This window comes from Schistocerca cancellata, chromosome 11 (genome assembly GCF_023864275.1).
Source record: "Schistocerca cancellata isolate TAMUIC-IGC-003103 chromosome 11, iqSchCanc2.1, whole genome shotgun sequence".
Taxonomy (NCBI): Eukaryota; Metazoa; Arthropoda; class Insecta; order Orthoptera; family Acrididae; genus Schistocerca; species Schistocerca cancellata.
In genome coordinates, this window is record NC_064636.1 from 18,668,625 (window position 1) to 18,956,982 (window position 288,358).

General features: G+C 43.1%; 1 protein-coding gene across 1 annotated transcript; it reads right to left on the reverse strand.

The window, feature by feature from the left end:
* Positions 1-43,359: 43,359 nt before the first annotated feature.
* Positions 43,360-185,988, reverse strand: LOC126108836 (Golgi integral membrane protein 4-like). The gene is made up of 11 exons (XM_049914199.1): positions 185,786-185,988; positions 159,278-159,385; positions 153,315-153,514; positions 133,768-133,946; positions 128,966-129,124; positions 120,639-120,785; positions 111,037-111,267; positions 87,279-87,458; positions 78,345-78,517; positions 56,451-56,662; positions 43,360-46,471 (listed from the first exon to the last, which is right to left on the reverse strand). The coding sequence occupies exons 3-11, from the start codon at positions 153,505-153,507 to the stop codon at positions 46,296-46,298; spliced, it is 1,650 nt and encodes a 549-aa protein (XP_049770156.1). The 5' UTR covers positions 153,508-153,514; positions 159,278-159,385; positions 185,786-185,988; the 3' UTR covers positions 43,360-46,295.
* Between the last annotated feature and the right edge of the window lie 102,370 nt (positions 185,989-288,358).

The following is a 288,358-nucleotide window of genomic DNA, read 5'->3' on the forward strand; positions in this document are numbered from 1 at the left end:
TTACCCTTTCCATACCGAGACAGATTAATAGGAGTATCGGAGAATGACATTAAGACTTTCTTAAACTTCTTAGATCAAATGGACGTAGTTTACAGAGGCGATTCACGCCATTCAAATTTTACTCATATTAGTAACCAAAATCAGCATCCACCCCAAAGGAACCGTAGTGACGGTGGTTGGTGGAACCATCCGCCCGTGCCGCGACACAATACGATGCCTGCGCGCGAAACATATTCAAATGGAAACGTGTATGACGGTAGGAACAACTGCAGAAATTCGTGGAATAATAATAGTAATAATAATAATAATAATAATAACAATAATTATCACCCATATCAAAATGGTAACTACATGCAAAATGAAAATCACAGACAGTACAACAACAACAACAACAGCAACAACCACAATAGGAGACGTGAGAATAACTGGTACAACCCGGGCTACTTTGACAAGAACATGCCATATAACAGACATAATTACCACCAAAACAATAACAATGCCAACAATCACCGACAGAATATGTGGAACACACAAAATTCACGCATGACAAATCATAACCCTCCACGGAATCCGCCGCCGTTCCCCAGTACAGTTATGCACTCCCTGCCACGAAGTAGCAATAACAATTGCAGCGACCCATCAGCTGACACGTGGGCGCCAACCGGCCGGAATGTAAACATAGTGGAGCTGGTCAATGAACTCGGCCAAACACAGTAGATGAGGGAAAACAGTCGACGACCAAGCTAAGCGCTCGTGCTTCGGTCGTGAGGTGTTGTAAGAGCACAACGGCTGAGACTGTTTGTTTCCTCAGGTACGATGACAAAATGACAGCAGATCAGGAATTAAGAAACCTATCAGGTTGATGACCTTTTTCTCTTGTGTTCACGTCCCAAGTCTACAACATTAAAACAACTGAACAGAAAATGACAGCTATTATATTCAGGTCCTTTCAGAACAGCAAGCATACCTCACCCAGGCTGTAACTCCCTAGAATACCCGTTATCTCACAAGCTGAGGGGGCTGCATCCCCACAGACATTTGAAACCCCTTTGTACACTAAAACAACATAATATAATGACAACTAATTTGAACATGAGCAAGCTGCTGTGAAAACGACATCGTAAATATTTGTATTGAGTACACGAACATTAAGTTATACAGCCTAAGAACACAAACGTTAATTTATGGAAATTATATACTGCAGTTACACTTGTACACATAATTATGAAGAGAAAGTAAATTCAGGTGAGTACACTTACTGAATGAGAAAATATATTCATATAGGAATGAGGTCTACGAGGGTTACATTTGTTGTTAATTGTAAATTATAAGGTGAATCAACAATTAGTTAGTTATTTCAAGGCACTACAATGAGAGGAAATAATAGCTATTGAGATCAGTAATGACATGTGTACGTAGCAGAATGAATGAGGACGTAAGAATGAATGATCAGTACGAATGAGTTAATATTTAATTTAATATAAGAAGGTAAGTTACTGTGAAGTAGTTGGAGACAAGAGATTATTTGAGGAAAATATTATTGGAGTTTTATAAGAATGGAAGTGACAAATGGGCCCATGTATGTGATATATTGGTGTTTGATGAGGTATATGTTTAATGTATAAGGATATATATATTATGGTTAATATGTGAGTAAGGAATGAGTGAGAATGTTTTGGTAATATTGTGCTACCTAGAGAAGTGAGTAAATAGTCTACATCTTTAAGATTACATAAGGATTTCAGTTTGAAAGAAAACATTTGTGATGAGTTAGAACATGTGAGTACAAGATGTTAAATGTGAATCTATTTTCAGTGCCCTTGAAAATGAACGAATGCAAGAAAAGCAGAGTGAACATAATGATGATTACAGCTGTTGAAAGAAGTGTAATAAGAATGTAACTTGCAAACAAATTAGCTTTAATTTATTTCACAAATGTAACTTAGTAACCTTTCGTTAAGTTTTGTTAAGTCACTGTGTGGAAGAAAACATTTATAGTTCGTGTTCAGACAGGAGAATGATATTTTAAGGAACTTAAGTTGAAATATAGTTTTTACACAGCCCTCATGTGAATACACTCCTGGAAATGGAAAAAAGAACACATTGACACCGGTGTGTCAGACCCACCATACTTGCTCCGGACACTGCGAGAGGGCTGTACAAGCAATGAACACACGCACGGCACAGCGGACACACCAGGAACCGCGGTGTTGGCCGTCGAATGACGCTAGCTGCGCAGCATTTGTGCACCGCCGCCGTCAGTGTCAGCCAGTTTGCCGTGGCATACGGAGCTCCATCGCAGTCTTTAACACTGGTAGCATGCCGCGACAGCGTGGACGTGAACCGTATGTGCAGTTGACGGACTTTGAGCGAGGGCGTATAGTGGGCATGCGGGAGGCCGGGTGGACGTACCGCCGAATTGCTCAACACGTGGGGCGTGAGGTCTCCACAGTACATCGATGTTGTCGCCAGTGGTCGGCGAAGGGTGCACGTGCCCGTCGACCTGGGACCGGACCGCAGCGACGCACAGATGCACGCCAAGACCGTAGGATCCTATGCAGTGCCGTAGGGGAACGCACCGCCACTTCCCAGCAAATTAGGGACACTGTTGCTCCTAGGGTATCGGCGAGGACCATTCGCAACCGTCTCCATGAAGCTGGGCTATGGTCCCGCCCACCGTTAGGCCGTCTTCCACTCACGCCCCAACATCGTGCAGCCCGCCTCCTGTGGTGTCGCGACAGGTGTGAATGGAGGGACGAATGGAGACGTGTCGTCTTTAGCGATGAGAGTCGCTTCTGCTTGGTGCCAATGATGGTCGTATGCGTGTTTGGCGCCGTGCAGGTGAGCGCCACAATCAGGACTGCATACAACCGAGGCACACAGAGCCAACACCCGGCATCATGGTGTGGGGAGCGATCTCCTACACTGGCTGTACACCACTGGTGATCGTCGAGGGGACACTGAATAGTGCACGGTACATCCAAACCGTCATCGAACCCATCGTTCTACCATTCCTAGACCGGCAAGGGAACTTGCTGTTCCAACAGGACAATGCACGTCCGCATGTATCCCGTGCCACCCAACGTGCTCTAGAAGGTGTAAGTCAACTACCCTGGCCAGCAAGATCTCCGGATCTGTCCCCCATTGAGCATGTTTGGGACTGGATGAAGCGTCGTCTCACGCGGTCTGCACGTCCAGCACGAACGCTGGTCCAACTGAGGCGCCAGGTGGAAATGGCATGGCAAGCCGTTCCACAGGACTACAGCCAGCATCTCTACGATCGTCTCCATGGGAGAATAGCAGCCTGCATTGCTGCGAAAGGTGGATATACACTGTACTAGTGCCGACATTGTGCATGCTCTGTTGCCTGTGTCTATGTGCCTGTGGTTCTGTCAGTGTGATCATGTGATGTATCTGACCCCAGGAATGTGTCAATAAAGTTTCCCCTTCCTGGGACAATGAATTCACGGTGTTCTTATTTCAATTTCCAGGAGTGTACATTTGTATAAATTTTTTTTTTACGAAAGTGAAATTTAGTGCCATGCTGGCCTTTATTATACTTATACACAACAGAAAACTCTGAGGAACAAAAGATAGGAGAGTTATAAAGGCCGTTTTTGCGACTCGTACAACACCTCCACTTAGCGAACGGATGACAAAATTACATCTACTTTGAAGACAACATTTGCAAGGTAAGTGCAAAGGAGCAGTGACCACCCGTGCAGCCGACGTCGAGCAATGGACACTGAGAAAGAGACATTTTACTCTCAATTATAATACTATGTTCTTTGTTTATGTTTCATAGAAAGAAATGATATATATACATAACATACATGATGTTTAACCTTCACTAAAGTAGAAGAAAGTTCATGGTTGAACTCTTGAGAGGAAATTTGATATGTTATTATATAATACACATTATGAGAGAGACAATCTCTGTGAGATATATTTTCCATTTGTATAGACAGTATCCACAAGAAGTGGAGATATCGAGGAAGTACTGAGCAGATATGCGATTTACTCATGCAAGGATTTGTTAGGGTATAATACACTTAGTCATATGAACAGTCAGAACACAAACAGAGGATCTGTCATGATGTTACACTACACAGACTTGACGTAAGGACACTTACATTTACCCATGATTTGGTAATTGTAAGCACCTCCTTTCACACACCCCTTGAAGGTGATGCAAACGTTATAATGTATTGTGTTCTCTTTTTATGTAGTAGCTGTAAGATTTGGTAGTTTATAGGTGGTGAATAGTTTCTTCCAGTCTGTCTTTCTTTCTTTCTCCATTATCCTACCACCTCCTGCAGCTGGGTATTGTTTGTTTATGGAATGTAAGAATATATTGTGTGACAGTAAACTTTCAGGTATGAATAAAAAAGACATGAATATTGATGGCATTACAATCCTGGTCAACCACTAGCCAAGATATGGAACCAAAAGAAAGAAAGAAATAATAAATGAAGGAAAGCCCGTGCTTTATATATTAAGTCTGATATCCCTTGGCACGCCCAAACCCGAATTAAAAAAAAAAATTAATACCCCAATAAAAGAAAGCCAATGGGACTTCGTATAATTTTTTTTAGTGTAAATATTTCACATGCATATTCTTGTAAATGTATAAGTATTTGTATATGTGTTAAAACTTTGCATATTGTCAACATATTTTGAAATGTGACCACGAAAATGTAAGCTTTCATAATTAACTATGTAAACATGCTGGGACACAGTGAACTTTGTTAAAATGTAAATATGGCAAAAAAGGTGTTGCAAACTGTGTTAAACTGTGAACGTTATAAACGACGAATTTTGTGTTATTTATGAAACTTATGGTGCATAAACCAAATAACTGTTTGTAAATCGATATAAACTGCAATTTACTTCGACGATAATGAGGATTTTCACACTGCAATTGAACGTAGGTTGGCGAGTGTAAACAACGTGATGATACACCTACCTTTGCGAACATCGATGCCGTTGTTCCTGGCCGGCCTTCAGATGCTTTGGAGACAATAAACTCAGCACCTGTTGTAGGCGATGTGGAGGCTATAAACTACATCGACCATATATGCCCCAGGAACAATAGTCATGAAAACGCACAAGGACCTGGAGTGCTGTGTCGTAACAGAAGACATGGACATTGCTTCAGATCACGCACACGCTCATTCTTATGGTGTCACCGGACTTAACACGCCATTTATGCTGGAATAACAACTTGTAATGAACACTATGTGAAAGTGAATACTCTGCAAGATTGTCGTAACACAGCGATTTTGAAACTGCCGCATGCGAAATTCAGTGATGCTATTGCGCGTGCGGAAAGACTACGTGCTGCCAGAGATGCATTGGGAAACCAACGCTGGAAGCGCACAACATTAACTGCGCTGGCGAACAGCTTGTTCAAACAAACTGTATGTAAATATGTATTAATTGTATAAATAGGAACAAAACTGTAATTATTGTATTTAGTATATAGGTTTAGAAAGTAAGTGTTGGCAAAGATTATCCCCTGTGGATGCACGTGGCCTTTCCAATGAAAATATACATGTATTGACTTTTAGGATTGCTAGCCTGCCACGCTAAATGTTTTAGCGTGACAGTCGAGGGGGCGATGTAGCGGGACTTTGAATTTCGCCACGCTGCACTCGTTCATCAGACATGAAAATACTAAAATTGTAATCCTTTTTTGTTTTTCTATCCGTTTCGTTGGTCTCTTGATAGCCGAAGCTTAAGGCAGACGTGATCTGATGAAGACGTTGAAAAAACTTATTAGCTAGTCTTGATCTGATTTTAATGTGTAGATATATTGTGGAAGTTGTTAAGAAATTCGGAGTATGAAAGTATCAAAGTAAATTAAATTGGATACAGTATCAAGATGATTTTAATTGGTATAAATTAGTGATTCCTGGACGATTACAAGATTTCGGAGCAGACTTTTCACGCAGAATTGAAGGAGATTTTTGAAGACCTGGACGCCGCACGAAACAAGACATGTTAACCTGGTAAAGAATGAACTCTAAGCTACGCCATTTCCCCCTGTCAGTTACATTTTGTTATTCTCTGTTCTTTTTCAAAAATTTTTGAAGTGGAAATTGGTTTAACTTTTGCTCAAAAACGCCACAAGGACCACCCCAACAATAGCTTTTCCGAATAACAAAGTCCGATAGCTTTTCTGTAATACAAAGTCCAATTTGCTTTTCATTCTTTCCCTTTTTCACGGTCTCTCTTCTCCATTTATTTTTTATTAACCACTACAAAATCTTGAAATCAAAGGTATTGAGGGAGATATGACTATTGCACAAATATTTTTACTGGACTGACAGTGAAACTTAACCTTAAACAAACCTGTCTTTCACGCTATGCGGTGGAAGCTCGTAAAACTATTTATTTTAGTAATTCTGGGTGCAGTTTCATACAACAAATAAAACACTGATGCTTTGACTTTCTAAAATATAAAATAAAGATTCCTCTTCCTCGACCTTCTTGTATATTGTGTGAAATTCCCTTTCTGTACTATGCAATGATATTTATTCGGACCCACACTTTTTTGTGTTGTTTTGCACTTCTCTCTATCTTCTCTGATATACAAGTTATACCTGCAAGCTGCAAACAGATTGAGTCCAATAAATGTCATTTTCGTACAAATGTCGACTCAAATAATCAATATAAGCTGTCACAATGTGTGTGTGCACTTCACATATAAAAACAGTTGAAAATCATCCTACAAAGAGCATAATTTTCCGCGATAAAAACAACTGAGGACAGCCATGCGATTTGAGATGATGTAACTTGAATTGACTTGACATGTCATGACGTGATGGACAGTGTGAATACACATTGATGTGGCAGTGCCATAACATGATACTCCCATGATGGACGGTGTGAATTGGCTATAATCCACACAGGCAAGTCCCCTATCTTCTAAAATGACATTAAAAACTCCACTGAGAAAGAACAATTCTGTGGTAAGTGTCGTTATCGAAATTGAAATAAACACACGATTACAGTTTGAAAGTGAACATAAATCTTTTTGATACTTCCTGGCAGATTAAAACTGGTGCCAGTCTGAGACTCGAACTCGGGACTTTTGCCTTTTGCGGGCAAGTGCTCTTCCATCTGAGCTAGCCCCGTCTTCACACCTTCAATTCTGCCAGTACCTCGTTTCCTACCTTCTATAAATGTTTTTATTAACATGCACAGAACGAATGTATGACATGGGTAGGCAAAACACAACCATGCTAATAGGGACATCTGTAAAAGTGTCTGTAGCAACTGTGGCAAAGATAAATATGTTACAGGACATCAATTCTAAATTCCAACACCGCCACTAGAAGCAATGTCTCTCAGTACTTCATTCTCAGAGTCCAAATTCTTGTGTTAGTTGCTGATGTCTGGTTCTTGGCAGTGGCTTTGCCATCATATCTGCAAGCATTCCATTTTTGGAAATTTGCTCCACAGTGATTTTTCTGTATCTACTTTTTCCCTGATGAAATGACGCCTGGTGTCAATGTGTTTAGTGCGATCTTTGTACCCACTTATCTTTGACAAATCAATTGCATCTTTGTTGTCGCAAAACAATCTTATCGAGCCTTCTTTTGGGAAAGGGGATATCTCTCTTTGCAGACGTTGCAGCCAAAGTGCTTCCTGGCATGCAGAAGTTAAAGCCATATATTCTGCTTCTGTCGTCGAGAAGGCGGCTGTCGGTTGTGTTTTACTATTCCATGAAATTGCTGCACCTCGTGACATAAATAAAAAACCAGAGGTTGATTTTCTATCTCCTATGTCCCCAGCCCAGTCAGCATCAGCGTAACCTGTAATGTCATGATCTTCTTTGGAAAATTGTAGCTTTGAAGTCTTTAGTTCCCTTTATATGCCTTAGGATTCACTTTACAGCTTGCCAGTGGGATATTCCAGGGTTACTATTAAACCGACTCACAATTCGAATTGCGTACACTAGATCTGGTCTAGTACCTAGTTGTGCATACATTAAGCCACCTATGGGACTTTCTCTCTCAGTTTTTGGGATCATTTTATGAGTTAATACTTGGATATTGTCAAGCAGAGTGGATACTGGATTACAGTCTTCCACGTTATACTTTCGTAAGATCTGATTTATATAATAAATCTGATTCTACCATAAAAGTCCAAGCTTACAATCTCTTGTCACTCGGATCCCTAGACAATTGGATACTTCTCCAAGGTCCTTCAGTTTAGGTTGTTCTTTTAGTTGTCCTTTAAATGCAATTTTCTGTTGCATATTGTTACAAAATATCAGCATGGCATCTACGTAAACAGCTACAATTAATATATCACTTCCTTGGTTTCTGTGATAAACACATGGATCAGTGGTCGACCTGCTGAAATTTAAACTTAGTAGAACTTTGCCCAGTTTGATATTCCAACAGCGACTTCCCTGTTTAAGTCGATACACAGCTTTCTTGAGTCTTTTAATACCTTCATATTTGACTGTTTTTGTGACGTAGTCAACTGTGGGAATTTTAACATAAAACTCTTCTTTCAAATCACGTTGCAAAAAAGCTGTCACCACATCACAATGATCAATGTCCAAGTCGTATTTAGCAGCTAGACTAAACAAATATCTGAGTGAATTGTATCGTATCACTGGTGAGTATGTTTCTTCATAGTCTAAATCTTTAACTTGTGAACATCCCTTAACTACAAGTCGAGCATTATGGCGAATTATCTGTCCTTGTAAGTCCCTTTTTATCTTAAAGACCCACCTAGCATCAATCGCTTTTTTGCCTTGAGGCAGAATAGCTGATTGCCAAGTTTTATTTTCCGCATGTGACTTCAATTCTTCTTCTATTGCTTTAAACCATTTCTCTGAATCTTTGGATTGCAAAGCTTCTTCCAAAGTTGATGGTTCTGATTCTTGTGAATCTTCTTTAGTACAATAGGTCACATAATCATCCATCTTCTTCAGTATGGGTATTCTGGAAAATCTTCTGAGCACTCTTTGAGGCGGTTAACATTCTTCATCTATTTTGACTGAGCCTGTTTCCTCTGAAATGCTGTTATCTGATCTGTTGTCCCTTTAATCATCTTGAATCGTAATGTTCTCCTCCTTATTTGTAAACGGAATAGATATCTGATTTGGTTCCAGCAAATGATCACATGTTCCTGGCTTGTTTTCATTCTCCTGAGTTACTTCTTCTTTAAATATCACACATCTGGATCTTTGTTGATCCGGATGGAACAAGCGGTATGCCTTGACGTCATCACAGTAACCGTCGAGTATGCACTGAACACATTTCTTGTCCCATTTGCGCCTAATGGTTTTTGGTATGTGGACAAATGCCCTACTGCCGAACAATCTTAGATGTCAGAGGTCAGGTTTCTTTCCTGAAAAAGCTTCCTCTGGCGTTATGTTGTTCAAAGCTTTTGTTGGTGATCTGTCTGTGAGATAAACTGCAGTGGAAACTGCTTCCCCCCAAAAATTCGTAGGAAATTTCTCTTCAAATAACATACATCTTGCCTCTTCCGCGACTGTTCTGTTTTACCTTTCTGCAACACCCTTTTGTTCGGGAGTGTAGGGAACAGAAGTTTCATGTTAAACTCCTTCTTCCCTTAAAAATTTTGTCAGTCTATGTTTGCATTTTCCTTTCCATTATCAGTTTGCAAGATACAGAGCCTTTTGCCTGTCTGATTCTCTATGAACTTTTTAAAATTGCATATAATGTCAGGCACTTGGTATTTATTGCTGACAGTATACAAAAAAATCTTTCTAGAGGAATCATCACTCAGAGTTAGAAAATAACGAGCTCCACCAATCGATGTGGTTTGCATTGGACCGCACAAATCTGAATGCACTAGCTCCAAAATTATGTTAGCTCTAGAAGTGGAGAGAGGAAAGGAAAATCTAGTTTGATTACACGTATCGTATGTAGTGTCGATGGCTCCTTTATATTTGATGCCATTAGCCCAACCATTTCGTAATTCTTCCATCGCATCTGAGTGTAGGTGGCCTAATCTTCTGTGCCATAGATTCGCATCAATAAACAAGGTTGCGTATTTTGTTTCTGCACTGCGACTACTTGGTTGGTCCAGCCTATAGATTCCTATGATTAACGATGGTGTAGCTATCAATTTCTTCTCTGTATCTCGAATGCGACAGCCTCTATTCTCTAAAATGACTGAGGGACCCTGTTGCACTATTTTGCTTACGGAAAGTAAATTTGTACTCAGCTGAGGAATATAAAGTACATCCTTCATCTTAATATTTATTTTCTTTCGGCCTGCCACGGCTTTAATATGCGTGCAACCTGTCCCTTTAACTGGTAAATTTTCGTCGTTGGCTACGAGCGCTCGTGAACTGGAGACTAATGCTACGAAATTTAAATCACATGGATGGTTTGACATGCGAGCTGACGCACCAGAGTACACAAACCAGTCTTTGTGTATAGCTTTAGTTGACGGTGGCATCATGAAGAATGTCTTATAACTGGTTTCTTCAATTACCGATTTTTCGCTTGCCTTGTGTTTACTTAGACAATTTTTCGCTATGTGTCCATATTTGTTGCAGTTGTAACATCTCGAACCTCTGGGATTGTGGTGTGACCTGATTCGCTTGTGTTTTTTATTCGCCTGGAGAGCCACTCATTATCATATACGAGTTGCCACACGCTTCATCCTTTACTTCCTGTAGTAATTTGTTTTTAATGGAATGTCCGTAATCGGCGTGTTGGAGTTCTCTATTCCCCTTATCATTGGTTTGTACTCATTAGACAACCCATCTAACAAGATACATCCTACCCACTCGTCTTTCAATTCAAAGTTAAGATCATTCCATTTATTTGACGTTGACATTATTCTCGACACATATTCTTCCACAGACGAACAGTTCTCTAATCGTGTTGTTAAAAGCGTTCGTAACAAGCCTATTCTTATTCCACGCTTCTTTTGCAGATGACGTGCTCTGCAGGCAGGATCAGCCGATTAGATTATTTTGGCTCTTGCTGTGCATATCTTAACTTCATCTTTGATCTCGGCCATTATACACTGCCACAACTGTTCGTGCTGTAAATAAGTTTACATTGCAAATTGCCATTTATTGTAATTTTCCCTTTCTTTCAGTTTTCCAATTAACGGCAACGAATTACCACTGACTGAACTCATGATATCGGCGTTCTGTATCTGCGTCTTGATGTGTCAAAAAAACGTAGTTTTTTGTTCACTTCAAATAAACCACTGGGTAACTGTGCCTGGGCTCATAACCTGTTGCTATTGAACTTGAAATAAACATGCGATTACGGCTTGAAAGTGAACATAAATGTTTTTATTAACATGCACAGAACGAATGTAACACAAGGGTAGGCAAAAAACAATAGAAACGTCTATAAAAGTGTCCTAGCAGCTGCGGCAAAGAGAAGTATGTAGAAGAGGCATAGATTATAATTCCAGTGTGTCGGTACATTTATTTGTGATGGCTTAAACGTTTGTATGCTAGAAGCCAACAAAAAGTGGAAAAAAAATATTCTAAATTCCAACAGTAATCGCTGACTGCAGTGCTGCCATCTGTTGGCGACACTGTATGGACACATTTCACAGCATAAAACGGCAAGCTGAATTTATTTCGCAGTTTCATGTTTTTTGGAATAGTAATAAAAGTATAACTCCACAGACCTTGCTAACACTTCCACACAGTATATCGCTGCTCAGCGGTGCTTTCGATGTCATTATCTGTTGGACCAGTTGCATTAAGGGCTTGTTGACTGACAGCACCCACAACGATACAGTGTGATAGTTAAACGAGATACCCCAACAGAAATATTTTACGTGTTCAGAGTTCTCATTTTTTCAATAAGTGTGTATTAATTGTAGCTTCACACATGGGAGGAATCTCAAATTGTCTGCTGAACACAACAATGGTTTTTGTTAAAGTAATGAATATTTTATGAACAAAATAAATAGTTGCAGAAAAATAGAATCTATATTTCTGGAAAGGACTAAGAATAGGAGTATTTGGTTGGCTGTAACATGCTGTTCATGAAAACGACTGTAACACCTTCAACCATCTGTTTAAAAAAACACAGTTCTTAGTGTTTTCCAAATGTTTATTTTCTTTAGGGAGAGAAGGAGAGGAAGCCACCAGTGCGGAAGGAGGGCTCTTCCTTTCCCTTATCAGTTTTGGCTGCTGCTCCTGTTCCTGAGTACACTGGAGGACCACCAGAATTTAGTCAGGCATCCTCTGAAATCGCTGAACTGAAGAGGAACTGTGAACACCTCATAACAAAAACTGAACAATACAAAAAACAAATTAAACTCTTCAGCAGCCAAAGTGACGACTTAAGAAGAAAGTGGCTTCCTTCAGTGCTGTCATTAAGGCACTGAAAGACAAGCATCTTGTGGATGGAAGTTAATGCAGACACACTCGCTGCAGTGACAAACTGCGAAAGCTTGGGCGCAGGCTGTACCTAAGACATACAGCCCAGAACTGCGCTCCTTATCCTTGACGCTGCATTTTTATTCCCACAAGCCGTATCATTATCTTAGGCGCTGTTTTAATACACGTTTGCCACACCCCAGAACGTTATGGAAGTGGTACCTGTTGTGTAGGTGGAACGCCTGGATTCACTTGCGAGGGGTTTAAAGCAGAAGCTTGTCACCCTAAAACAGTTTCCCACTCTTTGTAGCATGGTAACTGTTGAATTGTGAATTTTTTGTTGTGAATTATGTTTTATTCATCTCATGACGTACATTTGCAATCTATTTGGTTTGCATACAGATGACTTGTCAAAAATTTATAAAACAAATACAATGATTTTTACATTAATAAATAATAGCACTATAATAAATAACAGTTCTTAGGACATGTAACACATTGTACCCAGTTCAAATTTCCAGTATGCCCCACGTGAATTCATCCACTGAGTAATAACAATTCGGTGTCAGTACTTCATATAACTTTCTTTTAAGTGAACGTAAATTCATCTGCATCAACTTGTTCCCTTTTAATTTATTACAAATTTTCATTCCCATGTATTGACGTCCCTGGGCATACAACCTGAGATGGTGAGTGGTGAGCATAAATTTTTTTGTTTCTAGAATCATGTGAATGGACAAAACTATTTCTCTCAAATAATTCATGTCTGGTGTACAAAAATAAAGTAATCTCATATATGTATAAGGATGGCAGAGTTAACATTTTAAGTTTCCTAAATAATGGTCGACATGGTTTTTTGTGATTTACAGTGCACATATTTTGTATGATTTCTTTCTGTATTTTTAATATCCACACTATGTTTGTCAAGTTACCCCAAAAAACAATACCATACCTAATAATGGATTCGAAGTAGTTTGTATATGCTACTTTTCGTGTGTCCGTGTCAGTTGCAGTTGATAATATTTGCATTGCAAATGCAAAGCTGCTCAGATTGTTTGCCAGGTATTCAATGTGTACCTGCCAGCTCAAAGTTTTATCTACATTTAAACCTAAGAATTTGACTGAGTCAACTTCTTCTATGCCTTGGTTGTTGTGTACAATTTCAATCTGTTCACATTTTGACTGTTTGGTTTTTATATGCATCATGTGAGTCTTAGATATGTTTAGATCTAACCCATTTAGCTGAAACCAAGTTTCTAAGGTACTGAGGGTACTGATCACAGATTTGGGAATTTTTTCTAAGTCCTGAACTTCAACCAAGACAGAAGTATCATCTGCGAACAGAACTGATGGGGAGCTGATATTTAAAAAGAAATAGGACTGGGCCTAATATGGAGCCTTGTGGAACACCATGAGATATTTTTTTTCGTCAGAAAAATAATATGTGCCATCTGAAGAAATGCTAACTCTTTCCTTTCTGTTGCGTAACTAGGATTTAAGCCGGCTGGAATGGCCGAGCGGTTCTAGGCGTTACAGTCTGGAACCGCGTGACCGCTAAGGTCGCAGGTTCGAATCCTGCCTCGGGCATGGACGTGTGTGATGTCCTTAGGTAAGTTAGGTTTAAGTACCTCTAAGTTCTAGAGGACTGATGACCTCATAAGTTAAGTCCCATAATGCTCAGAGCCATTTGAACTATTTGCCGAGTAGGATTTAAGCCACTGTAGGCCACTGCTGCTAATGCCATACTTTTCAAGTTTGAAAACAAGCACTGCATCGTTTACGGAATCAAACGCCTTTGTGAGGTCGCAGGAAATTCCTGCCACCTTAGTGTCTCTTGTCTAATGATGTACTCATTTTCTCAATGAAGCTGTTTTCTCCATCAATGGTGTTTTTCCCCTGCTGAAAACCAAATTGATTGTTTAGAATAACAGAATATTTTGCAATGAAATTTTGGTTTTGTGCAACAGCAAGTTTTTCACATATTGTAGATAGGACTGGGAAAATCGAGATAGGACGATAATTTCCCATGATCTCTCTTGATCCCTTCTTGAAGAGTGGTTTGACTTCAGTATATTTCAGTACCTCTGGGAAACAGCCCTCTTCAGAACATTGATTTTTTTATTTGACCTAGTAGGTTTGCAATTCTATTGTGTACCACTTTAATAACTTTGGTGGGTATTCCATCCCAACCTGCAGATTTTTTGTTTCTTAATGTTAGAATAGCATTTTCTACATCCTTAACAGAAACCTTTGAGAATTTCGTAAATTTTTCAGAGTTTTCGCCTAGTCCAAAGGGATTTACTCCGTTACATCTAAATCAGACTTTTCTACATTTATAAAGAATTCATTAAAGTACTCTGGTATTTGAGTTGGATTTACAATAGTATTTCCTTCAATGTCAATTTTTGGAATTTCTTGGCTACAGGCTTTAACACGTAACTCAGATTTAATGACTGAACGTACAACCTTTGTCTTATTTTTATGATTTAAAATTAGCCTCTTATTTGCCAGTTGTTTTGTTGCCTTGACAACTCTTTTAAGTATGGTTATTTTTATGCCCTGGGTAAATCACTTTACTGCATTTATTATTTTACTGCTGCAGAGTCTAGGTGGAAATGTTTCATTAAAGTCTCCAAGAAAACTATTTAGCAATTTCTCAAAGTTTTTGTCACTTGAGTTACAATAATCAAAAGGCCATGTTTTATCTCTCTGCTTCTCATTAAATGTTAGCAAGTTTTTTTTGCTAAAGTTCCTGCTCATAGGAGTTCTCATATGTGAAATGTTCCTGTGTGTCTGTGGAAGCTCAATGAACGATGGACAATGATCTGAAATACCTAGATCTAGACAAAATTTATACACATCTTCCTATACATGAAAGAAGCCTGGAGATACTGACAGGTTTCAGATAGATTATATAATGGTAAGACAGAGATTTAGGAACCAGGTTTTAAATTGTAAGACATTTCCAGGGGCAGATGTGGACTCTGACCACAATCTATTGGTTTTGAACTGTAGATTAAAACTGAAGAAACTGCAAAAAGGCGGGAATTTAAGGAGATGGAATCTGGATAAACTGACTAAGCCAGAGGTTGTACAGAGTTTCAGGAAGAGCATAAGGGAACAATTGACAGGAACGGGGGAAAGAAATACAGCAGAAGAAGAATGGGTAGTTTTGAAGGATGAATTGGCGAAGGCAGCAGAGGAGCAAGTAGGTAAAAAGACAAGGACTAGTAGAAATCCTTGGGTAACAGAAGAAATATTGAATTTAATTGATGAAAGGAGAAAATATAAAAATGCAGTAAATGAAGCAGGCAAAAAGGAATACAAACGTCTCAAAAATGAGATCGACAGAAAGTGCAAAATGGCTAAGCAGGGATGGCTAGAGGACAAATGTAAGGATGTAGAGGCTTATATCACTAGGGGTAAGATAGATACTGCCTACAGGAAAATTAAAGAGACCTTTGGAGAAAAGAGAGCCACTTGTATGAATATCAAGAGCTCAGATGTAAACCCAGTTCTAAGCAAAGAAGGCAACGCAGAAAGGTGGAAGGAGTATATAGAGGGTCTATACAAGGACGATGTTCTTGAGGACAATATTATGGAAATGGAAGAGGATGTAGATGAGAAATGGGAGATATGATACTTCGTGAAAGACTGAAAGACCTGAGTCACAACAAAGCTCCGGGATTAGACAACATTCCATTAGAACTACTGACGGACTTGGGAGATCCAGTCGTGACAAAACTCTACCATCTGGTGAGCAAGATGTATGAGACAGGCGAAATACCCTCAGACTTCAAGAAGAATATAATAATTCCAATCCTAAAGAAAGCAGGTGTTGACAGATGTGAAAATTACAGAACTATCAGTTTAATAAGTCACAGCTGCAAAATACTAACACGAATTCTTTACAGATGAATGGAAAAACTGGTAGAAGCCGACCTCGAGGAAGATCTGTTTGGATTCTGTAGAAATGTTGGAACACGTAAGGCAATACTGACCCTACGACATATCTTAGAAGCTAGATTAAGGAAAGACAAACCTACGTTCCTAGCATTTGTAGACTTAGAGAAAGCTTCTGGCAATGTTGACTGGAATACTCTCTTTCAAATTCCGAAGGTGGCAGGGGTAAAATACAGAGAGCAAAAAGCTATTTAAAATTTGTACAGGACCCAGATGGCAGTTATAAGAGTCGAGGGACATGAAAGGGAAGCCGCGGTTGGGAAGGGAGTGAGACAGGGTTGTAGCCTCTCCCCGATGTTGTTCAATCTGTGTATTGAGCAAGCAGTGAAGGAAACAAAATAAAAATTCGGATTAGGTATTAAAATCCATGGAGAAGAAATAAAAGCTTTAAGGTTCGCCAATGACATTGTAATTTTGTCAGAGACAGCAAAGGACTTGGAAGAGCAGTTGAATGGAATGGATAGTGTCTTGAAAGGAGGATATAAGATGAACATCAACAAAAGCTAAACAAGGGTAATGGAATGTAGTCGAATTAAGTTGGGTGATGCTGAGTGAATTAGATTAGGAAATGAGACACTTAAAGTAGTAAAGGTGTTCTGCTATTTGGGGAGAAAAATAACTGATGATGGTCGAAGTAGAGAGGATATAAAATGTAGACTGGCAATGTCAATGAAAGCGTCTCTGAAGAAAAGAAATTTGTTAACATCGAGTATAGATTTAAGTGTCTGGAAGCCGTTTCTGAAAGTATTTGTATGGAGTGTAGCCATGTATGGAAGTGAAACGTGGACGATAAATAGTTTAGACAAGAAGAGAATAGAAGCTTTCGAAATGTGGTGCTACAGAAGAATGCTGAAGATTAGATGGGTAGATCACATAACTAATGAGGAGGTATTAAATAGAATTGGGGAGAAGAGAAATTTGTGGCACAACTTGACTAGAAGGGATCGCTTGGTAGGACATATTCTGAGGCATCGAGGGATCACCAATTTAGTATTGGAGGGCAGCGTGGAGGGTAAAAATCATAGACGGAGACCAAGAGATGAATACACTAAGCAGATTCAGAAAGATGTAGGCTACAGTACGTATTGGGAGATGAAGAAGCTTGCACAGGATAGAGTAGCATGGAGAGCTGCACCAAACCAGTCTAAGCCTAAAGACCACAACAACAACCTATACATAATTATTTAGAACATTGTCATTGCATGTTGCAGATTGCCCATTGTCTCTGGTAGATTCAATGAAATTCAGTTTGAAACCATATTTCTTTACTAAGTCAGTGAATTTTGAAGTGTGACTACTATCACATGTGATATCAATATTAAACTACAACTTTTTTCTTTACAAATGTCTTCTAGCATAATTTAAGCTTAGTTAAGAATAGTTCTGTTGTTGATGTCCCTATAATTCTGTATATTGAGATTATTATAACATATACTAGTGAGTCCACTAATTCTACACAACAGCTCTGGAACACAAATTCTTCACTTAAATAATTAAAACAGTATCTGGTCTCATAATTTATATCACTATGTGGAAGTATACATGAGCCTCCAGGTGACTTATTTCTTCTTGAAAAGCTATTGCTAATCTGAAGTTCCCTATTTTGTTTAGTATTTTAATTGTGTCCTCAGTAAACCAGTGCTCATTTAAACAAACAACTTTAATATTTGCACATTCTGACAGAATGATTTCCAATTCATCTATTTTGGAGCTTTTATTGTTAGAATCATCAGTGTTTAAGCCATTTATATTCCAGTAGGGAACATACCTACTTTGACTATCAATTACAGGCTTTAGCACATTTCTTGCGAGATAATGGTTTGGTTCTGTCTTTATTAATGCTACACAAGGTTTTCATCCTCATCACTACTTATAAGTTTCCCTTATTTTTTATGATGTGGCAATCTATGAACATCTTACTGAATATTTATGAGCCCAATATATGTAGATGTAGATCACCTTTGGCAAGATACTTTGCAATTTGTTGGGATCAATGAAAACAACTCCCCAGTTTCTTGCACTGTACTTTAATATTGCCATTTGTTCTGGAATTCGTGTAGAGTCTTCTGGCTGTTCGGATGAGGTTCCTTGTGTGGTTTACAATTTCTTCCTCACTGTTGTTTCGAATCGAAATTGCCATCAGTTAACATGTAGAAGTTGATGGTACATGCTAGTACAGTTATGTTGACATGGGGTCACGTGTAGACACAAAATTTGCCCATTGCCAAAGAAGCATCCGTGCTCATGTTTGTGGCTATTAATGCGTTTTGGAAGCTCCCAGTTGGGTACTTCTCGGCTGCTGGTACAGCTGGCGAGTAAAAAGCCGAGCTAGTTAGACAGTGCATTGATCTTGCCAATTCAAGTGGTGGTTCAGCTAGCAATTTGTCAATGGCCAGATGTTAGGCTGAGGTCACAGTTGTGAACCTTTTAGAGGTACTTTTGCAGCTGAAGGGAATGATCATGATATGTCATTTTTCCTAGACCCTCCACATATGTTGAAACTTGAGCGCCACACTTTAGGAGATAAAAAAATGTCTTTGGGATGAGCAAGGTGGTGTCATTTCTTGGCACTTTTTTGAACTGTTATATAAATTGCATGTCAAGGAATTGCTCCACCTAGGCAACAAGATCACTAACAGTTACCTTAATTTTTTTAAAATAAAATTAAAGTGAAACTGGCTACTCAGCTGCTTAGCAATTCTGTGGCCGATGCCATACAGCACTGTTGTTATATGAAACTCCCGGGTTTTGAACAGGCATCTGCAACAGTAAAATTTACATGTTTTTCCAACTGTCTCTTTCATGTCTGCATTTCCAAAACACTTTTACAAAGTGGTTTCAGCCAGCCATTAAATACAGCAAATGTAAGTGGTGTAGAATGATTTCTTTTAAAGGCACAGAGGTACATCAAGGAACTCACTGTTGGTCCAAATCCTCAAGCATTGGGAGTTGTTGACTCAAATAGAAAGAAAGGATTTATTGGATTCCGGGTGTGTATATCCAGTGTTTTACGTACGTACAGCAAATTGTTGGGGACACAAACTCGTGCTCTTGTACTGAAGTTCCTACTCTGTACAAATGTTCTCAGGTCCACTTGGAAATGTTTTTTCGTGACATCCCAAGTCGTGGTGGTTGGAATAACAACCCCATCGTTCAGCAATTTGAGGCAAATAGAAGAGATTAATAATTCTTAGTGAGATCCATGAATCGGAAAAGGGAATTCTATACCTTTGGAAAAAATTCCCATTCTTACTTTCAGCAGTTCCAGTGTTGAATACATGGATGTATGAGGTATTCTTTTCTCCACAGTTGAAGATCACATAAATCACTCTTCGGAGTGGTGTGAGTTACTAAGCACGGACAATAGTGCCGTGACACTTGACCACAATTACTTTGCTACTGGAACCTATCTATCTGAAGTGGCCGTCCATATTGTATTATATATAGCTGGATTTGTGATGCATCACTTAGAAAAAACCTTACATTGTCAACCATGTTTATCCTTGTTGCAAGGGGATGGTAACCATGTTGCCTGTTTTCTCGTTGATAGAAACAGTAGGGACTGATTGGTTTTACCATCAAATGATGTTGGTGTGTGTGTGTGTGTGTGTGTGTGTGTGTGTGTGTGTGTGTGTGTGTGTGTGTGTGTGTGTGTGTGTGTGTGTGTGTGTGTGTGTGTGTGTGTGTGTGTGTGTGTGTGTGTGTGTGTGTGTGTGTGTGTGTAACATCCTTCAGACAATATGATACTGCTGATCAAAGCAATTGCCACACAGTACGTCCTGACAAAGTAACAACATGCCGCCAAGAGCATAAGTGATGCATTGCATGAAAATAAAATAAGGACAACTTATACAAAACTGGTACTCTTTAAGGGTCAGTAACTGATATTTGTAGACAGAAGTCTAGTGTGTGAGGCATCTGGTATCAAGCAGTCATTACATTTAAAGCTAAACTGAGAAGCAAATAACCAGAGCCACTTCCTCATCCCCTCAAACCCAGAACCTCCCACAGAAGAACCACAAAAGTGCCCCACTTGTGACAGGATATTTCCCGGGACTGGATCAGACTCTGAATGTGGCTCCCCAGCAGGGATACGACTTCCTCAAATCCTGCCCTGAAATGAGATCCATCCTTCACGAAATCCTCCCCAGTCCACCAAGAGTGTCTTTCCGCCGTCCACCTAACCTTCGTAACCTCTTAGTTCGTCCCTATGAAATCCCCAAACCACCTTCCCTACCCTCTGGCTCCTACCCTTGTAACCGCCCACGGTGTAAAACCTGTCCCGTGCACCCTCCCACCACCACCTACTCCAGTCCTGTAACCCGGAAGGTGTACACCATCAAAGGCAGAGCCACGTGTGAAAGCACCCACGTGATTTACCAACTGACCTGCCTACACTGTGAAGCCTTCTATGTGGGAATGACCGGAAACAAACTGTCCATTCGCGTGAATGGACACAGGCAGAGAGTGTTTGTCAGTAATGAGGATCACCCTGTGGCTAAACGTGCCTTGGTGCACGGCCAGCACATCTTGGCACAGTGTTACACCATCCGAGTTATCTAGATACTTCCCACTAACACCAACCTGTCAGAACTCCGGAGATGGGAACTTGCCCTTCAGTATATCCTCTCTTCTCGTTATCCGCCAGGCCTCAACCTCCACTAATTTCAAGTTGCCGCCGCTCATACCTCACCTGTCTTTCAACAACTTCTTTGCCTCTGTACTTCCGCCTCGACTGACATCTCTGCCCAAACTCTTTGCCTTTACAAATATCTGCTTGTGTCTGTGTATGTGCAGATGGATATGTATGTATGTGCGAGTGTATACCTGTCCTTTTTTCCCCCTAAGGTAAGTCTTTCCGCTCCCGGGATTGGAATGACTCCTTACCCTCTCCCTTAAAACCCACATCCTTTCGTCTTTCCCTCTCCGTCCCTCTTTCCTGACGAAGCAACCGTTGGTTGCGAAAGCTTGAATTTTGTGTGCATGTTTGTGTTTGTTTGTGTGTCTATCGACCTGCATGCGTTTTTGTTTGGTAAGTCACATCATCTTTGTTTTTAGATATATTTTTCCTATGTGGAATGTTTCCCGTAAATACTACTTGTATTTTTACGCTGGGTCTTGCCTAGGGAAAACTATGCTATCGAACGACTACATCGTTTGGTCGTGGGGAGAACCAAAGTGTTCAGGATCTTTGGTAGTGTTAACTGTCGCATGGAGCATGGGCAGAGGGGAATCTGGCGGGAGTAGGGCAGTGGAGCAGGTGTGTTGAGTGACGCTCCCGCGATTTGCCGCGCTTTCGGGGTTTGGCAGCGCTCGAGTTGCTATGATAGTTTCCGGCACAGTGTGGCGGACGGGAAACATTAGCTGGCGCACATCAAGAGCCCGTTTCGCCTGGTGATCGCGTCGAGAAGAAGGCGCGTCAACATCCAGCTTCTGCAACAGTGACGGCCGACAATGAGTGACTGTCGCCACCTCCTCGATCGACGGCTTCAAACCTTCAATCAACCAACAAGGAAGACTGGAAGCACGTAAATTTTTAGAACTGTATGGCAGACCTCAGCTTTTCAAACTGTTAAATTTGTCTCACTAAATTACAGCAACCTAGCATGAACGTTTGTTGCTCATTGTCCCAATTGCATTACCAAGCAGGGTCCCTTCCTTTTCCGAAATGAACTCGAGTGTCGCTGAAATTCAGACGCCAGCATTAAAGTAATATCATTCGGTTCCTCTGCTTTAATTTCAAAGTTCAGTTAAAGTATTCACAGCTGGCTACAATATTTAGATTACACAAGCAGAAATTAAGAGTGCGAGTTTTGTTACCATATTTTAGCTTACCTGTGACTGCAGCTCAGCTTGGTACATACTAAATTTTACTATTGTTAATTGTTCAGAATCATTTAATTCAAGTTCAAAGTTAAATCTCTTATTTCTAAATTGTGTAGATTCAAGTAGCTTTTGAAATGATTGTTGAGGTAGCCCAAGACTAAACTTATTTTATTGAATTTCGTAGTGCTTCAGAAACAAATTTCAGTCAGTAAACTAACTTTCAATTTTCCGGTTTTTAATTGTTTTTTGGTACATTAAGTCAGAGTGTAGCGAAATTTATAACTTCTAACAAACATTCAGTTTTCACACAACACGTGTCAACCTTCAGTTGCCACGCTTTTAGTGCTAATTATATGTGCAATAACCTTTCTTTTTCAGTTATCATAGTAGTTGTCCATAAGACTGGCGACCGTAATTTTCCCCAAATCTCAAATACACTCCTGGAAATTGAAATAAGAACACCGTGAATTCATTGTCCCAGGAAGGGGAAACTTTATTGACACATTCCTGGGGTCAGACACATCACATGATCACACTGACAGAACCACAGGCACATAGACACAGGCAACAGAGCATGCACAATGTCGGCTCTAGTACAGTGTATATCCACCTTTCGCAGCAATGCAGGCTGCTATTCTCCCATGGAGACGATCGTAGAGATGCTGGATGTAGTCCTGTGGAACGGCTTGCCATGCCATTTCCACCTGGCGCCTCAGTTGGACCAGCGTTCGTGCTGGACGTGCAGACCGCGTGAGACGACGCTTCACCCAGTCCCAAACATGCTCAATGGGGGACAGATCCGGAGATCTTGCTGGCCAGGGTAGTTGACTTACACCTTCTAGAGCACGTTGGGTGGCACGGGATACATGCGGACGTGCATTGTCCTGTTGGAACAGCAAGTTCCCTTGCCGATCTAGGAATGGTACAACGATGGGTTCGATGACGGTTTGGATGTACCGTGCACTATTCAGTGTCCCCTCGACGATCACCAGTGGTGTACGGCCAGTGTAGGAGATCGCTCCCCACACCATGATGCCGGGTGTTGGCCCTGTGTGCCTCGGTCGTATGCAGTCCTGATTGTGGCGCTCACCTGCACGGCGCCAAACACGCATACGACCATCATTGGCACCAAGGCAGAAGCGACTCTCATTGCTGAAGACGACACGTCTCCATTCGTCCCTCCATTCACGCCTGTCGCGACACCACTGGAGGCGGGCTGCACGATGTTGGGGCGTGAGCGGAAGACGGCCTGATGGTGTGCGGGACCGTAGCCCAGCTTCATGGAGACGGTTGCGAATGGTCCTCGCCGATACCCCAGGAGCAACAGTGTCCCTAATTTGCTGGGAAGTGGCGGTGCGGTCCCCTACGGCACTGCGTAGGATCCTACGGTCTCGGCGTGCATCCGTGCGTCGCTGCGGTCCGGTCCCAGGTCGACGGGCACGTGCACCTTCCGCCGACCACTGGCGACAACATCGATGTACTGTGGAGACCTTACGCCCCACGTGTTGAGCAATTCGGCGGTACGTCCACCCGGCCTCCCGCATGCCCACTATACGCCCTCGCTCAAAGTCCGTCAACTGCACATACGGTTCGCGTCCACGCTGTCGCGGCATGCTACCAGTGTTAAAGACTGCGATGGAGCTCCGTATGCCACGGCAAACTGGCTGACACCGACGGCGGCGGTGCACAAATGCTGCGCAGCTAGCGCCATTCGACGGCCAACACCGCGGTTCCTGGTGTGTCCGCTGTGCCGTGCATGTGATCATTGCTTGTACAGCCCTCTCGCAGTGTCCGGAGCAAGTATGATGGGTCTGACACACCGGTGTCAATGTGTTCTTTTTTCCATTTCCAGGAGTGTATTTTAGAATTATGCGAACGTATTTTAATTCATTTGATAGCTCCCGGCCACGAAATTCCGCTTTGTTATCATTTAACGTGAGAGGAATAAAACGAAGAGGAAACAACAAAATCACTAAACGTAAACACAGGTCACGTGGACGCTCCCCACCTCAACTCAGATTGCTCTGTGCATCAGCCCCAGATTTACTGTATTTCCGAGCAGAGGCAATATTAAGTAGTGGTGCCCAGCCACACTTCTGCAACCAGAAGCGGGAGAAGGTACGACTCATACGCGACTCAACTGCGCATGCTCAAAAGCCCGCCCGCAACAGCTCAAACGAATCTAATTTAAGCAGTTGTCACGTCACGCTCATCGGAGGCAGTTTGTTGTTATAAAGCATTGCATAGTCTTCCTAAAGCCTTTGACACACTTTCGTGTTCGCAGACGCTTGTATGAGCGCTGTTTTGTTGTTGTATACGGTGCATTTCCTTTGCAACTTAAGTTTTATTATTTTCGTTTTCTTTTTTCTCTCGTTCATGTTTTGTTGCTGCAGTATTATTCTGCAGTAGCGGGATACAGTAATATCCTTTGTTAGAGTATTGGTTCTCACCAGTCAAAATCACAAAAATTTAACTGAAAACTAAAACAATGAAAAATTCCCGGAATTCTTAACTATTCCCGGGTTTTTCCCGGTTTTCTCCCGGATGAAAAAATTCCCGAGTTTTTCCCGGTTTTCTCCCGGATGAAAAAATTCACGGGTTTTTCCCGAATCTCCCGGTTGTCCCGGGTTGTATACACCCTGTAGTAACACGCAAGCAATCCCATCCTCTGTTGCTTTTTACGGTCTCCTGCAAGGAACCCCGCAGGTCCAGACCTCTGAGCAGCTCAACTGGTAGACGGACGTGGCAGGACTGCCAACAGAGGCGACCACTTGTGCAGTGAGGTGTCGGACGGTGGTCTGTCGATCAGCTCGAGAGAGAGTGTCCGGACGTTCCAGCACTGCAGGAGTCGCAGCCGACTGTGGCCGCCGGAACGGAGGCGGCTGGACGGGTTTGCGCAATCTGATTGCGAGGACGGCAGACACCTCGCCCGATGACTTGCAGTGCTTCTGTTTGACGCCAGGTCTCTGTAGACGTTCTGCAAGCGCCTATGAAGATCTGCAAAGCTCCGGTGGCTAAATAAACTCGATGACAGCTCTCTGCTCCGAACGCACCTCTCTTGCAGACACCATTTTGGAGACTACGTATAGCTTCCCCATCTGTCAGCACTCACAAAATTATGAGATCTGAAGTGAGAATATTTCACGATGTCCCACAGCAAATTCTGCATTTTTTTCAACTGAAATTAGCCAAGGTTTGTGTTTCTTATTGAATGTCTCTCATACGTAACTACATACAACGGCATTCTCAAAAGTAAAGCCTCCGAATTTTTTATGTGAAATCTCTTAAAGCTGTTTATATGAAACAAACTTTACTAACATTCTCCATCTTTATTCTTCATGTCTAAAAGCAAAACAAGGATAATGGAATGTAGTCGAATTAAGTCAGGTGATGCTGAGGGTATTAGATTAGGAAATGAGACGCTTAAAGTAGTAAAGGAGTTTTGCTATTTGGGGAGCAAAATAACTGATGATAGTCGAAGTAGAGAAGATATAAAATGTAGACTGGCAATGGTAAGAAAAGCATTTCTGAGCAAGAGAAATTTGTTAACATCGAGTATAGATTTAAGTGGCAGGAAGTCGTTTCTGAAAGTATTTGTATGGAGTGTAACCATGTATGGAAGTGAAACATGGACGATAAATAGTTTGAACAAGAAGAGAATAGAACCTTTCGAAATGTGGTGCTACAGAAGAATGCTGAAGATTAGATGGGTAGATCACATTACTAATGAGGAGGTATTGAATAGGATTGGGGAGAAGAGAAGTTTGTGGCAGAAGAAGGGATCGGTTGGTAGGACATGTTCTGAGGCATCAAGGATCACAAATTTAGCATTGGAGGGCAGCGTGGAGGGTAAAAATCGTAGAGGGAGACCAAGAGATAAATACACTAAGCAGATTCAGAAGGATGTAGGTTGCAGTAGGTACTGGGAGATGAAGAAACTTGCACAGGATAGAGGAGCATGGAGAGCTGCATCAAACCAGTCTCAGGACTGAAGACCACAACAACAACATATTTATTTCTCAACACAGTCACCCAGGCAACTGTAGAATGTGTGACTTTGTTGTCGGAGCTACGACCTTGTGTCTGCTTGCACCACTTCGTCACTATCAAAGTGAAGTCCTCGAAGGTGCTTTCAAGTTTTCAAAATAGATGAAAATTGGATTGGGACAAGTCAGGACCGTACAGAAGATGACTGACGAAGAAGGAACGCGAGGCGTCGTATTGTTCTAGATGTTGCAGTACTTGTGTGTGTCTGGCATTGTTATGCTGAGGATGCTTTCAGTTTTCTAAAGGATCTAGCACACAGTTGCGTTACACACTGCCGTATTATAGGCTGCAATCTGAAGCCCTCTTGTGCCAGAGTGTTGAACCTGGTGTCACCAAAGCAAGAATGTCGGCCGAGTAATGTGCGTGATGTGTAATAATTCAATCGATATAGAGAACCGAATAAAAAAATTCGAAGCATTATTTTTCATTACACCCTCGTATTTAAATGCTGCAATAAATGAAAAAGTCCACCACAAAGTTATGGGGAATTCTGAAAAATGGCTGAATTAGTGAAAGATCAGTGATGTAATTTAATGCTCTGGAAATAATGAGAAGCAAGCAAAAACAATTAGTTTCATCCGTTTTATTTCCAAGAGACTTCAGTGGCAAAGTTCCCCCCTCACTGCTCAGATATTAATAACTGAAGTCAGTACGCATTAAGCTTTAAAAATCTTCTCCTGTCTCACCCCACTGTACTTTCAATGTACCACACTGCCTATGAAATTTTTGCTGTTATGGGGGATTCTGCAAAACATTTTCTTATACTGATGTTTTAAATCAATAATGCATAAAAATCTTCATTCACTTCTACGATACATGGATGCACTGCCAAGAGCTTGAAAAACAGTAGATATATATGACACTGAAATGTTTCACACACTTATAATAATGATAATAATATTAATAATAATGATGATGATAATTAATATACAAGATTCAATAATGGAAATATCGATTAACAACATTTTCTGTATTCCTTTTGTCTCCTGCGAAGTCACTCTCTACGGCACCTGCCCTGTGTTCACAGCCGTGCTTCAGTCTTTTGTAGACACGGTCTTTCCGAGAACATCACGGTCTGCCACATTTCCATCTGCTATCTGTTTTCCATTCGAAAATTTTCTTTTGCTGCTGGCGAGCTGGCATCCTCGACAAATGTGAAAACGAGATTTGCATTTTTCTTATTTCTCAATTCTCGATATTCTAACTTATTTGACACGTCTCGAGCTCGATATCATTTGTGAATACACTCGTGAAAAGTGTAAGGAACATTAGTTTGATAAGATGTTGTCTGCAGCACAGCATTAATAATCTGCGAGCTGTGGGATGTCGTGTAGCAAATTAGGAACGATTTTGACGGGCTGTGCACAGCTAAGGTTACAGTACGACTGTTTGGCAACAGGGCTCTGCAGTACAACCAAGGACAAAAAGCTTCCCACACAAATTATTTGTAGGTTTTCAGAAGCCTGTCAGAATTCTCATCTTCTCAGTTAACTATTACTGTCAACTATTTGCGTCTCTACTTCCTGGATGTACCAGCACCCTGAAGACATCTACACTACTACTTTTGCAGCCAACAGAGGAACAACCTGGCAGAGTGGTAGATTATTATTCACAAGTACTTATCCACACTATGTGCAATTCTGACAAAAGCTTCCCAGAAAATGTAATTCACATACTACTGCCACAGTCAAACCTAGAGCATTTATTGATGTTAAATATCATAAAATGAAATGAAAGCAGAAATTCGAGAATGCTGCAAGATGTACTGTATTTTCTACAAATAGCACCGCACGCATTACAGTGGCCAGAGGATGCATGACAGAGATGGGCAAACTCATTCATCCTTGGGACCTAGTTCACTGCTGATCGTTCTTTTTTGGGAACCGTTCATTTTTACTCGTTCACCGTTCATTTGTGCTTGGTATATGGTTCTTATGAAAAACTGAAAACTAGTAGTGTAGGTAACTGAAGGATGGAGGGCACCAAGAGGGGGCACTTGCCTGCCCCCTGGAGTATAGATTTTTTATTCATTACAGAATTCTTACACACTTCTAGAAGTAATTTCTGTGATTCTGCAGAACCTCTCATTTAGCCAACCGTAGCCTTGTGTGGCTGATCACAGGGAAATCATATAGGGTGGGGCACTTAAAATCGGCCCCGAGTACAGACATGCTCGCCAATTACGGACGATGTGTTGCCCGTTACGAGCAGATACAACAAACAGACAAACACGTAATAATTAGGCAGTGGAGAAATAACAAGCTAATGCAAGCAACAATTGCGAAACAATGGATGATGATGTGTAGCGGGCTGGAGAAGAGAACATGAAACTCTCACGCGACGCGCTTGGGCATGTAGTCTCGTAAACCTGTTGGTGGCTGTTTCCCAACTTAATAGGCCACACGTGTCTTGTATAAAATTCTTCTTTTCGACTTCCACTACGTAGCTATGCTATGTTGTAAACAATAATCGTTTCCACCCTATATACAGGGTGTCACAAAAAAGTACGGCCAAACTTTCAGGAAACATTCCTCACACACAAATAAAGAAAAGATGTTATGTGGACATGTGTCCGGAAACACGTAATTTCCATGTTAGAGCTCATTTTAGTTTTGTCAGTATGTACTGTACTTCCTCGATTCACCGCCAGTTGGCCCAATTGAAGAAAGGTAATGTTGACTTCGGTGCTTGTGTTGACATGCGACTCATTGCTCTACAGTACTAGCATCGAGCACATCAGTACGTAGCATCAACAGGTTAGTGTTCATCACGAACGTGGTTTTTGCAGTCAGTGCAACGTTTACAAATGCGGACTTGGCAGATGCCCGTTTGATGTACGGATTAACACGGGGCAATAGCCTTGGCGCGGTACGTTTGTATCGAGACAGACTTCCAGAACGAAGGTGTCCCGACAGGAAGACGTTCGAAGCAATCGATCGCCGTCTTAGGGAGCACGGAACATTCCAGCTATGACTCGCGACTGGGGAAGACCTAGAATGACAAGGACACCTGCAATGGACGAGGCAATTCTTCGTGCAGTTGACGATAACCCTAATGTCAGCGTCAGAGAAGTTGCTGCTGTACAAGGTAACGTTGACCACGTCACTGTACGGAGAGTGCTACGGGAGAACCAGTTGTTTCCGTACCGTGTACAGCGTGTGCAGGCACTATCAGCAGCTGATTGGCCTCCACGGGTACACTTCTGCGAATGGTTCATCCGACAATGTGTCAATCATCATTTCAGTGCAAATGTTCTCTTTACGGATGAGGCTTCATTCCAACGTGATTAAATTGTAAATTTTCACAATAAACATGTGTAGGCTGACGAGAATCCGCACGTAATTGTGCAACCACGTCATCAACACAGATTTTCTGTGAACGTTTGGGCAGGCATTGTCGGTGATGTCTCGACTGGGCCCCATGTTCTTCCACCTACGCTCAATGGAGCACGTTTTCATGATTTCATACGGGATACTCTACCTGTGCTGCTAGAACATGTGCCTTTACAAGTACGACACAACATGTGGTTCGTGCACGATGGAGCTCCTGCACATTTCAGTCGAAGTGTTCGCACGCTTCTAAACAACAGATTCGGTGACCGACGGATTGGTAGAGGCGGACCAATTCCGTGGCCTCCACGCTCTCCTGACCTCAACCCTCTCGACTTTCATTTATGGGGGCATTTGAAAGCTCTCGTCTACGCAACCCCGGTACCAAATGTAGAGACTCTTCGTGCTCGTATTGTGGACGGCTGTGATACAATACGCCATTCTCCAGGGCTGCGTCAGCGCATCAGGGATTCCGTGCGACGGAGGGTGGATGCATGTATCCTCGCTAACGGAGGGCATTTTGAACATTTCCTGTAACAAAGTGTTTGAAGTCACGCTGGTAGGTTTTGTTGCTGTGTGTTTCCATTCCATGATTAATGTGATTTGAATAGAAGTAATAAAATGAGCTCTAAGATGGAAAGTAAGCGTTTCCGGACACATATCCACATAACATTTTTTCTTTCTTTGTTTGTGAGGAATGTTTCCTGAAAGTTTGGCTGTACCTTTTTGTAACACCCTGCATATATACTTCACGTTGTCTCTGAGTTCGTAGGCGAAGTAGACTTTATGGAAACATAATATAAAATGTGGTTTTCTCATCATACTTGCGTCACGCGCTTAGTAAAAATTAGGTTTTTATGTTGCATTATTAAAGTTAATGCAGCAATAATAATTCAGTTCACAGTAGTAAAGTTTTTGGTTTGAAAGCTCTTTCTGAACAAATTTTTTTGAGATGATAAGTAAATACGATCTTATGGCAATCTATGTCTGTTCAAATGAAGAGGCCACGCTTTTCCTACTGAGCGAAAATCACCCACAACCCACTTTTTTTTCTTCAAAGAAACCAAACTAGCAGGTAATGCAAATTGGAAACAACCAAACTTTAAAATAATTAGAGTCTCGCTAAATGTAATGTTTTATATATGAAAGATACACGAAAATCGTTTTACATGAGTTTTCTTACACTAAATCATGTGGATGAAACCAAAATTTATGATAAACCAAAAAATTTATGAGAAACAAAAAAAATCTTGCCTTGTAATAAGTATGTTTTCTGCTGTTCATCGATATAATGAAGCGAGCTGATATGCCCTTACGTTACCTAAAAAGACGTAACTATTACATACAACGTAATTTTTATGTAATTTACGTAACTACAAAATACTTCTTGATTACCGGTCGTGGACGCTGAATAGCCAGAACCAAGTGCAAGAACAGTTTGGAACATATGTAAAATAGGCGAGTGCAGTGAACGAAACGAGCAACTGGATACTGAACTAACTAGGAGCAGTCGGCAGTGGAACTGAGACAGGCGGTCATGCGAAGAACGACGAGTGCGGCCGAGGGAGACCGAGACAGACGAGCACGCGACCGAGGCTCGAACGAGAAGTGCCGAAGTGACCGCCGCGACCGAAGTGAACTATGAACCGATCGTTCCTTGGAATTCGTTCCTCGGTCCTTTCGTTCATCTTGGTGAACCTTTCTTTTGCAACCGTTCGTTCGCGAACTACCCATCTCTAATGCACTGTACTGGTAACAGCACAGCACCCTCAGCTGCCAGTCAGTCACGCACGCTACAACCAGTGGACGCGACGCACTCTGCACTCACACCATACGGTGCCACAGAGAGCTGTATCGGGTAGTAAAGCGGATGTCCTCGAACACTGAATGCTGAAGTACAAGATTACCTACAAGCTACTTCCTCAGTAATTTACCAGAATATGTAGATTTCAGAGTGCTAATTTCAGTTAACACTATTGTTCACATTAAACACACTTTATAGTTTGTAGGCAGACAATGGAAAATCCAGGATGGAATGTAACAATACTATAAAAAGGAAAGCTGCTACTTACCACATGGTGGATATGCTGATGTAATGCCACTTCCTCGGACGAGAAATAAAAATCAAAAATTAGCTCCCAATAACCCAAAGATTACCCCCCCCCCCTCCAAGTCCCAAATTCCCAGAAAAGTGAAGAAGTGAACGAAGTTCCATTTATCACTATTATTAGGACAATAACAAGTAATTAAATCAGGAATCTAAGACTTGACAATTTAGCAATCTACGAAAGATAGTTTAAATTTCTGTAATATTAAAATCAAAATCATAATAAATCGCAAAATTAGCATAAATTAACATTCACGAAGTAGAACCGATGATCCCAAAGAATACTCCGTATGAGTACTCTTTGAGAATCGTGAGTAATGACTAAGTATAATTCAATGCATTGTCACTACGTTACGAGAGTTTGCCGAAGCAGGTCATATATTTGAATGCTCGTACATGTAGGCGCGCTTAGATTGTTTTTGAGATTGAATAATTGCGATCTATTATGACGCAGTAATATTATCTTCTGACTTCAAATATCACGACATTAGAATTCGAACGGAGGACTTTTACCTACTAGAATAAAGTGAACTTTTAACTAGATCATTGAACTAAACATTACTTAGACAGTGATTTAGGCAACGCACACTGATAGATAATTTTCATTCGTAATAGCCAGTGGTTTATGGAACTTCAGTGATAGGTCCGAAGCATATAATTTAAATCCCTCCAACACCTGGGAAAGTTTTCTTCTCAAGGCTCGGTTAGGAAGTGACTGATATTGCGCAATAAAACACCCTCTCGTGCTAAGTCGTGCATTTGTGATTTAAAATTCTGTCAAATTATTTACACGAAACTGCCGAGTAACAATTACGCGCAGCGATAATATTTGACTGTAGCACTCGGCGCTTGTGTAGAATCTTTGACTCAAATAACAAGCCCGCTGTTACGATTTCTTGGAAACTAGAAATTACGACCAGCTTGTAGGGAATTTGCTGTGGATGTGACTGTATTGATTTTATCATCAATATTTCATCATTAATCAGTTAAACATCGATTACAAACGATTAATTACGATTCTTGGTGAAGTAAATCTCACGCACGTCGACATTTCGGTTCAGCACTGTTATTTTGTGTAACGTCGTCTTCGTAACTTGATAATGATCTCAACACACTACCGACTGTCGCCGAGTTTTAGCCGAGGCCAAGTACAAATCAAACCAAATCATCAAGAAGAAGAGCCGTTATACTGAGTCGCAGATAGACACAACAAAAATACTGTCACAAATAAGCTTTCAGCCACCAAGGCATTTGTTAACAATAGATGACACACACACACACACACACACACACACACACACAAAATGAATGTGGTCTCTGGCATCTGAAGCCACGCTGCAAGCAGCAGCACCGGTTCATGATGGGAGTGGTGACTGGGTGGGAGTAAGGAGGAGGCTGGGTCGGAGAGGTGGAGGGATAGTACGGTACGACAGGGGGGCGGAAAAGTGCTGCTGGGGAGCACGTAGGGACGAGGTGGAGAGAGGGTAGGACAGCTACGGGCAATCGAGAGGTTGGACGGTGGGTGAGGGAGAGGCGACGGGCGGCAGAAAAGGAGGAGTAAAAAGACTGAGTGTAATGGTGGAATGGAGGCTGTGTAGTGCTGGAATGGGAACAGGGAATGGGTTGTGTCGGTGAGGACAGTTGAGGCCAGGAGGGTTACAGGAAAGGATATATTGAAGGGAGAGTTCCCACCTGCACAATTCAGAAAAGCTGGTGTCGACAGGAAGGTTCTGTACGGCACAGGCTGTGAAGCAGTCATCGAAATGCGGGATGTCTTGTCGGACAGCACGCTCAGCGACGGGGTTGTCCATTTGTTTCTCCGTCACAGTTTATTGGTGGCCAGACAACTTGCTGATTGTGGTGCCCACATAGAATCCAGCGCAGTGGTTGCACCTTAGCTTGTAGATTACGTGACAGGTTTCACAGGTAGCCCTGCCTTTGATGGGGTAGATGATGTTTGTGACTTGACTGGATTAGGTGCTGGTGGGAGGATGTATGGGACAGGTCTTGCATGTAGGTCTATTACACGGGTATGAGCCACGAAATAAAGGGATTGAGAGCAGGGTGCGTGTAGAGAGGGACAAGTATATTGTGTAGGTTTGGTGGACGGCGGAATACCAATGTGCGAGGTGTGAGAAGGATAGTGGGCAGGACATTTCTCATTTCAGGGTGTGATGAGAGGTAGTTGAAGAATGTAATTCAGCTGCTCCAGTCCTGGGTGGTACTGAGTTACGAGGGGAATGCTCCTCTATGGCCAGACGGTGAGACTTCAGGAGGTGGTTGGAGACTGGAAAGATAAGGCACGGGAGATTTGTTTTTGTACAAGGTTGGGAGGATAATTACGGTCAGTGAAGGCTTCCGTGGGACCCTCGGTATATTTTGAGAGGGACTGCTCGTCACTGCAGATGTGAACAGGCACGGGTGGCTAGGTTGTACAGAAGGGACACGGTACGGAACAGGTGGAAGCTGTCGAAGTGGAAGTATTGTTGGTGGTTAGTAGGTTTGATATGGATAGAGGTACTAATGTACCCGTCTTTGAGGTGGAGGTCAACATCTAGGAAGATGCTTTGTTGGGCTGAGTAGGACCAGGGAAACAAATGGGGCAGAAGTTGTTGAGGTTCTGGAGGAATGGGTATAGGTTGCCCTCACCCTAAATCCAGATCACAAAGATGTCATCATTGAATATATGAACCACGCGAGTGGTTTAGGATCCTGGGTGTTTAGGAAGGATTCCTCTCGAAAGCCCAAGAGTAGGTTGGCGCAAGGTGGTGCCACGCAGGTGCCCGTGGCCGAACTCCGGGTTTGTTTGTAGGTAACGCCTCCAAAGGAAAAGAAATTGTGGGTGAGGATATAGCCGGTCACGGAGACCACGAAGGAGATTGTAGTGTAAAGGGGGTGGCATCAATAGTGACGAGCAGGGCACCGTGTGGTAAAGCTACAGGAACTGTGGAGAGACAGAGGAAATGGTTGGTATCTTTTGTACAGAAGGGTAGGTTCCGGGTAATAGGTCGCAGGTGTCAGTCTGCAAGCGCAGAGATTCTCTCAGTGAGGACGCAGTAACCGGCCACAATGGGGCTTCCTGGGTGGTTGGCCTTATGGACTTTAGGAAACGTGTAGAAGGCAGGAGTGCGGGGAGTGGTAGGGGTGAACAGAGAGATGGACTCTGGGCCTAAGGATCTGAGTAGCGATTGGAGATCCTGCTGGATTACTGGAATGGGGTCAGTGTGGCAAGGTTTGTTGGAGGAAGTATCTGAAAGCTGGCTGAGTCCTTCTGCCAGGTAATCCTTGCAGTTCAAAATAACAGTGGCAGAGCCTTTGTCAGCAGGTAGGATTAAAAGGGCAGGATCAGCTATTAGATGGTGCACTGTGGCTGTAAGGTTAGCTGGCATGTTGAGGGATTTAGGGAATGATGGTGAGCAAGGTTTGAGGATAAGAAATTCTGCAAAGTTAACAGGGGTCGATCTGGGGTAGGGTCGGTGGCGAAAAAGTGTTTCCACTGTAGGGACTGGGAGAAGGAAAGAAAGCCTTTAATAAGTCCTGCACGACTAAATTTGGGAGTGGGGCAGAAGGTGGGGCATTTGGAAAGGACTGATATTTCTGTGGGGCTAAGGTTTCCAGAGGAAAGGTTCACGATTGTGTTTCCAGTCTGTTTAGGTTCTGGATTCTGTGTGGTGGTGGGAGGGGATTTTGAAAGAAGGGGTAAATGTAGTAGGTCTGCAAGACAAGGTTTGTCAGCTTTATAATTTGTAGGAAAGTTCTTGCGTAATGTAAATACTTCTGGATTAAAGAAAACCACTCACTGAAAAGCAGAAGGTCAAGTTGTCAGTAGGCACATACAAAAAAAAGAAGAACTATCCTTTGATTTGCTAGCCTAAAACACGCACACACATGCGAGCACACACACTCATATGCACGCGCACGCGCGTGTGCACACACACACACACACACACACACACACACACACACACACACACACACAAACAAACGCGCGCGCATTAATAGTGCTAATGCTATTTTTTCACTGGTGGACTAGCTGTTGGGTGGGGTGGGTCGATGGAGAGGGAGGTAGGATGGAGGTGGTTGGCTAGCGAGTCAGAAGGAGGCTGCCAAAAAAATGGCTCTGAGCACTATGGGACTTAACATCTATGGTCATCAGTCCCCTAGAACTTAGAACTACTTAAACCTAACTAACCTAAGGACATCACACAACACCCAGTCATCATGAGGCAGAGAAAATCCCTGACCCTGCCGGGAATCGAACCCGGGCGCGGGAAGTGAGAACGCTACGGAGGCTGCCAGTCTGCTGGCTAGGTATAGCTATAGGGCCGGTAGGATGTGGCACTCTCTGAAGGCGACGTTGGGATCTAAACTGGGAGGGGGTGACAGAACAGCGGAAGAGGCAACTGTCTGGTGGAGGGTTTGGGGACAACAGATTGACTGAAACTGAGGGGGATAATTACTCTATCAGAGGCCAGGCCTCCTGTGAAAGCAGCCACGTTATATACCGTCTCCGGTCCAAAGCCTTGTACGTTGGTACGACTGCCAACCAGCTGTCCATTAGGACGAATGGCCACTGGCACACTGTAGTCAGGAACAAAGTTGACCACCAGTGGCACAACACGCAGCTGAGCACAACTCATTCAATTTCATCGTCTGCTTCACAACCTGAGTCATTTGGATCCTTCCCTCCGTACCAGCTTCTCTGAGCTACTATCCTTACGACACATCCTCTGCCTCCGTAATCGTCCTGGACTCAGTCTCGGGCAACTCAGTGTCCCCAGACACTCCATTCATCTCTGCCCAAACTCTTTGCCTTTACATATGTCTGCTTGTGTGTGTGTGTGTGTGTGTGTGTGTGTGTGTGTGCGCGCGCACACACTCGAGTGTATACCTGTCCTTTTTTCCCCCCTAAGGTAAGTCTTTCCGCTCCCGGGATTGGAATGACTCCTTCCCTCTTTCCTGATGAAGCAACCATGGGTTGCAAAAGCTTGAATTTTTTGTGAGTGTTTGTGTTTGTTTGTGTCTCTATCAGCATACCAACGCTTTCGTTTGGTAAGTTACATCATCTTTGTTTTTAGATTTATTATATAGAATTTTAGGCTACAGTTTACAAAGCAATTTTTTTCTGAAGCTATCTATTTTGAAAAGATTCAGTGGTCACAATCAATATCGGATTCATGAAAACGGCACAGAGTTCCATAGAATTTTATCACGAGGTGAAGACTACGTTAAAGACAGAGTGAGATATTCCACGGTCTGCCTGGGATAGTATCCCGTAACCTTTTGGTTTCAAGGCACGTGCTTTCACCACTAGACCTCGGGCCACACAAAGCACGGGATACAAATATAAGCCTAGAAGCGTAACAGCAGGAGTAGTGGTTATTTCTGAAGTTGCCGTTTTTCTCTTAATATACAAATACATACATAAAGTTATCTCGAAGAAACTTCCACTAATAACTGTGATAGCAGAACAACACTGGTCACTGTTTGTTGTTGGTCTACTTCACAGAAATAGCCTTCAGTAACTGCAGCTGCCTGTTAATGAATAATTTGTGTCATTCCGTATTCCTAAATGCTCTCATTTGTGGTTAGCTTCGAGGAACCTTACGTGGGAACGAATGAGTGAATGGATGAATCAATGAGTGAATAAAAGAATGAATGAATTAATAAACAAATGAGTGTGATACAGCAAAAGATTATTACTTGAGGCAGTCATATTTTTTACGATTAGTTCTCACTTTTGAGAAGTGCCATTTATCTAAATGTTGATTTCTTTCCACAAACTTTTCTCCCTGGAGCTTTCAGCAGCATACAAATGACAAAGCAAACCATGCTTCTGCCATAATTGGTTGTTGCTCTTTCACACTGCATTTCAGTTACCAAGATTTCTGTATCTTCTGAGACGAATAAAATGCACAAGTTAGAAGAGAGTTATTTTTTTATTAAACCGCTACATAACACTGAAAAGGTACAAGCCAGTATAAAAAAGACCACAAGACAAAGTCTAAATGTGGTTCACACATTACATCAACACGTATGCTCGAGCTGCTGCCACACGTTAAGTACAGATGCGGTACAAAACAACGTATTCTGACAAACAAACAAACAAATATCCGTACAAAATAAACTTGCAGGATTCAATACAATTACTTATTTGAACAGCAAATAATCATTTAAATATGTTTAAAATAACAAAAGGAATAAAAATAAGCTAGAGTGAAGAAATAAGGCCATATTTCACAAATAGAATACCAGTTCCTTGAAGATTGAGACTGCTGTGAAAACTGGTAAGTACAGAGCCCTCAGAAGTCCCTTACAATGTCATAATTTCAAACCCCCCCCCTCGAAAATATGCAGTGACAGTACAAATATTAAGACTCGTAATGATGTTGCCCGGCTGTGTAAGTGCATATTCAGTAAATGGGACAGCTGAACAGAGGGAAGGGTAAACAATATTCTTAAGAAGTGGCACTGTCTGGTTTTCTGCAAATGGTCTCATTCTCAATTTTAAAAAGACGCAACACGCTCACTTCTGCACTTCTAGAGGTGCTAGGCCAGTGGTAAGAGTAACACATGTTGAAGAAATCAAGCAAAGGGAAATCCATGTAGGAATATCAATAATGCAGGCCACATTCAGCTGCACTTAATGTGTCTCCTTTATGATAAGTAACAATCTAGCGTTTCCTGCATGTTGAAAAAAAAAAAAACAATAAGTAATGTGGAAACTTCAAAATTTTTAGGTTTCCACATTGGTGAACATTGAAACTAGAGGAAGTAGACTTTGGAATTCCTAAAATTACTCAGTTCAGCCACATTTGCATTCTGAATCATTGCAATTCTTGCGGAGAGACAAATCGGTAATAGGACACATTTTCACTCAATAATGTCATATGGAATAATTTTCTGGGGTAATTCGTACTTAAGAAAGCACGTCTTAAGTGCTCGAAAACATGCACAGCAACATTTACCAATTAGTTTGTGATGTGAATGTACAATGACTCATTCCAAAAGGTTCAAATGGCTCTGAGCACTATGGGACTTAACATCTATGGTCATCAGTCCCCTAGAACTTAGAACTACTTAAACCTAACTAACCTAAGGACATCACACAACACCCAGTCATCGACTCATTCCACATCATTGCAATTTATTGTGAAAATGATCCATGGAACATGAAACTGACTATCAGAAAAAAGTGTAATAATTAGAAAGTTCCTGCCAGGGGTTACAAAACTCAGAGCAATGAGGCACTGTCCATAGGCATGCTATGAGATAGTAAATGCTGGAGAGTGCTTAGCATTCAGAGTAACTTCTGGCTGTTAGGCAAATTGTTGTCTTATCAGACACACAGCACTGCAACAAGATTTTTGATTGTTAAGGCACTTCCTTACCTAATGTCAGAATTATTCTTAAAAGCGCCACTCTGCTAATACTGATTCAAGAATTTTTGTCCGAAATTATTTGAGGCCTCAAGGTAAGTCACTGATGTATGTGGGAGTTTAATGGATAGTGGATGACTTTCAAGGCATTTCTCTGTCTGTATGCCTGAAATCATTTTCCTGACGATTGTTCATCCGGTAGAGCTCCAGAAGCAATGACATTTCCGTTCTGTGCATCAAGTTTCAGTGTGTGTTGCTTTTAAGTAAGTACCTCCTACAGCTAACAGCTGCCCACAGCTGCCACAACAGAAGCTTTTGTGTGGGTTTATGTCTGTCTTCTGTGCTAACTTAGTAATATGTAAGCAGACATTAATGTCAGCAACTTAAGGGGGTGACTCACAGTAGGAAAATGGAGTATCTGTGCTAGACATCAGGAACCAGTTATTTCATAAAGTTTACTGATTAAGTAAGACTGTGTACTATAAATGTATTGGGACTGTCTGCTGTAGCAAATATTTCTGTCCCAACTTGCCACTGCTCTGAGAGAAAGGTAGATGGGTGCGAAACGTTGACCTGCATGGTCATTAGTTTGAGGCCCGCAAAAGGGAGGAATATAGGTTCATCATTTTGTCTCGCATACAGCTGAAACGTAACCGATCAGAAGCTCTGCTTCGGTACTACAGCCATTTATTCATAGGTGAGGACAGATTTTAAGCACTACTACAGGGTGTACACGAAGTCCGGGAACACTTTCAGTTATTTATTGTACAATAACCAAACACTGTACAGATATCATGCATATTTCATTTTGAAGAGAAAACCTGAAAGCTTTTTTACCACGTATACTGCCACAGCGTAGTTCGGTAATTTGCCGACAGTCAGCGCTAGTCGCAAATGTGGCAAGTGCAGGTGCGGAGCGAGCCAAAGGGGACAGCTGTTTCACAAAATGGCCTCCCCGATCACCAGATCTCAATCCGTGTGACTTTTTCTGTGGGGACACATTAAAGATCTGGTGTACTGCCTCTACTACATGGTGTAGCAGAGCTCCGGGAGAGAATAGGGGAAGCGACTGCCACAGTCGACGATGCCATGCTGGGACGGGTATGGCAAGAATTATATTACTGTATTGACATCTGCCAGGTCACTAGTGGTTCGCATATTGAATGTTTGTAAAAAAAAACTTCCACAGTTTCTCTTCAAAAAGCAATATGTATGACATCTGTACGATGTTCTTGTGCAATAAATAACTGAGTGTTCCCAGACTTTATGTACACCCTGTATTCCCGAGCGATAAACAGAAAGTACTGTAGCAGCATTACTGCTATCAGTGCAACAATATGCTTGAAGACCAGACACAACACTGTGGCTCAGAAGCCAGTGCCACAACTTTCTGGAGAGTTTCACTTTCACAGACAAGTGATTTCAAAGACGTTTAAAGGAGGTGCGGCACCATTCACCTCTCTATTTCTCCTCATTTGTTTGTTTCCTCTGGTGCTTACAAAACTAATCATCCCTTTATTGCATAAAGAAATTCTAACAGAGTGTCGTTTCAGCTCCTCACTAAAAATTTCAACACACGTTTAAGAATGAGCAGTATTTTATTCGATTATGTGAGCAGTATAATGATCGCCACTCTCGACGACATTTGTAATTTACCAGTGGGTCTGACGTGCCAGCCCTTTTCGATTTTATTCGTAGTTACGGGCTCAGACAGTCACTAACCAGCTACCACAGCTGATCAAATTGGTGGATGTCATAATTTTCTGTCAATTTTACCTGTCAATGGCAGACAGCAGTGACATCATGTCGCTACCAGATTCACTGCTGCGAACCCTTTTCACAGTCATTTGCTTCAAAATCAGAGCAACTGCATTGTTGAGATATGTGGTGATTACTGAATCTGATGCACTGGACCCATTCCGGTTTCATTTCAACAGCACATTTAATTATATGTCACCGTCATTTGTAAGAAGTGCAGAGCTACTTTAAAAGGCAAAATGCATTTATTTTATTTTTTGGACTACTGACTGTTTGTTAGGCTGTCCGAATATCGGGTACGAAACTGATACACTGGATACGATTGTGGTATTTTATAGCAATTTTATTGTTTTAGGTGGGCTACACTCAATTGTGGCAGGTCGGACCGAGACACACAATCTACTCCACAGAAGACGTGTTGAAGAAATCCAAAGGATGTTTGAAGGGGATAATAGTGAAATTTGAGATGGTTTTGGAGATGAAGATTTTGCTGGCAGAGATGATGTTTGCCAGGAATATTCGGGAACAGAGTAAGATGACAGTGACGATAACGTGAAAGTAACTGACGGAAATGACTGTCGCTTTAGTGGAAAGGAAAAAAAAAAGACAAAATGTAATAAAGTTCCCTCGACCTACAGCTCTGCCAAAGCAGTGAGAACGCTCGTCCGTTACAATGTCGATCTAAACGTGCCCCGTCGGAGATAGTAATATTTTCTGCAATGGTACATACGAGTAGAACCAATGCCCAAGTAATGTATTTTGGCAAAGGTGAAAACTGTACAGAAGGAAAGAATTCCCAAAACAACTACCTGACGCATTAGTTTCACCTCACTCGGTTCAAAGAAGTCTAGACACCTCAGGAATTCAGATGGATCTTCAGTCAAAAGCCACTCCATTTAAGGCAGAGCACAACATTTTCCTCCGATTGCAACAGAATTCTTCATTTACTATGAAGCCCAACAGCAGTAATGAGAGAACAGAACAATATTTCTATTGTTGTGCTTTTATGTCACAAATGTCTTTCTGTAAAGCTAGACACCATTTATGATGTGTTTAAGTAGTGAGATCTTATGACAAAACAAGTGAATAAGCAGTGCAATCAGTGGGACACAATTCAGCTCATCCCCCTGGAGAGGGTGCCACGCTCGAAGGAAGGTTTTCTCTCCAGTATCCGAGTGTGTAGCGTGCAAGTCTTCTAATCGCGAAGTCAATAGTTTAAATCTGATTAACGGCACTGTACTTTTTAATTTTATTTAAACTCCACATTTATTATCAAATGCAACCCTCTAAGATAGCTGTGCACGTTAGAGCACCACATCTGGTACGGGGAGGTGTTGTTTCAGCCCAGGAAGGCGTCCACCCGGTGGACTGACGGCGAGGGTCGGTGAGTCCGACTGGCCAAATCTGGTTTTTAGGCTGTTTCCGACCCCTGTAGGATACTGGCCCAGTATCCGTGTTGCTCCTCAGTTACGCAATTTGCAAACATTTAGAAGACTTTTGCTCACTTTCACACGAATAACTACACACAGACAGATGAGGAACACATATTCCATCAAGGGGGTAACGGAGTAGTGACAAGAATGTCATCCGGCCACCCGCGATAGCGACCGCGCCGAATCCTTTAATAGCCGGGCCAATCCTGTGCCGCTGCGAGACAAAGACACGAGAAAAAGATGAAGAAAAACAAGATTTATCATTGAATGGAAATGTTAAGTAACAAATAGTCAGTCATAATTTGCTAACAAAAATAATGTACTTTTATTATTAATTACTGATTATACGAAAATAAATTAGAGATTCATAGACGTATGTGAAATGTCCTACGGTTAAACGAATATTTCACATCTGTCTATCAAACTTCAATTTATTTTTCTGTGACCAGTATTTCTCGTCAATTAACGTAGTCTCTGAGAGCATATATGTCTTCTAATTGTGAAGCTGCTGGTTTGAATCTGATTAGTACTATTGGTCGTTTTCTTTTTTTAAATACCATATTTATTAACAATTTGAAATATTAATTGAGAAATACTGAATCTGTGAAACATCCAATATGAAATAAAATACAACTGTCGTGAATATTTGTCTCTTCATACGATCAGATATTAACATCAAATTTTTTCTTTTATTAGAAAGTACGATTCCATATTTCTTAATATTCCCAACAGTGAATTTACAAAATAAAAAGCAGTGGTACTAATCAGATTCAAACCAGCCCCTTCACAATCAGGAGATACACAAACTAAAAGAAGCTACGTCAATTAGCTAGAAATACACGGTCCAGTCACACTAATGCGACCACAGCCTACGCTCGATATTAACGTGCAATAACCAAACGGAGACAGCAGGCGGCAGCACAGGAAAATAGTACAGTCACTGTCGTCACGCAGAAACAGAGCAACGTATCCGACATCCAAAAGAACACGATTATCGGCTTTCGGGCCGAGGGTGGAAGCATTTCCAAAATGGCTAAGTACGTGAACTGTTTGCATACCGCTGTGGTTAAAGTATACCGAGTGAGGCAAAACTGTGCTAACCGCAACCGGCACCGAAGCAGGTGTGGTGCACCGTGGGCCACAGGTGACAGGGCCGTTACGAACTCGATATTCGAAAAGATTTCGGGCTCGCAGCCGCTCGTCGTTAGCTCCCATCCGCGATATTTCGACCGGACAACTGCCAGCCATTCTCAGGTGAGCCGTCGAAGACTGACGAATGGAGTACGACAAGACAACAATTTTGGCCACATCGACACCCTTTTGGGACTCCGTCATAAAAGAATCGGTGGAAATTCGCATGACAGACAATCTTATCAACCGCCACAATGGCTACCAGCTAGATAATGCGTGGAAGCCCGTCATCTCTGAGATCTGCTCCAGACGAAGACGTCAGAGTACTCCGATGGCCGCGGCAATGGACAACGCCGAAGACAGCCGAGTTCTGCAGTTCCACCAGCGAGGGCGCTGCTGGTGGGCGGTGCGGTTTGTCTGTCCATACGATTTTGACGCACGCACGCTGCACGCTATATATTACGGAACGGAGGTCGTCTTCATCGGTCTTCGATTGCTCACTTGAGGATGGCTGGCAGTTGTCCAATCGAAATATCGTGGACGGGGGCTAACGACGACCGGCTGCGAGCCCGAAATCTTTTCGAATATATGTCGAGGAATCGATTGCCCAGATGAACCGAGGGGCTACCGACAGTATCTCCTCGGTGACCGTTCGCTGTTAGCACTAAATCTGGACGCCCACTGCGTGGCGACAGGTGGTCTTTCCAGGTGAACCACGTTTTATGCTCCGACAGACAGATGGTCGTAAGCATATACAGAGTGAAATGTCTGAACGCAAACACCGAACAACAACTGTCCGGAGGGTCGGGCCAGAGGAAGCAGTATTACAGTCTCGGGAATGTTTTCGTGGCGCAACAGGTTGACAGAAGTTACGTGTACTTTGGGTTTCCTCAGCACGACGGCATCAGGACAGCAGGACATCGCGACGCGTCACACAGCTCGCAGTGTGCCTACCTGGTCCAGAGAGCACCGACGCGAGTTTACCGTACTCCTGTGGCCACCAAACTCCCTGGATTTAAACCCAATTGACAACTTGGGGGAGTACCTCACTCGGGCTGTTCGCGCCAACAGCTGGACACGGCACTGGAGTCGGTACGGTTGCACATTCCTGTCGGTACCTTCCAGAACCTGACCGACTCTTTTCCTGCACGTCTTGCAATCAATTTTTGACAGGTGGTCACATTAGTGTAAGTAGACAGTGCATTTCATACTCGACTGGGCTCAAAATCTTATATTCTCCAAAGTTAATTTTTTCAATTCTTTTGAGAGTTTTATCATATTGCTTTATTAAACTGATGTTCAAACACTCAGCTTCAATTCTAGTAAGTACAGAGAAAATCTAAGAGGACCAGTGCATAATGTTCCCATTGTTAATGATTTTCAAGTAGTTTGTGGTCCATTGAGAGCACCACCTACAATTACTTTCACTCGTTGGAAAGCACCTTTACTCGAAGTACCTACGGCTTTGATCAGATAAGCTATGGTGACAAGCTGGAGCAACAATAAGTGAAATAAGTAGCAAAAGCAGTATTTGTAATGGAATTCTGTACAAGGGTTCTTTAGAAAGACATGTGAGAGAGCGACAAGAAATATTCCAAGTTGCACAAAACACAGGAAAGTTATGGGTGAACAAGATTTGAGGTAACACTGCTTAGCATCACATACAGTCAGAACAACTGACTGTCATCGTAGACACTCGTCTAAGTAAAGAACCGAACCCTAGGAGATGCCACCAGAGTGCAAAACCCATTACGACGTTCCCTCTTCAGAAGACGGTAACAGAAGTCGGAATCTATTTTCGTTGATGTCAGTGGCACAGAGGTAAGATTTTGTGCACAGGTACAACTCAAATATGTTTGTCTGGCCGGTACACAAGAGCTCGAAGCCCAAAAAGTTAGTCAGAAAGTTATCCCTGTAACAAGAAAAACAGTGTAGAGTAGAAATGTAAGGTAGTAAGTAACCCAGGGAAGAAGGTAAGTAACAAAAACATCTGCCCAGGACACACACCAATATTAATGGCTTACTTACTCCCATTTGCACAACTCAAAGACTCAATAAGGGCTAGTTTCTGAGCTCAAATCCTTTAATTTGCTCAAAATTGTGAAATGTTTGACACAAACTTATAAGCTATAATACACAAAAATTGTAGATGTGTCAAAAAACAGTACAAAATGAAAAATAGTGTCAACTGTCGCTGCCCCTTTTGTTGTTTTCTTAAGAGAAAGAAACACGTACAGATGGAGGATTCAGTTAAAAATTAGGGTCTTCCGTGCTGGATTAACAAGAAATTCACTTAATTCGTGAGATCATTGAAATACCAGCTGCAGAATGGACAGGAACACCCACAGATAATTACTTCTATATTGGCACTTCTTTCCAGTGTCGCTCGCAAACACAGACGAAACGATTCAGCTCCTAAGCTGGCAGTGACAGTATCCTCCACGAAGACTTCTCAGTGTTCGAGCCACACCACTTCCGATTTGAGCCTTCGAATACATCCTCCACCGTGTTCGTCAGGAGGTGAGGATGCCGAATACACACGGAAAGATCCAGTCTCGGTTCGAGCGTGAACCAGCTCGGACACCGAGAAAATTTTATACCGAAGCAAAAGAAACCACTCGAGTACAAAAGCGCGATGTGTGAGACGCCTCACAACCCACCAGAGGCTAACTAGGGAGCAGCGTAGAGTCCGTATGCCACCGTTCCCACCGTCACCTGCGGGAGAGTCGGCTGGCCGTACCGAACCTCTCCCGCAACAACCTGCACTGTGACAAACTCTTTCTCGGAAAATAGAAGAACTGATTTTACACAGAATCAATTTCACAGTTATCTTAACACGGACCAGCTACACACAACCAGCTTAACACACGGAATAGTTCTATAAAAATATTCAGAAACTCATTTCACACTCTTCAGGCTAGCAGTCAGAAACGTGGAGACGTCCTCCGTCACCTCCACAGTCGCAGTCGCCTACTTCTTCGGGTTGACCATGACGGAGTCGCGGGGTCCCACGGGCAGCGGCGGCTCGCGCACGCCGGCGACGGCCGCCCCCGCGGGCTGCGCCCCCGCTCGCCCCGCACCACCTCTCGCGCCCTGTCGCTGCTGGGCACCCTCGTTGTAGTCGATGTGGTCCATGTCGTCATCTTCTGAAACGGTAATATTTTTGTTTCGTTTGTTGCTCTCGAATGAGAAGCCGGCAGCTGTCACTTAATGCCAGTTTCTCTTGCGTATTATATAAGCACGGTCCTCAGCTACAGTATCATTTTGCAGAGAGTGAGTGCAAAATATTTGGCCACAATATTAAAACTATAGAAAGGGGTTGAAAAAAAAATCAGGTCGATTTAACAAAACTGCTCGAACAGTCGGGGATTCCGAATGCACCGTCTGAGTACTTCTATCAGTCTGTTACTCTAACGACTGTATTTGCTATCGTGGAAGGAAAACCGGGTGTAATTAATGTATACTGGAAAAAGAATTAAGAAAAAGTTTTAAACAATGTTTTTTTACTATGGGATCAGACAGTAAAATAACCTGTCCATGGAGACAGAAGAGGTGATGAAAAACAACACGTTTAAAAAGACAGTTAAAGCATACCTGGTACATACTACATAAAGTAGGCGGTGCCCGACAATCAGTCTTCCCTTCTCATCCTGTACGGTAACTCTCCCCTGACCGCAGTTCTGGGTGACTTTCCCAATATCTACCCCTTTTCTAGACCTCTCCAGTTCTTTTCCTTCATTCCTTCCCCTACAAACCTTCTGCCTGAAGAAGGGCCACTGGCTCCAAAAGCTTGCCAATTACATCCATCTATTACATGCGTGTTCTGCCGCCACTTGCTGAGTAGACTTTTTATCTATCCAATTAAATAATTTTGTGAATAATTGATTGTTTTCATTGTTAAATAAGTGGTTGGCAAGAAATAGAAGGCAAAACACACTGTCATAGCACAATATACTTTTTGTGTAAGAGTGTGTAAAAAAAAAATTGCCGTGTGAGCAGCTCATGTAGCACGCATTTCTGCTGTTAGGCATGTATCACACAGCTCACTGCCAGTTCAGTGCCGCTGTGTCATCAACCTGGCTCGTTCTGTTCACCCGCAGTGATTCTTTTTGCTAGTGCTGTGTTGTCCTTGTTTCATTTTTTATGGTAGTAAGTGTAGGTGAACAACCTGTAGATGTGAAATGTTGTTCTCTGTTCGGTAAAAATGCTGCCGAAACTGTTTTCATGTCGAAAACAGCTTACCGAGATGACCCTATGAGAAAAACTCAAGTGTACGACTGATCGATTTAAAAATGGAAACATGTCGATTGGTGACAACCCTCATTCTGTACATCCATCAACTGCCCAAATCGACGAAAATATTGGAAAAATTCAAAGGGCTCGTGCTTACAGACTGTCGACATAACTGATCAACTGTCAGAGATTAGTGGTTGTCTTGAAGCTTAGTTCAATGAATTTTAATGGAAGATTTGGGAATGAAAAGACTGGTTCTTCCACTACAACAACGCCCCTACACACACACACACACACACACACACACACACACACAAACAAAACTCCCTGTTAGACGGTTTATGGCTAAAAATGGCACGGTTCCACTGCCCCATGCACCTTACTCACCTGACCTGGCTCTGTGCGACTATTTCTTATTTCTACACATGAAAATGGGCACGAAAGGACTCCAATTTGGTAACACTGAAGTAGTCAAGGAAAAAAACAAAAAATGTTTCGAACTTTGGAAGCACCGGTGGGACAAATGTATTAGTTGTAACGGAGAGTATTTTGAAGCGAGTAAGATGGTCTAGTAAACTATTTGAAAACATGTGCCTTTTAAAAAATAATTACCTTTTTTTTGGGTACGCCAAAATAAATACGTGTTACTAGAAAACTGTATGCCCTATGTATGTGATGCAAAACTCTAACCGCCTCTGCACACCACCTCCATTACGAAGAGACTGTAAAATGACAAAACACCAAGAAGAAGAAGAAGAAGAAGAAGAAGAGAACAGAGAGCGGCAACTGGACAGAGGTTAGAGAGGGGCCACACCAACAGATTAAGCAAAGCTTCTGATATCATTTCACTGTCTTTTAGCCAAACATAGATTTGTAGAATTTTAGAACATGTTTTTTGCTCGCGTATCATGTCATTTCTGGAAACCCGGACTCTACTCTGTAGGAATCGACACGTATTCTGGAAACAGAGATCGTGTGAGACCCAACTCGCTTTATTTGTTCATGAGACCCAGAAAATATTAGATAAAGGCTCCCAGGTAGATGTCATTTTCCTCGACTTCCGGAAGGCATTCAATACGGTTCCGCACTGTCGCCTGATAAACAAAGTAAGAGCCTACGGAATATCAGACCAGCTGTGTGGCTGGATTGAAGAGTTTTTAGCAAACAGAACACAGCATGTTGTTCTCAATGGAGACGCGTCTACAGATGTTAAAGTAACCTCTGGCGTATCACAGGGGACTGTTACAGGACCATTGCTTTTCACAATATATATAAATGACCTAGTAGATAGTGTCGGAAGTTCTGTGCGGCTTTTCGTGGATGATGCTATAGTATACAGACAAGTTGCAGCATTGGAAAATTGCAGCGAAATGCAGGAAGATCTGCAGCGGATAGGCACTTGGTGCAGGGACTGGCAACTGACCCTTAACATAGACAAATGTAATGTATTGCGAATACATAGAAAGAAGGATCCTTTATTGTATGATTAGATGATAGCGGAACAAACACTGGTAGCGGTTACTTCTGTAAAATATCTGGGAGTATGCGTGAGGAACGATTTGAAGTGGAATGATCGTATAAAATTAATTGTTGGTAAGGCGGGTACCAGGTTGAGATTCATTGGGAGAGTCCTTAGAAAATTTTGTCTATCAACAAAGGAGGTGGCTTACAAAAACACTCGTTCGACCTATACTTGAGTATTGCTCATCGGTGTGGGATCCGTACCAGGTCGGGTTGACGGAGGTGACAGACAAGATCCAAAGAAGAGCAGCGCGTTTCATCACAGGGTTATTTGGTAAGCGTGATAGCGTTACGGAGATGTTTAGCAAACTCATGTAGCAGACACTGCAGGAGAGGTGCTCTGCATCGCGATGTAGCTTGCCGTACAGGTTCCGAGAGGGTGCGTTTCTGGATGAGGTATCGAATATATTGCTTCCCCCTACTTGTAGCTCCCAAGGAGATCACAAATGCAAAATTAGAGAGATTAGAGCGCGCACGGAGGCTTTCAGACAGTCGTTCTTCCCGCAAACCATACGCAACTGGTACAGGAAAGGGAGGTAATGACAGTGGGACGTAAAGTGCCCTCCGCCACACACCGTTGGGTGGCTTGCGGAGTATAAATGTAGATGTAGATGGAGATGTAGATTTCACTCTGTCAGCACAATCTTCATTCCAGAACTTAATACAGGCACAAAACCAATGCTACCAGTGTCCAGTTTGTGTGCATATGACTTCATAAGCCACATTATCATTATGATACGGAACAAAGCTGACATCTGCTATTGGTAGGTTCAGCTGACACACAGCATCTTGGAATGGACACAGATTTGCACATTGTAGAAGGGGTAACACATCTGTTGAGAAGCCAGCACTGGAAATGAAGGGACTATAATAGTGGACACTTAGTGTAGATTGAATTACAGTCGAAAGAATAATCTCGAAATTCTGTTCCACAGCTTACAATCGCTATACGTGGCAACAAAAGGCAGCAAAGACATCGCAATGGTTATGCGAGTTAATTGCAGTCTAATTGATGATTACACAACACTTATTACAGTACATACACACATATGCAATTACGATTATTATTGAATATAAATTAAAAATTAATAATGCAATACTCTTTAAGCTACAGCATTGAACTGTAGCTCGACATGTCAGCTAGCAGCACAGAGCATCACTCTTTACACACTTGCCAATAACAAAAATTACAGCACATTTAATTAGTGCACGATTACACACGTGTGCCAGCACTCTGGCTCCGCCACACTTACGTGCAGTACGAGGTGCCCGTACGCTACTCCTGTGCTCTGACAGAACTCGAGTGGGATTGAAATTGAGGGAGAAAGGATATCAGTGATAAGATTTGCAGATGTCACTGCTGCACTCAGTGAAAGTGATGACAAATTGCAGGCTTTATTAAATGAAGCAACCAGTCTAACTAGCACACACTGTGAACTGGGAATAAACTGAGTAAAGAGGAAAGTAATGAGGGGTGGCAGAAATGAGACTGGTGATAAACTTAACATAAAATTAGGGATCACAAAGTGCAAGACGTGTAGCAATTCTCGGAAGCAAAATAAAAAGTGGGGGCAAAGTAAGTAGGGCATAGAAAGCAGACTAGCACAGGCAACGAGGCCACTCCTGGGCAAGAAAAGTCTACTTGCTTTGAACACTGGTCTTAATTTTAAGATGAAATTTGGAGCACAGTATTGTCTGAAAGTGAATCATGAACTGTGGGAAAACAGAAAAGTAGAGTACTGAAGTGTTTGAAATGTGGTGATATAGAAGGATGTTGAAAATTAGGTGGACCGATAAGACAATGAAAGAGGTGGTTCTAGCAGAATCATCAAGGAAAGTAATACATGTCGACATTGGAAAACGACTAGGAGAAGGGCTATTCTGATTTAAAAACCACTCACGTAACATAATGCATGTTTAAAGATTAAATCAGTTTGGAGCCTATTTTACTGATTATTAAAACAGCCATGAATAAAGAAAATCAATAATTCAAAAATTGTGCAAGTAATGTATAATCCTGACACGCCAATTAATAGTGTGTAGGGAGTGGTCCACTTTTTCTGTTTTATTAACGGATTTCTATTTTTGTGTACAATTTACATTTTAATTGATAATTCATCTTTGGATGTATTTACACTGTCGTGTGACACCGTAAAGATACCAGCAGAGTAAGGCACTTCTTCAGGTGTACTGTTTATACTTGTTGTTACTGTTAAATCTCAATGGTGGTCACTTTCATTAAAACTGTTCATTCATTAGAATCTGAAATCACTGAGACAGCACAACAGGGTCTAAATGCTCACAGTGAGTTTGCTGGAGACACTCAGAGGGGCAGGATCAGAGTTACTACACTGATTGGCAACTCCACAGAGTTATAATGTGTTAACATGTCCAAATGGGATGAATGAGATGTGTGTATCATCTTGTCGTTGAATACAATAAAAAACTGTTAGTCTGCAATCTAAAAAAAATTTTTAAAAATAAAAGAATTTATAAAGAATATGTGTTTTTTTACATTTTGAACTGTTAAATCGTGACTTATTGTACAATCACCACTATTTATGTATTCGATTTCTTGGTTTCAATGTAATATTTTACGTACATTAAGAACTTTGCACCTCTGACTTCCCACGCCAGATAGTGGTTACAGTGGTATAACAAATTCTGTTATATTTGTGTCGTGTTATTTGTATATTCTCTTTTTTACTAGTCCTGCAATCTGACACCTTATAATTTACCTGTTGATTTTTATTCTTGCATGTTTTTTTGAGTTGTTTTGAAAATAACAAGCCAGTGTTATGTTGGCAAGATGTGCATTTCCCCTTCCTTTTTCCTATGCGTTTTTAATGTACAATTTTAAATTTGAAATATTCACTTAATGATTTGCAAGTGCTCATTTGGTATTTTGTGGTAATCTCTTGCCAAATAAAGTAATTTTAAGTCTTCATGTGACACATGTCACATAGAGGGTGCTCGAAGTCCCTGTCACACCGAGATCTGATGTATAGGTGAATGTAAACAGCGGCTTCAGTTATTGTGATCATTTCATAGCTTCTGTTTCTGCTAATAACTAGACACCAGAGCCTATGAGATTTAATTTGTACACTAAAGGTATGTTCTTATGAACAGTTGGTTTATACTCAGATGTATATGTGGTCTCTCGTTTCTTATTCACTGATCGCTATGTGAAATGTTTCACTTCCGCTATGTGAAATGTTTCACTTCTAGCACTGAAAATGATCAATATGTGATCGAAAATCGATTTTGCTGTTAACAAATATCAAAATTACAGCCAATGTTGACCTTCCTTCTAATTTTAGAGTTACTACAGGTAACATTGAGAAGTTTGAACTTTGAGTGGAAAGTTGGCCGCACTATTTAGGACTTTTTAACTTTTCGTTGCAGAGGTGAGGGACTTGACAAATTTTCCAGGCTGTTTGGTGATCGATTTCGAGTGTTCGTTAGGATGTCAACTTCCGCACATTCGTGAACATGTGGAGCTTTGGATTCAAAGATTATCTGCTGCAGTCTGTGATAGTTTCTGGTTCACCACATGGAATTGATATTTATTTTGTGCTACTTATTTTTAATGACAAACAATATTAAACCTTTCAGTTTACGTAAAAGTGTAGCGCCTCCCCAGGCATTTCAGACATTAAATAATATATGCATATTTTATTAGACATCTCTCTCTCTCTCTCTCTCTCTCTCTCTCTCTCTCTCTCTCTCTCTCTCTGTGTGTGTGTGTGTGTGTGTGTGTGTGTGTGTGTGTGTTTGTGTGTGTGTGTGTGTAGGGAGGCCCAGTAACATAGAATCCATACCTTTAAGTCATTACTCTCTGACAATTATACTAATAAATCATTAATATCTTTAAACATACTTCAACACTCATGGCTCATGGCACTACTATTAATCCTCTGGGATTCATTCACGTACACATTTTGACCAATCGACCATTCGTCGGCGTAGATAAGGGTATAAATGCGAGCATGCACGACCGTCAATGTCACATATCTGCACGCACTCGCCTCAGCTTTAGAAGTGTGGCTCACTTGCATTTGCCGATTACAGAGGGATGAGCTACCAGCACAGGTAGCTAGGCTCATCCGGAGGCTGTTTTACAGACAGATACAATAGAGAGGCAGGGGTACCACCACGGTCCTGACGTCAGAGGCTCATGATGATGAGTGAACGAATAGTGCAACCTAAGTTTTGAAATTAGCTATACCTCTAAGTAATTATATGCCTGCAAGAGTACTAACGTAACTATATCTTCTTGTTAGAATACGTGGAAATTTCTTATCTCTGTAAAACTGTTGTTGGGTGAATAAACAATTAATCTTCATACGGTTTCACTAAGGGAAGTAGTCCCTCTATCACTGAGAACAGAAGAAATTGTTCCGTATCCATCAAAATAATTCTGTCACTCGATTTCCCGTAAAATGTTGCGCAACATCAGTCTCGGTGGGATATACTGATGTTTGGTTCGTAAAATTACGCAAGCTTCTTCATCTCCCAGTACCTACTGCAGCCTACATCCTTCTGAATCTGCTTAGTGTATTCATCTCTTGGTCTCCCTCTACGATTTTTACCCTCCACGCTGCACTCCAATACTAAATTGGTGATCCCTTGATGCCTCAGAACATGTCCTACCAACCGATCCCTTCTTCTGGTCAAGTTGTGCCACAAATTCCTCTTCTCCCCAATTCTATTCAATACCTCCTCATTAGTTATGTGATCTACCCATCTAATCTTCAGCATTCTTCTGCAGCACCACATTTCGAAAGCTTTTATTCTCTTCTTGTCCAAACTATTTATCGTCCATGTATCACTTCCATACATGGCCACACTCCACACAAATACTTTCAGAAATGACTTCCTGACACTTAAATCTATACTCGATGTTAACAAATTTCTCTTCTTCAGAAACGCTTTCCTTGCCATTGCCAGTCTACATTTTATATCCTCTTTACTTCGACCATCATCAGTTATTTTGCTCCCCAAATAGCAAAACTCCTTTACTACTTTAAGCGTCTCATTTCCTAATCTAATTCCCTAAAGCATCACCCGATTTAATTCGACTACACTCCATTATCCTCGTTTTGCTTTTGTTCATGTTCATCTTATACCCTCCTTTCAAGACACTGTCCATTCCATTCAACTGCTCTTCCTAGTCCTTTGCTGTCTCTGACAGAATTACAATGTCCTTGGCAAACCTCAAAGTTCTTATTTCTTCTCCGTGGAATATAATTCCAACTCCGTACTTTTCTTTTGTTTCCTTTACTGCTTGCTCAATATACAGATTGAATAACATCGAGGATAGGCTACAACCCTGTCTCACTCCCTTCCCAACCACTGCTTCCCTTTCATGCCCCTCGACTCTTATAACTGCCATCTGGTTTCTGTACAAATTGTAAATAGCCTACTTATATGGCATAAAACTGCAGCTGGAGATGCAAACAGAGAAAATGCAGAATATGGTATTGGGCAAACAGTGATTAGAGATGAACAAAATATCTGATGCCATAGACATATTAAAATAAAGACTGTGGTAATTTTTAGATGAAGGTTTAACTACAAGGAAAGTTTCTGCAAGATGGTGCTAAATTTGTTGAATCACCATAATAAAATTTTAAGCTCAGTTCCAGAGCTAGCAGAAAATAATAGTACAGTGCTGTCCTCTACATAAATGGGACCTCAATGGCCCGGCTGCCAGTCGTCGACTCACCTCGAAAGATGTTGCCCGCAGTTGGCAATGAAGCGTCAGGACGAAGTATTTTTACAGATCGACCACAGTCTCTCAGCTGGAAGTTTTAACTAATAATAAATAACATTAAATTAAAGAGAGTCCACCTACTTGCAAGAACACAATTTTTGCTTCATTTAATCCCGAAACGAGTTTCATCACAGTTGTGGCAACCTCAACCATAGTCAGTTTTCTTCTTTTTTGTTTCTGAAAATATATGCATGTAAATTTTGTGTAGGTTAGGAATACAGTGAGATCTAATATCATCGTTTTGATTACACGTGTATTTTATTATTTTTGTTACATTGTGTGTGCTCTGTTGCTTCCAAAAGAAATCAGCCACCAGTAATACAGCGTGTCATTTGCAACACAGCAATATAAGGGCAATGTCTGAACTGAATTTTTGTTTAGAATACAATCCTGACACTGTGTGTGCTAGTGAAATAGTAGCATATGCCCCATTTCTTACTGTTGCTGTAGTTGACCTGTCCTAAGCTTTACTTGCTTTTTATTTGCCTACCAATTGTGGTGGTGCTTTATGTTTGAAACGACCTGTAGATATAATTGAAAACAACATCACCCTAGTGGCATAGAAACAGACCTCAAGGTTTTAAAATCTACTACTTATCTCTGCACTTCTTATTAACAATATAAGAAAATTACCACATCCAAATGGCTATCACATAGAGCAAGGAAGTTATCAACCATCAGACACTACTCTGCAACAGAGTATTATTGAACACATTATCAAACAACACACAGAAAGTCATCAGTGATCAAACAGTACTCTGAGGACACTATTTAGTACTTCAGGGAAAGACTCGACACACAACAAAACTCGCGTGTGCAAACTCGGTGGCTGCCAATTGAAAACGGAACTGTTAAACAAACAAATGTTGAGGCTTATCTGAAATGTGAACGTGCAGTGAAAAGTGTGTCTAAGCAACAGCCGATAGCAATGCAGTATCATCCAGAATTCATCAGTGAGCACAAGGAAAAGAAGCAAATCTTTTTTAAAAATTCCCAGCATAATCAATAGCAAATGACACAAAATAGTTTTCCAAATCAAAACCTCACAAAATTTTACTTTTATTAGACAAACAAGAAGTGGAAGTAATGATACGTCAGCTACACGAATGGTAAGCTAGGTTGTATTCCAAAAAAAATATTCAATTCAGACATCATCCCAACATCCCTGCTTTGCAGATGTCAAGCTCTATTAATTCATACTTGTGGCCAATTTCTGCTGGCAGTTACAGAGCACACACAAAGAAAAAAAGTGAACTATATACATGATCTAAATGCTACCTACATCAAATTTGTACGTATATTTTTCGGAAACCGTAAATGAAAATATCCCACCGAGGTCGGCACAGCCGTGGTGAAACTCATTTCTGGAATAAACGAAGCAAAAATTGTTATCTCTGAACAAGGTAGACCCTCTTTAGTTTGTCGTTAATTTTGTTAAACGCCACATTTGAAAATCTCGAAAAGGAAAAGGTAGTTAACATTCCGCTCTCAGTGAGGCCACCGGAAACGGATCACAAACGAGTAGAGTACCGCACGCCACCTCTGAGGCGTCGCAGTTTTGCCGACTGGCAGCACGCGAGCCGCCGCGTACGCACCTTCCTCCTCCCCCTCCTCCAGGGCGGCGGGGTCGTCCCGCGGCCCGTCCACGGCGGCGTCGACGTTCCCGCCCGGGGGCGGGCCGCGGCCCCCGCGCGCCGGCTCCTGCAGGTAGTCACCGCCCCCGCCGCCCCCGGCGTCCTCGTCCTCCTCCTCCTGCTGCTGCTGCAGCGGCTCCTCCTCGGCTTCCTCGCGCCTCCCGTCTCGGGGCCTGCGGCACACGGCGACCCGTCACTCGTGTCGCGTTTCCGATTCTGCACGTCTGAACGTACAACACTGTTGAAAATTTAACTGAAGTGCTTCAACGAGAAAAAAGGTTCATTCAGTCCAGGATTTAAAAAAAAAGAAATAGTTCAGTTTTTTCTGGTGAAGAGTTTGGGTGGAACTGTTGTGCTCGAACTGGCGTGACCCGTCTGTCTCAACGGCCTGATGTAACCACGTAGCTAGTCAGACAACGTGATGACACGGTGTACCCCTCCTAGGTGCACCTGCAGTCGCCTCAGCACAGAACGGAGTTTAACGACGGACATGTCTGTACAGTATACACCACCTGTTGCTGTACAAACTTCACTGTCCAAAGCAACTGCCCAGTAACTGGGAGACCCAGGTTCGGAACCCAGTCCGGCACAAATTTTCAGCTTTCCCCGTCGAGTTCAATCGATGTCCACTCACAGCCGAGGTCTGTAATTCCTGTGTGTCTGTACTGAAACGTGCTATTAGCCTGTGAAGCATCTTCTAGTACCTGATAATTACAAACAAAACACACAATGCTGTCAAAATCAAATTTTAGAAAAGTTATAAAGATTCCTATAATCCATTGCATACATGCCAAAATGACTTTTTGTCTAGTATGTTCCTAATTGCACATATGCAACATATTGTATCAGAAGACAGTCCACATAAATGAAACTTAATAGCACGTTTCATTAAAGTTTACACAGCAGCTGATGGTATGTACAAACATGTCCCCCATTAAAAATATTTCAAGAATGAAGAACCAGATAGAAAAATAAACATAATTTTAAAAATGCAACAGAGTATAATAAATGCAAAACTTTTGTTGTTTTGGCAGACTGGAAGACGAGTTACAGTAATGACTTGACACAGGGAGTAAACTGGTACCACAAAGTTGCCACAGAAATGCCAATTGTCACAAGCCTAGTAAATGTGCACATTTATCGTGAAATTGGAAAGAAACATATCTGGTACCAATTTCAAAGAAAACACTGTCGAATGGCTAAAAGGGATTCGTACCGATATTCCCACCCTAGTACAGCCTCTGATAGGAGTGCGTAGGTAGGCAGGCAAGGTGGATACGCTGTAAGCCTTACAGAGTGATGACTGCTACAGAAAAACCTCAACAATCCGAGTTCAGATGTGCAGCACATAAAAAATATGGAAACTTCCCTTACTGCCTGCAGAAACAAAGGTTTTGGAACTTTTCTCAAGAGGGAGGAGCATCAGGGCAGGTTACTCACACTCAACTGTAGTGAGGACAATGAGACTAACAAATTGCTTTTTCTACTTTCTAACTGTCTACTGGCAGTACTTGGAATTTTGCCCCTGGAAGTAACTATAGGTAAAATTAGTCTGTCTCCCTTTTTTGAGATACCTCACCCATTTTCATTCAGCAACACAGGGTAAGTATAAAATCCATGAAACATTTCAAAAAATCTGTACAGACAAATGGTCAAGAACAATATAACAGACAATACAATATTAATATAATAGAGGGAAACATTCCACAGGGGAAAAATATATCTAAAAAGAAAGATGATGAGACTTACCAAACAAAAGCGCTGGCAGGTCGATAGGCACACAAACAAACACAAACATACACACAAAATTCAAGCTTTCGCAACCAACGGTTGCCTCATCAGGAAAGAGGGAAGGAGAGGGAAAGACGAAAGGATTTGGGTTTTAAGGGAGAGGGTAAGGAGTCATTCCAATCCCGGGCGCGGAAAGACTTACCTTAGGGGGAAAAAAGGACAGGTATACACTCGCACACACACACACATATCCATCTGCATATACACAGACACAAGCAGACATTTGTAAAGGCAAAGAGTTTGGGCAGAGATGTCAGTCGAGGCAGAAGTACAGAGGCAAAGATGTTGTTGAAAGACAGGTGAGGTATGAGCGGCGGCAAATTGAAATTAGAAATTAGCGGAGATTGAGGCCTGGCGGATAGCGAGAAGAGAGGATATGCTGAAAGGCAAGTTCCCATCTCCAGAGTTCTGACAGGTTGGTGTTAGTGGGAAGTATCCAGATAACCCGGACGGTGTAACACTGTGCCAAGATGTGCTGGCCGTGCACCACGGCATGTTTAGCCACAGGGTGATCCTCATTACCAACAAACACTGCCTGTGTCCATTCATGCGAATGGACAGTTTGTTGCTGGTCATTCCCACATAGAACGCTTCACAGTGTAGGCAGGTCAGTTGGTAAATCACGTGGGTGCTTTCACACGTGGCTCTGCCTTTGATCGTGTACACCTTCCGGGTTACAGGACTGGAGTAGGTGGTGGTGGGAGGGTGCACGGGACAGGTTTTACACCGGGGGCGGTTACAAAGGTAGGAGCCAGAGGGTAGGGAAGGTGGTTTGGGGATTTCATAGGGAAGAACTAAGAGGTTACAAAGGTTAGGTGGACGGCGGAAAGACACTCTAGGTGGAGTGGGGAGGATTTCATGAAGGATGGATCTCATTTCAGGGCAGGATTTGAGGAAGTCGTATCCCTGCTGGAGAGCCACATTCAGAATCTGATCCAGTCCCGGAAAGTATCCTGTCACAAGTGGGGCACTTTTGGGGTTCTTCTGTGGGAGGTTCCGGGTTTGAGGAGATGAGGAAGTGGCTCTGGTTATTTGCTTCTGTACCAGGTCGGGAGGGTAGTTACGGGATGCGAAAGCTGTTTTCAGGTTGTTGGTGTAATGGTTCAAGGATTCCGGACTGGAGCAGATTCATTTGCCACGAAGACCTAGGCTGTAGGGAAGGGACCGTTTGATGTGGAATGGGTGGCAGCTGTCATAATGGAGGTACTGTTGCTTGTTGGTGGGACTGAGAAATTATGTCCACTGTCTGTTCTGAATTGCCCAGTTGGCCGGAATGTTTGGCATCAGACAACTGATCGTCATCCTCGAATTCTCTGTACCACTTCACTATATTTCGTAAAATGGTGGGGATCTCGTGAAACTTGCCCCCCCCCCCCCCCCCCACACACACACACACACACACTACCGATCAGCAGCAGGCAAAATTCAAGAAAAATAAAATACTTTGACTGCCTTGCTGCCATTTTCAGCAGCTACAGTTGGTGACATCCCTGTTGGTAGTTTTCCAAACTAACTTGGGGTACAACTCTGAAAATAAGCTTTGAGACTTCTCTTTCACGTACTGTAACATTTGTTGCATTATGTTTAGTTACTTACCCATTCCGATTATTTACAATGTTTCACAGATTTTATAAATTACCTTGTATATACCACAAAAACTAATAGGCAAGGAACCAGTATTTAAATTAAAAAAAAAAATGCAGAATTAAAGCTTGGGACAAGCCTCGCATTTAACATGCTTAGGTTGTGACATCAACTGTTCTCAAAGCAGAGGAATACAGAACAATGGAGGAGACCAACAAATAGGTGGCACAATCAGAAATTTTAAAAGTAAGACAAGGACTGAAACAACTATGGACTTCTTTAAAACAATAGCCATACTGAGTTTGACCAGGTCTCACTACTATACGTTAACCACAAAAAGGAAGAAACAACATATAAAAAAGCCTGAAATGAGATTCCAAAGAATAGTTAAAGGTGTTGCAAGAGTTGGAATGATGATTTCAGAATTGAGTGAGGTAACAAAGACTGACTATAAGCCTACGTATACACACTAATCTCTATTTACCTTACTCTCTTGATACCTACATGAGGCACACAATGATTGCAATATAATGGTGGCACAGTCTTTGTTGTGTAGAAGTTATTTATATTTACACAACAGAGTTTCATGAGAACTACATCATCTTTCTTGCACGTATTCCCATTTAATTTCCCTGAGCATTTTTGTTACACTTTTGTGTTGGCTATACTGATATGTCACCATTCTAGAATTTATTCACATTTGAACCAGAGTTGCCATTAGTTACACCAAGACAAAATTTTGCCCAAGTCTTTCTAGAACTCCTTACGATCACCCAGTTGTGATACTATCCCGCAGGCAATAGCATCATCAGTGAATAATTTCATACTGCTGCTGATTCTATATGACAAATTGTTTATGTATACTGTAAACACCAGAGGTCCTACTTTCAAGTGTTACAGAGAAATTACACACACACACACACACACACACACACACACACACACACACACACACACACGAGACACCTGTAAATAATTATGCACTATTTACAAGCTACTACCACTCACAGAGCATGAAGTCACTAAAGCAGAATAAAACCCAAAAAATAAAAAATAAGTGAGCTTAGCTGAAGTACCAGTATGCGCACTGAAACAAAGCATATAGGGTATATAAGCACCCTTAAAGGGTAATGCAGAAAACTTAGAAACTTCCGTTTTGTCATCATTCTCAAAATTAACAGAATCAATTATGAAAGAAGGTTAATGAATTAATTGAATAAATATAATCTTGCAGTCTAATTACAATTTGGTTTCTGAAGTGGCAGAAGGACTGAATCCGCTATAGCACAATTCACTACAATGGTTGAAAAAGGACAGGTGTGGCACAGGTATATTTTTATTGTACATTACTGCATATTTTAGATCTTCCTATGGCTTTGGAATAATGTTGACCTTAAGCTTCTGCTAAATCAGTTAGAATCATTAGGCATAAGAGCTGCAGATAACAATGGCTCCACTCAAACTTAGCAGATGGGACACAAAGAGTAAACATAACAAAAAGACAAAAAATAGGAATAGATAATACAAATATTAAAGAAGAACTAAAAGAAAAATATAGACAAAGACAACAAAAATACTGAAAACAGAATTGACAGCAAGAAACAAGACAAAAGCTATAAATACTTATGCTATACCAATATTGACCTACTCATTTGGAGTAATGAAATGGAGTAACACAGACCTAGAAGCACTCAATACACTTACACGATCACAATGCCACAATTATAGAATACGTGACATACATTCAGCAACAGAAAGATTCACATTAAGCAGAAAGGAAGGAGGAAGGGGATTTATCGACATAAAAAACCTACATTATGGACAGGTAGACAATTTAAGTAAATTCTTTATAGAACGAGCAGACACTAGCAAAATACACAAAGCAATCACTCATATAAATACATCGGCTACACCATTGCAATTTCATAACTACTTCTACAACCCTTTAGATCACATAACACCAACAGATACGAAGAAAGTAAACTGGAAAAAGAAAACACTACATGGCAAGCACCCATATCATCTAACACAACCACACATCGATCAAGATGCATCCAACACATGGCTAAGAAAAGGCAATATATACAGTGAGACGGAAGGATTCATGATTGCAATACAGGATCAAACAATAAACACAAGATATTACAGCAACCATATTATTAAAGATCCCAATACCACAACAGATAAATGCAGACTTTGCAAACAACAAATAGAAACAGTAGACCACATCACAAGCGGATGTACAATACTAGCAAATACAGAATACCCCAGAAGACATGACAATGTAGCAAAAATGATACATCAACAACTTGCCATACAACATAAACTAATAAAACAACACGTTCCCACATACAAGTATGCACCACAAAATGTACTGGAGAATGATGAATACAAATTATACTGGGACAGAACCATTATAACAGATGAAACAACACCACATAACAAACCTGACATCATACTCACCAACTAATTGAAATATCCATACCCAACACAACAAATATACAAAAGAAAACAGGAGAAAAAATTGAAAAATACATCCAACTGGCTGAGGAAGTCAAGGACATGTGGCATCAGGATAAAGTTGACATTATACCAATTATACCCTCAACTACAGGAGTCGTACAACACAATATCCACCAGTACATCAATGCAATACAGCTACATCCAAACTTATATATACAACTACAGAAATCCGTAATTATTGATACATTTTCAATTACCCGAAAGTTCCTAAATGCAATATAACATATACCGTACAGTTAAAAGGAAGTCACGCTTGATCAAGGTCCGCATCACTTTCCATTTTTAACCAGACATAACGTTACCATTAGTGATCGTGCCATTAAGTTAAATTCAGCATAAAGAGAACAAGTGCTAGGGATTTCTGTTTGAAGACACTGTTCAATTTAAAGTAGATTGTACCTCTACACACTTCACTTCATAGCAAACATAAAATTGTTTGAACAGCTGCTTATTCTCAGTTGAAATGGCGTGCGCACACATAGATACTTTAGACAGGATGTCATCAGCATGTTATGCCCTTTCTGTCATGTCATGAGCATCTTTAGTTACACAGTATTCACATGCATACTCAGTTCTTAACTACAGAATTCTTTTCTGGCAAACAAATGCACAAAATATGAACACAGTTTTCAGACTACAGAAACAGACCATCAGAATAATAACCGAAATAGTAATTAGGCTCACTGTAGATACCTCTTCAAAGTACTGGCGATTCTAGCTACACCACATCGATACATTAACCAATCTGTTGTACATGTCAAAATTACCTTAATAATTACTGCACAAACAGCTGTTTATATGAGGATGGAACTAGATACAGACTGAACTTACATTTGCTACAAAAGAGTACACAAATCTCAAGTTAGCATTTTCTACCAAGGAATAAAACTGTACAATAAGTTCCTAAAGAAATCAGAGAGATTACTAAAATAAATAATAATAATAATAATAATAATAATAATAATAATAACAATAATTATAATTCAACAAATTTATTAAACTATCAAAGCTGCAAAGAAGTTTGTTTTTATTTGAATGGCAACCACCTTCAGACTTTAGTCCATTGTCAGACCATAGTCATAACTGCTTCCAATATAGTGTGTATGCTGGTCACAAAGCTCGTATGAGTGGCTAAGTGTAAGGTACTAAAAATGTATGCCAGTTCAGCACTGAATATGCTAATATTATGTCGGTCCATAAGTCTTTACCGTTTTGTTTTGCCTATCGGTATTCCAGTCCCTACGGATTTATTTATCAATTGCTAGTTTTTATTTGTAGTTCAATGTTGCTACTCGAGTTTACATATTGTCATTTGGGCATAATAAGTGGAGCTGTGGATGCTAGAGCGGCGAGTGGAGGGACCTGAATATTTCTGACACATCCTACTGTTCAAGTTCGTTGGATGGGTAGGGGTGACAGCAGCAGAGGCAGCCAGGAACATTTGCACTCTGTATGGACAGAGCACAGCAACAAAATGTTTTTATTGGTTTATGGAGCATCGTTTCAACGTTACTAACACTATGTTCAGGAAGACTTTAGAGATTTGACGAAGATCGTTTAAATGCACTAATCCACGACAGTGCACATCAGTATACCGAAAAACTGGCAAATGTGATGAACTGCGATCATCCCACCATTGGGTGACATATGCACCCATAAGTACCACACGCTCTATGGCAATCACAAAAATATAGCATCTCTGCTTGCTAGTCATCAATTGACTCATGAACAACACCGACCATTTCTATCCTGTATCTTTACTGGTGACACCAAATGGTGTCTTAATGATAATATATAGAAAAGAAAGGAAGAGCCCAAAGAAAGCAGCAACTACCCTTACAAAGGCCTGTGTGCATCCACAAAAGATAATGTTACACATCTGGTGGAACGACGGTGTGTGTACTACGAATTGCTTCCCCGAGGTGTAACCGTCACTGTCGACATTTATTCTCGACAACTGAGATGTCCTACAGGAACGATCTGAGAATGACGACCGGGAAGAACGAGTGAAGTGACGCTACTCCACAATAACACCCGCCCACCTGCGTTCTGCTAGACTGACAAAAAGCACTGTACACGAGTCAGGTTAAGAAGTCATTTCACACTCTCCTTATATTCACCCGATCTCGTGCCGTCAGATTTTCGCCTCTCTCGTTCTCTGTCGAACGACCTTCGAGAAACTTCCTTTCTGGCCGAAAATGCTCCCCGAACATGGCTCGACAAGTTCTCCGCCTCAAAACCGAGTGATTTCTACAGTTGCAGAATTGAAAAGTTTCCCTAGCATCGGCGTACTGTCATAAATAGTGAAGGAGAATATATTATTGACAGCTAAAGCCTCTGTTGTGTTTATTAAATTTACAGAAAAACACAAGTTATGTAGCCAGTGTACACACTTTATGGTAGCACTTATGTGGCTGGCTCGATAATGGACTAAGGTCCAAAACTGGTCGCCATTTAAATAAAAACAAAGTTCTGTGCAAATTGGACAGTTTCGTAATTTTACTGAATCACAGTAAGTTGTTGCCTACTGCTGTCCAGCATGCTGTAAGTGAGTAAATAATAATAATAATAATAATAATAATAATAATAATAATAATAATAATAATGAAACACCTCTATCTCGACAACTGACTTTTGCGCCATACTGCTGTTTCTTTTTCTTCCTTTCTGGAATACTTTACCACAGAGCTCTAGGTGTATATAACACTAACACCTTACCACCTTTGTGAGCTCAACATCTCAGTCTATACGGACAGACGCAGACTCAGTTTTTCAGGGAATCAAATAGAAAGCTTTGCCACACAAAATGCAAACCGAACATTGTCACTAGCGTCCTGTGAACAGATAGTGTGTGTAGTGTTACATTATGACATAACGTGTATATAGTGTGTGTGCTGACTGGTACTAAGGAATGAATGAACAGTGTAGTACCAGGTTTTTACACCATTAAATAACCACTGATTGATTTTTCTGTTGCTGTTTCATAGAGCAACTTCATAATTATTACACGAGAGAATTAAAGTTGTGGTTCTATAGTTAGGCGGTAGATTGGTACTGTGGAGCATCTGCAGTTTTCTGCTTTGCATTTATAATACGAAATAATTTCAAAAAAGTATTGTACCCTACGGATAAAGCAAACGGGTTTTCGCTGTAGTTAGAATGGCCTCATATTTGGGAGCGCGGAGCCTCCGGTCTCTGACTCACTATCAGCATGTAGACTTTCTTTGGTTCCCCTGAATTAGTTCAGGGAAATTTCAGTACGGTTCCTATGTAACGCCACAGCCAGCTACCTCTTCTTTCCCATACTAGTCAGACTACAACTGTAATTATGTAAATACCATTACCTCTGAATTATGTATCTTTTATTCTTTCGTGCAATACTGTGACATACACAATATCCTCGTAAAAGTGATGTACGGATGAATAAAACTTAAAAACGAGTGCAATTTGCTGTAGCAGTGTACATCGCATATATTTGCCCAGATGCGTGCAAGATGACACGTAACCACCCCATCAGAGTGTTGTCTGATAAATAGATAACATATGAACAAATAAGTTTGTCACATATGAATTAATCTTAATCCACCTGGTGGTGGCATGATCAGTGAAACACATACCAGAAAGAAATAAAAATAAAAGTCACTGAAGCAGTGCGCCAACTTTTTTTTTTTTTTTTTTTTTTTTTTTTTTTTTTTTTAAATCTAATCGTTCACAGCCGCTAACAAGCAGTCAGGACCGACGAGGTACACAGGCTCCCTAACAAACTTGTGATGTCACACCAGTCGATGCAGGGCCCACTGGAATCAGTGTTTAATTGAAAAGGTACAACTAAAGATTTTAATTCTGTCACGTGCTATCAAGAACTTGCACGCATTTAAACACACGGTCAAGGATTATCTGACCCGTCTGAAACAGTTACTCTTTTCCCGTCAGAGACGGCTGCCGGCACTCTCGAAACCTGCAGTGATGCGTGGTGTGACGTATGCACCACGGCCCGTCTTTCTCGTAGGCCTCACAATCGGTCCACTGTGCACGGCACACACTGCCTGACAGAAAAAGTGGAGCACCCAGAAGACGAGGACCGACGTCGGTGAAACTTTGTACACGTACACACGGTCAGAGCGCGTGTAAATTATTAGAACTGTAATTTTCGGTGATAAGTACAACAAACGACACAGTGCATTAGCATTTTTTATGTTAACTGTCGTTAACCGGCCCAGTAGGGTATACGAGGGGCGCGAACAGCACCGGACGGTGAACGATCGCCGCGGAGGACTACGAGACTGCGCCTACTCACTGTCGGGATAACGGATGACCTCGTCGGGGCACCGCGAGGGGGGATCACGGCACACTGACACCTTCACATGTGCAGCTACCATATGAGAACAAATAATGGACACCCTACAACATTCTTTACTGTACTGCATTATTGGCCGGAGACTAGCTGTAGCCGGCCTACAGAATTACTGTCCCACACGTAAGCTGTCATCGAGATGACACGAAAGGTTCCAACTTTGTTCTCGGTGCGGACAGAAGCTGAAGCGATGAATTAAAATTTGTGCCACTGCTGGGACTCTAAGGCCTCGAACCCGGGCCTCCCACTTACTAGGCAGATGTGCTAACCACTACACCACTGAAGCACTGTGGCTACCACAACTGCACGGACTACGCTAGTCCGATGCCCTCCCTAATACGAGCTTCGATACACATCTTCGGCCCATTTTTCGCCTTCTTCAATCTGTCAGTACAGGAAACTGTAATTCCATCAGATCGACAAACAGTTGCGTTTTAAAACGGTGCCGCGACTGGGAAACGCAGAGTGCCGACAAATGGCGTAGCACTGTGTTCCGTCGTATTCGCGGCACTACGTCCTAAAAGATCAGGAACTTCGACCGAAGAAGAACAAACTGAAGGGGAAATTTTCTTCCCGTTTGCAGAAACGGTCTCCGATCGCACGGGGAGAGAACTGAGAAGAACGGTATCGATAGTGTGTGGAAACTGACGAGAGAGGTGGGTAAATACTGAAACACTGAGAATGAGTGACAGTCACCACAGCGCAAGTATAAAAAAATCCCTCGCAAATGCTGTCAATTGTATGTAGGAACTACAAACAGAACTGACAGCAATTGGGTTAAGGAACACGAGAGCAACTACTGTGTGGGAAACGTGGGTAAATCTGAAGTAGCAGATTGTGCACTGGGTCCGGGCCACCTACAAATCTGTTACTCAGATACCACAGTTTTATCAAAATCCAATCACTAATATGACAGGATGTACAGAGAAGCCACAAGAATTCGAAACCATAAAAACAACTCAATGTAACAGAAAAATTACTGAGAACAGAAAAGTTGTGGGGACTGCTAAATAAAGTAAGAAACACCTACTCTTTCCCACTACAAGATCCACAACAAATGTTGCAGTGACTCGACAATCTGACGACTCCACAAATTGACTGTAGCTCAGATACGTAGGAACAGTTCGGCTTGCTGGGCTGTTTCAGTTTGAAACTGCTGCCTCACAATGTCTCCAGAATTAGGAGATTAAACGTAGGGCACAGAAACACATCTCAGACCAGAGCCTCGTGCCGATAAACAAAAAATTGCTGAGGGTGGAATTACCAGCCACAAAAGCTCACATTGTATAATAAAACAGCAGCAATGCACAAACTAAGTTCCAATGGCTGCAAGTACCGCTGTCACCTGGTGGAAGTGCCTCGGGATCTAAACCACTACCTGCAATGTATGAAAGAGTCAAATGGTTGGTATAAGTGTGGCAGAGGACAAACTACATCATCATAACAGTTGATGAACAGCAGCTAGATGTGTTTGTGAGAACAGGTCTACAAATAAATCCACGATTACTGACGATTATAATAATGACAACAGTGATAAACTCGTATGGAAATGCACTCTGAGATAACAAATACTTAAGTAAGAAAAATTTTGTTACAAAAAAGTATGTTCAGTAAGAATAAAATGTATTGTTCACCCTCAATCGTATTCTACACTCCTGCTTAACGAGTCAGGGATTTTAGCAGCAGCTTTGCAGTACATATTTATTAACATGAACTTCGCTGTTGATAAATCTTTCATAGTTCAGAAGAACAAAAGTCATTCATAATTACAATACTAAAAAAGAAAGCAACCTCCTTTACTCGTCATTAAAATTCACTTTATCTCCGAAGAAGGTTCATAATGCTGCTACCAAAAATCTTTGTTCACTTACCCAAATTCTTAAAGTAATGTGAAAAAGTTCCTTCCAGGCATATCCTCGTATTCTGCAGATGTATTGTTATTCAGAAACTTGCAGCTTATTTAGTACCAAAGTAGCACATACTTATTACTGTTAGTAAACTAAATACACTTTTTTATTGTGTAAAGTTGTCTGGAAAAGATGACCACGAAGTCATATTTAAATGCAAATAATAATAATAATAATAATAATAATAGTAATAATAATAATAATAATAATAGTAATAATAATAACAGATAAACTGACATATTCTACATTTCACAATGCGTACATTAAGTGAATAAGGAACTAACAACTCAGCACAACATTCCTTATTCCATTCAGTATTTGCGGCACCATCTTGCAGGAAGATCACGGTTAATTCTCCATGTAAAATGGACTACACTTTTTTCTTCTTATTTGTATCTGGTCTCTGTTATTTCCTACATCTAAAGCCGCTGACCATCAAATGCCGTATCGTGCACCTTTCACTTTCATTTCACACTGCAGTTTTCCCATGTCCTTCGTATGGATCACCTTCTAATGAAATTCTGCTATATCTGAATCCAGCTGCATACTTTTTATAGTGTTGGAAATGGAGAAGCAGCATTACCAACCTTTGGGTCAATTTCTGTCCATGATAAGCAATGCAAAAAACGTAGATGTGAGAGAGACAGACAGAGACAGAGACAGAGAGAGAGAGAGAGAGAGAGAGAGAGAATGCGTGTTAGCATACTATTTCAGTTAATCCTTTTGAACAAAATACACACAACCCAAATATTTTAAATAACACTAAAAACAAACATATTCTGATCAGACTCCAGAATCACAATCTACCACTGGCTATCTCGCTAGCAATTTCTCCCCCAATCGGTCCTCTGTGCCACAGCCAGAAATGTAGGATCTGCCAAGCAATTGCAACCAGTATTTCGATCACTACTGTGCTAGTATGATCTGTTAAGTAATAATAAGTGTTGTGTTGTGCAACAGTAGTAGTACTTTTGCATAATGGAACTAATATTCGTAAAGGAATAATTCAAGTTCTAACACATCAAACCTGTCTTCATGTGCTTTTTTTAATCAGCTTTAGATTATCCACTAAGGAAGTGTTCAGACTTAAACTACTTGCTACTTACCAAAAATACTTATTATAGGTTGCAAGAATTCAGCCGGGCTGCCACACGTCAACAACTTGCCACCACGTTATTTCGGCATAGAGTCGTCGGCTGTCTTCAGGAGTGCATTGGTGGAAATGCACCTCTGCTACTTAAAACCACACTGGATCACACGTGGTGTACCCAGTTGTCACAGCACACGTGAGGCTACAACACACGCACTTCTGCCGCAAGTCCGCAGACTGCGGCAAAAGCTGACCTCGTCGATACCAGATCGAATGCAAAACAGTGCGAGCTACACGGGGCACAAATGAGAGGATACCGTGCAGCACCCAACTGGAAACCACTATGCCTGCTGATAATATCTCTAAGCGTGCGAGGGGTTAAGACATCGAAGGAACTTTCACAGACTGTCCACACTGTGAGTCCGAACTACAAACGTATTGTCAATGTATCACCAAATTGCTGTACCTTTCAAAACTGTCAAGTGGATTGCCCGTTCCTCGAAATGTTCTATAAAATGATTCTCTACTGTAGAATACAAAAGACTCCACACGGCAACATTGTGAGATTGTTAAAAAGTTTGTTGTTAAAGGAATAGTACATTGAGGAGAGTTTGTATTCGTACAAGACTGTTGTGTCGGCCCTAAACCTGATGCCGATGTGATGTAGAGAGTCCACCAAAGGCACTTTTGTAAAAGGGCAACCCTCTCAAAACTCGTTACGTCTGCTGATAAAATCAATAGATTCACGAATAGGGTACAGATGCTTGCTGACGACGGATCCGTGTAAAGATAGTGAGTATTCGAAAAAATCTTAGGTGGACACTCCACAATTGTTCTCGACAGGTAGCGAAAGCGCATCTCCTTTCTGAATCTTAGGCAGTACGCACAGCCTAGCAGAACTGAACTGAACTCTTGACAACCTCCTCTGATAAATAGATGTAAGTCAAGAGTCACGACAATTTGTTTTCGTCGGCTTTAATTGGATTCTGTTTCCAGGAATACATATTACCTGCTTTTAGGAGTGGCACTGACACTTTCTACATTGTATTTGGAAATAAGAATAGTTTTTTAAAAAATTGTAAATTGCATCAAGCAGAGACTGAAGACGTATGCTGGCAGCTCTGCTGGTCACTGGGGCAAACAAATGCCTCTGTACGGGAGGACACAGAAGAGAGCAGTGTTTTTTCCAGTCGGATTCCAGCTGCAGAAAACGCGACAGAAATTGCGGCAACTGTGCCGGCCACAAAGAGCAGGAAAAACTGGTCGTCGTCGAGAGTCGGATGGCCAATTGCAATCACCGGCGAGGCAACTTCTCGAGAAAAAGTGTTTCGTTACACAGCAATTCAGTTCAGCACTGCCTTTACACCTCTTCCATTTGTGTTAACAGCTGACGACACATTTACCCTACGTGAAAACTTTTCGAGACCTTTTTCGGCAAGAAACCTGACACCTCAAAAAGCATTTTCAACTGAAGGTTATTAAAGAACAGAATTTTATTGAATGTGCATTTTGCCAATTTAGCAAATGAATGGCAGATTTTGCATTCTCCGATAGCTGTGAGTGTCGAATTAGTTGATTTCAGTACTTAAAACAACAAGTGGCAAACCTTGTAATTATGTGACAATTGTCAATAGTTTCAACTTCGAGGGCAGTGACACGGTACACCTGCACGAGAAACCAAAGTCGGCACAATTGAAAAATTTGCCAGAGACCACTTTGTACACAGTTTCTGCTCTATATACAAATCGGTACCTCGGCAAGACTATTTTATGGAGCAAAATTTTAAATAGTTGTCCGACCTGGAGCACGAACAGGAAGTTTGTAAATATATGTAAAATAAAATGTCGTTTGATGTTTTCATACCAATCAACTTTATATCTCCCTTCCAGCTCTATTTCTCCCACTCTCCACCACGAGGGCCACATTAATAGTTAGGCACAGCTCCATCTTTATTACTCCATTTTTATAGCCACAGCACCTTTTATCGTAAATAAACGGGCATTTTTATACCTCCAGGATTAACAGCTCAGTGTCCACACAATCCAAGTCGCATGTCAACACTGAAACATTCTAGTCACGCGTGAAAAACTGCCAGTCAGTATTCACTCGAGTAGCTGAAATTGCTACTGGCCAGTGCGCATTCTGCCACGTGTGACCTAGAAGGTGCACCACGCCAGCGCGAATTCCGGTGCCGACTGGCCACCCTCACTTACGAGCTGCACTTTTATTTCTACCACTCGTTTTCAACTAAAATGCCACTGGAAAAGTTGCACACGTGGCCGTATTCTTAAACGGACTCCTAAGGCATCGAGTGGTTCCTCACAGTTACACGGTACGTCAATTAAATGTGTCCACATTAGAAGTGCCTGCCACCTTCGCCTTTTTGGACAGATTGCAGCTAGAGTCCACGCAAGATACGGTGAGCTACGCGCAGTGACCAGTTTTCGACTGAAGCGCCAGGCCAGTTCGTTCGTTTCTTCAGAAGGGAATGCCGACACTGTCTGCCGCCTTTCGGCCGGTCGGCGATGACAGAATCGAGGTGCGCGCCACGCAATCTTTCTCCGACAATTTTACAGAAAATATTCGGTAAGAAAATTTTGTTCTCACTTTCCTTGTCGCTTTATATGTCAGGTTCGAGATTACGTGCCCACCATTTTGTTAATGACCGTAGTCATTGTGACACTTATGTGGAAGTAAGACACTGTAAAATTCGAAAAAGTTCAAATCAAAAATGGGGGTCCCTACGATTTTGCATTCCGTGCATATTTCGTAATCATTACTGCATACAAAATTTAGCTAATGTTTTGCAGTTTTCTTTAGACTCGGGTGGAGGTCTCTACCTGCCACCAATCCCGAGACAACTGATCCGATGTAGCACAGTCATTTCGGGTCATACCACGCCAGCGACAAAGCCCGAACGAAATGTCTGCAACATTCTTCGTATTTCGTAAACAGTGAGATAGGAGAGTATTTTGCATACGGTTATTATGCAAAACTTATTATTTACTGTGTCTTTCCACTAACTACGGACTTTTTCGGTGAAAGAACGTAATTTGAAGAGGGTCACCTACAGACGGCGAAATGAAAAATGTTACGGGTTCGGAACAGCGTATGTAAATACACTACAGGATTGTTTTGTATTGAAGATGTGCTTTTTCACAAGATACTGATGTTACTATTCCTCAGTTCCTCACTTAATAAAGTTAATACACCACCGTTTCAGAATTCTCTCGCAACTGCACCCGTACGACACGTCAGTGAGGTGAGGCACTGTAAACTCTGTTACAGTTTGCTAAAAGAAACAAAATTTAAAATGGAGACCAGAAAAATGTGTAAGTTTTACTCAAAAATTGCCAATCGTGACGCTCATCTGAAAGTTACAAATTAACACGCTAACCGAAAATAAACTGCTACATTTTTTTAACTGTTTCGAGATACTGACCAAAGTAGAGGTGACAGATCTTTTCAAACGGCCACCGTGCAAGTGTGGGTGTGGAGGGGACCCACTCGACAGTTCAGAATGGCGCTTCCCCTCCGGTGTTCGGCAGCTCTCTCACGTCGCCTTCCCGCGGCCCCCGTCCCTACCGCTCTCCCCGAGCGCGCCCTGCCACCTGTTTCGTCTACCGGCCACAGTATTCCGTGGACAGTGTGTAAAGTGTCAGGTGGACAATTGTGAAAGATCAGTTCTGTCGTCTCCACCATTCCCCTCACAGATCCTCTCCATAGTGACCTGCGGAGACACCCCGGACGAGAGGTTACACAGCAGCACGCACTCCTAATGCGGCAACACTCCACCGACGGACCTCTCGGGGATGCGGCGGCACACACTCTGAGCCGACGAGTGCAAGCCGTCTCGCGGTTCCGAGTTCGGAACTCTGTAAAATGTTATCTTGTTACTAGTTCGAACACTGAACCATTTTGACAAATCAGTTTATACGGAATTTCTCTCACTTTTTTGAGAGGAATCTGTTCTACATAGGGAACAATTGCCTTTTCTGATTCGATTTGCACAATATTTTTCTCATTTGGGCAATAGGTACTTCAAATCCTCAATAGTGACCCACTGCAATCTAATATCCGTGACCTTGGGCAAAAAAATAATGAAACATGTTGTAAAACATTGAGAATAAAATTTATTTTTTTCTTTTTACCCAGATATTTGACAACCATATTTTTCTTATACATATAAACTCTACTTCACACACATAAATATTTCTTTCAGCTCTGAATCCTAGCCTAAGAACAGCTACTTGTATATGAAAGACATAACACTGAACACCACATGAACAGTTTTTAAAGCATAATTCACACCTAAGAAATCTGAAACAGTAGGAAGGAGTTGGCAGACAGTGACAGGAAGACAAAACGCAAAGAGGCAGCTGCAGCTCTAGGAAGGGAAACATACACCTGGGGCCGGTGTGCACTGCCGGGAGGGAGCAGCCACCGGCCGTACGGAATGTGCGGAGAGGGCAGAGGGAGAGGGCAGCAAGACGCTGCAGCCTTACATTTAAGTAACAAGATGTGGAAGGTGCAACTCTACATACCAACTGTGATGCACAATTCCCCTACAGCCCCACTTCTATCCCCAACACTACAACTACAACCACCTTTCCACTGTAGGCACTAGATTCTTTTCCCGCATCAAATAGACTTTTGACTCTATAAAAATACCTGTAATCTCTTTTCACCGAGCAACTGGCGAGCCGCTTCATTAATCGCCAAGAGACGGGCAAAACGTTTGGTTTCTTAACTGATCTACTATATTTTTTTCTGCAACAGCAGCAGATCTGTACAAGACAAATTCAGCGATGTAAGTATTTTGTAAGCCTAAATAGAAGTTACGAAGTAAAAATGCATTGAATATGGAGATTTTTTTGCTGCTGCTGTTGTTGCTGCTGTTGGAATGGTGAACAACCTGGAAGTTTACTCCACTGTGCACAGAGGCAAACATTATGTGATGCTTATGTCACTCTTGACAAAAACGTGCACTGTTGAGACACCAGCATATAAATAATGCTAAATGTCTTTCTCGGTTTACTAAAACTACAAGCACTAGTTTTTGTAAAGTGTGGGGTCAACTTCCAGGTCGTGTGGCATACAAACAGCTGCAAAAACAGCTCAGAAGTCCCCATAATAGTGTTTCTTACTCTGAAATGTCTCGCTAGTCCTATAAAAGACTTACATCTCGTGCAGAAGCACTATTCCCGCACAAAAGGATACGGCAGTTCCACAAATAAAAGAGGTGTTACCAAAGTTGCGATACTTAGTTGGTCTTCATTCTGTGAGCCACCACTTACAGTTCCACCAGGTGAAAAGATATTACTAATTTTTTTAACAACGAACTAAACGTTGGCCAAGGTGAGAAAGATAAGACACCTCACCCCCATTATAAGTGAAAACAGCTAAGAAAAAACACTTTACTGGTAAGAAATAAAGAAAAACCTTGGTCACAATTAGAATTGTTGAGTAAAAGGTCCACTGACAAGCTGTAATGCAACACACAGAAGTTCTAAGTTTTATTACACCTGTTTACAGACTTCCACCTGTCATTACCATTAATGGAAATTGTTAAAACTCTGAAGAAAATACAGAATATTGAAAAACCCAAACTGCGGTAAAGGTAGAAATGTAGGCCACTTTTGCCAAATAATGGAAATAAGGGAATGCTCCGGCATCTTCCATTTTCTCTCTCGAAAAAAAATTGCCGTTAAATGTTAGAAGGTTTCCCGTTACTATTAAACACAAAATATTTACAATCAATAAATAGAATTGTCGGTGGTAGCCGAATATGTCGGGTCGAGGTCCGGTAATCGCAAAGTAGCCGGTTCGGATCTCAGTAGCAGAAATTTACTCTATTTAAATTATATATTAATTAACAAACAGAAACGCTAATTAAAAAATACTGAATCATCGCTTCTTTTGTAAAGCAACGTAACAGAGCTGTTGCCACACCGTCCCACAGGGCACGGATAGGATACCCACCGGGGCTATTCCTGCTGTGTGCGCACAGCACCTGTCACTCGTACGAGGAGACTTTAAATTATATAAATACGACACTTCGAGGAAAACAGCGACAGATTATTCACATGTGTTTCATCTTCACAATCACCTCCAGAAACGTATTAAACGTTTATCGACAAAACGCCATCGCCTCTCATGGCGTCGTGCCCTACGCCTCCCCTACAGAAATTTCGTGACAGCTAGTAGCTCTGTACAGGCAACGAGTAAAGCCTCAACTGCAACAGGTGGTCTGGCGTGTGCCAGCTGGCAGCCTCACTACTGCAAAGGCGACAAAATACTGAGTATGATGTTGTAAAATTAAATGCAACATTTGACATTTACTGAACGGAACAAAACTTCGTGCTGCATCTCCGTATGATGATAGCTAACGGTAGTGTAAACTTCAGTCTAATGTATGTCAGACTTTAAGAGAGGTGAAAAATAACTAGAATGCAGTATTTAAAGCTTACATGAACCAGTAACCTTATCAAGCACGTAAGTGTCAGGTAACTAACTGTAAAGGACTTTGATAGTATATCTATCTTTTCAGCAACAAGAAACATGGTTTTATGTAAAACACTTTATTTTCAGTGGTATTATGTTTCTCTCTCTTTTCTTTTCTTTTCTTTTCTTTTCTTTTTTTTAAATAATATCAGTTGCATTTATCTTATTATTTGGATGAAGAAAGCACGTGTGTGCTGAGTATGTGACATGTGAATATTTGTAATAGTGAAGAAACTGAGTGAACGGAATTGTGAGGACACAGGTCTGTGTTGTGTTTGTGAGTCATATACAACCTGGAAACTTTTGTGCTGCAAGAGGCACGAGATACGGGGTAGTGAGGATCAGAACTGTAACGTGGTTGGCTACGACGGGACCCAGACGGTCAGAAGAGTCCACCCTCGCGTGCATTTTGTACGGCAAGAGACTGCAAAATGGAAACTCGGCGAGTTCGTGCGTCGATAATATTTCCACACCTAATTCTTTGTAAAATACAGAACTCTGAAAATGAATTAATCGGGAACTGTAGCCCGGTACAATAAACACATTTTCTAAAGAGTTTGTGGTGTTTTTCTAAAGCATTATGCCCTGTCTGCATAAATAACATTTTTAACTACAATGTGAAGCTTTCAGACTAGGATATTTAAGTGATCACAAATCTTAGTGAATAACATACAAATGACATTTCACTACAAATACTGCTACCACTTACAAGGGAGACCCTGACAATTTTTAGAGCACCACAATTGTAAAAACAAATGAAATTTGTTTGTATCTGACAGCTACTTTCTGACGTTGCGCGAGTTGATCGAAATGTAGTCTGTTCGATTCACTCTAACAGTATGTTATTTATTATCATTTAAAGATTCTGTGTGCAATGACACACGAATGCAACTAGGGAATATTACTGGGCTGCAATTTATCAAGATTTTAAATAATCATTAATGCCTAAACAATGTGTAGATCAGCTAAGAAACACACCTGGCAAACTGGCCCCAATTAAGGCAACCATTTATACTTGGCACAGAAAATTAAAAGAAGAAGAAGAACAAGAACAAGAACAAAGAGAAGAGATATTTCTTTCTTTCTTTCTTTCTTTCTTTTTTTTTTCATTTTTTCAGTGACAAATTTCGTGACAGATGACCTGGAAGTGTCATTACTGACAAAAATTCTGCCGCAGTTTGAGCAATGTTCAAAGGAGACCAACAGACATCTGATGAATTTACTAGAACAATACTGAGTAGTGGCACGAATCAAATCCAAAACTGTGTAAATATTGCAAGCCAGCAAATATACTGGTGATGAATCTTGGATTCACTGTTAAGATCCTGGGGAAAAAAAGAAAATGGTCACACCAGCTCAGTAGTATAGAATTAAAAGACAGGCGTACCGTTACTGCCGATTGGTACAAATATATATCCACCGTAAATTTTTGAGAGAGCTAGTAAGGGGAAAAAAGAATGAAGAAGAAGGAGGACAAGAAGTAAAAGAAAATCCAGCATGGCAGTGCAGCAACACATACAGCAAAACTAACAACTGAGTATCTGCTTGCCTAAAAATCAGCACCACAGGTCCTCCAACGTACAACCCTGACCTAGGACCTCGTGATTTCTTTTATTTTCCAAAAATTGAAGATAAAATGTGTGGAATCACTTTTACATCACCAGACGAAGCAGCAGAACATTACAAAACACCGGGTTCTGACGTGACGGGCATCACTGCTCCAAGTACCAGTTTCAACAAACGCAAAAATCTATTCCCATTTAAAGGGAAGTATTTTCAAAAAAATAGAATTGCTTAATTTTTTTTTTAAATAACTAATCTTTTCCAATTTTCTGAAACCTTTCAATGACCTCCTCCCCACAGCCTCGACCCGGAATTGTTGCACCCTCCACTAAACTCTTTTTTAGAAAAATCTTAACTCAATTTGAGGGTCGCCTCCCTCTGCCCGGGCTACACAGGAGGTCGGGAAACGGTACCGCGTCGTGCCAGACGTCGGACGGCCGAGCGGGGTGTAGGGGGGTCGGGGGAAGGACGGGAGGGCGGCAGGGGAGGTGAGTGGCAAGTCACGCCGTGCCGACGCGGGGGCGTGCCGCCCCACTCACCGCAGGCCGCGTGGGGCCGGCTGCGCCTGCACCTGCGCCTGTGGCTGCGGTCTCCTGGGCTGCGGGCCTGGGCCCAGCATGAAGGGCGGCCGCCAGGGGTAGCCGGCCGCCGCCAGGGGGTGCACGCCCACCCCGCCACCCTCGTCGTTCTCGTCCTCGCCCGCTGCCGGCTCCTTCGACAGAGAAACGGAAAACACTTAGCTACCTCATGCAGCTATACCGGCTGAAATAAGAGCGCGCGCGCGCACACACACACACACACACACACACACACACACACACACACACACACACACACTCTGTAGCAGGACTTTGAATTTTGCTGTGCTACACTCGTTCCCTCAGATATAAATTATACCGTCGCAGCTATATGAGCACTCGACAGCAGAGAAAATATATAAGAAAGTGAAGGTACTAAAATTTTAACTCTTTGTTTTCTTCCCGCTATTGTCCCTTGTGAGTGAAAGCTTAATTTAAGTTATTCGCTAGTCTTGGTATGATCAGACGTAAAAAGTTATTTGTTAGTCTCGGTCCGATTAAGAAGTAAAAACTTATTGATGTGCAGACATATAGTAATTGTGGAAGCTTGTATGAAATTTGGAAGATGGAAGCAGCCGTAAAATACATTGCATTCAAGATCAAGATGGTTTTAATTTGTAGACATTAGTACTTCATGGACGATGAAATCTACCGCATGATTCTGGAGCAGCTACAACTTTTTCATGCAGAAATGAAGCAGGACATTTTTGGAGAACAAGACCTGAATGCCGCACGAGAGAAGACATGTTAACATAGTAATGAATGAACTCTTATCTACGCCATTCCCCCCTGTTAATCACATTTTGTTATTTTCTGTTCTCTTTCAAATAATTTTTGTAGTGGAAATTGATTTGACTTTTGCTCAGAAATGCCACAATGACCACCCCAACAATAGCTTTTCCAAATCACGAAGCCTGATAGCTTTTCTGTAATACGAAGTCCGAATTGCATTTCATTCTTTCCCTTTTTCGCAGTCATTAACAATTTTAAAACCCCGTTTTTATTCATCATTTCTTCCCACATTTTCAACCTTTTCTTTTCTTCTCTTTTCTTTTTAATTAACCTCTACAAAAAAAAAACACACACACGCACAGAGACAGAGAGAGAGAGAGAGAGAGAGACAGAGAGAGAGAGAGAGAGAGAGAGAGAGAGAGAGACTGGGAAAACCTCGAAACGTTAATTCTGTAGGCTTCCAGTTTTGAGCCATGCATAACGTGACAGTATGCCACACAAGTGATTCAGCAGTGAGACTGCACGTGCGTCGTCCCACTCGCAAAACTGTATCTGCTTATTTTGACAATATTACAGAAAGGATAGATTGCTACTCACCGTACAGTGCAGATGTCGAGTTGCAAACGTGCACAACAGAAAGACTGCTAGACAAGTAAGCTTTTGGCCAGTTTTGTACACACAGGGTGAGAAAAGTGATCTGGGTGGGTGATGGAGGGGAGGCTGGGGGAGGGTGGGGAGAGGGAGGAGGCCCCCCACCCCCTCCTCACCCCCGACACCCAGATTGTGTGTGTACGTCAACTAACTCGGGAGGGGGCCTCGCGGCCAAAAGCTCACTCGTCTCGCCGTCTTTTCGTCGCACACGTTTACGATTCGACATCTCGTCTGTACGGTGAGTAGCAATCTCTCCTTTTCGCAGTCTTTTCATTATTACATCCTGGATTTTCCACTGCTGTATATTTTGTTACAGAAGACGGTTTAAAATTTAATCACAGTTTGCTCTCCATTAAAATCTTTCACTACATTCCCGAAGGAGACGGCAGGGTGCAGTAAGGCATTCACGGTTAATGCTCTCGCACTCTTATTTGGGTTTGACACAGTATGTAACGCTGGTGAATCTTGTGAGGGTAAACAATTTTTCCAGCATTAAATTGAGAGTTTTCTCCACAAACATTAGAGGAGCGAAGTTTTCTGTACCCTGAGACTTAAATGTCTCAGGGAAACATTTAATTATAAGATCTATAACATCACTGACACTACAAGGACGTCCCATTACGTAAAATGCTGGGTTGCTTGCCAATATCAGAGAGCCCTGGCAGTGGTGACAAAATGTAAGGGAAAAATGAATAGAAGTTTGTGTCGGGGAGGACACTCAGCTTAGGTAGTTCGTGCAGCAATGGTGACCGTCGTACTGCGCTGGTGTAACGGTTAGCATTTCTGCCTACCAAGCGAGAAGACCCGGGTTCGAGTACCGGCCACAGCACAAATTTTAATTCATTTCGTCTGCTTCGATCGTGATGGTAGATAATAAAAAAAGAGACTTAAACGTCTCAGGGAAACATTAAATTATAAGACTAACATCTACATTTTATGTTAATGAATTTCTCATATTCAGAAATGCTTTCCTCGTTATCGCCATTCCACAGTTTGTACCCTCTCTACTTCGACCGTTGTCAGTTATTTTGCTCCCCAAACAGCAAAACTCCTCAACATCGCCACATTTAATTCGCCTACATTCCATTATTCTCATATTGCTTTTGTTGTTCATCTTAAATCCTTCTTTCAACACAATGTCCATTCTGTATAACTGCTCTTCCAACTACTTTGCCATCTGACAGAATTACAATGTCATCAGCGAACCTCAAAGTTTTTATTTCTTCTCCACGGATTTTGATTTCTACTCCAAATTTTTCTTTAGTGTCGTTTACTGATTCCTCAGTATACGGATTGAATAATACTGTGCTCAACTACTAGCTTCCGCACATAAAGCGGAATAAAGAAAAGAAGTCTGAGACTTCTGTATCCACAGTCCACTGAGCAACTGACGAGGAAACAGAACAATCCAGAATGAGATTTTCACTCTGCAGTGGAGTGTGCACTGATATGAAACTTCATGGCAGAGTAAAACTGTGTGCCGGACCGAGACTCGAACTCGGGACCTTTGCCTTTCGCGGGCAAGTGCTCTACCAACTGAGCTACCGAAGCACGACTCACGCCCCGTCCTCACAGCTTTACTTCTGGCAGTAGCTCGTCTCCTATCTTCCAAACTTTACAGAAGCTCTCCTGCGAACCTTGCAGAACTAGCACTTCTGAAGGAAAGGATATTGCAGAGACATGGCTTAGCCACAGCCTGGGGGAAGTTTCTAGAACGAAATTTTCACTCTACAGCGGAGTGTGCGCTGATATGAAACTTCCTGGCAGATTAAAACTGTGTGCCGGACCGAGACTCGAACTCGGGACCTTTGCCCCCAGGCTGTGGCTAAGCCACGTCTCCGCAATATCCTTTCTTTCAGGAGTGCTAGTTCTGCAAGGTTCGCAGGAGAGCTTCTGAAACGTTTGGAAGGTAGGAGACGAGGTACTGGCAGAAGTAAAGCTGTGAGGACAGGGCGCGAGTCGTGCTTGGATAGCTCAGTTGGTAGAGCACTAGCCTGCGAAAGGCAAAGGTCCCGAGTTCGAGTCTCGGTCCGGCACACAGTTTTAACCTGTTAGGAAGTTTCAAACAGAATAATATTTTTAGTAGTACACAGTCAAGATAAATGTGAACTCTGAAATAAGCAACGGGGAACACTAAAAGCGTCACACCCGAAGGCTTTCGGAGCCGTGTCCCGCAGGACGGAGGTGGGAACGGAGTTACAGGAAACCAGTGGCGGTGCCGGGCCGGGCTCACCTCCCTCTGCAGGACGTAGCCATGTGGGGCGGGCACGACGCCCTGCGGCACGTCGTAGTGGCGGCCCGCCTCCCCCTCCGCCTCCTCCTGCTGGTGGCCCCCGCCCCCGTCCTTCTGCCGCTCCCCGTCCTTCTGCTGGGGCGGCGCCGGCCCCACGGCGTGGTCCGCCGGGCCCAGCGGGGGCGCCGCCCCCACGTTCGTCCCCTCGTCCGGCGGCGCTGCCAGCGCCGGCCCCTGTCCGATATCGACAAGTCTGTCACACCGGTCCGCTACTACGAGCATCTTCTCAAAAGTACTCACAAGCTGAATTTGTACTGAGCACTCACAAAAGATTAAATAAGAACATAAATAGATTGGTGGTTACCAGGCTGACTTCTAGAAGGCTGTTTTTGTCCAGAGCAAATTACAACCTGTGAAACAGCAGCAGCAGCTACAAGACTACTGGTAGGTGTGACTGTGTGGTTGCATCCCTCAATTTTTAAGAATTGTACTACTCTGTCGACTGTGAGTCGTAACTGAATGTCCCAGAACAATCTGAGGTGGATAACAAGCCAGAAATCTGATTCGGCAGACTGGCCGACACACTACGAAAAGTGAAATCCGTCGGCGAGATCTCCGACCCCTTCGAAGTAAAGGCTGGCGACAGCCGAGGTGACCGTCTCCACTCCGTTTTAACCGTGTCTCGGAAACGGTCGTTCGAGAACGGAGGAGGACACTCGGCCAAAAAAACAGGAATGGTGAACGGTTCGTACTAGGGCTGCAAATTGACAGCTTAGCCTATGTGGGTGACAGCCATTTTGGCTACAATATTAACTCGTCAATCGTAAAGATTGATCGACTGATCGAGAAAGTAAGATTACAGGTCTCATTTGGGAAGGCAAACGTCAATGATAGACCAAAATGGATTATTTTAAACCGAGGGAAGATTAAGCGTGTGAAGAAATTTATATATATGTATGAGGTAATCCAACAGAATGGCTAAGAACAGAAAGCTAAGCTATCAATCATTGGATCTGGAAAATGGACCGAGCATATCAACCAATGAACAAATTCCTTAATAAGAAGCAGCTGAGCATCGGAGCCTAGCAAAGACACTGTGGTACAATTGTCAGACCAGAAGGATTACACACATCAGAAACTTTGACTATAAATACGTGGGAACAAGTTGATACGCTAGTGAGAAAAGCACACAGGATATTGAGGAAAATTTTAGCCCCAAGATATGGATTACTGGGCACATACACTGAGGTGACAAAAGTCACGGGATACCTCCAAATACAGTTCCGGATCTTCTTTTGTCTGGCGTAATACTCTCAAAGTCGTGTGCAATCGACAAGTCACTGAAAGCCCTGTGCAGAAAATTGAGCCGTGCTGTCTCTTAGCAATCCACAATTGCAGAAGTGTTACTGTTGCAAGATTTTGTAAAAGAACTGACCTCTCGATCGTCCCTTCACGTTCGACGGGATTCACGTCCACCGATATGGATGGCCAAATCGTTCGCTCAAATTGTCCACAATGTTCTCTGTATCAATCTTTAACAATTGTGACCTGGTGACAAGGCACACTGAAATCCAACAAAATTCCACTGTTGTTAGGAATATGAACTCCATGAACGGCTGCAAATGGTCTCCAAGTAGTCAAATACAACCGTCTCCAGTCAATGATTGGTTGACTTGGACCAGAGGACTCAGTCCACTCCGTGTAAACACAACCCACACCATTACGGAGCCACCACCAACTTACAAAGTGCCTCGTTGACAACCCGTTTCCACGGCTTCGAGGTGTCTGCGCCACACACTGACCCTAACATCAACTCTTATCGACTGAAATCGGCACTCGTCTGACCGGGCCACGGTTTCACAGTCATCTACGATTCAACCGATACGGTCACATGCCCGGGAGAGACACAAAAGTTCGTGTTGCGCTGTCAGCAAACAGCACTTGGGCCGCTCGTCTGCTGCCACTGCCCATTAACAATAAATTTTGCCGTACTGTTCTGACGGATACATTCGTCGTATTCCCACATTGATATCTGTCTTATTTGATGCAGTGTTGCTTGTCTGTCAGCGCTGATAACTCTACAGAAATGTTGCTATTCTCAGTCATAGCACGAAGACCGTCGGCTACTGCTTTGTCTGCGGCGAGAGTCGATGCCCGAAATTTCGTACTGTCACTCTGTATCCCAGAATACGGAATTTTTTGATAATTTCCGAAACAGAATGACCCGTGTGTCAAAGTTCGACTTTCGTTCCGCTTTCGAAGTCTGTTAATGCAGTCGTAATTGCATCGGAAGCCTTTTCACACAAATCACCTGAAAATAAATGCACTGCCCTTTTGTACTTTACGTATGCAACACTACCACCATCTATATACTCTTATATCGATATCCCACGACTTTTACCATCACAGTGGACGTTTTAAGGTAACTTGTGGAAATCTACAGAAAGACCGAGCCTGTGACACTAACCGATTACATGGAAAAAGTAGTTCTACGGGGAACATCTTCTGAATGTCTGACGGTCGCCTAACAAAGAAAATCTAGAATTTCACATGGGCTCAGGTGAAAAGATAGGGATGTTTCCATGAATGTGAAAAAGATCTTATAGCAGTCAGTACCACAAAGGAAAAAAATCATGAATATGGATGAATTTAGACAAATGGTGGAAACTGAGGTGGTTTTAAACTGAGATAAGAACTCAACATTTTGATGAATGTGGACTCAGTCAGAGGACCTGAAGAAGACATTGAGTGATGGCTCAGGAGAAACTGGCAGGACAGCAAATTTGGCAGGCACGCAATAGCTAAACATGAAAAACAATATTCACTGTTAACAGTTAATCCACAGTGACTCAGTTCAAATGTAAACAAATAAATAAATAAATAAATAAATAAATAAATAAGAAACAACAGAAGTTGATGAATGTCATGACAAAAATAACCTGCTGCTTGAATAAAATAAATTATTTTCTGTAGACAGTGCCACACAAGTTCAATGTATTGTAAGAGTGTCACCATTTAACAACCAAAAACCACTGCAATAATATTTATTCACAGCCAGCCAGTTCAGTCTGGTCAAATTTGACAGTCTGTGAACACATGTTACCCCACCGACATTTGGTGGGTCCACGGTGCCACTCTTCTTCAAAAACTACCAATATCTACCACACGGTTCATCATATGGTCACTGACCAATAACAAGAAAGCATCAACTATATTTTGTCTTAAAAACGTACAAAATGTTATGTTCCTCTTGACATGATAGATTTGCAAAAAAATTAAATCACTGTATTCAAGATGGCACGACATCAATAGTAACACTTTAATCAGGGCCATTCTTTTATAATTGTATGCACTGCTGAAAAGCAAGAAACACAAGGTACAGGAAAGTAGTGGAACAATCCTTTATAATTTATATTGGCCAGTTACCTCAAAAAATAAGGCATAAAAAATAAAAGAAGAGAAAAGAAATAAAATAAAACTTATTTAAGCGACCGAGTTACTTTTCATAAGTCAATACAGACACCCACATGGCCTTCAGGGAGGGCTTTGAAACAAAAAAATATGAGACAATGAATAACTACTATTTCTCAATACTGATCTCTCCGATGTACATTTTACGGTCAGGCATCACCTAAACATATTTTTATCAACAAATGTCACACAGAGCCATTTTTACGAGACAGAATTGTCGGCCAGTCCTTACCTACGGCAGAAACGTCAGTAGTGCTGACAGAAACATATGAAAGAAAAATATATACACGATCCCAACTGTTAGAAATATTAGCTCCTTCGTGGAGGAGAGGTTGATAGACTGGGGTCCTAATGACACGTACTTGCTCTTTAACCTCCCTCTGTCCTTGAGGAAGGATCTAGTACTTTTAAAAGCTTGCATATACTGTTACGTACAACCTCATCAGAAGTACCGAGACACCCCTACGTAATGCAGAAATGACCACCGCGAGAGGCAGACAGGGAGTATCGTGTCGTCAGTTATAACAATATTTGTTTACAGTTCATTTAATTTTTTTATAATTTTTTTGCTTTAAAATTGTCACATATTGGTACTATATTTTCTGTATATGTAGAAAAGTGTACTATACTGTAGACTGAAGTTCTTTGCATTGTACGTGAGTAATGTATGTAAAATGGTATGTAAATTGTTTATTATGTTAGATAATTTTCTGATGACCTTTCATATTTAAAAATATTTGTGTGTATAAATTGCTCAAGTTAATCTAAATTTGACAGTTTACGAATGGTCACGCTTAGGAACAATATAAGAAATAGGTGTTATGTAAAAGCCAGTGTGCTTTTGTTTAAAACGAGAGTGGCTCCCGAGAGTGGAAAACGTGGCAAAGGCAAATTGGCGCATTACCTAGAGCGAGCACGGTCTGTAGTCAGCTGTGACTGAGGCAACGCCCTTGTGGAGCAGGAGAAGCACTGCCTGCAAATATGTACAGAAATGCCTCAGGTGGAGACTACAAACAGCTTACGGCGCAGCTGTGAGTTGTCGGACTAACGTACGTCGAACTGAACGACGTGAAGGAGAGAAACTGAGCCCATACTGTGGGTAGTGTATGCGCCATAACTGTTCACCACACCCAAGCCTACAGCCACTAGGTAAGACTTTCTTATAGTAAATTTACTTCTGTACAGCGTGAACCTTTAATTTAAACTGTGTTTTTAATAACCATTCTCGAAATTTAAAGAAATTGGTTGACCCTGTTATGACTCTCCTTGATGTTGCCTATCTCCCACATGGACTACTCAGTTTGTATATTTTGCTTATTTTTTTCATAGTTCCACACAACTTCTTCCTGTTTTCTCAATTGATCTGTGTTCAGTTTTACAAGGCCTATCCACTGTGCCAACTTATAACTAAATGTGAGGGGGGTGCGATGGGGAGGTTCCCTTGTTAGAACTACTTAAACCTAACTAACCTAAGGACAACACACACATCCGTGCCCGAGGCAGGATTCGAGCCTGCGACCGCAGCAGCTGCGTGGTTCGAGACTGAAGCGCCTAAAACCACTCGGCTATAATGAAGTGAACAAATCTATTATATGTGTTGTAATATGAACTTGGACTCCTCCAGAAATAAAGCTAAGAACCAACCACTGTCCTGACAAGTATTATTTTGTCCAGTACAAAACTCAACTTTTATAATAATTCGTAAAGCTACGATACAACTTGTAATGTACCACACGACCTGCAGTAAGACTACAAAATATATACGAATAAGTGAGAAAATAAGGTCCGTTCGTCGAGGACCGGCTCACCTCTTCGTGTCGCGGCCGGGCGTCGGCAGCCGGCGCGTGCTCCCGCTCTTCGTTGTCCGCCTCCGCCTCCCCCTCGCCCTCGTGCTGCAGCGGGGGAGGAGCCGCGGCCGCCGGCTGCGCCACCCTCTCTCGGCTCAGCACCGCCATCGGGTTGATCTGCGGCGTCGACGGCTTCGACTGCTGCGGGAACACCGAAACCGGCGGTTACGTCACACGTACAGGTACGGCGAGCGAGTACGTCAGCTTTACGGGCGGGTCGAAGAACTGGAAGGAGTCTCGAGGTTTCGTGGTGTGTCAGAATGCCAGACAAAGTGCACTTACGAGGGTAATCCGGGACATAACAGTATACGGAAACACTCAGTTCTCAGCCGACAATGGCCTCAAAAGCTGAAAACTGGTATTCAAATATGTAAATACTAGCTGCAGAACAGCAATATAGCATTTCCCTCTTTTGTTTAACCACAAAGTAAGATATAAAATGAATATCGCCCCTTCGTACGGTACTATGTGGTGCTCTCAATGACGAAGCAGATACGTTTACGAGTTACCCACTGTCGGTACTGATGCACACCTCCCACTACAATGCTGGCGTGCACTCCTGTGACCTCTCACTGCCGTACAGTGGTAGATGTGGAGCACTTCAAGAATTAGTAGAGTCGGTGCACATTTATCGACAGAAACAGATGTGTTCATTTTTGTAAAGCACGTTATTTTCTTATCCTCACACATTATGAGGACATTTTAGGATGACACACATCTTCTCCTCTCAGTAGACGTCACATCATCTGGAAGGGTACTTCAAAATTAAATAACTCGGTCTGGTGTGGCTACAGAAGCATTACGGACTTAGTGTTCCACCACAGAAATTGCCGAATTCCTCAGTGTCTGTCAACAATGTTAATGTTAAAGAAGTAGACCGAGAAGACACCGTCGGGTGTCAACAGATCTTTGTTCACATACAGACTGTCAGTGGGTACGTAAACAATTAGAGTTACAGTTCTCTGTCGAGGTAGAACGGCCTCTAGAGTGCACCGGTGCTGTTCTCGTTTAGTGTTCTTACCACGCCCGGAAGGGCTTATAAAGGGCACGAACGAAGTCGGATGCCGGGTGGTCACCGTGGAGGACACAGAGGTGGCACATACTCGTGTGAGACGGCATTATCGGCACCAGACAGTTCGGAAGGTCCTCACGTCAGGTCGTCATTCGACCAGTCGGTCGAGTCGTACGGTACCCGTATTTGCAGGACACGCAGATATCACAGCGTTCCGAAGTCTGACCGCACGACACGAGAACGTAAGGACGGAGACATTTGTCGAGGCTCCGGTCGACCGCACCCGACTGCCACAGACGGGGGCAGCCGTACTGTGCACCGAGCAATACGTAACCACTGCACACCTGCGCCTTTCGACCGATGACAAGTAACTGTATCCCTGCAGCATTCCGTGCCATCCACTGTCTCGAGTCAGAGACCGTCAACAAACGGACTAGGGAATTACGATCCCACACACGGGTTGCCGTTAACACGACACCACGGACGGATACATTCGGAGTGGAGTCGTAACCGGCAGGCACCGACTGTCGCAAAACGGCATTGCACTGTGCTCGGCAACAAACTGCAGTTCGGCATTACCCCGGATGACCGTCATCAGAGAATATGGCAGTCACCTGGGGAGAGGTCTCGCCCTTACCCCGTTTTGGAGAGATACGGCGGAATAACTCCTCGTGTCGCGGCAGGGGGAGCCGTCGAGTGCGACTTCAGATCGCGGCCGGTAGCGATCGGGGGTACTGCGGTAGCAAAACGGTGCGTCACGGACGCTCCGGGTCCTCACCCGTCGTCTCTCGTGTGAGAGTATTGTGGTGCCACTTTCTAACAGCACGGTACTCGTCCACACACGGCACCTGTCTCTACGAAGTGTCTGCCCCACGCTGAGGTACTCGGACACCCAGACCTGCCCCTACCGGAACACCTGTGGGAGCTGCTCGGGTGGCAATTCCATTTCAGTGCCAATATCTACGATATCATGGACCAGTTGCAACAGTTGTTGGCCAGCTTGCCTCCGGAGGGGGGTATAACGGTTTCATGACACCAGTCACCCCCCGCATCCACGACAGACAGGGTGCTACATTATACTGATAAGTGAGCTCGTACTGCCGAGCTGTTTGTAATTTTGATTCTATTCTGTATGCCCTGAAAAAACATCGTAGCCCCTCTCTCTCTCCTGGCCCGCGAAGTTTCATTTCGTTTCCTCTTTTCCTACCTACTAGATTTTGTCAGGCAGCGTATATAGACCCAGTACGTCTACATAGACACTCGGCAAACCACCACTGTACCAGTTTTCAGGGTTTCTTCCTGTTCGATTCACGTATGCGTGGGAAGAATGACTGTTTGATGCCTCTATGCACACAATAACTATTCTAATTTTATTCTCACAATCCCTTCGTGAGCGATATGCGGGGCGTTGTGGTATATTCCTAGAGTCATTGTATAAAGCCGGTTCTTGAAACTTTGTTAATAGACTTTGTTGGGAAAGGTTACGTCTATGATAGAGAGTGTTCCAGTTCAGCTCCTTCAGTATCTCTGTGACACTCTCCCGTGGGTTAGACAAACCTGTGACCATGTGTGCTGCCCTTCTCTGTGAATGTTCAATATCTCCTGTTAGTTCTATCTAGTACAGGTCCTACACACTTGAGCAATATTGTAGGACCGGTCACACGAGTGTGATTTGTAAGCAATCTCCTTTGTAGACTGACTGAACTTCCCCAGTATTCCACCAATAAACCAAAGTCTACCACCTGCTTTACCAACTACTGAACCTATATGTGCACTCCATTTCATATCCCTACAAGGTGTTACACCCAGGTATTTGTATGAATTGGCCGATTCCAACATTGACTCAGTGATATTATAGACATAAGATACTACTTTTTTTTCATTTTGTGAAGTCCACAATTTTACATTTATCAACATTTCGAGCAAGTTGCCAATCTCTGCACCACGTTGAAATCTTACTGAGATCTTTCAGACAGTACTTCATCATAGATAACTGCATGATCTGCAAAATGTTTGGAGTTTCTATTAATATTGTCTGCAAGGTGACGAATATACAACACAAAGAGCAAGGATCCCACCACACTCCACAGGGGCAAACCGGAAGTTACTTCTACATCTGAAGATGACTCTCCATCCGAGACAACATGCTATGTTCCCCACAAAAATGTTCCCAATCCAGTCACAATTTTCGCTCGATAGCACATACGAGTGTACTTTTGACAATAAGTGTAGGTGTGGTGCCGAGTCAAATGCTTTTTGGAAATCCACAAGTACAGCACGTACCCGAATGCCTCGATCCAAAGCTTTCAGTATGCCATGTGAGAAAAGTGCGAGTTGGGCTTTACACGATCAATGTTTTCTAAACCCGTGGCGGTTGGCATTGAGTACAAGTCTGACACATGCGTTACAGAGTCCCCCACTGCAAACCTTGACGTCTAGCAGAACAATAAGCACGACAGTGGGAGCTGCATCAGCATGTGAATGGTGCTCGTGTCGAATGTAACATCCGATAAACGAGTGCTGCTGTAAATAATAAGAATACAATAATTATTTCACCAAACTGATAATTAATTTCTAGGCACTCTACACAATGCATGAATTATAGGAAAACTGTTTGCAAGTATCACATGCACACCAAGTTTGGTGGAACTTCTCAGAGGCATTTCAGTGCTACACAGTAAAATGCACACAAATGTACATACACATCTGAAGTTCCTAATCCCACAGCCTTTCCTTTTTTCCTCCTCTAGACACCAAGTCATATCTGTACTGAGGGTGGTTGAAATTCCACAGTTATGCCTTTCATGGCATCCTTTCCTCTCATCACTCCTAACCTTAGGGATTAACCACTTTAAGTGGAAAAATATTTTTGCCAGCCTAACAATGAAATGTGTGTGTCAGCAACTACTCTTCAGTAATATTAATGAGTAAAACTGTTCAATTTGTTGTTTATTTCTGTTCAGAATGATTCAAATGGCTCTGAGCACTATGGGACTTAACATCTGAGGTCATCAGTCCCCTAGACTTAGAACTACTTAAACCTAACTAACCTAAGGACATCACACACATCCGTGCCCGAGGCAGGATTCGAACCTGCGACCGTAGCAGCATCGCAGTTACAGACTGAAGCGCCTAGAACTGCTCGGTCGCAACAGCTGGCGGCTTATTTCTGTCTAACATGACTGTAGGGACTGGAAAATGTAGACTATATTTGTGGCAAAATTCACATTTTTTAATGATTAGATGCACTAGTATAAAAGGTTGTCATGCTACATGAATGAAGACGAACAAAGGCTTCATTCTTTGAAACTGACTGTTAAAAAAAGTGCTGATAACTTACTGACTGGACTGTTTGCTTCTGCAAAAACTTCAACAACCTTTTGTTTCGAAATGGCCACTGTCTTCTTCGTTTGGCAGTATTTCAGCATTCAAGAATGACTGTTCTGTTGGAAAGTGCCAGTGAAGTGAATGTGTTGCCGAATTAAGGTGTTCCTGGACATCACTTGTCTTTTCCCGCCCAATTCGATGATCACAAAATCTACAGACTTAATTTTGACCTTTTGGTGGTATTCGTAGCTGTGCAACTCTTTCTTGACAACAGTGCACACTGAACTGACAAGGTACTTAGTATAGAAGTAGAACCGAACGTACAGTAATTCTATTATTTTCTGTTAGGGGAAGAATTTCAGCGCAGTCAAAAACAGGTACACAGATTTAGTTTCCATTTGTAATAGTGCAGAGCGCGGGCACTATAGACTATAGTGGCAGATGGCCACGAGTGTAAACAAACCACAATTTTGACCAACACACAAGAGAGGGTCAGAAGTAAGGGAACAAGCCCCACACCTGTATAGCAGCTCAGCAGCCTACAGCAGAAATGACACATTGTTACAGGGATGAGCAACCTCTTCTGGTGTCAGAAGGGTGGTGGTAATCGAAATCTGTGATAGACCACAGTTAGTCACCTCACTTATTTCAACATAAGAAAAGAAAACAACAAGTCATTCGGGGACGGCTACTGTGCGACTTCTTGTCGAGGTTAGCACGGGGTACTGTTAACAAACAGTACTTTAGGCCCAAACTCTGGTCGTGTTGGATGCGATCACAGTTCAAAACAACTGCCACCTAATTTGCCAGTTAAAAGTGTCCGCAATATAACATCTTTTCAGTGTTAGTTAAAAGACAAACATTTCTTTGTCGTAAAATGCTAGGTCCCACGGCTGAGTACAACTACACTGCATTACACGGTGCGTTCTTAAACAGACCATTAAACTGTCCACAATTGGCATCGTCCCATATCACTGAGCACACGGATACATTGTCGCATTCGTACACTTTTTATTTTGCGAACAGGTTCTTACGCACATTGTCTTCCCAAACTGGGTTTTGCCAGATGGTGTACAATACTAGTAACTGAAAATAGGCTTCATTCTCAATATTTATACGGAGAAAGTGCCAACGGTGTTGCCGCGGTGATAACAGCGGCTCCCGCCAGATCACCGAAGCTAAGCGCTGTTGGGCTGGGCTAGCACTTGGGTGGGTGACCCTCCGGTCTGCAGAGCGCTGTTGACAAGCGGGGTGCACTCAGCCCTCGTGAGGCAAACTGAGCAGCTACTCGAATGACAAGTAGGGGCTCCAATCCCGTAAACTGACATACGGCCGGGAGAGCGGTGTGCTGACCTCGTGCTCCTCCGTACCCGCAAACACTGTCACCCGTAGGCCGAGGATGACACGGCGGCCAGTCAGTACTGTCGGGCCTTCCGAGGCCTGTTTGGACGTAAGTTTTATATGGAGAAAGTAAAGCTGCTTCAAACTATTGGTGGAAAAATAGTTCACGTGGATACAATTTGCTATTAAATAGTGTCTATCAAAAAGTCTCTCATTTTTTGCATTTTGAGAGAGAAATCGCATTTATCACAAAATGCGAATTTTTCTGGTCCGTAACTATGAGGTATGGTGCAGTAAATATTCGTGTCAATGAATCAGGAGGAAAAAAATCTTTACTCTGTAGTTATATGACAGTTCCAGTGTCTCTTAAAGGACTGAATGTCAGTGTGCATTTCACAAAACAGCTTTTAGTAGTAATACTAGTAGTAGTAGTAGTAGTAGTAGTAGTAGTAGCTACTGCTGTTCTAAAGCCTTCAGTCCACAGACAGGTTCTGTGCAGCCCTCCATAGCTGTCTATGCTTAACAAACCTCTTCATGCCTGCATAATTACTGCAGCCTGCTTACAGTATTCGTGCAAAACTGCTCACTGTTATGTGTGAAGCCACTACAGACACCATCGTGGCAGTTTTGGGCAGGGAGTGTTTAGGACTACGGTTGCGTAAGATACCTGCAGAGGTCCACTGCCAGCCACAGCAGACAACTGCGCTGTAGGTGCTACCAAATGCTCTGTGTTGTGGATCGCTCGTGTTCTGTCCACCTGCTGAGCTGGGTGGTAACGTGGTCTCCCTTCGTGCAGCGCGCCCGGGTTCGATTCCCGGCCGGTTCAGAGATTTTCTCCGTTCGTGGACCGGACGTTTTGTCGTCCTCACCGTCATCTCATCCTCATCAACGGCACACGAGTCGCCCAATGTGGCGTCGACTGCAATAAGACTCGCACTTGGCGGCCGAACTTCCTCCGACAGGGCCTCCCGGCCAACAGTGCCGTACGCTCATTTCATTTGCTCGTGTTCTTATCAGCCCTTCGAGAGGGGCAGGTCTAACTCCCCCACACCACGTATCTCCCCTCGGGCAATCCGAGTTCTCGTCTGTTTACAGTCGCGGCCAACTGCCACGATATACTGTCTGCATAATACAGAGTCTGAAGGAAGTGAAAGGTCAATGCAAAAATATTTAAGAACATCAGATTTAAATATATAACGTCTAATGACAGACAGAAATTTTTAATGGACTGAAGTGATGTCACTGTGTTTTACTTGGACAAAGCTCGGGTAAATCAAAATCACACTAAAAAATTTTATTTGGGAAACAACAGAGGGAAAAGACAGCTTAAAAATCCCAGTGGGAAAAGGGGGGCATCTTATAATATATCACGCTAGTTTCGTTTCTACCGGATTCGTGCCTTAAATTAAGCTCGTATTCCCATCAAAAGTGGAAAACACTTCTGAGTACTATTCCAAAATGAATGGAGATATATTTTGAGAATGGTTTTGGAATCAGTGATTGGCTTCTTTGGATCCAGCCTCTGTCATTGTTATGGACAGTGCAAGCTACCACTCTGTTATTTATGACAGGCGTCCCACCACAAATACAAACAAGTGGTATTCTTCCACGGCTGCAAACTAATAATATTAGACATATTGAGTAAGGCTGATGGAGCTCGTTAAGATTTCGAAAGGCAGTAGAGAAAAACAGGAAACTGATTCCACAGCTCTGCAACACAGTCAAAGAGTGACGCAAGTACCTGCTCATCACTGTCATTATACACTGAGGTGACAAAAAGTCACGCGATATCTGCTAATATCGTGTCGAACCCCCTTTTGCCCGGCGTAGTGAAGTCCTCTGCAGTAATACTGGGCCGTGCTGCCTCTATAGGCGTCCACAATTGCAGAAGCGTTGCCAGTGCAGGATTTTGTGCACGAACTGACCTCTCAATTCTGTCTCATAAATGTTCGACGAGATTCGTGTCTGGCGATCCGGGTGGCCAAATCGTTCACTCGAATTGCCCAGAATGTTCTTCAAACTGATCGTGAACAACTGTGGTGCACTGTCCTCCACAAAAGTTCCATCTTTGTTTTGGACCACGAAATTCACGAATGACTGCAAATGATGATCACGATTATTACCGATGACAATTTCGGTTTGTGGGGCGCTCAACATCACAGTTAGCGGCGCCCGTGCAAATTCCCAATCCCGTTCCCTGTCCAGTCTCGCCATGTTCCAGAGTGGTGACAAAATGATGAGAACGACACGAATACCCAGTACCTGGGTGGAGAATGTCTCCGACCCGGTCGGGAATCGAACCCGGGACCCCGCGATCCAGAGGCAGCGACGCTAACCACTAGACCGCGACCTGTGGACGGCTGCAAACGGTCTCCCAGTAGTTGAACATAACCATTTCCTGTCAACAATCAGTTCAGTTGGACCAGGGGACTCAATCCACTCCATGTAAACAAAACCCACACCATTGTGGAGCCACTAGCAGCTCGCATAGTGTCTTGCTGACAACCCGGGTCCGTGGCTTTGTGGGTTCTGCCCTGCACTCAAACCGTACCGTCAGCTCTTACCAACTGACCGGGCCACAGTCTTCCAGTCACCTGGAGTCCAGCCGATACGATAATGAGCCCAGGAGAGGTGCCGCAGGTGATGTTGTGCTGTTAGTGCAGGCACCTGTGTCGCCTGTCTGCTGCCACAGCCCATTTATGTCAATTTCACCTGACGGTCCTAACAGATACATTCGTCTGTGTCCCACACTGATTTCTGGGATTATTACAAGCAGTGATATTCTCAGCGCACTCTCGAAACTGTGGATCTCAGAATGTCGAATTCCTCGACGATTTCCGAAACGGGATGTCCCGTGTGTCTAGCTTCGACCGCAATTCCACATTCAGTGTCTGTTAATTTCCGTCGTGTGGTCACAATCGTGTCAGAAACCTTTCCACACGAATTACCTAGGTACTGTCCTTTTATACCTCGTGTACACAATGTTACTGTCAATTGTGCACGTGCTTATTGTTATCCCACGACTTTTGTCACCCCACTGTAATCTGAGGGAACTGGCTGGGGCACAAGTGAAGAGATATGTGGCAGACGAAAATACTTCATTTGAAGTAGCACACACAGAAAGACTGATCCGAAAAGCGACAGACAAAATTACCGTTGCCGATAGTGAAGTGCGTACGTCACACTGACAAACTGCAAGGAGATCACTGGTAACATGTTGTTGAGAGACAAAATAATGGATTCGCTAATTGTCAATCTGGCAACCACATCCAGCAACCCGAGGTCTGAGGGCAGTGACAGTGAAACACTGGAATAAAAACAAATGAGAGTTGAATATAAACTTATTTTATAATTTTCGTGGGCCATTTACTTTGTTGTGAAGCTGTCTACGGTGCAACAAGTACTTCAGAGCATAACTTGATCCGTAATGGAAATTTTTACTTATCTCACTATTTCGACTACAATGCAACACAGTTTAAAATGCCGTTAATCCTGCTGTGGTTACTTTAGAATCGGTTCTTTCGTCATTTCGTTAATAAAGTAAGAGGCGACCGAATGTGTAATGCATTCTTTAAGGTGCAATTTACTACAGAATCCATTCTGCAGAGAGAGAATCTGTATCACTGGTTTCCTTTTCATGTAATGGCTGTGAAATATTGAATACACATTCCATTCTGTAATGCCCAAGTCATACTTATTAGGTACACAACGAACCAGAGTGTAGCGAGGCAGTTCGAGTATCCACTATTTCAGCTGTCAGTAATGCTGCCTGTGCACTTCCTGTCGAGCTGACGACGCAGCGTTCCTTGTGAGTTGTGCTTCCGGAGCCGTTAACATTGTGGCCGACTACAGTTGAAGCGTAGGGGCAACAAAAATTCTATTTTCAGTACTATGCAAGATTGCTGGCCGGATTCAAAAATTTAAAATACTGTCGTATTCTACTGGTTAACAGATATAATCTTACATTAAAAGTTTAACACAATAAGACGAGTATTAGATTTGGAAACTACATGTCATGATACAGAGTAACTGACGGTGGCCAAATACGCAGACTTCATTCGTCCAGTATTTCAGAATGAGCGCACTCGGCAACTATCATCAAAGTTTACAAATAATTTCATACCTTTACGAAACTTCTCGTTACTCCCCACAAAACGAAGAAACGAAGAAAATCTATCGCTCACTACATTTTTGCTGTTTGTGCAGTAGGCTTCATCACCAGACATAACGTTTTAATTTAGTACTTCGTTACTACCGACTCAATTCACAACACAGTTTGCAGACTGTATCCACTGATACATCCGAATGTACATGCAACATTATATACCGTACGACACAACAATTCGGGAGATATGACATTGTGAACACTGAAACGTGTGGAAAACTAGCTTCTGCTTAAAACGGAATGCACATTACCCAGTTTGTCTACATCTTGTGTTTCATAATGAGAGCACTCTGCATTTCCAACAAATTTTAACCCCAATTTCAAACCTTTTCTAAACTTTATCTAAAAACAAAGATGATGTAACTTACCAAATGAAAGCGTTGGTATGTCGATAGACACACAAATAAACACAAACACACACACAAAATTCAAGCTTTCGCAACAAACGGTTGCCTCTGCTTGTGTCTGTATATGTGCAGATGGATGTGTGTGCGTGTGCATGTGTGCGTGCGTGCGAGCGAGTGTATACCTGTCCTTTTTTTTTCCCTAAGGTAAGTCTTTCCGCTCCCGGGATTGGAATGATTCCTTACCCTCTCCCTTAAAACCCACATCCTTTCTTCTTTCACTCTCCTTCCCTCTTTCCTGATGAGGCAACCGTTGGTTGCGAAAGCTTGAATTGTGTGTGTGTGTGTGTTCGTGTTTATTTGTGTGTCTATCGACATACCAACACTTTCGTTTGGTAAGTTACATCATCTTTGTTTTTAGATATATTTTTCCCATGTGGAATGTTTCCCTCTATTATATTCACCTTTTCTAAACTTTTTCGCACTTACACTCTTAAAAGCAAGCATTTACTCCACTAACTCATTTGTAAAGTAATGAGACGTTTGAAGCTGTCTTATACAAAGGAGTTTTGTTATTTAAGGAATTGGGAGTTTACTGTTTTTTTTCTTTCCACAAGATATTTTATAACACATTTAAATTAAATGTTAACTTCCGGATAGTGCACCATTCAAATAGTGGTGAAAACAGCACTAAAACTCCCATATTCGAAGTGTTTTTCCTCTGTAATTTCTTGTCAGATCTACAAAGAAGTTATATCACTGAATTTCTCTTACGCCGATCTGATACTCTGGTGGGGATAGGAGAGTGGAGGGGAGGGAAGGGGAGAAAATTTCACATGAAGTTATATTTAAAAAAATTAAATTAATTAAGACCTTCAGAAAACTGGTTAGTCTTTGTTTGATGATCTCCTTGTTGCTGTTCATCTCCATCTTTATTGGCCAGATCAATCGACCTGAAACTTCCCGGAAGAGACAGAGACTCTAACTGGGACCTTTGCCTTTTGCAGGCAAGTACTCTACCATCTGAGTTACCCGAGCATGACTCACGCCCCGACCTCACAGCTTCACTTCAGCCAGTATCTCGTCTCCTACCTTCCAAACTTCACAGAAGCACCTGCTCGCGAAAAGCCGAGGTCCCAAGTTCGTGTCTGGGTCCGGCACACGGTTTTAATCTGCCACGAAGTTTCAGATCGGCGCACACTCTGTTGGAGTGAAAATCTCATTCTGGAGATCAATTGATGTAAAGAGGTACGCACTTCACACGTATACAGACGGCACTTCCAACACGAACATTTTTGTGTTTGTTAATTATGTAGCTGTGTTGCAAGTGTAACATTGCTGCACGCCTCAGTAAGGAATATTCTGACTTACTCCGTCTCCCTGAGCCTTCGCCCACAGGCAGCAAGGCACTAGGCACGGCTAAACAAAGTGCCTGCTAGACTGTGGAGGCAACTCACAGCTGCAAACAAAGGACCAGCCACAGCACACCTGACATAATGAGACTCCCTTTTCCGAGATAAGCACGTCTGCCGTGGTTATCTGTTATTTGCACAAACTCCTGCGAGCCTAGTAAACAGACAGCTCACACACACAGCCTTGCCATTGCAACAGTACACACTCCGAGGAGGTGCTAGTTGGACTCAAACAGGCACCGCTCACCACACAAGAGATTCGAGTGAAACCGTCACCGGCCGATACTTGTCCGTGTATCTTCTCTAATGACAGTATGGGTCAAGCTACACTGAAGAAGGCCAACACTGCATTTCATTTATTCTCACACCACTCCTGCTGGTAAGAAAACTCGAATAGGAAGAAATACATTACTGAGCTGCTGAAACGACCAAGTTAATCAAAATTATGGGAATTTGGGTCCACCTATTACGCAAATAATAGTTCTTTCTGAAGCCCAAACACGCTTCACCACCTCTGAGCCTGTGCTTTCATTATTTAGTTCTTACTCCCTAACTCCCTACTACGCCTGCTTCCGAAGCTCCTCCTCCGTATTATCGTACAGCTTCCCACCGAGCAAATGTATTTTTGTAGCAACTGCCTTCATCTCCACACTTGTCTGCTGCAGAAATATACACAAAAATACAATACTACATTTTTGAGGAACTCTATTTGCACATTATGCTTTTGAACCTCGGACTAGACAATATATAATGTTTAATTAAATCTAGTCAATAATCAGTTTCTGCTCTTCATGTAACTGCTAGTTTTTGAAGTAAATAAATCAATATACTGGGCTGTATCTGTAACGAAGCCTAATATGGAAGTGAAACATGACCAATAACTAGTACGGACAAGAACAGAACAGAAGCTTTCGAAATGCTGAGCTACAGAAGAATCCTGAAGACTGAGATGGATAGACTGCGTAATAAGTGAGGAGCTGTTGAATATTTCTGGTACAACTTGGCTAAAAGAAGGTATCACCAGCTAGTCTACATTCTGAGACATCAACGGCTCACGAATTTAGTATTGTGTGTGTGTGTGTGTGTGTGTGTGTGTGTGTGTGTGTGTGTGGAAGGGGGGGGGGATTGTGTAGATGGAGAGAAGGCTTCACTACAGTTAAGTATGTTCAAATGAATGTAGGCCGCATTAGTTATGCAGAGGTGAGGTGGCTCGCACAAGACACACTAGCACACAGAGCTGCAGGAAATCAGTCTTTGGACTGAAGACAGAGATGACAACAACAATATATTTTGCAACTGTCCCCTCTTCAAGACTTTAAGGCATAATCTTCTGTGGTAAGTCATCGATCAGAATGAAAGTACAGTTTGCTCAGAGCTCGCTTCGATATCTCAATTCTCGATCTTATTCTCTTTCACCTGTCCATTTCTAATTATCACACTCCCGAACCACGTATACTGCACCATCCGTTCAATTTGACCTGTCGTTTTCACTTTCTCGTATTCTCAGACACGGCTTCTGATCACTTTACTTTCCTCTGTGTCGACTTTCATTCTGTACCCTCACAATCCTCCTCCAACTCCGAGTGTCATTCTTCGAAGAGGTGCCATTTCATCTCCGAGTAGTACCGCACTGTTGGCAAATCTGACATAGTAAATCTTCCCATCTTCGATACGTACAGTAAACGGAGTCCACGGAAGACAACAGTCCTGTCTCAGGGTTCTTGCGATTTCAAACCAGTTTGCATCTCCTTCTCTTAGCTTCACAGTTGCTTCTCAAGACACGACACAGAAACCTCAAATACACGCGGGGTGCCGATGGGAGGCACTGAGGGCAACAACTGAAAATCCTGCACTGTGGACACCACACAGCTCCCGGCAATGGTACGTCTCCGACTCTGGCCACTACAGATCGGAAACAGAGTGAGGGGGGAAGGCTAACGTCGGGGGTCGCATACATTAGAAATCGAGGTGCCACTTTTACGTCGGTACTGTAGTTTCTTCCTTCCCGCCCACTATAGTTCCGTGGGTCTGAGGACGGTGGCCTGCAGCTGCTCGGTATCTGTCACTGCGTTTCCTCTTACTGAAGTGTGAAGGACTACAAGGTTTTCTTAATACGTAACTCCAGCGCACATTCTCGCCGTTGTAATTTACCACTGACAGGGTGAAAATGCCCAACTGCTAAGACCAGGTGGCCTCTAACGAAGTGTTTTGTGAGACGGTGCAGGGACCGGGACAAAAATTAAGTGATCTGATGCATACAACTGCAAACGTATTCAATTAGAGGAGGAAGTATGTCTGGTACAAGTTTGTTTCTCATTTATTCCACCTCCGTCGTGACAAAACTTGTGCACTCCATCGAACAAAAACTGGGTACAGAGCAACGTCACTGTTATGTCCCTGTAAGCAAAACGCACACTATTTGTGTATTCTTTTGGTCACGGCAACTTGTGTTTTTGGGCTAATAGTGAGTTATCATTCACTGTAGTAAATTTTTTGAAGACTGCTGTAAATTCATTTTGATCATTCACCATCATTTAATGAATACACATCATACTCGATCCCTGTTTTCTTGAAATTTCATCACAGACTCAGTAACATGTTGAAGTTCAAATGTCAGCTTCACAGTTACAAGTGCTCTGAATAGAAATTAAACATTCAAAGAAATTTACAGCTGTCCTCTAAACAGTTTCACACACACACACACACACACACACACACACACACACACACACACCGCTATATAAATGCCTATATATACACAGAACAATATTCACTGCTACCCAATCTGTCACTGCAGGATGTCAACATGAACAGTTTGATGATAGCAGTCAGGACTGTGGTGTATCAAGTTAGGAAACTACCCCCAACTGGCCTACAAAAACAACTTGAGCTACAGCGCATGTGTGTCACACAATACTTTAATATTGTCTCACTATCTTTGTCCTAGAAAAAAAATTAATAGGAACTTTTTTTACAGGAAATTTGATGTAGTTTAATTCTGTACTGTACAACATTTTTGCTACATGTTGCAATTTTCAAGTTATTCAAGAAAAACATACAAAAGCAACATTAAACAGAAACCATTCAGAATAGGGCGAACGTCTGTATGAAGTTTTTCACTTCAAATGAGCATTCCCGTCATATGCCCATGTACTGATTGTACCTCCTGGGACTCCTGTATAATAATCGCCACATCCAACAGTTTATTATCTAGCAACAACACGGTGAACCCTCGGTTGGGCTTGCAAACTTGTGTACTTGCTTTCCTTTATACACCAGTAGAGTCCATTAGTGCGTGAAAACAGACTCAGATGATGAGCTTTTGGTTAAATGGGCACTGGCAGAGATTGGCAGTTCAAGCTGCCATTACAGAGACAGCAAGCTCGAAGACGATGTAATATAACCCACTGGTGAGTCTAAGTCAAACATCTGGAGCTCACTTCTGATCTCTACCAGCTCTGCACAGATAATGAAGGTGCCGCGGGAATCACGTGTATTTTACTTTTTCTGTCTTTCCATTTGGTCTACTATGGACCGTGTGACAAATTCAATTCTTACTTTTTTATGTTTCTTTTCCTCCAAAATTGTTTTGTTTATTTCATTTTATTCATTTATTTTTACTAACATGTCTAATTTTGTAGGACCACATTGATGAGGAGCCACTCTCTGTGGTAACGGAACGAGTCAGTAAAGAGTCAGTAAATGAAATTACAGCAGAAAAGTTAATAATAAATAAAATAAAATTTACACAAATCCTATGCAGTCGGCGAGCTGCCGAGTATTCGAGAGCCGTGCTACAAGTATCCGAACTTATATTTTATTGCTGAAACCGGCAATGGTATCGGGGCGTATGCAGTTTCTACGTGTGTAGGCATACGTAGGGCAAACAACCGATTTTTTCCACGACTGTGGAAACAAGCAGTCACTGGCAAGCCATTGACAAGAAAATATGAGTAACTGATAGTCCTCAGATTTTGTGCTGTGGGAAAAATGACGGAAAAAGTGGAACAATGTTATTGCATCAAATTTTGTTTTGAGCTCAGTGATTCTCAAGTTGAAACAATATGCAAGATGTGTCAATGTTTGGGGATGAAAAAGTGGGTACCACAGAGTTAAAGGAGTGGTACAACCAGTTCGAAGGTGGCAACTCGTCAGTGGAGAGTGAAGCACGTTCAGGTAGGCCCTCAATATTTGCCAATGAGGTCGTTACTGATCACGTGACGACCCCGGTGATGCGGCATAAATGAATCACCACCAGAGAACTTGTAGACAGTGTTGAAATTAGTACTGGATCCATTCACTTCACTTCACTTTAATGAGAACATTTGGCCCTCAGGAGGATCTCGACAAAATTTGTGCCAAAGTCAACAACTGAGCAAAAGCAACTTCATTCAGAGATCTAAAAACCAGTTGTCAATGGTGATGCGTCTCAGTTTTACAAATACAACCCAGAACCGGTCATCGCAATCGAACCGTCTGTCTTACCTGACATCCAAATATGTATCCGGTTGCAGCAATGTGAAAATCGTGCTGACCACCTTTCTCGACTCGAGTGCTGTGGTCCACCACGAGCAAACCCCAGAAAGCACTAATATCAATGAGCACTGCCAAGAGTTTTGTGTTGCCACTGTGATGCAGTGACGTGCAAACAGCCAAAGTTGGGCACAGTGGGCAGACGGCAGCTTCACCACGACAATGCACCCACTCGTCATTCAGAGGTTCTTTGCCAAACACGACACTGCTGCAGTTTATCGGCCTTCCTATTCCCCTGATCTAGCACAGAGTCTCTTCTGGCTTTTTTTCTCAGCTGAAAGAGACCTCGAAAAGGACCAGACTGCAGAACGAGGAAGACATTATGCAGAATTCAACAAGGCAGCTGCGCACCATACCGAAAGAGGCTTTCCGGCGATGCTTCCGGCAGCAGCAGAAGCGTTGGGAGGGGTGTGTAGAGGCTGGAGGCAACTACTCTCGAGGTTGCTACTGTCAAACAACTGTATCTGATTTTATGAACAAAAGTTGGACACTTTTTGAACAGCCTTCACATATTAGCGTAACCGACAACACAACAAGGGATTTTGCTTTATTTTTTTCAGAAACTCCTCAACAGAATAGGAGTGAGCTATGAGGAAATCCTCCAATTCAGACTCGAAAGTGCGAGTATTACTGCTACAATTTTTTAAATTCTTGTGTAGTTTCTGAACAAAAACCTTAACGTGAGCTTTCCGTGACAGCTAGCCCTACATCTGAACACCTAGGAATTTGGGTTTTTAAGTCTCATTAATTATATACCCATTCAGTGTACTCAATATGTCAGTTTTAGTTAAATTGTGTGTTAGAAACCATAAAAACTGGATCTTACTGCCATTTAGCATCAATTTATTTTCTACAAACCATGAACTTATGTTGCACTGAACATTATTCTCCAGCAAGTTAGTATCATCAGCAAACAGAAATATTTCAGAATCACCTCTCATATTTGAAGGCATATCGTTTATTTATATAAGAAACAGTAGCGGTCCCAGCACTTACTCCTGACACCCGCCCTCCTCCCCATCCCCAAGTTAACCGAGCCTCACCTTGCAGCCATTCTAACTACTTTCTCACTTTTTTTCTGAATATTCCACATCTGTCCTCAAACTGCTTATGCCCTCGGATCATTCAATATTCAACACTTTTCTTCTGAAAATCTCTCTTTCTGATCCTTGCACGTTTTACATTTCTAAATCTCAGACCCAGCTTCTTGTTAGTTTATTTTTCCAGAGGTATTACAAGATTTGGTTTTTTTAAATCCACTGCCACTCATCCTGTATTATTGTCCATTGTTTCCATTAGTTTTTTACGTATATTTTGAAATATTTAATCACTGTTTCTTTATTCCTGACTTTTGTACTTCTTACTCGACCTAAAATTTTCCCCACGTATTCTATGTTACATTCTCCACACATATTCAATGTTATGTGTGTTACTCTCCATCATTTGCAGACACAAAAGAAAGCAGACAATCAAAATCCCTATCTTATGTTTCTTCCAGGGCCACGTATGTTGATATAGAGAAGCTGGTTAATCCATTTTTTTCCAAAATGGTCATTAGAAAGAGAGACTGCAACCTGAAACTGCACGCCACGGAGCAAGAAGGCCACAACAGAGGAGTCAGCTCTGGGCTCCCAAATCCGTCCGTGTACGGCGACCACACTGATGACTGGAATACAGAGGCGGACAGTGACCACTGGTGTTCACTGACGAGTCTAGAGATGGCAGAAATTCCAGATGTCATCGCACCGGAGATTGAAGATGTGTCGAGCGAAAGTTCACTGGGCCTCACCCTCAAACTTATGCTTTTCTATTGGGCGTTTCTCTCTGTTGTGTTCTTTGCAAAAATTGTGAGTGGCAAGTGGGATGCACTGGGTGCAACTACCAAGTATAAACAACCTAGTCTGAACAAAGAGGACCTATGATAACCTCCTAAGGCTCAAGTTCTCTTCAGCTTAATTAGCTATACATTATGTAAACCAGAATCGTGTTAAGCGAGTGAATTTGTAGGAATGTTAACCCAGTTCTTATTTACGTATGTCGCCCGCTTGCAAAAAAATGGCTAATACAAGTGTGATTCAATAACTACCTATTTTAGATATGAAGATACCTCCTCCTATATCCAAAAAATTATTTATTCTTCAATGCTATCCTATTTCAGGCATATACATATATGCCAAGGAAGATACAGAACTACAAATGTTGGACGACACACCTAACAGTGATGTACATTGCACTGTGTGGGAGTTCGGAAAAGTTAATTTAGCAATTATCGAACATTGACTGTGATAAGATCTAATTCCATGTCAGAAAATTGAATTTAGTTTCAGATACAATGGTCCAGAGTAGCCAACAGCATCGGGGGCTCCTTATGATACTACATTTCAAACGTGACAACTTTCTCGCCTTTGACAGACAGACCAGGATTGACAACAGCCACAACGTCCTCCTACAAACAGGAAGGAAAACCAAATTCATCCAAAGTTCAACTTTTCATTAGTACCACTGCCACATCTCATAATGCACAACTGCACATCTTCAGACCGCTTCATAAAAAAATCCCTGTTTTGAAATCCCAACAACCGGGGCACAAAACAACTGAGAAAGCCACTTATTCCACCTATAAGCAATATCAATGCAGTTTATTAGTACAACTAACAGCTTCCTACAGTGCTTCTGACCGAGTCACATATTCATGTTGCGATCTCACATTTGCACTTGTGGTATACGTATACGTTGTTCCGCAGTTGTGATGGATATATATATACATTGCAACATGTTAAATGGCTTCATAGCTGCAAACTCAGCTTCCAAGTTGAAAGCCTCACACATTTCTCGTTCAGTGTCAGCAATCAGGGCACCCTCCGCATAGACAATTTTCCCATCAAGCTTATTGTGTAAAATATTAACTACTGTCAACAATGACATACTTATGGCCTATGCCACATTGTACAGGTTTGTTTGGCCATTAGAAAGAATCCCACTGTGGGGATTTTCTTTGGTCGTCACACCTGCAGGGCATCCTCGATGACCCTCATCGAAAATGGTGTATGTTCAATGACATTTAAATTCACTGAACTGATATGTAACTGTCGTCACCGAGAGCAAAGGATCACCAAAAATACCATCTAATTTTTCCCATTGAAAGGCAAAACGAGTATCACTGAACAATATGCACTTTTTCTGTTTCAGAAAAAAAAAAAAAAAAAAAAAAAAAAAAAAAACCAACCCCACACACACACACACACACACACACACAAACACACACACACACACACACACACACACACACACACACAACACCAGGAACAAGTCCCATCTTCATTTTAGTGTCGCCTAACAAATGACGGAACTTGAGTGTGAAAGTCACTTTACATTAGCAGCATCTGTCTTCAAACATGAATACCGTATTTACTCGAATCTAAGCCACACTTGAAAAATGAGACTTGAAATCATGGAAAAAAAATTTTCCCAAACCTAAGCCGCATGTGAAATTTGAGACTCAAAATTCAAGGGGGGCAGAAAAGTTTTAGGCCGCACCTCCAAATCGAAACAAAATTGGTCCATTGTAATATGAGACACAATTTAGGTCGCATGAATGACGATACAGCTACAGTAGTTTGGTTCGAGTCTTAAGCTTAACAGTTAAGCTTTACCAGGTAGCCATTGCTATGTGTCAGGTATTTATACGGGTACCCTTCCTTTTTCACGTGCTTCGTCTGGTTTTAATCTATTGCTTATTTTTCTTTGATCTGATAAGTGCCATTCTCTTTGCTATAGGTATTTACATCACTCTAGGCTGAAAATGCATTACTGTACTGTGTCATGCATTGTTTGTCGCATTCTGATAATGAGTGTTTACGACCTGTCGCCGCTCGCAGCACGGCTTGCTTTTGTGCGCGTTACCGCCGCTTTACAAATAAAAAAAAAAAAAGAGGAATCATCTCATTAGTGAAACAATGGCAAGAGACTGCTATTTGTTGTTACTTACACTGCTCCTTTCTTTGATAATGATCAACAAGAACCAAATAATAGACTGTGTATGATAGAAGATGTTCTGAACGAGAGTTTAGTGAAAAGTTTTCTCCGTTTGAAAATCTTTGCAGACACCTCTTTAGTACTTTACATTCTGCACAGAAATTAGAGTCATCTTAGATTTAAAAATCTAGTCAATTCCCATGCCTCATTTCTGACTATCACTATTAGGCATAAGAATAATACGAATATAAACATGACACGATATGTATATTATTCACGTTTGCTCTTGTCTCACTCTAGTTTCGTAGTGTATTAGGCAGACAGGATTTAAATGAGATAGCAGCAAACACGAAAGAATACATGACAAAATGTTGATATTCGTATTATTCCTATGGTGAAGAGAATACAGCATGTGATTCACATTTCATCAGGTTCCTATTAGCAACCATCTCTTCTCACAGGTAGGAAAAAATTCAGAACGTAGAGTTGGCCATATAGACAAACATCCCAAACAGTCTTGCCAGTCGGATTTTCTTAGTACATTGAAATGCTGCTACATGCGAAGATGAACAATACGGAATTTGTATTTACTTCGTTGAATAATGTATGAAAATGCAGTGGTCGAAACTCGGGGTGCAGAAAAAAAGTTCGTCTTCCACCTTTTTTTTTTATTTACTGGCGCAGAGGTTTCGGTGCCAGTATTTATATCTTTGTGCCTTCAAAGCATGCCTGTGTAGCGCTACATATATTCGATGGCAGAAGTTAGTTGTGGCGGCACCTACCAACATTTTGCAGAACTTCCTCTTGCTTTGCACTCAATTGTAAGCCACAGGAAAAAATTGCGGCTTAGATTCGAGTAAATACGGTACTCATTTAGCCAGCCTCAGAGAATGTAGATTAGTGTGTAAACATCGGACTACAATCCTGTAAATTTGTGGTCAGACACACATGGCCAACCAGCCTCCCTCCCCCCCCCCCCCCCCCCCCCCCCCTGGCAGTTAATACAACTTCCTCTTCCATCAATACCTAATGTCAGACACAATTTGGTGTGCATGGACAGCTTTACTTTTTACGTGTAACTATCTCAGCACCCACTGCTTCGCTTGCATAGACAATATGGCCAGCAGAGATTTTTTTATTTTTATCTGATTGAATTTTTATGTGGCTCAAAAACTACACCTTCTAAGCTTTTCAGTCTAATTAAGGCCATACAGGCATGGTCTTTTCCGAATGTACTTCTGACCAAGAAGTAATTCTGCTGTCTGGAGTCCATAATTTCTGTTCTTGTGGAGATATTTCCATGGCAACTTTCATCCCGTGACAAATATTTCTTTATATCTAACCAAGAAGGGAAACACCAATTTTCACAGATTTCATTTTCAAAATTCTTTTAATGCAACGATTTATTTCCTCACAAATTTTCCTCACCTATTGAACTCCCTCAGGGATTGAGTCTACAGAAGCACCAAAACACATATTTTTTAAATTTCTACCTGAGAATTCAAATTTCAATTTTCATAGATTTTTCTTTAAAAATACTCAATAAAAAATCTCATCCCCTATTTCACCCCCTTAGGGTTTGAATTTGGAAAAATCTCATTTTAAACAACGCCTACAGTATAAGTCCCACATCTTCTCCAAGTTTCTATACTTGAGCCGTTTGGGTTGATGAGTCAGTCAGGATATTGATTTTATATATAGGTATTACAAGTAATACATCACACCAACAGAAGTAAGTTTGATAGACATTTCTGTATGTGCCACACCCATTTTCTTAACAAATGTAGATGGATGGAACATAAAGAATTAATGTGTGGAATAAAAAGAGTTCCACTAAGTACGGAGGAAGTTGTCACCACGACAGATATGTCGAAAACTACAAGACTGTTCATCTCGCACATACCTGTGACACGGATGCAGGACATTTTGAACGCTTTCAACAGTCAAACACCAACAGTAACATCGTGACCATCTAAGTGGCTTAAAAATTCACAATTTTTGTTACTTTTCTTCGAGTTACTAAAGTTCTAACAGTGAAATTTCTGGGACACCCAGTATAATCTGGTATAGCCCTGGAATTCTGGAGAAATTTCAGTCTAACTCGGTATATGAATCAGTTACTGTACGAGGTGCATTTAAGTTCTAAGGCCTCCAATTTTTTTTTCTCCGGACTGGAAAGAGATAGAAACATGCGCATTGTTTTAAAATGAGGCCGCGTTCATTGTCAATACGTCCCAGAGATGGCAGCACCGTATGGCAGATGGAATTTTACTGCCAGCGGCGAGAATGAGAACTGCTTTAGATACTTAAAATGGCGACGTTTTCCGTACTTTAACAGCGTGCAATCATTCGTTTTCTGAATTTGCGTGGTGTGAAACCAATTGAAATTCATCGACAGTTGAAGGAGACATGTGGTGACGGAGTTACGGATGTGTCGAAAGTGCGTTTGTGGGTGCGACAGTTTAATGAAGGCAGAACATCGTGTGACAACAAACCGAAACAACCTCGGGCTCGCACAAGCCGGTCTGACGACACGATCGAGAAAGTGGAGAGAATTGTTTTGGGGGATCGCCGAATGACTGTCGAACAGATCGCCTCCAGAGTTGGCATTTCTGTGGGTTCTGTGCACACAATCCTGCGTGACGACCTGAAAATGCGAAAAGTGTCATCCAGGTGGGTGCCACGAATGCTGACGGACGACCCCACGGCTGCCCGTGTGGCACGCCGCCGAGCAATGTTGACGCGCAACAACAGCACGAATGGGACTTTCTTTTCGTCGGTTGTGACAATGGATGAGACGTGGATGCCGCGGATGCCATTTTTCAATCCAGAAACAAAGCGCCAGTCAGCTCAATCGAAGCACACAGATTCACCGCCACCAAAAAAATTTCGGGTAACCGCCAGTGCTGAAAAAATGGTGGTGTCCATGTTCTGGAACAGCGAGGGCGTAATCCTGACCCATTGCGATCCAAAGGGCACTACGGTAACAGGTGCATCCTACGAAAATGTTTCGAAGAACAAATTCCTTCCTGCACTGCTACAAAAACGTCCGGGAAGGGCTGCGCGTGTGCTGTTTCACCGAGACAACGCACCCGCACATCGAGCTAAAGTTACACAACAGTTTCTTCGTGATAACAACTTTGAAGTGATTCCTCGTGCTCCCTACTCACCTGACCTGGCTCCTAGTGACTTTTGTCTTTTTCCAACAATGAAAGACACTCTCCGTGGCCGCACATTCTCCAGTCGTGCTGCTATTGCCTCAGCGATTTTCCAGTGGTCAAAACAGACTCCTAAAGAAGCCTTTGCTGCTGCCATGGAATCGGGGCGTCAGCGTTGTGAAAAATGTGTACATCTGCAGGGCGATTACGTCGAGAAGTAACGCCAGTTTCATCGATTTCGGGTGAGTAGTTAATTAGAAAAAAAAAATTGGAGGCCTTAGAACTTGAATGCACCTCGTAAGAACATGTAAAACAAAATCTACTTCTACATTACTTTTCTTAACTAGTACGAGATTGGGATACTCTAACAATCTGTCTGCGGCAAACAGTCAGTGGGTGGCGCTACACGAGGGGTGGGCAGACATGGCTTATTAGCTAACACGAGACCCGACCTTATCTGCAGCAGCGACAACTGGCACGGCAGCAGACGGAGACGGCGCCGGGGGTGGCTTGGCACCCACGCCGCCGCCGGGCGCCTGCCGGTCCGCCCCGCCGCGCGCGCTCGCCGTGGATCGCGTCGACACCTGGCGCTGCGGCGCGCCCCGCTCTGAGGGTGCAGCTCGCGGGGCGGGGCCCACACCCTCGCCCGCCTCCCGCCGGTGCTCGCACTGGGCCAGACGCTCCTGTGGAAACGGAGTGGACCGTCAAAAAAACTCTCAGATAGTTAAATTCTCACAGTTCTCGTATTTCTCAATCTCCAGCTCTCCGAAGACTTCCTCCGTCACCGTCGTCAAGTGATTACATTTCAGTTGGCTGTTAGGTACGCTACGTGCCAAAATTATGTCACGAAGACATCACCGACTTCCAGAACTTCCGTGTGCTACCAGAGATTGCGCAGAGGCCTACGACTAAAGAATGTCGGCAACAGTGCCAAATGGAACCAGTACTGCTATCAATGTTTTTTCCATTGCAGACACTGACACAATCTCTGCTAGCATACAGATGTTCCGTAACTTTGTCACGTCTCCTTTGCATAATTCGGCCACCTACATACGAGGGTATCATGTGGTCCAATTGTCAACAGTTAAGTCCTGACGCTGAGGACAGTGGAAGTTGTTCAATGCTGAAGTACACAAACAAATGTAACAAAGCAAGAAAACTTAGAAACATTTATCCAACACTGTTGCCGTGAAAAACTATTTACTCAAACTCCTTCAATTCTATGGACAAATATTCAATTAAATAGTCTTAGCATCTTTAATATAGTATACAAGCATTACAACTTAGCTTTTAAATTTCTTTTTCACTTATAGCATGTCTAGTGACTAACAAGGAGATGTGGCCAGGGGTGGCATTAACTTTTTAAATCCGCTATTCAGTAGGGGGGGGGGGGGGGGAGAGGGAGGGGGGGGGAGAGAGAGAGAGAGAGAGAGAGAGAGAGAGAGAGAGAGAGAGAGAGAGAGAGAGAGTGTGTACGCATGCATGTGCATGCACACAATCATTTCTAATGCTGCATTATTTTAATCATTCTTAACTTTTTTATTTGCTCTCATTTTATAAATTGTTTTATTATTTTTCATTCCCCCCCCCCCCCATCTTGTAATATTTCAACACGTAAAAATATTGATCGATCAGTTAAAAATAAGAGAAAATAATCTATTTACAGAGGCTGTGAATCAGTCTCAAAAGTTTAGTTTTTGTTACAAGATATACTTGTTTCTGGATAGTAATCCCCCCAACACACATTAATAACAAATTTTTCTCACACGATGGACAAAATAACACAGAAGAAGACTGAAACGAAAGGAGATTTTACAAATAAAACAACATTCCAGCAAAATAAGTAATAGAAATAACACAGACAAAAATATAAAATGGTGGAAAGTAATTAATAATTTGCGCTTACATCAAAATACAACGCACTGCAATAAGTGAACGAAATCGTCATGGACGAAAATAAGTGTCTTTGTCACTATCTGCACAGTGACTGATTATTCACAATTGTCGTTTATCTTCTGTTCATCCTATGCACGCATAATGAATTCATTATAGAATATTGAACAATGTTTACTGAAAACACGATAATAATATAAGAGTTCCCATAGTGGTGATCCTTGATCTCAGGGGAAAAAATAGAGCACCAAAGGGAAATGTGCCATCAGAAGCAACGGATCACATGATGCAAGCGCTGGAAACAGGAATCGGCACAGAACAAGGCACATGACCACAGATCACCATCCATGACATTTCACCACAAAACCACTCAACAGATATAAATACGAAACAAGGGAGTATATACGCATTCTGGTCAACTTGACCTCAGCTTTGGTTCATTCAAGCTGAATGCATATTGAATCAACACTGGGTGTTCAATAACACTGACCGATTTAATATTGAGGTTTAGCATCTGGATTTAGGAGTGACTAAGAAAACTGATATAACCTTATCACGGCAAAGCTACAGTGAATTAAAGGAAGCTCTTGTTCGGCACTTCACACTGTAACCAGAACTGTGATTACATAAGATTTTCACAGCTGAAAACGTAGGCAGTAAGAATCCATCACAAGCGCTCAAAACTTTACGTACATCAGTTGGCCAGGAATTTATACCTGAACAGTCTATACACGTGTTATGGCTCCGTAAACTTCCATGCATCACTTACGTCTTCATTGCGACACAAATGGATGTGCCATTGCAAGACTTAGCAAAGAAGGCAGACACTGTTGCAAACCGGCTTTAGTGAGGTTTCCACGTGAGCAAAAATCAGTAACAGTCGAGACAACGGTGCAGGGACAAGCAGAGAGGGGCAAGCTGAGCCACTGGTTCTGTAATGGACACAAATACTTCTCACTGACAGCATCCATCAGCCGAAGCCACCGCGGAGCAACTAGCAGCACAAGTGGTGAAACTAAATATGCAGGTAGCCACACACAAACAGCAGCTGCAAAGTTATATGCAGTTGTTCTTTATCTTCTGTTATTTATTCATCCTACACTTTTATAACAAAGTTCACTGTCAAATACTGAACAATACTTATTGTGAACAGCAAAGTTCATACAATGATTAAAATAATGCACAAATGGATTAGAAATGAAAAAAAAGTTTAAATCAACAAATGCAATAAAATTAGTGATCGCACTTGTTTTGATAAAGATGTAAAACAGATTGTACCAGCCAAACACTGCTACACAGGGAAAATTGCTGCATCATGTGATACTTGGCAAAAGTTTTGACAGTGCTACTCAGCAATGACATATCTCTATAGCTGCAGCAAATATCTCACATATCTGTCTTCTACAATACATACAGTCTCATTAAGTCAGTAATTCTCAACTTTTTCTTTAAAAAGAAAAAAAGAAACCAGACTAGTAGCTTTTCAATATTTATACTTAGAAGCAACAGACAAATCATAACAAGAGGGATAATAGTAGTAGGAGAGAGAATTGAGTGTGCAGGCGAGCAAGTGGTGCTGGCATAATGACAAAATGAACTACAATTTGATATGGAGAAGGTCACAAAAGTAGGAAAAGGGAAAGCACCGAGAACAAGAGTTGGAAATTCTAAAGTGAAGAGAATCAGCAAATATGATACTTTCTTCAAAATATCACTGGGAATACAGTAAATCAGGTACTTAGAAAATATAATGATGACTAACCCGGTCCATGCTGTACAGGTTGCCTACCTAATGGCTCCCAGGGGCAACAAAATTTGATTTCCAGTATTTCAGACAATTATTTGTCAAAATGCTGCTATAATCACTCATTAAAAGATAAACCGTAGGTTACAGGCTTAACACAGTAAAACAAGTAATTACAGTTAGATTTTCTGTATTTGTCTCGAGCCATTGTAACTCACTGTGCACATATTCCCAGATTATATTCATCCAGCATTTGACCCGGAAAGCACTTAGCAACGTCAAACATACTTTACAGATAATTTCAAAACTTTTTCAAATGGTTCCTTGCTTAATGTCAAATATTTGACACCTTATATTTGTTTTGTAAATAAGAAACACCTTCTATTACTGAGAGGGCGTTTTATATTTACAAAACAAATATTTCTGTGCTTGCTGTTGAGGATGGCCACACAAACAAATTCATCATTCAACACCTTGACTCTCAGAAGCGAATATTAGTATTGGCTCTGGGGCCACTTTGTGGAAGCAAAAGTTAACAGAGGGTTGCACCTTTTAAAACGATCATATGCATTAGTTAATTTTTCATTTCAGAAAAGGTATAACTGCAAGATAAAAATTTTGAGTCTTAGCGGGCCACAAAAAAACTGTCAGTAGATTGCCCACAGGCTGTTATTTGTCAACCCCTGCCTTAACTCATCTGTAAAGTAATTAGAGGTTTGAAGTTGTTTTATATATGGAAGCTCGAGTGAAGACAACAGGGTTTATTGGTGTTAAAAGAAAATAGAGGGTGACTCAGCTATACCTATCTGGCAAGAAATTGTTTCCCACAATGAGCTGTCAAACACGAGATTGGCAGGAATAGAGCGAGGAGGAGGAGGAGGAGGAGGAGTTTGTAGCAGATAGTTGTACAGCTGGGGCAACCACGTTACAGGTGTATCTGTGGAGAGGCCAGATTAAACAACAGTCCCTGAAGAGGAATGGCAGCCATTTCAGTAGTTGCAGGTGACACACACTGAACGATTGACAGATCTGGTCTTGTAACATCAGCCAATATAGCGTTGCTGTGCTGATACTGCAAACAGCTGAAAAAACGGGTAACTAAAGGTGTTCTTTTTTTGTGGCAATATGCAACTCCAGCTCGGCTTTATGATGATAGCATTCTCTGAAGTAAAATATTCTGGAGGTAAAATAGCTCCAGAAGGGGCTACTCATCAGGAAAAACAAAATTGGTGTTAACAGGTCTGAGAGTGAAATGACAGATCCCGTAACTTGGTAGGTAGGTTAGAGAATTTAAAAAGGGAAATGAATAGGTTAAAGTTAGGTGAAGTGGGAACTAAAGAAGTGGAGTGACATGGGGAACGGGACTTCTGGTCAGGCGAGTACAGAATTATAAATATAAAATCAAATAGGGTTAATGGAAAAGCAGGTGTAATAATGAATGAGAAAATAAGAATGTGGGTAAGCTAATATGAATAGCATAGTGAACGGTTTATCACAACCAAGATACAAATCCATCATGCACAACAGAATGCATTCACACACACACACACACACACACACACACACACACACACACACACACACACACACAAAAGTGTGCCAAATTACTGAAAAATTTGTCATTAGTTTAGAGAAAGTATCAAGTTCAAAAATAGAGCTACAAATTTAATTTTGATTGTGGATTTGGTTGGCTGACTGAAGGAAAGGAATGAGAAGTAAAGTGATTGCAAACACTTGGGTTTAAGAACCATGAAATAAGATTACACATGGTAGACACGTAGACAATGGATTATTTCCGGTAGATTATGTAATTGTGTGCCACATATTTAGAAATCAGATTTTTAACAACAAAACATTTCAGGGAGGATTTGTGGAGTCCAACCATAATTTATTGGTTAGGACCTGCAGAACACATCTGACAAATTTAGAAAAATGTAAGAAATTAAGAAGTCAGGAACTAGATAAATTTGAAGAACCAGAGATCATTGACAGTTTCAAAGTGAGCATTAGGCAATGACTGTCTACAATAGTTCCTCACAGGCAACTGCATACCCTTCAGAGATGAAATAGTGAAGGCAGATCGAGATCAACAAGACAAACAAACAACGCCCAGGAGACACCCTTGGGTCACGCACTAGATACCAGGTTAACTGAATGAAAGGAATAGATTTGAAAATGCAGCCAAGAAAGTAGGCAATGGCAAGTACTGAAATCCAAAAAATGTGACTGACAAAATTCAAAATGGGAAAACGGGTAATTAGGACGTAAATGCAAGACTATAAGAGCACAAATGTTTATGGGAAACATAGATGCCTACAGAGAAAGAGAAGCAGCTATACGAGCATCAAGGGGTCAGACAGTGATTCAGAACCACGCAAAGAAGGGAGGGATATATGGGACTCAAAGCGGATCACAATATTACAAAAAGAGTAGAGGACAGAGGTGCAGACAATAATATGGGAGATACGACACTGTGAGAAGAACTCGACAGAGCACTGGAACATCTGTGGGGAAACAAAGTCCCTGGAATAGAAAGCATCCCCACAGAATCACTGAGGTGCTCGGGATAGCCAACCGTAACACCTGACACGAGGCAGGTGAAATATCTGCAAAACTTCAAGAAGAATGTAATAATTCAAATTCCAAGGACAAAATGTACTGACAAGTAAAGAGTATTAGCAAACTGTAAGTTTATTATGCAGAGGCTGCAAAATACAGACAATGATTATTTACAGAAGAATAGAAGGACATGTAAAAGGTAACAACAGAGAAAATCAATTTCAGTTCATGTGAATTGTGGGAACATGTGTACAGTAATGATCATATAACTTGTCTTAATAAGATAGACTGAAGAAAGCCAAACCCACACGTATGGGATTCAGAAAAAAAATCTTTAACCGTGTTGACTCGATACACAGTCTTTGAAATTCTTAAATTATCAGGAACATGATACAGGGAGTGAAAAATTAGATCTACAATTTGTACAGAAACCAGACTGCAATCTTATGAGTCAGAAAATGTGGAAGGTAGCAATTAGATCTTCCATTTCACTTCACTAGAACAATGCAAAATTCAGAGTTTAATTCGAAGTCAGGAAAGGTGATTCTGTATCGCCAAAACTATTCACGACAGTCGTACAGGAAACTGTGATGTTCTGTAACTGGGAAAGTGAAAAAGCAGTGTGTGTTAATGGAACATATCTGAACCGTCGTCATAAAGTTAATGGTGTTTTACTGTCTCACTCTATTGCAGACACAGTTTGGCTACAAAGAGACAGATTTAATACAGCAAGTGTGAAAGTTGGTCTTCATACCAATTGTAATAAGACTAAAATATGCCGATCAAGCAAAGCATTATGACCACTACCCATCACCAGATCAAATGCAATAAAATGGTGCTGCACCCACGTGACGCAGTACGGAAAAAATGTAAGTGCAGCAGAGAAGAATGCACAATTATTCTTGCGATGATACGGGCCACAGATGCAAAAACCCACTGGCACGAGAAATCTTGAAAGAAGGCTGGTCATTATGGCCCAGCACTTCAGAATGAGCATATAGGAAACAGTGAAGCCAGTTGGCCAATCACGTGGTACTGTTGAAACCAGCTGAGGAAAGCGGGTGGAGAACAGTGAAACCACGAATAGCGGAAAAGGTGTCAGACGTCCACACGCTGTCACACGAAGTGGACGTCAGAGGCTCGTCCACTGTGCGAAGCGAGATAGGTGGTGGCCTGTGGCAGATCTGACATCGAAGTACAGTGCTGAGAAGGCACACCATTCCGTTCACACTGACAAAATTGTAGGTTACAATTGCAGTGGACACGGGATCACTCAGATTGGACTGCAGATTGATGGAAATCTGTCGCCTGGTCGGACGAATCACAAATCACGTTTCTCGTCACCCCAGGTCGACCGTCTCGTCTGGCTACGCTGTTACCCAGGGAAACGGATGCTCGAAACATGGCTGTACTGCGGACACGGTCGAGCAGGGGCAGTACTATGCAACAGGAAATATTCACCTGGATTTCCGTGAGACCTACAGCAGCAATCAAAGATCGCGATAGCTGGGAACTGTGGACCACCTGCATCCCTTCGCGCTCGCCACCTTCCTCGACGGTGATGGCATCTTCCGCAGATTGACCGTCACTATCAAAAGACCAGAATCAGGCTATACTGGTTTGTGAAGCACGATAGTGAATTAATATCGATGCCTCGATCATCAAATTCGACTGATCTGAACACGACACAATACATCTTGTGGGAATAACACGACCTGTCACATACACGAGCTGCCACACACTTCCAGAAATGCACTAAAGATTTGTCAAAACCACACTACCCAGAATCATGAGTCTGACCACCAAACCATTAAGCAGGTGGTAGTAATGTTTTGGATCACAAGTAATAACTGAGTTATACAACCAGTCAAGAGATTTGGTATTTAGAGTAGTTGGGGAAAATGACTGTAGGGAGCTGCAAAATCAAGAAGTAAAAAAGTCATACAGCACTTTTGGTACTCTAAATAGACTAAATCTAGAGTAGACAACATTCCATTTGAACTACTGACAGCATTGGGAGAGCCAGTCCTGACAAAACTCTTCCATCTCGTGAGCAAGATGTATGAGACAGGCGAAATACTTCAAGAAGAATATAATAATTCCAATCCCAAAGAAAGCAGGTGTTGACACGTGTGAAAATTACCAAACTATCAGTTTAGTAAGTCACAGCTGCAAAATACTAACGCGAATTCCTTACAGACGAATGGAAAAACTGGTAGAAGCCGACCTCGGGGAAGATCAGTTTGGATTCCGTAGAAACGTTGGGACATGTGAGGCAATACAGACCATACGACTTATCTTAGAAGTAAGATTAACGAAAGGCAAACCTACATTTCTAGCATTCGTAGACTTAGAGAAAGCTTTTGACCATGTTGACTGGAATACTCTCTTTCAAATTCTGAAGGTGGCAGGGGTAAAATACAGGGAGCGAAAGGCTATTTACAATTTGTACAGAAACCAGATGGCAGTTATAGGAGTCGAGGGACACGAAAGGGAAGCAGTGGTTTGGAAGGGAGTGAGACAGGGTTGTAGCCTCTCCTGGATGCTATTCAATCTGTACATTGAGCAAGCAGTAATGGAAAGAAAAGAAAAGTTCGGTGTAGGTATTAAAATCCGTGGAGAAGAAATAAAAACTTTGAGGTTCGCCGATGACATTGTAATTCTGTCAGAGACAGCAAAGGACTTGGAAGAGCAGTTGAACGGAATGGACAGTGTCTTGAAAGGAGGATATAAGATAAACATCAACAAAAGCAAAACGAGGATAATGGAACGTAGTCGAATTAAATCGGGTGATGCTGAGGGAATTAGATTAGGAAATGAGACACTTAAAGTAGTAAAGGAGTTTTGTTATTTGGGGAGCAAAATAACTGATGATGGTCGAAGTAGAGAGGATGTAAACTGTAGACTGGCAATGGCAAGGAAAGCGTTTCTGAAGAAGAGAAATTTGTTAACATCGAGTATAGATTTAAGTGTCAGGAAGTCGTTTCTGAAAGTATTTGTATGGATTGTAGCCATGTATGGAAGTGAAACATGGACAATAAGAGAATAGAAGCTTTCGAAATGTGGTGCTACAGAAGAATGCTGAATATTAGATGGGTAGATCACATAACTATTGAGGGGGTATTGCATAGGATTGGGGAGAAGAGAAGTTTGTGGCACAACTTGACTAAAAGAAGGGATCGGTTGGTAGGACATGTTCTGAGGCATCAAGGGATTACCAATTTAGTACTGGAGGGCAGCATGGAGGGTAAAAATCATAGAGGGAGACCAAGAGATGAATACACTAAGCAGATTCAGAAGCATATAGGCTGCAGTAGGTACTGGGAGACGAAGAAGCTTGCACAAGATAGAATAGCATGGAGAGGTACATCAAACCAGTCTCAGAACTGAAGACCACAACAACAAATAGAATTTTCAGAATTTAGTCTTGACGGTGTGTGTGTGTGTGTGGAAAGGGATGTCCGCAATCTACGTGTATTACCAGTATAACTTGTGGCAGTGAGATGTGGACTATTAATGAAAAGCAACCCACAAACTGAGGGTTGCTCAGTAGACATTAGAAAGACACGTGATGGGAATTACCAGGAGAGGAGTCAGGGAACAGGCAGTAGTGGAAGACACGATGACAACGAGAGGTGGGCAGGGCGTGAAGGCACGAGAGGAGGGTGTCAGACGGAGAGTGGGAGTTCTCTGCCAGGTTTCCAGAGGTGGGGAAAGACCGAGATGACGAACGGACAGTAGGTGGGGAGGTGATATCACGTGCAGGAGTCGAGGATGCACGTAGCTAGTGAACATAATGTGTGGAGAAGTGTGGAGGAGGGATTTATTCGGCAGCGGGCGTGGCGTGGCGCAGCACACCTGCAGCAGCTCCCTGTCCTGGGAGAGGCGGTCGACGTCGCGCTGCTTCTCCTTGAGCCGCGCGGCGCCTGCGCGCACCTCCGCCAGCGCCTCGCCGTGCCGCTTGGTCAGGCTCTCGTGCTCCTGCTCCAGGCGCGAGAACTGCGTCTGAAAGAGGGACGTGTCCACCGTGAGGGCGAGCTGTCTTCGCCCGTTCCCTCTGCGTGACGAGTGTCTACGACTCCCTGAACTGTTTGTGTGTGTCGGCGTTGCGAGTCGAGTTAAATCGGGTGGTTTGCAAGAAAACCGAATAGCAATTGGATTTTTGTAATTTAAAGCCGCAAGATGCAACTCTCAAAAATTCTGAAGAAAACTGATTTGAAATTTTTAAGTTTTCCGAGTTGCTTTAATGCCCTAAAGCAATGATTGCATAAATTGGTTAACTTTGCATTTCATTTCAGAAAAGGTACGAATTGGTAGTGCTCGAGATTCGTAATCGCCGGTTCGAGTCTCATTTTGGTCACACATTCATTCTTATTATTCTGTTTAAATATGGGAAACATCTACTTATTTCTAATTACGTAACAGAGGCAGAATTTTAGTCTTGATTGCAAATATAAATTCTTAATTACCCACCTTCTATAGGGGATTGTTATTAAAGTTTTTTTCAATTAATGAAAAACATCACACATTATGGTTTTCATCTTGATGTCTTTTACCCTTCACGTAAATGCACGCCGAACACATATCTTCATTTAAAGACACAGACATCGTACAAAGGCCACACTGCCTGTCACACAACTGATGTTACTTTCAGGTATTAAATAACTCGGAAAAATCGCAAAGCCGATTTTCTCGAAAAGTTCTGAGTGTTGCATCCCACTCTTTTGTACGAATGAGATCTCAGTTTTGAACTTCATCTACTGCAAATACAGAAAATCCAACTGCAAGGTAGTATCCTTGTCAGTAATAAAGTGCCATACTACGGATCTAAAAGTCTTGGGTTAGTTCCCCACAAGTTCTACAGTTTCTAGTTGTCACTTCTTTCACCTCTGACAATTTGAAAAATACTGAGCTGCACCATGGGTCAAAGTCAACACCATACTGTGGGCCCCCCTATTATAACTGACAGGGCAAATCAGTTCAGAGATCGGAGGAAGGCATTACCATACCAACCACAGTAGGAATGTTCCTGGAAGATCACTGCAGTGTTCATAACACACTTTAGGTTGATATAAGTGTTAGTATTTCCTTTTTAAGTATCTTTGTGTGTGGTATCACACCCAGCAAGTACCTTTCATAAAGAGGGTAAGTGAGTAGAAAGACTGGTTTCCCCTCCAGTGTTACCACCACTGTCATATCAGAAAATACAGGAACTTACACAACCACTACGGACTTCTTGAGAGAATTAAACCTGAACAAATAATTGCCACAGGTACTTTAAATACCATCCCATTAAGTCACAGCCCGCAAGGGGCAAGTGCAGCCTCCCCCCGGCCAAGAAATAAAAAAGTTTGCAAACAGAACTCACAGCCTGGTTTCTCAGACAGACAGCTGTACCAGTTTCAGTCATCAGAGCTCCCACTATGTGGACAGTACACACATCTCCTCGTTTCTTACTGGCTACCGGTAGTCGATGTGGAACCATTAAAGAATACAATAAGTTCTTATTTATTAAACGGAATGGTCTTTTTATTTAGTACAGCACAGATTTTCCAATTTTTCCACATATTCTGAGGTCACCTAATGACAACACAAGTTTTCCAGGCTTGACAGATGTTGCAGGTACCAAATGTGTGCACCAAAATTAATTCAATTACTGCGGTCGGCTACAGAAGGTCGACGGACCATGGTATACCGTCGTGGAAGAGCACTAAACTCCCTGGTCTCTGTCAACAGTGGAAATGTTAAAGAAAAAGGAAAGGACTGCACACACAAATTGACTCACGTATTTTACATCAGTCATCGACTGCAAAAATTGACAGCCCACTCTAGCATTCAGCATATTGACTGGTGGAAGTCTTAGCATAAATTGACAACTGTGAGTACAGGGATATTGTGAACAAACAAACGACAGCTTTTGGTCATTCTTTAAATACAATGAACCTATTCAGCACAGTTCGGTTAAAACATTAAAAAAAAAGGACACATTGGATTCAATCGTACGGGGCCAGCTCAATCTTCGTCTTTGTTGAAGGCAATCGGTGGTTCTTTTACGATACATAATAAATACTAATGAACAGTATGATTAAATGGTTAACTGTCTGGAAGGTGTTTTACTTTAAATGAAGGAGGAACACAAAATGCTAGTATTGATACATCTTATGTGAAGAGGTTTAGCAGAAAAAGAAGTGCAAGAACCCAGCGGCAAAATCATCATCAGAGTTAGCATTTCCAGAGAATGAATACCCACATCTACAGAAAGAGAAAAAGCAGCACCCCACAGTTAAGTGTGAGAATGAAGTAAGCCACAGCGTGGAACAGATGCTGATCAGTAGCAGGAGTACCCAGACCAGTGACAACTCCAGCATTGGAAAGTGGGAGAGAGGAGTGGGGACGGGAGTGGGGGGGGGGTCCGAGTGGGGACGGGAGTGGGGGGACGGCCGAGTGGGGAGCCGAGTGGGGGGCGGGTGGAAGTGTGTGCGGGGAGTTGGGAGTGGGGGGAGTCATGGGGGGGAGCCGTGGGAGTGGGCGGGAGCCGTGGGAGTGGGCGGGAGCCGCGGGAGTGGGCGGGAGCCGCGGGAGTGGGCGGGAGCCGCGAGAGTGGGCGGGAGAGTCGCGTGAGTGGGGGGGGGGGAGTCGCGGGAGTGGGGGGGGAGTCGCATGAGTGGGGGGGAGTCGCGTGAGTGGGGGGGGAGTCGCGTGAGTGGGGGGGGAGTCGCGTGAGTGGGGGGGAGTCGCGTGAGTGGGGGGGAGTCGCGTGAGTGGGGGGGAGTCGCGTGAGTGGGGGGGAGTCGCGTGAGTGGGGGGGAGTCGCGTGAGTGGGGGGGGGGGGGGGAAGTTCGGGAGTGGGGGGGGAAATCGCGGGAGTGGGGGGGAGTCGCGGGAGTGGAGTCGCGGGAGGGGGGGAAGTCGCGGGAGTGGGGGGGGGAGTCACGGGAGTGGGGGGGTCGCGGGAGTGGGGGGGGGGGGGGGGGTCGCGGGAGTGGGGGGGGGGGGGGGTCGCGGGAGCGGGGGGGGGGGTGTTGCGGGGGGTCGCGGGAGTGGGGGGGATCGCGGGAGTGGGGGGGGGGGTCGCGGGAGTGGGGGGGGGGGGGGGTCGCGGGAGTGGGGGGGAGTCGTGTGAGTGGGGGGGGAGTCGTGGGAGTGGGGGGAGTCGTGTGAGTGGGGGGGAGTCGTGTGAGTGGGGGGGAGTCGTGTGAGTGGGGGGGAGTCGTGGGAGTGGGGGGGGAGTCGTGGGAGTGGGGGGGGGGAGTCACGGGAGTGGGGGGGGTCGCGGGAGTGGGGGGGGGGGGTCGCGGGATTGGGGGGGGGGGGTCGCGGGAGTGGGGGGGGGTCGCGGGAGTGGGGGGGGGGGGGTCGCGGGAGCGGGGGGGTCGCGGGAGTGGGGGGGGGGGGGTGGTCGCGGGAGTGGGGGGGAGTCGCGGGAGTGGGGGGGGGGGGGTCGCGGGAGTGGGGGGGGAGTCGCGGGAGTGGGGGGGGAGTCGCGGGAGTGGGGGGAGTCGCGGGAGTGGGGGGGGAGTCGCGGGAGTGGGGGGGAGTCGCGGGAGTGGGGGGGAGTCGCGGGAGTGGGGGGGAGTCGCGGGAGTGGGGGGGAGTCGCGGGAGTGGGGGGGGGAGTCGTGTGAGTGGGGGGAATCTGGGAGTGGGGGGGAGTCGCGGGAGTGGGGGGAGTCGCGGGAGTGGGGGGGAGTCGCGGGAGTGGGGGGGAGTCGCGGGAGTGGGGGGGAGTCGCGGGAGTGGGGGGGAGTCGCGGGAGTGGGGGGGGAGTCGCGGGAGTGGGGGGGGAGTCGCGGGAGTGGGGGGGAGTCGCGGGAGTGGGGGGGAGTCGCGGGAGTGGGGGGGAGTCGCGGGAGTGGGGGGGAGTCGTGGGGAGTCGTGGGAATGGGGGGGAGTCGTGGGAGTGGGGGGGAGTCGTGGGAGTGGGGGGGAGTCGTGGGAGTGAGGGAGTGGGCGGAGTCGTGGGGGTGTGGGGGGAGTCGTGGGGGTGTGGGGGGAGTCGTGGGGGTGTGGGGGGAGTCGTGGGGGTGTGGGGGGAGTCGTGGGGGTGTGGGGGGAGTCGTGGGGGTGTGGGGGGAGTCGTGGGGGTGTGGGGGGAGTCGTGGGGGTGTGGGGGGAGTCGTGGGGGTGTGGGGGGAGTCGTGGGGGTGTGGGGGGAGTCGTGGGGGTGTGGGGGGAGTCGTGGGGGTGTGGGGGGAGTCGTGGGGGTGTGGGGGGAGTCGTGGGGGTGTGGGGGGAGTCGTGGGGGTGTGGGGGGAGTCGTGGGGGTGTGGGGGGAGTCGTGGGGGTGTGGGGGGAGTCGTGGGGGTGTGGGGGGAGTCGGGGGGTGTGGGGGGAGTCGGGGGGGGTGTGGGGGGAGTCGGGGGGGTGTGGGGGGAGTCGGGGGGGTGTGGGGGGAGTCGGGGGGGTGTGGGGGGAGTCGGGGGGGTGTGGGGGGAGTCGGGGGGGTGTGGGGGGAGTCGGGGGGGTGTGGGGGGAGTCGGGGGTGTGTGGGGGGAGTCGGGGGGGTGTGTGGGGGGAGTCGGGGGGGTGTGTGGGGGGAGTCGGGGTGGTGTGGGGGGAGTCGGGGTGGTGTGGGGGGAGTCGGGGGGGTGGGGGGAGTCGGTGTGGTGTGGGGGGAGTCGGGGGGGGGGGGGGGTGGGGGGAGTCGGGGGGGGGGGGGAGTGGGGGGAGTCGGGCGGGCGTCGGGGGGGGGGGGGGAGTCGGGGGGTGTGTGGGGGGAGTCGGGGGTGTGTGTGGGGGGAGTCGGGGGGGTGGGGGAGTGGGGGGGGGAGTTGGGGGTTGGGGGGAGTCGGGGGCGTGTGGGGGGAGTCGGGGGGGTGTGGGGGGAGTCGGGGGGTGTGGGGGGAGTCGGGGTGGTGTGGGGGGAGTCGGGGGGGTGTGGGGGGAGTCGGGGGGGTGTGGGGGGAGTCGGGGGGGTGTGGGGGGAGTCGGGGGGGTGTTGGGGGAGTCGGGGGGGTGTTGGGGGAGTCGGGGGGGTGTGGTGGGAGTCGGGGGGGGTGTGGTGGGAGTCGGGGGGGTGTGGGGGGAGTCGGGGGGTGTGGGGGGAGTCGGGGGGTGTGGGGGGAGTCGGGGGGTGTGGGGGGAGTCGGGGGGTGTGGGGGGAGTCGGGGGAGTGGGGGTGTGGAGGAGTTGTGGGAGTGGGGGGAGTGGGGGTAGTGGGGGGAGTGAGGGTGTGTGGGAGGAATGGGGGGAGTGGGGGTGTGGAGGAGTTGTGGGAGTGGGGGGAGTGGGGGTAGTGGGGGGAGTGAGGGTGTGTGGGAGGAATGGGGGGAGTGGGGAAGTGTTGTGGGGGAGTGGGGGGTTCAAAAAATACCTCTGAGCACTATGGGACAAGATCTAAGGTCATCAGTCGCCCAGACTTAGAACTACGTAATCCTAACTAACCTAAGAACATCACACACATCCATGCCCAAGGCAGGATGAAGCACCTAGAACCAGTTGGGTGGACAGGGGGGATGGAGGGGGAAGGGGGGGGAGAGAAAATCACAGTCTGAAATGAATTCATTCTTATACAAATATTTTACCAAAAGAAAAACTGAATCAGGTTTCTGACTTATTGTAACATCCAATGCACTCACAAGATAGTCCAACCTGTCCAGTTGCACCAAAACCTCCGTATTAATAAATTTGTGTCTGCAAATATTTTTAAATCCAATGCAGAGTTTATGGCAGCTGAAGATGTGTGTTCTGCAGATTTTACATAATCACACTTCAGGGCTGCCACGTGATGAAAGAAAGTGTGTTGACCCAAAAATGACTATGGTGAAGGAATCAAAGAGACCAAATGCTGCACAACTACTCACAGGTTTGTCCGACCCAGCACCTCGGGAATGTCAAATAACATGAATTAACAGTCTTAACGATAGATACCAACTATCCCACAAAAGCATACCTCGAAAGTGTTGAGAACTGGAATGAAGTACAGAATCTAGAAACATATATCGGAGCCCCACGCACCGCTCCCACAGGGACCGTGAACACTAGATGGTACTAATGACAGGGCACGCAGAGGCATTCACACTGTCAGTTTGACCCCTCTCCGTATGCAAATGGAATGGGTAGAAGCCCAAACGTGTCGTACCGTGCTAAGTACCCTCAGCCGTGCACTTATCGGTGGTTTCCAAGTGTAATGGCACTGCCCAGTCATGTACGAAATACGTAAGAAACTGCTACGGACTCACATCAACTACAGCTGGCCGGTAAGCACAATGTGGTGGTGTTTAGATTATAGAAACAAGTACACAAAATTACTGTAAGACAGGATAGTCGTGCTCTGCAAAAACGGCACCGTGCAGGATAAATATCCAGAAGGGAGAGGATGGTGCTACCACAGTGGGACTACAATAGCGCTATCAGCTACACAAGCAGGAGCAGGGCAACAGCTCGACAGACGTGCCCCAGAGCAGCACAAACGACTGCGAATGTCGAGGCAGAGGCACTCTGAACCCGGCAGTACTATCACGAAGCCACGGCTACACTAGACGGCGAGAGGCGACCGGGTTCGAGACCGGGACGGGGCAGCCGCCTCTCGCACAGTGTCCTCCCCGGGGGACTCGGCGCGGCCGGCCTGCCGGCAGGCGGCCGGTCGTGAGCCGTGCGTGGCAGTCGTCCCTCTGTAACATTATGAGCCGAGATAGAGGTAACCGAACTCAAATAGCGTATTTGCCTCTACTGGTTACGGTAGAGAGATCGATCTTTCGGTCCTGTCTGTATATTTATATATAATATTGCACAAATAAAGGCTAGGCGAGTTAAAGCTATCGTTAAAAACGCACGCCGCGCGATTTGTTACGATTTGGTCGGTCATAATAATAATAACACGCTTTTTAATACAATTAAAATATAACAGCGATACCTGTTTAGTGTCATTGCAAATAATATGTAGTAAATTAATGAGTAAGGTAGGCGATCCTATAAGAAGGCCGTTCGACTGGCCGTCTCTGTCGGTAGTTGTGACACACTCGTCCACCAGTTGGGGTACTCGGAGATACGTGCCAGCTGGGTTCGTCGCCGCCTAACAGGAGACCGTAAAGATCGACGAAGTACTGTCCGTGCGGTGTTACTCGCACGTTAAGGTGCCGATCGACACGACGGGCAATAAAATGTGGGTTCGTCACTTCGAACCGGAATCGAAACTGCATTTCGTCCGAAGAAAAAGTTCAAATCTGCACCCTCGGCTCAGAAAGTCACGGCGGAGGCCTTCCGGGACTCCGAAGGGGTTACTCTGCTCAATGTCCTCCCTCGTGCCACAGCGATTAACTCCGAAGTACACTGTGCTACCCTCAGGAAGTTGAACAGACTACTTCAAGTGTTCGGTGCCACAAAAATGTAAATGAACTTCTCCTTCTAAATGACAACACGAGGCCACACAGAAGTCTGTGCACTCGATAGCAGGTCCTCGTCCACCTTACGGTTCGGATCTTGCACTTTCTGCCTTCTATCTGTTTGGCCCGATGTAGGATGCACTCTGTGGGAAGCAGTACACAGGTGATGCCGCGAGATATCAGTTCCAAATTCGACCAGTCGAGTGGTACCGTGCGGGCCCTCCCAGTAACGTACCACAAGACCGTCACACTGAACAGATATTACGCTGAAAACTGGATTTTGGAGCCAAAAGAGTGGGGGATACATAATAAGGTGTATCGGACTCTCGAGTAAAACCGAACGTGCTTACAGAAAAAAAAAAAGAAATGTATTGCATTAGTTACCGAATGCTGCTCGCAGATGTAGTGTACAATAAAAAGTTTCCCAGTATCCACCTTCAAACGGGTGTACGAACATATGAAGGGGTTTGCAGAAGAAATCTTAATTTCACAACAATCTGTCTGACCACATCACCTGTCGTGTTTTTGCACACAGAACATGCTGGTAACAAGTATTTCCATTTGTATCAATAGAAAGAACATACTACTTACTACACAGGACTCACCAAACAATGGAATTCACACCATCCTTTCACAATATTGCCTACTATACAATTTGCTTTACCTAATTGCATGTATAATTTTGTCTTTGGATTGAGCCACCATGTAACACCCGACAATTCAAAGTGACAGTACTGCGGCCTAGCATTTTCTTACGGTGACCCCACAGTGCCTACAGTGCCTACTCCTGAGGGACGTGCTCTGCCGATGCTGCCCGTCCACTCCACCCCACCCCACTCCACAAGACGCTGCCGGCACGCACCTTCAGATCCTGGAGCTCGGCCGCCTTGGATGCCCGCAGCTGCGTCAGCTGCTGCTGCAGCGCGCTCACCGACGCCTCCAGGCCGCTCTTGCGTTCCAGCCACTCCAGCCGTTCCGTACGCAGCTTCTGCGTCTCCTCCTCCAGGTCTCCGTGCTGGCCCTGTGCGGGACAATTAGTGTCCGGTCATCAGTATGCCGGCTACGAGCGTGCGTACTATTACAGTTAAACTGGCCGACAAAAAAAGTTAAGCAGCCCGAAGACGCCATCGGATCCCGACGAAACTCCGTACGCGTACACACCGCCAGCGGGTACGGGTCAAATGACCCCCAGACTCTACTACTGTCGTCCGTGTCTACTGCCGTTAAATGGCCTCGTACGGTAAATGCGGGGGCGACCGGTTACTGTGAAGGACACAAAGATGCCACGTACTCGTATCGGACAGCGTTATCAGCTCCTGACACCATTTGAAAGGGACACTACTATAGGTCTGCATTTGACTCACTGGTCAAACTGTGCAACGATCAGATATGCTAGTAGTTCAGATGTGACTGTGGTCCTATGTCAGACTACTTGTGATAGTGACGGTTGGTGTACTCATTGTCACGGTTACAGTGACTACGTCTGACAACTGTAACAGAGGACCACTGGTCTGTAGTGCCTCCACATCTGTGGCTGCCATCCCAGAACGATTAACACACTTCCTGCAACATACCGTGCCATCCTGCAACATGTCAGCAGCCAACAGCAGCCGGGCTACAGAATTACTGGCCTCGCAATGACAAGAACGGTCGCCTTTATAGTGTTGCCATGATGGGGAACCCTAGACCGTACTGTGTTCTGCACCACCCCAGAGGGTCAACACTGGCAGCAACTGGGGAAGAGGTCCCGTTCTTCCGACACTTCGGGGAAGAACATTGGTGTTATCTGGGCATCACTTCGTGAGGAGCCTTCGTGTACGACTATAGGTGCAGCCGGTAGTCATTCGGCAAACTATGACACGCAATACCGTCACGGATGTCCCGCTGCCTCACACGCTACGATGCCGAGGTATTCCCGCGACCGACGAGAGCCCCGGATCTGTCACGAACGGAGCACGAGTGGGACCGGCTCGGCTGTCAACTCCGTCCTAGTGCACTATCCGAGAACAGTAGTAGTGGGCCACCTCATCTAGGAGAGGATACAATACCTTTATGGCCCTGTATGGCCCCTTGCGGCCCGAATCAGTGCGTGCATCCGGGCCAGAGTGGGTGCAACGTCATACTGACGACTGGGCTCACAGTGGTAAGTTCTTTCGTAACAACTGAAATAACATCACATACGTCCTCAACCGGTAGAGTTTCATTTCCCTTGCTCCTCTCTTCCTTTTGGGTGCTTCACATTTTTTTGCCACACAGCGTATTCTCTGTTTACTTCCATCCACAATCGGACATCAATGCAGAAATGACAACTATTCTGCACGGACTGTGGGTCTCCGGTCCGAAGAACAGTTTTAGTAGCTCTCGACATAAGATTCCCGGTGACATCTTCCCGAGCAGTCCGCATCCGGAGATCTGGGGACCGTCAGTATATTTTACCCAAAATGATACCGTCATCATTAAGCGACAAAGTAGAGCTGCACGTCATCTATATCCCTCACGTTCAGCCACTCACACCGAGGCTGATGTTACGAGGTCGGATCGGTCTGTCGTCCAAACTGTTGCCCCTGAGGTAAATGAATCTTTATTCATTCCTCTCAACAGAACATATAATCTTTACATCAACAATGATTATATATTTCATACGCACAAACTGCGGATCTTGCCGAGGTCGGGGAAGTTCGTTGCCTCGACAATACAGACAGCCGTACGGTAGGTGTGTAGTCACACAGTACAGGTATCTGTAGAGAGGACGAGCTAACCCGTGGTTCCTGAAGAAGGATGGCAGCCTTTTTAGTAATGGCAGGGGCAACAGCCTGGATGACATACTGATCTGCTCTTATAACATTAGCTGACAAGCCTTGCTATAATGGTCTACATGGGCTCGTTGTGATGGTATTGCAAATAGCTGAAAGTAACGGGAAACTACAGAGCGTGCAGCTCTACAGCACGGTCCAACGATAATATCCTCTCAGGTAAATACAATGGATGTAAAATCGGCCCCTGCTCGGACTGCCAGGTGGGGACAACTAAGGATGATGTTATATTACCAGGAATATATGCCAACCAGCTCAGCAGATGATGAAGAGGCTTCAAGAATGTTTGACGAGGTAAAAGAAATTTTTTAGACAGCTAAGTGAGACAAAAATTTAACTGTGACGGGACTGGAAATCGATACAAGAAAGGGAAGAGAAAGAAAAATGTTGGATAACATGGACATGAGAAGGGGGGGGGGGGGGGATGAAAGAGGAAGCTGGCTGGTGTAGTTCTGCACAAAGTATAATTTAACCATCGCCAATATTTGATTTAATAATTGTGAAACGAGTTTGTACGTGTTCATTAACAGTTTTTCACTATCAAGTTCATTTTAAACAAAAATCTATAGTAACCCAGTCCCTCTTCATCATATGCTACAATTTGACCTGAAATATTTTACAATTATAGATCTAGAAAACTATAGCTCTAAGAAAATTTTCTGAAAATAGAGATAGACAAACATCTAAAACAGAAAACTGCTTCACATCAATCACAGCTTAGATTTCTCTGAATGGCGTGAGATATTAGAAATTCTTCGAGTTTTGCTACGAACCTTTTATCTGTTGAGGTTTTCCGAGTCGCATGTTGGGGAGTCTGAAGATGGAAGACTGCTCTTCCGAATCGTGTATTTCTTCCCTTCTGTATTGCTATTTCATCTGTCCCCCTATCCCTACATGGGTGGGAAATGAGCTGGGAGCAGCTCACATGTACTTTCTACAGCAGGCGAGATTTAAAATATAAAATAAGTGATTTAATGTACATTAAAATGATGTTAAAATACATATTACTTGTAGGTTAGAATACTAATAAACTTTTATGAGTTTTTCTTAAATGGTAATAGATGATTTGCTGAGAAATACATAAATAAAACTGATATTTGCCACTGGAGACGAACGTGGTGCTGCACATTTTGGGGTATTTAGAGAAGAGAGATTATGAGAAATGGCATTTATTGATTTTTGAGAGAAATGAGTAGTAACTGTTACAAATTCTTGTGGGATGGAGTTTGGGATGGACACGAGGACCCCAGATCGAGAAGTTGTAAGGGTGGGGATCAGAGTAAACCTGACATAGGTAGGAAAATGTGTATTCAGTTAAAGCAGGAAGCACCGGTATGTCTCCGGTCAAATTTCATCATCAGCTTTAGGAAGATGGGTTTCATTGGGAAAGGGTGCGGAGAGTGTGTGGGTGTACGAACTGTGGGAATGTGCTGGAACAAGTGTGCAAAAGTACAAGAGTCAATAATTAGAGTGTGACAATTGGGTGGTTGGTGTCAAGTTTGTGGAAAGTGTACCAAATCAGTACAAGAGAGGGGAATTTTAAGATACAGAGGAAGTTAATAATTTCATACACGATTCGAGTGGGAGAGGGTACACAGACCGAGAAAGTGAGGCAGCGTGCACGGTATTTGAGATTTTGTAGATAGAGGTAGAAGTTTGGTAAAGCAGTAAGCCAGGTAATACTGGCACATCAGAGGTTAGGTCAGATGAACGCAATGTATTTTATGTGTACAGTGGAGAGAGAGAATCCTTTCACGCAGCGCGTTAGTAGGTTTGGTCCATTGTTATCAGATTATGAGGTGATTAACATAGGAATAGGAAATGACACGACTGAAGACATTGAAACTGGGACAGGGGTTAAAACAAGTTGCAGTCTTTCACCTATTCTGTTTAACTTACATTCACACGATTTAGCTAAAAACTGCTTCCAATCAAACAACGGTGTGACACTGTGAGGAAGGACAAACGAGTGTTCCAGATTTTCCAACGATGTGGCATTACTGAGCAAAATGAAAAGGTCATCGACAATATGTTAAAATAACTGAAATCTGCTGAGAGGAATACGAGATAGAGATACGTGTGAGGAATATTAAGGTAAAAGTTTTTACAATGCAAACAAGGAAGACGAAAGAAAATATGCGATGCATTAGGGGAAGAAGTTGATAATTTCACCTAAGTAGAATGCAAACTTACCAGTAATATGACACGTAATTGAGGAACAAAAAAATGACAGCTTTCGCCAAATAAATGTTAACTGAAGGAGAAGTATTTTCTGTGGCCCATTAAATAAGCAATTATGGAAATGATTAGTGAAGCGTCTTTTGGAGTGTTTACCTGAATGGTTCAAAAACCGGATACTGCTGCAGGGAGTGGATGAATGCTCACAGGCTTATCAGCTGTGGATCTGGATAAGAGTGGAAGGTGTGAAGTGGTCAGATACAATAAAGAACAAGATTGTGTTACAGAGTGTGAATGAGAACAGAGACAAATCCTGGGAACTACAGTGTGATGCAGCTCCCCGTGCTACACTGTCCTGTGCGAGCTTCTTCACCTCTGCACAACTGCTGAAGCCCTCACCTACTCAAAACTGCTTACCGTATTCACCTCTCAGTCACCCTCTACAATTTTTATCCCACACACTTCCCTCCAAAACCAAACAGACGCAACTCACACAGACGCGACCACCGTCTCTCGCTACCGAAGCCGGACTGAGAGCGACTGCTGCCGGCAGAGAACCGGGAGGACTTAGAAAGCTAAACTTACTGCAAAACGCAAAATCGACACGGTCGAGCCGACACGTCCTCGGAAGTCACCGAGCTCCGGCCGCGACCGCTAGCTGCGCGGCACCTACCTGCAGGATCTTGTACTGCTGCTGCAGCGAGCTGTAGCGGTTGCTCGCCTCGAGCGACTGCCGCTCACGCAGCGACCGCTCCTCCTCGGCGCGCGCCTGCAGCGACTCGCGCGTGTGCCGGTGGTCGTTCTTCTCCTGCTGCAGCGACTTCTCCAGCCTCAGCTTGTACTCCACCACCACTGTGAGAACACGCGAGAACACCAAACCTTCAGTCAGTGGCACATCATATGCTGTAGTGGGACTTACAGGTACTGTACTGGTCTAGCACATTCCTACGTGTGTTTGACACAGTGCCGAATGAAATTCATATACATTGTAATAATTAATATATCTGTGTGTGTGTGTGTGTGTGTGTGTGTGTGTGTGTGTGTGTGTGTGTGTGTGTGTGTGTGTGCGCACGCTCCACTTGGATCGATTTCAGCCAAACACGATATACATATCCCGTATTTTCAGGCAAGAATCACTGTGGGGCTAAGAGCCGTCTACCTTTCATAGTTCAGTAGATACGATGTCATAAACATTAAGATATGTGAAAACTGCCCCATTGTGGAAGATGTTGTATAAACTCCATTTGCAATACACGTTGCAGATAGTGTCCACATATGCCACTCAATGTCACTACACAAATATAGGATTGTACGAGACACAGTTTGAGAGAGATGTTGTCATAAACACCGAGATGAATGAAAATTTGCTGCATCGTGTACAAAGTTTTGATACATGTATTCTTTACTACTAAGACTCACTAACAGTTGAGTCAACTTAAGGAAGTCACCTAACTCTGGCAGTGATTTGGACAGCTTTCAACTGCAAAGCACAGACAACTGAAGGTGAAAATGGTAGTCATTTGTAGAGCTACAAAGAGCGGTTGCCACGGAGACATTTATGAAATCGAGTAGCGGAAATGTGAAGCAGCTGAGCCCAGCGTGCAGAAACTGTACTTATACATTTGTATGCATTCATATTTCTTTCAACAACTGTTTCATAATTTCAGAAGGGTTTTCACGCATATATGGAAATGAATTTTTTCCGATACTTCACTAAAGACACAGTTCACTTTTAGTTTTCATTTCTGATAGACAACTGTCAAAATGAATACACAGTCAATGCCAGGTTTGTCAGCTAGTGATGCAACATATCAATGGATCCTGGCCCGAGCTGGTGGTCACGTGTTTGAGAGGTGTGTTTGCTTGTGTGAATGAACGGCATACGTTTCTCTTCCTTTTGTGACGAAAGCTTATGTGTAGGGCCTCTTAACAGTGCCTGTCTGCAACTGAATGTGTCACCTTTAGGATAAGTCACAATCTATGTTTTCCTACATTCTCAATTTCGAAAGTAATTTATCTACGTAACAACATTAGAAAGTGTGGCTTACGAATGAACAGTTTTTGTAGACAGGCAAGGTGAAAAATTGTGGATCTTTCTTAACTTTTGCATGCATTACTGTCTCTAGCTATACACATCTATGCATATGTGATACCACATCGTCTATTGGCAGGTCACTCTCATCCGGGGTAAGTACTTCCCAGCAATTTTCTTTCATAATTTATTGGTTTTGTTCAATGATACAGAATTATATAACAACTCTGCTTTGTACTACAGAAATCTACAACATGAAAGAAAGTCTAGGAAGATGCATAGAAGGCAAGAAGGGACACATTGCTAAAAGGAGTGGAGAAACCATTTGGAAGAGATGAGGGGAGTGGGACAGAGAGAACAGGGTGCGAAGCACTGCCGCAAGCAAGTAGCCGTGTGAGGTGAAGAAGGTTATTATTACTCTTTTTTATTTCAGTCATCTATGATGCACAACAAGTAACTGCACCATGACTTTATTCTCTTCTGATTTTTGGTCTTCACAACATTTCTTCATTCTTTCACTGTGTTTTTTCCTGTTTCCACCTGCCCATCATTATGCATTCTCTGAGATTTTCCTGAAAATCCTGGAACTTCCTAATGTTGTAATAAAGGGCTGGCCTGTCTAGAATTCATACCAACATTTTTTCACCTCCCTGAACCAAGTGATCTCTATTTTGTCAAAACAGTCATTTTTTCAGGAAGTCTTTATGGGTTCACCCAAGTGACCATAAAACTAAATTCTCATTTTCCTGAGATTATCAGACAGTTTTACAGTTTTTCTGTTTGTATATAAATTTCTTCAGTACTTCTCAGACCAATTATTTTCCACAGTACCTTCCTTTCCTTTCCTCCATCTACACAATTTCTCCCTTTCTAGTGAGGGCTTAACAGTCCAGTCTGATGCATAAAGACACTCCACTTTTAAGACAATGATGTAGTATTGGATATTTTTCTCTTTTTTTCCTGAGTGTGTGGGTTTTTTACTGTAAATTTCCTTTGTTAATTGATAAACAATTTCCATTTTCTGGGATCTACTTTTCATTTTACTATTATTATTATTATTATTATTATTATTATGTCTTTCCTTTCTCAGATGTTATGTCCGGTAAAAATTGAAAGTGACGTGGACCTTGATCAAGCTTGACTTCCTTTTAACTGTACGGTATATGTTACATTGCATTTAGGAACTTTTGGGTAATTGAACATGTATCAATAATTACAGATTTCTGTAGTTGTATATATATATGTTTGGATGCAGCTGTATTGTGTTGATGTACTGGTGGATATTGTGTGGTATGACTCCTGTAGTTGATAGTATAATTGGTATAATGTCAACTTTATCCTGATGCCACATGTCCTTGACTTCTTCAGCCAGTTGGATGTATCTTTCAATTTTTTCTCCTGTTTTCTTCTGAATATTTGTTGTATTGGGTATGGATATTTCAATTAGTTGTGTTAATTTCTTTTTTTATTGGTGAGTATGATGTCAGGTTTGTTTGTGGTGTTGTTTTATCTGTTATAATGGTTCTGTTCCAGTATAATTTGTATTCATCATTCTCCAGTACATTTTGTGGTGCATACTTGTGTGTGGGAACGTGTTGGTTTATTAGTTTATGTTGTATGGCAAGTTGTTGATGTATTATTTTTGCTACATTGTCATATCTTCTGGTGTATTCTGTATTTGCTAGTATTGTACACCCGCTTGTGATGTGATCTACTGTTTCTATTTGTTGTTTGCAAAATCTACATTTATCTGTTGTGGTATTGGGATCTTTAATAATATGCTTGCTGTAATATCTAGTGTTTATTGTTTGATCTTGTATTGCAATCATGAATCCTTCCGTCTCACTGTATATATTGCCTTTTCTTAGCCACGTGTCTGATGCGTCCTGATCGAAGTGTGGCTGTGTTAGATGATACGGGTGCTTGCCGTGTAGTGTTTTCTTTTTCCAATTTACTTTCTTCGTATCTGTTGATGTTATGTGATCTAAAGGGTTGTATAAGTTGTTATGAAATTGCAGTGGTGTAGCAGATGTATTTATATGAGTGATTGCTTTGTGTATTTTGCTAGTTTCTGCTCGTTCTATAAAAAATTTTCTTAAATTGTCTACCTGTCCATAATGTAGGTTTTTTATATCTATAAATCCCCTTCCACCTTCCTTTCTGCTTAATGTGAATCTTTCTGTTGCTGAATGTATGTGATGTATTCTATATTTGTGGCATTGTGATCGTGTAAGCGTATTGAGTGCTTCTAGGTCTGTGTTACTCCATTTCACTACTCCACATGAGTAGGTCAATAGTGGTATAGCATAGGTATTTATAGCTTTAGTCTTGTTTCTTGCTGTCAATTCTGTTTTCAGTACTTTTGTTAGTCTTTGTCTATATCTTTGTTTTAGTTCTTCTTTAATATTTGTATTATCTATTCCTGTTTTTTGTCTGTATCCTAGATATTTATAGGCATCTGTTTTTTCCATCGCTTCTATGCAGTCGCTGTGGTTATCCAATATGTAATCATCTTGTTTAGTGTGTTATCCCTTGACTGTGCAATTTTTCTTACATTTGTGTGTTCCAAAAGGCATATTTATATCATTGCTGAATACGTCTGTTATCTTTAGTAATTGGTTGAGTTGCTGATTTGTTGCTGCCAGTAGTTTTAGATCATTCAGGTATAGCAAATGTGTGATTTTGTGTGGGTATGTTCCAGTAATACTGTATCCATAATTTGTATTATTTAGCATGTTGGATAGTGGGTTCAGAGCAAGGTATATTCCACGCTTAATCTGTATTGGCTGTGATGTGATCTTATTTGAATTTGTTTGGATATTAAGTGTGGTTTTCCAATTTTTCATTACTATGTTTAGGAACTGTATCAATTTAGGATCTACTTTGTATATTTCCAATATTTGTAGTAACCAAGAGTGGGGTATACTATCAAAAGCTTTTTGGTAATTAATGTATGCATAGTGTATCGACCTTTGTTTAGTTTTAGCTTGATATGTCACCTCTGCATCTAGCATCAGTCACTCTTTACATCCTCGTGCTCCTTTGCAGCAGCCTTTTTGTTCTTCATTTATAATTTTGTCCTGTGTTGTATGTGTCATTAATTTCTGTGTAATGACGGAAGTTAATATTTTGTATATTATGGGGCGATATTTTGCTGGGTTTGCTGTGTCTGCTTGATCTTTAGGTTTCAGATAAGTTATTCCTTGTGTAAGTGTATCAGGAAATGTGTATGGGTCTGCAATGTAACTGTTAAATAATTTATACCTAAAAACAAAGATGATGTGACTTACCAAATGAAAGTGCTGGCAGGTCGACAGACACACAAACGAACACAAACATACACACAAAATTCAAGCTTTCGCAACAAACTGTTGCCTCATCAGGAAAGAGGGAAGGAGAGGGAAAGACGAAAGGATGTGGGTTTTAAGGGAGAGGGTAAGGAGTCATTCCAGTCCCAGGAGCGGAAAGACTTACCTTAGGGGGAAAAAAGGACGGGTATACACTCGCACACACACACACACACACACACACACACACATATCCATCCACACATATACAGACACAAGCAGACATATTTAAAGATGTCTGCTTGTGTCTGTATATGTGTGGATGGATATGTGTGTGTGTGTGTGTGTGTGTGTGTGTGTGTGTGTGTGTGTGTGTGTGTGTGTGTGTGTGTGTGTGTGCGCGCGCGCGAGTGTATACCCGTCCTTTTTTCCCCCTAAGGTAAGTCTTTCCGCTCCCGGGACTGGAATGACTCCTTACCCTCTCCCTTAAAACCCACATCCTTTCGTCTTTCCCACTCCTTCCCTCTTTCCTGATGAGGCAACAGTTTGTTGCGAAAGCTTGAATTTTGTGTGTGTGTTTGTGTTCGTTTGTGTGTCTGTCGACCTGCCAGCACTTTCATTTGGTAAGTCACATCATCTTTGTTTTTAGGTATATTTTTCCTTCGTGGAATGTTTCCTTCTATTATAACCATATTGTTAAATAATTTAGTTAGATGTGAATGTGTTGAGGTGAACTTCTTTAGCCAGAAATTCGCTATTTTATCTTTTCCAGGGGCTTTCAAATTGTGAGGAGAATAATTGCTTGGGTGACTTCATGTTGCAAAATTATCACTTTGGGCATTTGTGTTATCATCCTGTATGTGTCTCTTTCTGCTTGTATCCACCGCGCATGCCTGTTATGTTGTACCGGGTTTGACCATATGTTGCTCCAGTTATGTTCCATGTCTGTTATATTTGGTGGATTGTCTATTTTAATGTGTGTGTTAACTATTGTAGGGTAAAAGTTCTTTTGGTTTATGTTGAATGTTTGGCTTTGTTTCTTTCTACACTCCTGGAAATGGAAAAAAGAACACATTGACACCGGTGTGTCAGACCCACCATACTTGCTCCGGACACTGCGAGAGGGCTGTACAAGCAATGATCACACGCACGGCACAGCGGACACACCAGGAACCGCGGTGTTGGCCGTCGAATGGCGCTAGCTGCGCAGCATTTGTGCACCGCCGCCGTCAGTGTCAGCCAGTTTGCCGTGGCATACAGAGCTCCATCGCAGTCTTTAACACTGGTAGCATGCCGCGACAGCGTGGACGTGAACCGTATGTGCAGTTGACGGACTTTGAGCGAGGGCGTATAGTGGGCATGCGGGAGGCCGGGTGGACGTACCGCCGAATTGCTCAACACGTGGGGCGTGAGGTCTCCACAGTACATCGATGTTGTCGCCAGTGGTCGGCGGAAGGTGCACGTGCCCGTCGACCTGGGACCGGACCGCAGCGACGCACGGATGCACGCCAAGACCGTAGGATCCTACGCAGTGCCGTAGGCGACCGCACCGCCACTTCCCAGCAAATTAGGGACACTGTTGCTCCTGGGGTATCGGCGAGGACCATTCGCAACCGTCTCCATGAAGCTGGGCTACGGTCCCGCACACCGTTAGGTTGTCTTCCGCTCACGCCCCAACATCGTGCAGCCCGCCTCCAGTGGTGTCGCGACAGGCGTGAATGGAGGGACAAATGGAGACGTGTCGTCTTCAGTGATGAGAGTCGCTTCTGCCTTGGTGCCAATGATGGTCGTATGCGTGTTTGGCGCCGTGCAGGTGAGCGCCACAATCAGGACTGCATACGACCGAGGCACACAGGGCCAACACCCGGCATCATGGTGTGGGGAGCGATCTCCTACACTGGCCGTACACCACTGGTGATCGTCGAGGGGACACTGAATAGTGCACGGTACATCCAAACCGTCATCGAACCCATCGTTCTACCATTCGTAGACCGGCAAGGGAACTTGCTGTTCCAACAGGACAATGCACGTCCGCATGTATCCCGTGCCACCCAACGTGCTCTAAAAGGTGTAAGTCAACTACCCTGGCCAGCAAGATCTCCGGATCTGTCCCCCATTGAGCATGTTTGGGACTGGATGAAGCGTCGTCTCACGCGGTCTGCACGTCCAGCACGAACGCTGGTCCAACTGAGGCGCCAGGTGGAAATGGCATGGCAAGCCGTTCCACAGGACTACATCCAGCATCTCTATGATCGTCTCCATGGGAGAATAGCAGCCTGCACTGCTGCGAAAGGTGGATATACACTGTACTAGTGCCGACATTGTGCATGCTCTGTTGCCTGTGTCTATGTGCCTGTGGTTCTGTCAGTGTGATCATGTGATGTATCTGACCCCCAGGAATGTGTCAATAAAGTTTCCCCTTCCTGGGACAATGAATTCACGGTGTTCTTATTTCAATTTCCAGGAGTGTATTTTCACTTTTTTGTATCTTCTAAGTCGTTTGGCCAATGCTTGTAATATCTGCTTCTTTTCATCGAATTGCTCTATCGCTTCTTGTTGTGAGATTTTACCTAACCTTTTTCGTTTTCTGTCTGACATTTCATTTCTTATAAATTGTGTTAGCTGTCCGATGTCTTTTCTCAGTTTTTCTATTCTGATCTGTAGCCTGTGTTGCCATGCTGGTTTTGTGGGTTTCTTCTGTGTGTTTTTGGTTCTGATATCTGCCTAGTGTGTATATTTAGTGTAGTGAGTGCTCCTATATAAACCAGTAGTTGTAACTCTTCCATAGTTGTATTTTCATTTATTTTGTTGTGTATGATTGTGTTGATAGTTGTTATTGTTGTTTCAACTTGTGGGTTATTTGGCGGTCTATGCAAGAATGGTCTAATGTTTGTATTTGTATCTGTATTCTATATATGTGAGCTGAAATTTTTCTTCTATATCTAACATGTGTGTCACTTCATGTTCTATTTGTGCTTGTTCTGGTGGGTGTCTTAAGATTTCGTTTTCCTCTGATTGTTTAATTGATGCGTGTTGTTCTTTGTTTGTTTGCTCTGGGATGTTTGAGTTCATTACTGTATTTTCTTCTTCTTCTGATTGCACATTATTTTGTTCCAGTATTTGTTGTACTTGCTTGATGTTTTCTAATTCTGACTGGGGTATCCTGTTACTTTTGATTATTACACGGATCTGATTAGCTAGTCGTTGTTCTGCTAAAAATTTTAATTCTGGGCATCTGGTAATAAATGTTGTGTATACTTGTGATCTGTATCCAGTTGTGTTGTGTAATGGTACTTTGACTACCACGCCTCCGCCAATACTAAGTTATAATTTACGATCGCGCACGCAGAAGAGCGCTGCGCCAGCGACCGATTTTTATAAATAATTTTGTTCGTCTTTTTTACTTTTGCGTAGGTTTTCTGTTTTTAACAACTAATTAATTGAGGACACTCTCTCTCTTGTCTTCATATGAAAGACGTGTATTTTTCGGCGCTGTGTTGAATGGGCTTTTGGGTGGAAATTAAAATTACATTACAAAGCGAGGTTGTTTCAATAGTGATTCGAGGTGGTTATCGACAAATTTGTAAATTGATCATGACAGTGACAACTTGAATAAGTTTTCAACCGACGGAGAAAAGTGAAAGACGGGTCGTCCTACAAGAGAAATTAGGAGGACAGCCATGAACACTATATTGTAATTAATACTGCGTATCTAACAAGATTATAAGGTAAATTTCAATTAGTTTCTGATGCTATTTCCGTACAGTCGCTTTTTGTAGTGTTGCCGACCCGGTCTGCCAGGCACGGTCAAATTACAGCACGATCTCAATCAATAATACGAAGTCCGCCTTATCCGTAACTGAAACCACCAAAATTCAAAACCCAATCAGATTTTCTATTTTATATTTTTCACGGCAGAGCCCTGAGGATAAGGTAACACTACAGTTGGTTCCCAAATTTGTTGCTTGGTAATAACAGAGCATGAGGTGTCTTAACTTCATCTGACCATCTCATCCTCTGTCTTTGTTTTCCTTCTAGAGTGGTTGCAGGAAGCATATCCTGTAAAACACCTCTATTTGGATTTAAATCATTTTCCGTGTGGCTAGCAGTGTCGTTACCATTGTGGGCGGGCATAGCGTTCAAGCGTCATCCCCGACCATGACGGCGCTTGTCCGAGGCTTCATTAGTTCTGTCCTGAACCAAGTAATCACACTAAAAGGGGGGGTTAGCCCTATTACTGGTTTGTTCTTTTCGTCGCCTTTTACGACTGGCAGAGCATACCGGAGGCCTATTCTTTTCCCGGGCCTCCACGGGAAATTTTTATTATTAGTATTTTTATTATTATTATTATTATTATTATTATTATTATTATTATTATTTTACAATTGTATTGACTAACTAGGATCACATTAACAACTTCAGTTCCTCTTCTACCTTCTTCGTGTTTCCTATTTTTCCAGTATTCCCTCATTTTCTCCCCATGAAGCCTCTTCCTTTCTTCTGTCCATGTTGTTCCCGATTTTTTATTTCTTCTGGTTTGAAAGCCTTCCAAATTTAGTATTTTGTTTTTAAAGTGGTTTCTTTCTGCTATTTCTGATGCTTTGATGTTGTTTCTTTCAAGATCATTTCTTAGTTCTGTAATCCATGCTATTGTCGATTTCTTCTTCCAGAAATATAGGAGTATTTGTTTTGTTAGTCTATTTCCATCCATTCGGTAGAGATGTCCAAAAAAGGTTACTCTTCGTTTGGCCATTACTTCAGATATTTTCTCTATATTTTTGTAGATTTCCTCATTACTTCTTATTTTCCAACCATCTGCAGTTTTTATGGCACCCATTATTTTTCTAATAGTCCTTCTTGCCAGTACCTCTAGTTTGTCCATCTTATAGTTCGCCATTAGGCATTCAGATCCATATAAACATTCTGGTCGTACCACTGTGGTGTAGTGTTTTAGTTTTGTTTTTCTACATATACATTTCTTGTTGTAAATATTTTTGGTCAAACCATAAGCTCTTTCCATTTTGTTAATTCTTACATCTATCCCCATCCGGCGACGGTTGCGGGCCCCCGGTGACGGCAACCGGTCGGTACTGTCGGGCCTCTGTGGCCCGTACAGGAGGAGTGAGTCTTATACTGACGAGTCGCCCGTATTCTGCCATCTAGTAGTCAATTCCGCATTACACTGGGGTGTCCGGGAACTTTTGATCAGTTTGCGTATCATTCTGAAACACAATACTGAGTGGAACTAAGTATATAATGTCATCGATTCTGTTCCCTACGAGATTTGTGGCGACATTAATTGCATGAGAGAATTGTTTATGGAGCTCTACAAAGTGTTTTCTCCTAGTTTTAATTCTCGCCAGAGTATGCATCACAAAAATGGAAGATTACACTTTAAATTTATCACTACTGTTGTAGCATTTGAAGTACAAAACCAACTGCGCACAAGCCAGTAATTCACTGGTGGACATGAAGATCTTTGTGTGAACAGCAAACCTGATGGACACAACGAGGTCATTTGCATTAACACTGGGCCTGGCTGTACAGCAACGAATTACTCTCCTCTTCATCTGTGCTAGGAGGAATCACAGTCTTCAGTATAAACTCCCTCTGTGCTGCTCGTGGAAGGATTAGTTATATAGTGCACAATTATGTAGTTACTACGAATCAGAAGAGCTTAGCTTCCAATAGCAAAATTTCAATCACTGCCAACACCCATCTAGACGTACAAAATAAACTACGACTAGCTTTCAGAACTGCTACTTCCTTCCTCGTATTGATAAGATAAATGGATGGATAATATTATGAAAAGGATAGCTGCTACTCAGTACATAGAGGAGATGCCGAGTCACAGATAGGTACAACAAAAAGACTTTCAGGAAGTGAGCTTTCGGCCAACAAGGTCTTCATCAAAAATAGACGACACAGACACAAACATAACTCTCACACACACGACTACAGCCTCCGGTTGCTGAAGCCAGACTGCGAGTAGCAATGTTTGATGGGAGAAGCAACCAGGTGGTGGGGGTAAGGAGGAGGCTGGGGCAGGGAGGAGGAGGATAGCAGGGTAGGGGCGCTGGACAGTAAAGTGTTTCTCACAGGAGCATAAGGGGACAAGGTTGAGAGAGGGTATGGCAGCTAGATGCAGTTTGGAGGTTAGATGAAGGGTGGGGGGTGCAGCAGTGGAAAAGGAGAGAAGTAATAAGGCTGTGGATGCATTGGTGGAATAGAGGGCTGTGTAGTGCTGGAATGAGAACAGCAAAGGGGCTATATGGGTAAGGACAATGGCTAACGAAGGTCGAGATCGAGAGTTTACAGGAACGCAGGATACACTGCAAGGAGTGTCCCCATATGCACAATTCAATTCAGAAAAGCTGGTGGGTCATTCCATGTCAAATCAACACACTTTTAACATGAATTTTAAGTCACCAGCTCAGATTTTCATGAAACTTGGCACAAAGCAAGGCAATATATACGAGGGCAGTTCAATAAGTAATGCAACACTTTTTTTTTCTCGGCCAATTTTGGTTGAAAAAACCGGAAATTTCTTGTGGAATATTTTCAAACATTCCCGCTCCGTCTCGTATAGTTTCATTGACTTCCGACAGGTGGCAGCGCTGTACGGAGCTGTTAAATTGGCGTCTGTAACGGATGTGCGTTGCAAACAACGGGCAGTGATCGAGTTTCTTTTGGCGGAAAACCAGGGCATCTCAGATATTCATAGGCGCTTGCAGAATGTCTAAGGTGATCTGGCAGTGGACAAAAGCACGATGAGTCGTTGGGCAAAGCGTGTGTCATCATCGCCGCAAGATCAAGCAAGACTGTCTGATCTCCCGCGTGCGGGCCGGCCGTGCACAGCTGGTACTGTGCAGGCATACAGGCCCTCATTTCAAGGTGGCGTAAGGCCGTAGCATTGAATGGAGATTACGTTGAAAAATAGTGTTGTGTAGCTAAAAGATTGAGGTATAACCTGGTGTATTTCAATGCTGAATAAAACAACCCCTGTTTCAGAAAAAAAATGTGTTGCATTACTTATTGAACTGCCCTCGTAGATTAAGAGAAATACCCTATTTTATTCAAATCCATTGACCCATTTTGAAAATATGGTAATGTGAAGTAGTCAAACATCACCAAAAATACACTATACCACCATAATTTCAAACTGCTTTGGCAACTCTCCTAATTAAGATAAAATGTTGGGAGAGGTGTCATTTTGCAGAATTTTCCATGAACATTCCTGTGATGTACAACACAATATGGGATCAAGGTGAATTTTCAGAATGAAAATTGTCCACGAAGCGAAATGGTCCCGAGTTCGAGTCTTGGTCCAGCACACAGCTTTAATCTGCCAGGAAGTTCGAAATTAATTTTTTTAATTTACCTGAAAATTTAAATTTTTAATTTCTCAAAAAGCACATCTACAAAAATTTTCCAGAATTATATATACTGCCTCACATTATTGTTCACTAATACCCTAAGTATGAAAGTGGGACTGTAATGGGTTCACACATTTATAAAATTTCAAAAATTCACATTTCACTAAAAATGACATTTTTGTAAAGTTTGTAGATTTAAGTGGACACATACATAATTTACCAGCTAATGAATTTACACTTTTGCATAAATTTATTTGTAATGTGTTCAAAATGTCACTAGTGACTGTGATGAGAGATTATTTTATCAGAAGTACTAAAACTAAGTTTTTAATACAATTGTAATCTATAACTGTAATTATTAAGATCTGATTACTATATGTGAAAAGAACAAACTGGGACAGAAATTCCAATTGTTGATTCCAACAATCCCACGCAGCTGACTGCTATTATTGCAGCTGCCCAGGCCCTGCTATGCCAGTTCGAGTCAAGCCACCAAGTAACAGCGAGTCTGGCACTGCTATCATTTAGTTGCTAAGTCTTCATGCTGGTTTAGTGGCTTTTTGGATGTGGGTGGTGTTGGCAATTAATTTGGTGACATAAGCATCGTTAATATTTTGTAACGTGTCGGTTAGTGAACAAAATTATTATCTAAGTCATTGCTCATTATTTCAGTACATTTTCTTAGTGTTCTGAACAGAAACATTTATAAATTTTAATTGGAGGCTGTATTATACAATGGATCAGGAAGAAAGATATTGGACACTACAATGTTGCAGTCATTTAAAAGAAAAACAGAATCATTTTGTGAAAAACATGAAGAGACTAAGAAATTTGCCTGTGTAATGTTTCCTGATATCCCAAATGTATCAAAAATTTCTGATAATTCTAGGAAGAAGATTGGTTCATTGAAAAATATTCAAGAAAATTATGATTGTAAAAAATCTTTGGACGATGATGAGACAGACTACGTTTCTCCACCTTCAGCTGTTCTGGCGACACTAGATACACCTCTTCAGCAATTAGTAGAGTCCCCTGCACATAGTACAAAACCCTAGCAAAGCAGTATTCCACCAAATAATTAAAAACCATTGAGTTAGCATTTAAAAAAACAATTATTTGCTAATACAGAGGATTTCTCGGAAAACGAATGTGAGTCATTGGAACAGTCTGTAACAGATAACCTGGAAGCTAGTTTTTGTTCAAGTAGTAGGAGAAAGAAAGTAATGTTATTAACTTGTTTGCCTGAATCTTGGACTGATAGGAATGTGTGAATTTAATGCTGCTGACTATGTGGTATGCCAGACAAAAAGGCTTTGAAGGAAAGAGGCATATTAGAATGTCCTGATCAAAAACTGGAAAAGAATTTGTCATGAGAAGTTGTGCAAACAGTGCATAATTATTTTTATGAAAATGATGAAATGAGCAGAGTAATGCCAAGGAAGAAAGACTGTGTAACTGTGAAGGGGGGGGAAGATGAAGACAGAACAGTAATATCTAAAAGATTTATTTTGTGCAGTTTAAAAGAAGCATATAAAAGTTTCAAAGCTAAATTTCCAGCAATGACGATTGAGTTTTCTAAATTTGCAGAACTGAACCCAAAACACTGCATTTCAGAAGGTTATGGTAGACTACATTCAGTATGTGTTCACACTATCCATCAAAATGTCAAACTAATGACAGAAAACACTAAGCTAGGTATCTTAACCAACGGGGAATTGGCCTCTTATGAACACTGTTTTGAAAAAGTGGTGTGCAACCCAGCATAATATCACTGCATTATGGAAAACTGTAGTTCTTGCCCAGGAAGTGACCCAATAAAAAGGACACACCAAATTGCATTTGAGAATAATGTGGTTGAAAATATCGCTTTTCGACTGTGGGTTTCAGTAGAAAGACGCAAATTACAAATAATGAATAAGACCTCATCAGAGTTCATCGAATTATTTTCTGAAAAACTGACTACACTAATACTCTATGTTTTTCTAGCAAAGTAACGAAGCTCTTTTCTAAATGAAATCAAGAAAAACTCTAATGAGGGTGAATGTGTTCTTATATGTGACTTCTCCGAGAATTACACTTTCTTGCAATAGACAACAGATGAGGCCCAGGGTTTTCATTGGTCATGTGATCGTGCCACAGTGGAACATTTTGTAGTGTATTACAAAGGAGAGAGCAAAACATAGCACTCTAGTTATGTCATAATTTCTAACTGTCTACAGCATAATACCACAGCAGTCTACCGTTCACAAAAGAAGCTAACTCAGTTTTTAAAGAGGAAATTTCACACTGATATACAGAAGATATACAACTTTTCGGATGGCAGTGCAGCCCAGTATAAGACTAAGAAAAATTTTGTAAAGTTATGCTTCCACGAAAAATATTTTTCTGATGGAAAAGGGCCTTGTGATGGTGTCAGTGACTCTGTTAAGAGACTAGAAACAAAAACAAGTCTGCAGAGGCAAACTCTTACTCTGCAACAGCTTTTTGATTGAGCAGTTAAAAACTTTACATCTGTACATTTTGAATTTTCAACACAAGTACATTGAAACAGAGATTTCTGGAAGAGTGCTTTAGTCAATCTGTTTCCATAAAAGGAGCACAGAAGTTACATGCTTTTATAGTGATTGCATCAAGTACATCAAAATATTGGTAACAATATATTGAAAGGATAGTTGCTATTCACCATATAGTGGAGATGCTCCACAGAAAGGCACAACAAAAAGACAGTCGTAAAGTTAGCTTTTGGCCAAGAGGGCCTTTGTCAAAGATAAACAACATACACACACGCACACACCCGTGCAAACACAACTCAAACACACAGCTGGAGCCCGACTCAAAATATTGGTAAAAACTTTTTCAGGCCCAACAGAATCTACTGTTGAACAGTTACGAATTTTCCCAAAAGACAGGCTTTGAAAGATATTCGTGCATATGTTACTGTTGTCTATGGCAAGAAATGGTGGGCAGCTTATATTTTAACAAAAGACAAAGATCTTGATGAAGTTAAAGTTACTTTCCTTCTTCCAGCTGATCCATCAGTGTCTTAAACATATCCTATAAAATCAGATATTCTGTGGTTATCTATAAATGATATTCTTTGTAAAGCAAACCCATTAACACCAACAGATTCTGGGGGATGGAACTGTAAAAACAAAAGGAGCATTTAACAAGAAGATCAATCTTAAAACACAGACTGTTTAAATCAGGTTTTGCTACTGACATTTGGAATGAGTGTGTTAACCTTAAATATGAATACATATTAAAAATAATATTACGTATATTTCTGCTTAAATATATAAATTTTACAAAAATGTCATTTTCTTAGTGAAATGTGAATTTTGGAAATTTTATAAATGTGTTCCAGTTCCATTTTCATACATAGGGAATACATGAACAATAATGTGAAGCTTCATAAACAATTTTTTGAAATTTTCAAGATGCACTTTTTGAGAAATTAAAAATTTATATTTTCCTCAAACTCATAATGTGTTGTACATCACACGAAAGCTCATGGAAAATGCTGCAAAATAACACCTCTCCCACCATTTAAGCTTAATTATAAGAGTTGCAACTTGAACTTATAGTGATGTAGTGTTTTTTGGTGATTTTTGACAATTTAATATTGCCAAATTTTCAAAATGGGTCAATGGATTTTGATAAAATTAGGTATTTTTTCTTTAGCCATAAGTTGTATTCTATTGAACTGGGGACCTAGAAACAACGGAGAGGCTTCGTCCCCGCCGTAGCCCTCAGTGGTCCACATCCCCACAACAGGCCACAGCAGTCCGCTCACCCCACCGCCGCCCCACACCGAACACGGGGTTATTGTGCGGTTTGGCCCCCCAGTGGCCAATCATCGTGTGCGCGTACGTGTAGAAAGTGTTTGCACAGCAACCGCCGACATAGTGTAACTGAGGCACAATAAGGGAAGCCAGCCTGCATTTGCCAAGGCAGATAGAAGACCACCTTAAAAACCATCTACAGACTGACCTCGACACTAATTTGATGGGCGGATTCGTGCTGGGGACCTGCACACCTTCCTGCCCGAGAGCAGTGCATTAGACTGCACGGCTAACTGGGCGGGCTACCCATATGTTTGTTAACTTTGTGCCAAGTTTCATCAAAATCTGGGATGGGGAGTAAAATCACTGCGTTTATTTGGGATGGAATTACCCGGGTGTTCGTGGGAACCATCCAGATGGCACAGGCTGCTGGCCTCGACCTTCATTCATCATTGGTCTTGCCCATCTAGCCCCTTTGCTGTTCCCATTCCAGCATTACATAGCCCTCTGTGTCTATTCCACCAACTCACCAACAGTCACAGTCTGGCCTCAGCAGCCAGGGACTGTGGTCGTGTATGTGCGAGTTGGGTTTCTTCGCACGCATGCAAGCGCACTGTCTATTTTCGACACAAGCCTTGTTGGCCAAGGCTGTTCCTGACAGTCTTTTTGTTGTGCCTTTCTGTGACTAAGCATTCCCTCTACATGGTGAGTAGCAACTACCCTTTTCATAATTTTGTTACATTCCTCCCTGGATTTTCCAGAGGCAGATAGATAAATAGATAGAAATATCCTTTGTCTGTAGATCCACAGTGGGGAGATTCTCAATGTTGTAGAAAATATAGAATTTACAAATGAATAGATATACTAATCTTTCTTTCACACAAACTAAGTGAATTGGTACTGAAGGAAATGTAGTAAGTAATTAATCTGAAAGATGTTTTCCTTTAAATGTTTATATAAACTACCATAAATGAGTAAAGATGTATACACAAAAGTTCACAAGAATTTTACAAAACTTACAGACACTACATTACTGCAATGAAGATGTACAAAAGCTAAATTTTATACAAAAATCAAATTATTTTAACATTTTAATGGTAACTGCATCAATTGGCCCTACTCAGAAATTCATCCATGGAGTAGCAGTTGTCTACCAGCAAATGAGAGACTTCTCTTCAAGCTAAAGTTTTTGTGGCTGCTGGTAAATTATTCAAAATGTATGTTCCACAACCTTTCCGCACCAAAGTAAGAGACTTTAAATCTTTACAAAGATTACTATTGTAATGGAAAGCTCTGATGGAATGTAAATAATTTATGGTGTAGAGGCGACAATTCACCAAATAGTAGAGCAGCGGATATGCCGAGTTATCAAAAAGTTGCTAACTTTTGGATAAAACCTTTTTCTAGCATTAGAGTACATAATGTAGTGACACAGGTGTGAGCAAATGATCTCACTGTTGTGTTGCAGGACTGACAGGGAGAAAATAGCAAACTTTCACAATCAGTCTGTCTCTAATAAAGCTGTGTTCTGTGAAATTGTGTTGGACAGTCCAAGTAGTGCAAAGAATACAATTACAATTTTTGCTCCAGAAGAGAAAGAGTGATGCCCGGAAAAAGTTCGATGCAGTAGTCCACACTTCAGACAGAAAGCATACAAAGTTCGTCCGATGCAAACAAAAACAACTGATTAATAAATTTACACTACTTGAAAGGACCTCACATGGAAAATGAGTGACTGGAGGATAAACACTGGGGAAGCATTTGTAAGGACACGAGGAAGAGAGATAACAAATAAACTATTGAAAGAAACCCATTTTAATTCCCAACATTATGAAAATGATAGTTGCTATTCACAACTGTTTGACTGCATTTTAATTTCCACATGAGGGGTAACAGTTGTTAACTGCTTACCACGTTTACATTTCAGGTAAGAAACGTTCCTCAGTGTGACTACTGTCTGCTTCCACGACAGCCTGTCACCGCACTAGAGACACCATTTCACGATACTGTCTGTAGCACTTCTCGAACTGTGGACCGGAATGTTCAGCTGTCACGACACAGCTCATCCACTGTTTGGATATCGCGCACTGTGTCCGGCACTTTCAGCCGTGGCGAGAGTACCTCCTTCAACAATTTGTGATGCAACTGGCTATCGACCTTTCCCGGGAGCAATTCCCGAATCGCCAGTTAATTCGAACTCGCGAACTGGGTTCTTCGGCACCAGTGCGGAAAGAGGACCCCTCCGCATTCCTTAATGCGTCGATATTCACCGAGAGCAGAAGTGCCATTGCTGTCGTTTCGGTAAAGCAGCTCTGCGAGTAAAGCCCCGATCGCCCGGTCCAGACCCACGCCGACTGTCGGCAACTGCAATGACAGTGGCATACGTGTTTCGACCCTACGTCGCCTCGCCAGTACTGCCATCTGACTGCAAGTCACTGACACTACTAATAACCCAAATCAAGTAGCACACAGTCTGAGCAGCGTTCCTCTAAAGTTGGGTGCCGTACGGTACTATTCTATCTGTACTGGCTCAAAAGTTTAATTATAGCCACCACTGTGCAAATGTACGTACACAGAAAAACAGAACAATATCTGTCTCTTTACAGATCAGTCAAGGCACTGGTAAATAATTATCCTCACTAAACTTCCTGGCAGATTGAAACAGCATGCAGGGCCAGGACACAAACCCGGGACGTTCGGCTTTTGTAGGTGAGTGCTCTACCAACTGAGCTATCCGAGCACAACTCTCGACCCGCTCTCACAGCTGCACTTTTGCTGCTACTTCACCTCCTGCCTCATCTCTATCCAGGAATAATTGTGATACCAAACACTTGTGCAAGCAGTGGCAATGCCCGAAGTCCCGAGTTATAGCCGTGAACTAGTGACCTCTCACTCTCCTTCCTACACTGGTCTAGTCATCTTTTACCCAACAACAGACTCGTGTAACCATTTTTTGGTTAAATGAATAGCTTGGTAGACTAGTAAATTGGATCTTAAAACACACAGAGACGGCAAGCTCAGACATGATGTCACAAAACCTGCTGGTGAGTTTAAAGAGAGAGAGAGAGAGAGAGAGAGAGAGAGAGAGAGTGTGTGTGTGTGTGTGTGTGTGTGTGTGTGTGTGTGTGTGTGTGTGTGTGTGTGTGTGTGTGTGTGTTCACTACAGATCCAAAGAGCAGCAATCCAAAAGCTAACAAAGATGTTGTGTGTTTTGATGACTCAATGTTTCTACTACTTGGCGAGTTGTTACCTTCACTCCATAAATTATAAAGATTATTTTTATTTCTAGTAGAGATTCCACGAACTGACATGTAGGTTTAGAAAAATAGAGACATTTTTAAAGCACATTTCGTTAAGGAGCAAATATACGGAGTGTCGAAAAAGTCTCTCTGCAGTGCCGTATAATTGTTACCCACGCGTGCCGTACGATTGTTCGCCTGGCTAGGTTACTTCCCTTTCAAGTGGACTCTCCCAACATTAGAGTATGTAAAAATTTGTAAGTAAAAATGAATATTCAATAAATTAATAACTTTTATTTCTCCTAGTCTCATTTTGGTATATTCACTGCGGTACACGGCACACACTGCTAACAATCGTACGGCACTGTGGAGAGACTTTTTGAACACCCCGTAGTAGAAAACAGAATTTAATTCTCAATTTTTAGAGTGAGCAGTAAGTGCCAGTCGACTTTTCTGCCTCCTCGCAGCCGGCACGTACCTTCCATCTGTGCGGCGAGCACGTACCTTCCATCTGTGCGGCGAGCACCTCCTGGTGCTGCATGCACTTGCTGGCAGCCTCGCGCAGCTCCCCGAGGTGCACGTGCGCACCGTGCCACATGTAGGTGAGCGCACCGACCACCAACGCGCCGCACAGCCACGCCGCCATCCGCCCGCCCCCGCGCCACGGGCCCCTCGGCAGGCGGCCCACGCTCGTCATGTCGGCGCTGAGGGGAGGCACGGCACGTCAAACTGGCGGAGCGTTTCGTTACTTAAAATGTTGCCGACACAGTTGTAGCCTTCGAAAAATGTCAGTTGTCACAAATGAAAATAAAATAGTAGAATTTACTAATGACTGTTCACGATAAATGTACTACGGTAACTTGTCCACACTGCTGACAACTTAAAGAGTGAGTAGAGGTCGTCTAAACATTTCAAAACATTGACACTTATATCCCTGATAAAATATAGACAAACTCACAAATAGTGCTGAGAGGGATTGAATAGCACATTTTCATCATATCCTTCATTTTCCTTAATGTTAAGAACTGTATTTTTCTGCTTCAAAAAGCTGAATGTTTCACTGTTAAAAAGGAGTGGTTTTTTTTAATTATTAAGCTTTCCCAAGTGTCACAAAAACAAAACAGACAGTAAGCTGCAGATTAAGAAGACAAAAGCACAAAATCCAATACTGTAACAAGCAGGGTGCTGTGGGAACAGACCAACTTTTGTCCCGATGTCACTCGTCGTCCCAACAACATCACCTTTCCCCACCCAAGAAGCCTTGATAACAGTATTTGTTGGACACGTGTAACATCCCCATCTATAGTTTAGACAATGCTGTTTTACTATAATAAGATTAATTTTAGTCTTAGTTTAAAGAACACATCACATAAGTATTGCAATTACTAGTTATGTATGATTTCTGTATTCACAAAATGATTAGTTGAATATAGCCTGACAGGCTACTTTGATTTATCTCGACTGTGTAGTGGTTGAGAAATAATCTAAGCTCCACATGTGTCGGGCACTGTGACTATCAAACATGAAAGAATGAAGGTTTGAGGGACTGGGAAGGTTCTCACTTGCAGTGTAATGGTGTACAGTCGGATTAAGTCAGGTAGAATTAATGCTGTGACACTTAAAAGGATTAGATGATTTTTCCTTTTTTAGACAGCAAGGTAACATTCAGTGGCATAAGCAAAGGAAATATAAAATGTAGACTATCGACAGCACGAAAAGCTTTCCTGAAAAAGAGAAAGATGTTTGTGTAGAATATACATTTACATGTTACTCTCTGAAACTGTTTGTCTGGAGTGTGTCCTTATATGAAATGAAATACGGACAATAAACAACAGACACAAGAACACAACTGAAGCTTTTGAACTGTAGTGCTGCAGAAGAATACTGCAAATTAGGTGGGTTGACCTGATAACTGATAAAAAGGTAGTGAACTGAATCTGTGAGAAAGAGCTTTATTGTGCAATTAAAATAAAAGAAGATATCAATTTTTGAAAATATAAATGGATGGATAAATAATCTACTCACCAAGTGGTGACAGGGCAAAACACACAAAAAAAAAAAAAAAAAAAAAACGTTAAATGTAACTGCAGAGCTTTCGGAATCAATCACTCCTCTTCCTTGGGCAACAGTTGAGGGGGAAGGATGAGCGATGTCTCGGGTTTTCAAATATTGCCCATTGCAGTCCCTAACAGTCAGTCTTTTCTTCTCATCCAGCCTGGTAGGTCTCCTGTGAGCCGGAGTTCTGGGCAACTTTTCCACAACTCTCCCCATTTCCTAAATATCGACAGTCCTTTTCCTTCACCCTTCTTCCTTCACCTTTAACCCATCTACCAGAAGAAGGTGTCCTTCCTCCAAAAGCTTGCACACTTCCTTAAATTTTTTGTATGTGTCGTCTCCTGCTGTTGCTTGGGAGTAGACTTTTTTTAATCTGTCCTGCTATATTAAACAATACACTAAAACTGTGTACTGCCTATGCTGTGTTTACAAAATGCTGTCCAAGACAAAAAAAATTCTAGTAATGGCCAAGGTAAGACTTAAACCATTACAACTGTAAACTTGTTTCTGAAGATGCCTCCAGAGGAAATAAACAATATTGTTTACTAAGTCTATCACAATTGTCGGATGTGAGGTCCGCCAGTTATGCAAAACACCGTTTTTTCTCAGTACCCAAACATGTTTTGGCACCACTGTGTCAATCATCAGTGGGTTTTCCTTTATTATTTATTCTTTACATTTGGTGTGAATGAATTTTCCGGATCACTTGTATGTTAATTACTACAGGTAGCTTGTCATGTTTTCGTGTGGCAAGCACTTCCATTCTCCGCATAATGCTGAGGTGTTGTGATGCACACGTGACTGTAACGAGTATTTTCCACAAATAACATAGTAAAACACTTTTCACTCCACCAAAACACAGTGCGATTGTGATTTGTTGTGTGTCCCAGCCCAGACACGGCCAACACAAGGAGCTGCAAATCAAAATGATGAATAGAAGTCTATCACATTTCTCTGTAAACAAATACCATTAAAAAAACTGTCGGCTTCAATCCTTTTTTTCCCATTCTGATCAATTCAAAACTTTTTCAGTTTCATACATTTCATCATAAATTAACTGCTTAATAGCTGTAGAAAATTTACAGTGCCTGGTCACAGCCTATATTACACACTAAGCTTCCTTGGCCTTTGAAACAAACATTTTCTGTAAATTTTAAAATTTTCCCAGCAAATTGTATGTTCAACGGAATTTTGGGCTGGCAGCTGGTTGTTGTTTACTTCACTCCACACTTTTTCGACTGAGCACATCCCAGTGATTCTCAGGTGAGCCATCGAAGACTGACAAAGACTTTGTGCGTTCCAATTTATTAGCATATTGTAAGTATTTCACATGTGCCAAAGATATGGTAGGGGAGTGACCACACTATCTGGTGGGCAGCATCATCAGTGGTGGAATTGTGGCACTAGTCCACTCTTTTGTCACAGCCGTTGGCGTACTGTAACATTTACGATTAGAGCAATTTCTGTAGACAATAGTGCTCCACACGTTACCCACCTGGCAGCCACTATCACTATCACGGTTTATAGATTTTCCACTGCGTGAATTTCCACAAATGCATCGATAATGACGTCCCAACAAGATGTCACTGTGTCCAAAACGATTGTTTTATTGTGCATAATTTAATGTCCAAGCTGTGGAGATACAGTATTCAGTAATACCAGACTCACGTGGTTACAAAAGAGGAGTGCAGCATTTGTGTTCATCCCAGTATCGTTTCATGGCGTGCACAGTTTGACCTATACAAGCCACACCACACTGGCAAATCATTCTGTAAATTCTAGCCTTCCACAGTAACAAATTATCCTTCACTGATGCCAGAAGATCTGCAATTGTAGACGGTGGACAGAAAACCACTTTCAACTACGTATATTTCAGGTGGAAATGGTGGAACACTATCGTCTGCACGATTTGTTCTAATCAAAGACAACAGAGTACACCTGTGTCGAGAGTGAGAGGCAATTCTGAGGACAGACAAGTTCCAGAATTCCACCGGAGACAGCGCTGCCCGCCGGACAGGTGTGAGAGCCTCGAAATGTGCGCGAAATATTCCAAGTGCATTAATAAATTGTAGAACGAAATCTTGTGGAGTGTAGTTAACGACTACTGACTGCGAGCTCAAAACTTCTACAGACAGAACATTTATTTCTCATCAAAACAAAAATCTGCCAGATGAAGTTCATAACCAGTGGCATTCTTTCCTCCAATGCGATCAGCAAAAACGTGAGCACTACTGCTTCACCTAACTCCTTGCCACACGACTGACGTCGCTGTGGAAGACCTGTCTGACACACCCACCCTGTAACATCCTACTCCAATTTCCTACTATCCTATCAAAGGCAGGGCCACGTGTCAGAGCGGCCATGTCATACATCAGGTCTGCCGCAGTTCCCGCACGGCATTTTACACGAGTACGGCCACCAACCAGCTGTCGATCTCTTATCCTTTGTACTTGGGTGTCAGTCAGACAGAATACTGTTCATCCCAGTTAATTTCTCTCGAGTTATCCTTATTTTATTTAATTACATTAGACATAAAGCGATGGAGAGCACTCTGGACCAGAGGTATAAATATCTCTGACTGGAAGTTAATTTGAACTCTTAGTACAGAAAAGAATCCAGTTTATAAATTCACTGCAGTGTCTAATACTAAACTTAAATCAACTGAGCGACATTTAGTGCCGAGCTAAATTAGGAAACTATGTGCTCGGTAACACCGCTAAATCGGCTTCTGACACAATCGTCATGCTTCGGTTACAGGTATTAATAGTACATTGTCGATACACAACACTTATTACTGAAGGCTCTGTATTGTATAGATGGAGGAAAGTAAGAAGAAAAAACTTTTCAAACTTCTTCAACTTTACTGATAAGAAAAAAATTATCCCAAATTTGTGCAGTGTGGGAGTGTTAACAAACAACTTCTTTAATATTTGTTTTTAACTTTTATCTATGGAAAAATTAATTCAATAGAGAAAGGAAAGTTGCTGCTCACCATATAGCGGAGATGCCAAATCGCGACTGGCATAATAATTGAAAAATTAATTCATTATTTTATACTCTCACTACGTTGTGAACTGACAACTGCAATCGATTATGACGTGACCCGCAAAATTGTCAAAATGGATCCTCCTTGATGGTCACGTAATGCCAGATAACATTTATGCAAGGCAAATTCATCTTAATCCGGTTTCATTTTTTGTATTAAACTAAGATCAATAAGATCAACTATTTTATACATTTGGGTCTTAATACTGTTAAACGTAAACATTCGTGGCTGGAAATATTACACTTATTAAAATGTTCCAGGTTATTAAGTGACAGTCAAATAAATCTCTGCTAATAGACTGTGTCTGCCTCTGAAGTTGAGTGGTCAGCACACCAGAGTGTCGAGCAGAGGGCCCAGGTTCAATTCCCGGTACTGCTGTGAATTTTTCCCTCAACTGCACGATGCCAGACGAGGCACTACGCGACTGTGGAGAAGCAGCTCCGAAATCTGGAAAATTAACAACGTCTGGCAAAGCAGTGTGCAGACCTCACGTTTCTCCGTACTGCACGCGCACGCCACCAAATGGAAAAGAATGACACAGTGACCTGTCACAACATCGCAAGGTCTCCAGGACCCGAGTGCGGAGTTTACTTTGACTTTTTTAGTGAGTTGAAGTGTGAATCAGAGTTCAACAGAAGTTGCAAACTCCCTCCACCCCCTTCCCATACTTGAATATGTCATCCTCAGATGAGGACAAAATGTTGGGTTTCTCCAACATTTCGTCCATAGTCATAATGTATTCAATTAAGGCTGTAAGACAAGTAATACTGCACGAAATGTGTGTCTTACTACACTCTGTGAACATTAAATGGAAGTTGAACAAACAAAATTTAGACAACTGACACTGGGAAATAACTGGTAGCACAATACTAACATTGCCACACAGTTAACTTTAGTCACTACATACCTTAGACAGTAGGCAATCACTGTTACAACACAATAAATATCTTACTCATTATACAGCGATGCTGACTCAGTTCTTCAGGATTGCAAATGGGAAGTTGCGGTACAGAAAATGGCCCAGAGGTCACCACTGTGTGTGTGTGTGTGTGTGTGTGTGTGTGTGTGTGTGTGTGTGTGTGGCATTACATTATTTAATAAGTTATTTGTAAAAAAAAAAGTATTGTATACCAGCAGTAAATCTAATGATTTTCTCTGACTAGAAATCTGTAAATGTATATGTATACAAATTAGCTTGTTTTAAATTGATCTTAACCTGTAAATACTTTGACATGTCCTATATCCTTGTAAAAAGAGGTCTACAGATGAATAAAACTACTACTACTACTACTACTACTACTATTACTACTACTACAACTACAAGTAATCAGCTTTCCAGCACTACATTATGACAGGAGCATCATACCTTTACTTCAGTAGGGAAGCGTCATCAGGTTAGCAGCTGTCAGATGCCTGGTTTGGCGTCAGGTCGGTACATTGGGTTTCTGAGGAGTCGTTTTGGCAGATTGCCGACCTGTAACATACGAGGCACTGTAGTGTCTACAGGGAACATAACTCGAAAGGCCAGATATACTGTTTAGTCTGTAACCCCACAGTGTAGCACGGGAAACAAAAATAAAACATATTTACAAAACAACGGATGAGTGCACGTCCCCTACACCGATGACGGTGTGCGATGATTCCGGAGGATATGGTAGAACTCAAAATTTTAAACCGACTTTCGTTTATAAGTTAATGCAACAGTTGGTCATAAAGTTTTAATTATCACTTCCAGAAATTGAAGTTACATAATGAATGTTTTGTTTGCTGGCAGGTTCACGTACGCCTTCCCAGTACTCAGTGCTGTAGCGCAGTACGCAGGTGAAGTACTGCGAGAGATTAAGTGTGCAGCTGGGAAACAGTTCTTTCTTTCACTCTCTTCATTATCGCGACTGCCTGTGTTCTTTATAATCAGCAGCCTGAAAAATATTGCCTTACTAGCAGCCTTCATAGCCAGCAGTGTTGCATTTCACTGTTGACGATTTATGGTCCACTATTTTCTTTCATTTTTTAAGCACAGCTTCACTGATAAGGATGCAAATGCTAGACAGCAAATCTCTACTGTAAACAAGAAACAGATGGGAAAAGCCTTCCATTCATGATGTTTTAGACAAAATGCTCTCAGGAGTTGTATACACACTATATAGTTCGATTAAAATTACTTGGCTACTGAGAACTGTCACTTGCTGTTACGGTGCCGCCACACCGGTTGCTGACTACGGCTCGGTTATAGGCGACATACAAACATGTCGCATCATTTCGAAAACAGGAAGCAACGACGGCAGCTGCCACCGCGAGGTATGCCAGAATTTTAGATACTCTGTCAACAACCGATTATAAATGGCTGATGACTGAACTGTGGCAGATGACGCATTTTGTATCCATGAAATTAAACTGTCTCAGCCTAACCAAAATTTCACGATTTGCAATGTATCCAAGAAAACTGCGGTCATCTACATCTAAATGATTACTCTGCAATTCACATTTAAGTGCTTGGCAGAGAGTTCATCGAACTACAATCATACTATCTCTCTACCATTCCACACCCAAACAGCGCGCGGGAAAAACGTACACCTAAACCTTTCTGTTCGAGCTCTGATTTCTCTTATTTTATTTTGATGATCATTCCTACCCATGTAGGTTGGGCTCAACAAAATATTTTCGCATTCGGTAGAGAAAGCTGGTGACTGAAATTCCGTAAATAGATCTCGCCGCGAGGAAAAACGTCTTTGCTTTAATGACTTCCATCCCGACTCGCATATCATATCTGCTTCACTCTCTCCCCTATTACGCGCTAATACAAAACGAGCTGCCCTTTTTTGCACCCTTTCGATGTCCTCTGTCAATCCCACCTGGTAAGGATCCCACACCGCGCAGCAATATTCTAACAGAGGATGAACGAGTGTAGTGTAAGCTGTCTATTTAGTGGACTTGTTGCATCTTCCGAGTGTCCTACCAATGAAACACAACCTTTGGCTCGCCTTCCCCACAATATTATCTATGTGGTCTTTCCAACTGAAGTTGTTCGTAATTTTAACACCCAGGTACTTAGTCGAATTGACATCCTCGAGAATTGTACTATTTATCGACTAATCAAATTGCAATGGATTTCTTTTGGAACTCGTGTGGATCACCTCACACTTTTCGTTATTTAGCGTCAACTGCCACCTGCCACACCATACAGCAATCTTTTCTAAATCGCTTTGCAACTGATACTGGTCTTCAGATGACCTTACTAGACGGTAAATTACAGCATCATCTGCGAACAACCTAAGAGAACTGCTCAGATTGTCACCCAGGTCATTTATATAGATCAGGAACAGAATTAAAATAACAATCACGGCAATAAAAGCTAATCTCTATGAGCAAACTCGACACAAAAGTTTCAGTTTCTGCACTACAAGCAAATTGAAATTTCTTGCTACAATTTGTAATTGTAGCTAAAACTATGCTCATAATGGCTTCCCGAGCAGCCGTGCACAGCCTGTGCCTGGATTTCTGCAGTTGTGGATCGAGTCACAGTTTCTGCAGTTCCTTCGAGCTGCAGTTCCAGGCAACACGGATGAACAGTTGCCACAGTAATAGCCAGTCGCTATTTCTGTGTGATCGTCAAATGGTTAAATGCCAACTGTCTAGTGAAATTCAGACTGAAAGACTGAACTTATTAACTGACACTACACAGGCTATCCGAGCCGGCCAATAGTCTCCAGGCACATTTTCTCCGGTGATTCGGCAGATATTTGCAGTTCCATTTTTGCTGTGTACTCTTCGTATGTTGATATGATAATTAAGTGTAAAAGAGAATACAGAAAACAGCATAAAGGCATATTTATCATTACAATACATCAACCCGATATGATCATCGTATGATATCAAATAACAAAAGTGCGACAGATGACAGCCCACCTTGCTGCTACAAGACAACTCTGTAACAGGTTGCCTCATGATGGAATATTTTTATGGATAAACTTAAACAATTTTTAATTAAAATATGTACATATTTGCTCATAGATCCTTGGAATCAACCAGGGGTTGTCTCCAGACCAGCAGGAGATCCGGACAAAAAGGAAGCGTGACGGGTCGATGCAGAACAGCAGCATTGGTAATGTAACAATTCACTGAACAAGATTTTCATAGCCTCTCCACTCCAACTCAATACATAAACCTACATGAGGCGTCCCCTGGATAAACAACCCTAGTGGGAAACTGGGTCTGTCAGCTGACTGTTGGATTGCTGAGAAATTAACCTCCCCTACAACTTAAGGGTTAACGAAGAGAAAAGCTACCCTGTAAGTTGTGAGGGTGACACCTCAGTTTGCACCAGAGGCCAGCACCCTTTCTTTTTAAAAAAAAAAAAAAAAAAAAAAAAAAAAAAAAAAAAAAAAAAAAAAAACACACCACTTGATTTGAAAGCTACAAGTAAACCTCAGGACACTGATTAAAATATCGGACAAGGACAATGGCAAAGAAACAGTACACAAATCAGAACATGGAACGTGAGGCATCTGTCCAAGGTAGGAGCAGCAATTAGTGTGAACAAATAAATACAGACTAGATGTAACTACTCCACAAGAAATACAGTGGAATATTCCCGCAGCCTTGAAGCTAAGAATTATACAATCTTTTATGAAACCTGTGAAAGAGGTCGTCTTAGCCACTAACGTTTCTGTGTTTGTACCTGTCAACCCACGAATCCCTCTTAACAGTGAATGCAAAGCATAATAGTTGTATGCTCAGCACGAAGCAGTGGCGGATATCATCCAAGCTGGACACTTGAGCATACTCATCAGTGATACGAATGCTAAAATTGGGAAGGAAAAAGTATTCCAAGACAGAGCAAATCAACGATAATAGTGCAAGGTTCATTAGGTCTGCCTCATCGACAAGTCTGTTCCTCTCCGGTACAAACTTACAGTGCAAGAACACATGTAAAACAACCTCAGTGTCTCGAGATGGGAGGACACTAAACCACATAGACAAGAGCCAAAAGTTGAGTATCAGACATAAAGACAGCATGTGGTGCACAGTGTAGAGGTGACCTGTTTCTGGTCCGAGGCTCATTAAAAGTATGAGTGCAGGAATGATCAGGGACAATCTACAGAAGGCTGTCAGATACCATGTTGAAAGGCTAAAAGATGCAACTTAACAACTGTTCCACAGCACTCGGTGAACAAGATGATTGTGAAGACCCTGAACAAATGTGGAGAGACATCCGGAGCTCAGTGACACACAGCAAAGGAAATGGTCAAGAGAGACCCAGTTGGCAAGAAGATCTGGTTCAGAAAGGAATTCGCCAATGCTTTGGAATCCCTACAGGAAAGCCAGGAGAAAGTGGCTGCAGGAGACAGACCTGGTGCAGGGTAAAGCACGAGTTGAGGAGGTTCAAAGAGCTACACGAGCAACTCCGAGAAGGGCAAAGAGGAGGTACATTAAAGACATTGTCGTTGAGGCAGAAGCAGACTTTAGGGGAAACGAGACCAGAGAAATGTTCCAAAAGGTGAAGCATTTTTCTAAAGGGCACCAGACGAGACAGAAGTTTGTTGAACACTCAGAAGGTAAAATCCTATCTAGCAATAGTGAAATTGTCAAAAGATGTAAGGAGTATTTAATCAGATTCTTGACCGTGATGAACCTGAAGTACGATTTGATTTCTGGTCTCTAACCACAGCTTCCTCCCACCCACACCAGATGAGATTGAAATGCAAATCAAATGGCTTAAGAAGAATAAGAGCCCAGGTGAAGATGGAACACAGGTCACTATGATGCAGGCAGGAGGTGAGAAACTTGCAGAATACACCAGCTCATACAATTCATCTGAACCAAAGAAAAACTACTAACGGAATGGAAAATGGCTCTAATCTATCCAGTCCATAAGATGGATGACAAATCAAAATGTGACAACTTTCAAGGAATCGAAATTTATGTAACCTACATGATCCTGTCCTTATACATAGAACTGAACCTTTGGTACAATCATCGGTCGGCGAATTATCGGGGAGGTCGACAGCTCGTTCTCAGACAGCTGAAAAACTGAGAGAACACAATAAAGAACTATACATTCTGTTTGTAGAATTCACAAAGGCGCTTATGACAGTCTACACTGCACGAGCCTGTTCCGTTGTTTAAGAGAGTGCGGGATGCCACAGAAACTCGTCAACCCGATAAAGATTTCACCGAGTGAAAAATGCAGAAGGACGAAGACGGAAAAACCGAGTAACCGGTGACTTGGAAATTGTGACAAGTCTCACACAAGACGATAGTTTACCTCCTAACCTGTTCCATTTTGTCCTTGAGAAAATCATACTCGAAACTGTGAAAAAGAACTTTGAAGTGGAGAACCAGGCATACCTAGCCTAGGCAGATGATATTTTCTCAATCGGCAGCTCAGAAGAGGAATTAAAACAGACAACCAGGGCACTGGAGATGGCTGCCAGCAAATTTGAGATACTCACAAATGAAGCCGAGTCAGAGTAGTCATTACGAGTCGTCGACGAGGTCGAGATACCGAACAGTCACTGGGAGTGACAGACCAGTTCTACGAGATAATTTGCAAATTTAAATACCTGGGAGCACTTTTCACAGAGAACTCATCATACAAAGCAGAGACCTAAGCCAGAATCCAGGCAGGAAACCGTTCCTTCTACAGCCCGACACAGCCATTTCCATCCGGATGTCTCTCGAGACAGTTCACGACTGGGCAAAATAAACCCCGATCCAACCTGTGGTACTGTACGGCAGTGAGATGTGGAGTAGCTGAAAGCAGGACAGCCATAAGCTTCCCGTATTTGAGAGAAAAGGGCTGCGGGAAATCTACAGTGCGGTGTAAGATGCAAGCACAAGTGAACGGAGGATCAGACACGGCCACAAGCTAGACTAACAGTACCGAGATGCCAATATACCGGGATTCGTCAGGTACAAGAGACTACAGTGAGCCGGACAGGTAGCAGCAATGCAAGGCAAGAGGTGACAACAGAAGATTTCATTCCCACAGGCAGGAGACCGACGGGAAGACAGCTTTCGCAACCAACGGTTGCTTCATCAGGAAAGAGGGAAGGAGAGGGAAAGACGAAAGGATGTGGGTTTTAAGGGAGAGGGTAAGGAGTCATTCCAATCCCGGGAGCGGAAAGACTTACCTTAGAGGGAAAAAAAAAAGACAGGTATACACTCACGCGCACACACACACATATCCAACGGCACATACAGACACAATCAGACATACGTAAAGGCAAAGAGTTTCGGCAGAGATGTCAGTCGACAAGCAACAGTACCTCCATTATGACAGCTGCCACCCATTCCACATCAAACAGTCCCTTCCCTACAGCCTAGGTCTTCGTGAAAAACGAATCTGCTCCAGTCCTGAATCCCTGAACCATTACACCGTCAACCCGAAAACAGCTTTCGCATCCCGCAACTAGCCTCCCGACCTTGTACAGAAGCAAATAACCAGAGCCACTTCCTCATCCCCTCAAATACAGAACCTCCCACAGAAGAACCCCAAAAGTGCCCCACTTGTGACAGGATACTTTCTGGGACTGGATCAGACTCTGAATGTGGCTCTCCAGCAGGGATACAACTTCCTCAAATCCTGCCCTGAAATGATATCCATCCTTCACGAAATCCTCCCCACTCCACTAAGAGTGTCTTTCCGCCATCCACCTAACCTTCGTAACCTCTCAGTTCGTCCCTATGAAATCCCCAAACCACCTTCCCTACCCTCTGGCTCCTACCCTTGTAACCGCCCCCGGTGTTAAACCTGTCCCATGCACCCTCCCACCACCACCTACTCCAGTCCTGTAACCCGGAAGGTGTACACCATCAAAGGCAGAGCCACGTGTGAAAGCACCCACATGATTTACCAACTGAGCTGCCTACACTGTGACGCATTCTATGTGGGAATGACCAGCAACAAACTGTCCATTCGCATGAATGGACACAGGCAGACAGTGTTTGTCGGTAATGAGGATCACCCTGTGGCTAAACATGCCTCGGTGCATGGCCAGCACAACTTGGCACAGTGTTATGCCGTTCGGGTTATCTGGATACTTCCCACTAACACCAACCTATCCGAACTCCGGAGATGGGAACTTGCCCTTTAGTATATCCTCTCTTTCCGTTACCCACCAGGCCTCAACCTCCGCTAATTTCAAGTTGCCCCCCTCGTACATCACTTGTCACTCATCAACATCTTTACCTCTGTACTTCCGCCTCGACTGACATCTCTGCCCAAACTCTTTGCCTTTACAAATGTCTGCTTGTGTCTGTATGTGCGGTTGGATATGGGTGTGTGTGCGAGTGTATACCTGTCCTTTTTTCCCCCTAAGGTAAGTCTTTCCGCTCCTGGGATTGGAATGACTCCTTACCCTCTCCCTTAAAACCCACATCCTTTCGTCTTTCCCTCTCTTTCCCTCTTTCCTGACGAAGCAACCATTGGTTGCAAAAGCTTGAATTTTGTGTGTATGTTTGTGTTTGTTTGTGTGTCTATCGACCTGCCAGCGCTTTTGTTTGGTAACTCACATCATCTTTGTTTTTAGATATATTTTTCTCACGTGGAATGTTTCCCTCTATTATATCCATATCAGAAGTAGTATATATTTATTTAAAATTACAGTATATTGATAATTTACATTAATTTAATATACCGTAATATTACACGCAACTGAGGAAGACAGGACTACAAAAGTTGAAGATGTCATTTATTTAAAATTTTTGAAATTGCAATATCTAATGTATTTCTGTCATACTTGTGATACAGTTTTATTACACGTAAACCGGGACTTCACACTCACAGATTTTGTGCCCGAGCACTCGCACCTGCTCAGAATCCCATCTGTGAGTGGAGCAGTTGCGACGTGGTGGGGAGTAGGAGGTAAGGCGCGCACTCACTGCTGTCGAGATGACACGGAAGGAGCACCACCTGTGAAGTGGGGGAAGGCCATCTGAGCAGCAATGGCTATTTAGTGTTGTGTAACACTGGCAATGTCTTTCAGATCTCAATCTGCAGTGGGAGGAGTCTTCGGTTTTGCAAGGCACTGGTATCAAACACGGCAATTGTGCACTGTGTACGTGATACAGCTGGTGACACTCACAGACCGGTTGTACATTTTTGTGAAGAATTCGTTACGGCACAGCCAGCGATAATTATCAGATAAGTACGCAGGGAACCTAAGGTCGAGATGAACTGCCATTTATCGACAGCAGTGAAGGACACTCTTAGCAGTGTTAAAGAAGACTGCAGAAAATACAGCTTTATCGTGGAATTTATTTGTTTCTGTATCTAGAGGCAGAGGGCCAGTTCCACTGGAAATAAATGGAGACTTAACGCAAATGAATCAGAAAATGAAAAAAGCTTCCAGTACCCGGTGAAACCCTAGGTGTTCTCTGCACGACTCAGCAGGAGAATGTATGAGCAAAGAGTGTCACTTTGGAAAGTGTAATGGGTGTAGTTCGTACAGTAATAAGATACGAGAGCACTGATAACATAATTGTTGGGTTCAAATTAATGCGAAAGCTTGAAATTTGTGTGTGTGTTTTTTATTGTGTCTTTCTCGTTTGCTAAGTTACAGCATCTTTGTTAAAGTTGAGGAACCCTCCGGGTTATGATCTGTTGAAAACGCAATCTGTCAGCTGCATACGAGCATTCACAATGAAAAATCACTTCAGGAAGAATGAGATTCATCATCATCATCATCATCATCATCATCATCATCATCATCATCATCATCATTTAAGACTGATTATGCCTTTCAGTGTTCAGTTTGGAGCATAGCCCCCCTTATACAGTTCTTCCATGATCCCCTATTCAGTGCTAACATTGGTGCCTCTTCTGATGTTAACCCTATTACTTCAAAATCATTCTTAACTGAATCCAGGTACCTTCTCCTTGGTCTACCCCCAGCTCCTCCTACCCTCTACTGCTGAACCCACGAGTCTCTTGGGTAACCTTGCTTCTCCCATGCGTCTAACATGACCCCACCATCTAAGCCTGTTCGCCCTGACTGCTACATCTATAGAGTTCATTCCCAGTTTTTCTTTGATTTCCTCATTGTGGACACCCTCCTGCCATTGAACCCATCTACTAGTATCTGCAATCATCCTAGCTACTTTCATATCCGTAACCTCAACCTTGTTGATAAGGTAACCTGAATCCACCCAGCTTTCGCTCCCATACAACAAAGTTGGTCGAAAGATTGAACGGTGCACAGATAACTTAGTCTTGGTACTGACTTCCTTCTCGCAGAAGAGAGTAGATCGTAGCTGAGCGCTCACTGCATTAGCTGTGCTACACCTCGCTTCCAGTTCTTTCACTATGTTGCCATCCTGTGAGAATATGCATCCTAAGTACTTTAAACCGTCCACCTGTTCTAACTTTGTTCCTCCTATTTGGCACTCAATCCGTTTATATCTCTTTCCCACTGACATTACTTTCGTTTTGGAGATGCTAATCTTAATACCATAGTTCTTACATTTCTGATCTAGCTCTGAAATATTACTTTGCAAACTTTCAATCGAATCTGCCATCACAACTAAGTCATCCGCATATGTGAGACTGCTTATTTTGTGTTCGCATATCTTAATCTCACCCAGCCAGTCTGTTGTTTTCAACATATGATCCATAAATAATATGAACAACAGTGGAGACAGGTTGCAGCCTTGTCTTACCCCTGAAACTACTCTGAACCATGAACTCAATTTACCGTCAGCTCTAACTGCTACCTGACTATCCATGTAAAGACCTTTAATTGCTTGCAAAAGTTTGCCTCCTATTCCATAATCTTGTAGAACAGACAATAACTTCCGCCTAGGAACCCGGTCATATGCCTTTTCTAGATCTATAAAGCATATATACAATTCCCCGTTCCACTCATAACACTTCTCCATTATTTGCCGTAAGCTAAAGATCTGGTCCTGACAACCTCTAAGAGGCCTAAACCCACACTGATTTTCATCCAATTGGTCCTCAACTAATACTCGCACTTTCCTTTCAACAATACCTGAGAAGATTTTACCCACAACGCTGATTAAAGAGATACCTCTGTAGTTGTTACAATCTTTTCTGTTTCCATGTTTAAAGATTGGTGTGATTACTGCTTTTGTCCAGTCTGATGGAACCTGTCCCGACTCCCAGGCCATTTCAATTATCCTGTGTAGCCATTTAAGACCTGACATTCCACTGTATTTGATGAGTTCCGACTTAATTTCATTCACCCCAGCCGCTTTATTGCACTGCAATCTATTGACCATTTTTTCCACTTCCTCAAATGTGATCCTATTTCCATCATCATTCCTATCCCATTCTACCTCGAAATCTGAAACATTACTGATCGCATTTTCACCTACATTGAGCAACTCTTCAAAATATTCCCTCCATCTGCCCAAGGCATCCACAGGATTCACCAGCAGTTTTCCTGACCTATCCAAAATACTTGTCATTTCCTTCTTACCTCCCTTTCGAAGACTGCTAATTACACTCCAGAATGGTTTTCCAGCAGCTTGACCCATAGTCTCCAACCTGTTTCCAAAGTCTTCCCACGATTTCTTCTTGGATGCTGCAATTATCTGTTTGGCTTTGTTTCTTTCTTCAACATAACTTTCTCTGTCTACCTGGGTTCTGGTATGTAGCCATTTTTGATACGCCTTCTTTTTCCTTTTACAGGCTGCCTTGACTGTATCATTCCACCAAGCTGTTTGCTTCATCCTACTTTTACACACTACTGTTCCAAGACATTCTTTAGCCACTTCTAGTACTGTGTCCCTGTACCTTGTCCATTTCTTTTCCAATGACTGTAATTGACTACATTCAACTAACTGGTACCTTTCTGAGATCGCTGTTATGTACTTGTGCCTGATTTCCTTATCCTGAAGTTTCTCCACTCTTATCCTCCTACATATGGACCTGACCTCCTGCACTTTCGGCCTCACAATCCCAATTTCACTGCAGATTAAATAATGATCAGTGTCATCAAAGAATCCCCTGAATACACGTCTGTCCCTCACAGCCTTCCTGAATTCCTGATCTGTTATTAATATAGTCAATGACAGATCTGGTTCCCCTGCCTTCCCAAGTATACCGGTGAATGTTCTTATGTTTAGAAAAGGAGTTTGTGATTACTAAGCCCATACTGGCACAGAAATCCAAGAGTTGTTTCCCGTTCCTATTGGCCTCCATATCCTCTCCAAATTTACCCATAACCTTTTCATACCCTTCTGTTCGATTTCCAATCCTGGCGTTAAAATCACCCATGAGCAGAACACTGTCCTTGTCCTTTACTCTAACAACTACATCACTGAGTGCCTCATGAAAACTATCCATCTTATCTTGATCTGTCCCTTCACAATGTGAATATACTGACACAATCTTAATTTTCTTGCTAGACACTGTCAAATCTATCCACATCAGTCGTTCGTTTACATACCTTATTGCAACTACGCTGGGTTCCATTTCTTTCCTGATGTAAAGCCCTACACCCCATTGTGCTATTCCTGCTTTGACTCCTGACACGTAGACTTTGTATTCTCCCACTTCCTCTTCTTTCTCACCCCTTACCCGAATGTCACTAACAACATTAAGAATGAGATTGATAAAGGAAATCCAGTTCGTGTTCCAAAATTGTCACCACAGAAGGTCTCTGTTACTAACAGATTTCAAATGCTATCCACCTAGTTTACAGAAATTTACAGTTTCAATTTGACAATGTGACAGCACTACACAGTCATTTTTATCTGCTTTATTCTCCATATTCAGCAAACACTGATGACATTCACATTGGTCTGCAGCCTGAAGTAACTGCATGTAATGAGATGGGGCTTATCACGACAAAATCAATACAGAGAGATTCCTACAGGTATTTCCTTCAGCATCAATTTTTTTCCGATTACACGAGACAGCTGCAGGCTCAATATCAATGTTGCATTTGCCCTACATCTGTGAACAACTGTTTTCAACAATGAGGAAAGATGACACACATGTAAGAAACTCTGACACAGGAGCCTAAACTGCATATTGCAACAAGATGCAGACTACCATCTCGTGACAGGCAGAAAGACCGAGAAAATCAAAAGTGGGAGAGTTGACTAAAACTCAGTACATCTCTGATGTCAGATTAAGAAATATGAGAAATATATACCTACTTGGTGTTTTTAGTTTAGTTTAAATTATAGCAGTGACACACTTGTGGTTCCAAAATTAATTAGCCTGAGAATTACACAGTCTCCACACGGCTGCCCCAGCCCTTCCCTGGGCTCTGGACACACACGGAAGAGGGCACACTACTCACTGCTCCCAGCAGTGTGTTCGATGTCTACTCGTGGAGCACGTCGGCTGGGAAGCCTCGCTCCGCACCGACAATAAAGTGGCAAAATCCTAGACCGTATAGGTTACGTGGGCCTGTCTTCTGCATGTTTTTTTATGGCTGAATACCTCACTTTTCTGTACCACATCACGAGTGATTATGTTTATGAATGTTAAGAACGTTAACTGACCGTTGACAACAAACTCAATAATGAAGTAGATATCCTGTGATGCTGTTGCCAGTACACCCAGTCGTTTAATGAGCTGACTACAAGAAGTTCTACAGTGGACACCACACATTATCCTGATTTCAAGCTTCTGACCCACGAGCAAGTTTTTCCTCAGTGACGATTTATCCCGGATTCGGATACTGTGAGACATTAGTGAATGAAAATATAAAAACTAAGTCAACCTTTTGACATACTCACCTCAAAATTTATATCTCAATAATATCCGTAATGCACAAGTTGCAGATCTTAGATCTTTAATAAGATCAGTACCACGAGTCCAGAATGAGATTTTCACTCTGCAGCGGAGTGTGCGCTGATATGAAACTTCCTGGCACATTAAAACTGTGTGCCCGACCGAGACTCGAACTCGGGACCTTTGCCTTTCGCGGGCAAGTGCTCTACCATCTGAGCTACCGAAGCACGACTCACGCCCGGTACTCACAGCTTTACTTCTGCCAGTATCTCGTCTCCTACCTTCCAAACTTTACAGAAGCTCTCCTGCGAACCTTGCAGAACTAGCACTCCTGAAAGAAAGGATATAGCGGAGACATGGCTTAGCCACAGCCTGGGGGATGTCTCCAGAATGAGATTTTCACTCTGCAGCGGAGTGTGCGCTGATATGAAACTTCCTGGCAGATTAAAACTGTGTGCCCGACCGAGACTCGAACTCGGGACCTTTGCCTTTCGCGGGCAAGTGCTCTACCATCTGAGCTACCGAAGCACGACTCACGCCCGGTACTCACAGCTTTACTTCTGCCAGTATCTCGTCTCCTACCTTCCAAACTTTACAGAAGCTCTCCTGCGAACCTTGCAGAACTAGCACTCCTGAAAGAAAGGATATAGCGGAGACATGGCTTAGCCACAGCCTGGGGGATGTCTCCAGAATGAGATTTTCACTCTGCAGCGGAGTGTGCGCTGATATGAAACTTCCTGGCAGATTAAAACTGTGTGCCCGACCGAGACTCGAACTCGGGACCTTTGCCTTTCGCGGGCAAGTGCTCTACCATCTGAGCTACCGAAGCACGACTCACGCCCGGTACTCACAGCTTTACTTCTGCCAGTATCTCGTCTCCTACCTTCCAAACTTTACAGAAGCTCTCCTGCGAACCTTGCAGAACTAGCACTCCTGAAAGAAAGGATATAGCGGAGACATGGCTTAGCCACAGCCTGGGGGATGTCTCCAGAATGAGATTTTCACTCTGCAGCGGAGTGTGCGCTGATATGAAACTTCCTGGCAGATTAAAACTGTGTGCCTGACCCAAACTCGAACTCGGGACCTTTGCCTTTCGCGGGCAAGTGCTCTACCATCTGAGCTACTGAAGCACGACTCACGCCCAGTACTCACAGCTTTACTTCTGCCAGTACCTCTTCTCCTACCTTCCAAACTTTACAGAAGCTCTCCTGCGAACAGTGGAAGTGGTGATGGTTCGCAGGAGAGCTTCTGTCAAGTTTGGAAGGTAGGAGAAGAGGTACTGGCAGAAGTAAAGCTGTGAGTACCTGGCGTGAGTCGTGCTTCGGTCAGATGGTAGAGCACTTGCTCGCGAAGGGCAAAGATCCCGAGTTCGAGTTTCGGTTGGGCACACAGTTTTAATCTGCCAGGAAGTTTCAGTAGCATGAGAATTCAAATTCAGAGTCTTATCAATACAAACATGTTAAGTGTTCAGAATATTCTGTTTCATTTAATTATTTGCATTTGCGCATTATTTTCAGTAGTGTGGTTAGACGTTTTGCAGTACAGAGTCGGCTGTATTGTGTTTTATCAAAGTTCAGTTAGTCTGTTTGCATATAACCAGTTACTTAGTTTTACAGTCTGTGCAATAATGGCAATGACAGTACCTCAACTGGATCTCTTCACTTCTGGCTCTATACAAATCTGGCACTTACTCGTTAATCAAACTTACAGTCGTGCACACTTCAAAAGGTGGGGCGATGCACAGCAGCAACGTTTAGAGTGGGGAAACATGAATTGAGCAGATCATATTTTTTAAAACACTAGAACTGCTGACTCTTACATCCACTGATACACTTAGTCGTTTGGTGCGTACAGAGGAAACACATTATGTGGACAAACAGCGACAATCTATACACAACCGTGACAATCACGACTGACATCCCATTTACAAAACTTAAAAGAAGACACAGAACAGTTATGCAGTTTTAACAAAAACAAATAATTTAGATTGCAAACAGTGTTTATTTTTCTATTAATGGGTTTCCGTCTTCTCCCCACCCCCGGAGAGAGTAGCTGACGACAGGTAACAGGTGCCTCTTAGCATGCACAACCAATCCAAGCATCAGCTCCACACATCAACAATGGAGTTATATATTGGTCTGAATATTGTCTTCTTATGACTGAAATCTGTTACCAGAAAAATAAACACCATTTGCTATCTAGACTGCCCGTTTTTGTTAAATTACAGTAAAAGATCGGTATTGTTCCAGTTGTGATTTCAAAAATTATTAGTTATGCTAATTATTTCACAATTCCTATTACAGACTTCTATGAGTTGTAGACGGTACTTATAAACATAACGAAAATATGTTCAGAAATGATCCATTTGGTAGTAAAATCAGATCACTTTAAGACCTCCCACTTAAGACAGTATGAAAATAGCAGTAAATGTAACTTCCATCCTATGTCCGGAGTGCGGGACTTTGGCTGGTCGATTTCCAATAGTAAAATACCGATACCCTTTATTTTGGTTTTATTTGTTAGGCAACCAGTTTCAGCATTACACCATCTTCAGGCCTGGTTTCTAACAGGAGGGTTACTAGATACGTGCAGACCTGAAGATGCTCAACACGAAATTGGTTGCCTAACAAATAAAACCAAAATAACGGCTGTTGGTATTTTGTTATTGGAAAATAGCAGAGACAATGTGCTCTGAGTTGAGTGCTCTACATGAGCTGCTCAAAGCAGCAACCCTGCTGCTCACTGTACAATGTGTATCAGCGCTCCATGCTTCCACACAACACACGGTCACAAATCCTCGTGTGCATCGGTGGAGCATCGGTCCAACATCCTAGTAGTGAATGTACCAGTCTCTCCAAGCTGCTGTTGTAGTTGAATTAAAATCGTACGTGATGGACTGACGTGATGCAGGATGCTTCCTTATATCTACACTCCTGGAAATTGAAATAAGAACAGCGTGAATTCATTGTCCCAGGAAGGGGAAACTTTATTGACACATTCCTGGGGTCAGATACATCACATGATCACACTGACAGAACCACAGGCACATAGACACAGGCAACAGAGCATGCACAATGTCGGCACTAGTACAGTGTATATCCACCTTTCGCAGCAATGCAGGCTGCTATTCTCCCATGGACACGATCGTAGAGATGCTGGATGTAGTCCTGTGGAACGGCTTGCCATGCCATTTCCACCTGGCGCCTCAGTTGGACCAGCGTTCGTGCTGGACGTGCAGACCGTGTGAGACGACGCTTCATCCAGTCCCAAACATGCTCAATGGGGGACAGATCCGGAGATCTTGCTGGCCAGGGTAGTTGACTTACACCTTCTAGAGCACGTTGGGTGGCACGGGATACATGGGGACGTGCATTGTCCTGTTGGAACAGCAAGTTCCCTTGCCGGTCTAGGAATGGTAGAACGATGGGTTCGATGACGGTTTGGATGTACCGTGCTCTATTCAGTGTCCCCTCGACGATCACCAGTGGTGTATGGCCAGTGTAGGAGATCGCTCCCCACACCATGATGCCGGGTGTTGGCCCTGTGTGCCTCGGTCGTATGCAGTCCTGATTGTGGCGCTCACCTGCACGGCGCCAAACACGCATACGACCATCATTGGCACCAAGGCAGAAGCGACTCTCATCGCTGAAGACGACACGTCTCCATTCGTCCCTCCATTCACGCCTGTCGCGACACCACTGGAGGCGGGCTGCACGATGTTGGGCCTAACGGTGTGCGGGACCGTAGCCCAGCTTCATGGAGACGGTTGCGAATGGTCCTCGCCAATACCCCAGGAGCAACAGTGTCCCTAATTTGCTGGGAAGTGGCGGTGCAGTCCCCTACGGCACTGCGTAGGATCCTACGGTCTTGGCGTGCATCCGTGCGTCGCTGCGGTCCGTTCCCAGGTCGACGGGCACGTGCACCTTCCGCCGACCACTGGCGACAACATCGATGTACTGTGGAGACCTCACGCCCCACGTGTTGAGCAATTCGGCGGTACGTCCACCCGGCCTCCCGCATGCCCACTATACGCCCTCGCTCAAAGTCCGTCAACTGCACATACGGTTCACGTCCACGCTGTCGCGGCATGCTACCAGTGTTAAAGACTGCGACGGAGCTCCGTATGCCACGGCAAACTGGCTGACACTGACGGCAGCAGTGCACAAATGCTGCGCAGCTAGCGCCATTTGACGGCCAACACCACGGTTCCTGGTGTGTCCGCTGTGCCGTGTGTGTGATCATTGCTTGTACAGCCCTCTCGCAGTGTCCGGAGCAAGTATGGTGGGTCTGACACACCAGTGTCAATGTGTTCTTTTTTCCATTTCCAGGAGTGTATATCTACACCTAAATCTACACCACCATGAGGTGTGTGGCAGAGGGTTCGCCCCACTGTTCCATTTATTAGGCTTCTTCCTGTTCTATTCATGTATAGAACACAGGAAGACTGATTGTTTGAATGCCTCTATCCTCACAGTCCCTATACGAGCGATATGTAGGGGATTCTCATCTATTTGTGGCACCATCCTATGCTAACCTATTCATGGGCCATCTAGAGGAATCCTTCCTAAAAACCCAGAATCCTAAACCCCTCACCTGGTTCAGATTCACTGATGACATCTTTGCTATCTGGATTGAAGGCAAGGACACCTTATTCACATTCCTCCCGAACCTTGACAACTTCTCCCCCATTTACTTCACCTGGTCCTACTTAACCCAACAAGCCGCCTTCCTAGATGTTGATCTTCACCTCAGAGATGGCTACATCAGTAACTCCGACCATATCAAACCTACTAACCACCAGCAGTATCTCCACTTCGACAGCTGCCACCCATTCCATACCGAGAAGTCCCTTCCGTACAGCCTAGCCACCCGTGGTCATCGCACCTGCAGTGACGAGCAGTCCCCCTCTAAATATACCGAGGGTCTCACTGAAGCCTTCACTGACCGTAATTATCCTCCCATCCTTGTACAAAAGCAAATCTCCCGTGCTGTATCTTCCCAGTCTCCCACCACCTCCCAAAAGTCCCACAGTCCGGCCACAGAGGAGCATTCTCCTCGGAACTCAGTACCGTCTGGGACTGGAGAAACTGAATTACATTCTCTACCAGGGTTTAGATTACCTCTCATCGTGCCGTAAATGATAAATGTCCTCCCCACTATCCTTCCCACCCCTCTTACCGTGGTATTCCACCGTCCACCGAACCTACACAATATACTCGTCCATCCTTACACAGTCCGTCCTCCCAATTCTTTACCTCATGCCTCATACCCCTGTAATAGACCAAGAAGCAAGACCTGTCCCATACACTCTCCTACCACCACCTACTCCAGTCCGGTCACTAACATTACCTACCACATAAAAGGCAGGGCTGCCTGTGAAACCAGTCATGTGACTTACAAGCTAAGCTGCAACCACTGTTCTGCATTCTATGTAGGCATGACAACCAACAAGTTGTCTGTCTGCATGAATGGCTACTGACAAACTGTGGCCGAGAAACAAGTGGACCACCCTGTTGCGGAACATGATATCCCTCATCTCAAAAGACTGCTTCACAGCCTGTGCCATACGGATCCTTCCCACCGACACCAGCTTTTCTGAATTGCGCAGGTGGGAACTTTCCCTGTAACACATCCTACGTTCCCATAACCCTCCTAGCCTCGACCTTCGTCAGTCACTGTCCACACCCATCCAGCCCCCCCCCCCCCCCCCCCCAGTTCCCATTCCAGCACTACTCAACCGTCATTTCACCGCCACACACAGTCTTTTATTTTTATTAATTTTTATTTTTATTTCTCTCCTTTCCACTACTTACTCTCTCCTCCCTCCGCACCTTCTCTCCTACCCTCCATCTAAACTGTAATACTTCACTTTCCGCCACTCCCACCATACTATCCCTCCCCCTTCCTGTCACAGCCCCCTCCGCACCCCCACCCAGTCACCACTCCCATCATGCACTAGTGCTGCTGTTCGCAGTGTGGTTTCAGCTCTCTGAGACTGCAGATGTGTGTACAAGTTGTGTGTGTGTGTGTGTGTGTGTGTGTGTGTATACTGCTGACAAAGGCCTTAATGGCCAAAAGCTTTAATTTTGTGAAACTTTTTGTTGTGCCTATCACAACTCAGCATCTCCACTATATAGTGGAGTAGCAACTTTCTCTGGTATTGTTACATTCCATCCTGGATTTTCCATTGTTTGACTATTTCTGGAGTCATCATTTAAAGCCAGTTCTTGAAACTTTGTTAATACACTTTACGTCTATCTTCAAGATTCTTCCAGTTCAGTTCTTTCAGTATCTCTGTGACACTCTCCCACAGATTAAACACACCTGTGACCATTTGTGCTGTCCTTCTCTGTATACTTTCAAAATCCCCCGTTTGACCCATTTGGTAAAGGTCGCACACATTTGAACAAGATTCTAGAAACGGTCGCAAGAGTGATTTGTAAGCAATTTAATTTGTAGACTTATTGCACTTCCCCGGTATTCTACCAGTAAACCCAAGCCTACCACCTGCTTTACCAACTACTGAACCTATACGTGCACTCCATTTCATATCCCTACGAAGTATTACACCCAGGTATTTGTATGAGTTGGCCAATTCCAAAAGTGACTCATTGATATTATAGGTATAGGATACTACTTTTTTTGTTGTTTGTAGTACACGATTTTATATTTCTTAACAATTAAAGCAAGTTGTCAATCTCTGCATCACTTTGAAATCTTATAGAGATGTGACTGAATATTTATGCAGCTTCTTTTAGATAGTACTTCATTATGATAACTGCATCATCCGAAAAAAGCCCGATGTTACTGTTCACACGGTCTAAAAAATTTAATTGGATGCATAAGAAATCTACTCACCAAGCAGCGGCAGAACATACACATAAAAGGTTACAACTAGGCAAGCTTTCAGAGCCAGTGGCTCCTTCAAGCAGAAGAGCTGAAGGGGAAGTAAGAGAGGTGAAGGAAAAGGACTGGAGAGGTCTACGAAAAGGGGTGATTTCTGGAAAGTCACCCAGAACTGCAGGTCAGGGTTTGCAAGGTCATTAACATCCAACATGAACAGCCAACCACTTCCCCGGAGCACACCCAAAGTTACTTCTACATCTGACAATGACTTCACCCAAGATAACATGCTGTGTCTTCCTTACCAAAACGTCCTAATCCAATCACTAATTTCACTTGATGCCCCATACGATCGTACTTTTGACAATAACTTAGGTACTGACTCAAGTGCTTTTCGGAAATCAAGAAATACTGCATTTAGGTGATTGCCTTGCTCCAAAGATTTAAGTATGTCACGTGCGAAAAGTGCAAGTTTGGTTTCATATGATCGATGTTTTTGAAATCCGTGCTCATTGGCATTGAGGAGGTCATCCTGTTCGTGTTAGGTCATTATGTTTGAGCTCCGAATATGTCCAGGCTATTGGGCAGTAATTCTGCTGATCACTTCTACTACCATTTTTGTAGAAGACTGTAACCCGTGCTTTCTTTAAACTAAAGGGCAGAATTTATTTGTTCAAGGGATTTCGATAGGTTATTTGTACGACTTGCTCAATTCCAGCAGTGACTCATTGAAATTACAGACATACGATACTAACTTTTTTCATTTTGTGAAATGCACAATTTTACACCTCTGAACATTTAATGCAAGATTCCAATCTTTCCACCAATCTTATCAAGACCTGACTGAATACTTCTGCAGCTTCTTTCAGATAGTAATTCATTATAGATAACTGCATCACATGCAAAAAGCCTGATGCTACTATTGATATTGTCTCCAAGATCATCAATATACAACATGAACAGCAAGGATCTCAACATGCCTCCCTGGGGCACACCCGAAGTTACTTCCACATCTGACAATGACTCTTCACCCAAGATAACACGCTGTGTCCTCCATACCAGAAAGTCCTCAATCCAGTCACAAATTTCACTCGATGCCCCATATGATTGTACTTTTGACAATAAGGGTAGGTGCGGTAATGAGTCAAATGCTTTTCGGAATTCAAGAAATACTGCATCTATCTGGTTGCCTTGAGCCAAAGCTTTCAGTACGTCATGTCAGACAAGTGAGAATTGGGTTCCACATGATAGATGTTTTCTGACTCCATGTTAGTTGGCATTGAGAAGGTCATTCTGTTCAAGATACCTCATAATGTTTAAGCTCAGAATACGTTCTAAGATTCTGCAACCAATCTATGTCAAGGATATTGGGTAGCACTTCTGTGGATCACTTCTGCTACCCTTCTTGTAGACAGCTGTGACAAGTGCTTTTTTCCAGGAACTGGGCACGGTTTTTCATTCGAGAGATCTACAATAGATATAGTTAGAAGGGGGGCTAACTCAGTCACAAATTCGGTATAGAATCTGCCTGGGATTCTATAGGATGCTAGAGATTTGTTCGATTTTAATGATTTCAGCTGTTTCTCAACACCACTGACACTAATACTTATTTCATTCATCTTTTCAGTGGCATGAGGATGAACAGTTCTCTTGGGTTTTCTTTTGTAAAGGAATATCTGAAAACAGAGTTAAGCTTTTCAGCTTTTGGTTTGCTAACCTCAAGTTCAGTTACTGTCTCATTTGCTAGAGAGTGCACACTAACTTTGGTGCCACTACAGCCTTTACGTATGACCAGAATTTCTTTGGATTTTGTGAAAGATCATTGGAAAATATTCTCCTACGGTAGTCATTGAAGGCATCACACATTGCTCTTTGACAGCGATGTGCGTTTCATTAAGCATCTATCTATAGCCATACACTTTGTTTTACACTTATTATGCAGTAATTTCTGTCTATTTAGAAGTTCCTTTACAGTGACTGTATACCAAGGAGGTTCCTCCAATATGATTTGTGCAGGAGATTTGAAAGTGATCCATTCTTCGACTTAATTTACATTGAAACAGTACATTTCTGGATGTGGGTTCCTTACCAAAACTTTAAGCCCTTCTACAAACCCTAGAAGATTGTAGCAGAATTTGTGAAACACCCTGCGTAAGGATAAAATTATTTTACACATTACCAATAGTTAACACTATTAATGTGTTTTCTTTGTTTTTATGGTCTGATACTGTACTATGCATTTACATTTCATGGTCATTACTTATGTTGGATATATTTATATCAATATCTTCATAGTATACACATCTTATCATGCAAATATGCTCTGCACTTTGTTCAAAGCATGATGACATCAATTATTTGCTCAATGTTAGAAGATGGATAAATAAATAAGTTAGCAACATAGTACCTGGCCCAAGAACTGTTTGCAGCTTAAGAGAACTATGGTAGGATATGTAAGATGAAAGTGATTGCTCCACACCAGTTAAAATACTCCAATAAACTAATGTGAAATGTGTATGGTAAAACACGAATTGCATTTACTCAGTTGTACACAGGTATAGCTTAACAATCAGTAATATCATGTTATCAGCAATTTAGAATTGACAGATTAACACCTTACAAGATCTCTGCCTGATTTAGGATGATGCAACAGTAACTCACATCAATATGCCATGCTTTTTCTCACAACCAAGGTAGTTGTCCAGTGTCTTGTAAGGAAACACACTGTAACACCATTGGCAGGATACTGGGAAAATGTACTCAGTGCATAAAAGAGAGAGCTAATTAAACACTTATTCGACCCATCCTAGATTACTGCTCAAGTGTGTGGGACCTATACCAAAACAGAACTAACATGGTATACTGAACATATCCAGAAAAGGGCAACAAGAATTGATCACAGGTTTGTTTGACCCATAGGACTGCGTCAGCGAAATGTCGATAAAACTTTAACTGGTAGGCTTCTGAAGGTAGATTTTAAATATCCCACAAAAGCCTACTCACAATGTCTGAAGAACCAGTATTAAGTGAGAAATCTGGGGATATGCGAAAGGACAGTCAAATGAAAATCAAACACTGTCACAACTGGACCAAGGAACGGATCCGTTCAATGGTAATCACCACACACGTTACAATATTTATCCCACGGGGAGACGAGACAATCAATTCCCGTTCCGCAAAACCGCCACTGACAGATCCACAATTGCACCCACTCCTGCACATTCACGTCCTAGTTAGACCGACGTCCACACATATGTCTTCAGGTTGCCAACGGTGTGAAAATCACATGGCAAAAGATCCACACTGTACAGAGAGTGCTGCAGTGTTTCCCAACCAAATCGCCAACGTACTGTCTTCGGCAGTGTGGGGGTGGGCGATTTCGTGTAACAGGACGATTCCGCCCGACAGCATTCCTGGGCATTTCGACTCCACAGGCATCGCATTTTCTGCAAGTCGTCTTCACAGTGCTGTAAACTGACTGTGAAACTCGCCACGTGAGAGGGCCCCCCCGAAAGTCGAAGGAGGTCATCGTGCCCTTACCGGAGTACACGTGAACAGCTCTGGATTTCACTGGCAGGGGAGATGCAGTATATTTCCACTATCGGCTTTGCCGTCTGCCCTCAAGCTTTCTGAGGTAATTGCACTGTTGTGCGAGAGCACCCGGTCTCACACTGCCGACTGGAGGAACACTACGCTTCAGTTATTTTGTAGGGAAACACCGTAAGCTCATATCTTTAACCACGTGATTTGCACTCCTTTGGTGACACAGAGAAAGACATACATGGACATCGGTTTCAGTCAGATGAGGAAGTGTAAGAGCGGGTGCAGTTGTGGATACATTGGCAGCCAACCGTGTTCTACAAAACAGGAATTGATTGTCTCATCTCCCGGGGTAAATGTCTTAACACGTGTGGTGATTACTTTTTCACAGAACTATTCCACAGTGTCACTGTTGTGGGTGTTCGGTTTTTATCTGACTGCCACTCATAATATGGCCCTCCCTCCTCCCCCGTGTCTCACTAGTACAGGGACTGAAGACACGATGAGGTTAATTACAGCGCACACATACTTGAGTGGAACGAGGAGTAGACCTTATAAGATGTAAGAGAAGAAGCATCCTCTACTGAGAATTATACAAAAGTCTGCAGAGTAAAGATGTAGATGTCTATCTGAAAATTCATTAGCAACAAAATAAATTTCTCAAATGACCAAAGTACCTGTAACTTCAGCCTCAATATTTTTTCAAAACTTTAAGCACGATACTACATTATGTGAAAGTTAGTCCGCCTCCGTAGCACAGGGATAGCGTTACAGCCTACCACGCAAGGGGGGGGGCCGGGTTCAATTCCCGGCAGGGGACTGGGTGTCGTGTGTCCATCATCGTTTTCATCATCACTGACACGCAAGTCACCGAAGTGGCATCAACTAAAAAAACTTGCAATACGGCGGCTGAACCCCGAAGGGGATATCCCGGCCAATAAATGCCATACAATCATTTCCTCTCATTTCACTATGTGAAAGTTAACATCCTGCAAGGAAACAGACTTGATATGCACAGTAACGCTTCAAGACTCAATGAATTCTTCAGATTAATGGCTGTCTGGATGGACAGACATTAATGACGACTGAGAGCCATCCGACATTAATTTGAAATAAATCTGTGCAAATATCATGGCATAACCTATGTTAGGTACAGATACACCACCTATTAGTGACACCTCAAAATCTATCCCAGACTAGGACTCGAACCCAGATTTCCCTCTTATCACGAGTGGTAGCCTTAACCTCTTTGCCTACCTATGCATGCCTCACAGGCCAACCAAAACTTCCATATGTCACACTGTCTACATCCCATAGCACAGTCCCCTACATTCGTCCAGAAATCCGGAAATTCTTTCACACGTACAAGCAAATATTATATGCCAAGGAGGGCACAATATCATACGTACGGGATGCAGACAGTGGGAGAGATGGAAGTTCGGGTCAGTCCGGCATGCGAGCACAGTAGTACATCTGTGCCACACAGATGATGCCGAGATATTTGCAGCACCAAATTTATTTCGAATTAACAGATTAAGGTGCCAAATTTTTGAGGGCTGTTTTCCAATCTGAGGATGAACAGCTTCTGCTATAACTACAGTAATGAAAAAACTGGAAAGATTAGGTTAACTCATTTCACACATTATCACTGATTAGTAGCATAATATTTATGAGTAACTTATCACTTAGAAGAAAGCACTTACTAGATAAAATAAATATATTGTATCTATGGTTTGTGTGTGCATGCTTTCGTAACACCAGTGTGAACTGATTGGGGGGGAAAATACCTTAAAACAGTGCCTACATCTATCATTTGAAAAATAGGTGAATCAAAAATCTGCTACTCATTTTCAAACAGTTTCATTCACAAATACATTACTACAGGAAAAAAATTGTATACTTTCACCTGTTTATTATCTTTGGTTCCGATGGGGCAACATCAGTATCACTAAAATCAGGCTCCTACTATTTCTCCTTGATACATACTCAATGTAGATCCAAGAAAACATTCTATATTATAATAGTCAGTCAGCATATGATTTCTCCTTCAACCAAAAAGGTGACAAGATATTTAACTTTAGTGAAAGTTCATGTGGAACCAAATTACTACAACACATGTATACATTTTGCATGAGAATATATTCAAGGACATGTCCACTATTTAATATACATCTTCTGAATTTACCTCGCAGTGCCAGTTTTTACAGCAAAAAGTGTGTTAAATATGGCATAAATGTAGACATCAAGCTACACTACAGATCAATGTGTTACCACAACTTCCATCTTGCATTCATATTTGTTAGCTTTGTCAACTCATAACTGAATCATCATAGGCGATACAGTATTCATAGATAAAACAATATATGCAATTCTGCTTTTGGCAACACTATTGGAAATAGTGCACGTGGGTAAATTAAAAAATGACAGACCATTGTAAATACGTACGGATTTATACTGGGAAGAACCTTAACTGGAAGACATAGACCTTCTCAGATATCTAAGTTCTGTAACTACTGCATCAAACATAAAGCTTGATTTGGAAAGGAAAATGTAAAAAAAAAAATTGGCTTACTTTTTCTATTTTCACTCAGTAATGTCATTTAGTGTCAATCTGGGAAGACTCTTCACTGAGGGTGTAAGTGTTTTTTGCACAGGAGCATGGAATGCGTAAGGAGAATGAATTGTGTCCAGCCCCAACATCTTGTAGATCACTCTTTTAAACAGTTGGTTATACAGACAATAGCAACAGAGTACATTTACTTAATTATCATGTCTGTCATCAACAATCAACTGTAATTTGAAAAAAAGGGTAATTTGCATAAATGTAGGTCTAATACTAAACAGAGAAATTACTTAGACTATCCATCACTCAGTCTTAGTTTGTCACAGAGAGCAGTGAGGTATTCTGCCACAAAAATCGTTGCCCCCACATCCAGAGCGGAAAGAAGACTCTAACAGAGAATAAAATTAACTTCACACAAACTGAAATCATATCTGCTTTACGTCTGCTACTACTCCATGGCATTAATCTGTTCGCAAAATTAATAATACTTATTATATCAAACACGACATGTAGATGACATTTACTGTTTTTTGGAAAAGGATACAAAATATTACATACGCGTATTAATTCAAATTCACAAAAGAACCGTCAATAATGTATGTGACTCTTCGTGAAAGATGCGCTATTGATGAAGTATAGTGTTGACAGCGCCCGCACTCCTAACACCGCACCGCTATTTCGTCAGGTGTTCTGCAACGAAGTAATTACACAGCAGCAAAGAGCTGCTGCACTTTCACTTCTTGCAGGATTTCGAAACGTCAACTTGTTACCGACCTTCAGTGCTGCCGGCAGGGTAATAGGAAGTTCACCTCCTGGAGAACTCACCTGAAGTAATGCCAGCACCAAACTTCGGTCGTCATCCTCAAACACTACACAACTACATTTAAGAACATTAAAATATCTCAATATCACATTTCTTGCAACACGATAACGCAGATGAAAGGGTCAGATTAAATACGTGATACAAATTGCCTACGTAAGTACTATTTTGTTGGCGTTACGTGGCGAACTGTCATAATATGTATAGCAATGCTTTAATTGGCATAGACCACCAGACGCTACGAGGAAAACGAAAGTATTGCATTATATTATTGGGAAATAGTATTAATGGCACCTCTGCACCTTTCACTTGTCCTTATCACAACCGATACACATCAAAGGAGCGTGCACTGGTTTGAACGCTTACATCGGATAGCATGCAGTCACATCTTACTTACGAGAGAAGCGTTCTTTGAAGTCAGTTTCTCCGGCGATTATTAACCTATATGTACGTGTTTCTATAACACTCTTTACAGTAACAACAACCTTCTTAACTACCGTTACATTAATCTGATGTGTTGTCAAACCTCAGCCTATGGAATTGTTTTCTGTAGAAAATCTTACACTGCACGCCGGGAAGCCATAGCTGACAACATCAACTCTAATTCCGGTGATATTTTCCATATGATATTTCAGTCGAAACAGAATCAGATCAACTTGGTAACAAAAGGTTTTGTATGTCCTTTCTTTAAAAGACTTCGCTGTCTCACTGTGTGCCGGAAACATAAAATTTAAAACAGTTTTAAATATTTCGTTGTTGGCAGTATGCAGCGACAAGTGAGCACCGACATATCGCGAGCTCTGCTGGCCAGTTCCCGTTTCTCGCCTGAGCGTAAAGTAGTGAAAGCTTTGGATTTCTAGAGTAAAGGGAGAAAAGCCATCAAAATCCTATTCATTCCTAGTGCGCGTGTGTTATTCGTTTATGCGCTATCTGTGAACACTTCTTGGACAGAAATCGGAATTTGTGTGTGATTTTTGAAACGAGCAACGCAATGATTTGTGATAATCAAGTGTGTTAGTGTTGGTACCTACGAGCTCTGCATCCCTGGTGGTGGTCGCACGGATTAAAAACCTCTGCACAGCCGATCGCAAGAAGTTGGTAAGTTATAAACATCAGAGATGAATGTTATAGGCCCGTCTTGCGTTTCAAGGATATGCATTAACCATTCTGATCTGAATCCGTTGGCTGGATACCCGAATAGTGTCTGGTTTTGGGGCAATTATGGCCGAAAACAAAGATTCTGCCAGAGTTCACGGAGGTGCTGGAGATGTTCTGCAGATATATAATGACGCCTGCCTGGAAATGCGTATACTGTAATTCATATTTGCTAATGAGAACGATAGTTGGAATAGTTTTACATTCATTTTGTTTTAAAAGTATGCATATTTTAATTGCTGTTGCTTTGTTCGAAAATATATAAGGGGTAATTGCTATTTTTTTATTATTTTAGTATGGGCCATGCAGTTCTACAGATTACGTCTCTCCCTTGCGTTACAGATCGAGAGAAGCCGTTTGCCCTCTCAGCATCAACTTAACCACAAAAGAATCTGACATTATTCTTAGTGATGTTTCACTCAGTATGCACATATAATCTAATTGAAACTGCCAAAACTAATCGATGAAATCCTGCAATTGGGAATTTTTTAATTTGTCTAAACACGCCCTGCTGTTTCACAGATTATGCACGTATTACCTGACTGGAGCTGCTAAAATTACTCGATGAAATCCTGCATCTGGGATTTTTGTAATTTGTGTAAACACGTCCTTTGATTTATTCCTCCTTTTAATAACTCGACTGCACAATTAGGGGGACTTTTTAAGAGTAATGTGAACTGTATAAGGACCATTTTTCTTTTTTAAGGGTAATGTGAACTATATAAAAATATAATGACCATTATACTCCTGTGGAACATATTATTACTATGGTTAGTACATTGGTCTGTTGCAGTATTGACATCAAGCCATTGCCATGATCGCATCAAAGTACAATTGGTTTTGCTGCAATGAAATAATTTGAGTCAAATATAGGTGTCATAAGAATGATAAGTAATCGGTATGAGGTGATTTGAGTAGATGCTATATGTAGGTGTATTATTTTGGAATGTCGATATCCATATACAGTTACAAGAAGACTAGAGTTTGAAAAGAGTGTGTGTGTGTGAGAGAGAGAGAGATGAAGGCAGTGTTGTTACCTCTTCAATATGTGTACTGAAGTCAATGTTGGCAGTATATCATAAGAAGTGAATAATCAAACCGTTGATACCAAACTGTGTTCATATGGTTTATAAGAAGCCAAATGGCAATTGAAAGCATGAAGAATTTTCTTTAGCTTCAAACACTACCACAAGTTTTTTGTTTACGTATCACTAACTTCAATTTTGTTGGTATTCGGATTCTACAGTCTGGACTAGTCTTTCCTAGAGAGAACAGATGTTAGGTTTAACATGCTGTTAAGTACTACATCTCTACGTCTGAAGTGGTCATCCCCAGAAGAAAAAAACAGAAGTTGTTTCTTTAGCACAAATTGTGCTTTTTCTCTCTCTCTGTGTGTGTGTGTGTGTGTGTGTGTGCGTGTGTGTGCGCGCGCGCGCGTGCACACACACGCACTCTACTACCACTACTACTTGCATGTTATTGGTGATTTGTGTTTATTCATAACTGTTGACTGTAATGGTCACAAGCTCACTGCAGTTTCACAAGAATTTAGAGTAACTTAAGCAAAGTCCACCATTGGCTTTGCATGTTTCCAGTCAGCATGTACCACCCTAGAATAATATCATTTTGTAGATATCAGCAAATAGAATTCACTCACTCTTTATAGCAATTTGTCTGTCAGTGTATTTGATTTTTGTTTCTCTGCCTGCAATGTGTAAAGACAACAACAGAACTTTATGTGAGACCACCAGTTGTTGTAACAGTTGTTATTGGTTTTATTCATTCCCTTGATTCATAGATTGAAAGGCATAACATATCGTTAAGATTCCAGTAGGGCAGTAACTGGTAACGCAATCGCATTAAATGGCTGGATATTTTTCACATCCACAAACATTGCCAGAGGCGAAACAAGTGGCAAGTGACTACGCCCGTCATATGTGCTGGACTATTTTGCATTCTGATTGCACGCAACAAAGGTATGCACATTACACCCTAATTATTTATTTCTAAAGTAATTGTTGGAAATTCGGCAGATAATTAGTGCATTAGGATTAGAGTAAAATTACGACACAATCCGCACCTTTTTTTTAAGAGTGGTTTGTGAGACATTCCCGAATTTCTGTCCTTTTCAAAAATTTAACCATTTAATTTACACCTTCCAGATAAGAGTTCATATCTACTTAACATTTATTTTTATTTCTATACAGTTTTCTTGTATTCTCTTTCGAAGGTTGCTTGATTTAAGGTGGTGGAGGGGTGTCAAATATTTTGGTTAGTGTATCTGAGGAAATGCAAGAAAGATATTAAAATTAAGTCCTTATAGGTAACGCTAGTACGTGCACCCGCCCAAAAACTCTCCCACCTCCTCGGCCCATAAAACTGTAAGAAGATACAAGGAACAAAACTCCAAATTGCAGTATTTCGCAACACGAAAACGTTTCAAATTATAAGATCCGAAAAATGTAAGGGAGGTAAAGCGAGAGATGATACACTAGTAAGGATCAAAACATCAGTGGAAACTGTGTAGAGAAGAAAACAAAGTGGAAGTCCATAACAGTAAGTAAGAAACAAGGAAGAGGGCTGATATGGTCAGGAAAAATTGAGTTAGGTGTTTACTGATATTCCTTTTTTTACGTAATGATAATGAAGAAATATGTGTAAAGCTTCTCAACATATAACTAGAGGAAAAAGATTGCAGGTTGACCAAAACAGCATATGGTCATTGAGGGTGATGTGTTGTGTTCATAGTCTAGCATTAATGCGTTCGTGTAATGAGTCTGCATGCCTGGATGACTGAGAGACACAAAGTTCTGGTGAATGTTAAAATTAAGGCATGCGTAACAAATGTTCAGGACGCATATAGGGCGTTAGTTCGGATACTTCTTTAACTGGCACGGTATATCGTGTCAAGAAAGTGTAATTTCTATTGCAATCGAGCTCTCTGAGCAGCATTTTACATGTTCGTAACTTTTTCTTTGCGGTAGTCATAGCTCGCCTCAAGTCAGTCACATACAGAGTTCTAACGTGTAGGAGGTAGTAACTCGTCTTTGGATTTAAAGAAAATTGTTTATGCAAAACCATGACGTGTTTATATGACGTGAAAAGTGGTTCAGAGCAACATCGAAACGGAAATAGCCAAGGTGAAGTAGTATTTAAAACAACATAGCTACCCCGTTTTCACTGTTCATCTGCCCCGTGCCATTTTTTTCGGATTTTATAGCGTCTTTGCGCGATTGTGAAGCGCGTTGTAGCCCCGCAACTGCGGCCGCTGTTTCTCCAGCTCCGCGGATTCCCAGAGCCAGGCATCGGCGCGTCCGCCGCCATTGCGGAGTAGCCGGCTGGCCACGTAAGAGAAGCTTCGAGAAGCCGCCGTCTCCACCGCGGCCCAATTCTGCGGATTGTTCTCGCCGTCCTGTGTTTGCAGCTTCTACTACGCCACAATTTTGATTCTTCCGAATTATAAACACGGGCTATTGGTTGTCTCCTCGCTCTCAGAACAAAAGAGCGATAAACCACTGGTGACGTATCGCCAGAATTCGGTCACCCGATTCGACATCACACGTGAGCGATATCGACTGTTGTTTCGCTGGTTATTAATATCGACTGTTGTTTCGCTGGCCATTACGAACAAGACGTCTGAGAACGCAGTACATTCAATGTTTGTTATCGAATCAGCCTGGAATACTTACTCAGATCCAAAGAAGAACTGTACGATGTGAGTCATAGGACATCGCGTATGCATTATACACTGTGATTATAATTAAACTATCGCTACTTGAGAGGGCCGTCACCGGAAACGAGTCATCCAAGGCTAGTGAAACCTTGTGGAAACATTTGTAGGGACATGCGGAAGAGTAGTAACGAATAAACGATTGAAAGGAAACACATTTTAATTTACACATTGGAGGGTAACATTTGTTAATTGCATACCATGTTTACGTTCTACGTTACAAACACTATTCAATGTGACGACCACCCGCATCCACAAAGGCCTGAAACCGCAGTAAAGATACCACGAAACAATTGTTTGCAGCACTTTTCGAGAGGCAGACAACTGAATGTATCGCTCACGTGACACAGCTTAAAGATTGCGCACTGCATACAGCATTCTCAGCCGGCGCAATTGGCTGTCGGCCTCTCCCAGACCAATACCCAAATCGCCAGTTAATTCGAACTTCCGGATCAAATCCCCGTGCCGAAAGAGCCTTTAATGTGTCAATACTCGCGAAGAGTTTACGAGTAAAGCCTGCTCACTTTGTCCAGACCCGTGTTAACTGATCGCAACTATAAATGAAAACTGATGCTTCTGTGTCAACCCCATGTTGCCATGCAGGTATGGCGCCTAACGGCATGTCGTGACACCATCACTACTAACAAAGCAAATCCTGCAGCACACAGTCTGATCATCATTCTTATAAAGTTTGATATCCGTACCGGAAATCGTTATCCGTCTGCAGTGGCCCAGGAAGCGTAAGTTTTAATTATAATCATCGTGTACATGCCTCATGTATGTACGAATATCTGGACAGTGTATTGCAGAAGAGCAGATTGTCGCAAAGGGAAAGCTGAACTATAAGAGACTTCCAAAACTAAAAGTGATCAGGTGCTGGACCACAAGTACAGAGGTATCGGGTTACATCCCAGGCTGGGGTTTTTACCAGTCACTTACCTCTTGTTTCGCCTCTGGCAATGTTTGTGGATGTGAAAAATATAGAGTTACACCGGATTTTTGTTAAATTGTAGCCAAGTAGATAGGTTGTTCCGAACAAGATTCCTGTTGATTACTGCTTCAGGTTTTTTTCGGTATCCACATGTTTATAATTTACACTCAAGTGTTTGGCACATTTCAAAGAGTAAGTTCCAGTTTGTTCCTTTACCGTATCGTTCTCTAGTAGCCAGTGGGAAAATTGAGCACCCGAATCTTTCGTTCAGAGTTGTTAGTTTGGTCATTTATCCCTACGTATTAATGTTACTGTGGCGTCAAGTTCTGGTAGAGAAAATGAACTGCCTTAATGGTAGCAGTAGTGACTTGAGCTCCATTATGTGACGTTTACTGTACCTGCAAAAGAATTATAAGTAAATACACGGTAATTTAAATTTACTATACTGGCAAAACTCTTTGTGGGAAATGCAGGTTGTCTTAAATTTTCCATGTGTTGTGCACAACTTTCCGGTATGTTTTTCACAATTACACCTTGAAGCCCTCAGATACTTTTCATGTATTAGCCTTATGCGAACCTGTAGACCTAAAGGACTCAGGTTCCACTCCCACCCAATCCTGGGATTTTTATCTCTCACCAATCACTCCTTTCGCCTCTGGCAATGTAATTATAACTATTCACGCAATGGTTTTGCAATCGCGACGTGTGTGTGTGTGTGTGTGTGTGTGTGTGTGTGTGTGTGTGTGTGTGTGTGTGTAGAAATACTACCAGGAGCAACTCTGCTGGCTTTCATAACCCGTGTTGTAAATTGTATGAAGGAGATTTAGATTGCAAATACGTGACAAGTGTAGCTGGTGAATAGATATGCTCTAAGTCAGTGGTTCTCAAATTCCTTGAGTCCACACCTCCCTTCACCTGAACATCTGAGGCTTCTTGACATGAGTCTCGACGTGTGGAATAAACAAACTCAAGTTTCGGAAAAAAGTAGAATAGTTTCTTCTTTATTAGCTGGTGACATATACAATGTAATCAACTTTTTATTTTATTGGCATTTTATTCCTGCTACGAAATCTGGGAAGGACGAGCTTGCTTCTTCATCATCAGTTTCAGACTGAAAATTGGGACTCGCATCTATTTCTCCACGCTCATTCGCAGTCTGCATTTCGTGTTGATGGCTGCCGATGGTGAAAACCATGGCTGCCGATGGTGAAAACGACACCGCACGTAAGTGTAATGTTACTTGTGGATATTTCCAATTCACAAGCTCCATCGCTCAAGCATTGCTGACGAGCAAACTTCAATTTCGATGCAGAGTCTGAAGAAATACTAATAAACTACTATTGCTCGGGTGGTAAGTGTGGATGGAAGTTCCGTGCGGTAAGGATCTCTGATACAATTATGTTGACCAACTTCAGAAAGTAATCACCGAATTCCATTAAATGATCGAACACAGGATGAATTCTTCACTCAGTTCGAAGTCATTGTCTTTAAAGAGCGGAGAAATCGTAAAATGTATATTTATCATCCAACTTTTACTAAATAACGCCGCAAATCCCCTGGGAGCCACAACGCACAGTTTCAGAGCCTGCTCGAAAAGTTGAAATTAAAATCTCCACTATTACCAAATACCGTTTAGAAGCTTAGAAACTTTAATAACACTTCTAGTTGTTTGGTAAATAACTCAAAATCGCCAGCAGGATCCCAGCGAATGTTACTTCTACACACGGATTTCTGCGTGTACATCACCAGCCTAAAAATGATGATGACTGAAAAACCTACGAATGTCGACATTCAACTTCACTGAATAATTATAAATTGTAAAATGATGTACTCGCTATTTGTAGGCATACTGAAGCGACACGAAACTACATAGCCACGCTAAATAGCCAGACAATAATCAGAGCGATATTGCCACTTACCGAGTACTGATCAGACTGCTGGCAAACTACACACGCACGTACGATCTTAACGAACAGACTGAGCAAGCCTTCAACACGGGAATTCTGAAAAATCAACAGTGGCCTGGTGTAGCGTGTTAAATGTTGTTGTTGTGGTCTTCAGTCCTGAGACTGGTTTGATGCAGCTCTCCATGCTACTCTATCCTGTGCAAGCTTCTTCATCTCCCAGTACCTACTGCAACCTACGTCCTTCTCAATCCGCTTAGTGTATTCATCTCTTGGTCTCCCTCTACGATTTTTACCCTCCACGCTGCCCTCCAATACTAAATTGGTGATCCCTTGATGCCTCAGAACATGTCCTACTTTCTAGTCAAGTTGTGCCACAATCTCCTCTTCTTCCCAATTCTATTCAGTACCTCCTCATTAGTTACGTGATCTACCCATCTAATCTTCAGCATTCTTCTGCAGCACCACATTTCGAAAGCTGCTATTCTCTTCTTGTCCAAACTAGTTATCGTCCATGTTTCACTTCCATACATGGCTACACTCCATACAAATACTTTCAGAAACGACTTCCTGACACTTAAATCTATACTCGATGTTAACAAATTTCTCTTCTTCAGAAACGCTTTCCTCGCCATTGCCAGTCTACATTTTATATCCTCTCTACTTCGACCATCATCAGTTATTTTGCTCCCTAAATAGCAAACCTTCTTTACTACTTTAAGTGTCTCATTTCCTAATCTAATTCCCGCAGCATCACCCTAGTTAATTCGACTAAATTCCATTATCCTCGTTTTGCTTTTGTTTCATATTCATCTCATACCCTCCTTTCTAGACACTGTCCATTCCGTTCAACTGCTCTTCCAGGTCCTTTGCTGTTTCTGACAGAATTACAATGTCATCGGCGGACCTCAAAGTTTTTATTTCTTCTCCCTGGATTTTAATACCTACTCCGAACTTTTCTTTTGTTTCCTTTACTGCTTGCTCGATATACAGATTGAATAACATCTGGGAGAGGCTACAACCGTGTCTTACTCCCTTCCCAACCGCTGCTTCCCTTTCATACCCCTCGACTCTTATAACTGCCATCTGCTTTCTGTACTAATGGTAAATAGCCTTTCGCTCTCTATATTTTACCCCTGCCACCTTCAGAATTTGAAAGAGAGTATTCCAGTCAAAGCGTGTTAAACAAGCACAGTTATTATGTTTGGACATGTGAGAAGTCCGGCCCACGCGTGGAACTATTGGGACTCCGTTATTAGGGAAGCAGTGGAAATTAGACTGTGTGATGATAACTTGGACAGAGTCGCTTAGCAATGCGTGCAAGTGTTCACATGATAAAGAAACAGTACGGAAGATGCCTCCTCGTAGCTTACCGCCTGGTGTAAGTGGTGGTAGCTGAACACCAGGCGCAGACGTAATCTGTTGATCTGCGGACGTAGCGTCCGCCATGCCCGTGACGTAACCCAGCTAGCGAGATGCCGCGCTCGGTCAGCATCACCAGCTCCCCCCCACCTACCCCGCTTCTCACTCATTTTCCCCCTCCATCCCATCTTGTATCAATTATCGTACCCACGCGCCATACTACTCCTTACCCCGTCTTTCCCTCCGCCTGTATTCCCACCATCCGCCTCACCTCCTACCTCTCATCTCCATAGTTTTTTCCTGCCTAACAGGCACTACCATTTTACTTACATCCCCCTTAACCTCTGTGCAACATGTTCTCTCCACCCACAGTACGATGGTGATCCCATAAGTACCCGGCCAAATAAAGAAAACACAAAAATTTTGGAAAAACTTTATTTAGTTTTCTTTTCCCAGCGATGTTGAATTCGTCCGATACCCTTTTTATAGTGAGAACTGTCTATCTCTTCTAAATAACCATTAACTGCTGACATCACGTCTTCATTTAATCCTCGACCTCCGAGCCATTTTTTCAAGTTTGGGAACAGAAAATAGTCGGAGGGGGCGAAATCTGCCGAATAGAGTGCATGATGTAGCAATTGAAACTTTAATCCATTAATTTTGGGCATTGCAAAAACGAACTTGTAAGCTGGTGCATTGTCCTGAAGAAACAACACTTCCTTCTTGGACAAATGCGGCCGTTTTTACTCGATTTCTTCGCCCAAACGTTGCAATAAGTTCCCATAATACTCACCGTTGGTAGTTTTCCCATTTTCGTGGTAGTCAATGAAAATTATCAGACGCGCCATCACAAAAAACCGACGCCGTGACCTTGCCTGCAGATGAAACGGTCTTCGCCTTCTTTGGAGTCGGTTCTGCAATTTGTGTCCATTGTTTTGTCTGTTCTTTTGTCTCAGGAGTGAAATGGTGGAGCCATGTTTCATCCATGGTTATGGCCGAGCGGTTCTAGGCGCTACAGTTTGGAACCGCGCAACCGCTACGGACGCAGGTTCGAATCCTGCCTCAGGCATGGATGTGTGTGATGTCCTTAGGTAAGTTAGGTTTAAATAGTTCTAAATTCTAGGGGACTGATGACCTCAGAAGTTAAGTCCCATAGTGCTCAGAGCCATTTGAACCATTTTTGGTTATGAAACGGCGCAATAAATAAGCTTTGTTGCTGCGAAACTTCGCCAAACACTCAATTGAAACACCTTCACGTCACTGTTTTTGCTCGAGTACGAGCAGAAGCAGCAGAAACCTCGCACACAGTTTTCTCATGTCCATCTTTTCAGATGACATGCGATGACCGCACTTTTTGAAATGCCTACTACTGTATGTGTGCTAGCTCGCGCACTTTTAAGCCGACGATCATCCAGTGCAGTCTTATGTGGTTTTTTTCGCCATCTCTGGAGTCGTCACCTCATTTTGTCGACCACTGCGATGGTCCTCTTGGCAGCTCGTACAGCCAATATTTTACTGTTGTCAACGAAGGAGCAGACTCTCCCAAAGTAAAATCTAGCTCAGCTTTAATATTGGTTTCGCTGAGGCCTTAAAAAAAAGTTTTCTCAATTTTCACAAGTTCACTATTGATGGCTGCCAAACAATTTGACCTCTTCAAACTTGAAACATATGCTTGATAGATCATATAGTTCTAATCCAGAGGTATTTTTCGACAGCGACTGCTATCTCTCGGTCACGCCAGGTACTTCCCACTCTGTGCATGTCCTTCTGATTTTAAAGTGAAAGTGCAGTGCTCTAGTGCTTTTTCATTGAAGAATTTCCCCAGTATAATGTATATATTTTTTCGTCCTTTTAACGTTCTTTAATCTTTTTAATGTAAAAACGAAATAAGTCCTCATAATTTTTTCTCATCTTTATTATACTGGGTGAGTCTAAAAGGATTTTGCAACTTTGGAATAGAAATTTATTGAGATAACTTACAGAACATACAGATGTGTCATTGTGTAGCAAACAACCTCAAGTTTCACATGAAGTCTGAAGTATCATTCTGGTTTGATGGTACTACCATTTGTGATGCGGCAAATATCTCATATGTAAGCAATTTCGTCTCACACTCGTTACAGCAAATCGGACATGACTTTTGTAACGGCATCGTAGATGCGATTTTTCAGTTCGCGTAAATTGTTTGGTAGGGGAGGAACATACACACGGTCTTTACTAAATCCCGAGGGAAAGGAATCCACTGGTGTCGGGGAAGAAAACACACACACACACACACACACACGTGTGCGCGTGCGGTTGTCAATAAAACCGCAGAAAAATAAACGCTTTGGTGTCAACTCTGGTAAGAGTAAATTTTAGGCCTGGTTGGAGGTTCTTTAGAGTATTCCGAGCGAAATTTACGCCGAACAGTTGTTGCTGAGTTGGTTTAACAAAAGCAAAACCCTGCGTGCACGCACGCGTCGCTGAAAGCAGCCATTTTGACTGTGCACTACGCTGGCGCTCCTGGTGGCGGAATGGGATACTGATGTACTACGCGAAGCAGACTCAGGTTTCCAGACTCAGGTTGTTTGCTACGCATGTAGCGACTCCGTAAGTTGTTGTTGTTGTGGTCTTCAGTCCACAGACTGGTTTGATGCAGCTCTCCATGCTACTTTATGCTGTGCAAGCTTCTTCATCTCCATCTACTGCAGCCTACATCCTTCTGAATCTGCTTAGTGTATTCATCTCTTGGTCTCCCTCTACGATTTTTATCCTCCACGCTGCCCTCCAATACTAAACTGGTGATGCCTTGATGCCTGAGAACATGTCCTACCAACCGATCCCTTCTTCCAGTCAAGTTGTGCCACAAATTCCTCTCCTCCCTAACTCTGTTCAGTACCTCCTAAGTTACGTGATCTACCCATATAAATAAATTTTTAGATTATTCCAAAGTTGTAGAGTCCTTTTTGCTCAGCGTGCATTTTTTAAGAATGGTCTTGCTTGACCACAGCGCTACCCCCCCCCCCCCCCCCCCGCACTCCTTCCCCTGGGTTGAGCGGAATGAAACACCAGTGAAGAAAAAGTGAAAATAAAGAGCTAAGCGACATAATTTGGTAAGCCTGTCTTGATGGCTAAAGACAACCAAACAAAAAAAATATTCAGCACAGAAAAAACATTAGGATTAGCTACAAGATCTGGTCAGTTATACAGGGCAAACGATATGCGAAGAGAACAATATGAAAACATTAAAACACCGACTCATAGAAGAACTCACATGTGATTACATTTTCACGCAATTTGGGTGCATAAATCCTGAGAAACCAGTACACAGAACAATCACTTCTGGCCGTAATAATGGCCTCGATACGCCTGGGCATTGAGTCGAATGGCGTGTACAGGTACAGCTGCCCATGCAGCTTCAACACGATACCACAGTTCATCGAGAGTAGTGACTGGCGTATTGTGACGAGCCAGTTGCTCGGCCACCATTGATCAGACGGTTTCAGTTGGTGAGAGATCTGGAGAATATGCTGGCCAGGGCAGCAGTCGAACATTTTCTGTATCCAGAAAGGCCCGTACAGGACTTGCAAGATGCGGTCGTACATTATCTTGCTGAAATCTAGGGTTTCGCAGAGATCGAATGAAGCGTAGAGCCACGGGTCGTAACACATCTGAAATGTAACGTCTACTGTTCAAAGTGCCGTCAATGCGAACAAGAGGTGACCGAGACGTGTAACCACTGGCACCCCATACCATCACGCCGGGCGATACGCCAGTATGGCGATGACGAATACACGCTTCCAATGTACGTTCACCGCGATGTCGCCAAACGCGGATGCGACCATCGTGATGCTGTAAACAGAACCTGGATTCATCAGAAAAAAAATGACGTTTTGCCATTCGTGCACCCAGGTTCGTCGTCGAGTACACCATCGCAGGCGCTCCTGTCTGTGATGCAGCGTCAAGGGTAACCACAGCCACGGTCTCCGAGCTGATAGTCCGTGCTGCTGCAAACGTCGTCGAACTGTTCGTGCAGATGGTTGTCGTCTTGCAAACGTCCCCATCTTTTGACTCCGGGATCGACAAGTGACTGCACGATCCGTTACATCCATGCGGATAAGATGCCTGTCATCTCGACTGCTAGTGATAAGAGGCAGTTGGGATCCAGCACGGCGTTCCGTATTACCCTCCTGAACCCATTTTCTGAGTTCGACGTCGAAAGTTAATCGAGAATTGTTAATCCAATGAAGTACATGTTAAGAAGGCAGAAAATGCCCTACTATAAATGCGTGGTGTTTGTACTTTTACACATGTCCGAAACAACATACACTGTTTTTGATCCAGTAGCCAGTATGATTTAAGACACAAAGGAATTACAGACATTGACTGCGAGCGGGCATTGGTTTAACTCGGTGGGGAAAGTCGAAGATTTGTACCGGGCCGAGATTCGAACCCGGTTCCCCCGGTTACTAGGCAGCAAGGCGGACACATGGTCATCTCAACTTGCACGGACTAGCCTAGCACTAAAGGTACAGCCGACTTGCCACTGGCCGCCATTTTGGGCCCGCTGCGCCGCTGGTGATACATTGACTTCTGCAGCATATTTAGCCGTGTATATTAAAGAAGTGCACTCAACCGTCTAATGCACTGCACCGCATATTTAACAAGAAAAAATCTCAGCAAATTTAACCTAAATGAGTCTAATAGCATTTGTTATGGCGAGCATGAAAGACAGTTTTTTTCCCTGCTATCCTTTATTAAGCAGATTTAGCAGTTGTTGCGGTATCCAGTTTGAACACCTTTTTTCGTAATTAGCGATAAGTTCGTCCTATCCAGTAGTCAGCAGGATAAATGGGAAGCAATATTAGTTCGCAAGTGCAAGGAAAAAACCACCGCTAATTTAAAGCTCTATATCGACTTACTTCTTGTTCCCGCCACTCAGTACTACGAAAATTCGGCCAGTGCCTCTTTGGTTATACGAAATAAAGGATTGGATTAAATATGTATGCGCGGTACCTTAGTAAATAGAATTTATAAACGTGCCTATAAGATTACGCATGCTTCATATTTTTGTCAGATCAATCCCATACAATTTTGTCTGCAAATTGTTCTATGGCATTAGGAGAATGATTACGAAAGCACAAGAGAATTCAGTATTTTTAAAATGTGTTCGAATAAAAATAGGCATACGAACAAAGGTAGGGTGTAGGAAATAATTACAACTGTATTCGTGTTAATAGAATGTAGATTAGTAGTCTGGTTTCAACAGCAATAATAGTCTCTTGGTAATTTTAATGGTTACTGACTAAAATGGCGTCGGTTCGGTACTTCCCTAATAAAAATTTTTTTTTTTTTTCCATATATATTGTATGGAACAAAGTACAATTCATTATTGTGAGCATCGTAAATGTAAGTTTAAACCATACTGTAAAGTCAATCCGGTCACATTTTTTTGTCAGCCATGATAATTTTGTACGGCACCTCTCACTATTTTTCGTTTCATGTACTAACAGTGGCAGTTTCATCTCTAAGATTTTTTTGTGATTAAATTACCATTATTACAATCCTATTAACTCTTCTCACTTTTCTTTTTGCTGTTCGAATGGATTGGAGACTAAGTAACAGAAACGTAAAACGGAGAAAAAGACAAAAGGCCAGAAATTAATAAAATTAACTGAATGGTTAAGTCGAGTTCCTGCAACCTTTCGCGTTGCGACCAATATTGTCCTTCTTGTTGCATATCTCCGTTCGGAATGGATTCTGTACTGTTTTCCTCCCTTTTCGCCTCGAAACGGATAGCCAGAAGCATAGCACTGAGGCATTATTCTACTTACAACTTCGAAGATACTCCCTACGCTTCACACGTAATAACGGTTGGGCCCACAATGGCCGCTAATGTCACGTGACGCTGTTTCAGCCAGTCCTGAACTGCGGAAGGCGGCAAAGGCAGGGGAAAAGGATGTCCGTACTATCCTTTATACAGAGGTTTACGCTAGCACGTCTCCCGTCAGACCCAAGTTCTCAACTTAACGCACTCATAATGGGCAAGGGGTCACTGAGTTAGCAGTGTGCGGATAAGTTGAGATTTTGGGTCTGACGGTGCGTGCTAGGGATCGTCTTTCAAGTTGCGATGGCCACAGCGTCTGGATGGCTCAGTGGTGAGAGAACCTGCCTAGTGGACAGGAGACCCGGCTTCTAATCCCGGTCTGGCGCAATTTTTAAGCTTCCTCCGTCGTGTTAAATCAGTGCCCACTTGCAGCCGATGCCTGTAATTGCGTTGTGCCCTACTGTAACGTCAGGGAAGGCGGCGAGACTGATATCAGGGGACACGGCCGGTCTGCCCCCCTCACTACACACACACACACACACACACACACACACACACACACACACACACACAACTGCCAGCAGCCGTATTGACTCAGTGCGTGATAAGGGCGGGCAGTGCTCAGCAAGTCGGCTGCGACCGTATATCGCTCAGAACACGCCAGTGGCACTCGTGCGAGCTCTCCGGTTCGCCCTGCTGTTAGCAGCGAACTACGAGGGCAGTTCAATAAGTAATGCAACACATTTTTTTTCTCGGCCAATTTTGGTTGAAAAAACCGGAAATTTCTTGTGGAATATTTTCAAACATTCCCGCTTCGTCTCGTATAGTTTCATTGACTTCCGACAGGTGGCAGCGCTGTACGGAGCTGTTAAAATGGCGTCTGTAACGGATGTGCGTTTCAAACAACGGGCAGTGATCGAGTTTCTTTTGGCGGAAAACCAGGGCATCTCAGATATTCGTAGGCGCTTGCAGAATGTCTACGGTGATCTGGCAGTGGACAAAAGCACGGTGAGTCGTTGGGCAAAGCGTGTGTCATCATCGCCGCAAGGTCAAGCGAGACTGTCTGATCTCCCGCGTGCGGGCCGGCCGTGCACAGCTGTGACTCCCGCAATGGCGGAGCGTGCGAACACACTCGTTCGACATGATCGACGGATCACCATCAAACAACTCAGTGCTCAACTTGACATCTCTGTTGGTAGTGCTGTCACAATTGTTCACCAGTTGGGATATTCAAAGGTTTGTTCCCGCTGGGTCCCTCGTTGTCTAACCGAACACCGTAAAGAGCAAAGGAGAACCATCTGTGCGGAATTGCTTGCTCGTCATGTGGCTGAGGGTGACAATTTCTTGTCAAAGATTGTTACAGGCGATGAAACATGGGTTCATCACTCCGAACCTGAAACAAAACGGCAATCAATGGAGTGGCGCCACACCCACTCCCCTACCGAGAAAAAGTTTAAAGCCATACCCTCAGCAGGTAAAGTCACGGTTACAATCTTCTGGGACGCTGAAGGGGTTATTCTGTTCGATGTCCTTCCCCGTGGTCAAACGATCAACTCTGAAGTGTATTGTGCTACTCTTCAGAAATTGAAGAAACGACTTCAGCGTGTTCGTAGGTACAAAAATCTGAACGAACTTCTCCTTCTTCATGACAACGCAAGACCTCACACAAGTCTTCGCACCCGAGAGGAGCTCACAAAACTTCAGTGGACTGTTCTTCCTCGTGCACCCTACAGCCCCGATCTCGCACCGTCGGATTTCCATATGTTTGGCCCAATGAAGGACGCAATCCGTGGGAGGCACTACGCGGATGATGAAGAAGTTATTGATGCAGTACGACGTTGGCTCCGACATCGACCAGTGGAATGGTACCGTGCAGGCATACAGGCCCTCATTTCAAGGTGGCGTAAGGCCGTAGCATTGAATGGAAATTACGTTGAAAAATAGTGTTGTGTAGCTAAAAGATTGGGGAATAACCTGGTGTATTTCAATGCTGAATAAAACAACCCCTGTTTCAGAAAAAAAATGTGTTGCATTACTTATTGAACTGCCCTCGTATAATTACAAACAAGAGTGATGAAAATTTCTAGCTTAAACATAAGGTAATTTTTATGAGCGAGCTGTGTGTAATGCAGAAGCATACTGCAGGGATTTCACTGTACTGTTCAATACTGAAGCCACTGAAGGTATAAATTACTGTCAGTAGTGTGGTAATCTCATAGCTCCTTCCTTATCCGAATCCGAGAAATACATTTCAGTTCAGGAAGTGTGTCCTGCTATCGACAACTGAATGCACGAAGCCAACCAGGAGCTTCATTTTCTATTCTTGTTTTATGACGAGCCGTTGCATATCCCGCCAGCGTTTCGCAATGACGTACGAAAAAGCTGCGTCCTTTAGTTCCAGTACATCTTGCAGCTTAACAGTCTTGTTACTTCTTCCGGCCAAGTCCCTTAACTTGGCTCCTGATCAGTTCTGTTGGGTTCATGTTGTAATGGTACTGTAGCAAATGTAAAAATGCAGCATTTGCATGACGTGCCCGATGCTCTGAAAATGATTGTTTTTCATGTTTCTACGATACTTATCCCCTCTGTGGTATAAAACGATGGACAGAGTCCAAATAAAGAGGATTTGTTTTTTCATTTTTGCCTTAAAAATTAAATTGCTATGTTTCCTTAATTTAACCAGCATTTTATTAACCGCCTATCGATAATTAAGAATTTATATTTGAAATACAAACAGGAATTTCGCGTGCAATACGTAATAAGAAACAAGAAGACGTGCATTACCCACAAAAAATGATGTATTTTACAGTTACGAGATATAAGTGTTTCAAACTGAACGAGAAAAATCAACGACTAAGATGAGATTTGAACCGAAGAACTATAAACTGTAGTCGATTCTTCCGTCAATTACGCTACCGATTCCGCTACACGCCCTGTTTGTATTTCGGTCTTGCCTGAATCTAATACAGTGTCTCGGAAAACTTCAAAGCCGATTATCTCTGTAAATTTATGAAAAACATCAAGAACAAACTGTTTCTCGGCACTTGGTAAACCTGTTCCAAGCGCACGTTTCACTACGGAAGGGGAAGCAACGTCAGCCATTTTCATTCTTCGTATTAACAGCGCCACAATCAGAGCACAACAATGCAGAGGATGTGACTGTACACGACCTTTGAAATAAAAACTACACAGCGAAAGCGTGATTAAGAAAAACGTTGATGGCTGTTAATCCGTTTGAATGTCTTATAGTTTAATTTAACGTAACTTACATCTACAACTACATGGATACTCTGCAAATCACATTTAAGTGCCTGGCAGAGGGTTCATCGAACCACCTTCACAATTCTCTATTATTCCAATCTCGTATAGCGCGCGGAAAGAACGAACACCTATATCTTTCCGTACGAGCTCTGATTTCCCTTATTTTATCGTGGTGGTCGTTTCTCCCTATTTAAGTCGGTGTCAACAAAACATTTTCGCACTCGGAGGAGAAAGTTGGTGATTGGAATTTCGTGAGAAGATCCCATCAACGAAAAACGCCTTTCTTTTAATGATTTCCAGCCCAAATCGTGTATCATTTACGTGACACTCTCTCCCATATTTCGCGATAATACAAAACGTGCCGCCCTTCTTTGAACTTTTTCGATGTACTCCGTCACTCTTATCTGGTAAGGATCCCACACCGCGCAGCAGTATTCTAAAAGAGGACGGACAAGCGTAGTGTAGGCAGTCTCTTTAGTAGATCTACTACATTTTCTAAGTGTCCTGCTAATAAAACGCAGCCTTTGGTTAGCCTTCCCCACATTTTCTGTGTGTTCCTTCGAATATAAGTTATTCCTAACTGCAATTACTAGGTATTTGGTTGAATTTACGGCCTTTATATTTGACTGATTTATCGTCTAATTGAAGATTAACGGATTCCTTTTAGCACTCATGTGGATGATCTCACACTTTTCGTTATTTTGGGTCAATTGCCTATTTTCCTAGCATTCAGATATCGTTTTTGCAGTTTGCTTTGATCTTTTGATTACTTTATTAGTCGATAAACGACAGCGTCATCTGCAAACAAATTGTTTATATAGATAAGGAACAGCAAAGGGCCTACGACACTTCCTTGGGGAACGCCAGAAATCACTTCTGTTTTACTGGATGACTTTCCGTCAATCATAACAAGCTGTTACCTCTCTGACAGGGAACCACTAATACAGTCACATAAATGAGACGATATTCCATAAACACGCAATTTCACTACGAGCCGCTTGTGTAGTACAGTATCAAAAGCCTTCCGGAAATCCAGAAATACGGAATCGATTTGAAATCCCTTGCACTAGCAGTCAACACTTCACGCGACTAAAGAGCTAGAAACGATGTTTTCTAAACCCATGTTGACTGTGTGTCAATAGACCGTTTACTTCGAGGTAATTCATTATGTTCGAACACAATATACTAGGTCCACAACTTTGCTTCCGCCGTTTTTTCTCGAAGTTCGGGGCTTCATTGTGAAAAACTTACAAAAAAATTATTGCCTATCGCTGGCTACTACATTCTCCCATCTTTCGGATAGCGTACGAGTCCTGTGGCGGAAAAACTCGACGTGTTTTGTGGGGATCCATGAATGGATTCAATATTGCACTTGAAACTTCCTGGCAGATTAAAACTGTGTGCACGACCGAGACTCGAACTCGGGACCTTTGCCTTTCGCGGGCAAGTGCTCTGCCATCTGAGCTACCGAAGCACGACTCACGCCCCGTCCTCACAGCTTCACTTCTGCCAGTACCTCGTCTCCCACCTTACAAACTTCACAGAAGCTCTCCTACGAACCTTGCAGAACTAGCACTCCTGAAAGAAAGGATATTGCGGAGACATGGCTTAGCCACAGCCTGGGGATGTTTCCACAATGAGATTGTCACTCTGCAGCGGAGTGTGCGCTGATATGAAACTTCCTGGCAGATTAAAACTGCGTGCCCGACCGAGAATCGAACTCGGGACCTTTGCCTTGCCCGCGAAAGGCAAAGGTCCCGAGTTACATTGCAGACCCATACACGTTCCCTGATACACTTACACAGGGAATAACCTATCTGAAACCTAAAGATTAAGCAGACACAGGAAACCCAGCTAAATATCGCCCCATAACATGCCTACCAACAATATACAAAATATTAACTTCAGTCATTACACAGAAATTAATGACACATACAACACAGAACAAAATTATAAATGAAGAACAAAAAGGCTGATGCAAAGGAGCACGAGGATGTAAAGAGCAACTGATAATAGATGCAGAGGTAACATATCAAGCTAATACTAAACAAAGGTCGCTACACTACGCATACAATGATTACCAAAAAGCTTTTGATAGTGTACCCCACTCACGGTTACTACAAATATTGGAAATATACAAAGTAGATCCTAAATTGATACAGTTCCTAAACATAGTAATGAAAAACTCGAAAACCACACTTAATATCCAAACAAATTCAAATAATATTACATCACAGCCAATACAGATTAAGCGTGGAATATACCAAGGAGACTCATTAAGTCCTTTCTGGTTCTGCCTTGCTCTGAACCCACTATCCAACATGCTAAATAATACAAATTATGGATATAATATTACTGGAACATACCCACACAAAATCACACATTTGCTATACATGGATGATCTAAAACTACTGGCAGCAACCAATCAACCAATTACTAAAGATAACAGAAGTATTCAGCAATGATATAAATATGGCTTTTGGAAGAGACAAATGTAAGAAAAAGAGCATAGTCAAGGGAAAACACACTAAACAAGAAGATTACATATTGGATAACCACAAAAGCTGCATAGAAGCAATGGAAAAAACAGATGCCTATAAATATCTAGGATACAGACAAAAATAGGAATAGATAATACAAATATAAAGAAGAACTAAAAGAAAAATACAGACAAAGACGAAAAAACATACTGAAAACAGAATTGACAGCAAGAAAGAAGACAAAAGCTATAAATACTTATGCTATACCAATACTGACCTACTCATTTGGAGTAGTGAAATGGAGTAACACAGACCTAGAAGCACTCAATACACTTACACGTTCACAATGCCACAAATATAGAATACATCACATACATTCAGCAACAGAAAGATTCACATTAAGCAGAAAGGAAGGAGGAAGGGGATTTATCGACATAAAAAACCTACATTATGGACAGGTAGACAATTTAAGAAAATTCTTTATGGAACGAGCAGAAACTAGCAAAATACACAAAGCAATCACACATATAAATACATCGGCTACACCACTGCAATTTCATAACCACTTCTACAACCCTTTAGATCACATAACATCAACAGACACGAAGAAAGTAAATTGGAAAAAGAAAACACTACATGGCAAGCACCCGTATCATCTAACACAGCCACACATAGATCAAGACGCATCCAACACGTGGCTAAGAAAAGGCAATATATACAGTGAGATGGAAGGATTCATGATTGCAATACAGGATCAAACAATAAACACCAGATATTACAGCAAGCATATTATTAAAGATCCCAATACCACAACAGATAAATGCAGACTTTGCAAACAACAAATAGAAACAGTAGATCACATCACAAGCGGATGTACAATACTAGCAAATACAGAATACCCCAGAAGACATGAAAATGTAGCAAAAATAATACATCAACAACTTGCCATAAAACATAAACTAATAAAACAACACGTTCCCACATACAAGTACACACCACAAAATGTACTGGAGAATGATGAATACAAATTATACTGGAACAGAACGATTATAACAGATAAAACAACACCACATAACAAACCTGACATCATACCCACCAATAAAAAGAAGAAATTAACACAACTAATTGAAATATCCATACCTAACACAACAAATATACAGAAGAAAACAGGAGAAAAAATTGAAAAATACATCCAACTGGCTGAGGAAGTCAAGGACATGTGACATCAGGATAAAGTTGACATTATACCAATTATACTATCAACTACAGGAGTCATACCACACAATATCCACCAGTACATCAACGCAATACAGCTACATCCAAACTTATATATACAACTAGAGAAATCTGTAATTATTGATACATGTTCAATTACCCAAAAGTTCCTAAATGCAATGTAACATATACGTACAGTTAAAAAGGAAGTCACGCTTGATCGAGGTCTGCGTCACTTTCCATTTTTAACCAGACATAACGTCTGAGAAAGGAAATAAATAATAATAATAATAATAATAATAATAATAATAATAATAATAATAATAATAGTAATAGTAATAGTAATGATGATGATGATGATGATGATGATGATGATTGTACTGTATGTTAGCTGGGGACCTAGAAACGACGGAGAGGCTCCGCCCCCGCCGCAGCCGCAGTGGTCCACAGCCCCACGACGACTACCGCAGTCCACTTCACCCCTCCGCCGCCCCACACCGAACCCAGAGTTATTGTGCGGTTCGGCCCCTGGTGGACCCCCCAGGGAACGTCTCACACCAGACCAGTGTAACCGCTATGTTGGAGTGGTAGAGCGATGGTGGTGTACGCGTACATGGAGAACTTGTTTGCGCAGCAATCGCCGACATTGTGTAGCTGAGGCGGAGTAAGGGGAACCGGCCCGCATTCGCCGAAGCACATGGAAAACCGCCTAAAATCCAACCACAGACCGGCCAGCTCACCGCACCTCGACACAAGTCCGCCGGGCGGATTCGTGCCGGGGACCAGGCGCTCCTTCCCGCCCGGGAGGCCGTGCGTTAAGCCGTCGGCACACGGAACGTGCATTCGAACGTTGAGCGTGCCGAGTTTCTGACGTCATAGCGTGTAACAGCACGTTCACGTTCGGGAGACTTTCCGAACGTGCAGAGAAGTATCTGGCATGGCAGATATTCTGAGCGTGCGTCTGCGCGTTCACCAATGAGATGGCGCAACGCCACCTACGTCACAAGCACGCCGTCTCCCTTCAGTTCAGAGTTGTGAGGCGCCATATTGGCATTCATTTCAAGACTATATGTATATATGTCGTATCTGAACACCAGCAAATTGAGAATCACTGGAAAACTCGTTGTTAACTGTGTGATTCGTTCCAATAAAATATTCGTGGCAAAAGAATTATTGTAACTTCCGTATTACGAGAGTAGGCTATTTGAAGGCAGCGACACACTGAAGATCCACCCAAAACGCGTTGTTCTAGGTACAACTTGTTATAATTAAATTTCAATTAGTAACATAATTACCTACGATTAACGTTTAAAGCAAGGGGTAACAAATGTGGCTAAGAACATCGAGTGTGTTGTCGGTTTAGCGTAGTCAGTAGCGCCTCTGCTCACAAGGGAACCTCCCCATCGCACCCCCCTCAGATTTACTTATAAGTTGGCACAGTGGATAGGCCTTGTAAAACTGAGCACAGATCAATCGAGAAAACAGGAAGAAAATGTGTGGAACTGTGAAAAAAATAAACAAAATATACAAACTGAGTAGTCCACGGGTAAGATATGCAACATTAATGAGAATGTAAGCACAGGAATGCCGTGGTCCCGTGTTCAGCGTGCGCAGCTGCGGTACGAGAGGTCCTCGGTTCAAGTCTTTCCTCGAGTGAAAAGTTTAATTTTTTATTTTCACACAATTATCAAAGTTCAGGCACTCACACACAATCAACTTCGCTCTCCAAAATTCCAGGACATGTTCAGATGTGCCTGGACATACGCAGCATTTCACTGTCTACACACGGAAAAAACGTTAAAAACATATGTTTTGACAGAGCACAGGGAAAACTGTGCGACTGTGAAACTGTTGCATTCATTTGTTGCAGTTTATGTGACAAACTCTTATGTTTTCATCACTTTTTCGGGAGTGATTATCACATTCCCAAGAAAACATAAATCGGGCAAGGTAGAAGAATCTTTTTACCCATTCGCCAAGTGTACAAGTTAGGTGGGTCGACAACATATTCCTGTCATGTGACGCACATGCCGTCACCAGTGTCGTATAGAATATATCAGACGTGTTTTCCTGTGGAGGAATCGGTTGACCTATGACCTTGCGATCAAATGTTTTCGGTTCCCATTGCAGAGGCACGTCCTTTCGTCTACTAATCGCACGGTTTTGCCGTGCGGTCGCAAAACACAGACACTAAACTTATTACAGTGAACAGAGACGTCAATGAACGAACGGACAGATCATATCTTTGCGAAAATAAAGAAAGTAAAATTTTCACTCGAAGGAAGGCTTGAACCAAGGACCTCTTGTTCCGCAGCTGCTCACGCTAACCACGGGACCACGGCATTCCTGTGCTTAGATTCTCATTAATGTTGCATATCTTACCCGTGGACTACTCAGTTTGTATATTTTGCTTATTCTTTTCATAGTTCCACACAACTTCTTCCTGTTTTCTCGATTGATCTGTGTTCAGTTTTTCAAGGCCTATTCACTGTGCCGACTTACAACTAAATCTGAGGGGGGTGCGATGGGGAGGTTCCGTCGTCAGTAATGAGGTGGTTCGCGTCTTAACACTTCCAAATTTTTGCCTAACATTCGCGTGTTTTTTAGATTCATATACTTTATTATTAGTTTAATATAACTATATGTTATAATATTTGATGTTATGTAAATATAAACTCACCTTTTTTGGGGGGGAGGTGCCTTTGTTCGATTGGCTTAATCTATAGGACAGCTTGCACTACTTGTATAAAGATATTTTGCTCCTTTTTTCTTTTACGCTTCGTAATTCACATGTTGCAATGATTCTGCTACTGGGGAGGAACAGTGATCAAGTATGACCGACCTTGGGGTTTTACTAAAATGTCAGAATGATGAAATAATGTTTACCTTATGTGGAGAAGTATTCCAAAATTGTACCGCACTGTTTGTAATGGAACCTTCATAAGCCTTTGCCCTTAGTGACTCGACATGGTACTTTCCTTTTCGTGGACTATGCAGGAAAATGTGCGTTTTAATGGAGCTAACGCGGGAATTTTACGCGCGCCCGTTGAGTAAACAGTGTGATTTACGAACTAGAAACATTCCTCGACTGACGCTGGAGTACGTTGCGATCGCGTATACCACGTTGGGGCCCACGTACCGTGTGCACAACTCGCATCGTTGCTGAGCACAGCCCGTGTGCCGACGGGTTTAGGCTGCGATCAGATCACAGAGGCACCGACGTCGGCTCCTTCCGGCCGTTGCTTTCCACTCGGTACGTCGCACATTCGCGGTCTCTGCGCAGCCGACCTCGACGCCTGAAAGACTTCGGACGACAGTCGGCGAAATTCAAATAGGTCCGTTCGCCTCGGTTGAATCGGCCGACGCCCCCTCCCGGAAAACGTGCATTAAAACACAGAGTCCGACAGAAGAATGTGTACACACTTTAAGGAACTAAAAGTATTACTTATGTGTTTATTTTACATTTAACAGTTTATCACACATCTTGTACAACCTTCAGGTTAGCCACCTGGTTACTTTAAGTGTTCACCTGTGGCGGCTGTACACGTAACTGAACGAAAAGCGGTCGCCGCCACTACGTCAGTCAGTGTTACAGTGGAGATGGCTGCACATGTCACCGTAACCTCCTAGCGAAGTTCCGCCAGCGTGCGTGACTTACGTCGGTAGGCTTTATCTTTCACAGTTCCCCACAAGTAAGAGTCCATAGGTGTTACATGTGGCGACCGTGCAGGGAACTCAATGGGCCCTCTTCGTCCAATCCGATGCCCTGGAAAATTGTTATCCAGGAAAGCTTAGAACTAACCGAAGGACATCACACACATCCATGCCCGAGGCAGGATTCGAACCTGCGACCGTAGCAGTCCCGCGGTTCCGGACTGCAGCGCCAGAACCGCTAGACCACCGCGGCCGGCTTGTGGAGAATTGACGAACGTTTCCAACACGAGAGCCGACGAAGCAAGCGGTAGGCTGTCTTCCTGACCATTCTTTGTGAATGTCACAAATCGTTCCATGCAATTCAAACTTGTGAGCGATTCGTTTAATTGTTAGGCGGGTTCGTGGTTCTGTACCGGCCGCGGGGGCCGAGCGGTTCTAGGCGCTTCAGTCCGGAACCACGCGGCTCCTAAGGCCGCAGGTTCGAATCCTGCCTCGGGCATGGATGTGTGTCATGTCCTTAGGTTAGTTAGGTTTAAGTAGTTCTAAGTTCTAGGGGACTGATGACCTCAGATGTTAAGTCCCTTAGTGCTCAGAGCCATTTGAACCTTTTTTTTTGTGGTTCTTTTTCAAATGGCATTATCAGACTTGATAAACCTCTTCACAATACATTTTCGCCACTCGAATGTCAAGGATGCCCCACCCATCGTGTTTTCTCAATATCGAGAATGAAAGAACTAACACCTGTTGAGCCAAAGACCATACTACAACACACTGAAAACTCAAATCGAACAACAATATTGATCTCTCGATATAGCCTGACAAAGAGTGTATACATTTTTGTGACGGACTCGTATTTCTTTGATTGTCCGATCAGAAATATCAATTTTTCTACATTCTAAAATGTAATTTGCTATTTTTATAACTATCACTCGATTATCATTTAATATCTGCAATATTATTATCTCTCTGTTGGCTATGACACACAAGACGATTCATCTGCCCCTGCCGCTCTCTTCGTATGCAACCCGCAGTGTTTTCTTGGCCGCTATAAACCATGGGCGAGATTTTCTTTCCTCTCGCTCGCTGCGCACAAACTGGTAGTCCCGCAGAAAAGAATTTAACAGAAATCTTTTGTAAGAAATTTACGTAGTTAAATTGTGTACCGGGATACGTACTCGCTGCAGTCCGTCGTTTTCGACATATTCGAGGAAAAAAGTACAGAAGTGACCTTGAGGCGCACCCCCACCCCCACCGGTCAGGCTGGCTGGTGTGTTGTTCGTGTCACTTCCTCCTACCACTGTGCCCGTATCTACATCTACATGGATACTCTGCAAATCACATTCAAGTGCCTGGCAGAGGGTTCATCGAACCACCTTCACAACTCTCTATTATTCCAATCTCGTATAGCGCGCGGAAAGTATGAACACCTGTATCTTTCCGTACGAGCTCTGATTTCCCTTATTTTATCGTGGTGGTCGTTTCTCCCTATGCAAGTCGGTGTCAACAAAATATTTTCGCATTCGGAGGAGAAAGTACGTAATTGGAATTTCGTGAGAAGATTCCATCAACGAAAAACGCCTTTCTTTTAATGATGTGCATCCCAAATCCTGTATCATTTCTGTGACACTCTCTCCCTTATTTCGCGATAATAAAAAACGTGCTGCCCTTCTTTGAACTTTTTCGATGTACTCCGTCAGTGCTATCTGGTAAGGTTCCCACAACGCGCAGCAGTATTCTAAAAGAGGACGGGCAAGCGTAGTGTAGGCAGTCTCCTTAGTAGACCTGTTACATTTTCTAAGTGTCCTGCCAATAAAACGCAGTCTTTGGTGAACCTTCCCCACAACATTTTCTATGTCTTCCTTCCAATTTAAGTTGTTTGTAATTCTAATACCTAGGTATTTAGCTGAATTTATACCTTTTAGATTAGACTGATTTATCGTGTAACCGATATCTGCGACTGCACGAATTATTTCCCACATTCGACATTTTTTTTTATCTTCAGGTGAGTTGCGTTTGCATTCCACCGGCTTAGTCGAACACTAACAATTGTCGAACTGTCGTTTGCACACATTTTACCTAACAATTTTCGTGAATTTTAATTGTTTAAAGCAAACAAGTGCCTATTCGTTACGGCTTCTGACTACGAAACTATTCTGCTCCTTACGGTTCAGTGTGGATCGAACTGTCAACGTAATTAGTTTTAGCGCAACGTTCACATAACCGTCACGAACACGTTTAAATTAATAATGGTAACGAAATAGCCCACTGCCCGGTTAATAGAGACCAAAAAAGTCAAATGTTGGGAATAGTTTCTGTCCCCGGAAATTTTTTTACAATGGTAGGAGGAAGTGCCACCAAGAACATACTAGAATTCCTGAGTGAGGAGTGTGGGGGGTGGGGTTGAGCTTGAAGGTCACTCATGTACATTTCTTTTGAATAACTCGAGAACTTTGGCCTCCAGCGAAAACGTATCCCAGTGCAAAATTTAACTACATTAAATTTTGTACAAAACGGTCCTGTTCAGTTTTTGGGTAGTGCCAATGGTTTACATGTGGCGAGCGAGAGAATATTAAAATCTTGGCGCGTCGTTTACTAAGGCCAGCTATACCATTGCGGGTTGCATAAAACGACGGCGTAGGGGCAGCTGAATCACTGTACATTTTAACCGTAGGTAAATTATAATTACTCGATGGCAATTAACTGACTCTAAATCATTTGCGAACAAACTGAGTTAACAACTTGTATCCTGGTTATAACGGCACAGCGCCGGCCGATGTGGCCGAGCGGTTCTAGGCGCTTCAGTCCGGAACTGCGCTGCTGCTACGGTCGCAGGTTCGAATCCTGCCTCGGGCATGGATGTGTGTGATGTCCTTCGGTTAGTTAGGTGTAAGTAGTTCTAAGTTCTAGGCGACTGATGACCTCAGATGTTAACTGTCATAGTGCTTACAAGGGAACCTCCCCATTGCACCCCCCCCCCCCCCCCCCAGATTTAGTTATACGTTGGCACAGTGGATAGGCCTTGAAAAACTGAACACACATCAATCGAGAAAACAGGAAGACGTTGTGTGGAACTATAAAAAAAATAAGCAAAATATACAAACTGAGTAGTCCATGTGCAACTTATCGAACATCAAGGATAGCGTGAGCTCAGGAGCGCCGTGGTCCCGTGGTTCGTGTGAGCAGCTGCGGAACGGGAGGTCCTTGGTTCAAATCTTCCCACCAGTGAAAAGTTTACATTGTTTATTTTCGCAAAGTTATGATCTGTCCGTTCGTTCATTGGCGTCTCTGTTCACTGTATTAAGTTTAGTGTCTGTGTTTTGCGACCGCACCGCAAAACCGTGCGATTAGTAGACGAAAGGATGTGCCTCTCCAATGGGAACCGAAAACATTTGATCGCAAGGTCATAGGTCAACCGATTCCTCCACAGGAAAACACGTCTGATATATTCTATACGACACCGTTGACGGCATGTGTGTTACATGACAGGAATATGTTGTCGACCTACTTGTACACTTGGCGAATGGGTAAGAAGATTCTTCTACCTTGCCCGATTTAGGTTTTCTTGCGAATGTGATAATCACTCCCAAAAAAGTGATGAAAACATGAGTTTCTCACATAAACTACAACAAATGAATGCAACAGTTTCACAGTCGCACAGTTTTCCCTGTGCTCTGTCAAAACATATGTTTTTAACGTTTTCAAATTTTCCATGTGTAGACCGTCAAATCCTGCATATGTCCAGTCAAATCTGAACATGTCCTGGAATTTTGGAGAGCGAAGTTGATTATGTGTGAGTGCCTGAACTTTGATAATTGTCTGAAAATAAAAAATTAAACGTTTCACTCGAGGGAAGACTTGAACCAAGGACCTCTCGTTCCGCAGCTGCTCACACGAACCACGGGACCACGGCGCTCCTGAGCTTACCTTATCCTTGATGTTGCCTATCTTGCACATAGACTACTCAGTTCGTATATTTTGCTTATTTTTTTCATAGTTCCACACAACTGCTTCCTGTTTTCTCTATTTATCTGTGTTCAGTTTTTCAAGGCCTATCCACTGTGCCAACTTATAAGTAAATCTGAGGGGGCTGCGATGAGGAGGTTCCCTTGATAGAACCATTGGAACCATAACGGCACTCCACAAATGTTAACTTGGGGTGCTCCACCAATTACCACTCCGGTATAATTGCAGTTAATAGTATACGTAGAGAAGCTTCCCTTTCTTTTTCTTTTTTCAAGTTGTGTGACAAAATACATAAAAACAAGTTGCTCTTGCTGTCTCTGGAGTTGTATTGCTTTTCGATGTCCCCACGAATCATATCGAATATGTAATGGTTTTCTCTCTTCATTCTCAAAGATTCTTAAAAATTTGTGCTGCTGCTCCAGTGACTGAGGACACATTCTTCTCGAGGCAGATTTGTTGTAGCGCACCGCAATGCATTCGGCGTCGGCTCAGCAGCAGAGTCCGTCTCTACGGCCAGAGGCGCCGCTGCATCGATCCCGCCGCAGCCTGCGGAGGAGACCGGCTCGCACAGTGGCGAACGCAGCCTCGGACCATGCGTGTGACGTCATGTTGAAACCGACGCCTCGACCAGGCTGACTAGCGGCGGCGACCATTCACAGGCGTAGAGATGGGCAAAGCCGTTCATCCTTGGGAACTACTTCACTGCTGATCGTTCTTCTTTGGGAACCGTTCATTTTTACTCGTTCACCGTTCATTTGTGTTTGGTATATGGTTGTTATGAAAAACTGAAAACTAGTAGTGTAGGTGAGTGAAGGATGGAGGGCACCAAGAGGGGGCACTTGCCTCCCCCCTGGAGTATAGAGTTTTTGTTCATTACAGAATTCTTACACACTTTTAGAAGTAATTAATGTGATTCTGCAGAACCTCTCGTTTAGCCGACTGTAGCCTTGTGTGGCTGATCGGGAAATAATATAGGTTGGCGCACGGAAAACCGGCCCCGAGTACAGACATGCTCGCCAATTACGGACGATGTGTTGCCCGTTACGAGCAGATACAACAAACAGACAAACACGTAATAATTAGGCAGTGGAGAAATAACAAGCTAATGCAAGCAACAACTGCGAAACAATCGATGACGATGTGTAGAGAGCTGGAGAAGAGAACATGGAAATCTCACGCGACGCGTATTGGCTATATAGCACATGTAGTCTCGTAAACCTGTTGGTGGCTGTTTCCCAACTTAATAGACCACAAGTGTCTTGTATAAAATTCTTCGTTTCGACTTCCACTACATAGCTATGCTACGTTGTAAACAATAATCGTTTACACCCTATACATACTTCACGTTGTCTCTGAGTTCGTAAGCGAAGTAGACTTAATCGAAGCATACAATAAAATGTGGCTTTCTCATCATACTTGCCACACGCTTAGTAAAAATTAGGTTTTTATGTTGCATTATTAAAGTTAATGCAGCAATGATAATAATAATTAAGTTCGCAGTAGTAAAGTTTTTGTTTTGAAAGCTCCTTCTGAAGAAATGTTTTTGAGATAATAAGTAAATACGATTTTATGGCAATCTATGTCTTTTCAAATGGAGAGGCGCCGCTTTTCCTACTGAGCCAAAATGACCCACAACCCACTTTTTTTTTTTCTTTCAAACAAACCAAACTAGCAGGTAATGCAAATTGGAAACAACAAAACTTAAAAATAATTACAGCCTTCCAAAATGTAGTGTTTTGTGTACAAAAGATACACGAAAATCGTTTTATATGAATTTTCATACACTAAAAAATAAGTGAATTATTGAAAGTTGGTAGCTAAATCAAGTGGATGAAACCAAAAAATATATGAATAAAAAACTTGCCTTGTTATAAGTATGTCTTCTGCTATTCATCGGTGTAATGAAGTGACCTGATATGCTCTTCTGTTAGTGTATTCATCTCTTGGTCTCCCTCCACGATTTTTACCCTCCGCGCTGCCCTCCAATACTAAATTGGTAATCCCTTGATGCCTCAGAATATGTCCTACCAACCGATCCCTTCTATTCCCTTCTTGTCCAAACTATTTATCGTCTATGTTTCACTTCCATACATGGCTTCACTCCATACAAATACTTTCAGAAACGACTTCCTGACACTTATATCTATACTCGATGTTAACAAATTTCTCTTCTTCAGAAACGCTTTCCTTGCCATTGCCAGTCTACATTTTATATCCTCTCTACTAGGACCATCATCAGTTATTATGCTCCTCAAATAGCAAAACTCATCTACTACTTTGAGTTACATTTTCCTGGTTTTCCTTTTGTTTGATATTCATCTTATATCCTCCTTTCAAGACACTGTCCATTCCGTTCAGCTGCTCTTCCAAGTCCTTTGTTGTCTCTGACAGAATTACAATGTCATCAGCGAACCTCAAAGTTTTTATTTCTTCTCCATGGATTTTTTAATACCTACTCGGAATTTTTCTTTTGTTTCCTTTACTGCTTGCTCGATATACAGATTGAATAGCATCGGGGAGAGGCTACAACCCTGTCTCACTCCCTTCCCAACCGCTGCTTCCCTTTCATACCCGTCTACTCTTATAACCGCCATCTGGTTTCTGTACAAATTGTAAATAGCCTTTCGCTCCCTGTATTTTACCCAGGCTACCTTTATAATTTAAAAGAGAGCATTCCAGTCAGCACTGTCAAAAGCTTTCTCTAAGTCGACGAATGCTATAAACGTAGGTTTACCTTTCCTGAACCCAGTTTCTAAGATAAGTCGTAGGATCAGTATTTCCTCGCGTGTTCGTACATTTCTACGGAATGTGTTGCACCAGCTCGTTTCTGGCATGGGAAGCACCCCACCGCAGCCTACCCACATTTAGTGGGTAGAGGCTCCAGTGGACAATCCGACAAAAACTGAACACTGATCAAGCATGGAAACAGGAAGAAGGTCCGCTGGACTGAAGAAAAAAAAAAGTTAACTGTCCAAGGACAAAAAATGCAATACAGAGAGCAACGGCGTCTTTGTTAAGAAGTCAAAAAAATGGTTCAAATGGCTCTGAGCACTATGAGAGTTAACATCTGTGGTCATCAGTCCCCTAGAACTTAGAACTACTTAAACCTAACTAACCTAAGGACATCGCACACACCCATGCCCGAGGCAGCATTCGAACCTGCGACCGTAGCGGTCGCGCGGTTCCAGACTGTAGCACCTAGAACCGCTCGGCCACTCCGGCCGGCGCTGTTAAGAAGTCGCGATGTTGGAGTGTCAAGCAGGCGAGCCGTGTTGAAGCGTCCACCATGCATTTTTTCCCGCTCTTCGCTGTATTCAAATTTGTGTCTGTGTCGTGGTGTACCGTCCATTTGCAACAGCGAGGTTTAAGATACGGACCGATAATTACAGTTCATTCTGCACAACTACTCTGTTAGCAGAATGAGAATGAGTTTTTCACTCTGCAGCGGAGTGTGCGCTGATAGGAAACTTCCTGGCAGATTAAAAGTGTGTGCCGGGCCGAGACTCGAACTCGGGACCTTAGCCTTTCGCGGGCAAGTGCTCTACCGACTGAGCTACCGAAGCACGACTCACGGCCCGTCGTCACAGCTTTACTTCCGCCAGTACTCTGTTAGCAGCCGAAAGGAAGTGGTTTCCGCATGGGAACCGCAAACGTTTGATGACATGTCAACCGAATCCTCCACAGGAAAACACGTCTGGTGCGTCGGACACGGCATTCGTGACAGTACGTGTGTCACGCGATAGGAATCTAATTTGTACGCCTGGTGACAGTGAGATATGCCTCGCCGCTCGCTTTAGGTGCTCATATGAATGTGGATGTGATCACTGCCAAGGAAATGATGAAAACATAACAGTCTGTCACATAAGCTGCGACAAATGATCGCAACAGTTTCACGCTCACACAGTTTCTCTGTGCTCTGTCGAAATATATGTTTTTAACGTTTTTGAAGTTGCGTTCCATTTTGGAAGTCTCGACTCTTGGCTTCCTTTGTTGTAACATGCTCGTATCCGTTCACTGTTTCTATTTTGCTTTTTTGTTTACAGTTCGACGCACCTTCTTTCTGTCTTCGTGCTTGATCTGTGTTCAGTTTTTGACGAGCTATCCAGTGCGCCACCTTACCACTAAATCTACGGGGGGGGGGGGGGGGGGGAGGGGCGGAGTTTTCCTTGTGCTCCGCGACGAGCTATCAAGGCGTTCAGGTGTTTTCCGGCGCAGGCTTTTATGCTGTCTGCAGTTCCAAACGGTCGTGCGGGTTGCCCACCCAGCGGGGCGCGCATACCGCAGAACCGCTCAGGCAGTCCTCCACAGGGGACGAGAGTTCGCGGTCGACTAGCTTCTCCAGCATTGTGACGTCACAGTCCGGAATTTCCCGTCCTACGGAATTCCGCTGCGCGGAAGAGTGAATGAGATAAGCTGAGCAACGTGCCCAACGATGTGCAAGATAGCTTACTTAAGTCACGAGCAGAACCAAGAGACGCCATATTGGGTCTCGTCGTTTCCAGTTGTATCAAATATTTGGTGGGTTAGGTATACATCTGCATTTATACTCCGCAAGCCAGTGGCGGAGGGCACTTTAAGTGCCACTGTCATTACCGCCCTTTTCTGTTCCAGTCGCGTACGTTTCGCGGGACGAACGACTGCCGGAAAGCCTCCGTGCGCGCTCCAAACTCTCTAATTTTACATTCGTGATCTCCTCGGGAGGTATAAGTAGCGGGAAGCAATATACTCGATACCTCATCCAGAAACGCACCCTCTCGAAACCTGGACAGCGAGCTACACCGCGATGCAGAGCGCCTCCCTTGCAGAGTCTGCCACTCGAGTTTGCTAAACATCTCCGTAACGCTATCACGCTTACCAAATAACCCCGTGACGAAACGCGCCGCTCTTCTTTGGATCTTCTCTATCTCCTCTGTCAACCCGACCTGGTACGGATCCCACACTGATGAGCAATATTCGACTATAGGTCGAACGAGTGTTTTGTAAGCCACCTCCTTTGTTGACGGACTACATTTTGTAAGGACTCTTCCAAAGAATCTCAACCTGGCACCCGCCTTACCAACAATTAATTTTATATGATCATTCCACTTCAAATCGTTCCGTACGCATAATCCCAGGTATTTTACAGAAGTAACTGCTACCAGTGTTTGTTCCACTATCATATAATCATACAATAAAGGATCCTTCTTTCTATGTATTCGCAATACATTACATTGGAACTTACGTCTAAGGATACGTGATGCTTTCAGAGGAGCAGGATCTCTCGAAAATGCGTCATTATTTGTACGATTTGGTTAATAAAATAGCGGGAAACCTCGTATAGGTAGTTATAAATTGTTCATATTAATTCTTTTCGTAGTGTAACTAGCGCGTTACGAAATTATGCAGTTTCAAGGCACGTTGAATACTTATCAAAAATGCGATTGTTTATAATCAAATGTCTGTTCAAAACATATCACAGATTAAAGGGACTGGTCTGAAAACCAAGGGAAGTCGTGAATATATTGTCAGCTTTCTAAACAGTGTAACTCAAAGAATAACGTTTAGAAGCCCATGTAATGCTTACTATCTTTAAAGGCATCTTTTGGGAACATTTTTATGTCTGAACCGTGGCTTTAGCTCTGACAGTTCTTTTAATTGTATTTTTTTCTTGCAAGTGAAACTAACCATGCTAATTATTTATGTACATCATAAATAAACTTCAATTACGTGCAAAGAAAGTAGGTGTATTTTTTTCCTGTATGTTCTTCACACTATTATATTTAAAGCAGACTATTGAAAAAAGATGGTGCTGTCACAAATTGTGGTACAAAAAAATTTAACTATGATTATCAAAAATTTTGGAAGTAAATCGGCTTTTCTTCAAAAAAGCATTTTATTTTCAAAGTTAATTCACAAGAGTATGTCCATAATAACCTTGCAACCTATTTCTTCGCCTGTAAGCCGACCGGTGCACCAATGCGCCTGCCATTTCTTTCCCTTCAAATTCCTCTTCAAGTTCCTCAGTCTTCTACCTAACCTTTTCTAGACATGTCTAACGCATTCCATTTTTAAGGTTCGGATTCACAATTTTTAACAGAGCCGACTGCATGCTTTTAAATTTCTCTAATTTTGGTACTTTCTGTGGTCAATTATCCTGGAAGTACACTTTTTCTCGTTCAGAAAACTACAGAGAATTTTTAACACTATCCCGTCCGGCGACACCACAGTGTTTTTTGCATAGTATCGCTCAGAAGTCGGCGACAGCACTTTAGTGTCTTCTGCATTCTGTTGGTGTTTTGTTTAGGAAACAGTAAGTTACACACGTCAACAAGTTTTTTTGTTTTTATAAGTAGTTGTGCCCTATCATCATGGTGGACAAGAGAGACAATAAGATTATTTACGATGAATCCGCGGACGCCTTCTCTGATGTTCCGCACGACTTGGCAGATTGCGAAGAAGACATTGGATATAAAAAAAAAAATGCATGTGAAGCAGAATCGTGAGAAGGCAGTGAAATACGTCCAAGAAGAATTTGGCGAACGCTACGGTTGCCAACTGATTCGGCTCAATCAGACGAAGAAGACAGTGCACAGTGGTCACACTTTGATTCACCGAGGACCAATGATAAGTTTGGAGGATCCCCGGGTACAAACGTATTTCGCAAAGATACACAGAGCGTCGAGGATACCGTACAATTATATATTGGGAACGATCTGTTTGAGTAAGTTAGCAACGAAATCAACAAGTGCCACAGTCAAAATTGCAATAGAAGGAAACTGGATTTAAAAAACGCGCAATCTGTCGACGTTACGGGGGACCTGAACTTAGAAAATGGTTTGGGCTTGCTATCCTTATGGGAACTGTAAAAAAAAGCAAGGATCGATGATTATTGGTCAACGACTCCGTTCATAGACACACCGATATTTCGCAAAACGATGTCCGGCAACCGAGTAAGACAAATATTATCATGTTTACATTTTTCCGACAGCAGCGATAAACCGGATAATGCCGACAGGCTTGTCAAAGTGCAATTCGTAATTGATTATTATTCCAAAAAGTTTAAAGAAACGTTCATCTCAATTTATGAAGGAATGATACCGTGGCGTGGGCGATTCAATTTTAAAGCTTACAATCCGTCGAAAATTACTAAATGCGGCATACTCATTCGGATGCTGTGTGATTTGAGACCGGCCTACATTTCCTCATTCAAGATATATTCCGGCGCTGGACAGCCGTTAGGAAATTAGTGATGGAACTATTGACACCTTCTGATGGAAAGTGGCACCACCTCAGCATGGATAATCGTCGTCATTCGCATTTTTATAAAACAACGTTATAACCTGCTGCTCTTTCTGAGTGTTCTGTAAATAAATCGCAGTCTCTGGTTTGCTTTCCGCACAACGTGTGATCGTTCCAGTTTAAGTTATTCGTAACTGTACGAGGGGCGTTTGAAAAGTCTGTGCAAAAATAAAAACTACTTACGTGTTTGGGGTAAACGTTTTTTTTTATTTTTGAACAGTCTCCTTTTAGACTTACACCCTTCGTCCAACGCTGTTCAAATTTGTTGATCCGTTCCGAATAATACGAATTGTCCAAGTCTGCAAAATAGCTATTAGTTGCTGCTATCACCTCCTCGTTTGAATAAAATCTTTGTCCTGCCAGCCATTTCTTCGAATTCGGTAACAAATAGTAGTCCGAGGGAGCCAAGTCTGAAGAATAGGGGGGATGTGAAACGAGTTGGAATCATATTTCTATTAATTTTGCGACCACAAGTACCCAGGTGTGTGCTGGTGCATTGTCGTGATGGAAAAGGACTTTTTTTTTGCGGTCCAATCGCCGGCGTTTTTCTTGCAGCTCGGTTTTCAAACGGTCCAATAACCATGAATAATATGCACCTGTAATATTTTTACCCTTTTCCAGATAGTCCATGAGGATTATCCGTTGCGAATCCCAAAAGACAGTCGTCATTACCTTTCCGCCGTTTTTGGTGCAGATTCTTCCTTGGTAACCCATTGTTTAGACTGCTGTCTGCTCTCAGGAGTATAGTAATCCACAGTGACGAAACGATGCTTAAAGTCCTGCGGATTCTTCCTGAACAGCTGCAAACCATCCTTGCAGCACTTCACACGATTCCGTTTTTGGTCAAGCGCATTGCAATTGCGGAACCCATCTTCCGGATAGCTTTCTCGTGTCCAAATGTTTACGCAAAATACAGGGTTATTACAAATGATTGAAGCGATTTCACAGCTCTACAATAACTTTATTATTTGAGATATTTTCAAAATCCTTTGCACACACATACAAAAACTCAAAAAGTTTTCTTAGGCATTTACAAATATTCGATATGTGCCCCTTTAGTGATTCGGCAGACATCATGCCGATAATCGAGTTCCTCCCACACTCGGCGCAGCATGTCCCCATCAATGAGTTCGAAAGCATCATTGATGCGAGCTCGCAGTTCTGGCACGTTTCTTGGTAGAGGAGGTTCAAACACTGAATCTTTCACATAACCCCACAGAAAGAAATCGCATGGGGTTAAGTCGGGAGAGCGTGGAGGCCATGACACGAATTGCTGATCATGATCTCCACCACGACCGACCATCGGTTTTCCAATCTCCTGTTTAAGAAATGCCGAACATCACGATGGAAGTACGGTGGAGCACCATCCTGTTGAAAGATGAAGTCGGCGCTGTCGGTCTCCAGTTGTGGCATGAGCCAATTTTCCGCGGGCTACGCGTGAAACTTGCCCGCACGCGTTCGACCGTTTCTTCGCTCACTGCAGACCGACCCGTTGATTTCCCCTTACAGAGGCATCCAGAAGCTTTAAACTGCGCATACCATCGCCGAATGGAGTTAGCAGTTGGTGGACCTTTGTTGAACTTCGTCCTGAAGTGTCGTTGCACTGTTATGACTGACTTATGTGAGTGCATTTCAAGCACGACATACGCTTTCTCGGCTCCTGTCGCCATTTTGTCTGACTGCGCTCTCGAGCGGTCTGGCGGCAGAAACCTGAAGTGCGGCTTCAGCCGAACAAAACTTTATGATTTTTTTCTACGTATCTGTAGTTTGTCGTGACCATATGTCAATGAATGGAGCTACAGTGAATTTATGAAATTGCTTCAATCATTTGTAATAGCCCTGTATTATGTACCCGTTCATTCGAGATGCAACAGCACTAGCAATCTCACGCACCTTAACTCTTCCGTCATTTATCACCATATCATGGATTTTATCAACGATTTCGGAGTCGTAACCTCCACAGGGCGTCCAGAACGTTCACCGAGCGAGGTGGCGCAGTGGTTAGCACACTGGACTCGCATTCGGGAGGACGACAGTTCAATCCCGTCTCCGGCCATCCTGATTTAGGTTTTCCGTGATTTCCCTAAATCGCTTCAGGCAAATGCCGGGATGGTTCCTTTGAAACGGCACTGCCGATTTCCTTCCCCATCCTTCCCTTACCCGAGCTTGCGCTCCGTCTCTAATGACCTCGTTGTCGACGGGACGTTAAACACTAATCCCCTCCTCCTCCTCCAGAACGTTCAGCATCACTTGTGCCCATATGGCCACTCTGAAAATTTTGAAACCACTCATAAACTGTTCTAATCGAAGGTGCAGAGTCACCGTAATGTTTATCACACTTCCCCTTCAGTCTCCTGAGGCTTTTCGTCTTTCATAAAGTAATGTTTCATCGCCACACGAATTCTTTTTCGTCATTTCTCTGACAATCACTCGAGTTCCTTGATTCACACGAATGCTAAACACGAAGAAATGACGAATATGGGTGAAGCTTGGTGTGCGTCCTTTCCAAAGATGCTACCACCTAAACATGACTTCGATACGCGCCGGTGGTGCCATCTCTCGGACTTTGCACGGACTTATCAAACGGCCCTCGTAATCGCTAGATATTACAGCCTTTAGATTTGTGTGATTTACCATGTTCCGAGAATTCAGTGCATTCCTTTTAATATTATTATTATTATTATTATTATTATTATTATTATTATTATTAAAATCCCTTTTAGGTGAGTATTAAAACACAATCAATTTTCGTGACACTTTTTTGTCTTTCTTTTCTCTTCCCAAAAACATCTTATATAATCACTGTGTTTGTTCTTCCTCTCTTCTGTCGACCTCTTTCCTGGTTTCTTCTCTTTTGTTGTTTCCTCGAATTTCTGTTTCCTGCTTTTTTTCTCTGTATTTTTCGCTGTTTCTTATTTCTTCTGTGGAAATATTCAGTTTCTTGAGGTGTTCCATGGTTTCCTTTGCCCAGTTACTTTTCATCATATTAGTCATCACTGTGTTAAAAATCTTTTTGTTCAGCCTATTTTAGCTCATCCTATAAATGTGTCGATAGAATTTAACCCTTCTTTTTGTCATGTTGTCTGTAATTGTCTCTGTCTGTTTGTACAGTTCTTTTGTCGGTCTTTTTTTATCCAAATCGCCTATCTCTGAACTGGCCCATAGATCTTTCTCAGAATTTTCCTCTCTTGCTTTTCCATTTCCTTGATTCCTTTTAGTATTCATTTGGATGAGTTCCACCTTTCCTTATTTAGTGGCAATTGCCACTTGTCGCATCATACAAATATCCTGTCTAGTTCATTTTGGAATTGATTTTCATCATCTGATCACAAGACGGTAAATGATAACATTATCTGCAAAACAGTCTAAGACGGCTGCTCAAATTGTGTCCAGATTAGGGACAGCATAGGATCTTCAACACTTTCTTGTGCAATCCCAGATGTTACATCTGTTTTACTCGATGACTTTCCCGTCGATTACTACTAACGGTGGCCTTTCTGACAGAACTCGTAAATGCAGTCGCACGCTATTTGATTGTAAGTCGATTGTGAGGAACGGTGGCAAAAACCTTTAACCTCCCAACAGATAAATTATATAATAACCTCCCAACAGTAAAAAATATAATTATATAATTCAGATTCAGTGTAACTGCCCAACAGATAAATTCCGTAATCTACCAATAATACAAAGTGACTAACTTTTCAATAAAATTGTGGCTCACTTATAACCTTTCAATAATTGACTGTCAATTTAAACTGGTGAATTTTGGACGTCAGCAGCGCTGCGTCATGGCCCTGAAAGATCATTTTGAATAAATTGAAAATTCTTACCTGAATAAGGTCGCCGGATAACGCGTATATATCTGCTCGTGTAAGAATTTCTTTGGCACTGCTCAGTGTAACGCTGGCCGATAGATTTGTCATTTATAAAAAGAAACAACTGATTTTTCTTTACAATAGTCAGGATGACCGTGGATTGGAGAAATTAGTAAAACCTTTAAATTGAGTTGAATGATTGTCAAAATTTAATTTTTGTAAGAAAGATTATTATTAAGAGATTTTCGAAAAACATTTACATGGGACTTGATATTACAATACTAGATATGCGCGAGGCTGCTTTTACCTTACATTATATCGCTCAGGCTCCGCCATCGCTCCCCCACGACCGGCCCAGCCAACTCCACACAGCAGACCGCCAGCAACTACTCACTCCTACTGCCACACAGCTCCTGCTGCAGCCAACACTGCTCTCTGGTCTGAGACTCTCTTACAGCTTACATATCTCAGGCAGCGCGTGAGCAATCCATCGAAATTATATCTGCTCGAGTGCGCTAGTAACAAATTTCTTAATCGTGGACCTCTTCCAACCTTCTAGAAAGCTAAACATATGGAATCGGTTTGACATCCCCTGTCGTTAGCACTCACAGCTTTGCTTCCGCCAGTACTTCGTGTCCTGTTTTCCACACTTCGCAGATGTTCTCCTGCACAACCTGTGGGGCTAGCTCTCCTGGAAGAAGGGGGATTCTTCGAGTCCCGTTTCCAACGGACGGTTTTAACCTGCCATGAAGTTTAAGGTGCTCATACTTCTTGAGGCGAGCGCAAGTTTACTTGTTTTTTTTTTCTGTCCCTCCTCTGTAAGTTTTGCGGTGGAGTTCTGGTTCGCCCCGTATACTGCACATTACTGTCCCGCCTGTCAATTCACGAAACGCGCGGCCGACCACCGACGCGCGCGAGATTCCTCGCGCCGCGGCAGGCAGGGGGAGAGCAGAGCGCTTCGGTCTCTTCCGACGTTGCCAGCGGAACGGCGTGCAGTTCGCCTCGCGTGGCCGGCGAGCGACTGCTGAAACGCAAACGCAGCTGTGCGCGCGCTAGGGATGGGCCAAACTGCCATTTCCCGATATCACTCATTTCTGTGAATGCTACTTTTCGGTAACTGCGCTATCTCGCAGTTACGAATTCACGACTTGTGTCCCTCTGCTGTTTCTGCGATTTTTGCTACTCCTGCGATTTATCACGGTAGGTTTTACACTATCATTATGGCCTAATGAAACGTTTCACTAACCCAGCTGACAAAAAGTTAATTGAAACAGTATATTTCCAACGATTCTTCCTCAGTTGTTACACGATATGCCGGCCCAAGTTGCCGAGCGGTTCTAGGCGCTTCAGTCCAGAACCGCGCTGCTGCTACGGTCGCAGGTTGGAATCCTGCCTCGGGCATGGATGGGTGTGATGTCCTTAGGTTAGTTAGGTTTAAGTAGTTCTAAGTTCTAGCGGACTGATGACCTCAGAAGTTAAGTCCCGGAGTGCTCAGAGCTATTCGAACCATTTGTTACACAATATACGTTTGCCCACAGACAAAATTTCGTCACAGCAAAACAGTCGGTAATAAGTATGTCTCACCTATGTAAGAACTTGGGAGAGCAGTTGAACGGAATGGACAGTGTCTTGAAACGAGAATATAAGATGAACATCAACAAAAGCAAAACGAGGATAATGGAATGTAGTCGAATTAAGTCGGGTGATGCTGAGAGAATTAGATTAGGAAATGAGACACTTAAAGTAGTAAAGGAGTTTTGCCATTTGGGGAGCAAAATATCTGATGATGGTCGAAGTAGAGAGGATATAAAATGTAGACTGGCAATGGCAAGGAAAGCGTTTCTGAAGAAGAGAAATTTGTTAACGTCGAGTATTGATTTATGTGTCAGGAAGTCGTTTCTGAAAGTATTTGTATGGAGTGTAGCCGTGTATGGAAGTGAAACATGGACGATAAATAGTTTGGACAAGAAGAGAATAGAAGCTTTCGAAATGTGGTGCTACAGAAGAATGCTGAAGATTACATGGGTAGATCACGTAACTAATGAGGAGGTATTGAATAGGACAGAGAGATGAGAGGTTTGTGGCACAACTTGACCAGAAGAAGGGATGGGTTGGTAGGACATGTTCTGAGGCATCAAGGGATCACCAATTTAGTATTGGAGGGCAGCGTGGAGGGTAAAACTCGTAGAGGCGGACCAAGAGATGAATACACTAAGCAGACGCAGAAGGATGTAGGCTGCAGTAGGTACTGGGAGATGAAGAAGCTTGCACAGGATAGATTAGTATGCAGTGCTGCATCAAAACAGTTTCTGGACACAAGACCACAACAACAATAACAACAACAACAACATAGTAATTGTACTGAGCAGTATGGGACTTAACATCTGAGGTCATCCGTCCCCTAGAACTTAGAACCACTTAAACCTAACTAGCCTAAGGACATCACACACAACCACGCCCGAGGCAGGATTCGAACCTGCGACCGTAGCGGTTGCGCGGCCAGCCTATATTATCCTCAGAAGATAGATTTATTTTTTATGTGAAATGCACGTTTAAATTTCTGTATGTCTGAAGCGCGTTGTGAAAACTTTGAGGAACTTGAAATGTTATGAATAACCTCCTTTATTTTTGTGCAGGCTTTTTTTCAGACAACACTTCATTATATCTAACAAGATCATTTGCGAAAGGCCTGAGTCTACTATTAGTATAGTGTACCGGGTCTTTAATACAAAACAAGAACAGTAAGACTCCCAAAATACTTCGTAGGGCACACCGGACATTACTAGTACATCTGTCGAGAATTCTCAATTCAAGACGACATGTTGCGACCTTCCTACAAAGAAATCCCCAACCTTGTCAAAAATTCGCACGATTTCTCATACGATAGTACTTTTTGTACTATCGTAAATGTGGTACCGAATCAAACGCTTTTCGGAAAACAAGAAGTACTGCATCTACATGGCTGCTTTGATCTGTGGCTTTCAAGATGTCAGTTGAGAAAAGTGCGAGTTGGATTTTTCGTGATCAACGTTTCCGGCACGAGTGCGGTTGGCCTGGAGGCCGTCGTTTCGATAGCAAACACTTGTTTGACTGGTGTGTGTCGTAAGATTGTCTAACAGAGGGGCGACGAAGATTTGACGCAGTAGTCACTTCTGCTGCCTTCTTCTAGACGAATGTGGCCTGTGCTTTCTTCCAACTACTGGGCACAGCTTTTTTTTTACGCAGAGATGTATCGTATATTATTGTTGACGGTGGAGCTGCAAATTCTGTATCGAACCTGTCCACTAATAGCACCCCCGATTCTTCAAAGAATCGAACTCATATGTGTAAAACAACTGCAAATGTCTTGAGTACTTTCCAAAAGTGTTAATGTGTTAAGTATTTGACGTTTTAAGGAATGCTGGTTTCTCACACCGGTGTATGACTTCCTGAGTAGATTATGACAGCATTTTCGAGGCGCGCACAGTAAGAATGCAACACATGCTTTTTTTTCCCTCGACCAATTTCGGAGAAGGGGGGGGGGGGGGGGGGAATGCGGAATTTGTTGCGGGACATCGTAAAATATTCCCGCTTCAGCCCCTGTGCTTCTACGTCTACATATATACTCCGCTAGCCACCAAGCGGTGTGTGGCGGAGGGCAAATTTCACACCAAAGTCATATTCCCCCCCCCCCCCCTCTCTGTTTCCACTCGCGGATCGCTGTCTGAACGCCGCAGTACGAGCTCTAATTTCCCTTATCTCTGAAAGGCGATCACTGCGCGATTTGAAAGTTGGTGGTAATAACATATGCTCTACATCCTCGGCGAACATCGGATTTCGGAATTTAGTGAGCAGCCCCTTCCGTTTAGCGCGTCGTCTATCTGCATGTGTGTCCCACTTCAAACTTTCCATGACATTTGTAGCGCTCTCGCGATGGCTAAATGTGCCAGTCACGAATCTTGCCGCTCTTCTTTGGACTTTCTCAATCTCTTGAATCAGACCGAACTGGTAAGGGTCCCATACAGACGAACAGTGGACGAACTAACGTATTGTAAGCTATTTCCTTTGTTGAAGGAATGCATCGCTTTGGGATTCTATCAATAAAGCGCAATCTAGAGTTCGCTTTTCCCGTTACTTGTATAATCTGATCATTCCATTTGAGATTATTTCGAGCAGTCACACCTAGATACTTGACGGATGTTACCGCTTGCAAAGACTGGGCATTTATTTTGTACTCTTACATTAATGGGAATTTTCGCCTTGTTATACGCAGTAGGTTACACTCACTAATATTGAGAGAGAACTGCCAGTCATTACACCACGCATTTATTTTCTGCAAATCGTCACTGATTTGTTCACAACTTTCGCGTGATACTACTTTCCTGTAGACTACAGCATCATTGGCAAACAGTCTAACGCCGCTGTCAATGGCATCAACCAGATGGTTCATATAAACCGTAAAAAGTAGCGGACGTATCACGCTACCCTGGGGCACACATGGTTCAAATGGCTTTGAGCACTACGGGACTTGAAATCTGTGGTCATCAGTCCCCTAGAACTTAGAACTACTTAAACCTAACCAACGTAAGGACATCACACACGTCCATGCCCGAGGCAGGATTCGAACCTGCGACCGTAGCTGTCACGCGGTTCCAGAACCGCACGGCCACACCGGCCGGCTCCCTGTCTGTTAAAAACTTTCTATCCAACCGCATATGTCATCGGATGGACAGTAAGCGCCAGCTTTTTGTAGCAAGCGACATTACGGAACTGAGTCGAACGCCTTACACTTGCTAGTGAAACTTCCATCTTCCATGAAAATCCGATAGGTGGTGACGCTATTCGTAGCCTCTAAAATGGCGTCCGTAACAGAACTGCTTTCCAAGGAAAGACCTCTAATTTAGCTTAGCCGGAAACCAGTACGTCGCAGATATTATAAGACGCTTGCGGAATGTCTGCCTCGCAGTGAACAAAAGCACGGCGAGTCGTTGGGCGAAGCGTCCGTCGTCATCGCAACTAGGTCGCAGGAAACCTGTCCCATCTCCCGCGTGCACGCAGCTGTGACTGACTCCTGCAGTGCTGGAACGTACGGACACTCTCAACACCTCGCTGCTCAGCTGGACGTGTGTGTTGGTACTACTGACACAGTGCGCCCCCGGTAGCTGAGTGGTCAGCGCGACGGACTGTCAATCCTAAGGGCCCGGGTTCGATTCCCGGCTGGGTGGGAGATTTTCTCCGCTCAGGGACTGGGTGTCATGTTGTCCTAATCATCATCATCATTTCATCCCCATCGACGCGAAAGTCGCCGAATCGGCGTCAAATCGAAAGACTTGCACCAGGCGAGGAGTCTACCCGACGGGAGGCCCTCGTCACACGCCATTGTTATTATACTACTGACACACTCGTCCAGCAGTTGGGGTTCTCAGAGCCGCGCGCGCGCGTGTGTGTGTGTGTGTGTGTGTGTGTGTGTGCGTGTGTGTGTGTGTGTGTGTGTGCGTACGCGCGCATGCTGGGTTCATTAACAGAGGACCATGTGTGCGGAATTGTTTGATCGCTACGAAGCTGTCATGACATTTGTCTGTGTCATCGTCACAGGCGATGAATAACGCGTTCATCACTTCGAACCGGAAAGAAAACAAGACTGTGACGTCGTGACAAGTCCGATTACGGTGTCTGCACGGAGGCACTGTTATGGAAACTAGAGTGTAGGCATGACGCTTCCGGCGAGCTGAGGCGGCCTTATCGCCTGGTACGCCCGCCTGCGCCTCCCTGGCACTGCTCAGTGGCCGCGCAGGCTGTCCCGACACGCTCTGCCCCACCTCGCTTGATAACAGCTCTGCTTCCCAGAATCGTCCCCGCTAGGCGGCAGCTGTCGGTCGTGTGGCATTCCGCACTGCACGCACACTCAACACAACACGTAGCCCCTTGGCGTTCCACTCGCTTTCCTAGCGCAACACTCGAATGTAATCAGAGCTCAATTATCATCATCGTGCACGCCAGGTTGGCCGAGCGGCCTAAAGCCGTCGGCACACGGACCGTGCTGTCGAACGTGAACGTTGAGCGTGCCGAGTTCAACGTGCTGCTCAACTCTCAGCAACGATGCGGCTCGTGCACACGGTACGTGGGCCCCAACGTGGTATACGCGATCGCAACGCACTCCAGCGGCAGCCGAGGGATGTTTCTAGTTCGTAAACCACACTGTCTACTCAACGGGCGCGCGTAAAACTCCCACGTTAGCTCCACTAAAACGCACATTTTCCTGCGTCGTGCACGAAAAGGAAAGTACCATGTCCAATCAATAAATAATGCTTATAAAAGTTCCATTACAAACAGTGCGGTACAATTTTGGAATACTTCTCCGCATAAGGTAAACATTATTTCATCATACCCACATTTTAGTAAAACCGCAAGGTCAGTCCTACTTGATCACTATTCCTACCCAGTAGCAGAATCTTTGCAACATGTGAATTACGAAGCGTCAAAGAAAAAGGCGCAAAATATCTTTATACAAGTAGCGCAAGCTGTCATGTAGATTAAGCGAATCGAACAAAGTCACCCCCCCAAAAAAGGTGAATTTATATTTACATAACATCAAATATTACAACATATACTTATATTAAACTAATAAGAAAGTATCTGAACCTAATAAAAACGCGAATGTTAGGCAAAAATTTGGAAGTGTTAAGACGTGAACCACCGCCCCAACCTAAACTCATTACTGGAAAGAGACGCTACTCATTACCTTTTTTTAAATCTCATTTTGTTCTACATTGTTTGCTGAATTTGTTCGGGGTGGACGTCCAATGAGACCCACTTAGGTTCTTCGTTGATCTGTTAACTCAGTTTTTTTTTTTTAATTACAGAGGGCAGCTAACCCTCTCACCGGACACGCTGAGTTACCGTGCCGCCGACTAAACCAACAACACGTTCCAGCCATATTGTGTTACCCCTTGCCAAAAACGTTAATCGTAAATAATGATTTTAATAATTGAAATTTAATTATAACAAATCGTACCAACAACAATGAGATTGGGTGGATCTTCAGTGTGTCGCTCGCTTGGAAATGCCTACTCTCTTAATACGCAAGTTACAATAATTCTTTTGCCACGAACGTGATCTTTATCATTATTTTATTGGAACGAATAACACAACTAACAACGTGTTTTTCAGTGATACTCAATTCGCTGGTGCCCAGAAACGCCATATATATACATATAGGCTTGAAATGAATGCCAATATGGCGCCTCACAACTCTGAACTGAAGGGAGACGGCGTGCTTGTGACGTAGGTGGCGTTGCGCCATCTCATTGGTGAACGCGCAGACGCACGCTCAGAATATCTGCCATGCCAGATACTTCTCTGCACGTTCGGAAAGTCTCCCGAACGTGAACGTGCTGTTACACGCTATGACGTCAGAAACTCGGCACGCTCAACGTTCGAATGCACGTTCCGTGTGCCGACGGCTTAACGCACGGCCTCCCGGGCGGGAAGGAGCGCCTGGTCCCCGGCACGAATCCGCCCGGCGGACTTGTGTCGAGGTGCGGTGAGCTGGCCGGTCTGTGGTTGGATTTTAGGCGGTTTTCCATGTGCTTCGGCGAATGCGGGCCGGTTCCCCTTACTCCGCCTCAGCTACACAATGTCGGCGATTGCTGCGCAAACAAGTTCTCCATGTACGCGTACACCACCATCGCTCTACCACTCCAACATAGCGGTTACACTGGTCTGGTGTGAGACGTTCCCTGGGGGGTCCACCAGGGGCCGAACCGCACAATAACTCTGGGTTCGGTGTGGGGCGGCGGAGGGGTGAAGTGGACTGCGGTAGTCGTCGTGGGGCTGTGGACCACTGCGGCTGCGGCGGGGGCGGAGCCTCTCCGTCGTTTCTAGGTCCCCAGCTAACATACAGTACAATCATCATCATCATCATCATCATCATCATCATTACTATTACTATTACTATTATTATTATTATTATTATTATTATTATTATTATTATTATTTATTTCCTTTCTCAGACGTTATGTCTGGTTAAAAATGGAAAGTGACGCAGACCTCGATCAAGCGTGACTTCCTTTTTAACTGTACGTATATGTTACATTGCATTTAGGAACTTTTGGGTAATTGAACATGTATCAATAATTACAGATTTCTCTAGTTGTATATATAAGTTTGGATGTAGCTGTATTGCGTTGATGTACTGGTGGATATTGTGTGGTATGACTCCTGTAGTTGATAGTATAATTGGTATAATGTCAACTTTATCCTGATGTCACATGTCCTTGACTTCCTCAGCCAGTTGGATGTATTTTTCAATTTTTTCTCCTGTTTTCTTCTGTATATTTGTTGTGTTAGGTATGGATATTTCAATTAGTTGTGTTAATTTCTTCTTTTTATTGGTGGGTATGATGTCAGGTTTGTTATGTGGTGTTGTTTTATCTGTTATAATCGTTCTGTTCCAGTATAATTTGTATTCATCATTCTCCAGTACATTTTGTGGTGTGTACTTGTATGTGGGAACGTGTTGTTTTATTAGTTTATGTTTTATGGCAAGTTGTTGATGTATTATTTTTGCTACATTTTCATGTCTTCTGGGGTATTCTGTATTTGCTAGTATTGTACATCCGCTTGTGATGTGATCTACTGTTTCTATTTGTTGTTTGCAAAGTCTGCATTTATCTGTTGTGGTATTGGGATCTTTAATAATATGCTTGCTGTAATATCTGGTGTTTATTGTTTGATCCTGTATTGCAATCATGAATCCTTCCATCTCACTGTATATATTGCCTTTTCTTAGCCACGTGTTGGATGCGTCTTGATCTATGTGTGGCTGTGTTAGATGATACGGGTGCTTGCCATGTAGTGTTTTCTTTTTCCAATTTACTTTCTTCGTGTCTGTTGATGTTATGTGATCTAAAGGGTTGTAGAAGTGGTTATGAAATTGCAGTGGTGTAGCCGATGTATTTATATGTGTGATTGCTTTGTGTATTTTGCTAGTTTCTGCTCGTTCCATAAAGAATTTTCTTAAATTGTCTACCTGTCCATAATGTAGGTTTTTTATGTCGATAAATCCCCTTCCTCCTTCCTTTCTGCTTAATGTGAATCTTTCTGTTGCTGAATGTATGTGATGTATTCTATATTTGTGGCATTGTGAACGTGTAAGTGTATTGAGTGCTTCTAGGTCTGTGTTACTCCATTTCACTACTCCAAATGAGTAGGTCAGTATTGGTATAGCATAAGTATTTATAGCTTTTGTCTTCTTTCTTGCTGTCAATTCTGTTTTCAGTATGTTTTTTCGTCTTTGTCTGTATTTTTCTTTTAGTTCTTCTTTATATTTGTATTATCTATTCCTATTTTTGTCTGTATCCTAGATATTTATAGGCATCTGTTTTTTCCATTGCTTCTATGCAGCTTTTGTGGTTATCCAATATGTAATCTTCTTGTTTAGTGTGTTTTCCCTTGACTATGCTCTTTTTCTTACATTTGTCTCTTCCAAAAGCCATATTTATATCATTGCTGAATACTTCTGTTATCTTTAGTAATTGGTTGATTGGTTGCTGCCAGTAGTTTTAGATCATCCATGTATAGCAAATGTGTGATTTTGTGTGGGTATGTTCCAGTAATATTATATCCATAATTTGTATTATTTAGCATGTTGGATAGTGGGTTCAGAGCAAGGCAGAACCAGAAAGGACTTAATGAGTCTCCTTGGTATATTCCACGCTTAATCTGTATTGGCTGTGATGTAATATTATTTGAATTTGTTTGGATATTAAGTGTGGTTTTCGAGTTTTTCATTACTATGTTTAGGAACTGTATCAATTTAGGATCTACTTTGTATATTTCCAATATTTGTAGTAACCGTGAGTGGGGTACACTATCAAAAGCTTTTTGGTAATCATTGTATGCGTAGTGTAGCGACCTTTGTTTAGTATTAGCTTGATATGTTACCTCTGCATCTATTATCAGTTGCTCTTTACATCCTCGTGCTCCTTTGCATCAGCCTTTTTGTTCTTCATTTATAATTTTGTTCTGTGTTGTATGTGTCATTAATTTCTGTGTAATGACTGAAGTTAATATTTTGTATATTGTTGGTAGGCATGTTATGGGGCGATATTTAGCTGGGTTTCCTGTGTCTGCTTAATCTTTAGGTTTCAGATAGGTTATTCCCTGTGTAAGTGTATCAGGGAACGTGTATGGGTCTGCAATGTAACTCGGGACCTTTGCCTTTCGCGGGCAAGGCAAAGGTCCCGAGTTCGATTCTCGGTCGGGCACGCAGTTTTAATCTGCCAGGAAGTTTCATATCAGCGCACACTCCGCTGCAGAGTGACAATCTCATTGTGGAAACATCCCCCAGGCTGTGGCTAAGCCATGTCTCCGCAATATCCTTTCTTTCAGGAGTGCTAGTTCTGCAAGGTTCGTAGGAGAGCTTCTGTGAAGTTTGTAAGGTGGGAGACGAGGTACTGGCAGAAGTGAAGCTGTGAGGACGGGGCGTGAGTCGTGCTTCGGTAGCTCAGATGGCAGAGCACTTGCCCGCGAAAGGCAAAGGTCCCGAGTTCGAGTCTCGGTCGTGCACACAGTTTTAATCTGCCAGGAAGTTTCAAGTGCAATATTGAATCCATTCATGGATCCCCACAAAACACGTCGAGTTTTTCCGCCACAGGACTCGTACGCTATCCGAAAGATGGGAGAATGTAGTAGCCAGCGATAGGCAATAATTTTTTTGTAAGTTTTTCACAATGAAGCCCCGAACTTCGAGAAAAAACGGCGGAAGCAAAGTTGTGGACCTAGTATATTGTGTTCGAACATAATGAATTACCTCGAAGTAAACGGTCTATTGACACACAGTCAACATGGGTTTAGAAAACATCGTTTCTAGCTCTTTAGTCGCGTGAAGTGTTGACTGCTAGTGCAAGGGATTTCAAATCGATTCCGTATTTCTGGATTTCCGGAAGGCTTTTGATACTGTACTACACAAGCGGCTCGTAGTGAAATTGCGTGTTTATGGAATATCGTCTCATTTATGTGACTGTATTAGTGGTTCCCTGTCAGAGAGGTAACAGCTTGTTATGATTGACGGAAAGTCATCCAGTAAAACAGAAGTGATTTCTGGCGTTCCCCAAGGAAGTGTCGTAGGCCCTTTGCTGTTCCTTATCTATATAAACAATTTGTTTGCAGATGACGCTGTCGTTTATCGACTAATAAAGTAATCAAAAGATCAAAGCAAACTGCAAAAACGATATCTGAATGCTAGGAAAATAGGCAATTGACCCAAAATAACGAAAAGTGTGAGATCATCCACATGAGTGCTAAAAGGAATCCGTTAATCTTCAATTAGACGATAAATCAGTCAAATATAAAGGCCGTAAATTCAACCAAATACCTAGTAATTGCAGTTAGGAATAACTTATATTCGAAGGAACACACAGAAAATGTGGGGAAGGCTAACCAAAGGCTGCGTTTTATTAGCAGGACACTTAGAAAATGTAGTAGATCTACTAAAGAGACTGCCTACACTACGCTTGTCCGTCCTCTTTTAGAATACTGCTGCGCGGTGTGGGATCCTTACCAGATAAGAGTGACGGAGTACATCGAAAAAGTTCAAAGAAGGGCGGCACGTTTTGTATTATCGCGAAATATGGGAGAGAGTGTCACGTAAATGATACACGATTTGGGCTGGAAATCATTAAAAGAAAGGCGTTTTTCGTTGATGGGATCTTCTCACGAAATTCCAATCACCAACTTTCTCCTCCGAGTGCGAAAATGTTTTGTTGACACCGACTTAAATAGGGAGAAACGACCACCACGATAAAATAAGGGAAATCAGAGCTCGTACGGAAAGATATAGGTGTTCGTTCTTTCCGCGCGCTATACGAGATTGGAATAATAGAGAATTGTGAAGGTGGTTCGATGAACCCTCTGCCAGGCACTTAAATGTGATTTGCAGAGTATCCATGTAGTTGTAGATGTAAGTTACGTTAAATTAAACTATAAGACATTCAAACGGATTAACAGCCATCAACGTTTTTCTTAATCACGCTTTCGCTGTGTAGTTTTTATTTCAAAGGTCGTGTACAGTCACATCCTCTGCATTGTTGTGCTCTGATTGTGGCGCTGTTAATACGAAGAATGAAAATGGCTGACGTTGCTTCCCCTTCCGTAGTGAAACGTGCGCTTGGAACAGGTTTACCAAGTGCCGAGAAACAGTTTGTTCTTGATGTTTTTCATAAATTTACAGAGATAATCGGCTTTGAAGTTTTCCGAGACACTGTATTAGATTCAGGCAAGACCGAAATACAAACAGGGCGTGTAGCGGAATCGGTAGCGTAATTGACGGAAGAATCGACTACAGTTTATAGTTCTTCGGTTCAAATCTCATCTTAGTCGTTGATTTTTCTCGTTCAGTTTGAAACACTTATATCTCGTAACTGTAAAATACATCATTTTTTGTGGGTAATGCACGTCTTCTTGTTTCTTATTACGTATTGCACGCGAAATTCCTGTTTGTATTTCAAATATAAATTCTTAATTATCGATAGGCGGTTAATAAAATGCTGGTTAAATTAAGGAAACATAGCAATTTAATTTTTAAGGCAAAAATGAAAAAACAAATCCTCTTTATTTGGACTCTGTCCATCGTTTTATACCACAGAGGGGATAAGTATCGTAGAAACATGAAAAACAATCATTTTCAGAGCATCGGGCACGTCATGCAAATGCTGCATTTTTACATTTGCTACAGTACCATTACAACATGAACCCAACAGAACTGATCAGGAGCCAAGTTAAGGGACTTGGCCGGAAGAAGTAACAAGACTGTTAAGCTGCAAGATGTACTGGAACTAAAGGACGCAGCTTTTTCGTACGTCATTGCGAAACGCTGGCGGGATATGCAACGGCTCGTCATAAAACAAGAATAGAAAATGAAGCTCCTGGTTGGCTTCGTGCATTCAGTTGTCGATAGCAGGACACACTTCCTGAACTGAAATGTATTTCTCGGATTCGGATAAGGAAGGAGCTATGAGATTACCACACTACTGACAGTAATTTATACCTTCAGTGGCTTCAGTATTGAACAGTACAGTGAAATCCCTGCAGTATGCTTCTGCATTACACACAGCTCGCTCATAAAAATTACCTTATGTTTAAGCTAGAAATTTTCATCACTCTTGTTTGTAATTATACGAGGGCAGTTCAATAAGTAATGCAACACATTTTTTTTCTGAAACAGGGGTTGTTTTATTCAGCATTGAAATACACCAGGTTATTCCCCAATCTTTTAGCTACACAACACTATTTTTCAACGTAATTTCCATTCAATGCTACGGCCTTACGCCACCTTGAAATGAGGGCCTGTATGCCTGCACGGTACCATTCCACTGGTCGATGTCGGAGCCAACGTCGTACTGCATCAATAACTTCTTCATCATCCGCGTAGTGCCTCCCACGGATTGCGTCCTTCATTGGGCCAAACATATGGAAATCCGACGGTGCGAGATCGGGGCTGTAGGGTGCACGAGGAAGAACAGTCCACTGAAGTTTTGTGAGCTCCTCTCGGGTGCGAAGACTTGTGTGAGGTCTTGCGTTGTCATGAAGAAGGAGAAGTTCGTTCAGATTTTTGTGCCTACGAACACGCTGAAGTCGTTTCTTCAATTTCTGAAGAGTAGCACAATACACTTCAGAGTTGATCGTTTGACCACGGGGAAGGACATCGAACAGAATAACCCCTTCAGCGTCCCAGAAGACTGTAACCGTGACTTTACCGGCTGAGTGTACGGCTTTAAACTTTTTCTCGGTAGGGGAGTGGGTGGGGCGCCACTCCATTGATTGCCGTTTTGTTTCAGGTTCGAAGTGATGAACCCATGTTTCATTGCCTGTAACAATCTTTGACAAGAAATTGTCACCCTCAGCCACATGACGAGCAAGCAATTCCGCACAGATGGTTCTCCTTTGCTCTTTATGGTGTTCGGTTAGACAACGAGGGACCCAGCGGGAACAAACCTTTGAATATCCCAAATGGTGAACAATTGTGACAGCACTACCAACAGAGATGTCAAGTTGAGCACTGAGTTGTTTGATGGTGATCCGTCGATCGTCTCGAACGAGTGTGTTCGCACGCTCCGCCATTGCAGGAGTCACAGCTGTGCACGGCCGGCAGTCTTGCTTGACCTTGCGGCGATGATGACACACGCTTTGCCCAACGACTCACCGTGCTTTTGTCCACTGCCAGATCACCGTAGACATTCTGCAAGCGCCTACGAATATCTGAGATGCCCTGGTTTTCCGCCAAAAGAAACTCGATCACTGCCCGTTGTTTGAAACGCACATCCGTTACAGACGCCATTTTAACAGCTCCGTACAGCGCTGCCACCTGTCGGAAGTCAATGAAACTATACGAGACGAAGCGGGAATGTTTGAAAATATTCCACAAGAAATTTCCGGTTTTTTCAACCAAAATTGGCCGAGAAAAAAAATGTGTTGCAATACTTATTGAACTGCCCTCGTAATTCTGTGTCAGATGAGAACGAGTGCATTTTACGCTTTCCGTCTGGTCACCTAAGAAGAGCGCAGTGGTGCACGAGTTTCTCCGAAAATTGTGTTATTGTCTTTAAAAATTAAATGACATTGGAAGCTATATTGTTTCTTTTTACGTCCGAATTGCAACTGCTCACACCATTGCAGGCTAGATGGACCGCCGGTTGGCCACTGCTGTCCAAGCTTAGTGCGCCGGTAGAGCTGTTGTCGCGCACGTTATCGCTCAGTGTGCGTGTGCGCGTAACAACGCCATAAAACGTGCCCTTGTGATTGTACTTGACTGTACTGGGCACAGCTTCTCTTCCGCTCCACGCGCAACTAAATTCATTGCGATTCAAGCATACCCGGAAGACAGGTTTATTCTTACGGTTAACATTGTTAGATTTATTTTCCTTGTTTGCTGACGCAATATTACCACGTATTACCGTATACAACCGCTCACTTGGCGAAAGATCCGTACCTAAACAGTGGAACGTTGTTGCACAGGTCAGAGAAATATACGAAAAAGAAGTAGAGGTAATCCTCTGAATTACCACACAAATCACTGACATCGACGGACACGAAGCCCGCAGGGATTCGGATAATATTTTTCTTCTGGAACACGACTGATTCTATTCACGCGAAGTAATGACTCCTGGCAGGGGATCTTAAGTTGATTCGATATTTCTAGAACGCTTGTGACACAGTTGCACGCAAGCAGCTTCCAATGAAATTGTGTCTGTCGACGGAGAGTGGTCCAAGCCGTGAGACTCCATTCGTAGAAGGTGGCCAATCGTAGCAACTAATGAAGAGTTGAACCGGAAAATCTTACAAGGATCATTTTTTTTCACAGTGTTACGGAGTTCTTGGTAATATTATGCACGTCCCCAGATTTGTTCCTAGAGTCAAATCGTGGCGAACGTGTCACACACTTTGGCTGCTGCACGGTCCTGTCACACGTGACCACCACCTACAGGGTGTTTCAAAAATGACCGGTATATTTGAAACGGCAATAAAAACTAAACGAGCAGCGATAGAAATACACCGTTTGTTGCAATATGCTGGGGACAACAGTACATTTTCAGGCAGACAAACTTTCGAAATTACAGTAGTTACAATTGTCAACAACAGATGGCGCTGCGGTCTGGGAAACTCTGTAGTACGATATTTTCCACATATTCACCATGCGTAGCAATAATATGGCGTAGTCTCTGAATGAAATTACCCGAAACCTTTGACAACGTGTCTGGCGGAATGGCTTCACATGCAGATGAGATGTACTGCTTCAGCTGTTCAATTGTTTCTGGATTCTGGCGGTACACCTGGTCTTTCAAGTCTCCCCACAGAAAGAAGTCACAGGGGTTCATGTCTGGCGAATAGGGAGGCCAATCCACGCCGCCTCCTGTATCTTTCGGATAGCCCAAAGCAATCACACGATCATCGAAATATTCGTTCAGGAAATTAAAGACGTCGGCCGTGCGATGTGGCCGGGCACCATGTTGCATAAACCACGAGGTGTTCGCAGTGTCGTCTAAGGCAGTTTGTGCCGCCACAAATTCACGAAGAATGTCCAGATAGCGTGATGCACTAATCGTTTCGGATCTGAAAAATGGGCCAACGATTCCTTTGGAAGAAATGGCGGCCCAGACCAGTACTTTTTGGGGATGCAGGGACGATGGGACTGCAACATGGGGCTTTTCGGTTCTCCATATGCGCCAGTTCTGTTTATTGACGAAGCCGTCCAGGTAAAAATAGGCTTCGTCAGTAAACCAAATGCTGCCCACATGCATATCACCGTCATCAATCCTGTGCACTATATCGTTAGCGAATGTCTCTCGTGCAGCAACGGTAGCGGCGCTGAGGGGTTGCCGCGTTTGAATTTTGTACGGATAGAGGTGTAAACTCTGGCGCACGAGACGATACGTGGACGTTGGCGTCATTTGGACCGCAGCTGCAGCACAGCGAACGGAAACCCGAGGCCGCTGTCGGATCACCTGCTGCACTAGCTGCGCGTTGCCCTCTGTGGTCGCCGTACGCGGTCGCCCTACCTATCCGGCACGTTCGTCCGTCACGTTCCCAGTCCGTTGAAATTTTTCAAACAGATCCTTTATTGTATCGCTTTTCGGTCCTTTGGTTACATTAAACCTCCGTTGAAAACTTCGTCTTGTTGCAACAACACTGTGTTCTAGGCGGTGGAATTCCAACACCAGAAAAATGCTCTGTTCTAAGGAATAAACCATGTTGTCCACAGCACACTTGCACGTTGTGAACAGCACACGCTTACAGCAGAAAGACGACGTACAGAATGGCGCACCCACAGACTGCGTTGTCTTCTATATCTTTCACATCACTTGCAGCGCCATCTGTTGTTGAAAATTGTAACCTGTAATTTCGAAAGTTTGTCCGCCTGAAAATGTACTGTTGTCCCAAGCATATTGCAACAAACGGTGTATTTCTATCGCTGCTCGTTTAGTTTTTATTGCCGTTTCAAATATACCGGTCATTTTTGAAACACCCTGTATGTTCGACGCCAACGTGCAGTAACGACTCAGAAATGCCAGGTGGGGTGACAGCACTTTTCAGGAGGAGTCGGACAACATGTTACTTCCCACCACATACATCTAGCGTACTGACCAAGGGAAGGAAATTCGAAAAATTACAGCCAATACAGAGACGGGCAAAGTCGTTCATCCTTGGGAACTAGTTCACTGGTGATCGCTCTTTTTTGGGGAACCGTTCATTTTTACTCGTTCGCCGTTCATTTGTGCATGGTATACGGTTCTTACGATACACTGAAAATTAGTAGCACAGTTGACTGACGGATGGAAGGAGCCAAGAGGGGACACTTGCCTCCCCCCCTGGAGTACAGACTTTTTATTCATTACAGAATTCTCACACACTTGTAGGAGTAATTTCCGTGATTCTGCAAAACCTCTAAACCTCTCTTCAGCCAAGTGTAGCGTTATGTGGCTGATCGCAGTGAAATAATATAAGGTGGAGCACGAAGTACAGACTGCTCGCCAGTTACTCGCGATCTGTTGACCGCTACGGTCAGAATAGATAACTATGTAATAATTGGGCAGTGAAGAAACGACAAATGAGCTAATGCAAACAACAATAGATGACGATTGGTGGGCGACAATGAGCAGTCCAGTACTCGGGCAGATTTTCCGTGCGCCACCCTGTACCACTCAAACAATATCGTAGGAGCTATCGTATTCTCTGTACAAAAAGTGGCACCAGACACTCGATTACGGAACACGGGCTTCATTCGCTTGTTAAGTCGGTCTGCCTTCCATAACAATGGACACGCTCTTTTACCTCGGATCAAAAAAAGACGGAAAATGGCCACTCGTGTATGCCGTGCCGAATTCCTGAGCGACACCGACACGGGAACGGGACCGGCCGACGTGCCGTTGAGGGTACGAGGGCGACCGTTTGCCGTTCCCGGGAACTCTAGCAAGGGAACCTCCCCATCGCACCCCCCTCAGATTTAGTTATAAGTTGGCACAATCGATAGGCCTTGAAAAACTGAACACACATCAATCGAGAAAACAGGTAGAAATTGTGTGGAACTATGAAAATATAAGCAAAATATACAAACTGAGTAGTCCATGAGCAAGATAGGCAATATCAAGCACAGTGTGAGGTCAGGAGCGCCGTGGTCCCGTGGTTAGCGTGAGCAGCTGCGGTACGAGAGGTCTTTGGTTCAAGTCTTCCTTCGAATGAAAATTTTAATTTTTTATTTTCAGACAATTATCAAAGTTCAGGCACTCACACATAATCAACTTCGCTCTCCAAAATTCCAGGACATGTTCAGATTTGCTTGGACATATGCAGGATTTGACGGTCTACACACGGTAAAATTTCAAAACGTTAAAAACATATGTTTCGACACAGCACAGGGAAAACTGTGCGACTGTGAAACTGTTGCATTCATTTGTTGCAGTTTATGTGATAAACTCTTATGTTTTCATCACTTTTTTGGGAGTGACTATCACATCCACAAGAAAACCGAAATCGGGCAAGGTAGAAGAACCTTTTTACCCATTCGCCAAGTGTACAAGTTTGGTGGGTCGACAACATATTCCTGTCATGTGACGCACATGCCGTCACCAGTGTCGTGTAGAATATATCAGACGTGTTTTCCTGTGGGGGAATCGGTTGACCTATGACCTCGCGATCAAATGTTTTCGGTTCCCATTGGAGAGGCACGTCCTTTCGTCTATTAATCGCACGGTTTTGCGGTGCGGTCGCAAAACACAGACACTAAACTTATTACAGTGAACAGAGACGTCAATGAACGAACGGACAGATCATAACTATGCGAAAATAAAAAAAGTAAAATTTTCACTCGAGGGATGGCTTGAACCATGGACCTCTCGTTCCGCAGCTGCACACTCTAACCACAGGACCACGGCGCTCCTGAGCTCACGTTGTCGTTAATATTGCATATCTTGCGCATGGACTACTCAGTTTGTATATTTTGTTTATTTTTTCGTAGTTCCATACAACTTCTTCCTGTTTTCTCGACTGATCTGTGTTCAGTTTTTCAGGGCCTATCCAATGTGCCAACGTATAACTAAATCTGAGGGGGGGGGGGGGGGGGTGCGATGGGGATGTTCCCTTGTAAGTAGAAAGCCGCGACCCGAGTAAACTATGAAAGACCGTTCCTTAAAAGTCGTTCCTCGCTCGTTACGTTCATCTTGGTGAACCGTTCCTTTGGACCCGTTAGTTCGCGAACGACCCATCTCTAAAGCCGGGTTCCCACGGGGCGTGACACGCTAGCGTGAGACATGCTGTCGTGGAACACTACCCGTGTGAACGAAGAGACGTGAGTTTGACGGTGACGTCACGGGCAGGAATGAGGGCTCACGCTTCATATCAAACGTGTTTGATTTTCAGTCGTGAGTCTGCCTCGTCTGCGGCAGTGTCAGATGGCAAGTAGTGCCATTAAAGGTCGTGTGATCAAGTTGCAAGACAGTGAAACTTTAGAATTTCTGGAACTTTACGCTACTGGGCAGGTCTTGTCTGAAGTAAGCAGAGAAGAGACGCAAGAATGATGCAGAGACCGAGATGCAAGAATGGCTGCTGCCAAAAGAATTAGTGATGCGCTCCAAATTCCAGGATTCGGACCGAAAGAAGTAATTGCGAAATTTAAAAACTTGACGAGTTCGTATTGTCAGGAACTGAAGAAAATAATCGAAAGTCTCGAGCTGCCACTGGCGAGTTTTACAAACCAAAAATCTTCTCCAGAATGAGATTTCCATTCTGCAGCGGAGTGTGCGCTGATATGAAACTTTCTGGCAGATAAAAACTGTGTGCCGGACCGAGACTCGAACTCGGGACCTTTGCCTTTCACGGGCAAGTGCTCTACCATCTGAGCTACCCAAGCACGACTCACGGCCCGTCCACACAGCTTTACTTCTGCCAGTACCTCGTCTCCTACCTTCCAAACTTTACAGAAGCTCTCCTGCGAACCTTTCTTTCAGGAGTGCTAGTTCTGCAGGTTCGCAGGAGAGCTTCTGTAATGTTTGGAAGGTAGGAGACGAGGTACTGGCAGAAGTAAAGCTGTGAGACGGGGCGCGAGTCGTGCTTGGGTAGCTCAGATGGTAGAGCACTTGCCCGCGAAAGGCAAAGGTCCCGAGTTCGAGTCTCGGTCCGGCACCCAGTTATAATCTTGCAGAAAGTTTCAAAAATCTTCTGCTTTGACAAGATGAATTGTTTCATTCGCCCATTCGTTCAGCAACGACCCACACTATCAAATCTGGTAAGTGAAATAAAAGTTTGTTACCATATTTGAAATTTTATACACTTTCAAAATTGTTCCGTTCAGCTCCTTCACCTCGTTCGTGGCCGGCTTCGCGCGCTCAACTGAACCACGCTTTCGTCGACACTCCACCTCCGTGTGAACTGTCCACGCCCCACGACTGATGCCGGCCGTGGTGGCCAAGCGGTTAAAGGCGCTACAGTCTGGAACTGCGCGGCCGCTACGGTCGCAGGTTCGAATCCTGCCTCGGGCATGGATGTGTGTGATGTCCTTAGGTTAGTTAGGTTTAAGTAGTTCAAAGTTCTAGGGGACTGATGACCTTAGAAGTTAAGTCCCATAGTGCTCAGCGCCATTGAACCCACGACTGATGGTTTGACTCCTGTCGTGGCACACATTCGTGCTCAAGCCCCGTGGGAACCCAGCTCAATACAGAGGCCTGCCGACAATCATTCTTGCCACGCACCCAGTGTATTAGGGTTGGAGGGGTCGGATAGTGGTACCGAAAGTACCCTCCGCCACACACTGTTAGGCGGCTTGCGGAATATGATGTAGATGTAGCAGCACTAGAAGTCGAGGGTATATACAGGGCTATTACAAATGATTGAAGCGATTTCATAAATTCACTGTAGCTCCATTCATTGACATATGGTCACGACACACTACAGATACGTAGAAAAACTCATAAAGTTTTGTTCGGCTGAAGCCGCACTTCAGGTTTCTGCCGCCAGAGCGCTCGAGAGCACAGTGAGACAAAATGGCGACAGGAGCCGAAAAAGCGTATGTCGTGCTTGAAATGCACTCACATCAGTCAGTCATAACAGTGCAACGACACTTCAGGACGAAGTTCAACAAAGATCCACCAACTGCTAACTCCATTCGGAGATGGTATGCGCAGTTTAAAGCTTCTGGATGCCTCTGTAAGCATCAACGACGCTTTCGAACTCATTGATGGGGACATGCTGCGCCGAGTGTGGGAGGAACTTGATTATCGGCTTGATGTCTGCCGAATCACTAAAGGGGCACATATCGAACATTTGTGAATGCCTAAAAAAACTTTTTGAGTTTTTGTATGTGTGTGCAAAGCATTGTGAAAATATCTCAAATAATAAAGTTATTGTAGAGCTGTGCAATCGCTTCAATCATTTGTAATAACCCTGTAAAGCGTGTCGTTGGTTGGGGGGGGGGGGGGGGGCAGAAAACAGTGCAGTCTGCAGACGTTGTCGTTGCCGGCGTCCAAAAGGGATTGACCATTGGCTGTGGAGAAAGGATGGGAGCATTTTTGAAACGGGCAAGTCTGTAAACTGTTGGCATGCCGCCACGGTTAAAGTATACAGTGCGTGGCAAAACGCCGCTATCCGAAACCGGCGCTGAGGTGTGTGGCTACGGGCGAACAGACGTGCAAGTGTTGAGCTGGTGACCGGCCGGGTGAATCAAAGGGCTGCCTGCAGCGTGTCCTCGATAACCGCTGTGTGTCGGCCTCTGAAGCAGAGGCGCCCGGTTCGTGCACCTGCGAGGATGGTCCCGACCCATCACACACTGCACGCAATCACTGGCGTATGTGCGAGAATTGTTTGCCAACCGTGTGGTCTTGTGATTCGACAACATTCCCTGGCCCTCTATATCGCAAGATTTATCCGTTTGTGATTTTTTTTTTTTTTTTTCGGTGCGGCTACCTCAATAGCAAAGTCTAATCGACTCGACCGAGAATCCTGGATGAGTTAAAAACAGAGAAATCGGGATGCAAGTCACACCATCCCAGCTGAGATGCCGCAGCGGTAAATGAGGAATCTCAACAGCAGATTTCACGAATGTATTCGTACAGGAGCACGCTGTAGTGGTTAATAAAAAAAGAAAAGAGAGAAGGAAAGAAAAAGAAAAAAGGTTGAAAATGTGGGAAGAAATCGTAAGTGAAAATGTTTTTTTTTTTTTTTTTTAATCGTTAATGACCGTGAAAAAAGGGAAAGAAAGAAGGAAATGCAGATCTGACTTCGTATTACAGAAAAGCTATAGTTGGGGTGGCCCTTGTGGCGTTTTTGAGCAAAAGTTAAACTAATTTCCACTACGAAAATTATTGAAAAGAAACAGAGAATAACAAAATGTAACTGACAGGGGGAAGTGGCGTAGCTTAGAGTTCATTATTTACCAGGTTAACATCTCTTCTTTCGTGCGGCGTTCAGGTCTTCAAAAATCTCCTTCATTTCTGCGTGAAAAGTCTGCTCCGAAATCTTGCAATCGTCCAGGAATCACTAATTTATACCAATTAAAATCATCTTGATACTGTATGCAATTTAATTTACTTTGCTACTTCCATCCTCCGAATTTCTTAACAACTTCCACAATATGTCTACACATTAAAATCAGATCAAGACTAGCTAATAAGTTTTTTTTTAACGTCTTCATCAGATCACGTCTGCCTTAAGCTTCGGCTATCAAGAGACAAACAAGAAATGGATAGAAAAACAAAAAGAGTTACAATTTTAGTATTTTCCCCGCCGCCGAGCGCTCATACCGCTGCGACTGCACAATTCGTGTCTGAGGGAACGAGTACAGCGCGGTGAAATTCAAAGTCCCGCTACAACGCCATCTAATGGACGTAATTTAAAAAAAAAAGAAAAATGATAAATGCCATCAACGTTTCGAAATGACGAAGTTGTAGGGTTTCAGTTACTATGAATGCAAGTTCTTTCTTTCATTGCTTATTGTTTTATTGGATTGTGGAAATGTTCCCGTTTTTCTGTGTGACTGGACAGAGTAGATGGCGTTTCCCTCCAGGAGTTACAAGTGCCGTGCGTGAAGGGCTCTTCCATGTAGCCTGAAACGGTTTGAAGAGATAACACACAAGTGTTCGGTAAACAGCTTACTCAGCTCCGTCAGACATCTTTCAACTGCAGAGGAACGAAGAAAGGTGATCGAGGCGAATCAGCCCAAGCTACGAACGCGTTCCATGTGACTCTGATGCATACAGTTTTTTTTTTTTTTAATCCTGTTAAAGATGATGCTGAAACCAAGTTGTCATTGGAGACGTGTAAGATCTACAAATATCACTTCGATCAAAACATCTCATACTCATCCATCTCAAATAGCCATTAAACATTTTTGCTCTGAAATAGAAGAATGAAAAAAAAGTCAGTGTATTCTAAAGAGTGAAGACTACGGGAGACGTATGCCACACCGTACACCATCTGAGAGACCAGCCTAGTTTGTCAGTTGTAAAGCAGAAAGACCTTTCTATTGTGTTGCCATTTCTTCCTCGACAGCACAGCACAGACAGTTTTGCAGCTTCTGATTGCAAGAATGGACTTATGTAAGAAACAGTCGATACGGATACATTTTTCCCTTGAATTTAATTTAGTTATTCTCTTCTCTAAATATAATAGAAATGTGGAATTATTTCTGTTCACTATCCTTTCGCTACTTAAAATATTACAGCCACACATAAAACTTAGTGTGTCTGTATCAACGACACTTGAAACAAAAACTTTCTTATTGACATTTAGAACGTTCGTAATGAATTATTTATTTTCTCGTTCGTTTCATTATTTTTGCGGTGATGGGGTGGGCAGGATAATTCAGTGCTATCTCAAAACCACCTCCCTTAGACACAATTGAGTTACGTGCAAAAAGTGTTGGACATTTTAATTTTATCCGTATTTTATAGCAGTGAACGTGACTGTATTCAGTGCACAGAAAGTTTGAACAAAAATGCCTTCGGTCACAACTTTTTCGTTTTCTATTAAATCACACGATGCATTTCGGACCCTGTGGGTCCATCTTCTGGTGCAATTTACATTTTCTCTCGAGTGAGGGGAAATACAGTTTCGTGTTATGAGAAAAACGTTACGTTTTGCATGTTGTGAATCGAGCGCGGAAAATATGTGAATAACAACCGCCGGGAAAAACAGTGGAGAACTTTCCGAGCAAACAAAGAACGTCTCTAACCTTTCAACGTCGGCACACGTTGGTTTTTCGTTCTGTCGCCGCGTATCACGTCACTGAAGGCGCACTTTTCTTCACATTAAAACACGTATGTGATGTGATGGAAGATGATGATTATCACATAGTCAGAGACATGAGTTTTAAGAAGTTGGCATATGCGACGAATAAATTTAAAATAAGCCTTTAAAATTGTTAAAACAACTATGACTAGCGAAAGCTATTTGTTCATTTATCACAGATTTCGGCTTTTTGATTTTGTGGTGCCGTATTTTCAGTTGTTCTAACAACTGTAACGACACACCATTGACGTCATTGTGTAGTACTATCAAATTGTTTTCTATGTTGTTCATAATGAGTTGAATCACGTATTGAACGCCCATCGCAACAGCTTTGTTATGCTCACAGTTGTCTGACTACATTTTCAGTTGCTCTGTGTAGAGATATTTCAAAATGACATCGATAACAACTCCTCTTGAAGACCGTTTTAGTTTGGATTAGATTAGATTAGATGGGATTAGTACTTGTTCCATAGATCATGAATACGACACATCGTAATGATGTGGAATGTGTCAGGTTAATAAAAGGTGTATATACAAGATAGTACATTAGACAAAATACTACATGACAGTATTTTAATTTTTTTTGTGTGTGGTTGGGAAATTACCCACTTACTATATCCAAAAATTCATCTAATGAGTAGAAGGAGTTGCCATTAAGAAATTCTTTTAATTTCCTTTTAAATGCTAAGTGGCTATCTGTCAGACTTTTGATCCTATTAGGTAAGTGACCAAAGACTTTTGTGGCAGCGTAATTTACCCCCTTCTGGCCAAAGTTAGATTTAACCTTGAGTAGTGAAGATCATCCTTTCTCCTAGAGCTGTAGCCATGTACACTGCTATTACTTTTGAATTCGTTCGGATTGTTAATAACAAATTTCATAACTGAATATATATATTGTGAGGCTACAGTGAAGATCTGTAGCTCTTTAAATAAGTGTCTGCAGGATTATCTTGGATGAGCTCCAGCAACTATTCTGATTACACGCTTTTGTGCAATGGACAATCTTTTACTCAATGATGAGTTACCCCAGAATATGATGCCATACGAAAGCAGAGAATGAAATTAGGCGTGGTAAGCTAATTTACTGAAATGTATATCCCCGAAATTTGTAATGACCTTAATAGCACAAGTATCTGAACTCAAACGTTTCAGCAGATCCTCAGTGTGTTTCTTCCAGTTCAACCCCTCATCAATGCATACACCTAGAAATTTTGAATATTCTACCTTAGCTACCGATTTCTGATCGAAGTCTATATTTATTAATGGTGTCATTCCATTTACTGTGTGGAACTGTATATACTGTGTTTTGTCAAAGTTTAATGAGAGCCCATTTGCAGAGAACCACTTAATGATTTTCTGAAAAACATCGTTTACAATTTCACCAGTTAATTCCTGTCTGTTGGGTGTGATAGGTATACTTGTATGATTGGCAAAAAGTACCAGCTTTGCATCTTTGTGAATATAGAATGGCAAGTCATTAATATATATTAAGAAGAGCAGAGAACCCGAGACCGAACCTTGCGGCACCCCATTCTTGATTGTTCCCCAGTTCGAGATATGACCAGTTTTTTTTTTTTTTTTTTTTTTTTTGCATATTATGTGAACTGCTTATTTCAACTTTCTGCACTCTTCCAGTTAGGTATGATTTAAACCATTTGAGCACTGTCCCATTCATACCACAGTACTTGAGCTTATCTAGAAGTATTCCACGACTTACACAATCAAAAGCCTTTGATAGATCACAAAAAAATCCCAACGGGTGACTTCCGGTTACTCAGAGCATTTAATATTTTATTAGTGAAAGTATATATAGCATTTTCCGTTGGAAAAATCCTTCTGGAAACCAAACTCACATTTTGTTAAAACTTTATTTTTACAAAGGTGTGAAGCTACTCTACAATACATTACTTTTTCAAGAATTTTGGATAAGGCAGTCAGAAGAGAGATTGGGCGGTAGTTGTTGACATCGGAAGTATCCCCTTTTTTATGCAGTGGTTTAACAATGGCATACTTCAGTCTATCTGGGAAAATACCCTGCTTCAGAGAGCTATTACATATGTGGCTAAGAATCCCACTTATTTCTTGGGAACAAGCTTTTATTCTCCTGCTGGAAATGCCACCAATTCCGTGTGAGCTTTTATTCTTGAGAGAGTTTATTATCTTCCTAATTTCAGAAGGAGAGGTGAGTGGAATTTCAGTTGTATCAAATGGTGTGGGTAAGGTGTCTTCCATTAACTGCCTTGCTTCTTCTAATGAACATTTAGATCCTGTTTTCTCTACAACATTTAAAAAACGATTATTCAAAATGTTTTCGATTTCCGGCTTGTTGTTTATCAAGTTTCCATTCGCTTTCATGGTGATGCCGTCATCCTGTACTCTTGGTTGTCCTGTCTCCCTTGTAATAATATTCCAAATTGTTTTGATTTTATCAGAGGTATTAATCTCAGACATGATGCACATGCTTCTGGACTTTTTAAAAACCTTTCTTAATGTAGCACGGTAGTTCGTCTGGAGAGATGTTAGCTTCTACGTTTCTAATGATCTTAAGTGAGACTTTATGGCAAGTGTGAAGACTTTTGTCACCCAAGTGCTTTCATTACCGGACACTGCTAGTAGTCAGTTATATCAGAAAACTATAATAATTACTCCTGATTTTTCCAGACGCGTTTCCCACTCTGATCACTAGCTTCTGTACGCACTGTATCCACTCACATGTAGGAGAGGGAATTGTAAAAGTGGAAGACAGCGTGAGGAGCAAGAATCTGATAACGAAGTAGGTGCGTCGGTCAACAGAAGGCGTGCGCATATGGATGTTTACGTTTACTTGATACTGGTGACTTTCTGCCCTTGAGAACAGTGGAGTGGAAAGCACGTGGTCGTAAAACAGATGCCGAGCAGCCTTATACTGATGAATTGATGTCGTGGCAAATGTGACTTTTCAGTCACATGTGATTTGTGAAATTTACGTTATTTGCTGCCCACTTTGCACCAACGCAAGTTACTCAAGTGAATCTCCGTGCGGCCGTGTGTATTCTGCACGTACTTGTATACCACACAAGTTCGACGATGTTTCGCGTGGTTCTTTATTGTGGTGGTTACCTTCAGTATTCTACTTTCGGTGTGCAGTATGCGATTCGTTTGGAGAGAAGACAAGTGCGAGTTTGTGGGTATTTATGTAGAAGTGCAGCATGTGGATGGGATTAATTCCCGCTGCGAGTGCATAGTTAATTTCGCGCGGCGGCGAGGGGAGAAGGTTGTGGAAAGTCTGGGGACTAGTGGAAGAAGAAAGAGAGAGAGAGAGAGAGAGAGAGAGAGAGAGAGTGTCGGAGGAGGCCCCATTTGACTGCCTCCCTGCCCGGGGCTGTGGTGCGGGGAGAGCACCAGCGTTATCGATCGTCAGATGTCCCCAGCGCCCCCCCCCCTCGCCCCTCCCCTCCCCCCACGCCTTCCTTCTCCACTTTCGCCCGCGTCCCGTACATGGGGCTGCTGGCGCGAAAAGCCGCTTTCCACGCCTAGGTGCTCCCCGCCAAGGCCGAAGCGAAACGTACACTCCGGTAGGGCTCGGCGTTTCAACGTCACCTCACAGCGCTGCAAATACAAGATACTTGCAAACGTAAATGCCGTATGCAAGTTGCTGGGCAACCAGACGACATCTACATCTACATCTACATCTACATTTATACTCCGCAAGCCACCCAACGGTGTGTGGCGGAGGGCACTTTACGTGCCACTGTCATTACCTCCCTTTCCTGTTCCAGTCGCGTACGGTTCGCGGGGAGAACGACTGCCGGAAAGCCTCCGTGCGCGCTCGAATCTCTCTAATTTTACATTCGTGGTCTCCTCTGGAGGTATAAGTAGGGGGAAGCAATATATTCGATACCTCATCCAGAAACGCACCCTCTCGAAGCCTGGCGAGGAAGCTACACCGCGATGCAGAGCGCCTCTCTTGCAGGGTCTGCCACCTCGAGTTTGCTAAACATCTCCGTAACGCTATCACGCTTACCAAATAACCCTGTGACGAAACGCGCCGCTCTTCTTTGGATCTTATCTATCTCCTCCGTCAACCCGACCTGCTACGGATCCCACACTGATGAGCAATACTGGAGTATAGGTCGAACGAGTGTTTTGTAAGCCACCTCCTCTGTTGATGGACTACATTTTCTAAGGACTCTCCCAGTGAATCTCAACCTGGTACACGCCTTACCAACAATTAATTTTATATGATCATTCCACTTCAAATCGTTCCGCACTCATACTCCCTGATATTTTACAGAAGTAACTGCAACCAGTGTTTGTTCCGCTATCATATAATCATACAATAAAGGATCCTTCTTTCTATGAAAGGATCCCTCTTCTATGATGACTGCCGTTATCAACTAGCAGCGCGCGAAAGGGAAAGGGAGAAGGTACAGCGAGCGATTCAGTCGGGGCTTGTAGCCTGTCCACGATCTCATGCAGTTTGCACATTGAGCAGACATTAAGGGGAAGCAACGATAAATTGGGGAAGGAAATTAAAGTTCAAGGGGAAGAAACAAAACACGGTGGTGATTATCGATGCCACTGTATTGTTCGCCTGGCAGAGAAGGCAAAGGACTTCGGTTGCTCAATTGTATCGAACAGAGGTTGTAAGATGGACGTCAACAAAACTACGTAGAACAAGTATGATAGAATGGAGCAAACTCAAATCCGGCGATGTTCAGGGAGTTACATTAGGAAATGACACAGTAAAAGTTGTACTATTTGGCGTGCAAAATAAGTGAATATGGCCGCAGCAGAGCGGGGTTTGAAACGCAGACGATGGCATGAAAAAAGTTTTGGGTAAAGAGAAATTTGTTATCCTTTAATATAAATTAGCGTACAAGAAAGTCTTTTATGAAGGTATTTATCTGGATTCTAACCTTATTTCGAAGTGAGCCATGGACGATAAGTATTTCAGACAATAAGAGAATAGAAGCTTTTCAAATGTGGTGTGCAGAAGATTACATTGGAAGGTCGAATAACTAAAATAGATAATTATGTCAGAAGCCGACTGAAAAAAGGCCTCAGTTGATAGGACACATCCCGACGACATGAAAAGACAATCAGTTTGGTGCTGGAGGGAAGTCTGTGGGGGAGAGAGAGAGAGAGAGAGAGAGAGAGAGAGAGAGAGAGAAGAAGGCTTGAAGACAGCAAGCAGGCTGAAACGGATTTAAGCTGCAGTAGTTAGACAGAGATGAAAAAGCAGAAGTACTGTGGAGAACTGCATAAAATCAGTCGGCGGTCTGAAGTCCAGAAGAATAGAAAGTGCGAAAAAAATCAGACGCATATCTTTCGGCAAGAGTATGAGCGACCGTTTTCCGAAAGGAAACTTTCAGCTACTACTTGCGAGAAAACCTAAATCTTCATATCACTCGCGGAGGAAAAAATAAAAAATAAAAAAAAACCTTGTAGTATGTCTTCATCCATCGAGTAGTGTGGAAGTACTTCTACATCCACTATGTTTAGAATTAATATAATTCGCGAAAAATCAGCGATAATAAGTGCATTACGACTGTATAACTATGTTTTTTTTGTTTCTACTACAAAGATATTTGAGCTGAGTAGTCTATTGGTTATTTGCATGGAGTTAAAAAAAAAAAGGAGGTGGAAAAAAAAGGGAGGTGGTACTAAAGGCTTACGCTTTGCGTTGTTTTGAAGTGAGTGTGGGCGCCATTTTAAGCACGGCAGCCCAAAACATTACCTCACTATTGTATACGAGTGCCTCTCATTATTTTTGACGTATACGAGCAATGACTGTGTTAAATGTTAAAAATTATAGAGCTTACATGAACAACGCAGTGTTAAGAAGGCATTTCGAACATTTTTCTGTTCTTCAATGGGTATTTGCTCTAGTAATACGACGCCGAGTGACGTCATGGGGAGGTGTCACAGCGATGAACTCTGTGGGGATATGAATGCGGTGAACCTAATGTTTTGGGCCATTTAAGTTGGCGGATATCGGATTTAAGTTTGTGACGTAATGCCGCCTCGCCATTGTTTCTACCTCTGTGGTTTTTTGTGTGTCCTGAGCAGTTTTTTGTTTTCCAAATGTTTTTTTTGTTTTAATTGTGTTTCTCCATTAAGAATTTTGGTGGGATACGCGGCTGTGTAGGTTGCGCATTTCAAGTTCTTCCAATATTCATATGTGCTAATATAAATGTGATTACATACTGAAATTACTAAGAGCACAAAACGTGAAAGACAAAATGTCGCGCCAAGATGGTACACTTACACGTCGTAACATGTCAGACGTAAAGGAAACAACTGTTAACGTACATATAAGCCACATACTTTCATATTATGCTATATTGAAACGTAAATTAACAATCATAAACATAGATCTAACGCTGTAGTATAAAAATATATTCTGCCATAGCGCTACGTTGTAGTGTATGGGAACTGTAACAGCAGGCGTGCCCCCTAGTACCGGATCGGAAACTATCGGCAGCAGTCGGGAGATTTCGTGGCGTGGCGTACACGTTGCCAACTGTGCGGCGTACACTGCATTTGTCGTCTGCTTTGTTTCCTGCTACGCCGGTCGCTCGGCTGTGCTGTTGCTGTCAGTTTGTAGTAGCTGCGTTTACACTGTTTCGAAAATGAGTGATGATCCGCTTGCTGGCCCATCGCGGGACTTACCGTCGACTCCAGTTCGGAAAAAGAATCCGGTTATAAGGAGCGCTTGTCGTAAAATGATTATATAGTGAAGTGCTGTGATGAGGGAAAAAAATTAAACAAAAATCGCTGTTAATGTCTGTATTTAATATATCAGTACAAACAGTGATCTCAAAACGGTTAGTACAAAATATTTAACTGACGATTAACTCTGCCCTACACATAGCTGCTTTTGTGGAAGTTTAAAAAACGCGTTTGTGTTGGCTGCACTGCGAGCTTGCAGCATATGGGAGCGGAGCCTCAGACCTAGTGCCACTCCCTACGCTGGGAGATGCCAAGTAACAGTTCGCGTATAGTACAAGAGAGAACCACCAACGTGGATGTAAGCAATATACAATTATCGTATATTATTAGAAAAAAAAATTGTACCATCATTACAGGATCATATGAACGTGGCAAAAATTGCCGAAACGAGCTCATCGTGAGGTTAACGTAACGTATGAATACTGTGTCACAGTGTCTTAGAATAATTTGAGGCGGCTGTGACGCGAATTATGCGCAGTAATGTCCGTTGACTCTAAAGGAAGCACGCTTAAGAAAAAATGGTTCAAATGGCTCTGACCACTATGGGACTTAACATCTGTGGTCATCAGTCCCCTAGAACTTAGAACTAATTAAACCTAACTAATCTAAGGACATCACACACACCCATGCCCGAGGCAGGATTCGAACCTGCGACCGTACCAGTCGCGCGGTTCCGGACTGAGCGCCTAGAACCGCTCGGCCACCGCGGCCGGCTAGCACGCTTAAGATTATAGATTATTACAGAGCAAAGAATAAAGTTGTATGGAGTGCTCCTTCTGAAGATTATTTGAATAAAATTTTTACAACTGTTTCCCTGCGCGTCAAGTATTACGTAAAATGTCTCCGATCATATTTTTGTAAAAAAATAAGTTTGGAATTAGAAAAAGTGAGAAGTATAACCCAAAAGTTTATGAAAAGGGGAGGCCTATATGAAAACTGTGGGCGAATATTCGATGCTACGGCGACTTAAAAGCACAACTGCGGAGCCTGACATTTGAACAAAAAAAGTGGTGGGATGTGTTTAGCTCCTCAGAGAAAACAGCTAAACATTGGAATGAAATACATTGATGATACAAAGAATGCACTATTGAAAAATACAGCTCCTGTTCTGGTTGATTCTGGCGTCTATGAAATTCCCAAATTTGTGGAGTGCTAGGATGTTAATCCACGAAACATCTCTCACGACTACAGCTGTGTAAACAAATAAAACATAAAGAGGCATTGAAAGTTAATTAGCCTCCACATAACGTCTAAGAACCACCCCCCCCCCTTTCAGTATTTCTCAGTTTCTGGAATAATCCCAGAAATGCTTTGTTTTGAAATGAGGAATAAATAGTTCAAACTGGTGTATGAGTCGCCAACTACGAGCTAACGAAATTTTGTTGCCACTCTTATCGCCGCAGCTTCCCAAGCAGAAAATCCTGAAATTTGGAGACGAAACGTTGTCAGCACTTGGTATTTGTCGTGCCGCGTTTGTTTACGTACTTCTTCATATACAATCGCTCTCGTGTTTTCTTTTTCTGTCACCTTCTCGTCACAAGAAAGGCAGAAGAAGCTTCTGAGCAAAGAAGGTTGTTCATAGCAGCCTGCTTGCCAACGTGTGGACACGGGAACGCCCGTGCGTACACGTGTTCCTTCCACAGACCTGTGTGCGCCGCTTTTCACCTGCCCGGGCTTGTCTGCGTTAGTCGGGCAGCCGAGACTCCGCGTCGTATCAGTAGAGCGGGCGCCCAACCCGAGCAGACTGTCCTATATTCACAGTAGGGTTCGGAAGTTACTGAAAAGACGAGGCTCCATGAAATATACAGGGTCGTCCATTGATAGTGACCGGGCTAAATATCTCACAAAATAAGCGTCAAACGAAAAAACTACAAAGAACGAAACTTGTCTAGCTTGAAGGGGGAGAACCACATGGCGCTATGGTTGGCCCGCTAGATCGCGCTGCCATAGGTCAAACGGATATCAATTGCTTTTTTAAAAATAGGAACGCCCATATCTTATTACATATTCGTGTAGTACGTAAGTAGTTGGACAACTTTTTTCGCTTTGTGAAGGATGGCGCTGTAATAGTCACAAACATATGGCTCACAATTTTAGACGAACAGTTGGTAACAGATAAGTTTTTTAAATTAAAATACAGAACGTAGATACGTTTGAACATTCTATTTCGGTTGTTCCAATGTGATACATGTACGTTTGTGAACTTATTATTTCTGAGAACGCAAGCTGTTACAGCGTGATTACCTGTAAATACCACACTAGTGCAATAAATGCTCAAAATGATGTCCGTCAACCTCAATGCATTTGGCAATACGTGTAACGACATTCCTCTCAACAGCGAGTAGTTCGCCTTCCGTAATGTTCGCACATGCATTGACAATGCGCTGAGCCGGCCGCGGTGGTCTAGCGGTTCTAGGCGCTCAGTCCGGAGCCGCGCGACTGCTACGGTCGCAGGTTCGAATCCTGCCTCGGGCATGGATGTGTGTGATGTCCTTAGGTTAGTTAGGTTTAAGTAGTTCTAAGTTCTAGGGGACTGATGACCATACATGTTAAGTCCCATAGTGCTCAGAGCCATTTTTGAACAATGCGCTGACGCATGTTGTCAGGCGTTGTCGGTGCATCACGATAGCAAATATCCTTCAAGTTTCCCCACAGAAAGATAATCAGGGGACGTCAGATCCGGTAAACGTGCGGGCCACGGTATGGTGCTTCGTCGACCAATCCACCTGTCACGAAATATGCTATTCAATACCGCTTCAACCGCACGCGAGCTATGTGCTGGACATCCATCATGTTGGAAGTACATCGCCATTCTGTCATCGTGTAGTAACATCGGTAGAACATTACATAGGAAATCAGCATACATTGCACCATTTAGATTGCCATCGATAAAATGGGGGCCAATTATCCTTCCTCCCATAATGCATTACCATACATTAACCCGCCAAGGTCGCAGATGTTCCACTTGTCGCAGCCATCGTGGATTTTCCGTTGCCCAATAGTGCATATTATGCCGGTTTACGTTACCGCTGTTGCTGAATGACGTTTCGTCGCTAAATAGAACGTGTGCAAAAAATCTGTCATCGTCCCGTAATTGCTCTTGTGCCCAGTGGCAGAACTGTACATGACGTTCAAAGTCGTCGCCATGCAATTCCTGGTGCATAGAAATATGGTACGGGTGGAATCGATGTTGATGTAGCATCCTCAAAACCGACGTTTCTGAGATTCCCGATACTCGCGCAGTTTGTCTGCTACTGATGTGCGGATTAGCCGCGACAGCAGCTAAAACACCTACTTGGGCATCATCATTTGTTGCAGGTCGTGGATGACGTTTCACATGTGGCCGAACACTTCCTGTTTCCTTAAATAACATAACTATCCGGCGAACGGTCCGGACACTTGGATGATGTCGTCCAGGATACCGAGCAGCATACATAGCACACGCCCGTTGGGAATATTGATCACAATAGCCGTACATCAACACGATGTCGACCTTTTCCGCAGTTGGTAAACGGTCCATTTTAACACGGGTAATGTATCACGAAGCAAATACCGTCCGCACTGGTGGAATGTTACGTGACACCACGTATTTGTACGTTTGTGACTATTACACCGCCATCTATCACAAAGCGAAAAACGTGATCCAAGTAAAACATTCATATTTCTTTACGTACTACACGAATACGTAATAAAAAACGGGGATTCCTATTTTAAAAAACGCAGTTGATATCCGTTTGATCTATGGCAGCGCCCTCTAGCGGGCCAACCATAGCGCTATGTGGTTTCCCGCTTCAAGCTAGGCGAGTTTCGTTCTTTGTAGTTTTTTCGTTTGATGCTTATTTCGTGAGATATTTGGCGCAGTCACTATCAATGGACCACCCTGTCTTTCATTTTGCGTACTTGTAAACCATAAAATCGTCGATTTTACTTGCCTTTTTTTCCTTTTCGACGTATTTCCAGCGTATTTATTTATTTCTTTCGATAATAACGGTCTTTTCTGCAACTGCGCCCTCTTTCGATTAGTACTGGCTTTTCACAGTTGGTACGATCGTCAGGTCATCTCTAATACATGTTGTCTGTAGTAATGGGAACCAACTCTCTCTGAAAGTGGAGATCCTTTGCACCCAAGGCCGGCCGGTGTGGCCGAGCGGTTCTAGGCGCTTCAGTCTGGAACCGCGTGACCGCTACGGTCTCAGGTTCGAATCTTGCCTCGGGGATGGATGTGTGTGATGTCCTTAGGTTAGTTAGGTTTAATTAGTTCTAAGTTCTAGGGGACTGATGACCTCAGTCCCATAGTGCCCAGAGTCATTTGAACCATCCTTTGCACGCAAGAACCTGAAGGTGTCGATTCTACTGCAACGCCAGCTAATGTAAGCTTTTGGAAGTCTAGTTTCCGTAACGGTAGTGTATTCCAACCAAATATGACCGCAGTTATACCAACTTTAGTTAGTTTTTTCTGGATGTGTATTGCGGATTCCCTGAATCGTTTCTAAGTGGCCAAATGATTCACTCTAGAGTCCCCAAATGCAGTTTACACACATTAACGTCGTTTTTCGTATTATGTTGATCTAAAAAGTACGTGTCCACCGAAAGAAGAAGCCTTTCGTTCATACCAAGCTTGTTTTGAACTACGTTCCACACCAGGAGACCGTGGTTTCTGATACCCACTGAGCCATACATTTTGCGTATTTCAGTGCAATGTTTGCCCGAAGTTTAGAAAAGAAGTGGTCCTCGTTCAAAGTATTAGGTAGTGAGGAAATTGTTGGTCAAATTTACAAACATGTCATAACACACTCGATGTTCCCGAATGAGAGCTTAGTAACTTTTTACGCAGTTTGCGTTGCGAGACACTTATAAATTTATTTGAAGCTGCCTCATAGACCCACTACAACTTTTCCCCTGCTGAATTTGAGTTCTGTTTTAGTGACGGGTGTTTCATTATTTCTCCTCAGTCTTCTTTAAGTTTGGTTTGTTCATTTTGTTGCTCCCGCAATCGCGATAAACGAGCTGCAGTGACACTACCGACGCAAACACATACCTTTTTGTTCTGCAGCCACTTTGGACTGACGGCGCAGCCTGTTGTCGGTGCCGTGTTGCGGAAACCCACGCTGCCGTGGTTCGACCACTGTGGTTCAGTACCTCGAATCTGGTGGGGTGGGCTCAGCGGCTTAAATGGTTGCGGCTGAGATACGGCAGGCAGGCTGCAAGGAGAATTTTTACATCTCTGGATCACCGTTTCAGCCGTTCAGCGATATACGTATTATGGATTGTGAAAGTCGTTTCAGTATGTTTAAATAACACTATCGAGAATTGACAGTAAACGCGGAAGGTTTGCCGTAATCGCCGCAGAAGCTAGCTGTCTTCGCCGGCGCTAGCCGCTCGCATCACATCACTGCGAGCTTTAAGAAAGGGCAGCGACGAAGTTACAGTGCGACAGGGTGCCTAGGCTGAGATGAGTAGCTCTGGTGTCGATACAAAAAAAAAAGGTCAGCCCTAGGTACCGAACAACAGAAAGGAGGTATACAGGGAGAAAAAATAAATAAATAAATAAAAACACGACGTGCGCTGTCTGCTGCACGCACGGCTGTTGCGGTACAGCCGTCATGTCAGGGGCGAGCCTGCCTCTACAGCAGCTGCGAGACTGAGATACGCAAACTAAATGCACACTACGACTGTTCATACTTTTAACAGTTCCGACATATCGATATTTGGGAAAGTATCCCTACGGACCTTCGATGCACCGGCCTAAAAAAATATCGACTGCACATTGTAAATATACTGCCATTTTTAGAACTGTATTTTTCACTCCTGATTTCTTATTAGATATTCTGTAAAACAACAAGATAGCTGCCTCCTTATCCCCCTCACAGGAAGAACTGTAAGCAAAACGATGCACGTTCACACTTGGCGATAACAATCGTAACTGGATGTAAGCGGCACAGCAGGTGTCCGATGGCTCCGTCGTTCGGCTCAAATGGCTCTGAGCACTATGGGACTTAACATCTGAGGTCATCAGTCCCCTAGAACTTACAAGTACTTAAAGCTAACTAACCTAAGGACATCACATACATCCATGCCCGAGGCAGGATTCGAACCTGCGACCGTAGCAGCAGCGAGCTACCGGACTGAAGCGCCTAGAACCGCTCGGCCGCACCGGTCGACCCCTTAAGTATGGTCGGATTTCTAACGGGAAGATAATTCTGTGTTGGAGTGCTTGCCTGCCACGTAGAATTTTGAACGAAGCTGCATGTTCCGTGACTTTATCTCCTCAGAATCGAGACTTGAACCGAGTTGAAAATCTTTGGAGTGAACTCAAGCGAAAAGTACGACAGAGGCCCGTCACGTCAAAACAAGCTTTAAAGGAACGAATGCTGGAAGAATAGCGACAAGTAAGTCGTTATCATACGCGAAAGCTCGTTCACAGCACGCCCAAACGGTTGGAACGAGTGATTCAGCAAAAAGGACTGCATGCAAGGTATTAAAATGTACAAGGTTGTGATTGTTATACTTGCCGCTCGGAAGCTTTTGTGGCTGTCATAGTGGGCATGTTTTTTGTGTATTATTGTTTATGTTTTTTGAGTTAATTTTGCAAATAAGGAATTGCTGTTATGTTATTTATTACATAGTCCTACACCATTTTGTGCCGAGACTACTACTGTAATATGTGATGCCGGTACATAATGAAGTGAGACTAAACATAACGCTGGTAGGCGAATACTTTTGTGAGTCACTGTACAGTCCGCAGCCCGTGGTCGTGGGGTAGCGTTCTCGCTTCCCGCGCCCGGGTTGCCGGGTTCGATTCCCGGCGGGGTCAGGGATTTTCTCTGCCTCGTGATGACTGGGTGTTGTGTGCTGTCCTTAGGTTAGTTAGGTTTAAGTAGTTCTAAGTTCTAGGGGACTTATGACCATAGATGTTAAGTCCCATAGAGCTCAGAGCCAGTCACTGTAGAAAACAACAGGTCGCCTCAGCCCGCCATTCCACTCCCGCCACACCCGTGCGTTCTTTTGGCGCCGCCCTTTAAAACGCACGTAGACGGGCGGCGGGTTAGGCGGGCCCTCCGTGACGCCGCCGGAGGATGCTAAGTTCACCCAACCTGGATATGATGTGACGTCATTATGACGTGTATACGCTTTAGTCGATTAACACACCTATCGACTTTTACGAACGTCCGAGATACTAAACTGTCGTCAGCTAGTGGTTTGTTTTGACACGTGCGATTCTGATAACAGCTCAGTGTGGCAGCGTATACGTATTTCGCCAAAATAAAAGTAAAAGAGCTGGATATTAGTAGAAATATCCCTGACCGTGGCCTTGAAAACACCACGGACAACACGTTTCGTAAAAAAAGTGAAGTTTTCTTATGTCCCGACCAGATTAGATTGTGTGATTGTTGTATTGAATGCTTACGCCGAAAATAATATTTATTTACTATCAACATTTTAGTATGGTTTCATACAATTGGTCTTGCCAGTACATATTAGATTGTAGCAGCATACTCTTGCTGACTTTTTTGCTTGATTTATATAGCTGAAAGAGAACTCGTGCACGTTTGTTAGCTAAGTAATTTATATGTCCATCCCAGGATAGTCTTTTACCAACCATAATTCCAAGTAATTTTACACTCGGACCGCAGAGACAGGTACCAGTAATGACTGGTGTGTAGAATGACTGAATTTCGAACTTAAAAAGAAAAAAATATGAGGCATTGTTGAAGAAAAATCGTCGACCGGAGATGAAATACGAGGGGAAGTGGATTTCTCAATGTAATCTTAACCAAAGGTCAGTGTCTAGTACTGATTGACGTATGAAATGCAGTGTCAAAGCATTCCACGGTGGTATGATAAACCAGACGTACTGTTTATTATGTCATGTATACAACCACAATAGTTTTAGCATGTACCTGGCCATGTCAATGTGGTTTTTGTCAGCAGTATAATTTGCTAAGACAAGATTATGCAAATTACGAATTGCATCACAACATGAGCGGATACCTTAAACCAGGGGCGGGCAGGAATCCTGCACGTGTGCGGTGCACTTGCACGCGTGCAGTTAACAGGTGTTCTGCGTGCACACAGGGGCAAGCTGGCCACCCGCTTACCTCCCCTCCCCACCATACCTTCTGTCCACTGCGTTTTGTTTTCCTAGCTTGCTTTATTGAATGATGGAATAAGGTTAGCAGGAGTGCTTGAAATAAATCATGGTTTGAAAGAGTACCTATTAACTACGATACGTTTTATTTAATTATCACAGGCGGAGTTTACAATACGTTTAATATCTGGAACAAAATTTCTGCATACAGACAAACGCAAACAGTTAGGTAAATTTTCATCACCTTACGACTTATCTTGGAAGAAAGATTAAGAAAAGGCAAACCTACGTTTCTACCATTTGTAGACTTAGAGAAAGCTTTTGACAATGTTAACTGGAATACTCTCTTTCAAATTCTGAAGGTGGCAGGGGTAAAATACAGGGAGCGAAAGGCTATTTACAATTTGTACAGAAACCAGATGGCAGTTATAAGAGTCGAGGGATATGAAAGGGAAGCAGTGGTTGGGAAGGGAGTGAGACAGGGTTGTAGCCTCTCCCCGATGTTATTCAATCTTTATATTGAGCAAGCAGTAAAGGATACAAAAGAAAAATTCGGAGTAGGTATTAAAATTCATGGAGAAGAAGTAAAAACTTTGAGGTTCGCCGATGACATTGTAATTCTGTCAGAGACAGCAAAGGACTTGGAAGAGCAGTTGAACGGAATGGACAGTGTCTTGAAAGGAGGATATAAGATGAACATCAACAAAAGCAAAACGAGGATAATGGAATGTAGTCAAATTAAGTCGGGTGATGCTGAGGGAATTAGATTAGGAAATGAGACACTTAAAGTAGTAAAGGAGTTTTGCTATTTGGGGAACAAAATAACTGATGATGGTCGAAGTAGAGAGGATATAAAATGTAGACTGGCAATGGCAAGGAAAGCGTTTCTGAAGAAGAGAAATTTGTTTACATCGAGTATAGATATAAGCGTCAGGAAGTCATTTCTGAAAGTATTTGTATGGAGTGTAGCCATGTATGGAAGTGAAACATGGACGGTAAATAGTTTGGACAAGAAGAGAATAGAAGCTTTCGAAATGTGGTGCTACAGAAGAATGCTGAAGATAAGGTGGGTAGATCACGTAACTAATGAGGAGGTATTGAATAGGATTGGGGAGAAGAGAAGTTTGTGGCACAACTTGACTAGAAGAAGGGATCGGTTGGTAGGACATGTTTTGAGGCATCAAGGGATCACAAATTTAGCATTGGAGGGCAGTGTGGAGGGTAAAAATCGTAGAGGGAGACCAAGAGATCAATACACTAAGCAGATTCAGAAGGATGTAGGTTGCAGTAGATACTGGGAGATGAAGAAGCTTGCACAGGATAGAGTAGCATGGAGAGCTGCATCAAACCAGTCTCAGGACTGAAGACCACAACAACAACAACAATGTTTGCTCTTAACCGAGGCTTATTAATTCAGCAAATGGTTTTCCAGCTCTCACTATATTAAGCGCAATTTTATAGCTTGCACGTACCGCTGGGCTATTATTGTTGTCGTCCTGAAAAATTGAAAACAGTACACCATAAAATGTTAAATCAGTTTGATGAGAGACATGACGAAAGTCGCAGAGCTCTCGTGAGAACGGCAACTAGGACAGATGCATCTAATATCGCCAGGTCGCTCTTCTTAAGCTCAGTCAATGTCCCCATCCGCTCAGAATCCGACAATAAATTGTACTCGTCCTTGTGAAATTTATTATAATGGCTTTAATACTAAACTTCCGCTGACCAGCGAGAAAACTGCCACATATCAAACATTTCGAATTTTCACGTCTTTGCACAAAGAAAAAATGATTCTCCCATTACTTTTCAAAAGATAGCAAATCTCCAAGTCTCCGTTTCCTTGATTCACTCTGCATTTTCCGGTTCTTGAAATACAACGTTCACTACGTAGTGGTCGCTTCGCATCAACGTCCCAATCTTAGCCTGGCACTACACTGCCGCAACCTGCCGGCTGTCGCCGCTGCCCCATTCGACGACTGCACGCGAGCAGCACACGTGCAGCGCTGTGCGCTCGTGAGCCGCGTGCAACGTTTGCCCGCCCCTGCCTTAAACTATGCAGAAGTCTCGTTACTTTTGCTGGATGCAGCTTGCAGAAGATGGCACCAGTAAAGAAAGGTCTCTTACTCGGAGAACCAATGTGTTAGGTCATCATATACTCAGTTCAGCTTTGGAGTCTACTGTTCACATACGAATGGCGCAGAGCACAGCGCTACCCTGTAACAACCTCTCGAAAGTTCACAAAAGTCGAACAGTTGATGTACGGTTTCTACACGATGTAGCGTGTATACGTCATAATGACGTCACATCGTATCCAAGTCCGGTGAACTTGGCACCCTCCGTGACGCCGCCAGCCGGCCAACATGGCTGACGGCGGCCGCCATTATCTCGCCGCCTCTCGCGAGACTCGGGCCGCGTCCTTGGCCCGCTGGGAAACTCGCCTCGCCTCAGCGCGGCCAGCAACTCCTCACGTGCAGGCGGCCTTGGGCGTGTGACGTCACGCGGCGCCGGGCAGGTGCACCGCACGTTCCGACTAATGGCGGTGACGGGGCAAACACCGGCGTGCAAACGTCGCTTTCTGTAACAGTACTCGCGCAGATAGCCCGCGTGAGCCGCCGAGCCTCCTCGCGGCTGGATAAGTTAGCCGAGTGTCAGCCGACGTATCCGAACGTCTGGGGTTCAGAAATCGGTCGGTCGTGGCATTTGTTCCGTCACTCGTCTCTCCTTTCGCCCGTAACTGAAGCGAACTCATCACATGAAACGCACGTGATTCTTACGGTTCCTCGAGGGAGTATTACGGGCCCTCTGCTCTTCCTAAACTGTAAATTGTGTTTTGACTCTTGTAAGTAAAAAAGAAATGGTCCAGCACGGCCCAATTAAAAGAAGCAAACAATCTTAATAAAACTGCATATCAGCGACCTCAGTAGTCATTAGACACCGTGAGAGAGCAGAATCGGGGGCTACGCGGAACTCACGGACTTCGAGCGTGGTCAGGTGACTGGGTGTCACTTGTGTCATACGCCTGTACGCGAAATTTCCACACTCCTAAACATCCCTAGGTCCACTGCTTCCCATGTGATAGTGAAATGGAAACGTGAAGGGACACGTACAGCACAAAAGCGTGCAGGCCGACCTCGTCTGTTGACTGACGGACACCGCCGACAGTTGAAGAGGGGCGTGATGTGTAATAGGCAGACATCTATCCAGACAATCACACAGGAATTCCAAACTGCGTCAGGATCCACTGCACGTAGAGTGACAGGCGGGAGGTGAGAAAACTTGGATTTCATGGTCGAGCGGCTGCTCATAAGCCACACATCACGCCGGTAAATGCCAAACGACGCCTCGCTCGGTGCACGGAGGGTAAACATTGGACGGTTGAACAATGGAAAAACTTTGCGTGGAGTGACGAATCACGGTACACAATGTGGCGATCCGATGGCAGGGTGTGGGTACGGCGAATGCCCGGTGAACGTCATCTGCCAGCGTGTGTAGTGCCGACAGTAAAACTCGGAGGCGGCGGTGTTATGGTGTGGTCGTGTTGGGCTTGCACCCATTCTTGTTTTGCGTGGCAATATCACAGCACAGGCCTACATTGACGTTTTAAGCACCTTCTTGCTTCCCACTGTGTTGAAGAGAAATTCGGGGATGGCGAATGCATCTTCCAACACGATCGAGAACCTGTTGATAATGCGCGGCCTGTGGTGGAGTGGTTATACTACAATAACATCCTTGTAATGGACTGGCCTGCACAGAGTCCTGACCTGAATCCTACAGAACACTTTTGGGATGTTTTGGAACGCCGACTTCGTGCCAGGCCTCACCGACCGACATCGATACCTTTCCTCGGTGCAGCACTCCGTGGAGAATGGGCTGCCACTCCCCGAGAAACCTTCCAGCACCTGACTGAACGTATGCCTGCGAGAGTGGAAGCTGTCATCAACGTTAAGGGCGGGCCAACACCATATTAAATTCCAGCATTACCGATGGAAGGCGCCACGAACTTGCAAGTCATTTTCAGCCAGGTGTCCGGATACTTTTGATCACGTAGTGTATATTGAGCTACGTATCGTACAGTGGTAGTCTGTACTTTTGTAGATACCTTCGTCCTTTTGTGCCGACACTGCCTGCGAAATTCACTGAGACCAGTGCTAGTACGACAACAAAAGTAAGCCGGCGGCTGTGGCCGAGCGGTTCTAGGCGCTGCTGCTACGCTCTGAGGATCGAATCCTGCCTCGGGCATGGATGTGTGTGTGTGTCCTTAGGTTGGTTAGGTTTAAGTAGTTCTAAGTTCTAGGGGACTGATGACCTCAGATGTTAAGTCTCAAAGTACTCAGAGCCATTTGAAGAGAAGTAATAAGCTTAACCGTCATTCATGACGCGGCGTTTTTTCACGCATCTCACAGTTTAGGGCGTCATATCTCGTGAACTATAGTAGGAATGAGGTCCTTATCCCCACCGCAATTGTTGCCTGACGGTAAGGCATATGTGTACCGTGTTTTGTTGAAATCGGTCCTACGGTGTAGGTGCACATGTGGAACACACGTCTCTCTCTCTCTCTCTCTCTCTCTCTCTCTCTCTCTCTCTCCCTCCCTCCCTCCCTCCCTCCCTCCCTCTCATTCTCTTTCTCTCCCTGCCTTCCTCCCCCTCCCCCCTTCCTCACACACACACACACACACACACACACACACACACACGATGCTCAGATATCAATGAACTAAAGCGCTTCAAGGCGACTCTGAAAAATTCCCAATGAATTTTTAATAATCTCGAGTAAGGTCGCTTTTGTAACGAGCAAGATGATTCTGTGGCGGAATGCTTGGTCTACCACGTGGTTTCGATTCCCAGCTGCGGTAGACTTTTGAACAAAGCTGCGTGTTCCATGAGCGTATCTGTGAGGCATAAAAGAGATAAAACAATTAATTTGTAAATTTTTAAACGACCGTTGTAGCAATCTGTAATGAAGAATTTCTGTATGCAACGAATTTTTGTTGTTTTGAGAGATATGTAATTAGAAATAACAAGACGTGCTGTTTCTTTTTTTTTAATGACAACTACATATGCATCAGCGAGCATGTATTTGATGAATTTTATATTTAAATGACTCAGATGTTGGAACTGAAAGAAGAAAAATAGTTATCGATATGAGACTCGAACCATCGATTACCAGTCTTAGAGCGCTACAGGGTTTTTCATCTTTATGTATTCTACGCACAATTGCTCGTAGAACATACACGCTTGTAAAAATTTGATTCCATCTGGAATCGATCCCAGCTCGCCACAGACAGCAAGTTGAACACACTATCGTAGAGGCCACTGGACGTCGGAAATCTTTTGTTAGCATACTAAACGCGGTTGGTAAACTTCAAAGTTGATTTTCTCGGAGAATTGTTGAAGAGTTGCATCGAACTGCTTTGGGAGATTCGTATACGAGTTCTGGACATCATGCACCATACATATAAAAAAATCACGTCCGTTCGACTGCTGCGAGATCTACTGGTAATGTAAAAATCAACAAAATTGAAACCGGGGTAGGGGAATGACGTCGGACTGTAAAATAGCTGTAAGCCTGCTTCGTTACTCCCTCGGCTGTGTTCGATACGGACGTCTTTGGGGCCCGTGCAGAACTTGCATCATCCGGTACCGGACTTAAACCCGTGCGGTCATTGTATCCGTATTCACGTTAAGCGTGGTTGAGCGGAGACATACTTTTTTTTTTTTTTTAAAAAAAAGTAGTGGTCGTGGGATGGTGAGGGAGGGACGCGACCGCTGCCGCAGCCTCCTGATCGATGCGGGAGCGCCGCTCGGCGGCGGGACGCGGAACTACGCCGCCGCCCCCTCCACCTCCTCGGTTTTTGTATTTTTTATGTCTCGCAGACCTTTAAATTTTAAGCAGCCGATGTTCTCATCGTTTTGTTACGTGCCTGGTTGACACCGGAGCGAACACGAACTGTTGAGCATCGGCGGACGAGGATTTTAAGCCAGGGAAAAGCGTCGACCGATGTGTGTGAAAAGAAAAGCTGCAGCTGGAACTCAGTGCTAACCTCAGCGGGTTTCACACACCGCCAAAACATTGTGGCCACCTGCTTAATAGCTTGTTTCTCCGTCTCTCGAACGAAATGTATCACTGATGCGTATCAGCGATCCGAGAGTTTCTCGGTAGGTTGTGGAGGTAGGTATGTGAAAGGTATGTCATTCTCAATGGAGAGAAGTCTTCCGAAGTAAGTGTGATTTCAGGTGTGCCGCAGGGGAGTGTCGTAGAACCGTTGCTATTCACAATATACATAAATGATCTTGTGGATGACATCGGAAGTTCACTGAGGCTTTTTGCAGATGATGCTGTGGTGTACCGAGAGGTTGTAACAATGGAAAATTGTACAGAAATGCAGGAGGATCTGCAGCGAATTGACGCACGGTGCAGGGAATGGCAATTGAATCTCAATGTTGACAAGTGTAATGTGCTGCGAATACATAGAAAGAAAGATCCTTTATCATTTAGCTACAATATAGCAGGTCAGCAAGTGGAAGCAGTTAATTCCGTAAATTATCTGGGAGTACGCATTAGGAGTGATATAAAATGGAATGATCATATAAAGTTGATCGTCGGTAAAGCAGATGCCAGACTGAGATTCGTTGGAAGAATCCTAAGGAAATGCAATCCGAAAACAAAGGAAGTACGTTACAGTACGCTTGTTCGCCCACTGCTCGAATACTGCTCAGCAGTGTGGGATCCGTACCAGATAGGGTTGATAGAAGATATAGAGAAAATCCGACGGAGAGCAGCACGCTTCGTTACAGGATCATTTAGTAATCGCGAAAGCGTTACGGTGATGATAGATAAACTCCAGTGGAGGACTCTGCAGGAGAGACGCTCAGTAGCTCGGTACGGGCTTTTGTTGAAGTGTCGAGAACATACCTTCACCGAAGAGTCGAGCAGTATATTGCTCCCTCCGACGTATATCTCGCGAAGAGACCGTGAGGATAAAACCAGAGAGAGTAGAGCCCACTCAGAGGCATACCGACAATCCTTCTTTCCACGAACAATACGAGACTGGAATAGAAGGGAGAACCGTTAGAGGTACTGAAGGTATCCTCCGCCACACACCGTCAGGTGGCTTGCGGAGTATGGATGTAGATGTAGATGTAGATATAGATGTAGATTAGACATCTACGCACAGGTCATGTTATTCGCGTATATAACGGGCCTTGATTTGCGAACGCCGTGATGGCACCCGATAGCGACCCCGGTGGGTTGCGTAGGGAAGTACATCAGGCGAATTCGATCGTCGAGACATCAACGTGAGTTCACTATAGCGCTCCTCAAACCATTGTAGCACGGCGCTGTATCTGAGATACGGACACTTATACTGCTTAAACATGACATCGCTTTCGGGGGAGACATCGAGCGTGAAGGGATGAAGATGGTTCGCAGCTGTCAGCGTGTCTTCGATTGCTACCACAGATCCCACACATTCGCAGGAGAATGTCTGCCTTAGCGCAGTACTGCCGCCACCAGCCTGCGTCCGTGGCCCGCACCACTTTTCGAGCTGCCGCTCACCTCCATGATGGCGTTTGTGGTGACGACCAGCGACCTAGAGTAGCAAAAATGTGATTCACCCGAAGAGCCAACACGTATCCATTGATCGGCGGTCGAATCCCGCTGGTCCCGAGCTAGCTCCGATCCTAACTGACGAAGTTGGGTCAAATGGTTCAAATGGCTCTGAGCACTATGGGACTTAACATCTGTGGTCACCAGTCGCCTAGAACTTAGAACTGCTTAAACCTAACTAACCTAAGGACATCACACACATCCATACTGTTAGGTCAACACACGTAAGGGTGGTCTCGTGTGCAGTTCCACGTTCGACAGTGTACGACGGACGGTGTGCTCCGAAACACTTGCGCGTCCACCAGCATTGTGCTTTTTCGTGCCACAGACCACCATCAATCGTACTTTACAGAGCTCACGAGCCTCCGAACCGAAAGATATCAAATCGTCCCACGTACGTCTCGCCAAACGACAACGAGAAGAAAATCAGAAGAGAAACAGAGGACTCATCAATGATAGAGCCTTACGTCTACCATACAGTCGTATTTACTGCTACTCGTGACAGCTTCCAATATGTGGATATTCTCGGACTGACTGATATTTTCTTAATGGACGGCTTTTTCCGGAGAACATAAAGTGGTGGACTTGACTGATTGACCATTTTCAGGGCAATGAAATCTCGCCTTTAAAAAGCTTGCGTGTCAGAAACGGCACGCATTTCATATTGTTGCTGGTTGAGCATTAGTTTATTTCGTGGAAGCCACACCATTACTTTAACCACATCATTTGTGTTGTCCTTCTCTCTCTCTCTCTCTCTCTCTCTCTCTCTGCGTTCAGGCCACTGCGGGTTGCCTACACGTGCAGGCGCGCCCCACTAGATGCTCGGGCAGTGACGTGGCCCGGCGTACGCGGCGAGACTTGCGGGGCAGGCTGTGGCGGCTCGTTAGACCCGCCGTGACAACAACAGCCACGGGGCCCTGCCTGCCTGCCTTCCCGGGCTCTGCTCCGGTCCGGCCGCGTTGCAAACGCCAGCTCAGAGCTGCAGCGGCCACGTCTGTCACTGAAGTTGTAGCCTGTACCCTGCATCCCACAGTGAGCAGGAGATAGGTATTTCAAATACAGAGTCCGCCAGAAAAATGTACACACACGTCAAGGAACCAAAACTACACTACTGGCCATTAAAACTGCTACACAACGAAGATGACGTGCTACAGACGCGAAATTTAACCGACAGGAAGAAGATGCTGTGATATGCAAATGATTAGCTTTTCAGAGCATTCGCACATGGTTGGCGCCGGTGGCCATACCTACAACGCGCTGACATGAGGAAAGTTTCCAACCGATTTCTCATACACAAACAGCAGTTGACAGGGGTTGCCTGGTGAAACGTTGTTGTGATGGCTCGTGTAAGGAGGAGAAATGCGTACAATCACGTTTCCGACTTTGATAAAGGTCGGATTGTACCCTATCGCGATTGCGGTTTATCGTATCGCGACATTGCTGCTAGCGTCGGTCGAGTATGGAATCGGTGGCTTCAGGTGGGTAATACGAAACGGCCTCGTATCACTAGCAGTCGAGATGACAGGCATCTTATCCGCACGGCTGTAACGGATCGTGCAGCCACGTCTCGATCCCCGAGTCGATGGGGACGTTTGCAAGACAACAACCATCTGCACGAACAGTTCCACGACGTCTGCAGCAGCACGGACTATCAGCTCGGAGACCACGGCTGCGGTTACCCTTGACGCTGCATCACAGACAGGAGCGCTTGCGATGGTGTACTCGACGACGAACCTGGGTGCACGAATGGCAAAACGTCATTTTTTCGGATGAATCCAGGTTCTGTTTACAGCATCGTGATGGTCGAATCCGTGTTTGGCGACATCGCGTTGAACGCACACTGGAAGCGTGTATTCGTCATCGCCATACTGGCGTATCACCCGGCGTGATAGTATGGGGTGCCATCGGTTACACGTCTCGGTCACCTCTTGTTCGCATTGACGGCACTTTGAACAGTGGACGTTATATTTCAGATGTATTACGACCCGTGGCTCTATCCTTCATTCGATCCCTGTGAAACCCTACATTTCAGCAGGAGAATGTACGACCGCATGTTGCAAGTTTTGTACAGGCCTTAATGGATACAGAAAATGTTACGGTCCATCCGATGACATATGCGGTTGGATAGAAAGTTTTTAACAGACAGGGAGCCGGCCGATGTGGCCGTGCGGTTCTGGGCGCTTCAGTCTGGAACCGCGAGACCGCTACGGTCGCAGGTTTGAATCCTGCCTCGGGCATGGATGTGTGTGATGTCCTTAGGTTAGTTAGGTTTAACTAGTTCTAAGTTCTAGGGGACTGATGACCTGAGAAGTTGAGTCCCATAGTGCTCAGAGCCATTTGAACAAAAAACGCCAGTTTAGTCGTGCTGTGTCCTGTCGACGAGTAGAAGATGTCTAAAGGGTAACTGAAAGTAACGGAAGAACTCTGGACCACCGGAAAGGAGTATCTGTGAGGCGTGAATGTCAAGATAGAGTTGGAAATTGAGCGGTAGCTTAATGTGTTCAGTTGGAGGGTCGGATACTCTTTGTAAAAAGAAACAACAGTGAATGGATCAATAATCAACTTGAAGGGATGTCATGGGACGTCCGCCCCGAGCAAATGCAACGAACCAAATGAGATTCTTAAATAAAATTTAAAAAAAGAGTTGGTAGAGGGTCAGATCGTTGTACTAAAGGTACTGAATTCGAAACCCGCTGACAGCATTTTTTTTTAAAAAAAACAGCTTACGCGTGAAATTATTACTGCTGCAAACTGCGAAACGTTCTTTTACATGTCAGAAAAATGTTCTCAAATATAAGAATTTTACGCTTAAGCTGTTAAAAAAAATTGCCATGAATCGGTATCGAACTCCGTACAACGTACTGACGCTCTACCAACTCACCTAGCAGACATCTTTACGATGACACTAAACAGATGTCGATTTGGTATACTGCATAGTTCTGGTGTCATTACCATTTACACGAGTTCTACTGGACAACATACAGCACGAACGAAATCGTTGTTTTTGTTGATAATCTATCGACACAGAACGTTCGGAACCTATGTGACAAGGGAACCTCCCCATCGCAACCCCCTCCGATTTAGTTATAAGTTGGCGCAGTGGATAGGCCTTGAAAAACTGAACACAGATCAATCGAGAAAACAGAAAGAAGTTGTGTGGAACTATGAAAAAAATAAGCAAAATATACAAACTGAGTAGTCCATGTGAAGATAGGCAACATCAAGGATGATCTGAGCCCAGGAGCGCCGTGGTCCCGTGTTCAGCGTGCGCAGCTGCGGTAGGAGAGGTCCTTGGTTCAAGTCTTTCCTCGAGTGAAAAGTTTAATTTTTTATATTCACACAATTATCAAAGTTCAGGCATTCACACACGATCGACTTCGCTCTCCAAAATTCCAGGACATGTTCAGATTTGCTTGGACATATGCAGGATTTGACGGTCTACACTCGGTAAAAACGTTAAAAACATATTTATTGACAGAGCACAGGGAAAACTGTGCGACTGTGAAACTGTTGCATTGATTTGTTGCAGTTTATGTGACAAATTCTTATCTTTTCATCACTTTTTTGGGAGTAATTATCACATCCACAAATAAACCTAAATCGGGCAAGGTAGAAGAATCTTTTTACTCATTCGCCAAGTGTACAAGTTAGGTGGGTCGACAACATATTCCTGTCATGTGACGCACATGCCGTCACCAGTGTCTTATAGAATATATCAGACGTGTTTTCCTGTGGAGGAATCGGTTGACCTATGACCTTGCGATCAAATGTTTTCGGTTCCCATTGGAGAGGCACGTCCTTTCGTCTACTAATCGCACGGTTTTGCGGTGCGGTAGCAAAACACAGACACTAAACTTATTACAGTGAACAGAGACGTCAGTGAACGAACGGACAGATCATAAGTTTGAGAAAATAAAGAAAGTAAACTTTTCACTCGAGGGAAGACTTGAACCGAGGACCTCTCGTTCCGCAGCTGCTCACGCTAACCACGGGACCACGGCGCTCCTGAGCTCACGCTATCTTTGATGTTGCCCATCTTGCACATGGACTACTCAGTTTGTATATTTTGCTTATTTTTTTTTTCATAGTTCCACACAACTTCTTCCTGTTTTCTCGACTGATCTGTGTTCAGTTTTTCAAGGCCTATCCACTGTGCCAACTTATAACTAAATCTGAGGGGGGTGCGATGGGGAGGTTCCCTTGTGAGTGTCTTACATCTGGAGGTTTGGGTGTCGATTAAAAGGAAGTTTATCCCAAGATCCTTCTGATGCACGAAGTCTCTCCTTCTGAGGTGACGTCAAGGGCTGTGTGTGGACAGGTGGAAACACGGTACTCCTGCTGTAGTCTGCTTCAGGTCAGGGAGTACGTTCAGTTTGTAGCAGCTAGGCGCACTTCAGTGCAGGGAGAGGTGGCGGCGAGCGCGCTGCGGCGCTATCGCGTGTCGCTGGCAGGCGCCGTCCCGTTAGGTGCGCCGTTGCCGTGGAAAACGAGCAGCGGCGGGCAGATAAGGCGGCGGCGGTGGGCAGTCGCTCCGCCATCTTGTGAGCCGCCCAGGGGGACCACAGCCACAACCACGGCAGCGCCGCGACAGAAGCCGCTCGCGCTGGTCAGTTATGGCGGAATGGTTTCATACACTACCTCACCTTCTGTTAATCGTCGGCACAACAAATTATTATTGTCAGTTGCGTTATCGTCTTATTTGATTACTGTTGACATGTGACGGGGTCTCCTAGGCCGCGCTTCGTCAACTACGCACCTGCTTTCGTCAGTTCAATACAAAATATGTTCGCAAGAATGTGGCAGTTTTACGCACTCTAAGTTCGATTAAATTTTGAGTCAGTAGATGGAAGGTGAGGTCAGTGAGATAGAGCAAGAAGTAGACGAAGAAAAGGATTTTTCAATAGTCAGTCATCACAAGTATTCTAGCAAAAAGGGGACCTTTCAGTTTCTTTCTCTTTCTCCGACAAAATACTTAAAACGTTAGTTAAAATTAAATGTCTTCTTACTGGTGGTGAAGAAAACTGTAGATCCGATTACTGAATGACAATTTTGCAGCCTTTTTTTCTGACTGTCGAGTTCAGTTTTTGCATGCAAGTTTAAACCCCGAAAATCAGTTTTATGCGAAAATTTGCCTTCTACAGAGATACCGAATTTCGTCAACACCGACTCAAAGGAAGGCCTCGGCGCTTGTTCGTGACGTCACGTCAGCTAGGCACGGCGAACGCCAGGTCTGTTGCAGGCATACTCATAATGGTGGTGTCTCCCTCTCTCACACAGGGAAATGTGAAACTATTCGCGGTAGTTGACCAACACACATTGTTCTGTTAATTGTGCAATTCATTACACTTCTTAACAAATAGTATACTCCTGAACTTAAATTTCCACCTGTTTTAGGGGTTGACATACAAAAACAACTCCATGGTCCAGCAGCAACAAAATTCGTGCTTCTTTACCTTATTTGTAAATCTGAGGAAGTTACGTTTGTACTGGGTTGCTTTTAAGAGAAACTGTGAACATATTGGTTCTCTTCTTTAGGTATCTTGGTTGACTATGGGGTGAGGAGCACTGACTGTTAGTGAAATATCTTGCGCTTGTACACTTTGGGGGAGGGGGTGGGGGACAGAAGAAGAGGCAAAAGAGAGATACTAGTTTTATCAAATAAAATTTATTTATCTTATAAAGTTTCTCCATTCAGTTGCAAGAGGGGAATATTTATCTTTTCTAATGTGCATGTTTAAAAAAGTTTAAGCTCAGCAGTATTTTCAATGTATGAAGCCATTTTGTTTCCTGTTTAGAATTCCTTTTACAATGGTAATCTAATGACTGGCAACAGTTGGACATTTACACATGTAAATTAGCTCACATTTCCAGTGACGATGTCAAACGAAAATAAATAAATAAATAAATAAAACAAAAGAGTTCATTGTAAGGGGGTTGGGGTAAGTTTCGATAACAAAATCGTTCAATTAAATATAGTTACTTGAATGTAAAATTTCCGAAGCTTGCAATGTGGCAAAGCATCTTCTCATATTGATCTACGTTTGTTTCCACAGGATTCAGTAATACAGAACTATGATCTTCGTTAGCAGCTTTACGATAGTAAGAAAATCTTACATCTAAATAAAACTGCAGAATCCAAAACAACACCAAACATTTTGTCCAAAAATAAGAGATTTACAGTGATAAGCACGCCCAGGCGTTTCTGCCTGCAACAGACCTGGCGTTCGCCGTGCCTAGCTGACGTGACGTCACCAACAAGCGCCGAGGCCTTCCTTTGAGTCGGTGTTGATTTCGTACTTGTTCCCGGGAACCTCTTAACTGGGATTTCCGTGACGAGTCGCAACTAGAAGTTGCAAGTAGCAACCAAAAAGCGTAGTTAACATTAGATGCCGTATCCCATCTGTTGTCCTACGTCCGTACTTCGTTCTAAGAACGGTATGGATGGCCATGTATAATATGCTTTTTGTGGAAGAAATGAACCAAGAAGCTAATTTCCTGTGAGAAAAATTTCATACTCGGTTGAGAATTAGTGCAGCAGAGAAATGTGGAGAACGAATAAAGGTTCTACTAATAGACAGACCTATAGCGTAACGTGAAATTTTCGTGACATATTTTAACACACTGTTCAATATAAAAGTTGAAACTAAAGGGTAACTTCAAAAACAGTAATGGATAAAGCTCCGATGAGTATTTTTAAGCGTATTACACATACATATCGTACATAAAGTACCAAAAATGCAATCTGGTGTCTATGTAAATTTTACCAAATATTTGACAACTGTATTCACATTTTACCAGGTGGGATTGACGGAGGACATCGAAAGGGTGCGAAAAAGGGCAGCTCGTTTTGTATTAACACGTAATAGGGGAGAGAGTGTGGCAGATATGATACGCGAGTTGGGATGAAAGTCATTAAAGCAAAGACGGTTTTCGTCGCGGCGAGATCTATTTACGAAATTTCAGTCACCAACTTTCTCTTCCGAATGCGAAAATATTTTGTTGAGCCCAACCTACATAGGTAGGAATGATCATGAAAATAAGAGAAATCAGAGCTCGAACAGAAAGGTTTAGGTGTTCGTTTTTCCCGCGCGCTGTGGTTCTATGAACCCTCTGCCAGGCACTTAAATGTGAATTGCAGAGTAATCATGTAGATGTAGATGGATTTTTTCCCGACACTACGATACGCAGTTAAACTTCTGTCTGTATTTTAAAATATTGCATTAGTAGTACTCCAAATTTCAACTTGTAACGTAAGATCCGTGCTTTCCACTGTTTTCACTTCCACATCATCGACCTTGAAACACGCAACTTTCCAACCTGACCTAACCTACACCTTACACTACGCTACACGTCTGTCAGTCATCAGAACCGACATTCAAGGCGGGAGGGTTGGACGGGTCAGTATCTACCAAGTCTTTATCGCTAAGTACACGTAGAAAATTTCGGAGGATGGCATGAAAGGTCAAAATGTAATTTTCATAATTCACTCACAGTGTAGTTCACATTCACAGTGTACTTCACTTTCATTTATCATCCCTTTCAAATCACGTAATGACTTCAATGAGACTCTGTACCAATACTCATTTTTCACATGCTATCAGCTAAGGCTCTTTTACGCTGCGAATTCTTGCCGGGTCGTTTTGAATCTTTGCTATTATCTGCTAGGTGTGAATGTGTACATATAACAGTCAGTAGTCGAAATGGGAACTGTGTCTGCAAAATTACGAGACTTATTGAACTTTTATTCTGCTACTAATTACTAGCAATATGATTCACATTATACAACTGCTAATACTTCTGGAAGCGTAAGCAGTGGAGGGGGGGGGGGTGAGATTTCACACTTTGCCTGAACGATGCCCCTACGTTTATTTAGAAACTAAAACTACTTCTGACGAAGGCGGAATAAAGACTGTGGCAACTTTTCCAGTTCTGCTTTCAGTAGTATTTTGAATTATCGGTACATCGAGTGACTGATGATGTGGTTCAGATACTTGTGAACGTAACAACGTGGTGTTACTGTGATACTGTGTGGTATGAGTGTTATGGTGCTCAACATCACACTAATTCCATTAATATTAAAGTAAACTTAAAGGAAGAACATAAGTAAAACGTACTGAATACTGACTGTTATAGTACTGACTGTTTTGACGAGACAAAGTTTTGTATGTGGGCAAGCATATGGTTCAAACGCTCTGAGCGCTATTGGACTTAACATCTAAGGTCTTCAGTCCCCTAGAACTTAGAACTACGTAAACCTAACTAACCTAAGGACATAACACACATCCATGTCCGAGGCAGGATTCGAACCTGCCACCGTAGCAGTCGCGCGGTTCGGGACCGAAGCGCCTAGAACCCGCTCGGTCACAGCGGCCGGCTGGCAAGCATATCTTCCGTATATCATGTAACAACTGAGGAAGAATCGTTGGAAATATTAGTAAATACCTTTTCTATTAATTTTTTGTCTGCATGGTTACTGAAACGTTACATTAGGCCCTCATGAATAATCGCATATAGAGGAAGAAGGTATTTCTCGGTTGCATTGACACAGTTCATTTCTTATTTGCCCGTAAGGACTGTGTAACATGTACGGCGATAAATCGCAGAAATCGTCAAAAGCAAGAAATCACAAAAGTCACGGAAATCACGTAAGTCGCAGAAATTGCGTAAATCGCAGAAGTCGCAAAATCGCAGAAATGGCGGAGAGATACAAGTTGTGAATTCGTTAACTGCGATCGATCGCAGTTAAGGATCGCAGTTACCGAAAAGTATCATTCGCAGAAATCGCTGATATCGGAAAATCGCGGTTTAGCCCGTCCCTACGCGCAACGCCTGGCTCGTGACGTCATCAGACGGCTGCCCAAGATGGCGGAGTCGCGCCTTTCACACGCTCACATTCGGCTGAGCACACCGACCGTCCGCCATATTGGCGTTTTCCTACCACAACGCAGCTTCCGCGCAGCGCTGAATCACTAGCCCCAGTGAGTTGCGTATTTTCTGGCCATGACCAAAGTAAGAAAATTTGCTTATGAGGTAATTGTTCTACCTCGTGCTGTTGCTTCGAAAGTTATAACAAGAAACTAATCAGAACAGAGAAGTAGGGAAGGAGAGGGCATTGGTTACTGAAACGTGTAGCTGTTTGGCATTGTGATCTTTTAAAGGAGCTAAAAATTGATAAAGAGTGCTTGCTTAACTACGTAGTACATTGGTTCCCAACATGGGGGTAAAAGCCCCTTAAAGTTAAAATGGAATTTTCCGAGGGTTAAAAACTAAACGATTATATTCTGTTCCAGCCACCAAACTAAAATATTTTCAAATGGTCTCTACTATTATCACAGTTTTTATTGATAACTTATTTATATAATTACTTTTTCTGAATTAGTAGTATTAATGCGGCGGCGGTTACAGATTCCTCACATAGTCCACCCACTACACGCATATGTTGTGCGTGCTTTGTCCTGTGCATTGCTGCTTATAAAAGTCAGACATATACGTACAAGTGCTAAATTGACAAGAAAATGTCTTATCGACATTGTAGATAGTACCTGCAGTCGCCCAGAAATGCCTTCATTACTCGCTTTGAAACAGGTTGAATTAATTTACATAATGACACAGCAGTAACTACATAAGACTGTACACATTATTATTACGATTATTATTATTATTATTATTAATAATAATAATATTATTAATATTACACGACTCGTTAGGCACAAAACATTAACAGGCTGAAGTCGTCCAATTTGTGCCAATTCATAAGAAATAAGTCCCTCAGTCAAGTGATTCACGAACAGTAAGTACCGTATTCACGCGAATCTAATGCGCAGTATTTTTTTACCAATTCGAGTATTCAAAATTGGGGTGCGCGTAAGATCCTATGGCACTTTACACTGGAGTACAAACGTGAATCTCTCGTTCACAGGCAGCATTGTTGGAATTTAGGCATTGTTGTAATTCTCAACTTCGTTACATTATTGTTGCCATATTAGTGCGTGATCTGTTCCCATCAGGTAATCACGAAATGGAAGGCAAGCGGAGAACTTTCGAGCGTAAAACAATTCTCTGTGTTGAAAAATATGGTAACGTGAGGGCTGGACGTGTGTTCAACGTGTCTGAGAGTAATATTCGCTTATTGAACACACAGAAAGTGGTATTGTATGCAGCTGCCGCTTCTAGAAAGAAATTCACGGACCCTCACAAAGGAAGACATCCTTATGCTGAAGTAAAAGGTTTGGAATTCGTCCGTGGAAGGAGGAAGAATGCGCAATCTCACTGACGACATAAAAATGATGATCCACAGCCTAGCCAGTAACCTCGTCATTATTCATCGAGGAATGACTCCTGTGTCACAACCACTGGGAGTTAGTATAAATAAATCTTCAGAGGTTAGGTTGAGGAACGGTACGAAAAAATGGTTTGCATCTAAACACCAATGATGGTAAAATCATTCAAGAAATGGTGTATTTCAATACGGTGGTGAAAATGATGGTGTTTGGAACGACACTGAGGACGGTGGAGAAAGAGAGACTCCTCCGTAGGTACCAGTAAGGATGGCATTGGTGAATAATGAGTAACGCCTTTAATTTACGGTTTGTTTGTTTGCATGTCATGTAGGTAATTAAGTTAGGTGCTCCTTTTTATGACCGTCACTTAACAATAAATTTCTTAAAAATTGTTGTTTTGGATGGATTTTTATGCGCTCATTGTTGGTAAAATACATTTAGCCTACAAGTGATGCGCTAACGAACTCTTTTTTGCGATTTTAATTTTTAAAATTTGTGTGAGCGGTACATTGGATGGCGCATTAGATTCGCATAAATACGGCATAGTGCGCACATCTGAACTTCTTGGCTTTTAAATGGAGTTGCAGTGTGCAGGTCAAGCAAGTGCCGCAATGCAGGGGAAGCGTGTTCTGTAGGGAGGGACTACCCTCACTGTGGGAACCGCGCTGCTGCTACGGTCGCAGGTTCGAATCCTGCCTCGGGCATGGATGTGTGTGATGTCCTTAAGTGAGTTAGGTTTAAGTAGTTCTAAGTTCTAGGGGACTGATGACCTCTGAAGTTAAGTCTCATAGTGCTCAGAGCCATTTGAACCGAACTGTGGATAGTTAGCTTTCTTTCCTGAGGAGTTGTGGGCAGCAATTGCGATGCATTACGAATTCCTTCGTCATTTATTCAAACACACACACGCACACACAATATTAGTCATCTTGTTTTGATTTTAAAAGTAAAAGTGTTCCAAGATAAGTCTTTCATTGTGCAGTTAGAAAGTTGGTGATAGTGGGGGGAGAGAGGGGGGGGGTGTACTAGCTAATTGATTGCACTCAAGGGGTAATGGCCCACAGACCGAGTAGGAACAGACATTCTTTGTGTCATTAGAGTGTGTTACACTCTGTATATACAGCGTGTTCCAGGAGGAATGATCATTATCCAAGCGTATGATAGAAACTATCATTCGAAGCAAATAAGTCTATAAAACTTTTATCCGTTCTGGGTTTGGAACACTGCGACTGTCTTGTTAAAGGTTTCAGGAATTACTGCAACCAATCGCAGTTTTTTCTTCAATTTTTATTATTATTTATTCATAATTCATAAAAATTGAAGAAAAAACGGCGATTGGTTGCAGTAATTCCTGAAAGCAAATGTCGGCTTCAAAATGCATCTCTTAAGAGCTTGGAGCAGTTCATCTCGACTGCTGTGGAGAAAAAAATGGTTCAAATGGCTCTGAGCACTATGGGACTTAACATCTGAGGTCATCAGTCCCCTAGAACTTAGAACTACTTAAACCTAACCACCGTAACCTAAGGACGTCACTCACATCCATGCCCGAGGCAGGATTCGAACCTGCGACCGTGACGGGCGCGCGGTTCCAAACTGAAGCGCCTAGAACCGCTCTGTCACCTCGGCCGTCGCTGTGGAGAACATCTACTCTACTGAACAAGTGTCCGTAGTTCTGAAGGTATGCTTTGTAGAACCCATGTTTACTGGACATTTGTTCGTGTTTTGGTCCACTCTACGTCTTAAAATTGGGCAAACAAACAGCTCGCAGCGGAAAAGATTTGTTTCACAGCATCGAACATGAAGATGCGCTGCTATTGGAGTTCAATTCTTTCATCTTGGTGGCTCGGCTCGCGCATGCCCGCCCAGACGCGGAAGATTGCTGCGTTGCCAGTTGCACACGACGCACGCGTCAAGAGAAGCAGCGCCATAGTACAGTATAGTTCGCAAACTTACGTTTAGGGGGAAGGGCGCCCAGTTTATGAAGTACAGCCACCACGGCCGCATTCACCCTTTCGCTGCTACAGAGAACGTGCTCCCCGCATTTTGTCATCACTGCACTGCTCGCCTGTGCAGACACATGGTGTTCCGACTGCTTTCACACTCTTATCATTCGATTCCACAAAAACTATTTGGCCCAAAAATTTGCTTTTTACACACCTTCCTCCCATAAATGACTTACTTTTGTTTAGATGTTCAACACAGTTATTATGCAGAATTAAATATAGTAAACCATTGCACGAAATTTTGAAGAGTTTGCAGAGGTAAAAGTCCATAGCGTATACTATCCGTATGGTCGATTTTAGTTGCCACAATGTTGAGAATGGAATGTGGACAAGATACCTAAATTTCATATAAAATTTACTGTATAACAATATCTCATTTAATATAAGTACCACATAGGTGTCGTATGTAATATTGAGAAATATTCCATCTTTCGCGACTGTAACAAAAGTTTTATTTACACCGGGCACGTTTGGCTTTATTTTAAAGCACTTCAATCAATCAAAAGGAAGTAGACAAAATACATTAAACAAAACTGTGGACTTACACAGTTTATTCAAGTCCTAATGTTTTTGTATCAGTGAATTGCTCTGAGCTATGTCAAATATAATTTTTGTTTGTGCCAGACACAAACAGCACTTATTTGTTAAACACTGATAAGCCGACACAAACGTTGAATATTGTGTTACCGCAGCACAAAACTACGAAAGGTGACTTGACAATGGAGGAGACAAATTACTGTCCACTAAAGATGCTTCAAAAGAGAGAAACGCGTCTGGTGTAAATAAGCCGCTTATTACAGTTGGAGATGAGGAATATATTTCAATACCATTGGTAAAACTGCGACTGTGGGACAAAAACAAGAAAGAGAACATGAGTACCATTGTGTATGTGCCATACCTTCCATTGATTGAAGTGCTTTAAAATAAGGTCAGATGCGCCCGGTGTAAATAAAACTTCTATTACAGTCGCGAAAGACGGAATATTTCTCAATATTACATGCGACACCTATGTGGTACTTAAATTAAATGAATTATTGTTATGCAGTAAATTTTATATGAAATTTAGGTATCTTGTCCACATTCCATTCTCAACATTGTCGCAACTGAAATCGACCATACGGAAAGTATACGCACCAGACTTCTACCTCTGCAAACTCTTCAAAATTTCGCGCTATAGTTTACTACATTTAATGCTGCACAATAACTGCGTTGAACATCGAAACAAAATTAATTCATTTATGGGGGGAAGGTATCAGTCAAGAAGATGTGTAAAAATCAAATTTTTGGGCCAAATAGTTTTTGAGAAATCGAATGATAAAGTGTGTCAAAGCAGTCGGAACACCAGTGTCTGCACAGGCGAGCAGTGCAGTGATGACAAAATTCGGGGAGCACGTCTCTGTAGCAGCGAAGGGGTTAATGAAGAGACAAAGCACTAGAAATTTCAAAAAAATTGCATTCACACGAATAAAATTCGTGAAACTTCGATATTGTTTTTAAATAAAGAAAATATTATGCACTGCACAAGGTTTGAACTCATAACCTTTCGCTTAGTAGCCCAACACTTTTATCGTTACGCTAACGTTACTCGCCAGGCTGTAAAATTCCATGAGGACTCCTAACACGTCACGCAGAATACTGACAAACACTGTTGGTATGACTATGAAATACTCATGCTTCGTTGAAGTACAATAGGAAATAAACAATTACCGCTGTTGTTTATTGTGAAAAAGCGGTTCGTGAGATTGATACAGACACCTTTCCTTGCTATCGCACGAGTTAGAAGTCTTATTGCTTGTTTGGTTTAATTAATTAATATAATATGAGGCAACTAGTATAAACAATGCTTTTTCGAAACTTCCTTTTATAGAAAGTCTGCTATCAAGACATTGCTTTTGATCAATTACTTCATTTATGACTGAACGTTTCTAAAACTAAAGACACTCGTCCGTGCTCTGCACTGCAGTCGGGCTCTGGCAACGTCGTTCTCTGTCCATTGGCTGACTGTGTTTTGTGACGTCAGATGCGCAGAACGAACCTAAACTCGGCCGCTGTCGTAAATGACGCGCACTTTAGTTACGGTACGCTTTTAAATGCCCACTTCACTGCAGTATTTTGCTTCGAACTGTCATGCCTCTGGATACTGACCACTCCTCCTGGGAGACTCCATGGCGAGAAATGACCTTCAGTGAGAAAATGAATAAGTGCTTAAGAAAGACTTTCAATAACACTGACATACTTGGCCACTACCAGAAGCAATGGTAATGTGAAATGTTCTGCTGTGATGTCACTTTCATCGTTCAGGCTCGTCACCCTGGAAACACGTCTTGCAGATGCGAGGTACTGAAGCACTCCACCTGGTTCGAGCGCCGCCAAACTCCGCGCAGGCCGAACGCAGACATATTTTTCAATCGGCGATTCATTCACGCGCAGCGATTTGTCTGCGCAAACGCCGTTTAGGTACACACTAGTCGGTGCAATTATCTGATCGATTAAACGGCTCTTCGTGGACCTTGCAACGCGAAAGAATTGGCGGTGTTTGTTTTATTCAGCACTGAGACTCGCAGACCCGCAACTTGTCCAGTTTATAAAGTTTCTTTTGTGTTTTGATTTTTTATGGCCTTGGCCTCTATGTACACCCTAGCACCGTAATGATTAGATCTCGATAAAATCCATGGTATCAAACAAATCAATTTGATTGATCGTTGGTCCCAATGCACGATGCCGTACTGCCGTTTTATCCGTGTTTCCCAGGCGACAGTTGCTCTTTCGTTCTTTAGGTCTTCAGACATTAACAGTAGTGTTTAAGATCACTAGAGCAATCTTTTCATGCTACGAAATTCACGTTCGGTATTTTTTCTAACCGTGTACATGTATGTTTGTTTATTTATTTACTTATTTTTACAAATTTTCGTATTTTAACTCACTGCAGTGTGGCAATCGCAGGAAAAGTTTGGACGAGTTACGGAATTATGTTAACGTCGAATATAAATTCAAGTATTGGGCAGTCTTATCTGACAATCAAATGAAACTGTATTGTTCCAGAGACCTTTTCAAGTCTCAAACTTGTATGATGTGCATATGCAGACTGCAGCATGAAATGGGCAATTTTTTTACGAAGGCAGATGTGCCAACCACTGCGCCACCCTGGCACAGCTGCGCGGACTATCTTAGCACGCCTCCGTCCTGAATCCAAACTGCCATTCACGCCTCAGGCCGTTTGGACTCTCTTAATTATTATTTGGAGCGTAGTCTTGCATGGAGGTGAAAGGACGGCGATAAACTGTTGAGACAAGAAGAGAATAGAAGCTTTTGAAATGTAGCGCGGCAGATGAATGCTGAATATTAGACGAGTAGATCGAGCCGTGAATAGACCTGGGGAGAAACAAGTTTGTGCGACTATCCGATTAAAGGAAGGGATAGGATACAGCCTCAGGCATCGCCAGTTTCGTGTTAGAGGGAAGTGGGGGGGGGG

Bases quoted from the DNA above. Each gene is read 5' to 3' on its own strand.
- LOC126108836 (XM_049914199.1), bottom strand. From the start codon at position 153,507: ATGACGAGCGTGGGCCGCCTGCCGAGGGGCCCGTGGCGCGGGGGCGGG. The intron at 120,786-128,965 runs GTGCGTGCCGGC...TCCCTCTTTCAG, and splicing joins CCGAGCTCCAGGATCTGAAG to ACGCAGTTCTCGCGCCTGGA. The intron at 46,472-56,450 runs GTGCGTACGCGG...TTACCGTTTCAG, and splicing joins GGAGGAGGGGGAGGAGGAAG to AAGATGACGACATGGACCAC.